This window comes from Camelus bactrianus, chromosome 1 (assembly GCF_048773025.1).
Source record: "Camelus bactrianus isolate YW-2024 breed Bactrian camel chromosome 1, ASM4877302v1, whole genome shotgun sequence".
In the NCBI taxonomy this organism is placed as follows: domain Eukaryota; kingdom Metazoa; phylum Chordata; class Mammalia; order Artiodactyla; family Camelidae; genus Camelus; species Camelus bactrianus.
In genome coordinates this window covers 66,144,620-66,412,594 of record NC_133539.1, presented here as the reverse complement: position 1 = coordinate 66,412,594, position 267,975 = coordinate 66,144,620, and the positions used below count along the sequence as shown (strand labels likewise).

The window sequence follows — 267,975 nt, the reverse complement described above, 5'->3', positions numbered from 1 at the left end:
TTCACAGCAGAGGAAGGGCTTGGTGCCAAGGCCAATAAGGGATAAGTCGAGCAAGCCCACAGTACTTTTTGTCCCTAAGACACCCTCCGTTTTGCGTGTCTCTGAAGGCTGTAATTAAACAAAATGAAAAATAAGCTTTTCACTGGTGAACTTATGTATTAGGCAGTCAGAAGCCTGACTTCCGTCAGTGGAGTCAATGATCTTAAGAATTCCTGGAAAAGGAAGTCAAGGCAGATAAGTAGAAAAGAGATGAAATGGGAACAAGGGCAGCATGTTTGATTTAGCTTTAGAAACTGGAACTATGGCCAACCAGACACATAGATTCAGTAATTCTGGTGAAAAACACATACAGGATCTGGCAGCAGGTGGCTGACGGGGATTTCGGCAGCTGATAGGAGTGGAGTCTGGCATCACAAGAGCACTGCAAGTGCCATTACTGTATTTATGATGTAGATGCTAAAATAAAATGCATATTCATCACCACCTTTCTCTTCACAGGTTTCTGTTTATCTGTTTACCTCTGTGACTTTGCCACAGCACTCCCAAAGGCCAGCACGGTAGATTTTGCCTAAGAGTTTGCGCTTTTCCTAGTGCATTCCCTTCCCAGCTTCATGACAGTTGGATGCTCTTGGAAAAGGAAGTCTGCCCATGAATGTCCCTTTACATGCATAATTTTTAAAGCATTTTATTTTGAGATAATTATAGATTCATATACAGTTTTAAGAACTAATACAGAGGTCCTACGTACCCTTCATCCTGTTTGCCCCAATGGTAACATCTGCCTAACTATTGTACAATGTCACAACCGGGACATTGATATTGATATGCTCCACTGCCTGCATGATTTTTGTAATTTATGTTTTACCACTTAAAAGTTGTAATTAATCTAATAATTTTGTTCAGTTGCATGCTTAAGTGCACAAACTTGTTGTAGTGAGTGACCATCATTAGGAATTCTAGCTGAAGATGGGTGAGGGTGACGCCTATTCATAGCATTGTGATCTTTTATGTTGCTATTACTCTATAGACTCCTTATGTTTGAATATAAGGGTGGAAAGAAGTAAGATTCTCAGGAAGAATCAGGGAGAAGGAGGAGAAGAAGAAGGAGGAGGAAGAGGTGGAGGGATGTGTACTGTGATGATATACGAGATTACACTTAAAAAATTCACTGAGTACTTAGATGTTGGACCTATAATTCTTATCTTGGTAACAAGAAAATGGGCAGATATATGGTCAATGGCACAGTGCTGGTCGTTTACTCAGCCTGTCTTCTATGCTAAGAGGAAGTAAATCCCACAGGAAAGGATGGACATGAGGGCATATGAAACTATTCTCTGGATTCGGAGCCTGGCAGAAGTTCAAATTCCCTGAAGCTCTAAAGACAAGTTGCTATTTGTCCTTAAAGGTCATGACATGCAGCTGTTCCAAAAAAAATCTAAGGACCAAAATTCAAGGGATTAAGTAAGAATAAATAGAAGGTATGAATAGAAGTGGGCAATTCATAATGGAAGGTCCAAAGAACAAGCAAAAAGGCATCAGCCACTCTCTTTATGGAAATTTAAGGCACAAGATCAGAAGGCCCCAGGCTGAGTCACCACTTCACGGCTAACCACAAGCATGGCAAGGAAACATTCATCTTCTCTAAAAGCTGTGTTTTCTGCAGAACAATGATAATAATATTGACTTATCTCCTTCACATAATTTTTTTAAAAGATCAACTTGAAAATATCAACATGAAATCAGATAAGGCATAGACACAAAGGATTGATTAGTGAGGCATAATAAAATAAAATAAAATAAACTCCAAAATTAGTTCCGTTCATGGAAACTGGGGGGGGATAGGCTTATGCAAGGAGGACTTTAAATGAGGAAGCATGTCTGGCTGTCCAGTTTCATCCTTCACTTCTTCTCCCCAGTGAGAAGAAATATTGATCACTTTGCTAAACCAGTGGGAAGTTTTCAGTCTTCATCTTACTTGGTCTAATTGGTAGCATTTCAGTTGAATAATCACTTCTTCCTCCTTCTTAAATGGCTTTCTTCTTCTTGCTTTCAGAACAATACATTTCCTGATTGGCCTCCTACTTTATTGATTGCTTCTCTCCGTCTTACTTGCTGATTTTCCCAGACTTGACATGTTAGGGGTGCTCTCAGTCTAAGCCTCAGAACTCTTTCTTTTCTATACACATCCACACTTTTGGGAATTTCATTCAACCTCATAGATTATCATCCATAAACTGACAGCTCCAAAACTCACTTCTCCAGTTGAGCTCTCTTCCTTGAATTCATAACCAACTGCCATGCAGACATTACCATTTGGATGTTTTCTAGACTTCTGCAAACAAACTTGCAGCAAATCCAGTTCTGGTTTTCCCCATCTGCCCTCTACCTTCTTGTTCTCAAAGATCTTCCCTATATCAGTATACTACAACTCTTTCCTTTTGGTTATTCAGTCCAAAGAGAAGCACAGACAGTTTTGAATTCTCTCTTTCATATACAATCCCCAATCAATCAGCAAATCCTGTCATCTCTAAATTCAAGGTATATACAGAACCCCCCACTTTTCATTCCCTCCACCAGCAACTTTTCACCTGAATTACTCACCAATCATCATCACCTGTCACCTGAATTATTTCAATAGCCTCCTGGCAAGTCCCTCTGTTTTCACACTTGCCTGCCCACATTCATCTCTCAGTACAACAACCACAGTGATGATGCTCTTAACTCTAAGTTGGATCCTGTCACTTCTCTGCACAGAGCTCTCAAGTGGCTTCTAATTGCCCTCAAAGTGAAGAAAGGAAGTCCTTGCAATGGGTTACAAAGCCTCACAATGTCTGTTCTTTCTTCCTTTTCTGTCCTCATATTCTACTGGTCTCTTGACTCACTCACTCTGTTCCCAGTACACTGAAGTCCTTGCTTTTCCTTGACCTTCCCAGGCATTCTCCTGCCTCAGGGCCTTTGCATTTACTCTTCCCTCAGTCTGCAAGGCACCTCCCTCTTTTATTCTTATGACTTACTCCCTCACCTTTTAAAGCTCTTTGCTCAAAGGCCACATTCTCAGTGAAGGTTTCCCTGACCACTATATTTAGTATTACAACAACCTCCTTCCTGGCCAGCACTCCCTATCCTCTTTGTGTAGTTTATGTTTTTCCAAAAAAAAAAAAAAAAAATGGAAAATACCTATTTGTCATACTACATTTATGACATCTATTTATTATTTTATCCCCCCTCTGTAATAAAAACATTATGAGGACAGGCAGTTTTATGTATTTTTTTCACTGTGTATCTGCAGTCCCAGAACAGTGCCTTTCACATACTAAGCACTCACTAAAGATTTGTTGAATACATGAACTAATTGATCAGTTAAGGTACGAGTGCATGAGCTGGCTTAGAGACTGGCTAAAGAGCATTTCATACGGCCGGCTTACTCTACGGACAACAAGCCGCTTGTGAGAGCAGGGGACCAGCCATTCTTCTACAGTGAAGGCATCTTCCAGATTGTATGAGAGAGGAAAAGTAAGCACAAGTGGAGGGTCCCTTTTCCTGGGATTTTCTAACCATGCTACTGTTACATCAACATAAGAAAGTATCAACCCAGAAAAACCCAGAGGAAAGAAGAGAACTGGAATTAATAAAAAAGATTTAATTGTTGGATAAACCTAAGATCAGCTCAGGGAGATAGAATCTCTACAGCTTTTTGGATGGAAAAACTTGACATTGGTTTGTTCTACACTCATTACTAGATTGTAGAGGCCATGTCTGAAATGGACCATTAAATGTAGTCCTTTGCAGATTTAACACAAATTATATCACTCTGAAGAGTGCTTTGACATAACTTAGAGTTAAACATTTGCTGTAAATGCCACTGTTTACGGTAATAATTGACAAACCATGCTTAGGTTAGATGTGAGTAAGAGTAAGAGTTGTTTTATTAACTGGTAACATTATTGAATTCCTGAAAATTGCAAATTCTGGTTGTGTTTTAAAAACCATTGGTTTAACATTGCATTTGCTAAACAGCTGAGTTTGTTGCTCTGTTAAATATAGTGTGACAGATATTAAACTCTAATTCTTAGTTCCTTTCACAAATTTCAGTGGAATTTTTTTCTTGTCAAATATTAAAAGTTTAGGATTCTAAGTCCCAAAGTTGATTTTACAAAACATTACTCAAATCTTTGTGAATGTGAGAGATATATATTCTTAGTTTTCTTTTATATCTCACATCACTTCCCTCCCTACTTTCATTTTGAGGTGCCTGATTTTTTTTCTCCTTGTCCCAAAAAAATAAGAGTCAAAGTTTCTTTAAAAAGAATAATAGAAAAAATACATTTGAACTGTTTGGTTGTGTTAAATCCAGAGGAGGTAATGGGAGAATTCAGAGTTTATCCATGTTGCCATGACAGTAAAAGGCAAATGTGGCTTGTTTGGACCAATTATCCATATGGAAATTGGCTCAGTTTGGTTTGTAGAAAGAATATACCCTTTGGGAGGTTTATTTTATTTCCATATCTTGCATTGACAAAATAACCGTGGCTTTCTTGTCCAAAGAAGTTGTACTCACTGTAGCTACTAATTGCTGAGTCTCTGACACCTGGCGAAGCAATTTACAAACATTGTGTCACTTAAACCTTGCCCTACTTCATCTTCTTGTAAAGCCACTCCACTTTACAGATGGAAAAAGTAAAACTATGGAACTTAGGTTACTTGCCAAATTCACACAGCTAGGAAGTAACAGAGGTGGAACTGAAACCGATGACTGTGACCAACAGCCCAATGTAGACACAATGCTCTTCTTTTCCCTTTAACTTCCACTTTTTGCCTTTTAGACACGGTGCAGTCACCATTCTGTTACTGAAGAATATCAGTGATGGTTACCCCACAAGATTTTCTTCCACAGACCTTTGTCAGTACAGGCTGACTGGAATAAGTTTTCTTTGATAACTGTGTAAAGAAAATTGGAATTTATAGAGATAGCAATTATTGTTGCACTGGAGAGAGCTGAAAACAATGATGTCTATCTACTCCAAATCTACTCTGCCCTTCTTATAACACTGGTTTTATTGAACCATTTATTCTTGTAACCTCATTGGTAGCTCAACCATTGGTGCTGTCCATTCATTCACCTTGTTAAAAACTAGTTTGGGCACAGTATGTGACCCAAAATGTATTATAAAGGATGCAAAGAGGTAAATTGAAGTGCAAGGGCATCTCAGGTGGAAATAGAGTAAGCAAAGGTACAGACAGGGAATGGCAACCAGGGACTCCAATGGAGCTAGAATCAGGAATATAGGACCAGACTACGGAGGCCTTTGATATCAGAATAAAGAGACTGGACAAGTCTTTCCCTCCAGGAAATGAAACTGCTTAAACGATTTTGGGGTAAGATGACACAATGATCAGTGTCTCATCTAGAGATGACCCTGGCTGGAGAAAATGTCAGGTGACGTATTTGCAGTTATTAACTTCTAAATCCAGAAAATGACTACATGTACTTCAGCATATTATTAATAATTAATCATGTGTTTACATAGTTTTTACTCAGATGTTTCACATACTAATAATTAACCTGATTTCTAACAGAATGATGAAAATAATTTAGACTTCAAATGTACCAAAATGTCAGAGAAACAAAATACTCATGTTCCTATCACATGAATTTGTCAGGAATTCTCTTAAATGAGGAATGTGAGAGAGAATAAAAGACTGACTCCTGCATGCCCTAGGGAACAATTTATGCTCCATGGAGTCTACATTCCACTGCGGCCAAGGAAAGGAGCACTTTGTCTTTGTAATTTAGACTATAATTTGGGTTGTGATAGGGTGACACTAAATGGCTGAAAAGGGAAAGGCTTAGTCAATAGAAATCAAAATAAGAACAAAAAATTGCACTTGTGGTGACATTTATTACTCCCAGGCAACAGCATTAGGAAATTATACTCATGGAAGCCCAGAATCATTAAAGAAATCAACAACTAGCAATTTCTCTCCTTCTGAGTAGCTTAAATCTCATCCATTCTTATAAATGGATGATAAAAGCCAATGGAAACTGAATCACATAAGATGAATTGGTAAATACAATTTTTTTCCTTTTAAATAAAATATGTGTGTGTGTATCTTCTGCTATTGCATTTCCTGACTCAAAAGTAAATTTATTAGATAACACTTTTTTCCTTTTTGGTGTTATTAATAATAATAGTAAATTAATAATAATTTTTTCTTTTCAGCTTATAAAACTTACAATGGATTTTCAATTCACTATCTCTGACTAAATTCACTCAAATAAAGAAATATATACATAGTATTTAACTGAGATATTGCTTTTGGACCCCTTCAAAAGTTTCTACCTGAAAGTAGAAGGAAGCATTTTTCCATCTGGCAAACTTCATAGTCATTTGTTTTGTTATTTGCTTAGTGCTTTTAGAACTTACTTTTTAAAACTAATTATATATTTACTCACTGAAAATCAAAAGGACTTCCTAGTCCAAAATTCTTTCATTCATTATTTATTTAGTCATTTGTTTTTCCATCCAGTAAATATTAGGTTGAGCCATATAAAATTGTTATTTTTTACTGGTTAATTTAAAATGGCTAAATACTGGCAATTACATATTATTCAATCCACTATTCATTAAACTCTTCTAGATGATGGTGATAGATATATGGTATCTCTGTTCTGACCTCTGATGTGTGACCCATCATTCTAACATGAACAACTTCCACTGAGACAGCCCTTTTTATCTTTGGATAATTTACATAAAATGCAGAGCTTTTCTTCCTTAAGTTGAGCTAAGTCTTGCTTTCTGGACCTTCTACATATTGGTTCTAGTTCTGGCTTTTGAAGCCACAAAAATAACCAAATCTACTCCATGTTTATATATGATTAGTCTCTGAATATCAGAAAGTCAACTGCACTTATTTCTGCACGTATTTTGTGAGTTTACCCTCCCTGGATTAAACGTTGTAGTTGCGTCACCTGAAATATGGTCATTTCAAAGTGGCACTGGAAAATGTTGGCCACTGTATCTTCTTGTTATTTCACATCTCTGAGCTTCTGTAATATCTCTCTTCTGGCTTTCTTCCTGCCTCTCAGATTCTCCTTCATTTTCTCTGGACTATTTTTCTTATACTCACCCTTCAATATCATTGTTAGCAGTAGCTCATCCTTAGCCGTTTGCCTTGTTCACAGAAGGAACCCTGGATGCCCTCATCCCGAGCCTTGGCTTCAGCTTTCATCCACGTGCTAAGTGTTTCCAGCTCTAGATGAAAACTCTCTGAACCATAGACCTATGTGTTCAACTGCCCTATAGATATCTCTACTTGGAAGTTTCACTGATACTAAGCATATCCACAACTCATGTATACGCAGTACATGATCTTATATTAATCAATTGATCTGTATTCTTTGTGTGTTATTTTTCTACTCACCCCATCACTCAAGGCAGAAACACAGACGCCCTCTGACATCATTCTCATTCCCTGCCCATCCCCACCCCACACACAGAAAAGCACTTAATCGATAATGAATGCAAATTCTATCTCCTTAGTGGCTCCCAAAACCATCCCTTCTTATTTGTACTAGTTCAAGACTGAATCTCTGTAATATGTTCTTTTGTACTTTGCATTGTTTTTACTACTCTCAGCGCCCTCTCACCTCTCTCAACCTCCCCCAATGTAATTTTCCAGGTAGACTGATCTTTCAAAGCAGTAAAATTGATCAAATACTTCTGTTTCTCAAATATATACATTGGCTTTCAGGATAAAGTTTAAGCTCCAATTTAGTACAAAAAAAAAAAAAAAAGAGTGAGAGAGAGAGAGAAGTAAGAGGAGGGAGGTGAAGCATTTCAACATCTTAAGGGGTCAACTTAATTGTTCTCCAGTGTGGATGTGGAGAGAGCGTATTAGAAAAAGAGGAAGACAAGGAGAGAGGAAAGGAGGGAAAAAAGAGGAGGAGGAAGAAGAGAAGGAAGGAGAAGGAGGGGGAGGGACAGGGGGAGGAGAAGAGAAGAAAAGAAAAGATGGGCCGAAGTTAGAAAGATAACCAAGTGAGCTTACTACCTAAGCTACCTGGAAGTGGGAGGTAGAAGAGAGAGCTCAGCACACCTGGGTCCCGATAGGAGCGGCGGCCTGAGTCAACCCACCTATCCAAATACTTAGAAAAAATTATAGTGATGGAGGTAATTGGCTTTTTTTCACTCTTAACCTGTCCAGCAATCTCTTTCCCATAGGACCCTCATTGCCCTGAAGTCTGACCCATCTGAATAGATTTCCATTTTGCCTGGATAAGGATAAAGGGACAAAGTATTTGCTAGATGGAGGGGGTAAACTTTTCCCTCCTTTTAACTATTTCTTTCAATTCACCATTTTCTTATAAAATTAGGCAAGTGATAAATTACCCATCCTCTATTTAATGAATCCACCTGTTTGCATTTTCCTATCTTATCTAAAATTCACTAAGACTATAGTATTGTCAGATTTAACAGTTATACAAAGCTGTCTGAAAAATTAAATAGGTAAACTGGAAAGAACCTATTCCTTAATAAAAATTTACCTCACTTCACTTTTATTTTTTGTTCTACTTTATACATTTTTCTAATATAATAAATGTGAAGTAAACTACAAATTATTTTAAATCTATACTTCAGTGAATTTGACATATGTACACACCCATTAACCTGTCACCATAAGTCACTGTAATTGAGATACTGAACAGTTTCATCAATCCCAAATTTTCCTTAAGTCTCTTTGCAATCCTTCCCTCCCTCCAACCAGTCCCCAACCAATCACCATCTGATTTGATACTACAGATTACTAGCTGTCTTTAGAATTTTATATAAATGGAATCATAAGGTATGAGCTCTTTTATGTCTGGTTTCTCCCATCCAAATTCATCTATGTTGCTGCAAGTCCATTTATTTATATTGCTGAGTAATATTCCTTTTGTCAAAATTTGTTTATTGATTAACTTGTTAATGAACGTTTGTTTGTAGGCTTCATCAATTACAAGAAAATCGTCCATGAACATTCATATACAAGTTTTTGTGGGGACATGTGTCTTCCTTCCTCTTGGGCAAATGCTTAGGAAATGAATGGGTGAGTTATCTAGGAGGTAAATGTATGTTAAACTTTTTAGGAAATTTTCTAACTGTTTTTCAATGCAGTTGTAACATGTTACATTTCTATGAAAAGCACATGATTGTTACAGCTGCTCCACATTTTTGATCAACATTTTGTATAGTCATTTTATTTCAAATGGTCTAAGGGGTATGTAGTGGTACATCATAATTTTTTTGGTTTGAATTCCTCTGATGACAAAGATGTTAAGCATATTTTCATATGTTATTGGCCATTTGTATCTATCTTTGATGAAATGTGTGTTCAGATCTTGTCAATGTTTTTAACTGAGTTGTATGCCTTGTGATTGAGATGTAAGAATTTTTAATATATTCTGGATACAAGTCCTTTGTCTTATATACGTGTTGCAAATATTTCCGCTCAGTTGGTCATCTGAATATTTATTTTCTTATGAGCAAAGATTTTTATTTTGATAAAGTCTAATGTATATATACCTATATATTTAATTGCATACTTCATAATATGCAAGATGAATAAATTCTGAAGATCTATCATACAACATAGTTCCTATATAGCTAACAATATTATGTGATCTACTTAAAATTTATTAAGAGGGTGGATCTTATGTTAAGTATTCTTACCACATGTAAGTAGCAATAATAATAATAGTGGAGATGTAGGACAACTTTAAGAGACAATGGATGTGTCTTTGGCTTTAATGGTGGTGATGATTTCATGAGTGTATACTTACTCTCAAACTCTTTGAGTTGTATACATTAACTATATACAGCTTTTTTGCATGTTAATCCTCCCTCAATAAAGGGGCTTTAAAAACAAGCATAATTTACCATATAAACAGAATAAAGGAGAAAATCATGTAACAATTTCGATAGATGTAGAAGAAACTTGGCAAAATTTAATACTGATTCTCAACAAAAGTATTACTAAAACTCAATGGGGGAAGGAAAATCTTTTCAATAAATTGTGCTGAAATACCAAATATCTTTATAGAAAAGAATAAACATCAATGTTTACCTTACCTCATACACAGAAATTGTTCAAAGTGGATTATGAACAAAAATAAAAGAACCCAAAGTATAAAATGTCTAGAATAAAAGACAAGAATATATCTTTGTGAAATCAAGGTAGACAAAGATCTATTACAAAGCCCATAAAATATATGTATGCCATCTGTGGGGGCTCATGCATTCTGTCTGTAGAGGGTGTGAGGAATGAGCCAAAAGGGGAAAAGGGTACAGAGTGCTGGGGGCACGTGTCTGCTAGCTGGTTGGGTCTGCGAATGGGGTGTCCCACAGGGTCTGTGGGCTGAGCTTTTGGTGGAGTCCGTGAGGCAGTCGGCAGGATCTGTGGCCGGATGAGATCTGCATGTCTCTTGCTATGAATCCCTGTCCTTTTTTTTTTTTTTTTTGTGGCTCTTACCTGTCTCCAAACTACAGCCATGCCAGCGCTCTGGTGGGGTGAGCCTTTTGGGTAGCGTCTTGGAAAGCTGGGAAAGCTTAAATAGCTGCTTTAAAGTCCTATCTGATCACTTATACATCTACATGATCTTGGTTTGGCATCTTTTGATTGTCTTTACTCTTAGAATGGATTTCCTTTCCTAATTCTTTGTATGTTAGTTAATTTTGGATCATGCCATGAAAATTGTGAATGCTTTATTGCTTATACTATGAATTCTTCTATAATTCTCTGAAAACATTCTTTTATCTTTCAGCAATCAATCGATCCAGTTATGTTTCGATTGTAAGTTCTATCTTACCTTCTGAAGATGGTGGCTCAAGTCGCAGTTTTAAAACTTCACTCCGTTGTTTGAGTCAGTCCTGTACATGCAGTTAAGCTGAGATATGTGTGAGTTCATTCCCCAAATTAAGGATTCTCTCCCTAGCTCTCCTCCATCTTCTAAGAGCCCCCAGCCCACTTAGGTTCCTTCCCTTGTTTCCTGTCCCCAGAAAAAAAGGTTGAGCTGTTGGAATTTCAGCTGCCCACACTGCATCACTCTGTAGCCATGGTTCACCTTCAAATACTGCCAAAGGGGTAGAAGCCCCGAGAACTCACCCTCATGCTGTTGCTTCTCCGTATTTTGACTCCTCTTCATAGCTATTTACATTTGCTTACTCTCCGTAGTTAAAACATACATAGTTGTGGGTTTTTCTGTTTTAGGTTTTGTTTTTTGTATTTTGTGTAGAGTTCTTGGCTGTTGCCAGCAGGAGGATTGCGTTATTGGGGGCTCACATAACCATGCAAGAACTGGAACTCACACTGTTTTCTTTACAAAGTGCTCTCTTCCATTTTTTGTCATACATTCCAGAGGGAATTATACTTTAGATCATGGGGGAGGAGAAAGGGGTGAGACAAAAGAAGCAGTATTCAGTTATTTATCCTGTATCTTCAGTGTATGATAAGGCTCGTGCTATAGAGGAAGGAACATCGGAGCTTTAGTCCTATTTGAAATTAGTTAGTTGTCCGTGCTTAGAGAATCACTTTTCTTCTTAGAGCCTCAGTTTACTCAGGAATATATTACCAGATCTCGTTGTAGAAATTCTTTATGAACTCCGTATTTCTACCGAAAATAGGAAACTCTGACATTCTGACATAGCTATTTTAGTAGATAACTTTGTTTACCACTTTTGGTTATTCAGAAGCATTTTAGCATTAATGCACCCATTTTGTCAAAGTAAAAGAGAACCCTAGGAAGCATGCAGAGACTGGATCTTGATCTGTGACTTAAACTGCATTGTTGCCACCCGTGTTAGCTGAGGCTGAAATAATCATTTGCCGACCCTAAGCATATTTTTCTTTGCCTAGTTTTCAGGCGGGCTTGGAATTAGGGATCTAAATTAGAAATTATCCTGTCTGCTTATTAACTTATAGATCGGCTTCATTTTTTTTTTGAAGAAAGCAATTAAGAATGTGATGAGCCCACAGTAAGAGAGGCTGTCTGAAAGCTCTTTACGGTCCTCATCACTTAGAAGAACAGCTATGCTATAAAATACATTTGAAATTTATGGATTTAGGACAAACCACTGTGACTATAATTTTTTTTATTTTAATAAGCTTTTTACTCCAGTAAATGAATGAGGAGTAATTTTTAAATTACATCTGGTACTCTATGCAGTTACTTTTACTTCTCACTGCTCACAATATACCCATTTGTTCATTAGAATTTGTGTCCAGATATTATTTACAGCCAGCATGTAGATATAAAGCTATGACAAAAATAATCTATTTGGGATTTTAAGCCTTAAATTTACTTAATCCTGGGAAGGAAAGGACAGAACAGAAGCTGACTTTTAAAAATATGAAAGTTATATTTTTTTACTCCATTTTTGAAATCCTGATACCATTTTAGACTGGACTTTGAAATTACATGATAAAAGTGAACACTTTTCATGAAGCATTATCAAGTCAGTTTCCTTGGCAAAACCATTTGGCAATGAATACTGAAATATTTTCCGCTTTAAGGTATTTTATCAGCTAATTCATGCATACTGTATTTGAAATTTCACATCTGGGTGGTATATATATGAATGCAGCATCATAAATACCAAAAGTGATTTTTGAGAACCTCTGAATTTCAATAGCTGTGAATATTTATTTTATTATTTATTTCAGATTTTCAAAGAACTTGTCCAACATTCTCACTTTAATATAATTCCACCCTCTTTATTTTTCACTAGTCATTCTTTTATTAGTAACATCTCTGGAAACATAGTGCATGTGTTTTGTATTTTTATGACCTAGATATTCATTTCTGCTCTTTGAAATTGTGTGACATATAGAAAGATCCTGGAAGTGAAATCAGAAGAAGTTTCTGTGTGTCTGTTCTGAGTTTTACTAAGTGATTTTTGATAAACCAACTAAACTTCTGGCTTCCAACCACTTGTAAATGGAGAAATCCTGTTGCCATTTCCATAACAGAGATTTGAATTAAAAGTTCTTTGAAAAATACTGTCTTGTTCTCCTAAGGTGTTCCATGCATGGTAAGCTTTCAATACATAAGTATTGATATTGATAGACAGTGCTAGGCCATCTGATTCTGGCAAAATGGTGGAGTAAAAGAGTATAAAATCCCTTCCATTATGAACAATTTGAGACACTGGATATAACTATCAATATACGAAATATGTAGTTGAACTGACAAGATGAAATGAGAATCCTCAGGTGACAGAAATTAAAGCTGAAAAATTCATCGGTTGGATCTCTGAAAACGATAGGGCACAAAAGTTAGAGGCACGGTGTATCAGACTTAGTTGTCTAGCACTTGGATTTTAATAACCTCACTTTAGTAAAAAGTTGGAAAGAGATTGATGCAGAGAGCTGGAACCCTAAGAGAATTGAAACTTCAGTGAAAGGATGGAATAAAATCTATTCACTGACATAGGAAGCAGATAAACAACAATGAATCCTCTCTCTCTGTCTAGATCCTGGATGGAAAAAAAGGGGGAACTTGTAAACCTAGACTCAAGTCTTTGAATACTGACGTCTAAATTATCAGACTGCAAGATACAGGAATCTCCATCTCACTAATTAAGACAAATGTTCACCCCAATAAGTATGTTCCTAACAAAGGCAAACACAAAACTTCTCTAAAGAGACATTCCACAATTCAGGTCACAAGAAAATCTCACAGAAGAAGTCCTCTTGAAATGGTATCACAATGAAAATAGTTTAAGGAGGTTATAAGAACTGGTAAGTGAATTAGAGCATTGAAAGACGAATTTGAGAGTGCCATCTGCAACGCAGCACAGAGACAACAAGACAGAAACATGGAAGACAGGGTCAGAGACAAGAAGAATAGATTAAGAACGTTCACGTATACTTGACAGGAGTTCCAGAAGAAGACGATACAGGCATCTACATTTGAAGACAACATGGTTGAGAATTTTCAGTGTTAAAATTCTTTACTTTCAAGAAGCATAAGTTCTATAAAGAATAAATAATTCCACACCTAGACACATTTTAGTGAAACTTCAGAACACGAAATCAAAGAGAATATGTAAAAATCCCACTACATAGAAAAGACACACCACATATAAAATCACTGTAATTAGAATGACTAAAGATTGCTCAACAAAAAACAGCAGCAATCACAATTATGGGATAATACCTTCACAATGTGGAACAAAAATAACTGTCAACCTATAATTCTCTGCCCAGCTAAGCTATCAAAAATGAGAGTCATATGAAGAAAATTTCAAATAAACGAAGACTGAGAGCACCTGACAGACTCCTCCTTCAGGAAGAAGGACTTTAAATCCTGGAAGAATTAGGATACAAGAAGTAATGGTGAACAAAATATTAGAAAATGTGTGTGTGGGGGGTATAGCTCAAGTGGTAGAGCGCTTGCTTAGCATGCATGAGGTCCTGGGTTCAAGCCCCAGTACCTCCTCTAAAAATAAATAAACCTAGTTACCTCCCCCCACCAAAATAAAAAAAAAATAATAATTAAATAATAAATAAAACAGAAAGCTATAAAAAAGAAAAAAAAAAGAAAATGTGTGAGCACACATATTCTACAGTCTTTGTATTGTTTGTGTGGAAGGTAATACTATTAATTGAACTTTAAGTCAAATCTAGAAATAAAAAGTAACCACAAAAAGGATACAAATGAAGATGTAAAACCTGGAAACTAGTAGCGACAAAAAAAAGGGAAATAAATTATGTTACACGAAGACTGATCTAATGGAAGAACAGAAAAGAGAAAAAGAGTAAAGAAGAAAGCATGGTATAGAAAGCCTAAAATTAAATATACAAGTAAAATTTTGAGGGTATATCGTAAAATTAAGTAGTATCGTAAGTGTATTAGATGTATTTTCTCATTTAATACTTACAGTGATGTCAGGCAATAAATGTAATAGTCATGCCACTTTAAAGATTATGGAATTGACATGCACTTGATTTAAGTACTTTGTTCAAACTCACACAGCTAGTCAGTAGTAGAACTCAGAGAGTCTGGCTCTAGAATCCATTCTTTTACCACTGTAATTTTTCTATATACAAAATTAAGATGGTGAAATAAATCTAAATTTATCAGTAATTATAGTAAATGTAAGGAATCTATACTTGCCAGTTAAATACAAGTGGTATAATATTGTCTATTAAGACACTCTCAGAATGGATTAAAAGAATAGCAACAACAAAGTATGTTATTCACAAGAGAAGAATTTGACATATTAAAAAATAAAATAATGAAAGTATAAGGGGGAGAAAAATGCCAAACAAAGGAATCCTTAGTTCATCTATGTTACTAACAGACAAAATAGACATTAAGGCAAAAATGTCCTGTTAGGGATTAAGAAGGTAAGTATATGATGAAACAGGAAAAATTCATCAGGAAAATAGACAATATTACTAAATTGCATTTTCATGATGAAAGCAAAAAAAAAAATTGCAAATCTAAAGATTTGGGAGGAATACATAAAGAATCAGCTAGAGAATAGTATTCTCTTCTTGATATCTGTATATTGGAAAATATTCTCAGTATAATTTTTCTCTAATTTTATCAATGCCCTTTGCTAACACTCATGCTCTAAACCAACCAAACTCGTTGAGAGTTCAGGAAATGAACGTTTTAGGCAAAATTTTAAACATGCTTTGGATATGGTGCTAATAATGGCTCATCTTAAATAACTTTTCCATGAAAACTTCTCTGATTTTTCCTACTAGGTGTAACTCTCCCTACTTTGAATCTCCAAAGCACTAACTTTATATTACTTTATGGCACTTGTCTTACTTTAACTTGGTTGTCCTTGACCAGGGGCAACTCTGCCCACCAGGGGACATTTGGTAGTGTCTGAAGACATTTTTGGTTGTCACAACTGAGGGGGTGTTCTGGTGCGTAGAGGCCAGAGAAGATGCTAAACGTTACACAGTATACAGAAGTGTCCCCCATAACAAGGAATTATTTGGCACAAGATGTCAACAGTGCTGAGGTTGAGAATGAGAAACCCAGTTTTAGTTTGTAGTATATTAATTTGATTTTTCATCATCTCTACTTTCAGTTACATTATAAGTAACACGGACGGGGTCTTATTCACTTGGAGTCCATATAACTTGTAGTTTTTGTGTCTGCTACATAGTTTAAATCAACATGTGTTAAACTGAATTTTTATTCAACAGCAATCCTCAGTGTCCATTATGACTTGGGTGCTCTCCTCAGAATTATGTGTAAGATTTTAAGTAGGTAGTCTTCCTCCTCTAGGAATTCCTAACTTAATAGTGAAAGGGATGTAGAAATAGATAATTTATAATACAATACACTATGTACTTAAACAAAAATATGAGGGAAACTGATGCAGTGACAAACCAAAATAAGCTGAGGCTAATTCTGCTTCGAGGAGGTTTTGGTTAGAAAGAGCAGTGAGGTGGAGTTGGAAGGAAAAGAACCTAAAAAAAGAAACAATAGAGAAATGGATGTCACAACTTGTGGTGAGTAAGTGAGTAAATGATTCTATTCTAGCACTTTGATAACAAATCTAATTTTAAACATGGATGAAGTAATTGTTTTAAAAATTCATAGAATGGTAAAACAGGAAATAACCTTAGACTTTAGTCGGGTAAACTAGAATTAGAAAACAAGATGGAAGTTATAACACTAACAAAACTCTTTCCTTCCAAAATGGAGAATTTTAAATCTGCATGAAAGTGAGAGATTTCCTGGGACTCACCCTTCGACATGTCTCTCAGAGTGCTTGTCTGCGCAATTGTTTTAAATCCAAGAACCCTTCCTTGTACGTATTTTTATCTTTTCCATAGCATTCTGGTTTGGGGGTTTGTTTATTTATTTATTTATTTATTTATTTATTTATTTATTTATTTTTATGTTTTATGTTTTATTTATTTTTGTTGTATTTTTTCTAAGGCCTCTGATTATAGTGTTGCTTTTTGTTGGAGTTTGGAGGGAACCAAAAGTGTCCACAAAACTGAGAAGGCACCTTGAGACTGAAAAATGAGGCAGGTGGCTCCATCTAATCAATGGATCAGTTTATTAGAGTTACTTACTCACAGGGTGAGATGGAGGTCAGGCGGACAGTGATCTGGAAGCACCGCATCTGCACTCTGTCGGGGAGACCGAGGGGCCACTGGGACAATTTCATAATTAACCTAGGGTATCGAGGTAGATGCTTAAAACCTGGACATGCATTCCTAAGTCAAAATTCATGAATGGGTAACTAATCTCATGGGTGCCTGAAATATATCACGGAAGGTTTTTCATCATTGTTTGAGGACTAACAAGAGCAGCAAGGCCACTTGAACCCAATGATTATTAAACAGTATCTATTAATGGCAAAATTCTTGATGACTGAGAAGTTATTTACTACACGGTACATACCCTAGTACTGATTCTAGGTAAGGTCAGCAAAAAGGTAGGAGGAACTGTAAGAGCACGTGATGGCATCAGTTATGCTAACAGCCACGCATTTTTATATGACGTTTTCTTTAATTTATTGGAATTATCTGTGTTAGCCCCAGTGGTATATTTTCTCTGCTTATTTAGTTTGTTCTATCCTTTCATTTTGAAAGATTTAATTTACGTTTGATCATTGTTTGTGTATTTATATGTAAGACTGTGATACTAGAATTCAACAAGTTTCCTATTACAAAATTGTTATATAAAATAAATATTTCTCCTCTATTCAAATAAGTTTCATATGAATACAATTTTAAAACTACCCAGCAACTCAAATAAGACTTGAAAGAATAAAAAGAAATGCCAGTTCTCCAAGGGAACAATTATAAAAATTTATATCTATATAAATTATAATAATAGAGAAGTTAATTAATAATATGAATGCAATTTTGGTTTTATAATTAGATTAGCTGTTTCTAATATTTACATGGAAAGCTAGACAAGCAAAATATCTAGGATATTTTTGAAAGAGTAAAGAAATGAGAAGTAACACTACCATATATAAAGTGTACTGAGAACATAATAATTTAAAATGTATATTAAGATATAAAAATAAAGGTGACTACCTGCTTAACCTTCTACATTAAAATAAATGACAGGCAATTCACACATTGAAATGTGAAAATTAAGTCATAAAGGAACTAAGAAAAAACTCTGAAAATTAAACACACACACACATGCACAAGGGCACATCCATAAATGACACGAGGCTGTCCTTTCTGAGTGTGAAAGTTCAAAAGCCATGAAAGAAAAGATTGTTGAATTTAATTATATAAATGTTTTCTAATCTGTATGGAAAAGTAGTAGAAACAGTGAAAAGAAGAGAGAAGGTATTTGGAACATATATGGCAGATAATTAATCCAATTTCCTTATTATAGGGCTCCCACAAATCAGTAAGCAAAAGAAGAACAATGCAACTGAAAAAGTGCAACAGTTGTAAACAGAAGGGTTAGTACATATGCATTAGTCAAGGTTCTCCAGAGAAAGAACCAGTAGGAGAGGGAAAGAGAAAAACAGAAAATATAGATAATAGGAGACATTATAGAAATTGACTGACACAGTTTTGGAGGCAAAAAAGGCCCACAATTGGCTATCTACACACTGGAGAACCAAGAAAGCTTGTGGTGTAATTTAATCTGAATCTGAAGCTCTGAGAATCATTGGGCCAGTGGTGTGAGTTCCAGTATGAATTTGAAAGCCTGAGAATCAGCAGCACTGATGTCTGAGGGCAGAAGATGAATGTCTTAGCTCAAGGGGAGAGTCAGTTTATCCTTCCCCCACCTTTTGTCCTACTCCGGTCCTTAGTGGATTAGACAATGCTGACCAACACTGTAAGGGTGATCATCTTTATGTGTGGTCTGCTGACTCAAATGCTAATCGCTCGCAGAGACACTATCACAGACACACCCAATAATAATGTTTTACCAACTATCTGGGCAGCTCTTAGCCCAGTCAAGTGGACACACAAAATTCACAACATATGACTCTTAAACAGATGAAAATATGCTCAACTACCATCAGAATCAGAGCAATATCAATACGCTGAAAAACCACTCTTCACCTGTCAGAATGGCAATTTTTTAAGAAGATAATTTTTTAAGTTGATAATATACAACACAGTTGAGAATATGAGGAAATAGATAATCTTATGCATTCTTGGTTAGAGAATATTGGTTCAGCCTCAAAGAAACATATTTGTCAATATTTATCAACATAGAAATTCACATACCTTTTTAGTCCGAATTATAATTTTAGGAATTTATCCTTTAATAATACCCCACAACTCTCAAAGAAAGACAATATAATGTGATGGTTAAGAGCATAGATGATGGAGCCACGCTGTTTGGGTTTGAATCCTAATTTTGCATTTACTATGTGTGGCCTTGGGCAAATTATTTCATATCTCTTATGTCAGAGTTTTCTGATTTGTAGAACGGGAATAATAATAGCAAGTACCTCATAGGGTTGCCATGTTTATTAAATATGGTAATATATGTAAAGTGGTTGGCACATAATAGGTGCAGTATAAGTGGCGTGATTATGCATCTCATTTACCTGGTATGTAGTCCCGGTTTACACTTGTCCTGTCCCAGTGTAATTAGTAACACTCCTGCCCGTTTAGCCTCAACGATGTTCTCATCTGGATGATATATTACATACACACCTTATAGTTAAGTATGAAAGTAATTATATAATTCTATAAGGATATTATAGATCTATTATAATAACAAAGATTAGAAATAATGTCCATCAATTGATTACTTGTTAAATATGTATATTTATATTATATATTAAATACATAGTTGATCTTTTCAGAGAGATACTCTGCATTTATCAAAGAGAAAATTAACTCCAGCAATTAAATTATTAGCATTTTTAATAAAAAATTAAATTATTTTAAGAACAGTGGTTTTTAAACTTTTTGGTCTCATGATTCCTTACACTATTAAGATTTATTGACAATCTCAAACTTTTCAATTTTTGTGGGTTATTGCTAGTGATATTTACCATATTAGAAATTAGAATGGGAAAATTTTTAAATATGCTTTAAAGATTATTTAAAAATAACAATGATATACTCCATTTTAACTTTTTTTTCACTAAAAAGCTACATTAAACTTAGCAGTAAAGTACATTGCTTTATATTTTTTGTTGTTGAATAAATGTGTGTGCTTAATAATTCAGGTTTAAAGATAATTTTATATTCTTTTGATAATAAAATGACTGAATTAACTGAAAATATCAGCTCTTAACAGTCCAAATTTTTTTAATTGAAGTGTAGTCAGTTTACAATGTGTCAATTTCTGGCGTACAGCATAATGTTTCAGTCATACATATGTACACATATATTCATTTTCATTATAGGTTGCTACAAAATATTGAATATAGTTCCCTGTGCTATACAATAGAGACTTGTTTATCTATTTTATATATAGTAGTTAGTATCTGAAAATATCAAACTCCCAATTTATCCCTTCCCACTCAATAATCATGTTTGTTTTTTATGTCTGTGAGTTTGATTCTGTTTTGTAAATAAGTTCATTTGTGTCTTTTTTTTTTTTTAGATTCCACATATAAGTGATATCATATGGTATTTTTCTTTCTCTTTCTGGCTTACTTCACTTAGAATGATGATCTCCATGTCCATCCATGTTGCTGCAAATGGCATTATTTTATTCTTTTTTATGGCTGAGTAGTATTCCATTGCATAAATATACCACGCCTTCTTTATCTAGTCATGTGTCGATGGACATTTAGGTTGTTTCCATGTCTTGGCTATTGTAAATAGTACTGTTATAAACATTGGTGGAGAGGGTGTGGAGAAAAGTGAACCCTCCTACGTTGTTGGTGGGAATGCAGTTTGGTGCAGCTTATGGAAAACAGTATGGAGATTCCTTAAAAACCTAAAAATAGACTTATCACATGATCCAGCAATCCCATTCCTTGGTACATATCCAGAGGAAATTAATTCAAAAAAATACATGCACCCCATTGCTTTACATTTTAGCTAAAATAATAACACTCCTTTTTGCTTCACCATCCAATATGTTGTATTATCATTACAGCTTCTGGAAACTTCATTGCACACTTGAAAAAATATGAGAAAAATAAAGCAAGTAGCATTTTAGTTTTATTCTGAGAATACTTTTGACCTCACAGCCTCCCAAAAGGGTGTGTAGTACTCCCAGTGTCTTAGGTCAAAGTCTACTTTGAGAACCATCGGTTTAGAACTTAGACCAAAAGAAAATGTTTTCAAGGAGTATTATTTTTTTTTACTGACATTACTTAGAAGTGCCTGCACATGACGATAATAAAAATCAGACTAACTTTTAGCCAATTTTATTTTGGTTTATAAGTTCTCTACCAACAATGCACCTTCTTATTACCTGTACCTCAAGCAGACACCCCTCATCACCCTGCTATTTAAAAATTTAAAAAACAGTCAGTCTCTGGAATCTAAACAGAAGACTCAAACACACTCATACTAAAACAGAGTTACAGCAAAGTAGGAGGCATTTAAATCTTTGAAAACTTGAAGAAGATAGTTAATTATCATTCTGAGATAATTACTGCTGTAAATTCAGTCATTTAGCCTCTGTTTTTACAACCTGGCATTTTCCACCAAGAAGAATAATCTGCCCTTCTCAGGAATTTTATTTTCCAGGATCTTTCAAGGATTCTGCCAGCACAGCCCTGACTCACCCTCTGGGGCTCCCCGAGCAGAGGCAGGAAAGGAGAGAATTCCCAGTTCATGTGCTCCAACAAACCTCCTGGAAGTCCCTGCGTATTTTGTCATGACAATTAGACTGTGCACTCACACAAGATATGCTAATCATCTTACTTAAGTTAGTTTAAAGGAAATTAAACTAAAACAGATCCAAAGTGTGGAGCATTTCTTCCAATGTAGCTTGAAATGGAAGCGGATGGAGTAAGGGTGAAAATCCTGTTATAAACCCAAGGAAGGTGGACAGCAAGTAGAATCTGACTAATGCATATGCAGTGAATTTGGAGACATGAATTATATACACAGCGAAGAAGTAGAAGAAACAGTGCAAAAAAAATAAGTCCCCAAAGTTTAGTAGATGAGGAAATAAAGTGAGAAGAATGACAGGAAATTTGAGGGATATTGGTAATGACACATGATGCTCTAAGATTACAGGACGTCAGAACTGGAAGGTATTTGAGAGAACATCCAGACCACTCAGACCAACCCAACCCCTTTACTTCTTAAATGGAGTAAATAAAGGCTCAGAGTAGATAAAGTAAAAAGGTTTGGTTTTTATAATGGTTGTTAATTTATTTATCATCAGGTAAACATTAAAATACATACCTTTTGGAATCTTCATGGGTTTTTTTTTTGGTTTTTTTTTTGAAGCAGCACATATTAATTAAAGTAATTCCGGGGACAACTCACTCTGACTCTCATAAGAATTACTTCATCTTTGATGAGTCCTTCTTAGAAACCAAACCTGGAAGGAGTCTCTGTTTCTCAAACCTAAAGGACTTGGCTAAACCAGAAACTAAGAAAACTGGTGAGGAATTGGGCCACGTTTTGGAGTACCTTTAGGGGCAAGCTGGGTATTTTAGACTGTAGTATACAAATTAATAGCTAATGGTTGAAGAATTATCAAGAAGATTTGTTAGAAACGTACACAGGTTCTGACTCACTAGGTTGGGGAGGACACTAGGATTCTACCTTTTTTGCAAGTTCCCCGAGGGATTCTGAATCAGTGTTTATGCACCATACCTTGAAAAACTTTGATGTAGATTTTTTTGAAGTATAGAATTCCCATAATAATTTACATTTTATTTTGTGGGACACGTGGAAAAGAGTGAGACCAGGAAGTGAGCTATTAAATATTCTAGATGGGAAATAAACAATTGTGGGGGAAATATGTGGCACTTGATCCAATAAATAATTTTTCCTAAGTTTTTTTTTCTGTTCGAATTTAGAACTATATATACTATCTCAGTTTCTCATATGTTCCCTTTACCTCCCGCCATTATTTTCTATGTCTTATCTATTCCAGGAGAATTGAGCATAATTCTACAGATGGATGTGAGGATTAGTGCATCTGATCCCAAGATCTAGTGCTCTAACCAAAAGGAGCTCAGCAGATTGCTAAGAAAACTCCTCAGGGAGGTTTAGCCAGGATGAATAAGATCTCATAGTATAAAAGGCTACATCTTAATGCTGAAAAACCATTTATATAATTCAGGGACTCTTGAAAATCTTTAAGGTAGGGAATGGAAAAGGAGGGGAAAGTCTAGGTGGTAACAAAATGCTTTTTTAAAAATAGGAGAAGTAAAATCTGGGCACAGATAATTGTGTAATGAAGCTTTACTTAGAGTAAAGAGGGATCTTTTCGGTTTTAGGTAAGTAAAACATGATTTTGCTGATTGATCAGTAACAGAGAGTTGAAAATGGTCATCCGCATAGAGCAATGCTCAGACTCCAGTATTTCTGCTGCGTTCCCACTTATTAAATTGGTTTTTCAAGTTAAGGTCTTTAATATAGGAAACCGACTTTACTGATGAGCCACTGACAGAAAGTGATCTTGAATGATCATTATGATTTACTTTTGAAATTTAATTTTTAAAAACTCAACAATTCTTCTCTGTCTCTAAATGTGCCCAAAGACACTTGAACTATCTGGGTGACGATCAATGCTACAAATCCCAAAAGAGAAGGGAACTAGAGAAGTAAGACGACTTGATAAGTTTGGGCAGATTTTTAGTTCTTCAATTAGGTCTTTAATGATAAAACAGAAGACAGAGAGGAATCCCCCCAAGCATTTTTGGCTTAAATTAGAATATAATTTCCTGAGTTTCCCACTTTTCTTTCCATCAGTCTACATTATCTGTGTTCCCAATAAGAAGCTGAGTCACTGGGGTCAGGTGTGCTTTTGAAGGCTCCATGTAATAGCCAATCTGCACAGACTTCTAATTGCCTTAACTTGAAAAGGAACCACAGTTTTCTGAAAGAACATAACTCCCTGCAAAACCAAATTGATAGCACTGCAAAATAATTACAGCTTCTTCTGGTTGCTATGACAGCTCTTATACCGACGTCATCCTTTATCATAAGTGCCTTTCTTTGAGTGTTAGTAAAAGAAGATAGGATAGTGACATAAGATTAAAGGCATGAGAGAAAAGAGATCTACTCACTAAAGGTGACATTAAGAAATAATTTAATGTCAGTATTCTACCTAATGGAACCATAATTATCTTCATAGCAAATATTAGCACGTATGTCTTACAATGCGATGACTTTAAAGAGCTGGTATTTGGGGAACTGATTGGGAAAGAGTTTTAGTTTAAAAGTTTGTCACAAATGTAAAAAGTAAAATAAAATAAACATACCTATGATAAAAAGAGGGAAATGTCAGAGCTTTTCTTTAACTAACCCCTAAGTGGCCTGGGACAACTTAGTGCTCACATAAGAGGGGCCTGTTTTAGGAGAAAGACTCAATAGCAGAGTTCTTAGCAATGAAGATTTTATCCTCTGCCAAACCACCTTTGTGTGGGAGGATGTCAGAGCAGGGCTTCACTCATTTGGTGGGAAACGCAGAATGGCTCTTGTGGAGGGAAAGAGAAAGGAAGAGATCAGGAAGAGGAAGGCAGTCCACTGAATGAATGGTAATGAGTTCACAGGAGCCCCTTAATCATTTTTCTACCATGGGCTTCCATCTGGATAGGAACTAAAAGGGCTTCATTTAATGAGAAGATTTAGCTTTGGCGTCTATGAAGCGAGAGTTGATCTGACATTGTTTAAACAGACGACATCAGAATGCAAGAGTTTAAAGCCAGTGTATTACTAAAATGTTCGAAGACTCTCATACCAAATACATTCAGAACACACAATCTAAATCCTTTTTAAAGGGCGCCTCACATTAATCCCTCAGCTGGGGTTCCTCGTTTTTATAGCATCATTTATCACTTTAATGTAACATTAGTTTAGCAGCTAAAAGCCATGGCAGAAAACCTGCACTGAATGTTGGAACATTAATGACTTAAGCAAAAAGGAAACACTTGAAAGACCAACCAGCACTCTCGTTCTTTCCCTTAGGTTATAATCACAGACGCGGGAAGCAATTGCTGCTGTATAAATAAAGCTGCAGTGTGGATCATGTTGGCAAGACCAGACTTACTTGTGATGCTAAAGGGTAAATAACAAAAGGTTTGACAAACTGAGTCAAGAAAGAAATGTATGTTTATGTTTGAGGGGTGGGGAGTGGTAAGGGGGAGAGGAATGGGATCAAACAGTTCTTTGCTTCTAGTGCAGATTTTTCTAAAGAAAACAATGCAGGGGTGGAGATGAGACATAGGGGGCGGAGGGTGGAAATCCCAGGGCACCCTAGCAGCACAGATGGCATCTGGTCTCACTGCCGCCCACCACACCTGAGGCGATGCATGCTGCAGAAAATTGGGCATGGATGTGGGTGTGGGGAGGGTCGGGAAAACATCGCAAACCCCACGTAGGAGGGGAAATCCCAGTATTTGTGGAATTGAATTCCCCGCATTGCTTCGGCAACTTCTTTTTTTGTTTTTGGGTTTGTTTTCTCGCTTCCCTAAAACATATACCTGACATATATCTGACTATTTCCCTAACTTTCCCTCACATGATCTTGGGAAAGATACTTGCCTTTTCCTGAACTACTCTGTCCACATCTATGAAATGGACCAGAGATGGGGGTGGTGGGGATGGGGCTGACTAGACGAACTCCTTAAGCTCTTCGAACTTATCTTTTATGGATTTGCTTTGTTATTATTAAGAGAGCTGATAATTTTTTTTTAAACGATAGCCTTAGTGCTTAGGTTGCGTCATATCAAAGGGCTGAGTCTGTGGGCATACTTTTCAGCCTCCAGAATTTCCCAAAGCGGGAGAAATCTAGGAACTTCCGAGCACCTTCAATGTCACGTTACTTAGTGACAAAGATTATCTTTGCTGAGCTTCTTGGCTAGGCCTTACCCTTGGCCTATGAAGACTTGAACAAAACACTAACATCATTTTCAACAGCTCAAGGCTCATCCTTAGGATGATTCTTAAACCACCTGCCTGAGAAAACTCAAGGCTGCCAAGAGAGTTTTTGGTTCCCTAAAGATAGCATCCCTGTCTCTCAGCCTCTGGGGGAGACCAGGAGCCTAACTTTGACAAACGCCAGGTAACCAACGCAGATGGGCTCCACAAGGAACCCCCCTTTCCTGCTTATTGTACTCTTTCACCCCCCCCCCCAGCTCTTCTGAGCCGTCCCTCACTCCCTTCTATTTTCCCATTCTCCCTTTAAGTGCCCAGTTCACCTCTGTACAGATCTAAATTGAATTCCGTCCATGCTTTACTCTTCTTCCCCATTGCAATAGTATATTACTGATTAAAATCTGTCCTGACCACTTTAGCTCGTGTCCAGCCTTATCTTTGCCATTAGACAGCTGCCCTCCTCATTTTAAGGTGAACACTTCCCTAACGTGCTTTTGGTTAAAAGGGTAAAATACAAGCAAGTTTCTCATCCTGTGTTTTATATAACCCATGGTGGGCATTTCCCATCTGCCCCACCTCTTCTTCTGTCTTTGGGGCCCATCTGACTTTTGTTTTAATCTCAAACACAGCAGATGACATTCTCTGCCAATGAGTCCTATTTTCAGCTCCCTTGGGCAAGCTACAGAAGCTGAGCCGTGCTCCCAAATTTACTGCCAGTTTTAAAACAATAAAAATCTAGCACTTATGATATCCCACTAACGTAGGGCAGGGTCTAAAAGGACTGACTCTGATTCTTCTGCAAAAATTTGAAAGTCCGTTTTAAAAGTGTTTGTGTATTTGATTGCTTCAGAACGGCCCTGTATGACTTGTGGGTCTTGGAGGAGTTCTTACGTGCTGAATTGAGAGTCTTCTCCATCACAACTGCCATCCCACAGTGCCTGAGGGAGTGAGTCATGCTCATCTTGTGCTGAACTCTTTTGCCCTCTCATTCTGCGCTGCAAAGATTGAGAGATCCCCGCTTGCTAGATCAGCCTTCGAGTCTTCAGGGTGGATCCTCACCTAAGGCAGCCCTAGGGCTCCTGGTAGCTAATGTGCCCTGACTTGTTTGTTTTGCTGTAGAGCTTTGCTACTCAGGAGAGGACCATCAGCATCTTCAATACCTTAGAGTTTGTTAGAGATGCAGAATCTCAGGTCCTACCCCAGACCTACTCAATCAAAATGTGCATTTTTGGAAAGACCCCCAGGTGATTCAAATGCACCTGAAAGTTTGGGAAACGTGGCTGTTTATAATGCTCTGACACTGGCTTTCTCCTGGAATCTTCAGTATCATTCCTGAGTTCTGTCTTCCTAAGATGCTCAGGAGGCCGTGGATACGGACTCTTCCTCATGCTCTGCAGACTTGCCCTCCATAGACTGTGGTTCTGCTCAGTACCCTGAAACCCAGGGCAGAGCTGCCTCTCTGCCTGCCCACGGGGACGCCTGCATCTCTCACACATGCTCCGTTGTCCCCTCCTAGAACACAGGGTTTGCACCTGTAGGCTGGTCACTTCCCAGCCTCACGATTCTGCTCAATACCCAAGACCTGGTTCTTGGTCAGCCTGCCCTCTTTAGCCCTAAAGAGCATCGAGACCAAATGAACTGCAGTGATGATTGGGGGATGTTGCAAACTGTGTGGGCCCGGAGACACAAGACGTGCGATTTACCTCCATCTGGTGCGAAATATAATCTCCCCTCTCTCAGAGACTGTTGTAAGATTTGAGTAATAATAGGTACGGAAGCACTTGGTAAAGGCAAGCACTACAATGCTGTGTGACCGAGCAGTCATTATGGGGCCAAATCACTGTTCCACACTACAACCCTCTTACAGACATATTTTAGAAAATATTTACGGACTATGATAAATGATGAATAAGAACTTAAGGGGAAATATGGGAAGAAAGAAGCTATTTTAATTGAATGGGATATTGAGAAAATATTTTTCTTTAACTTTAATTTTTGTTTAGATTGTCGTGCATATTTTAAAAGGTTTTGAAATTTTTTCTTGAAAAAAAAAGAATAGGAGGAGGAAAGGGCTTAGTTGACACACTTCAGTGTGGTGTTCATTCAAGAACTTCTAAAATGTGACACAGGTACCCACCTTCCCACATTTCTCATTTTATTCCTCCCTTTACCAACACCTTATCCCACCCCGCGTAATTATTCCTTCACCTGTTTATCTTCCCTGAACACCCTTTGAGCTGCTTTTTCTCTCAACCTAAATGCTCTGTTCTACTTCCATCTACACTTGGGAAAAGATAAATTTTTGTTCGTATGCCCCAAACCTCACATTTATTTATTATCCTAAATCAAATATATCTGGATTTGCCTCTGCCCAGAAGGATCGGCAGTAAATTTATCTCAGTCATTATTTTTAGAAGGGCAGAGGGGTCTCCTCTCTCCCTCAGAATCATGCATGAGTCTGGACGGCTTGTGGAGTTCAGAAAATTTGGAAAAATAGTTCCTGGACCTTAGTCACTCATGTCTGTTTTCACCAGGGATGAATATATAGAAAATGCCATTTGTATGAACATTTGTTGATTTTTAAAGGTTAGCAAATAATGTTACATGTCTAATATGCTTCACGGACCAGTCAAAAGATACCTGTGGCTGCGGACTCGTCGCCTTGTCTTAGACTTAGGACACAAATTCTTACCCATCCACTTAGAACGGCAAAAAGAGAGAAATTTTAAATTGGCTTCTCATTTTTATAAATTTCTTACAACTCTGAGAATAACACAGCATTTGAAGTTGAATAGATTATTTTGTTCCACATATTGAAACCCCATGAAGTCTTCTAAGCTCAGCTCAGATACCTTCTGTGACTTGCCTCAAGACAACAAGGACTACTTTATACAATGAAGTTAATTGGTATCTCCTCCACTCCTCCCACCCTCCTTTTTTCCCTCCCGCCTTCCTTTCTTCCTTCTTGCTTTCTTCTGATTAGTTTTGTATCTGAGATTCAAACTCAGGACGCAGTGTAATCTGATGACTGAGCTTTTAAACACTATGCTATGGAACTTACAATACAGTGAAGACACTAGTAAATTACCCAAGCCAATAATCTAAAAAAAAAAAAACAAAAAACAAAAGCCCTGTGAATTTAAACAAGGCTGCTTTGTATCAAATTATACTTTTCCTCTACTATACTACTGTTCTTTTGAATGGAAGATTTATACCTGATTGATTTATTGCTCTGCTAGAGCACCCGGCACAGTAACTGTCCCTTCGTAAGCTTCGAAAATTACGTATTGAGCTATCCACAGCTGACCACTACTCCTCCATACACTCTGATTCAAATGCATTCAACCGTTGTCTTACCCTCTCCCCACTCCACCTCCACCATACTCTGTCTCTTGATACAGAGGCCCAGAAACATTCTCTGCAGCACCAAAGAGAATCTGATATCCCTTACAAGCTGTATGTGATGGAAAACATAGCAGACAAGGAGTCAGGAAGTGTAGGTTTGAGTTCTAATTCTGTGAGTTCATTGTATGTTCATGGCCTTTCTCTTCTCAGGCCTCTTTGGCCCATAAAACAGGGCGCACTAAATGATCTCTAGGCTCCTTTCAACTCTGGCAGTGCAGGAAAATGGCTTTGGAGTCAGACATAGTGGAATTCAAATCCAACATCACTAATTTTCCAGCCGTATGAATTTATCAAGTTACTTAATCTCTAAGACAAGCAAAGTGCTTACTACAGTGCCTGGAAAATAGGATGCTCTCAAGAAATATTAGGTATTTTTAACATACTATTCTTGATCATTGTAAATCCTCTAGGGTGACTTTACCTAAGCCATATATATATATATATGATAACTCATTTTTAATTATGGACTGATAATTTCTGCCTATAGCTACCACAAATCCACCTCAAATTATCACTGGTTATGTGTGCTTCATAAACCCCCGTATGGACATGCAAACTGGAAACTGAGTCATGCAAGGAGTCGTTTTGAGCTGACATCCTCTTGATTTGTTTCTCACTCATTTGACTTGCTTTCCTTTTTAATTTGAATTGACCAGATTTATGGTTTCGTGTAGGCATAGCCCATGTCTGATCCTTACACACTGTTAAGAGAAATCAAGATCAAAAGAGCAAATGCTTTGTACTTAGGAATCTTCCTGAAAATTCATCAAGGGTTTCACTTCACCAAGAGAAATCAGCAGAGAGAGGCAACGCACACAATTTCTTACTGAGAAAATAGTAAACTTTCTCTCCTTTGGGAAGAGCTGTACAATTTTAAGAACTGCCTTGAAATATAAATCTACTGAAAACTCAGCTCTGTTCAGTTACAGAGTGTTTAGCCTCAGCTCTATATGCATCTTTGTGGTTCTCTATTCTATACCTGTTTGTTTGTTTTTCCTCCTAGCATCTGTTATTTGAAAGTTTAACAAATCTCCCTATTTTGTTTTTATCCAGTGGCAGAAACATTGAACCAAATTAGACACAAGATGGATTCCTGTGTCATCCCATTAGAGTCTTCTCTTTAAGTTCCTAAAGGGCAGAAGTGTCCAGACAAAAACTTCCTAGCTATCATGAGAGGCCAGTTTCACTCCCAATTGTATTGATATTTTTTTTTATTTCAAAATGGTTTCACAATATTAAAAATAAGAGAAAAGATAGATATTTGGAACCAAAATTGAATATGCATTTTTTGATGACCCAAATTTCTTCTCAGTACTCCCTTGGGGCTGGTTGCTAGACCTGTCTTTGACAATCTTCCCTCCCTGCTCCATTAAATCAATTAGAATGAACCTGAGATCAACGTTTATTGAAAGTTATCCTCTCCAAAATATGATATTCGCTATCATAGAGCTTCACCCGCCCCCTAATAAATACAACACTCTGTTGAAATGTATCACAAATTTAATTCCATTGATGTAACAGTCTGAGCCCAGGCAGGAGGTAAATGGAAACCACTTAGATTTAACAGGGGAAGTTAACTATAAGAACTATTAGCCATGATAAAAAAAAAATAACTAAGATATAAGGAAGCTCTATGATACCCTGGGGCTGACAGAGTGCCCAAGAAACCACAAATTTGGAAGGGATTTAGATCTCACTGAAGAAAGTGTGGTTCAGCCACCGGATAGCGGAGATGGCTGGGATTGGTCTGGAGTTGCAAGACAAACAGCTATTGCCAAAGCCTCTGTTTGCAAATGAGCTGCAGGAGTCAGCAAACTGGTGCAGGAGGGCAGCGGGAAACCCGGCCCCCGCAGGGCAGAAGGGCTTCAGAGGGAGGCAGACCCTGCTGGGGTTGGGAAAGGCTTGTCGATGAAAGCACTGCAGGGTGTGTGACCCTCTGGGCCACAGGGAGTTGGGGCTCACCCAGAGAGGCTAGACAGGTGGCTGTGGGAAGACTATCACCCGGCGGAGGCTGAAAGGTCCTAGAGAGACGGCGTTCCGAGCCCGTGGCTGGGGCAGGCTCAACATACGTTCGCACACCCGCGTTGTTGACCTCTAGTCCGTGGAGGAAGCCTTTGCCTTCTACAGTGTACCCCCACCGCCCTCTAATGAGAAAGCTTGGTGTCCATTTATAAGGAGAAATGATGGTAGGAATCCCATTTTTGATCATCGAGTATGTACTGAAGGATGCATTTGGAGCAGAAAGACAAGTTATTGTTAATTTACTTATGTAATTTTAAGGGAACTCAGCTCTGACGTGTTGGAAAATTCTCTACACTTAAGAATCAGATAATCAGGATTAAAATATTCATGTTATTTACTAATATTACTTAGTACCTCTATGTGATTTGGGGCTGTACACTGCTTTTCTGAGCTTTAGTTTTCTTGTCTGTGAAATACTCACATGACCTTCCTCAGAAGATTTTTGGGAGAATTAAATGAGATATATAAATGAGAATGCCTGGTACTGAAAATGTAAGTATATTTTATTTAGTCAAACTTCTGAAATCATTACATTGTTTATAAATTGTAAGCTAATAGTTGTGTCTGGAAACTAGATTGTTGACAAAAATAAGATGATTCCATAACTTATTTTTAGATCTAAAAGAGGCTTTGGAGATCACTGAATCATCTCCTTTGACAGTTGAGGAAAATGAGTCTCAGGGAGCAAAAGTGACTTGCCTACATTTGTACAAAGGTGGAGTGGCAGAAATAGAACTGAGACGCTTGTAATATACCAGTTGGCACACACTTTGGGGTTAATAGTCAAAACCCAAACCAAAGCTCAAAGCTAACAAACAAAACTCAGTTTTTAATTTGGTTTTAACTTTATTTCCATGATTGGTGAGTGTGGTAATAAAAGCAAGGAGTCCTGTTAAGCAGGAAGGTAAGGAAGATCTGTGTGCAGTCAGCCTATTGTGATGCACAGGAAGAATCTTCTGTAATCTGGCCAGTGTATGCTCCTTAATTTAGGAGATGCAAAGGTTTCCTGTAAAAAGAGATCCTTTCACCACTAACAGGTCCTGTTCATGTTCTTTTTGGAGCAACTGTTTGGAGCCTTTTCTCTAAAGCATTTCTCCCTAATTGTTTAATATTCATACCAGTTCCTAAGTCTCTTCACTGTTTGAGCCCTAGCATCACTCTGCCTTCCTCGGAGGAGAGAGCTCAGTACAAAATGCTGGTTGCTAAGCAGTGCCTATTTTTACTCCACTGGAGCAGAAAAGAGGCCCACTCAGTGAGATTTTATCACCAAGGGTAGCTACTGAGCGGCTTTTATAGGTTAAGTATTTACCAGTGTTTCTCTGTGAAACTATGAACTCCATGGTTTTGCATCCGAGATGAGGGTGTAAAACTGAGGCAAGGACCTGCTCAAGGAAATGTATTAATAAAATAATTGGAAAAACTCAAAATGTGTTAATACATCAAGTATTTATTGAGCTCCTAATGCTGTTTATCGTTCTGTATTAGGTACTTGGGAAAATTATGAAACCAAACAGATTTGGCCCCTGATTTCATAGAGTTTATAAGTTAAATGGAAAGAGAGACAATCAAAAGCACCAAATGACAAATTGTGATAAGAAATAAACACTTGGCTGAGGCAGAATAACAAGGAGAGAGGGAGTTTGTTTCAAACAGAGAACAAAGAAGAAGTCTTTCTGAGATTGAGGTGCAAAGACCAAGAAAGCACTAATCATGAGAAATGTATTCCAGGCAGAAGGAACAGTCTGTGCAAATGCCCTGGGTGAGGTAGTGACAGTGTGGGAAGTGGGGTAAGAAGTAGAGAGTGGGGCAGGGAAGGAAAGAGCTTGCAGTGAAGAACAGAGAAAAGACCAGAGTAACTGGAGTTTAGTAAGTAAGGACATGAGGTTGATGGTACAGACAGGATCTGGATTTAGCTACAAGAAGTGAATGGAAATCATTGGGAGGACTTTATGCAGTGAATGATTTAATTCATTTACATTTTTACAAGATTCTATTCATTTTCTGGAGGGAAACCAGTAGTAGGAGGACAAGAATGAAGCAGAAAGTCCATTTAGGAGGCTATGGCAAAGGACCAGGAGAAAGAATGATAGATATTTGATGACAGCAGTTGTGGGTTCGTCACCAGTTGTGGGTTCTGGCCAGCAGAAGTCCCACCGAGACGGAGTGAATTACTCAAGACTCTATGGAAAAGTCAAGAGGGCGAGAGGGAGTTGGGAGCCAACTCCGGGAGCCTCTCAGATCTCCCATATTTATTGAGTACAGTCAAAGGAGGAATACAGGAATTTAGGGAAGGACAGAGTGGGATCACAATGAGTACAAAGGCTTTGTTTATTGTTGGTGTTTGGCTCAAGGTCAGAAGACCCTTTTTGGTGAATCATGTTCGTGTTGAGCCATTCAGCTTATCAGGGTGGAAAGTATGAGAAACAGCTGCTTGACAACTTGGACTCAGGCGGCTGTGCCTGTCTTAGGTTGCCCCCCTCAGGGGGTCTTACCCGTCATTGGCTAACCAGCCTTCTCACCTCTAAGTCTGCAGCTTTCTATAAGTTGTTTACCATTCCAGCCCAAGGCTGTTTTGGGGATAGAAGACTAACAGCAGGCAGCCCAGCATTTATAGCGGGGGGGCCTGGGTCATTGCTAAAACCTCAAGGCAGTTACTAAGCACATCTTCTTTAAGGACATAAGTGGCTGGGATCTGTTACAGTGTGTTAACCCAATCATGGGCTCCCACAAGCAGTGGCAGTGGAAATAGCAAAAAAGAAAATCTGAAACATATTTAGGACAGAGAAGAAAAGAAACTTGGTGATGAACTCCTGATCCTCTACCATAAACCTGCTCCTTTTACAATTTTCCAAATTTAGTTGGTGTCCTCTCCATCCTCTTTGTTGTTTCTCACACCCTCCATTCAAATATTCAGCAATCTGTTGGCTTTACATTAAAAATTTATCCAGAATCAAACACCTCTCACCAATTCTGCCTCCAAATCCCGAGTCAAATCCACCATCATCTCTCATGTAGATTATTGCAATAGCCTCCCCTGCAGTCTATGATATGCACTCAGAGCGATCCCATTAAAAATTAGATCAGATCATGTAAATTTCTCTGTTCAATATTTACAACAGTTCATCTCACCTTAAATAAGAGATAAATATCTTACAGTGGCTAAAAGGCTCTATGTAATCAAGTCATACATTATATCTCTTACTTTACCTTTTATTCCATTACGGCCAAATTGGTGTCTTTGCTATTCCTTAAACATGACAAGTATGCTCCTACCTCAGGGCCTTTGCACTTGCTATTCCAGCTCCTTGAAATCTCTTTCTCCAGTTAGCTGTGTGATTTCCTGTCTCACCTTATAAATCTTTGTTCAAATGTCATCTTCTCAAGTAGACTTTCTCTCGTCACTCTAGGTAAAATGCTATTATACCCAGCAAGCTCTATTCTTTTTTTTTTTTTTTTTTGCTTAATTTTTTTTCCATAAGATTTGTTTCATCTGATACTATGGATTTTACAACTTCTTTTACATAAATTATTTAGCTCTGTTCAGTGGTGAATTTTTTTAAATAGACTTTACTTTTTGGAACAGCTTTATATTTTCAGAAAAATTGAGAATTTAGCACAGAGAGTTCCCATATATCTGGTGCCTGGTTTCTCTTATTACTGACATCTTACTTTAGTATGGTACATTTGTCACAATTATTGAACTAATATTGAAACATTATTTACCAAAGTCCATAGTTTATTCAGATTTCCTTAATTTTTCTTTAATGTCCTCCTTCTAATCCAGAATCCCTTCTGCAGACTATATTACATTAAGCTGTCAAGTCTCCTTAGGCACTTCTTGGCTAGGACAGTTATTCAGACTTTCCTTGTTTTTGATGTTTTTGACGGTTTTGAAGAGTAATGGGCTGATATATTGCAGAATATCCCTGTCTTGGAAACTTTCTGATGTTTTTCTCATGATAAGACTAAGGTTATAGGGTTTCAGAGAGGGCGATCATAGAGGTAAATTGCCATTTTTATCACATCATATCAAGAGTGCATACTATCAACAAGAATTATAGCTGATGATGTTGACCTTGATCAGCTAGCTGACGTAGTGTTTATCCAATTTCTCTCCTGTACTGTTACCTCCCTCCCCTTATCTTTTCATACTGTAGTCTTTGGAAGGAAGTCACTCTGAACAGTCCACACTTAGTGAGGGAGGAGTTACGCTCCAACTGTAATTGTGTCCAACTGTAGTTACGCTCCAATATGTAAATTATTTGGAATTCAGTCATTTAACTTTTATCAGTACAAACTCAAGGGTATTTTCTTTAGTGCTTTGGTTTATAATCCAGCACTACTTAATTTTGTTGCTCAGGTTGTTCCACCTTTGGCCACTAGGAGTGCTTCCTGTTGTTCCTTGACATATTTCCATCAATTGTTTTCAGCACTTTCTTAATTTCCAGCATTACGAGATGATCCAGGATTATCCTGTATATTTCCTGTCCCTGTCTTAGAATCTGCCATTTTTCCAAGGAACAAAGGTGAACCTTTGTCAGTTCAATTATTTCTATATCCCGAGAATACAGAACAGTATCTGCACAGAGAATTTGCCCCATAAATATTTGTTGAATGAATGAGTGACCTGAAATCAGGATTAAGGGATAGGGCAGTTATGGTGAAAATCCCCCCTGCTTATCAGATTCTTATCTCATCAAGGCCAGAGGGATCTGACACTTCGGAGCAAAACCTTTTATTGGTAGAATCACAGGACCTAATTTGGTTTATTCTCAAATTTTATTTTATTTTTTTAAGGAAACAGTCATTCTGAAAAAAGTGTATGGGAACATAAAATTCATTTATTTTAGATTAATAAGCATTGCTTCCTTCAGTCAGAATTAAATTCTCCACCCTTGATGCTCCCCACCTTCTCATGCCCTAATTAGAGAACTTATTTTGTTCATCCCCAGTTGCCTAGTCTCTCTTGCAGTCTCTCACTAGGCTGTGAACAGCTCGACAACAGGGACTGTGTCTTAGTCTGTGCAGTGCCCAGAGCACCAAGGCAGCTGACACACAGGATGCTCTCAGCAAGTGGTTGAAATGGACGGGCTGCACAAAGAGAGAATACAAGGATAAGATTAACTGTCATTGTTGGAAACAATAATAATTCAAATTACAAAGCAAGCGTAATCAAAGATCTAAGTTTTTTTAGGAACAATTGTTTGAAAAAGGGTGCACTTCAATTCTGAACACTTAAGGGATAGAGGAAATTCAAAAGAATGAACCCATTCTTCAACTAGGCTAAATAACTGTCTCTTCCCCCTTCTGCCTCTGTTGCTTCCCACAAATTCTAGCAAACAAACCTCAAAACTCTTAAGATAACCCTCAGATACGATATAACTTCCTCATTTGAAAAGTAGAGGAACTGCGACCCAGAAAATGGAGAAACGATTTTTCCACGGTCACATAGGTCTGACGTATAGATCTCAGTCTCCAAACGGCCGTGTTAGCCTTATTGGTGCTCCACTGGAAGGTCTCCATCTATATTAGCATCCTTAAGTATACATGTGTACTTCACAGTTACTTACTACAGTGGAAAATGCATGTCTGCTGAATAAAACAATGGATAGCGTAACTGAACTAATTCAAAGTTCTAATATTTTTAAGCATTTAATATTCTTTAAAGTGGGAGAAAGAGTGCATATTCAAAATCCACAAAAGACAAAGTTATTATTTCCAAATGTTAAAGAGCTAGAATTTGATCAAAACATAAAAGGAAAAGGAAAGCAGCATCTATCGAGTCCTTATCACGTACAAGTCGCCTGTACAGGTTATTTGGTTTGATGTTTCAAACAACCAGATGTTAAATAAATCACCCCCCCCCCCCCCGCCCAGTCACACAGCTATTAATAACAGAGCTGAAATTCACACCTGGGTTCTGCGACTTCTATGTCTGGATACATCCTTTCTTCTGCATCATAATTCTTCAAATCTCCAGGACTTGAACTATTCTGATTATAGATTTAAACCAAGTCTTACTGTGCCTATGTTACATATTATATCAAGGTTGTATTGATTTAATTGATTACCTAAAGTCTTCACCCTGCAATCCAATTTAGTTCAAACAATATGTACCAAGTGCCTTCTGTGCTTTGAGCGCTGCATACCACGTGCACAGCAAAGAAAAAGATGGAGGCACCTGATCCTAAATGGGAAACACTCGCTCACACTTAATGGGAATTGAAGGGAATAGATGGGAACTTCTTAAACAGATGGGCAAAGTGCTAAATAAAGCATGGCACATGGGTGTTTGTGTGTACGTATACATATATAGCAAGAGCACTGCCTGGTGTGTGTGGGATGTGTGTGTGTACCCGTGTATGTATGCATATGAGAAAGCAGCACCACGAATTTATCCTTGCCCTATATACATATTGCATATATGTAAATAGATGTATATGAACGCTCCTGTCTGGTTTTAGTAGGTTCCTTGTTTCCGCCACCGGGGCTGAAAGCTTAAAGGTGCAGTTTAAGGTGTTAATTTGCTAGCTTGTACATAACCCAGAGAAAGTTCACACCCACTTTTTATGTATTTTTTTTTTCCCGTGATGATGATAGTGCTGATGATCTGATCATAGCTCAAGATTTTGGAAGCACAGTAAGAAGAAGAATAACACAAAAGAAAAAAAAATTTAAAAAGCCTGACTGGCAAAAAAATTTTAAGAAAAGAAACTTCTTCACAAGGACTTCGACTTTCCTAATAAGTTCGTTTTTTATCTCAGACTTGGCACGTTGTATCAGCAGGCCTTATTTGTCAAATTCCAAATTGATAGCTCTCCTTTTCTATTCTCTCATCTCAAATTAATTTTCTCTGTCATACTTCAAAGAAATTCAGAAAAAAAAAAACACTCTTATGCTGTTCCATTTGTCCTGACATACATAAACGGTGAGTTTATAATAGTCATTTGATCCAGCTAACCTCTTCTTTAGTCATTGTGAAACTCGCATATAAGAGCAGGTCACTTGCAGTCTGACCTTTAAGACTCTCAGTAATGGGCTGCACTTTTTGACTGTCAGATGTCTCTCCATCGTCTTAAGAGATGGTCCTAAGTCTGAAGTCACGAGCTTGAGTCCAGACAATTGGGAAAAATCCCTCTTTCTCTGTTTTCTTTGAAATTTTAACTATATGGATGCCAAGATTTCCATTAGCAGAAAATAAAACATAGTATTTAAAACCACTTAATGAGCAGAACTAACTCTCAAACCAGGAGTGGGAATAGGAGACTCAAAAAGAGACTTCTAATTTTTTATGGTGATTAATTCAGGAAGAGCCAACATAGGATACAAAGTGAGAGTGTGGGGTGTTAGGTTTTAACAGAGTTGCTTAAAACCAAGGAATATACATGACGGAGACAATTTGCCAGATGGAACCGATTGGAGGGATTTTAAAAATTTCTCTGAACTCCTTTGCCCTCTGTAACCGTCTACAGCTCTCGTCCCGTCTCCCTTCTGTCATATATATTTGTGTGCTCTTGCCTCCTTTGAGATTCCAAAGTTTTGTTGAGGGCAGAGGATGCGCCTGACTCAGAACATCCTTCTCCATAATGCCTTGCACAGTACTTTGTACACAGTAGGTGCATGGTAAACAATGATTGATTGGTTCCAGGCATATAAAGGGATGCAAAGATAATATTAAGGGCATGTGAATTGTAGTCTGTGGTTTCTGTATCCCTGCGTTGTGTTGTCCGTTCCAGAGAGTCATTTTTGCTCGCTATACCTTAGAGTAAGACATGCCAGTGGGTTGAGAAAGACAGCCACATGATTTAATGTTGCCTAATACATCAGGGCTTCATAGGTGATAAGATATCATCTTGTTACATCAGCAGGGGCTAACTTGATGAAACCAAATCACATGGCATTTGTGCTCATGTCAGGCAGCTGCCATAAAAGATGCCTGGGAAAGATGCTGGCAATCTCCCTCTTGAGATGCCAACTTCATTTAATTAGTTTGCAGACTATGCAATTTCACCCACTCGTTTTACACTGAGTTCTTTTCAAAACCTCAGCTCTGAGTTTTGAGTTTTCAAAGGTAAAGATTTCCGAAGAGTTATAACTACTTAATATGAATAGAATATGAAAAGCATTAGTGGAGTAGTCCATATGAAATAATAATGATGATTACAGTAATTTTAATAAAATTGTCTTCTGACATCTTTCTCATGAGGAGTCAACTGTCTCATTAAACTGCAATGCAATGCCAGGTGGAGCTCAGAGCTAAACACTGAATCCTAGTGATGGAGAGACTGACTACCCCTGTGTTCCATGGACGTAGGCAAATAATAAATCCAGGGCTGCAAGGTAGTGTTGGGTCTTGTGACTGAACAGACTACACCAAAGCAGCATCATAAAGAGAACATGATGTGGCAGACCTGGATGCTGGTCCCTTTGCTGATATTTACTAGATACTTAAAATCACATCGATCAATTTGAGCCTCCTGTTAAAGCTGGGAAGGACATTTCCCACTTCTTCACTTTCTTACATAATTGTTTTGAGGATCAAGTCATAGGTGATAATGCCTTGTAAGGTATATTAAAATGCATAAGCATAGACAATTACAATCATTTCAACGTATCCAGGGAGGACTTTTCCCTCTTCTTACGTAGTAACATAGGAGCTGACCCTCCGGCTACTCTGTTTGGTACCTCTGACTTCTCACAGTAAATCAGGAAAGCATTTTAAAAACATACATCTCCTGCTGCAGTGTTGATCCAGCAAAAAGTGTTTATTGAATGTGTGTGTTGATCAATAAATATATACCAAGTACCTATCACATGTAAGGAGTTGCGCTAGACTTTGGGGAGAATAAGAATTAGTATCAGCTACTGTTCCCTTAGGATACCTGTGGTTCCTAGAAACAAGAGACAAGTTAGAAATTCTTTTTAAGTCAAGCGGTGGGGTAGGAAATTGCATTGAAATACGTTACTCCACTTAAGCCTTGTACTAATTTACCTTTTGAGATAGATTTTTTTAATCCTCATTTTACATGTGTCGATACTGCAGCATAAAGTTAGATAACTTATTCAAGAATCCATCACCAATCAGTCAGAAAGTTGGAAATTCAACCCAAGCTGGGCTCTGGGCGAATACTAGGAAATCCTGGCCAACTACAGTGGGACACCTGATGGTGTTGTTGTGGTTCCACTTTCGTGTGTCGACACTTTGGGGAAACTGACACTCCTTTCTCTTCCCCCCTCTCTCTCTCTCTCTCTCTTTATCCCTTTCACTCTCTCTCTTTCTTTCTCTCTCTCTCTCTCCAGTGGTCTGCTTCATAATGAACTCTTCATTTAAATGTTGTTTCATATATGGTAGTTTCATATGATTTCATTTATCTTCTCCAAATGCTTGCTTATCACAAAGGTGATGAGGGTTCTTTCTTCATCTTTACAGGTAGTTTGTGACATGTTAAATAACATCTCAGAAACATCTGACGTGTTTGTGAATATCTGATTTAAAAATCAGAAAGAAAATACAACTGCACATTTATTGAATGAATAAACACTTAAAGTTAGCATTGGTACCTCTAAAAATTATTTATTACAAAGAATGTATATCAAATAATATTTTTCTGTTAATGACCATTACAAAATTGGAGATCTAATCCAATAGAAAATTGTTTTTGCAACATTAAGTATGAACAAATAAAAGGAAGATTACTAACTTCATGAAACCATACATCTAAAAGTTAAAAAAAACTTTTCAGTAAAACATTATTAGTAATATTAAAAATGAATTAAAAATCAGATATGCTAAAGCATAAAATATTAAACAGTATTCTCAGTCTATTTGTCTCCTTGGAATTTTCTATAGTTCATGATTTAAATTTCAGGATTCTTTTTATTTTTTTATTTTTTTATTTTTTTTGCTTTTATTCCAAACTAAAAACTGAGTTTTGATTTGTATTTCCAAAGGGGTTTCCTTTATGTACAAGTTACTTATTTGCTCATTTCTCCATGGAGAGAAAGAGCATTTCTTTTTAATCCTTTTCCATAAAACAAAATATAGACACCCCTATTTTTAGAGGAATAGTACCAATTTTATTTCTTTCAAAAATGCATTATTATAGAATAATTTAGATAAAACATCACAAAGTTCACATACAGTCTTATCATCTTAACACTTTAATTCTTTTCATTTTTATATTAGGGTGAAGGCCTATAAATACGAGTTTTGAATTCTGTGTCTTCAAATCTAAGTATCATAAGAATTTTTATACTGTGTGTAATTATAATATCTAATGGCTATGTAATACTCTGTCACATGACATTTCAAAATTGTCTAAATCATTTTCCTACTTTTTAACCAAACCAGGTTGTCATTTTTAAAATTGTGGTTAAATACACATCACACAAAATTTATCATCTTAACCAATCCTAAGTGTACAGTTTGGAAGGGTTAAGTATATTCACGTTCTTATGCAGCCAATCTCCAGAACTCTTTTCTCTCTTGCAAAACTGAAATCCCATATCCATTAAACAACAACTATTCTTTCTCCCTCACCTGCAGCCCCTGGCAACCACCGTTCTCCTTTCTGTCGCTATGAATTTGACTACTCTAGGTACTGCATGTAAGTGAAGTCACAGTATTTGGCTTTTTGTGATGAGCTTATTCCACTTAGCATAATGTCTTAAAGGTTCATTCACATTGTAGCAGGTATCAGAATGCTCTCAGTATGTAAGGCTGAAAAATATTCCGTTGTACCTGTATACAACTTTTGTTTTCCTTTCGTCAGTCAGTGAACCCTTGGGTTGCTTCCACCTTTTGGCTATTGTGGATACTGCTGCTGTGAACATGGGTGTACAAATGTCTGTTAAGACCGTGCATTCAATTCGTTTGAGTATATACCCAAAATGGAATTGTGAGATCATATGGCAACTCTATTTCTAATTTTTTAAAGAATTGTACCTTTTTCCATAGATGCTGCACCATTTTACGTTCCACCAACAATGCACAAGAGTTGCAAATTCTCCACATACTCACCAACACCTGTTATTTTCTGGGTTTTGTGGGAAGGGCTTTGTTTTGTTTGTTTCTATAGTAGCCATCCTAACGGGTATGAGGTGGTATCTCGTAGTGGCTTTGATTGGCACATCTCTGACGGTTAGTCCTACATAGATCTCTCAGTGTGCGTATTTGGCCCCTTGTATATCTACTTTAGAAAAATGTCTATTCAAGTTCTTTGCCTATTTCTTAGTTGGGTGATTTGCTTTTGTCTTTGAGTCAGAGAAGTTCTTTATATATTTTGGATATTAACATCAGGTTATCATTCAATTTTGCAATGAATGTCTATGTGGATATATTTTTCTCTTTGCTTGAATTATTCCTTTAGGTAAATTTTCAGGATTGAAAATTTGGCTTGAGGAATATAACGTATTAAAAAATCTTGACTTTCATTGCCAAACTGCTTCTTCAAAGAGTCTTACTTAACCTCAGCATCATGGCAATGAAACAGGATACTAATAATGCCAAAATTTCACTAGCAAAATTAGTTTTAGCTTTTTTTCAATAATGACTATAAAAATGTTCATCATTGTCTGTATTTGCATTTCTTTGATTACTGGTACAGTTGAGTACAATTCCATAATTTACATTCCTTTATTTATTAATAGTTTGATCACATGTTTGCCTATTTGATCACATATTTGCCTAATTTGGATGTTTATCTCATGATTTTTCAAATATTCTGCAGTATTATCTCTACATATATTTTTATTTTAGCCATGTTTTAGTTTTCACTATAAAAAAAGTTGTGTGTGTATGCATAATAGTTGATTAAATCTTTCTGAGTTTTAAAATGTGATACTAGATTCTACTTCCTGCTGTATTTTCAATTGTATGTTTTCTATGATTCTTTCTTTAAAGCAAGGTCAACTTGTACAAATTTTTTCAAGGTACCTCACAATCGACACGCTGGAGCTGTGGAATTTACACAACCTGCTGCCCTCCTGAGTGGTGACCAAAATGTCAGCCTATGCTATTACGTGGCCAGCTAAACATATTTGTGGAAGAAAATGCATCTTTTGGAAACATAGCACCAATAAATAAAGTGGCCTTCAGGGGCAATGAAAGTGTCTTGGTGTCAGCAGCAGCAATCAAAGCCATATCGGAAGCACCGTGGCCAAGAAAAAAAGGTGAGGTGTCCCAGCTTAGGGGGGAAATGCTGAGAAATGTTGTCCCATGAATTTTACAGGGACAATAAAATTAAAGTCTCTGACCACAGAGGGTCTTTACAAGGATCCAGGATGAGTGATGATATTAAATCTTGAGACCTTGGCCAAATTCCAACTTGGGTAATTGCACTCGGTCAATTTAAAATTCCCTTCATAGTTTCTAATGCACTGCCCTCCAGGGCTTCCTGATGCCAGCTTCCTGTATGCCGTTGCTCTGCATTGATAAGTAACTGGTACCTTCTACCCTGGAGAAGACCTTGAAGCCACCGGGGGAAGTCATTATACATGCAATTTGATCTATTACTTTTAGGAATTCCACTTTCAAACACGTAGACAGTTATATGGAAAAGTCTAGGGGTCAGTAAGTGTGGCATATTTGACTCGGGTATAATCCCATGACCCTACCGACCCCATATCAGTAGATGGGGACAGTAAAAAAGATCTTTAGACTTTTGATCTGACAGTCTGAATTCTAGTCTAACTGCTCTCTTATTACATGTGTGACCTTAGGCAACCCATTCCCTTACTTATCCTCTTTCAAAGGTTTCCTACGGTTGCAGACAACAGTGCCTTAACGTGGCCAGACCAGCTTCCTATCTTATCTCTACCTACTCCCAGGGGTAGAGATTATAGACAAGAAAACTGGGACATTTCTTTTCACCTTGCTGTGCACGTACATGCCACTATGCATCTGTCCTTGCTGCTTCTCTTGCCTAAGTGCCTCCTCCCTCCCTCTCTTCTTGACAAATCCTATCCATCTCTCAAGATGAATCTCAAATACCATCTCCATAAAACCTTGCCTGATTTCCCAGCTGGAAGTCATCTTGCATTCCATAGTATGACCATGAGTGTGCAGAGTTGCCATAGCTTTCTGAAGAAATACTGGATTTTACATTTATTTACTAGTTGTTTAAAATCTCTGAACTGTTTTGATCTTTATTTTCATGTAGTAACCTTTCTAAATAGCAAAGCAGATCTCAAGTAAGAAAACAACATTATAGTTCATTTGAGGTTAATAAGCAGACTCAACCACAGTTGGAAAAAACTCTCAATTGTTCTTCTTTCCTGTGGACTTTATGTGATATTCAATCACTAGAAATGTGTAAACTTTACCAAATGTATTTTAAATTCAATTAGTTCTTAAGGGAAAAAGTGTGGAGTCGTTCTGTCAGATAAATGCAATTTAAATACATATTTTTCTTTTCTTTTTCTTTTTTCTTTTTTTAATTTTATTTTTTATTGAAGTGTAGTTGATTTACAATGTTAGTTTCAGGTGTACAGCAAAGCAACTCAGTTATCCATATACATATGCATATTTTTCCAGATTCTTTTCCCTTGTAGCTTATTATAAGAAATTAAATGTAGTTCCCTGTGCTATACAGTAGGTCCTTGTTGTTTATGTACTTGATATATAATAATGTGTAAATACATAGTTTTTAAATGCAGTTTCTTTCAGAGTCAGGTTCAGTGGCCGTTTATGAACTTTTTTGCATTTATATTTAAACTGACATATATTCTTAGAAACGCAACCCTGGAAGATAACTGAAGAATCGGCAAGTCCAGCTGTCTATGTCAAATTTCACTTTCTAGAATCCCTTCTGGAGCGAGGTGATCCATCTCTCTCACTGTCACAACCCACACATTGGCATGAAAACCGGGCACCTCTAACTAGTAAATACAAAACCATTCAAAAAATAATAAAAACAAAATAAAAAAGCCACAGGTGATTTACACGCTTAGTTGTAAGGGCGAATGATGACTGTTCTAGTACAATATTGCCAAGTCCATGATCATCTTAAAGGAAAGGAACTAGAAGCTCAGGAAGCAGAAGTGGCTGTGTGCAGATCACACAGAGGATGAGAAACCAAACCCAGAGCAAGCTCAGGTCACCTAGCATCAATCAAGTGCACCCTTTGCCTCTTTACTCTCTGACATCTTCGCTCTTCCTTATCTTTATCAGGATTTTCCTGTGTCTAAGCTAGCTCTCTGACCACGTTAAATGTTACAGGTTACAACTGTAGAAACACAACAAACCAGCATGTTAATTATTGATCATTTTCAAAATTAGATGCAGAAGTCTCACTGTCTCTTCTCGTTCTACTGCTCGGGATTCAGAGGCAGCCAGGTTTGCCCAGGCTCAGTGATGCCTCTAGTGGTATTGCTTCACGGAGGTCACCTCTGACCCGAGGAAACGAACACGCTCCCCAAAGGGAAGCTGTCGCTTACCAACTAATTCGTTCTCTAGGCAGGTTATGACTCTAGAGCTCCTGAGTTCTCATGAATAGCACGTACGTGAATGAAAACTACAGGCGGACTATTTTACCCCAACAGAAATGAAGATATTGACACCATATTAAGTGAAACTCTGTTGCCGTGGTGATGTGATTTTCTTGGTTGTGTTTACTTTGTGAAAATCGATCATGCAGTAATCACGTGTGATTTCTGCAATTCAATGTCTTTATGTTACACTTCCATAAAATGATTATTGTTAATAATAACAACAGTCCTAAGAAAACAGCAGTGCCTGAGCCTGACATTTAGAGCAGGGCAGAGAGTGAGGGTAAACCACAAGTTCTAGAGTCAAGCTTCACAACCCAGCTTTATGGCTCCTAGCTCTGTGATGTTCGGCAAGTCCTTACCTCCTGGGGACCTTTTCTCATCTCTTTTAAATAAGAAAAATAAATACCTACCTCATGGAGATGCTGTGATGATAACATAATATTTGTAAGAAGCACCAGGCTTAGAGAGCACCTGGCCCTCAGCAGGCATTAGTAACTCTTTCATTTGTTCAAATATCTTTTATGTCAAGCACCATTTTGGTATATAAAAGCCAATAAGTCACAATTCTTGCTCTCTAATGAGTCATCTCAATAGTATTTTCCCCATTTTTATGCCAGCAACCAGTTAAAGTCCATTCCACCACCCTTTTCTCCCACTACTGTCCACATGTTCTCCAGCTAGAGTCAGGGGAGTCTGACTGTCCCCCTTTCCCATCTCTCTGGGCCACGTGCAAACCCCTTCCTCTGGGCTCACACACAATACCGTGCTCTCTTTCCAAAGGCATTTACCACATCACTTGCAGTTATTTTATTTCTGTATTGAAAAATTGTTGAATGAATGAATGAATGCATATTTTTCCTGTGTCCTGTGGAGTCTTTCTTCTGCCTTCTTTGTCATCATACACCTTAATTTCACCTCTCCTTCCAGTCCCTGCTCTGACACCCCTTCTGTTTCTTTCCTTGATCCTCTCCACAGAGACAATTTTCTCTCCTCAATACTCCGAGAGTATGCCGTATGAACATTTTTGTGGACCTCAGTGTAGCATGGGAAACCGTGGCTTTCAGAATCTGTAAAACCTGGAGTTAGCTGTTGTGTTCAACCTTGACTCTCTGTGTGTTCTTAGGTGAGTAAGCGTCTGTGACTCCAATATTTCATCACTAAGAGTAGGGAAAACCATATCTTCCTCTTAAGGCTATGGCAAAGTTTAGAAATAATGCATGTTCGAAGGGTATACCACATAGGACTTGTTCATTGAAGAGGAAATACTAGTTCAGCCTTGTATTGTATCATCTATGTAAGCATTGTGTCTTTTTCTATAGAAAAAGAGCCACATCAACCCTATTTCAGCATTGCTCACAGTGCTCATAGAGAGCAAATGTTCAACACATGTTTGAATAAACGAATGAATAAAAGATAAAACAAATTTCCCAACGCTGGTGGCAGAGAAAGAATCCCATCCACAGTCTCTGAGTCCCAGATGACTAGTTGGAAATCCCTCTCTGGAGATGAATAATATAACAAGTGCCTGCCTGCTAGGGGATCATGCAGGCTTCCTGTTGCTGCACAGGAAAAAAAAAAAAAAAAAAAGGCTGAAAGGCACTGTTCTCTCAGATTGCTGTAGGAACAAGCAAATTTTATCATGATTTTAACTGGCCCTGATTGATTGTTAGTCACCAGATGGTGACCAGTTTAGACTGAGTCTCCCCTAAAGCATACTGGGAGGGGTCTGGCTTATGGGATAATACAGGTGATGGTATCTGTGTGAACAGCCTGCCTCCTATTTGATTAGATTTTGGAGGCTGGAAGCTGGTAAATGTGTTGTTAACTACTTACAAGGCTAAGTTAGAGCCATAAAGGTAGGTTCCCCCTTTTTGCATGCGAAGTTCTTGTCTTTAAATTTCCTGCTGTAGTGAAGTGTCAACATTGCATAATCACCAGCCTCCAAGACTTTATTAAAATCCTGACCTTTGCTTCAAAGCTTCTGTTTGGAAGGAGAAAAGCAAGGAGAGAAAATTAGGTCTTTTCTAACCGTCTCCGGGAGCTTTAGGCCATAGGCCAGGAAGACTCAGGCTGTCTTTTGGAAAACATGTCTTTGCCCGTCACCCTGCCACTCATCTAGATCTGCTCCCGTGGAGGTGCTGGAGGAGCATTACGGTGCAGACAAGCATTCCAAGGGGGAGAAGCCAGTCCTGAAGGAGAAACAACGGGGAGTGCGGGGCACTGATTCTCTCACTGTGGCTATCCCCTGGGGGAACTAGTGACCTCTAAGAACTGCAGAGCTCTTAACACATTAACAACTCGATCCAAACCCCTGCACCAAGGGACTGGACCAAACTCTAGCCCGGCTTCTATCTGTGTAAGGTTGTCTCCCTGTGATGACCCCCACCTCTCATTAAAATGCCTGCCTGAGCAAGCTCAAGGCTGCCAGGGAAATTTACTGTTTCTTCTGGCCAACATCTGATGATCTGACTTCCCTTTCTTAAAGCACTTAGGGAAAAGGGCTTACACTTGTAAATATGTATCTATTACAAGTCAGAAGTGTCTTTCTTGAGGACCTGAGAGCCACTTCTTTGAAATGTTATCCTCTGGAAGGCTAGGGCCTCTGACTCCCAGTCTCTGTGGGAAGACAGAATCCTAACTTCAGTAACCGCCAACCAGCAGTTACAGTTGGCCCGATCTGATTTACATTGACTGACCCCTTGTAGTTTTTCACTTCTCTGACTCTGCTGAACCCCTACCTTCTCCCCTCCTTCATTCTCCCTTTAAAATGCCCAAATCTCCTCTATACAGATTGGAATGAGGCTCAGGTCTTTCCTGGACTGTCAGGAGTTACTGAATAAAATCTGTTTTCACTGCTTTAACTAATGTCTGTCTTTGACACCTCCATGTGGGAGAAGCCCCCATTGCTGGAGTTCACCTCCACTCCTGTGCAAAGAGAGTTCCGGACAGGATGCAGAGTTCCCTTTTCACTTTTCATCTCTCAGGGCGGCACTTAACATAGCCTGCTAGGTTGAGGATATGAATGAAGAAAGCCTCCCACTGCATAGCCAAATGTCCTCTTCGAAAGCACTCGGGTTTCAGTTGTTAGATGTATGTGTCTGGGCACATGAGCATCCACCTCTGACAAGACAGGGCTGAGTTCTTAGGAATCTTCACCTTAACATGACTTGGCTCGATCTGCTTGTTTTCCTGGTGAACCAAACTGAGGGGACAGAGGCAGAAAGGAGGAAGAGGGAGAGATGACTTGGAAACATGGGGCACTGTCGGGGAGTGAGGAAATGCCTGATTGAGTCCTACAGGGGGCTGTGGACAGCTGAGAGCACCTCGTGGCTTGGGTGGGGATGGAAGCAAAAAGGGCAGAGAAGTATAAAAGGTGGGAACATACAAGGGAATGGAGGGTGACGTAATTATTTTTTCCCTTTCTCACATTTTTCCTTTTGGCTCAGTCCTGCTCTTCGCCTTCCTTCCAAAAATTTAAAGTAAAATGTCTCTGTACTGAACTTTCTTTACCTTGGTCCCAGCCAAGAAAAGCTATTTATTGTTATATTTCTTCTCTTCCAATTATTCTGGCCTGGCAAAAAGGGTAAAGCAATGGTGGGGGCAAGAAATTAGTTACTTAATATCTTTGGGTCTCAGTTTAACAATGAGAGATCCCTACTTCAACCAGATCCCTACTTCAACAAATGTTTATTAAATGAGTACAATTGCAAATACTGCCTATTTGCTAGGGAGACAACATATTACCCCCCTGGAGCTTACATTCTAGTGGAAGAAACAGTCAATAAACAAATCCATTGAAATGTGACATAATAGGGAATGAAAGGAGTGGGATTTGATATAGTTGTCAGGATAGGCTTCGATGAGAAGGCGACAGTTGAGCAGGGATGTAAATGAAGTTAGGGAGCAAGCCATGAGGAAGAGCATCCAGACACAGGGAACAGCAGGTGCAAAGGCCCCTGCCTGGGACCATGTTAGTGCTCTGGGGAAACTGCAAGGAGCACACGGTGAGAGATTTGAGGAAGTAATCCAGTGTCAAGTCAGTGTCAAGTCAGTGTCAATTCAAGACCTTGCCTAGAAATATTTTTAATCATGATGACTAATCACTAATTATCTGAGAGTGGAATATGTCATAAGATTACTAGTGGAAATAATAATTAATACTTACATAGGACTGCATATGTGCCAGTCTCTTTTCCAAGTGTTTTTCTTATATTCACTCATTTAATTTTACAACCCTATGGTGTAGATACTATCTTCAGTGTTATTTTATAGATGATGAAATTGAGAACTGAACTACAAAGAAGTTAAGTAGCATGAATGTTATATTAATATGTTATAGAAGGTGAACTTGAACCCAAGTAGTCTAGCTCAGAGGTGCTTGACCTCAACCACTAGCCTGCATTTATTCTGATTTCCGTTTATAAGAATCACTCTGAAGTGTGGGGAAAGACTTTGGGGGGACACGAATTTAAGCACAGGGGACCAGTGACGGGGGAGAGGATAGTGACTTGGACTTTGCTGGTTGTGGTGAGGAAAGAAATAGTGGTCAGATTTGAGTTGTGTTTTGAATGTTAAGGAAACAGATATGCTGATGGATTGCTTATGAGCTCTGAGAGAAAGAGAAGCATCAACCATGAAAGCCAACTCTCTGGCCCTAGCAACTGGGTAAAAGGTAATACTTCTTACAAAGCTGAGAAAACTGAGGGAGGAGGTGGTTTGGTGAGGGGTAAACATAAAGTGTTTGTTTTGAAAGTGTGAAGTTTGAAATGTGTATGAAACATCTAAGAAGAACTAGGAAGGAAGCAATAAGGTAAACAGAGTCAGGGGTTCCTACTATAGATTTCAATTTGCAAGTTTTTATCATACAGATGTCTGAGATGAGATCCCCTAGGGAGGGAATGTAAGTACACCAAGGATTGAGCTCTGGGACATTCTAATTTGCAAAGATCAGAAGAGGTAAAGGATCTAATGAAAAAGTCTAGAAAGGAGCAGCAGATGAAATCGATGGAAAACAAGGAGTCAAGTAAAAAGGAGTTTGAAGGAGGAACTGAACAACTATGTCTGATGCTGCTAAGTAGGTTCAAGTAAGATGAAGACCAAGAACTGGCCGCTGCCTTGGGCAGAGTGAAGGTCACTAGATAACCTTGACTATGGAGGTTAGGGACAAAAGTCTGCTTGGACTGGGTTCAAGGGAAAAGCAAAACTCTGAGGCCCCCTTTACAACTATTGCAAAATGATTCAAGATAACCTGAAAAAAAAGGTAGAAGGTAGTAGCAGAGGGGAGAAGAGAGTAATAATGCTTTTCCAAATATCTAATCAATTTTTGAGCATCTCTTGTGCACACAGAACTGGTAGGCACTGATACCAATGAGTTTGCAGCCTCATTCACTCATTCATTTGGGCCAAAATTGTTCATTGAAGGCCTAGTTTGTTAGTTTCAAAATATTTTTTCTCTGTTGTTACAATAACATTTACCATTAAGCAAATTTAAAAAGGAAAAATACTCTGATAATTCTGACACATTAACATTTTCTACATTCCTTTCAACTACTGTCTATATGTTTCATACCTTTTACACAATCTTACGTTGTCAGCCTTTTCCTTTGTAGACATTTTTCATAATATGTTCGTCATGACAGCAAATGCTTTGTTGTGTGAATATACAGCATCAGTTATCTAATCATTTTCATTCCCAGTCATTTATGTTATCTTCAAATTACGATATATAATACTGTGATTACTTGTCTATATGCCTGTCATTGTGCTTAAACTATGAGTAGCTCCTGAAAGTCCAAGATTACATTTGGTTCAATTCTGAATCACCAGCATGTGTCTGGCACAGAGTCAGGACTTCTAGGAAGCACACGGACAATCTAGTGAAGTGGTTAAGAGCAAGAAGACTGCTCCAGTTCTCATTTTGCATTCTCATCTTGTAAGCTTGTGACCTTGGGCAAGACACAGCTTCCCTATGTCTTATCTATAAATTGGAGATAATAATAGTACCTTCTAGATTATTGTGAGAATTAAATTACCTAATACATGCAAAATGCCTGCTACATTGTGAGCACGTTACATAAGTGCTTGGTAAATGTATTATGTAAGGAAAACAAAAATCGATGCCCTGAAATATATTTAATGAGTGAATAAGAAATCAAAGAACAGTTTTATTTCTGCTTCATGCAGTAAACTTTTAAAATTTGGGGTTGTTTCTTTTTTGTTTTAGTAACCGTGGTGTGTGTATGTACTGTGTGCCAACTATCTTGAGACAATAAATTTCTCAGGATTAATTTCCATAAGTGATATCAGTAAACGCAACAACATGAACATTGCTACAGCTTCAATTATACTGTTGTTTTAGCTTGGGGAGTTAAACCCTGTGACGGTAGGGACAGTGTCTGAGTTTTGCACTGATGTCCATCTTTAGTCCTTAGTACTTAAGAGAGTGGTGCCTCCTAGCTCCACATGCTAATTCACCAGGACTTTCTTTTATGTCTTTTTTTTTTTTCCTTCTCTTTAATTGCTTTCTTTGGATCTCAATTTCTTGAATAAATAAATAAGATTCAACTCTAAGAGCAGAAGGAAAGTCAAGGAGGTGGTGGTGAGTAAAGCACGTGGAAGGAGACAAATGAACTTGGTAGAGGGCCTTTGTCAGAGAGTCTCAGAAATGGGGACGATGAAGGGCTTTGACAACCAGGAAGAAATCGTGCTGGATTACCAATAGAGAACAACAGAAGATTCTTGAGCAAAGGAGTTGAAAGCCATTGTAAAGCTTCTCACGATGACTAGGCAGACTGTCATCTAGAGTGGGAGAGGGTGTCTGAGAGTTCTTGTGGAGATCTGGAGAAACGGGAGTTTGTGAAAGGGACTGATTCTTTTGAGATTGTTTGCTTCTGTAACGATTATTTCATTCATTCACGCATTCAGTATACATGTACTGAGCACCTCCTTTGCGCCCGGCGCTGTACTAGGCACACTGGGTGTACCCCAGGGAAAATAACAGATTCCGTCTCGCTGTCATGAACAGTTGTCTGTTCCCATGACTGTCACTTGTAGCGGAGCAGGAGTTCCGGACCACCGAGACCGAGTCTGTTTCTTCCTGTCGCGCTCTGGGCTCGGCACAAGGTCGGGGCGCAAATCCTGAGGCCTGAGTTGCTTCACGGCCTTGGTGCAGTGAGCTAAATACACAGAGCCGGGAAGAAAAGGCAAGGGTGGTAGCGATCTCAACTGTCAGCCCAGGATCCGGCAATGAGCGCAAGTGTGTACAGCCGGGGCGCATCTGCCCGGAGCGCCGGGCAGCGCGCCGAGCTGCCGGTCCCGCGCTCTCCCTCCCTGCGCGCCCCAGCCGGCCCAGGCGGAGGCCGGGCGCCGAAGGGCCTAGCGCGGCCTCGGGGCGGCGGGCGGCGGGCCCGGCGCGGCTCCTCCTCGCCGCGGGCGGGGCTGCTCTCGGTGCCGCCCCGCGGCCTCGGCTCTGGGAAGCTCTGAGAGCGGGCGGCTGGCGAGAGCCGAGGCGGCGGGAGGAGCCGGACCCGCGTGGCGGCGGCCAATCGCGCCGCGCCGGGGGAGGAGCCCCAAAGGGGGAAAAAAGAAAGTGCGGCGGAAAGTAAGAGGCTCACTGCGGGAAGACTGGCCGGATCGGGGTCCCCGGAGCTCCGCTTTGGCCAGGCGCACCGAAAGAAGCAGTGCTGGGCGATCTGGCACCCATCCCCACTGCCTTCGCTGCGCCCGCGCTGCTTCCCAAGAAAGGTGAGTCTCTCACGGCGATGAGGGCTCGGGGGATCACCGATCTACAGAATCTCAGGGTGGAAAGATTCTTACAGATCGTCTCCTTCAACCCTGTTTTCCAGAAGGGCAAACTGAGGCACAGAGAGAGGCAGCGGCTGGGATAGATCAGCTAGTTTGTGCTGTGGCCAGGACTCGAACCCACTGTCCAGAGCCCCATCTTTGTAGGCATCTAAGTAACGCGGTCTTGGGATGGCTGCGCGTAGCTGTACCCCTCTCCCAGCTCTTTAAAGGATTTACCCTGCTAGACCCGCGCCTTGGTTTCTCCAGAGTGCTGCTGTGAACGGTGAGGATAGAAGGGGGCAGTGTGTCCCAGCGTGCCCACTGGGTATCACGTCCATTCCGGCCTGGACCTGTGGCAGCCTGGGTACAGACTGCTTGCAGCTTCTCTCTCTCTTCCCCTGACCTGTTTTCTCAGAAAGATGCCCCGCCGAGGGTGTCCATCAGACTCTTGGTGGAGTCGCTGGAGAGGTGAGGGACGCGTGGGCGCCAGTCATCTCGTGCGGTACAGTGATCTTTCTAGCCCCGGAGAAGCAATCCAGTCTATCTCCCGCAGGTCTGCCAGCCCTGGCGGTCCTGTGGGAGACAGGATGCTTCTCATACAGGACTGGGTGACCTCCCGCAGCCATAGCTCCTCTCGCTTCTAAGTCCTGGGAGAGAACAAGGAAGCTGAGTTAAAGAGAAAAATCACAAACATAAAAGCAAACTTCTGTCGTTTCCTTTAAGAGCCAGTCCCCAGCCTTCCTTGCCTCCACCCCCTAGTTGTGAAATTGTGAAACTGGGCGCTGCTCCGCAGAGCTCAGGTTAGCTCCCGGCTGAGGAGGAGGATTTACCTGGCTTTGACTCCAGCTCTTCTGCACATTATCTATGTGAACTTGGGCAAGTTATCCAATTTTTCTGATACTCCGGTGTTTTTTTTTTTTTTTTCTCCCCAGCAGTACAATGGAGATTCTAATGGTCACAAGTCCTTAAGGCACTTGGGAGGATGAAATGGGTAACAAATAACACGGTTAGCACATTGCCTGTTCTGACACATGGCCAGTTTGACACTGATGACAACAATTGTAAACATTACTACGCAGTAACCCTGGAGACAGTGGGTTCTTAGAAGGCTGGTTTTTCAGATAGAGTGACTTTTTTTTTTAAATCTGAATGTTGTGGTGTTTCCTTCTTTGGAGTTTGCATAGCTCTTTTATAGTGTTTTCTGAATGCCCTCTACATGTGACTTTGATCATAGATGCTTGACTTGGAATATAAAATGTTTCTCAGTGATGCTAGTCCCTGACAAGCCTCAGGAAGCCTCAGGTCTGTGAAACTTTGATCTGAGGCATCCTTTGTTGGCAAAAAGGGTCTTGAGTTTGATGAGCGGTAGGTAGTAAGGCAGGAGGAGAAGTTGGAAGTTCCATCTATGTTGCAGACTGTTCGAAGCCTTTTATTCCTGCTGTCTCAGTTTAGATAAGCAGATTTATATTTTTCAGCTAGTATAGGAAAACAATAAGATCCCCATGTATTTTTTTGGTTTATACAGTGATGCTGCTAAATTCAGTCCCTTCTGGATACAAACTTACCTTTTTTAAACATAAATATTCACATGTGGCCACACTAGTCTTCTTTTATTATTGGTATTATTGGTATTTTAAAATGCACTAGTGTCCCTTATATTCCTCCATCCAGCTTGTAACAATTGATTTTATTCTGATTGACTTCATACAATTATTTATTATTATCTCCTGGCTATGCCATAAGTCCCTGAACTGAGCATCCAGTATTTATAGTTAGCTGCCTGCTTCACAGTCCATCCCATATGCCTGTGATGCTGATGTATGCAGGACGGAGGTGTGATACATCTTGAGGAAAGGGAGGTGTTCGGTGGTACCCTCTTAGGTCCCTCCCGCACCAGGCATTTGCAGAGGATGGGATCATTTGCTTCCGTCAGCCTGTTCCATGTGCATGCATTGTGATGAGCTGGCCAGGATACATCTGAACGCATGCCTGAGAGACTGTGGGGAAAAGGAAATTGTTCAAAATAAGGTCGGAACAAGGGAATGGGAAAATGAAAGCTAATTCCTTTTAGTTCTGGTTCTTTAAGGAAAGACTATTCAGTTATACCTTTCTTCCTTATTGAGATTATATATTACATATATAGAGAGAGAAAGAGTGAGAGAGAACTTTAAAATGTCCACAGTGTATTTAATACATATTATTTTCCTTGTTACCTGCAATAGCCTTGAAAGAAGGACATGGTGGGCATATTAATAGTGGAAGGATAATATAATGATATGATGAAGTATGGAAAAAAATTATTTTGTGGTCAAATTCAAATTCCAGCTCTGTTTCCTACATAGACGGGTAATAGTAAGCAATTTATTTCACCACTTAGAGTTTCCATTTGATCCAATTCTAAAGTGAAAAAGATACTTACCCTGAGGATTCATGTGAGGATTAAGTTAAGTGGAATAATGTAAAATGCATGTAGTGAGTAGGTTGATAGCTCTTCCTTAGCTAATCTCAGTTTATTGAGAAGAAAATTGAATGAGAGTCAGAGAAATGAGAGGGTGCCAAGGGTCACGTGGTTAGTAAGTTTCACCCTTGGGAATATGGTTCACACATTTTGACTTCTAGTTAAGGGCTTTTCCCATCACACTCGGTCATCTCTCCAATGAGATCTTTAACAATGTACTTCAGTTGTTAGGCTGATTTTATCTGTTTGGTGATTGCAGGGTATCCTTTCTGTCCCAAAGAGGGTATTTCTTTGGTAGCAAACTATGCTCTGTAGAGTTCAGTGGGGCCAGCCCTCAGGGGAGGTAGTTTCAAAGCAGTGATCTCCCAGGGCAGCCTTCCCACTCTCCTGCATTTGAGGTAATGCACCTTCAATTCCTAGGAGGAGGCGTATGATGAAGATATAAAGTTCAGAATTATGTCATATTTTTCTTCCTGTTCTGAGTGGTTCCTTCCCTCTGCCATCCTCATGCTAATACTCAGGGTATTAAGATGATTGAGGAATAAATGTCATGAGTGACCACAGTATTTTTCTCTTCTTTTACCAATTCCGAGGGTAAAGGATGGAATATCGAGAGCAGTATGCAGATACAGCATTTGCAGAAAAGACCACTGCTCACTGGCAAGGCTGACCACTGGTCTGGAGTTTCAGTCCTCTCTGTGGAAACCGGTGGCTGCAGGCTTATGTAGGAAAATGAACAGATCTGTTTCCAGCCCAGGCAATGGGGCCATTTATCTGTTGAGGCTCCCCACAAGCCATCAGATTTCTCTGCTTCGCAGCAAGCAGACAGGCTGGCAGATACAGTTTGGGGAGAAACATTTTGCTCCTTGCTTTTGGCACTTGAAAGCATATGTTTGCTTTTGCCAAAAAGTAGGCAGTCAGCATCACCTTACCTGGCGCAGTTAGAAAAGCAGAATGTAGCTGGAGAAAATCAGAGGGAGAGGTAGGAAAAAAAAAAAGGTTACCTCCAACATACACACAGTTTCATTTGTTGCTCAACCTTGTCAGGCTTTTGCTGGTGACACAGATGTAGGATCTGGTGAGTCACTTGTGCCTTGCCCATGAAATATGAAAGAGAGCCACCTACCGTGATCTTCGCCCATTTTGGAAATTGTTCTATGGGAGAAATAAAAACCCCAAAGAACAGGAAGGCTACAGAACATTTGGTATCTGATATTTTGGGGGATTAAATCAGGTTAGCTACTCATTTCCTTTTTTTTCTCTCTCCTTCTTTGAAAGTGAGAAGGCATGGTTTACCCTGCCGGGGTTGGAGGAGACCTTGTGGCCTAACTGTGTTCCGACTAGCTCTCACAGCTGTGACAGTGTGGAGTCTCAGCGTCTGGCGGTACCTCAGGCAAGGTGTCACTCTGACATGGGCCTCAGTCTCCTTGACTGGGGAACAGGAACACTGGCACCTACCTAGAAGCTCCAGTCTCCTTCTCAGCCCCTTACTCATAGGAGGCATTTCAGAAACAGGAATTCTTTCTTCTGCCATCAGTTCTTTCGATTTATGAGTTTTGTTCAGTTGTAAAAATCAAAATTTAATAGTGACCCTTTTGCTGAACTCCATTGTGGCTCCTACTGAGTGCCTAGAGCATCTCGTTCAGTCCTTGCAGTCATCCTGGTTTGTTTTTTTTTGAGGCAACTGAGTCTCAGCGAGGTTGAATAGCAGGACCTTGTCACGTAGCACAAAGCAAGTACTGATGCTGGGATGCCTTTCTGCCTGTCATTTCAGAGCTAGGAGGGACCTGACCTTGTGCAGGTCCTGCCGATCTGATTCTGGCATCACCCTGCCTTGTCAGTGGAGAGTCTCTCTGCTTTGGGGCCTGAATGTGAAGGGGCTTCTCTAGTTGATCTCGAAGCTTCCTCCACTACAATACATTGTTATTTTTGTTTAAGATTCCTTTCAACTCTGAAATCCCATCACCACATCTCTTTGTAAAAGTCAAGGCTAAAAAGGGAAAGGAGAATAAAAAGAAAATACCCTGATTGTTTCATGCCAAGAAATCTATTTTCTGGTCAAACAGAGGAGGACGAGGGAAATCAGCATTCACTGGTGCATGTACTTCTGTCATTTCATTTAAGCATAAAAATAACTCTCAGATACATATTATTGCCTGCCTTTTACAGATGAAAGAACTGAGGCTCCAAGAGACTTAGAGAATTGCCCACAGTTATCCAATTAGTGAGAATTAGAATGAGTGTGTTCCTGAGCACAAAGTTGTTTGGTCTACTGGACCACGTTTAACTAGACACCACACTGTCAGACCTGAGGATGAGAATAACTAGATTCATGACTGTCCCCTCCCTGTATCCTCACACCACACCACCTCAGCTGCTTCTCCTTTCCCCCCTCTTACCCTCCCAAACCTGCTACTCAAATCCTTTCTTGATTCTTCCCAATCTTTGGGATCCCTTTAAATGCTTATAACATCTTTCTATCTCTATTGTGATTTTTAAATATATACATGTATGTATATCTTTTAAACTGTGGACCAATAATTTGCCCCTTTGTGTTCTTGTCCAAGTCCCTAATTAGCGCCTAAACACCTGAGGGCACGGTGCCCTATACATAAGAGATGCAGACTCAAACAGATGAGGGATTCATGCTGTGCCAGGGACACCCAGCACTGGCTTTCCAGTTTTCTCATACTTTATCATATCATGAATTATCTCAGAGGCCATCACTACAGAATAATAAGGTAACTTGATAATTTTTTTTTTAACTTTGTAGTCACAAAATCAGACAAATGATAAGGAGTCACAGACTCTACGGAGGTTAGACATCACTGGCTCAATGATGGAAAAAGACAGTTTTATCCTAATAATACAGGGCAGTTTGCAGCAAACACAGTGAAGGACGACACTGAAGTTCATGCTTACATATATTGACAGTACAGTTAATGTCAAGTGTCATAAATAAATTACCTGAAAGAAAATAGGAAGTTGCCAGGGAAGTGGGCAGCTGCTATGAGCTTCGATCTCAACTTCTAAAGGCGGTGAAGAATTCATACCAGGCTAGCTATTATTTAACATAATTGGACATAAGGACAGGTGACCTTTTATGTCTAGTTTATATCTAGGAGATGCCTGTGGTTTCTTCCTGTCTGGCACATAAGTTCATATGATTACACTATCTGCTTCTTTTCCCAATCAATGCTAAAGAAAGACAACAAAAAAGAGAGCCAGTCAGTTCTCTGATATCTGGAAATGTTCCTTTCATAGATAACGTGGCTCCTTAAGCCAGTTGTGGTTAGATGCCATGGTGACCTGAAGCTGTGGCTGTGTGACATCGTGGGCTTTAGCATCAGACCAACATCCCTGGGTTTGACATTGGACAAGTTACTTGGTCTATCTCTACTTTATTCCCATCATCTGTAAAAAGAGTATAATAAAACCCATGTCATCCGGCATTTGGTAGGTATCAGATGCCCATACATTTGTCACGAGTCTGGCACGTGGGGATTTTAACTCTCATTGTGAATAACAACTGCAGTGATATTCAACTGCATGCCCAAATCAATAGTGGATTAGAAAGCGGAAGACCTAGGTTCAAGGTAACAGTTTTTGTTTATGCAGAACTTGAAGCCCTCAAAAGGCCCGTTATAGTCTATATACACATGCACACAAGCATTTTTTCTTTCTTACAATAATCTGAAGTAATCACGGCAAATATTGTCAACAACATTTTACATCCTGAGTCTAAAAGGTGAGATATTTGCTAAGGCCACACAGCCAGCAAATAACGGAGCTGGGACTTGGAGCCTAGCTTTCTAACTCCAAGGTTATGCTTTTTTCCTTCAGTCATTCAGCCCAACAGCCCTGGTACTGGTTAGTGTCTTTTTTTCCTTCTCTAAAAGTCCTTTTTCTCACCTCTAGGAGGAGGAATTTGGACAAGGTACTCTCTAAGGCACAGTGTTCTATGAATCTGTGCCTGTCCAGATGCCACGTAAAACCAAGTAGATCTGGATTCTTCCTTCCACAGAGTCATCCACATGTCCTGGCACGTGGAGCATCATAAAACCCGGGTATCACGTAGCCTCCTGGCCTCAATGAGAATCACAAGTGAGCACTGCACTAGGAGTCAGATCTGTCAAGACACCTTCTGTGTCCTTAAGGATGTGGTTCGGACACATTCCCGCAACCTACACACTGTTCTCTCCCTTAGGATTCAGGTTTGGGGGTGGGAGGAGTTAACAGGCAGCTGAGTTAGGCACACTGACACTTATTGTTTGGGCAATGAAAAAAGAGCTTTTTTTTTTTTCTATAAAGCAAGCTCTGTATCCTCATTAATCACCATAATCTTCTACAGAGAAATAAAGGGATACAATATTTGGCTTTAATTTGGATTTGAGCATTATGAGTGCATATTTTCTACTTTCTTCTTTTGAGCTAATTTAGTGCCCGTGGAAGAAGCTTAGCTCTCACTGAAATAGGAGTTCTTTCAACCTAGAGAAACGATGGACACGAGAGTGGTAATACACACTAAATAGCACTTTTCTGGAAAATTAAACTTCAGTTTTCCAATTACAGTGTGAGACAATGGCAGGGGCTGGGGGCTGAATGGATAAAGTGGGTATGAAGTGAAAAGTGGGTTGGCTTTGGAGTCAGAGTTGGGTTTGAACCTTAAATGCGGCCTGCTTAGCCTGCCCAGACTTAGTTTCCTCATCTGTGAAATGGTCAGATGCACGCTCTGGCTGTCTCGTAGTTAGACGGATATGTACATCTTTATCTATGCCTATAGCGGTACATTTACTTATATTAGAGAGGTTAAAGTGAGGTTAAGTATAGTAAGTCCCTACATGTAAGGGCCCACCAGAAAGGCCCTAAATAAATATTCAGTCCTCCCTCTTCATTCAGCGCTGCTGTTTACTCCATAACCTTGCCCCTTTGTTGAGACTCAGATAAAACTCAGATGGAGAGAGGGGGTACGTCAAATAGATGCTTTACCTGGTCTGAGAAAATCTTATTCTTATTTTTTATTGAAGTGTAGTCAATTGACAATGTTAGTTTCAGGTGTACAGCAAAGCAATTCAGTTCTGCACGTACATATGTATTTTTTTCAGTTTCTTTTTCATTATGGCCCATTACGAGAAGTTGAATAGAGTTCCCTGTGCTGTACAGTAAGTCCTTGCTGCTTATCCACTTCACATATAGTGATGTGTTTCCCCTTAGCAGTTGTCACCTTGTTAGCTTCAACAGACTATTTAATTAATAAGTTTAGCCTGTCTATTGTTTACTGTTTAGTTTGCCCCCACAAGAGTGTAAAATCCACAAGGGAAGGGACCTTGGTTTGGCTGACCGCTGCATTCCAGGTGCCTAAAATAATGTCCAGCAAATAACATCTGCCTGATTCTGAGTAAATGTTGAATAAATAAATGTATAGATGTTAGTATTATTTGTCCCCAAGGAGTAGAAAGAAATAGATGGAAATGAACAAAGAAATGAAGTCTATGTATATAACGTTGGAATACAAAATTGGTTTTATATATATGCACACACACACACACATATATACACGTATACACATACATTTTTAGAATATTGAAATACAAATTTATATGTAGGTATACGTGTGTGTGTATATACATATATTTAGAAGTTGTCCAAAATTGCCTTGGAAAGCAGAGGTGTTGAGGTTACTCATTTTATTTATTTATTTATTTATTTATTTATTTATTTATTTATTTATTTATGAAGTACCGTCAATTACGATGTGTCAGTTTCTGGTGCACAGCACAATGTCCCAGGCATGCATAGACATACATATATTTGTTTTCACATTTTTTTCATTAAAAGTTATTACAAGATATTGAACATAGTTCCCTGTGCTCTACAGCAGAAACTTTTTCTTAAATCTGTTTTTATATTTCTACATGAGGTTACTCATTTACATATGAGTAAACAGACGACAGACAAGTAAACAGAAGAAATACAAGTGACTTCAGGATAAGATGTAAGGGGCTGAGATGAAAACAATGACAACCACAGTGATGCTGGAGGGAAGTGGAGGAGGAGCAATTTTAAATAGGGGGTTCGGGGTGGCGCCTCTGAGAAGGTGATGTCTGAGCTAAGAAAAAAGCCTGAGAAGGAGCCAGGATCGATCTGCTCCTGGCTGAGGTGACAGGGGCCATGTCAGGGGGAGAGAAGGTCTGGAAATAAGGTGCTGAGATAAGCAGGGGCTAGATCAGACCGGCCTTACAAGCCAAGGTAAGGAGCTGGGACTTTATACAAAATGCAGCAGGAAGTCACTGAAAGGACTGACGTAGGATGGTGACCAGGTCTGACATATTTGGAACCTTGAACAGACAGTGAAGGAAATGGAGGAATTTATTTATAAGATGAAGGGGTAAACTGTTCTGACCTCATGTAGGCACCTGAGAGCAGATGAGGAGACAGTTTGGTTTCACTGATGCGCCACTCGTAGCCTTCCTTTCCCATTAGCTTATCCTACAAAACAAAACAAAACAGGTTGAACAGGCAAACCCAGATTCCTTTTCTTTTTCTCCAACAATATCATTCTTTTTTCCAGATGCACTAAGTAACGGATGGAAACGTATGCACTGTTGTTCAGTTCAATTCAGCTGGAAAATTTACAGTTGTTGTGTAGGTGTTTTATGTAATCTGCCCCCCAAAACGTTGGATCTAGAGCTATTTCCTTACAAGATTTTAGGTACTAGTTTCTGAAATATGCTGTCCTGAAGAGTGAGCATGTGAAAGGCAAATTTAATTCCAGATAAGATCAGTTTCTTCTTTTTGGCTCTACAAGTCTAAAGGGTCCCTAACTCTTCTCTCAAGGAGTAGAACTCCTCCCTGAAATCTCTACCAACACATGCAACGTGCAGTCTCATACGTGATCGAAATAATAGAAGCCTTACAAACAGTAGCTTATAGAAACCTCCGAATAGCTTTATAATCACCATGTTACAGAGGAGAAAACCAAGACCAAGGTCGCAGAGTTAGTCAGCAGTAGAGTTACCGTTTGCGCTTGGGCGAGCTTCACCGCTATACCATTCTGCCCTTTGATTGTAAGAAGTGGCCCTGAATATTTTATGTGTCTCTCCTTGTCTGGCTTCATGGCGCCTCCTATGAAGGAATAGTTCAATAAGGGTACTGAATCAGTGAATGAATGGGTGACCTATTCTTTCAAATTGTAATAGTTCATAAGTAGATAGTGGTAACAATGTGGGTTTTAGGCTGAAACAACTTGGACAGGGTAATACTACTTAATACCTCTGGGATACGGTAAACTTACTTCACGTCTGTAAACCTGATCCTCCTTCGTGTTGTTGGCATAAGGGTATAGAATTGTTTTAGGATAAAATATGTAGGCACGGTGCCTACAACGTAATTAGTGCTCAGTCCATTTAAGCTGTTTTTATTATTTTTTGAACTAAAATAATCTCTCCGAACATGCTTCCACTTACACGTGCCCCAGTTTTCAGTTGTGCGAATTTTATTGACATCCTTTAAAAAATCAAAGCCAAAGATCCAATCATGTAATCAGCGATGTTAATTTTGCTCCAGGACCCATTCTGCTACCTTGCCCTCAGCAGACACTCCTGTAAGTAGAAGGGCCAGTCCTGGGGAAGGACATGAGGGCAAAGGTGCCGTAGGACTGCCCTGCTTCTCTCCTCCAAACGTCTGACATACCTGCAGGCAGCACTTCTGACCCTGTCCATCATTCTCCCCAGCCAGGCCTGGCTTGCTGAAAAAATTCTTTTGTATTCCAATGATGGCCCCAGAGCATTCTGGGTGACAAAGGAAAAATAGCAGAAGACTTAAATTTTGCCCCCCCCCATAACACTTAATGAGGCTAATTTGCAGAGCTTGCCGGAAGTTTAGGACCTCTTGCTAATCATAATCGCTAATATTGATTCAGTGCTCCTTGTGTGCCAGGATCTGTGCTGAGCGCTTTATTTTCATTATCTCATTTAATCCTATTTCAAAACTATGTGAATTTTAAATTTGAGTTGTAAACCAGGGGGGAAAAAAAAAAAAAAAAAACAAACCTGCCACAGTTGCCTCCCTATGTGTGTTGGGGACTGTGATGATAGAAACAAATATTTCTTATGTGTGTTTTGTCACATTTTTCTTCCCAAGCAAATTGTGCATAGTTGTAACACCTTTAAGCGTCTCCAGGGACCTTCCCTGCTGTGAAGAGATGTTTGGCAGAGAAATCAGGCAAAGGTTGTGTGGGGAAGGCAAGTAGCTTCATTCTAGTTGACAGTTTATTTTACCCTGGAAGACTCTAGTAACAATGAACTCAGTCTTATTTTGTTTGTTGCATTTACTTGTTTCTTTGTGAGAAACCAATATTTAAAAGGTGTAATTTTTAATTTTTATTGTCCCACATCTCCCAAGTTTGATGATTTCCTTTGAGAAAAGGTACATACACATGTACAAACACACACACACACACACACATGCACACGCCCAACTACAGTGCCTGAGTCATAGCTGACACTCACTGCATATTTGTTGAATAAATGTATGATAAAAAAAATTCTCTTTTTCTTTTTAAGAATGGGTGTCCCTTGGGATTTTTTTTTTTAATGGTGAAATTTCAATATGTAACTTTTTTTTTTAATATGTAACTTTCTTTAAGACTTTTGTTTTAAAATAATTTCAGGAGATTATTCTAAATTAGGTAGCATTACTTAAACTTGGTGATTCAGGACAGTTCATTAGAATGAACTGTAACTCCTTTAGAATTTATTAAGGTGAAATCATTTACCCATATACTCAGTGGCTCAGACTGGTATTTTAAATTTGTGTAATCTGATTTTCATAAATTTTTTGTCTTCTTTCTCTTTTCGTTGTTTGCTATTACTTCTAGCTTTCAGCATGTCTTGTTCGAGCAGTTTTTCTCTCTTGTCCCCTTGTAATTAGCTGTTTCTGCTTTATTATAGACCAGAGAGCCAGCTAACGGGTTTTATTAGAATCAGATATATGGTAAGAATAAACAGCATTGGATTCAGACTGGAGAGGCTCTTTTCTAAGGGAAGAGAATGGAAGGGTAAAGTAACGATAGAAATAGTTTCCACGTAAGTGAGGCTACGCCACACACAGTCGCGTTGGGTTTCCTTTACCTGTGTTATGAAAAACGGAGTGGTGGCGTGGCTAAGTCATTTACTCTTTTGGACACTAAGCATTTTCAGAGAATCTTCTGTAGGCAAGACACTGGTGAGACTGGGAAATTAAAATGCAGTCACACAAACCCAGCCCCTGAAGAATAAAAATGTCTAGATCGTTATGAAAGATGAGATGCACAGGGGTTTGTAAGACAACTTGTATGATATTCGGATTAGTCTAAGAGCATGTAACATAACTTTCAGATACGTGGTAAAATATTTTGGTGTTTCAAGGGAAGAGGCAACTGTGTCACTCCGGAAGGGGTTTTTGAGGAAGTGGTGTTTGAAGTGAATCTTGAAGTGATGGACAGACAGATTTTGGACACAGAGAAATTGGTGGGGAGGAGAGGCGTATGAGTTAGGGTCCAACCAGGAGAACAGAAATGATATGGATGAATGATATAGAATATGGAATTTATCGTAGGCATTAGTCTTACAATTGTGGGTGAAGCTGGTCAGTTAAAGCCTCATAAGGGGACAGTTGGGAGATCAACAAAAAAAGTCACTGAGGACCCTGAGAAGGAACTGGTGAAGAAGTCTGTTACCTCTGCTCGTGGTGGGCAGGCAGGCAGGAAGATAAGCTGATTGTGAAGTGGAAGAGAACAATTTGCAACCCATGGGGACAAACTGCCACCCTTAACTAACTCTCACTGCATCTGACCCTGACCATGTGGGTGGGCTGCAGAAGGAGCTGGTGCTCTTAGCCACGGAGCTTCATGCCTGCCTGGCCTCGGACATGGAGAAGTTGAAGGAGAAGATCTGGCAGGAGCTGAAGGAGCAGAAGGCCTGGCTGCTGCCCCCACCTCAGAGGTGAGCCAGCAGATCAGCGTGCATGAGATGCAGTGGTACCCAGGTGCCTAGACAGACCCTCCCAAAGCGATCGCTACTGCTTCACTTCTCCCACCCAGACCTCATGCAGATTTCCCTGGGACCAACCCTAACTCGGAACCATTTGGAGAAGGGGATTCTGGAAACCATCATTCCAGTTGAACTAAGACAATACAGTTAAAAACCACAAGTGATATAACAGATAAAGGGGACAGGATGAAAACATAAATGAGGGGAGGAAAGGAGACGCCTTGCTTGGAGAGAGCCCACTTGGACCAGGAGATGGTGTATGAGCACCGGAGTCATTGAAGATCAGACTTTAAAGAGGTGAGCAGAGGCTGTATTTTGAGGACCTTACCTATCCTGTTGAGGAATTTTTTGCTTAATCCTGTAAGGCAAGGAGAAGCATTGAATGTTCTTGAATAAGGGAGGAACATTATTAGATCTGTGTTTTAGACAGGTCTGGCAGTGGGTGTCAAGGCACTGTAGCGTAGAAAGGGAATAGGTGGGGCAATTAATGAGCATTCTATTATAATTGTCCAAGCAAGAACATCTGAATTCCCAGAGCTCTCTTCTGCTCTCACCGAGGGAGGTGACTCAGAGTCATCACAAGAGGTTGCTCAGGACCATCCTGGGAATTAAAAAATGTTGGTGTACATTGCAAGGCAAAGTGATTCAACCTATGGCTAATGTTGTCAACTAATATCCTTATAGCATGCCTAGATCACTGTTCTTTAAAATCCCCTGATGCTTCTGCCTTTGGTATGTGAAGAGCACGAGAAACTGCGTATGTAATTGGAGCACTGACTGAGATGAAATTGGCATCGGCAACCACATCAGTATCGTCTTAAGAGGAAGATCTTTTAAAAATAAATATTACTTATTTTGCTTAGTAAAATAATGCTTTTTGGTTTTACTTGGTGGTAATAGGAGTATTCCCATGTGTCAGTTCAATGCCTATCAGTCTGCAAATTACAAGTCCATTATCTCATTTGATTTGACAACAACTCTGCAAGGTCAGTTTGGTCTGAATTAGTGTAAGTGAGAAAACTGAAGCTGGGCGGTTGTGACAACCATCAAGGGCCCACTTCGCCCTCGATGATTCAAGAGCTCTCGCTGCAGATTCATGGATTCGGTGCACGCTTTTCATTTCACTCTGTGCACCACTGCCTTCTTGGGACACGTCTCCGGTTCTGCTGTGTCTATGTTCTAAATCTGTCCATAGCTTTTGGACTTCGTTACCTTTAAGGTCTGTTTCCACCCAGAAGGCAGGCTTCTGGTAACCCAGGTGTTACAGCTCCAGCTGTCTGATTCCTCACCCTCTTGCAGGATTTTAACTGCCTTCCATCGGAGCACAGAACACTAAACACAGGATAAAGAGGAAAGCCTTCTGTCCAAGAGCACACATGAGTAGGTACCTTAACATCCCTGGGAGATCCACACATCTTTGAATAAGGCATTCCATTAAGTCTCCCCTGACAGCACTTCCAAGCACATACTCCTGAATGTTTAAAAATCCTAACTCCTGGCTTTCCACTTGTCAAAACACAGCAGAACTCACTTGCTTGTCTCGACTTATTGAAAACACACACTTACACCCAGTGCTGTATCACTGAGGCATCAACAGTGAACAGCAAGTGAATGCAAAACTTAGAACCTCCACTCAGTGCACCCCTGCAGTGGTTTTTCCTCCCAGAAGAAGCCCTCCGGCATATCCCGTTAGGATGACAACCTCAGGTCCTGTACGTTGGGGAGTCGAGGATTGTTGCTGTTATTAACGCAGCTCCCTGAGACATGGCTCAGGGGGGCAGGAGGAGGCATATAGAAATCAAGGTTTCCTAGCTGCCGTTAAAAGGAGTACTTGTAATGGTTCTCTGAGAATCCTGCATCGTGGGGTCTAAGAATAAACCGCTGGCTTTGCAAATAGGCTAGGAAAGGATGTTCTGGTTTAGAGTCTGCCAAACCTGTCTCCACCTGGCTTTCCAAGTTCCAGTACAGTGTACTTTCTTCTGTAACATGCGGCTTCTCCTGCTTTGCTTCTTCCACGTGAGAACTGCCCTAATTTCTTTCTACCAAACATGTGGGTTTTCTGCTTCCTGAATTTGCTACAGTATTTAAGGGGAAGTTTGGGAGAACTGAAAGCTAGTCTTCTAGCAATAAACAAATAATAGCTAAGAAATTGAAGTTCTTACTATGGGCTAGGTGTCATAAAGTTCTCTCGCACGATCCTCAGACCTCATTCCTTGAGGTGTTTCCCTCACCCTGTTCACCAACTTGGAAACCGAGACTCAGCGCGGTTAAGAAGCTTGCACAGCTACAGAGGATTCGCTTCCAGGCCTGTGTGACGCAAAGCCCGTGCTGAAACCCTGTGCTTTGCTTCAGTGTGCTGCGGGGTACCATCTGTCCCAAGGCCCCATCCCCCTGCTTACACACGTATGAGCATCTTGTAAACAATGCTCTGCTCTGCCTGATGGCTCCCTAGAAACCTAGCTTGGGTGAGCTAGCTCACTGGTCACTTATGGCTTCCTACTCTCCTTTTTCAGTCTAGGAGGCTTAAGGCTTAAGGCCCAGACAGCAGAGGAGGTGCCATAACCAACTGATGTCAGTTCTTCCTGTTTTAATGGCATTTTCATTTCCTCAGTATGCTTTGGGGTTTGGAGAGGCAGATAGGGGACCAGGCACCTTCCAAACACCCTAGTCTCCTGTTTTTGACAGTGAGCTCTAGGGAGACATGGAAATGATGCGTTTAAATACTGGAACCACTGGGTTAAACGTCCAGAGGTGTCTGTAGAAGAGACGTGGCTCCAGAGACCTCAACCAGGACAAGTAGGTAGAAATTCCAGGGGATCCAAATCCTACTTGACATAATGAGATACTTGTTACACTTCAGTCATATGGAAACTAAACTGATAGTGATGTCACCATTCCTAGAGATATTTAGAGAGCCTCCTACCCCCATCCACTTGGCAAGGATGTTCCAGAGAGAAGTGAGTATCGGAAAAAAGAAGTTTGAATAAAAATGACATTTGAGGGCCTTTCCGGCCTCGAGGTTCTGTCTTGAATTCACTGAAGAAACTATATCTCGGGAATAAAGGTTTCCCCTTGTTATAATTGACACCAACTAGTGATACCGCCTCCTCCCTCCCCACTGTGCTTCCCCCATCTGAACAACTACTCGATTTAAGAAGGGGACTCAGGATGAGGAAGGATGTGGTTTCTTCCCGCTTGGCAGCACTCCGGGTCAGAATGGAAGACTTGTATCTGGGCCTGGCACGGATCCGTCGGGCCCTCTCACCAGCCCGGTCGTGTCTGTGACCAGAGCACGTGGGAGGTGCACATCCGTGTAGAAAAACCTCCCTCTGGCTGCCAGCTCTGGATTTTTTTTTTTTTTTTTTTTTTAATTACTAATGAATGGAGTCTTGCCCAGGGCAGACCTCTTGGAGGAATGAAGACACGCCCTGAAACAAGCCCGGGTCAGACCAGACTCGCATCCCCTGCAAAATACTCCCTCTGCACTTGGCAGCATGTGAGGAGTGTCTTTGAGAGCAGTCTCTTCTCACCCGATCAAAGGAGAGCCGCTCGCAAGACAGGATGTCAAGAGGGCAAAGCTCCTTTTTTTTCTTCTTTTTTTTTCTTTCCCTGTTTTTTTTTAATTGGCTTACTACTAATCTGAAAGCTGTGCTGTTCAAGAATGATAATCCTTTGATGTGATGTCAGAATTGAGACATTTCCTCGGTTCTTGAAGGAAGGAGTGCTAAAATGATAGAAAATGTCCAGCAATTGATTAACAGCTTTGGTTTCAAAGAGTAAGCGTTACCCAAACTGGCGGTACTGCATGTAAGAACAGACAATGCCTTTGAATGAGATACGGTGATCTTTCCCCGCAGGACTGACCAAGACTTTACCCATCTCCAACTCAGTTCATTTGTTTGTTTGTTTGTTTGTGTGTTTGTTTAAATGAAATGGTATAACCAAGTATGCTTTGCTCAAATCTGTCGCGTTTGGGTAGTTCAACCTGGGAAGTCCTATTCCTTACAGGGACACTTCAGGAACTCACAGCTGCCGCGTGTCAGGTCAGCCCCACTGTCCCCAGAAATCAACATGTTTAAATTGTCATAGCTTCAAGGCTTCCTTTAGGGGTCTGGCCCAACACGGCCCGGGGGTACTTTGGCCAAGATTTCACGTACCCGCCATTCATCTTCACGAAGTCCTGGGAAGAGAACAGCGGCTTTGGCTGTCCTGGCAGCTGGCTCAGGGCTCCCGCGCCCAAGTAGCCGTCTTCCCTTGACTCAGGACCATTGCTTATTTAAACGTGGCTCTTTCCTGGGCTGTAAATTGCGTGTTATTTTTAGGGGACAGTTATATTTCTTAGTAGCTTTTCAGAGTTGGGAAGCAGCCTGGCTTCACCAGAGAAAAGCTTGACCTGGGAATCAAAAGCCCCCGTTTCACATTTTTGCCAGGAAGCCATTGACCTCGTGAACGTCACCTCTCCCTCCGAGGCTCCTGCTTTCTGAGCAGTATCCCAAATAACATTATTTGACTTCTGAGCCTTTGCTGATTTTCTAGAGGTCATCTTGATGAGAAGATAGATAAAGAGGGGAGAGAATTAAAAAAAAAAAAAACAGCCAAGTGGAGATTAAGTCTTAGGAAACTATGTCCTCTGTTTTAAATAGAGGAAGGCTTTGTTGCAACAAGCTTTTCCTGCAAATATATGAAATTCTGTCTGTGTTGTATAATACAGGGTATTCGGATTTCCCCTATGTGTCTTATTTCTCTTTGCTAAGACCTGACTAGGAACATGAATCACAGCCATGAGGAAGTTTAGAAATTACCAAGTTTAATTCATTCATTTTACACGTAACAACCTTAAGGCCCTTATCCAGACTTACACAGAGCCTTGAACTCAGATCTCCTGCCTTCTTGGGCAACTCTCTTTCAAAAGCATTACCTATTCAGTTTATTTAGCAATGATGAGTCTTTAGAGGAAGAATCAGGCCAGATTCTCAAAGCTGATTGCCTCTAAACAATAGGTTGGTGACTAGAAGAACATACTAGCAAGATCTGATTTATGTGTATGCGTTATTTTCTCCATGATAAATGTTTTGGACGTAAGTGCCCTTTCGTGTAGCTATCTTTTTGGCCAACATATAACACCCTTCTTTCTCTTAGGTTGAGAAGGTCTCTTTTCCAAGGAAAACCATGCCTTATAACTCATTCCCAGTTCCCCGCCAGGGCCACTCACCTTCACAATTCTGATTACAGCATTTCCTAAGGTAAAACCTCAGCTCGCTGAAAACACTCAGTTCTTTCAGGGATGTAGAGTGTTAGGAAAAGTTAAGATTTCAATTCCTTACAATTTTGTACTCATGGCGTAGCCACAAACACAGAATAAGATTCAACCTGTCCTGGACTATGGCTCTGATTGTTTCCAACAACCAACTGACCTTGGATCAATCCTGTGCTTTTATTTTTCTGAGTGAGGAGGTTGGCCCAAGGCCTTCGGCAGGTCTTCTGTGATCAAGGATCTTGTAACTGGTTTAATAGTGTGTCTTCCTAAAGTGTATTCCATACCACACAGCTACCTTGTAGTGAGAATCCTGAGAAATTATACCTTTAATTAATAATGCAGAGCCATCACTGTGAGCATCAATTATTTTTTACTGTGCATAATGATGTCCCCAGGACCTACTAAAATATGTAGGACTCCAACACTACAGAGTCCCAGACCTCCAGATCACTGTTTTCTATTTTTCTTTTTGCTCTTTAGTTTTCTTGTTTGCTTTTAATAGCTCAGCTTTCCCACTGCCATCAGCATGCCTACTCATAAAAGCCTTGCCTTTCATCCCGATTTGCTACTCTCTGTGCTTTGGCATGAAGACTCAGATAACCAAGTTGCTAGAATGAGGAGCTGAGGGGTATACTATAAGCAAAGTTGATTAATTTTGTTTAGGTTGATGCAGAACTCACTCTGGTTGCTGCTTAGAGCACTGATTTTTGGCTACTGGGTATTTGCTTGATGATTGACACAGTCTAGTAGTTGCATTACCAACTGCTGAGGTGTAACTATATGCCTTTGATTCTGTGTGTTTTTTGTTTTCCTTCTCTTTTAAATGTTACACTTCTTAACCACTAGAATCACTTCAGATTTTACTGTGGTCTTCTCAGTTGATGCTATGGACCCTGTGGATTTTTAAATTAATACTAGAATCACTATAAGCCTAAGTGCAGTATGAAAAGAGCACATTTTCGAAAATAATCAAAATGTCATCAATAGGGAAATGGTTAAACACACTGGTATAGCTGGACAATGGAATTGTATTTAGCCATTAAAAGGAATGAAGTATAATTTTATGAACTGATCTGGAAAAATGTGCATGATATATCGTTAAATAAAAGAAGCAATTTGTAGACCAACACATGATTCAATTTTTATAAAAAAGAAAAAGAAAACAATTATACATGACAACATAGAAAAATCTGAATTAATAGTTACATTTGGTTTTGTTGGCAGTGGGGTTAATGAAGGCTGAAAAGAGAGGAGAAGGGGACATAATCTTTTTACTTCCTACCTAATATATTTTTTTAAAGGGGTGTGATAGGATTGTAGGTAATCACCCTAGTGTTTTATTATGAAAATTTAACAGCATACAGCAAAGTTGAAAATGTGCTAAAGGAAACACCCATATAAGCACTGCCTAGATTCCACCCTTAGCATCGTATGCCTGCTTTATCACTTATCTATCCATGTTTGTACCTCTAGGTGATATTTATATTTTTCAGTATTTTCAGACTTATTTAAAGAATTCACCTGGAGCCTCCTGCTAAATGAAACTCATAGCTTATCCCAAAGAGCTAGAATGCCATATTCACAGATTTTGCTGGTTTGGACAGACACTGAAACAAACACTGATAGAGGATTTATTAGACCTCCTTACCTTAATTATCTTACACACCTTTTGTCTTCTTCGTTTATTATTAATGATGTTGGCAGAGGAGGCAATGAGCTTTTCCATTAGGGTCTGGCCACTTCCTTGAATTTCCTAGGCGTCCTTTGAGCTCCTCCATCCTCTGTTACCATGCGTTGACACTGTGCTGTGCCTTTCCACGTAGACAGCTGTGCAAACCCTGTACACTCTGATAGCCTCATTTGGCTCTCTTTTCCAATATATCACATTTTGAAATGTTTCTGGAAATTACCAGGTTTTGAGAATAAATGCAAATTATTTGTGATTCGCCTGAGCCACTGCTTGATTTTGTGGTTCTGAATGCCAGACCCTGTAAGAAGCTTGGGACAGACCATATTTTGTTTTGGTCCTACACAGATTCATTTGAAGAATGTTTTCAAATAAATTCAGCTGAGAATGGGCTGTGATTTGCAGAGAGGCAGTTATTTTAAAGAACAATAATGATTTGGGTACTTAGTTATAAATACAAAAATGTGGACTATGAATAACTCTGGACCAGACCTAATTTCTTGGATGTTTCATTCTGCATACTTTACTTTGACAGCTGCAATTTGCCTACCTTGTTGGTGAGCATATGTACTTCCCCCCCTGACAAAAAGGGAGTCACATTCATATAAGATCTCCATCATTTCTCTCTGGCTTGCCATTCTAGGCCCGTTTCCCATAATTCCTTGTCTGCTCCCCTGCAGATTACATTCTGGTCTTACCAGATTTATTTTGCATTTTTCTAAGTAGTTCATGCACTTTTCTGCTTTCACAACGTTACTCAACTTATTTTAATATTATTGTTTTTGCAATTCCTTCTTATTTTTCCTTCCTTTCCTTCCTCTTTACTTACCCACTCTTCTCTGTGTGATCTCTGTGGTCCTCACCACCTACACAGACATACACAACTATTATCTCTGCATCTCTAACTGTTTAAATGCAGGGTCTTCTTTCTGAAGCTTCTCCACTCCTGTGGGCTAGAGGGAATCACTTCTAAACTTCACATTTCCATAGCCCTTTATTTACACTTTATCATTTAGGCTGTTGCTTCTCAGTTTATGATCTGTAAAGCAGCAGCTAGAGCAGCCTCTGGGGGTGGACTAGAAAGAGAATCTTGAGTCCTGTCCTAGACTGGATGAATGAGAATCTCCGTTTTACATAGATCTCCAGGTCATCCTGACACACTACTATTTGAGAAACAGCATCTTAGGACAGATAATCTAGCTTTGCCTTTCACTCGATTGCTTTTGGGTCATGGATCCTGATAGACCGTGTCTTGTGATCAGGGACTGTGTCTTTTCCTCTTTCATCTGCGGGGCACGGTGGATGGTTTTGCACTCAGTAGAGGCCTTTCAGTGTGTGTGGTTGAATAAAAGCCTATTCTTTCAATGAGGAGGTTATATGAGGGAAATACGTGGATGCAGGGTATTTTCATGATTCTTGTCAGCAAACTATCTTTCAGACTTTCTCATTCCTGTCATTGCTATGGCTAGGTTGGGTTTTACAGTCCCTGGTCCAAAGGAGCTTATCCCATTATCAAATCTGTTTTCTCCTCCCACTTCTTTGAGAAGTGTCACAATGACTTGGGGCATTGGAGCTTGCAGAAGCTCATGTGAATTCACTGTCCAGGGGATTGCATTTAAGGCACAGAGAAACACTTTGTATACATATTTTATTAATAGAGTTGCATCTGTACAGCTGACATAATTGTATATTTGTTTCAAGAATTGGAAGGCTGATCACAAATCAGAGTAAGCTCCAGTATCAGATTTTGGTGCATCTGATCTCAGGAAAATGATGTTTTAGTTGATTATATTTGCTTTTTGAAAATTTGAAAAGGGAGAAGCTTTATAATTTTAAAGAGCTTTTTCTATCTTCTGTTGTAGATTCTTTTCAGATTCTTTCTCCCACCATCTCCATCTTTCATACTTTCCCTGGAGTTATTATTTTTATTATTGTCTGTTCCTTCTGTCATCTCTTCTGGTCACAATATGTTTGTTTTGTAGTTTTCCTAGTCATTCCACTCATCATTCCCATCCTCAAAACCTCTGAATTGTATAACTCTGATGATGCCGCTGAACCTTCACAAAAATGCTGAGTGTAATTAATAAAATTACAATTAACATAAATGAATAAAATAAGTAAATAAAATAGAATAAGTAAATCAAATAAAACAATAAATATGCAAATAATAGCATAATTAAAATAAACATAATAAAATAAATACAAATAATTATAATAAAGTAAATATAGATAATATGACTATAAATTAAATAAAATAAAATTAAGTAAAAATCAAATAAATAAATAACCAAACAGTAGATTTTTTGACCTACGTAAGAATAAGCCCAGTGGATACTTGCTTTTTTTCTTGTTATTAAAAACACATCTTGAGTACATCATGCCTGTTAAATCCATTTCGTTTAGATTATAAAACTAAAATTGTTTGAATACTTCTTTTTACTTATATTCATTCAGTAATTTATTTAGGGGATATTTTCTAAGTCTGTTCTCTCCTTGTGGCATTGTAATGAATACAAAAATGAATTATAAAAGACAAAATAAAACCTGTTTTTCCTTCAAGACTTTAAAGTGCTCACAATAAATAAGAGATAAGAAATGTTTAGGAATAACCATAATACAACGTAGAAGAGGGTAAATACTAACAAATGCTTAACAAAATTGTCATAGAATTTTTGTTTAGAGAAATCCCGGAGGTACTGGATATGCAGAAAGAGCAGAAGGTTGATTAGACCATTGAGGGACTAGTCTCTATGAATTATGATTACTGTTATCCACATTCGTATTCTCATTCTGTCTCTCTCTTTTCTTTTTATCTCACTGTCTCCTTCCATCCCTCTCTTATTTCCTCCCCCTTCCTTAAGGCTTCTGTTTAACTTTCATCCTTTTTTTTCCTTCAATTTTTATCTTTGGTGGACCAGTATTTTCATGATGTCCATTATGAAGCTGACATCCTCAAAAGGCACAAAGTTCTTTTTTTAGAAGTCATTCTGTGACCTCCTTTCATGAGCCTGTCTACAGGGAAATTTCTACCTGTCTTGGATGTAGAATTAACCATTTATTTGTTTTCATAGATATCAATACTCACTTGTTATTTTAAAATTTCTTTTGCTTTTTCTTCCAGAAGTTCATTTGGCCCTTTCTTCTGGTTTTCCTGCCAGTTTGTAATAACAAAAATTAGTCTTTCTCATGTGTGTCTGCGCTGTAGGTTTCCCCCCTTATTTTAGTGAAAATTATACATTATGGGTTGTGAACGAAAAATACTGCAAACCATATCAGTAAGCTAAGAATGCTGAAACCATCAAGTCATCAACTGCCGTCACCCCCACCCCCCACCCGTGAAGACAAGCCTGCAGTCCGGCCTCTGCAGCCACTCACAATGGTGCACCCTGAGGGGACTCAGAATAATAGAGGACAAGATACTGGCCCTAGATAGCTAGGTGCTTGTCAAAGGAATGAATTCAATGAGCCCAAATGTTTGCTTCCTCCCATACATAGAAAAGCACTCAATTCTTTAACTTGAGATGCCTGGTTTTCTTTAGTTAATAAGTAATCTTTTAATGTTCCAACTACCTGGCTTTGTTGTAAAGCTCCTATATATCCTAGCTCCTCCCCTACCTCTTGGGAGCCGTCCCTCAGAGCCATCTGAGAGGCTGTCATCCTGGCTCAAGTCATCCCGCCAACTTTCAGGCTGCGCATTTATTTCAGTCAACAGGGTTTAGGAGGTGTTGGGGGAATATAGTTAAAAACAAAACCTCTCAAGGTAGAAATCCTCTTCACAAAGGTAAGAGAGAAGGAAAACACTTTTATTACTGAATAAGCATTAAAATAGAATGTGATGAGAATCACAGGCAATCCACCAAGAGGCTGCAAAAACAGAAAGAAATCTCAAGCGGTCCACTGCATACATGTTTTCAAGACAAACGGTTAACTTGTTCTCAAGTAAGAGGACTTGGTAGCATCATTTCCAACATAGTTCATCCTGACATTACTTGGTAATGGAGGTGATCACCTGGGTTAGTAAATTGGCTTTAACCAAAAGGAAAACTTCTCATATCTTTCATTTTTAAAATTATGATTTATTGTAGTAAGAATACTTAACATAAGATGTACACTCTTGACGACAATTGACGCCTGCAGTGCAGCGTTGTTCGCTGTAGATGCGATATTGTACAGCAGATCTCCAGGGCTGATGCACCTCTTTCAACCAAAAAGCTTTATTCCCATTGATTACGAACTCCCATTTCCCCTTCCCCCAAGGCCATGACAACCGCTGTGCCACTCTGGTTCTATGAATTTCACTATTTTAGATAACTCATTTATGTGGAATCATGCAGTATTTGTCTTTCTATGACCAGATTCTTTCACTTAGCACAATGTCCTCCAAGTTCACCCACGTTGTCGCCTTTTGCAGAACTGCCTTCTTTTTTAAAGCTGAATGGGATTACATTGTATGTTTCTAAAACATTTTCTTTATCCATTCATCCGTAGATGGACATTTAGTTTTTTTCCACATCTTGGCTATTGTGAATAAGGCGACTTAAGGTATCCTGATTTCAAATGTATCTCAATTTTTTTTTTTTTTGGATCAATACCCAGAAGAGGGATTGCTGGGTCTGATGTGGAGTGGTTTTACGACTGAGCAAGGTTTCCACTGATGCTTCTGCTCTCTCACGACAAAGGGGAGGTAACACCCCTCCCTGTCTTGATGTTTGCATTTCAAAGAGATGCCTCCCCAGGCCTTTGAGAAAGAACTTCCTAGTAACAATTACTGGTTTTCTAAAGTGATGCTCTGACCAATAAAAGAAAAAAAAGGGAGAGAGAAGGAATTCATTCTCCTCCCTTCTGTTCAAAAAAGAGAAATAAAGCTTCTTATTTTTAATTTGTATTTGTTCTGAAATAGAGGCTAGGACATATTTTAGTATGTTAAGCTAATTCAGTTTAGAACGAAAGTGTTATTTTTTTCTGAGTTCGTGATCAACTAGAGATTCAGCTGAGGTTTGTCTTTAACCTTGCATAATAAATTATATACCTTCATAATGGAATCTGATTTGAAAATCCTTTAGCATTTAAAACATTTTTATTTCCTATTATGGTAAAATAGACATCAAATTTACCATTTTAACCATTTTGAAAGTGTAGAGTTCTGTGGCATTAAGTACATTCACATTGTTGTGCAGCCATCACCACCACCCCTCTCCTGAACTTTTTAATCTTCCTCAACAGAAATTGTACCCTTTAAACACTGACTCCCTATTCCTTCCTCTCCCAGCCCCTGGCAACCACCATCATTAGCATTTTAACCTACCTACTAAAAACTACCCGTGAAATTTCAATATCCTGCCTATAGGCGGTAAGTGGAGTTCTGTTTGCCCAGGATTGGAAACACAAAGGTGTTTCCTTGGGAAACCGACTGGGATAAACAACTTTAAAACCTTTGAATGCGGTGCCCTCATTTATACAAGTGATGCTACACTAATTACAAATAATCTAAATCTGTGCAGTTCCCAGAGAAGTCTCATTTGTGCCACTCCATTACTTTCAAAGCGATAAAAACTGCTTTCCCAGTGAACATATTTTTTGCTTATAATTCAGGGATTTTACTAATGTAGATTGACATTGTCCACGACCCTTGCTCCAGCGTATCTCTGTCCTTTTGAATGATCTTTTGGGTTATTTTGTGAAACGCAGCAAACTAAATATTGAACACATCCTTCATATGTTTAGTTTATCTCCTGCCATGGGCGTTGGGCGGGGGAGGGGGTTGATGTAAGAGTTGAAATAGACACTGCTGCAACCAGAGCATCTTATTTAAAACCGAGCACTGCTATTTGATTGCTGTGATATCTTGAGTAAGACACTTCACTTTTTTGCACCTAATTTCTTCATCTGTAAAACAAAAAAATTCTATTCCTTTCTGAATAAGGGTTGTGAATATCAAATAAAGTAAGAAAGACATGGAAAGAGCACTGTGTATACTGTCAGAGCATGAATTATTGCAGTTGAGTAAGGCACCTTGTATACAGTGAGGATTTGGAAAATATTTGTTGAATGAGTGAACGGATAGTGTTCTCAGAGTCAAATATCCTAGGGGTCGCTTCTCTCCACATGTACTCCTGGCTTGGCTTATAACCTCTTCACTTCCTGCTTTCTTCTGGTTCCTGACCACACTCCTCTCTCTTGACCCAAATCGTGCTTCAGGTGAAAAGTTCCAGAGTGCAGGGTTTGGGGAGTGATATGAAGTGGTCAAAGGAAAGTCTGCTACATCTTCCCATCAGCTCTTCCTTTCTAAGCCTAGATGCTGCCTTAGAGCATTTGAGGTGTTAGCAGTGGCAGGTAGAAATCCAGTCATTCACTGGAACATACACAGTCAGGAAAAAGGGAATTTTCTTGCTCAGCACCAGCACACTCAGGGGATTTCACTTTAGCCAAAAAAATAATGAGCTGCAGTAATGTTGAATCAGACACTATGAATCCAAATTAAACATTATTCTGGGGTTAGTCCCAGAAGCTCCCCTATGTGGATACGTGGACAGGAGTGAGGGTCTCTCTCATTGTCATCACACACAGGATACACACAAATGTGTGCGTTATAAGGCGTAACCGAGTCTTACACTAATGGGGCTGTTGACAATCCCAGGGTATTCTTGTAAATCGTCTGACAGATTTTAGTGAGGAGACATCTCCTTAAAGAGAGTCTGGAGACAGAAATGAATGTTGAGAGGCCAGAGGTGTGGAAAACAAATGAAAGCATCATCGTGTTTTCCTGGATTGAGAAACAGCCCGTAGGATCACTCCGTGCAGAAGACCACAATCCTTCAGCCCACGGTACGGAGCACTTCCGTGTGCCAGGCTTAGTGTGAGGCCCTGAGAGATAGACACTCCTCAGAGGTAGACTACTGTTCTCAAGGGTCTCAAGAGAAAAGGCATACACACTTAACTGTAGTGCAGGGTAAAGGACCACATTACTGCAACTAGAAGGCAAAGTTGTAGGGAGAAGGAATAAATTACATCTGCCTAAAGGAAGCAGGGAGGTTTCATGAAGGAAATGTTTTTGGAAATAGATCTTGAAAGATGGGCAGTGTTTGTACATGTGAAGAGGGGATGCAGGGCATCTCAGGCAGAAGGGATGATTAAAAGGGAAGGGAGGTGTGGTGGTGATTTATAGCACCATCTGTGCGTGTACCTGTAGCCGCAGCCCAGCTTATATGAAGAGTGATGTGGAAAAGCATTGTCTAGATGATTGTACCGCCTGATCCTGGAGGAGCCAGAATGTCGTAGGAAGGACAGCAGGGAAATAGAATTAAGATGGGCTGTGTGGGAAAATTGATTTGGTCCTGGTCATTAGTCAGCCTTTACAGGTGTCCTCATGGCACCCAAAACTTACCTAAGGCTTTTACAGCCTTCTTGTTTGTGATGTGCTAAGCATCTCTTCATTTGGCTTTGGAGAGCAAGATTTCAGTCTGCTTTTCAAGTGTCAGTGGATAGAAAGAATATTTATATGCAAAAAGGCACTCACTGGTTTTTAGGTCAGCCTAATGAATACACATTTTCTCATCTTTCTCTTTTTCAGAGTAGGGCAGACCAATTAAAAATAATAGCACTTTAATTCCTCTAGCATATACTCAGGTCGTAGAGGTGAAAGGGTTATTTGCCAGGTCTCCTCATGTATGCTGACTCCTTTTATAATTGGAGAAATAAGAGCTCCCCTCTGTTTTCTGACTCCTCTGTGGTGTCCTATGTTCTGATTCAGCAACAGTCTTTAAGCATCAGAAATGCCGGAAGAAGTGAAGTCATTATCAGCTCCAATTAGCTATACTGGCCGAGCGTAGCATTACTGTACTTACATCCACCAGCATGTCCTGGGTCTCACTTTAGCTAGTCATTATGCTCCTGTTTCTCCATCAACTTGCCACAGGGATGGTTTCGCAAATTAGAAAATTGATTTGAAATTTCCCACTTTTTTCCTCCAGTTAAGAATTCATGACCCCTTACCTCACTAAGAGCTTTCTCTAGCACACCTCCTGAGAGAACTGACAGGAACTTTTCAAAGCTTAGTCTGTTGCTGGGTTGCCTTATACAGATGAAACCCTTTTTCTTTTTCTTTTTTCCCTAAAAGAACTTCAGTCAGCATTTATGAGCTGTGGGGAGAATTCTAATGCTTGGAGATATTTTAAACAAAGATTCCTAAAGCCAATTGAGTTTGAGGAGCGCTGTTAATGATTCTTAAGTAATTTGCTTTCACAGTGTGCATTAGCATTCTAAAGGCCCTGAGAAGTCATGCAGAAAAAGATAACTTTTTGGCCTAATATTTCATCTAATATTAACAACCTAATGTTTCTCTAAAATGAGGGCATAATGCCAAAATGTAATTTCTTAAAATCATTTTGTAGAAGCCCAAGCTGGACAATATGGATCAATACGTCGTCTTTGGAGGGTCTAAGTTAATCCAAGGATAAAATAAAAAATTTGTATATCAAGAGCCTTGAATTTAGTAGGTGTATTAGGACCGAGTGTCCAATTCATCCTCTGTCTACCTCCTAGGATTTATGTAAGGTTTTTTTTTTTTTCTTAATAACTTAGCGATCCTTTAAAACCCTGTCTGTGTCAACAGAGCTGCTGAATCTGATATTATTTTCCTGAATCCAAAGAAACACCAAAGGGGATTAAAATAATAAGACATTAATTTCGGCTGCAGAATGCCAGTGTTGCTGACCCTGCGGGGTTATTGCAAAGCGAGATTAATTATGCAAATGTGCCACCCTTGGCTTTGGAGTTGAAGTACCCTGTTGTAATTCACTGCAGGATCATTCATGTAGCCAGCATATTGATACGATTATTATTCCACCAAGGCTTTATCCGCCCCTAGACAATTACAGAACCACTTACCAGCATCTCTCATTGACTTCTTATTTAAAATTCCCAGGGCCACGACAGGCATTCAGGTCCTTTTGTTGGAGACAGCCACAGATCAATGATGTGAAGCAACATGGGATTTTCTTTAGGACATGATGAATGCTGAGATTGTTCGCTAGCGAGAAGGTAGACATTCAGACTCCAGTACAAAATGGTGTTTCTGTGGCCCCGTGTCTCTAACAGACTTTTAAAGTAATGACAAGAGCAGAGAGGGAACATGTAGTGGAAAGATCATGAGATCTGGTGTCATGGTATCTGAGTTGAAACACGGCTTCACCAGGCATCTGTGGAACTTTGGAGAATCACTACTTCCTCTGTAAAATGAGATCGATGTTAACTAGCAAACTCCAGGCAGTCTCCAGAGGTTTAAATGAATATGTATGCGTGTGTGTGTGTGTGTGTTGGGGGGGAAACTTTGTGAATGGCAAAGGGTTTTCAAAAAAATATTTTTGTGTGCTAATAAGAAAGGCTTCCATTCTTGAACTGGCAGTGTCAGCATAATCAAACATGCTTTTCATGGCCCCATTGCTTGGGTAATGTCCTATTAACTCCTGTAATCACGAGTACTGCTACCTAGGGCAGAATGTGGTAACCATGCGTTGATATGATTCGTGGCTCCAAGGAGTGTCAGCCCTTGAAATGATGTGCAGAGTAAAATTCGTATTCTGAATCACTGTTCCTGGTATGTGCTTCTAGGGACTTCATAACTGCAAGATAATATTCATCTAATTAGAATTTTTCAACAAGTTTTCCGTCCTGTTCTGTGCTTAGTGGTAAAAAGTAAGGCTTGTTTCATTTGACTTTTGCTCTAAATGCCTTTCTTTCTGTGCATGGCTGCATTTCAGACTGTTACCTGTCTTCAGAATCCAGCTGTAGGGTGATCTAGTTCAAGGAATACCCGTGCCCGACCCATCCCCCCACAGCATGCTCTTTCGACTGTGTGCATAACAACACAGGAGTAAACACAGCTAAACTGTTTTGCACAGTTAAATAAATAATCGTAGCAAATATTATTTTAGGTATTTTATATATGTTCAGCCATATAACTCTGTCAACAAACATATGAATTATATGCCGTTACTCTCCCCTTTTTACAGATGAGAAAACTAAGTCTCAGACAGATTAAGTAACTTGACCAATATTCCATTGGTATTAAGTGGCAGAACTAGGGACTGGAACATTGAACTAAAAGAACAGGCTTTTATCCACAAGGTTAAATTAACAAAGTACGTGCTGGAGACCCCTGCTACGTTGTGAGTTCCTGGATGCCGGGGGCATGTTAAAAATCCGTTTCCTCCTTTAGCATTTAGCACAGAGGGTCCACATAGTGGGTACTCAGTTACTGTTTATTAGCCTTGCATTGGAAAAGATGCCCCTAAAAAAATGGTGCAGCCACAAAATACCCACCTTGTACTCTATGTGTGTGTGTGTGTGTGTGTATGTATATATATATATACATATATATGTATATATATATATTTTTTAGTATGTGTTCTGCCATCCTGCCCAATTTTCTTTTTTCTTTTTTTTTTAACATTTTTTATTGCGTTATAGTCATTCTACAATGTTATGTCAAATTCCAGTGTAGAGCACAATTTTTCAGTTATACATGAACATACATATATTCATTGTCACTTTTTTTTTTTTTTGCTGTGAGCTACCACCAGATCTTGTATATATTTCCCTGTGCCATACAGTATAATCTTGTTTATCTTATTCTGCATATGCCTGTCAGTATCTACAAAATTTGAAATCCCAGTCTGTCCCTTCCCATCCCTCATATTAAACACCGTTTGAACACCTCCCTGTGAAGGCAGTGTTTTATTTTGTTTTGTTTTCCTAAGTCACTGTATACTGAAGATAAGGCATACTTGTTGAAATTAGGGTCACTTGAGTCTTCAGTGGTTTATGAATCAGTGGATAGTAACACTATAAAATTCCAGCTCATTCTCATTCCGATGAAGGGGGATGGTGTGGTCTTACTTTATTGGCAATAAAGTCACCAAATGTCAAATGCTTATGTAAAGAACTGTGGCCAGAACTGCTCCCACCCCTTCCCTCCATCCAGAGTGATCTGGTTGACTGAGGTCACATCCCAGACTACGGGACTGGTGGGTGCACATTGCCATCTGTCAGGATGATCCCCATGTCCAAAAATCAGTGAAAGAAGCCATAGAATTTTCTCAACAGGGACACAGACTCACACAGACCTCCTCAGTGTTAGTTCATAAGGGGATTTTCTTTAACACTTTAGATACAGAGAGATAATATTTTCTTTAAGGCTTTCTAGTTTTGGCTTATGTGGGTTCCCAGGAAGATCTGGAATGTTACCTTTGTGTTTCAGGGACAAGATTGGGGGTGGGGATGAGGAGAATGCCTACTGGACTGTGTTCTCCAGTAGACAGAATGCCTGAAGCCAGAGGCTGTCCCGAAGCCCTGTGCTTTCTCACGATTGGCACCTCGGGATTGGCATCCCACGATTGGCACAGTGTCAGTCTGGTCCATGGTAAGGCTTCTGTGAAAGTTCTGATTTAGCTTTTGCATTTAACCCTTCTTAGCAAAGCTAGTTGTGGAAACTGAGGCACCAGGACAGTAAAGTGCATTGGCAAAGTCACACAGCTAATTCATGTAAGAGGCGGGGCTAGGACCCGGGACTCAACCCTCCTGTCTCTCTGTGTAATTGGCAATGAGGAACCCCCGCGTGCTGCAGGGTCTGTTCAAGTAGCTGAAGCTACTGAAACTTTCAGGTCCCTGAACACGGGAGCATGTGAAGCTCTAGTCTGATGGATGATCTCTAGCAAGCATTTTTTTTTTTTTCCTCTAACAAGCAGAGGGAAGTGCTTGTGTGAAAGGACAACTGAAGGTGTGTGAGACCGGGGATGGCTTAGACCCATTCAAGTCTGATTTCTGAAGGCAGATCCACTTTGGGGCAGTGGATCTTGGTGAGGGTCACAGAACCCACAGTAATATCAGTTAAGACCCACCCCTGGAAGAGACTTGGCTCTTTTAGCTTTGCTAAAATCTCAAGGGCTCATGTAAACATGTGTGCAAAGTAGAAGTGTCAGCGCTTCATATTTGCATCATACTTCACCATTTATGAAGCTCTTTCATAAATACCTAATGAGATCCTCATCGCAGCCTATGAAGTAATATTTGACATTCCATTTTACTGATAACGATACCAGAGTTCACAGGGGTTAAGTAAATTATCCAAGGGCTCCCAGTTAAAAAGTGACCAACAGCAAACTAGGACAGAGGTTGACTGTATCCTAGGGAGATGTTCTGTCTACCCCCTAGCAGTTGCCCTATAATTACACGTGTTTGTTGTGTAATAGCTTCAGACTATACTGTGGACACAGACTTGGAGTCCTAGCCTAAAAAAGGGAAAGGAAAAAACCTAACTAAAACAGATTAGGACAAAATTATCTCTGGACTCTAAAGAAGGTACAGATATCTGTCTAGCGTTTTCGGAGAAAACATAGTTTACTTTCAGCCAGCACTGAGCTAAGAGAGAACCAGGCAAGGCTGCAGAGGGAGGTGAAGCTGGAGGAAGGCTGGGATTCGTTGCTTTCCCTGGTTCTGTCTCAAGTAGAGTTGGGTGATTCTGAAAAGCATCAGTATCTGATGGATTGAGAATTGATCTGGGAATTAGGACTGGAGGCTGTCCCTTCCCTCATTAGAGCTCTCACTGTTTATTTCAGTATTTCCAGTGGAACCCTAAGAGGTACAATGCATCAAAAAGGGTTATCTGGCCAGGTAACTTTGGTTAATGCTGGGTTAAAACAAGTCAGCCACAGTATTTGCTTGGTAGACTGCCTGAGCCTTTAAAATGTGAAGGTATATTGGGAGTCTTCAAGAAAGAGATATGTGACACATTGTGTTTAAAATCCTCTAGTCACATGGTCCTTTGGCAGAATGCTCACCGTAGGATATGATAGTTTTCATCATGCGCTTTGATATAATTGTACTGTCCCTGACCATTCACTTGTTCTTTTTTCTATGCTTTTCTTTCTATTTATTTTGTTTTTATAAGTCTGACTTTGCTCCCAAACTGAGACCCATGATTATAAGAACTGTGAGTTTATTTTTGTATACTGCACAGTTTCTATTAAAGTGTATGAAATAGGGGCTCAATAAATACTTCTTGATTTGAACAAAATTCAATTCGGTGTCCTCAGAAGCTACAGCGTGCAGTCTTTATGGAGAAATCTATGAAAACTTGGCTGTAGTTTTGTTCCTTGTGGCCTCTCTAACAGTGTGTAGACGGTGTCTTTCTCTAGAGAGCCTCCCAGACAGGATCGTGATCTTCAGACCATCGCTTTGAATTAGAGAGGTTATTAGTGGCAATGTCGTTACATGAAATTTAAGGGGAGAAAACCTCAGATGGCTAAGAAGCTTTTCTATGCTGAGAAAAGTAATGAATTTCCTAACGTGGAGGTGACTCAGTCTTAGTCTGTAAGGTGATTTGACCGTTTTGTGTTGGTGGCAGTTTAAATTTCACCTAATTCTCTACTTGAACTTCAAATAACATCCCATTTCCCCAGTGAGCCGCTCCCTCCTGCACACCCTCACTGCTGTGAAGTGCTTCTGCAGCCCTGTTCCCCAGACTGAGGAATTTATGTCTCAGGACCACAAGCTCCATGAGAACAGCAGTGGTTTCCAGCCCTCCTTCCCTTCCGGACTGTGTCCGGAGCTTGACGGATATTTGCTGAGTGAACTAGAAGGAATGTTAGATATATTCATCATAAATATTTTCCCCCAACCTAAAGCTCCTTGAGATGCCTCCTTGTCACATTCTGTGTTGATTCTGTCTTGATTTAAAGTTATATTGTTATCCTATACCTTTCTCTAACCTCTCCCTGTTGTTTTAAATCACCCTTTAACTTCAATCAAGCAAAAGTTTGTCCATATGTTTTTTACAGAAATGTAACATGTTAACACTCAATTACATAAATATTAAAGGTACAAATTGCCGAATTTTTATAAATGCATCATCAGGTAACACTCACCTGAGTAAGGAATAGAGCATCACCAGACCTTGGAAACCGCACTCTTGCCCCTCCCTGTCAATGTTACCAAAGGTCATCCATGCTCTGGTTTGAATTAAGCAATTCATAACATGACAACTTTTTGACTTTAAGATCTCCACCCCTTCAAATCTTTAAAATCTAAACAAACAAAACAATAAAAGCGCATCTTACTTCACAATAAAACCCAATGTCATGACAATTTATATTAGCATAGCACCTTGCAATTTGGGACTTCCTCGTGTCACATCATTGGCTCATGTACAACTGCCCCAGAGGCTTTTACTTCCATTTTTAAAATGAGGGATTTGAGAATTAGAGAAGGGAAACCTTCTGGACCATGATTTCTCCAAGTTCAAGTGGCTTTGTGGAGTGTATCCTAACAATCTTGGCTTTTCTGTAAGTTCCAGAGGCCAGACTTACAGCTGTGACTGTCTTTTCAGAAATATTTTGGGAACAGAGCACTAAACTTGGACCTAGTACGTGAGAAAAGTAGGGCATAGCAAGTTTTGCACAATGGTCAGTGGTCAATTTGAACCTAGTAACCTGAGCTCTTGTTTGTAAGTGATATTAATGGTAGATCGTATTTGTGTACTGCTCCACAATTTCTGAAGTGTTTCTCATATATTATCTCATTTAATGAGAACTAAATGATAATTAGAATTTGCTGAGAGCTGTTTATGTTCCCGGACAGTGCCGAGTACTCTACAGGAATTATCAAGTGCACACGTCCCAACAAACTGATGAGTATCTTTCACCCCCTGCAAGACTCCAGCCTCAGTATCCATAAGTACAGAGCAGCTAGTCATCAAATTGTCCACCCACTGAAGAGAGGGTACCTTGCCACTCTTCCTGCCCTAATTAAGAAGTTTGAACAAATGCCTATCACACCAGTTTTAAATTAATCATCAAGACGGTGACCAGGCTATAGCTCTGTTGTCGGTGAATATCTCCCCTCTTCACTCAAGCTGTCCGGGATCATCCAGTCAAACTTAGAGCCCCAAGTTCAATGCACTTTTACCTCCTTCTCACTGAAAACCTAGTTCCAGTTCTCCCTCACCCCACTCACCCCGCTGAGCATCTTGCTATTCAAAATATTAAAGAACAAAAGGAAATCAATCTGCTCGCATTCTATTCCAAGTTTCCAAAGGTGGCAGGTGGTATATTGTGTTGTACATGTCCTCTCAGAGTTCCAAACACTTTGAAGCTCTTCAGTAAGAAAGGGGAAGGAAATATCTAAGAGAAGTGTGCACATGTTGTCTGAACTTTGACTCTGCTGTTGTATCGAGGTTAGCAACACCGGCTTGATGTGCGGCAAGTTGGAACAGTTTCATTGATCTCTCCATGTGCCTCTACAGCTAGACTTTTTTGGAACATTCCGTACTTGACGAAGGGACTGTGTTCTTTTGAAAGAGAAATTTGAAAATAGAAACCAAATTTGGGTTAAAACAGATTTCATTTATTTAAACTGTCTGAAGGGGTTCACAAATCATCTGTGGAACTTTGTAAAAAGAAAAACTATGCCACTTAAAAATATTTTTAAATTAATATACAATAGAAATGAATTTGGGGGAAATACAACTCTATGAATTTTAACTCGTGGATAGACTCATTTAGTCACTGCCCCAATCACGACACAGAACTGTTCTGCCTCCCAGGGGACTCACTTGTACTGTCCCTTTGTAGTTACCCTCATATTACCTCTAGCCCTTGGTCTATTCTCTGTCACATTAGTTTTGACATTTTGGAAATGTTATTTAAATGGATTTGGATGGCGGGTAACCCACTGAGGCTGGCTTTTTCTTCACTCAGCATAATGCCTTTGCCCAGTTGTTACTAACAGCCCATGGCTGTGTATTGCTGACAAGCAGTCTGGGTTTTTTTGGATATACCAGGGTCTGTTTATTGATTTCCCTGTTGAAGGACATTTGAATTGTTTCTAGTTTTTGGCAGTTAATAATGGAATTGCTATACACATTCACATACAGGCTTTTGTGTGAATACTTTCCATTTCTCCTGGGTAAATAGCTAGAAGTGGGATTGCTAGATCCTGTGTTGTGTGTGTTTAACTTACTAAGAAACTGGCAAATGATTTTCCAGAGAGGCTGTATCATTTTGCAGTCTCAGCAGTCGGAGAGTTCCAGTTGTTCTGTATTCTCTTCCACACTTGGTATTGCCAGTATTTCTTGCTTTAGTTATTCTGAAAGGTGTATCCTTTCATGTGTTACTGTGCCTTCTGAATATCCTTTTTGGTAAAGTGTCTCTTTAAGACTTCTGACATTTTAAAACTGGGTTATTTGTAGTGCGATTCCTACAACTTTATTCTTTTTCAAAATGGTTTTCAATATTTAAGATACTTTTCTTTCCATATAAATTTTAGGATCGACTTGTCTATATCTATAAACAGACCTTGTTAGGATTTTTGACTGAAATTTCTTTAAATCTGTCAAGTAATCTGGAGGAAGAATTGATATCTTTTCTATGTGGAGCCTTACAGTCCATGAGTATGGTATGTCTATTGTATTATTTTCGGTTGCCAGTGTAATGAAAACCAGAAACTTAATGGCTTGAAAACAACATCCACTTATTAAATCAGAGTTTCTGTGAATCTTCAGAAGTCCAGGTACCATGTGGTTTAGTTAATTCTCTGCTTAGGGCCTTACAGGGCTAAAATCAAAGTGATCAGAATAACAGCAAGTTTCCATTCCTTTCTGAAGGAATGAACCCTCTTCCAAAGTTGTTGACAGAATTTCATGCCCTGTGGCTGTAGGCTTGAGGTTCCTGTTTCCTGGCTGATTGTCAGCTGCTGGTTGTCCTCAATTCTCTCAGGCCACCTGCATTCCAGACATGTTGCTATGCTCCATTTATCTTTAAGCATCAAAGGCCTATTGCTCCTCATTTCTTTGACTCATCCTTCTGCTGCATCTCTCTGACTGTAGCCAGAGAAATTTCTCTGCTTTTACGAACTCATGTGGTTAGATGAGGCCCATCTGGATAATCCAGTATAATCTCCCTATTTTAAGGCCCATCACCTCAATTACACTTGTGAATTACCTTTGCCAAGTAAGGGAATGTGCATTCCAGGGATTAGGGCATGGCTAGCGCTGCCGACCACATATTTCCATTTATTTAGGTTCTTTGACTTCTTTATCAACGTTTTATAAATTTTAGCATACAGCTTTTACACGTTTGGTTAGGCTTTTTAGCTAGGCATTTTATTTCCTCTTCTAGTTATTGTTACCAATATTTTAAAAAGAAGATTGTTTCCCACTGCTCATTGCTAGTCTGTAGTAGCAATGGTTAATTTTTATGTGTTGTCTGTATGCACTGTAACCTTGCTAACCATACTTATTTAGCTCTATTTAAAGATATATATATATATATTCCTTAGGATTTTCCATGTTGAAAATCATGTCATCTGTGAATAGCCTTATTGCTCTGGGTAAGACTTCTAGAATGATGTTGAATAGTACTGAGAATGAATATCCTTGCCTTGCTCATGATCTTAGTGGAAAAGTATTCAGTCTTTCAACATTAGATGTGGTGTTAGCTCTAGGTTTTTGGTAGATGATCTTTGAGAATGTTCCCTTCTACTTTTAGTTTGCTGAGATTTTTTTGTCACAAGTGGGTATTGAATTTTGTCAAGTACTCTTCCTGTGTCAATTGATATGATCATTTTTGTTTGTTTGTTTTTTCCTCTTTGGACTTTAAAAATACTGAAATTAGCCTTAAACTCCTGGGATAAACTGTGCTTGGTTGTAGGATATCTGTACATTTATTTTCCTGTGCTACCTGTGGTAGATTTGAAATCAGAGTAATATTGATCTCATTAAATGAGGTGAAAACTATTTTGTCCTCTTCTTTTTTCTGGAAGGAATTATGTAGAACTGATGTTATTAATTTAAATATTTGGTAGAGTTGACCAGTGAAACCATCTGCATTTTTTTTTTTTTTGAGATTTCTAACTGCAAATACAATTTCTTTTAATAATATAGGATCATTCAGATTGTCCGTTTAAGTTTGGGTGAACCTTGGTAATTTGAGGTTTTTGAGATATTGATCCATTCCACCTAAATTGTGGAATTTATGTGCCTAGAGTTTTTAATATCCCTTTACTAGCGTTTTAGTGCTTGTGTGATCGGTAGTGATGTGCCCTATTTTATTCCTGATATTAGTGATATGTGTTTTTTTTTCCTTGTTAGTTCTCCTAGCTAGAGGTTTAGCAATTTTAGTGTTCTTTTCAAAGAACTAATTTTGGTTTTATTGTTTTTTTAATCTATATATGTATTTCTGATTTAAAATTTGATCTCTGCTCTTCATTATTTCCTTCATTTTGCTTGCTTAGTTTAGTTTTCTTTTTGTAGGTTCTTAAGGTGAAAGATTAGACTATTTTCTTGAGATCTTTCATCCTTTTTATTGTAAGCCTTTCGTACAACAAACTATCCTCTAAGCACTGATTTAACTGCATCCCACACCTTTTGGTATGTTGGATTTTCAATTTTATTAAGTTCAAAATATTTTCTAATTTCCCTTGAGACTTTCTCTTTGACCCCTGGATTATTTAGAAGCATATTCCTTAATTTCTAAGTGTCTGGAGACTTTCCTGTTATTTATTTACTTAACTGATAACTAGTTTAATTCTATGGTTAGAGAATATACTTTCAATTCTTTTAAATTTGTTAAGGTTGATTTATACTGAATGACATAACTTCTCGTGGCAAATGTCTTGGGTATATTTGAAAAGAATGTGCTATTGTTTTCTTTTTAGGGTTCTCAAAAAGTTGCTCCATACATCTGTCCAGGTTTTTAGCTACATTCATAGAGAAAGATAAGGTCGAGTTTACTTATTTCATTTCACCCAGATTCAGAGCCTTCTATGTCATTTTGCTGAAACTTTTGTTTATTAGTAAATATTGGATTCTGAAATATTCCACACAAATATCCTTTTATGGTTCAAAAGACTATAAACTAGATAAAAGTTTGATAATGAAAATAACTGATTTATTAATGAGTGCTATGTCATTTTCTGTAAAATGGAATGATTTATAACTTCTCCTATGTCCTTCAAAGGCTTGTTTGCTTTATCTTGGGTGGGCATACATGCAAGTCCTGCTCAGACTTTATCCATGAGTTAGAGAAGGGAAAGGAAGTATGTAGGTGGGATCAGGATTCAAGGAAGTGCTCTGGCTGTGGGGCTGACCGTGCATGGGATGACCATCTAGAGTTTGTGCCTTCAAGTTAACATCCAGATTTTCAGTGGGCAGGTCAAAGCAAAGGCTATCTGTCAGCCAAGAATGAAACAGGTAACAATTTCATGGTTGCAGGAAGTTTATCTATCTTGGAGCAAAACCTTACGGGGGACAAAATGCAGGCTCCTGGAACACAGTGTTGATATGCATCAGGTTGAAGGGTCAAGCCCCACCCAAGCTGGTGGGATTCAAAGAGTGACTGTGATCTGATTGTGGAGCTGGACATGGAATTAGGAAACTGATGGAGGAAAACAGTCTGGTGGCCTTGTGAAATGCTGTTGTACTGAAGGCAGGCTGAGCGAATGATGATTCAGAAATAATACCAGCCTTGGGGCAACAAACCTAGTTTCAACCTGTTAGCTGCTGGCCTAGTGAAAGAATCTAGTGATTAAGGCTGACTCAGAGGTAAGGGAATCTTGAACTTTAATAAGCCGAGAGAATGCAGACACTGGGAAGATGTTAAAGTGTTGGGTGTATAACAATCATTATTAACATTATGTTGATTACGTAGAACTAAGTATGTGTTTGAAACTTCTTGCTAGATGATATAGGCATTATACTAGGAAACTGGCATTAAATATGAGAGAAGTACTAATGTCTAAGATGAGAAGTGTGACAATGATCATATAGTAAATAAAATGGAAAATGCAGGTAAGGCTGACTGGAAATTTATTATATGTAGATTCCAGTCATTTGAAGCAAGGGCGGGGCTGTTAAACCCCATCACAATAATCTAAAGCGAGGTTGTAATTCAGACCATGAGAAACCATGCATTATTAGGCAGATTCTTTTGCTCTTCTGACAGTTTCTCCATCTCTGACAATACCTAGCGCCCCTCCCCTTGCAAGAAATAAGAACCAAAATGTATTACTAGTAATAATAGTAAAATTCTGAGGCTGAATGCAAGGCAATGTTAAATGAACCAGTCTTCTGGGAGAGATTGCAGACCAGCCACTATTATTGGTACCTTCAGTCTGTCAAAACCAGCCTGCACAATCACGTTTTGTTTTCAGTCGGCTTTATTCTAATTCATCACATTGCAAGATTGATCCTAGACTTGTGTTTGTACACAAGTTATCATTAGATTAGCTTTACCTTGGTGACCCGACTCCTTGCTGCCTCCAGCATAATCCAGTTACTCATGGAATTATCAATTAAGGCTCTCAATCACACTAATTAGAATGTCTTCTAAGTGTTGCCTTAGGAATTCAGCAGCTTATAAACAGGCAAATTGGGAAAATCTAGAGGTGTGAGGCTTTTTTTTTTTTTTTTAATAGCCAAAAGCAATTTGGGAGGCTAGAGTGCTTTAGCATAGCTGAGTACTGGGGCTGAAATGTCTGTGCCCTGAATTTGTAATTAAATGTCTAGTCGCTCTCTGTTGACAAGGATTATACAGAATTATTAATTACCTTTATTAATGACTTGGATGCAGACATAGGTGGCATGTTGATCAAATTTAAGATGACACAAAACGGGGAGGATAACAATTATTGTGATGACAGACTCAGGAGCCAAAATGATTTCAAGGCAGAATATAATGGTAATCCATCCAATACGTGCCTGGAAGAATGATCTCCATAAGGCACAACTCAGTGATCATATCATTCTTCTAACCAGAAGCTTTCAGCAATTCCCTATTTGCTGTTTAAATTAAATCCCAAGTCCTTAGCCTACTGTTCAAGGCCTTGCCATATTCTGATCCTAACACCCCCTGCTTTCCAGCAAAATCTCCTGTGGTTCTTTTTCTAATGCCCTGTGCTTGAGTCAAACTGAATTATTTATAGGCTATTTCTTATTTATGTTCTATGCTTCCCTACCTTTGAGCATTATTTTCCACCTACTTTCTTTTCCCTACGCTTTTCCTTCTGCCTCAATTCTAAATTTCCAAACCAGTTCTTACTCAATTTAAAAGCTACTTTCTTGTGTTCAGTCCTCTTTGATTGCCTTAGCCGGAGTGATCTCTTTCTTTTGCTAATCTTCAATAACACTTATCAGGTCTTCTTTGACTATTTTCATCACTTCAGGTTGTATTGCAGTTATTTCTTGTACACATTTTAAGTCTCTGCTAGATTCTGTTTGGTGCTAGAACTTCTGTCTGATCAATCTCTGTATATCCTATAATGCCTCTGCATGTGTATTGTTCAAGGCTGATGGTGCTGAAGTGGTTTGCACTTGGTTTATCTCCTCTACTGGGAGAAGTGCCTTTAGAGAGGGCCCTAAATCTTGCTGCCAGAGGCCCTTGCAATTATTTCATAATGACTTGTTAACAGAAAGCATTGAATGCAAGTTTTATTGAATTAATGAATGAATAGTCAAGAGAACAACTCCCTAAGGTAATGGTATAAGAATCGGAAGGGAATGGTGGTGTTAAGAAAGAGACATTTCATTTCTGAAATAAAATGATTGTTTAAGAGGTAATAAACTCTCCTATGAATTGTGTACAATCATGCTAAAGAAGAAGTGTAGTATGAACAGGAGCTTTTCGGTGACGTGGGGTCAAGAGAGATGACAGGTGTTGGAAACTTGCATTGTCCTTTAAAGTGACCACACGCTATGGATTGCTTGGACAGTACCAGTTTATACCTTTTGTTTCAGTTTAGTGCTCTTAAAAACGTCCTATTACAAATGCTACTAATGGGGCTCCCTATTTATTAAATACTCTTTGAACATTTTAGAATAATGGGTCCTTGTGGTTGTGAAAGTATATGTGTTTGGGATAATAGACTACTAGTTAGCCAGATGCGGATATAAATCCCATCTCTGTCACTTGTTAGAAATATGGTCTGGACAAGTTACCAGGACCTCTCTAAGCACCCTTGTATGGTGGTTGTGTTCAAGACAGATTGTGGGGGTGTTGAGTATGAAATTTCTCAGTCATGTCCAGGTTTCAGTATTTATAACCCTACAGAGGTTTTATCAAAGGCCAGATATGTATAGAGTAGTAGGGAAATAAATATTTCACAGAGTTGTTAAATCTCCAGGCCTTCTGCATTAAAGATCACACAGCCAGATATAAGGGTACCACTCTTGTTAGTTGGCTGTTTCAGCTGGTTATCAACAGCCAGGCTAAAGATCACGGAACTGGACTCATCGTTCATCTCGTCTAGTGAGAAGAGGAGAGTGGGCACAGCGGGGTGTGACGCTTGTGTATTTCCCCTTGCTGTTAATTCACAGTGTGGTGGACTGCCAACCAAGCCTGCATTCAGGATTCCTGGACTTCCTATTGGTCACTAAGAAGGAAGAGTGCCTGGATTATAAAATATTTCCAGTTGAGACTAGACCAAGGGAATGTGATGAAGGGTAAGAAGAACAAACTTATCTTCCAGAAATGCGACTTTGATGAACAAAAAATCCAAAGAATAGTTTTTAAGTAGCCAGTTGTAGTTGAGTGACTAAGAGGTAGCTCTAGAGCTAGGCTCCTGGAATATGATTGTTATTACTGTACCACTTCCAGGCAAAGGATCTTGGGTATATTACTTACCCTTGTCTCAGTTTTCTAATCTGTAATATGGGGAATTTTTTTTAAAGCCTATCTTACTGCTTGGTTAGGGCAATTAAATTTAATATTGTGAAATTCTTAGAACGGTTCCCAGTCAACAGCCAGCATGCATGTGCACTAATATTATTTAAGCACTTGAGAGTAATCCGTACTCTCTCTTACCTTTGCATTTATCTTGACAGGATGGGACTTCTGTGGTGTGTAATGAGCCTCTGTTTCTATGGGATCCTGCAAAGCGATGCCTCAGGTAAGTGGATGGCTTTTGACAATCTATTAAAATGCAGTTGGCGTCTAGGGTGATGTCTCAACTCTTTCTGAAAAGGAGTTGAGAGGACATAATGTTGTTTATTTCCACTGTCTTCTGTGGTAGCACAGAATCACAGATTTGACAGAATCGTAGAGTTTTGGTAGTGGGAGGTAGCACTGACATCGCTAGTCGTCATGGCACACAGTGCACTGGGCACAGTGGTGGGTGTGTTCAGTTATCGGAATTTTCTCCCACTTGTACATCCAAGCCAACTAGAATCCTGTTTCTTTCCTTTACTCAGGTTCTGTGGGAAAAGAAATATCCGTGATGGTAGCACAACTCCGTTTTCCAAACTCAAGCCAGTGATAGAGCCAGTAGTACCTCGGTGGTACCAGTGCTTTGATACCTTCCTCATCAGAACAAATAGATAATGGAGGGTTTTTGTTATACCACTTCTATATGGGAAAGAAAGAACCTGGCATTAGGCTTGTTTTTATTTTGGATACTGCTTCACTAGCGTAAAAGGAACTAGCCAAACCCTTTATTGAGTTTAAATAACCAACTCAATTATCATGGACCCGGATTATATGAAATCAGAGTTACAGGGGACTTGAAAGCCCATCTTTGCAGGTCTTGTCTCGTCTCTAGAAGTGCTGCTCAGGGCCATTCTTCGGTGCCTCTAACTAGTGATCATCTAATTGCAGCCCATTATGTCTTTGGACTAATCAAATTCTTAGAAGGTTTTTAGTACATATACCTTAAATTTGTCTCTTTGTCATATCCATATATGTCTTTGGTTCAACTGCTTGATTAAATAGAAAATACTGAATCCAATGATTCTCTAATTTTAATGCAGGAAACAGGCATCTTTATTTTAAAAAGGTTCCCATGGATAATTTTCCTGAAGACTATGGACCATACTTTGATTATCTTTGCTTTAATTCCTCTTCTGTATGAGAGCCCTTCAGAGACATTAGGACAGTGGTCATAACCATGACCATGTTCTCCAATGTATGCCTTCAACTCTTCTTCACGTGACGTGGATCTGAGCCCTCCCACCATCCTGATTATCTTTGCTGGGTGTGTTTCAGCTTCACTCTGCCACTTAAGGCATTTTATTGGAAACCAAAAATAGCACTAAAGGAGGTAAAACTGGGTCAGAGTAGCTCAAAGCTGAGGGAAGGGGAGATAACGTCCCATCTTGGCGGCCCTTGGAGGCTTCACGGAGGAAAGGGTGTATCACAAGCAGGGCTGATACTCAGCTGGGATGCACTGGTGTACGGCTCTCCTGGCTGTTTGGACCAGCATCTGTCCCGCTTAACTGAGTGTCCCGTTTGATTGGTCAGCGCCCCGATGCCCTGATTTTAAAATATGTTGAATGTAACCCCTGATTATAATTTGTTCTTAGTTGACTTAGTTCCATGCTTGAATGTTATCGGCTTACAGAGGCCTTTCTTAACCATCTTAGCTAAAAGAGCCCTGCCAGTCACCCTCTATTCCTCTATCCTGCTTTAGTTTTCTTCATAACACTCATTTATTTCTTGACCTTATATTAACTCTTTCTTTTCTCTCCTCCTCCTCCTCTCTTTCTCCTTCTTCCTCTTCTTTATCCTCCCTGACCCCCTGTCCTATCCCTTTTTTCCTTTCTTCTCTTTCCCTCTGTCCCTTCTTTCATCCCTCCCTATTTCTCTGCTTTTAAGCTACCTGAGGACAGGGACTTGTCCATTTTTTTTTGTGACCCAAATACTTGGACACTTGGAGTAAAGATTGACAGAGAGAGAGAGAGAGAGAGAATGAAAAAAATGTCTCTTCATATCCTTTGTTGCTCAGATTGGCCAGTTTTATAATGAAACTCGTTTGGATTTATACCAGTAATTCATCACTGTGGTTTTATGTCCTCACCTTGAAGGAAGAGGGAGAAGTGCCCTTGTCACTCTTGTTAGAGCTCAGTGGAGTCTCACAAGTTAGTGGGTGTCGATGCCTCCCCATCTGTCCTGGTAACATTGCTTTTCTGAATGAACTTTACTGTAATCCAGCCAAGGATTACCCCCCTTCCCCCCACCCCCCCCCCCACTCCCCACAAATGCTGCTGGAAAGTAAGCTTTCTACCCAGGAACTGACTCATAATTCTGATGGGGAAGCTGCCTTCTTGAATAAGATAAGTTCTCATACCAGCCCCATTGAGTCACCATGGGAGCAGGAAACATGTTGTAATGCCCTCAGCCCATCTGGCCCATATTCATTTGCCTTCCTTATGAAAAGGTATATTGTGTCTATGTCAGTGATACACTTCCTAGTTGGAGGGAGAGGAACAAAAAGGAAGCGTTGTTGACAAAAATAAAAGGAGCAACTGGCTCTGGGCTACAGGAGGAGAGGAAAAAAGGGATCAACGCACATGCTGGGGATCAACCAACCTCTCATGCATCGTGCCTCTTGCAATAGTGTAGACAACAGTGGACTCGTTATTCTTTTGTGGGGCTCTTCCTGTGCTTCAGGTACCCATGCTAGTGGAATCGCAAGACTGATGTGAGGAGCAAAGGAGAAATAGCCTGAAAACCCTACAGCTCTGTACATGCCTGTGCTATTAGTAAGAGTCTTGTCTTGTTGTCTGGGCTCCTCCATGTGGACTCTTCTCTCAAGGAAAGCCCCAGATTTTCAAAAAGGAATTATAACAACATAAAAGCTTTAGTTCCATGCAGTGCATCTCAAAGGCAGTGACTGGACTTCAAGTCACACAATTCTGACTTGAGAATATAATCTTTCTGTAGCAGTACCGTGATTTCCTTCTTCACTCCAGAATGTGGGAGCAGCATTCCATCTCTGGTGGTGATACAAGCGAATAATCCAAAGCCAGCATTTGCTTTCTTTTAAGGAATTAAAGCTTAGATAAGTATAACATGATAATATAATCATAATATGGTAGTTATAGTGGTGATAATAAAGTTTCCTTTGCTGAAATAAAGTTCCCTTTGCATTTTACATATTCTATGTCATTAAATTCTCACTACCAAACTGTGGAGCAGTCAAGCTGTTATAATTCCTTTTTTTGGATAAGGAAATTAAGATCACAGTGGTTAAGTGAGTTACCCAAAGTCATACAGCTAATATGTAACATAACTGTGACTTCAACCTGGTTCTTAGCTCCCCAGTTCCCAAGATGCGTGTTATTTTTACCAAATACATTCCCCATGGACTCTACCAGCATATAATAATTAAGAAAAAAAAAACTGATATCCAAGGAGGCATGGGTTTAGCTAACTGTTAAAGACTCACTCAGTAATAGATTTCTATATTTTCTAAATAAGAAGTATCTTTATTCTTTTTACCACCACCCCCTCCCTCCCAAAGATTTTTTTTCCAGGAGGAAAATCACTGTAATGTAAGCTCAAAACTCAATATTCCCATTTTTGCTTCTTACGGAAATAAACGTTTCCAGTACTAAACTCAAAACCCTTCTTCTTTGCAAGAATCCCAAAAGCAAACTTCAACTTGTCACACATTTCTCTTCCGGTGTGTTTTGTTGGCAGCATGCTAAGAAGCTGAACTGCGAAAGCTGTCTTTAGAGTAGAAATAAATATTTGGAACTTGTGATTCCAAGTTGGGGAGGCAGTTAGAATGGTGCCACATATAATATGATGAATTTTAAAATACTGCCATATCAAAATTATTTTCTGCACAGGCCACATTGAAAATGATAGCAATGAACTCTCTTCTCCAAATGCACACACACATGCACCCTTTCTCACACACACACACATACACACACACACACACACAGATCTTTAGAATACAGCTTTTTTATTTCAAAGTCAACAAACAGTTAACTATGTGCCAGGTGCAAGGCTAGATTTCACACACATTATTATTAATGTCACAGAAAACACTGTGATGGGAGTGGAGTGTAGAGACTCTTACATCCCTTTTTATAATTTAGGAAGTGAAGAGCCAGGGAGTGGCTTCAGTTACCAGTACTCATGATGGCTTGCCTGATAGAGCTGAGTTTTGAAGGCTGTCTTTATTCCAAAAGCAGAGCTCTTTCCTTTATACCACACTGCCTGCCTTTGGGGCTTTCTTCTGCAAGGGAGGGAAGCTCTCCTGATTTCTTTATCATTGCTTTTAGAAAATTTGCAGAGGGTGGAAATAACCTTGTGGCTTATTGAGAGTGAATTACACTATGTAAAATAAATGAGCGAAAACATGTGGCTTACCAGGAATCAAGAGACAGTGGTTCAGGTTATGACCGTTTCACTTTATGAGCTGTTTAATGACATTAAAGTTCTTTAATCACTCTGTGTCACTGTGCCCTTACATACAAACCAAAACAACCAACCTATCACCATCAACAAAACAACCATCCAGCCAACTAACCAACAACAGCAAACCTCAACCAATTCTTCCTTCTTGCTTATTTATTAAAAAGCATTATGGGTCTTATTATCATGGACATGTACAAAGTGCACTCTTCGATTATTTAATTAAATTATTTCCAATGGCAAGTGTTTATCTTACAATGACTTCACTTCATTCTAGAGATTATGTGTTTGACTATTTTATATTACAGAATCCAGGGTACAGAAGGGAAGGTTTGTTTTGCAAACATCTTACAGTAAAGTCTGAGAGAGAGAGAACAGAAAATAAATACCAAACAAAATGCTATGAGATAGCAGAGGAAGTTACTAGTCCTGTAGGGAGGTATTGAGGAAGACTTCCCAATCAAAAAACAACTGCTCTTTTCTAGGAGAAAATACATTTCTTATTTGGGAACAGAATAGTGCAGTTCAGCTGAAGGGATAGTGTGAAGGTGTTTAGAAGCCAAACTGGAAAGGGAGATTGGGAAAAGATTGTGGAGGACAGGAATCCCTACAGGGAAAGAGGCTATTTCTCTTTAATGTGTTTTAGCTATAGATGGCTAATTCTTTTTTCTTTTTTTAAAATTCTGTCTGTCTTCTACAAGGACATATAATATTTTGTTTGTTTGTTTGTTTGTTTGTTTAACATTTTTTATTGATTTATAATCATTTTACAAGGTTGTGTCAAATTCCAGTGTTCAGCACAATTTTTCAGTTATTCATGGACATATACACACTCATTGTCACATTTTTTTCTCTGTGAGTTATCGTAACATTTTGTGTATATTTCCCTGTGCTATACAGTGTAGTCTATTCTACAATTTTGAAATCCCAGTCTATCCCTTCCCACCCTCCACCCCCCTGGTAACCACAAATCTGTATTCTCTGTCTGTGAGTCTATTTCTGTCCTTTATTTATGCTTTGTTTTTGTTTGTTTGTTTGTTTTTGTTTTTGTTTTTTAGATTCCACATATGAGCGATCTCATATGGTATTTTTCTTTCTCTTTCTGGCTTACTTCACTTAGAATGACATTCTCCAGGAGCATCCATGTTGCTGCAAATGGCATTATGTTGTCAGTTTTTATGGCTGAGTAGTATTCCATTGTATAAATATACCACCTCTTCTTTATCCAGTCACCTGTTGATGGACATTTAGGCTGTTTCCATGTTTTGGCTATTGTAAATAGTGCTGCTATGAACACTGGGGTGCAGGTGTCATCCTGAAGTAGATTTCCTTCTGGATACAAGCCCAGGAGTGGGATTCCTGGGTCATATGGTAAGTCTATTCCTAGTCTTTTGAGGAATCTCCACACTGTTTTCCATAGTGGCTGCACCAAACTGCATTCCCACCAGCAGTGTAGGAGGGTTCCCCTTTCTCCACAGCCTCTCCAGCATTTGTCATTTGTGGATTTTTGAATGACGGCCATTCTGACTGGTGTGAGGTGATACCTCATTGTAGTTTTGATTTGCATTTCTCTGATAATTAGTGATATTGAGCATTTTTTCATGTGCTTTTTGATCATTTGTATGTCTTCCTTGGAGAATTGCTTGTTTAGGTCTTCTGCCCATTTTTGGATTGGGTTGTTTATTTTTTTCTTATTGAGTCGTATGAGCTGCTTATATATTCTGGAGATCAAGCCTTTGTCGGTTTCACTAGCAAAAATTTTCTCCCATTCCGTAGGTTTTCTTCTTGTTTTATTTCTGGTTTCCTTTGCTGTGCAGAAGCTTGTAAGTTTCATTAGGTCCCATTTGTTTATTCTTGCTTTTATTTCTTCTAGGAGAAAATTTTTGAGATGTATGTCAGATAATGTTTTGCCTATGTTTTCCTCTAGGAGGTCTATTGTATATTGTCTTATGTTTAAGTCTTTAATCCATTTTGAGTTGATTTTTGTATATGGTGTAAGGGAGACATATAATATTTTTAATGCTATGCAGTGGTTCTTTCAGCTTCTGGTAAAGATTCAATTTGTTGCCGGCTCCAGTGGCCTCATATTATTTGAATGTGCTTTTTGAAAAATTCCATACTTGGATGTACTTGTGACATTCAGTCCTTGTGTCTGTTGCTCATGGCTGGTCATCCTGAACACACTTTGTTTCTATGCAATTTAGTTCAAACATTTGGAGAATGTGTGAAGAATACAGTTCCATTTTATTCTTAGACCTAAAGGTCATTGGCATTATAACATTCACCCTGTTGTCTTTTAAATGCTTCTTCTTGGGAGCAGATATCTTCACTCTTCTTTTTTTTGAGCTGCATTTGTATTTTGAAAGACACTGACGTTTGTTACTTATACTTCCCAGGAGTGGGTATTGAAGAGGTTTGAGTACTGCAGTTTATTGGCCTAATTCTGACTCTGCAGATATAAATTCTCTAGAAAGGCTTCTTGTGTCACAGCATTAATTCTATGTTTAGAAAAATGACCTGATTCTTCCTTCACATGTGTTAGTTGAGAGAAGCCACTATTTTTGCAGGGGACATGTACATGGTTATAAGTGACAATGTCTGGCTTATAAGACTTTCTTCTGCCTTTGAATCACCTCTGTTTCTGCAATTTTTCCCCCCAGAACGTTTGTTTCTGCCCTCTTGAGTTGAGCTTCATAGAGCCACATCACCATCTGATTATTAGCGACTCACTCCTGGAACAGTTCTCCCCCATTTTATTTCACTATTTAAAAAATTTCTTTTCTATTTAGTTGATTAAGTTCTTTAGAAAATAAAATACACATCCACCCTCAAGATGACAATACAGTGGTTGCTTTATTCTAAAATCCACTGGGTGCTGCTATCGCTCATTAATTTTTGAGGAACAGAGAGGAAAGGGACACATTTTACAAATAATATGAGATCCTCAGTCAATACCTTCAAGTACCTGCCATCTAAACCTACAAAAAAAGTTGTACAGAATTGCCTTCTTTTGTCTTTCTCTGTTTTAGAGGCAGAAGGAATGATGAAAATTCCAGATGGCTGAGAAAATGAGAGGATAGAGACCAAATAACCATACCTTCAATAATCTAGACTTGGCTGAGTTTTGTTAGTTTTATGAATTTTATTTCTCCTTCTGCCATCGGCATGAAAATTTCTGGTATAGCTGTACATGATTGGGAAATAAATTCTACTGCCCTACAGTGTTCGTAGGGCCTGGAGTAATTGCTTAAGGCTCTTTGCCCATCATCCCCATTGTTCTCTTGCTTCGGAGATACTTTCATATTTTTTTGAAGCACTCCATGAGGGAGGCAGGAGCGTGCATTTTGATACGTACACCAAGGTACAGATGTTTGCGTTTTCCCCTTAACTTATGTAACAGAATATCACATCCCCTTTAAAGTTTGAGCTTTCCATGCCTGCAAGAGGGACCAACTGAAGAGTATTTGCCAACTCTGCTTCCGCAGTGGAACCTGTGTGATACTCAAGAAGAAAGACACAGAAAGAGAGGGCATCCATCAGTCACTGGTAGCTTTTCTACATAAATATATTTCTTTGTTAATACAACATCATGGGTTTTTATCTAATTCTTAATTACTTGCGTACAAGTACAACTATAGTTCAAATATAAGACTCCATTATTGTTAAAGCAAACACAGAGCTACAAATTGTTCTCTCAAAGTAGATCTCAACCATTATTAACCATTATCTCCTATAGCTTTGTTTGCCCTTTTTTTTTTCTTTAGGGAGAAACCTTTAATAGTTCACCATGGACTTGTTTGCTGTTTAAACACATTACATCTAACAGCTTAAATCGTTGCACCCAAGTTTCTTTTGTCCTTCCCTAGGTCCTTTGAAACTTCAGACTGCCCCAAAAGTCTCTTAATGAACTAATTTTTGCTTTTCAGACAGAGCATGAATTTTATCCTCCTAATTTCTAATTTGCTTTGGACCTTTTGATCTACTTGGTTCCCTGCGGAAAATTAAACTTGTCTTATGCAAGACTTTTTGACATCCATGAATTGATTCTAAATGTCTCTTCAGCATTTTATCATTGTCCACTCAAGGTAAAGGAAAATAAAGAGGAGGAATGGGATGAGGAGAGAAGAGGAATGAAAATTGAGAGGCGAAGAGAGAAAAGAGATAGTGATAGAGAGAGAGATACAAAGAGAAAGACAGAGATACAGAGAGTCTTTCCACAGAGGGACTTGCCTGATGCAAACCCAGGTATATACTTTTTGAGATCATTAAAAAAAAATTTTTTTTTAAGTACAACACTTAAATACTCCCCCTTTTTTCCCTCTTAACTTTGGAATGGATGGTATCTTTTTAAGACAGTTCAGTAGTTTTTGTTTGTGTGTGTGTGTATGCGTGTGTGTTTTAACATTCTGACCCTTTTCCTCCTCCCTAGCATATTAAAATGCTGAGATGAAATGAAGACTTAAATGTTATAGAAGTTTTCTTACATCTCGTGTACCTCCCACCGTGAGATCCATCAGCATCTTCAGGATGCGTGCATTCTGAAGGAAGCGTAGGGCAGAGACGGAGGCACAGAGCTGTGCGTGTCCTTCACCATAATGAAGGAAGAGGGGATGGCAGGCAAGAGTGTAGCACTCTGGATCCCTTACGCACTCTGCATACATAAGGTCTGGGCAGAAACAATCTGCTGCTTGCAGTCGACACCGAGCTGTAAAATGTCTTTCCTAGTAGCAGTGTGTTGCTTGAGGCTCAGTAGAAACCCAGCTCGTATTTAGGTCTAGGAGGAGTGTGTAGCTTTGTCTGAAGGATAATCAAAATAATGGAAATTGTGAATAGGGCAATTAGTAAATGGAAGTGTTGGAGGAGTCCCTCCCTCCCCCTGCATGCAGTGTCCTTAGTGAGATGCTGAGGAAGATTTCAGAAAGAAAGTGAGGGCAGGGTCTTTGTTCCCAGTTGCTCTATTAAAGCGAACATTTAGTAATCTCACCTTTGTTACTCTAAATGTCCTGTTGTTAAAAATGTTCTTCCTGTCATCTACAATGTAGTGATAAACAGTGGCTGCAAAAATAGCCATGAAATGTCGTACAGTATTGATTTTTTTAATCACTAAAGGAAGATCATGTTAAGCTAAGCATGGCTTTAAATACCTTTTATTCTATTTCCCCGTAAATCGGTAATAACTATGTAGTGGAATGTGTGTGTAATGTGTAATAGGAAAGAAGGAAGGGAAGGGAAATAACATTAATTGAACCAGGGAGTAGTGTGTGTGTGTAGTAACATAAAATATAAATTTCTGAACAGCTTCATAAGATAGAGATAGATGTTTTCATCTGTCTTTACCACGTAGGAACTCCAGATTCAGAAACGTGAATTAAAAAGTTGCATTAACAGCTTATATAACTGTTACCACGTGGTAAAACTTGTTTACCTGTTTGACTTTAAAACGCATGCTATTTGCTTAATTCCGTGCTGCCACTGAATTCTTTATGATTAAGCCTCTTCCCTTTCTGAATATGCCAACCAAAGTTGTCTGTCAGTAGTTGATGACAGGGAGCGTACACATTTGAAAGGAACCATTCATTCAATTAAAGAAAAAGAACATAGGACGTGATTTTTCATGTTGTGAATATGTTTCGTGTTGATTTGTTCTAAGTTACCTGAAATATATACAGTGCCTTTAAATTGCGTATCATCTTCAGATATGATGCGTTTTTCCAAGGTTATAAGAAATTTCCTAAAGGAGAGCAGTTCTAAACAAGATCACGGATGAAGGAACAGTGGAGGTTCAGTGCGGATGTAGTGGGTTTGAGTGGAGTGGAAACTGTTAACTTCAGTATGCAGCAGGGTTGCCTTGGTATTATTCATTTGACTTCCCTTGTGGCTAACCCAGAGATACTAACTGTAACTCCCTGTCTTTCCCTTCATACCCAGCTTACTAGCTCTGTCCCTCCCCGTAGGTATGTAGGGACTTGATAAATGATTTTAACATGTGGCTCAGAAATGTTTTTGGTACACAGCAGTGTATAGCTTTAGACAATTCTTTTTAGTCTACAAATACCAGTGTTTTGTTTCGTTTTGTTTTGGTTTGGTTTGGTTTGTTTTGGTTTGTTTTCTGGCTAGCCTTTGACAGTGATCGGGTGTGAATTTTGAAATTTGATGGTGGATTCATTCCAAGTTTCACTTTATTCCTGGTGGGGCTGGAATGTTTTATGCTTCTCAGAAACTGTCACTGTGTGTGTGTGTGTGGGCGGATGGAGGGAACAAAAGTTACCCACCCAATTGAGAAGGCATCTTGAGACTGAAAAACAAGGCATGCAGCTCCATGTAATCAGTATTTCTTATAGGGTAACTTACTCAAAGGGTGGGATTGAGATGGGGCGGAGTAGGATCTGGAAGTGTTCACATCTGCATTCTGGACTGCGGAGGGACCATGGGGACAATTTTATAGTTAACTAGAGTATGCAGGTAGGTGCTTGGTACCAGGACATTCATTCGTAAGTCAAAGTTCATGGATAGGTAACTAGGCTCGTGAGCGCCAATAATACGTCAGCAAAGGTTTTCATCACTGTATAGGGAATAACAGAGCATAGCGGCCACCTGACCCCAATGGTTATTTAGCAATATCTATTAACTTCAAAGCCCTTGAAGACATAGAAGTGATTCACTGCACAGTACAGTTCTGGGTAGGGTCAGCGAAAGAACAGGAGAAATGGTTAAGGGCCCAAGATGGTGTCAGTTACACTAACAGCCATGCACTGCGGCAATAAAACTGCGAGAAAAACTGGTATCTGGATTCAGCAACTGCTACAAAAGGTTGGAGTGGGGGCGTCATCACTGATGCATACATAGGTGTGTTATTTCACTCACTGCGAACTCTCCAGAATCACAAACCTGAAAATTTGTTCAGGTTTAGTGCACAAGTCCTCTTCAGCCCCAGAGAAATCTGTGTTTTCGTAGGCTGGTTATGTATCCATTTTAAAGTATGCCGTAGTTTTATCACAGAAGATCAACTATTCTTATTTTGAAAATGTACCTTTGTGAAGTAAGGAAAATAAATCCAAGATCTCTATGACCTCCACGTTTAGGGAGACGGTCCTTCGTGACTAGATGTGAAGCCCAGCTCAGCAGATGTTTCCTGGGCACCTGCTATATGCGAATCTTCGTAGCACAGAGAGTGGAAAGAAGACAAAGACATTTTGCATTCATTCATAGTGTATCGGTCTGTGCTGGACACTGTGCTTGCCTATATTTATTGGTAAACAAGACAGAAATGGTCTCTGCCCTCATGGAGTTTACACCCTTGGGGAGGGTGTGGGATGGAAGGAAATAGGTAAACAGACACTTGAAAAAAGTTCTGTGAAGATTATCCGTAGGGGATTATATTGATGGAAAATAATAGGACAGTACTCCCATTGTCAGGTGGTTAGGGAAGATCTACTTGAGAAAAGGATGTGTTTTATTGAGAACAGATGGAAAGAAAGAACCACCCATGCAAAGCAGAGAGAAGGCAGAGGATGGCATGTGTGAAGGCCCTGAGCTGCAGGGATCATCATGCCAGTGTTGCTGGAGCTTCGACAACCGGGGGATCTTTCAAATATGCAATACAGTGTTATTAACTATAGTCCCATGTTGTACATTACATCCCCCTGACTTACGTATTTTGTAACAAGAAGTTTGTACCTTTTGACTCCTGTACCCATTTCACCCACCCTGCATCCTCCCACCTCTGGCAACCACCAATCTGTTCTCTGTATCTCTGAACTCAGTTTTAGGTTCATGCGTGTTGTCCCAAATGGCAAGATTTCATTCTTTTTTTATGGCTGAATAATACAGGAATAGGCTTAGACCTTCTTTATCCATGCATCCATCATTGCTAAGTGAGTAAATTGTGAAAGTCCTCATCACAAGAAGAAAAAATTTTAACTATGCATGGTGATCGGTGTTAACTGGGCTTACTGTGGTGATCATTTCACAGTATACAAAATATCAGATCATTATACTGTATGCCTGAAACTACCATAATGTTATATGTCTATTGCACCTCAATAAAAATATTTTTAAAATTCTCAAAAAGAGGTAAAAAAAAAAAAGAAAAGAACTCTAGGGGAAGGGGCCTGAGATGAAGAAGAAGAGGGAGTCAGGGTCCAGGGCCTATGAAGGGTGTTGTTGCATTTACCTTCACTGCCACAAAAGGTCATTGGAAGGACTTGAGCAGATCCCTGGCATTATCCAGTTACTGAATGTTCATGCTACCTACCGTGTCAGAAATAGATTGGGGAAGGTTTTGGTTTCTCTCAGTATGGTGGACAAGGTCCCCTAAACAACACTTTTGCTGTAAAGCAGCTAGAAATGCTGCATTTAAAAATAAATGGCTTTTTAAAATGAGTTGCTGAGTTGGTAAGAAATTCTCAGAGGACAAATCTGAAGTGAAAACAGGAATCCAGAAAAGAAAGGAAGCCAGCTCTGCAGCTGGCGGGGGCCCAAGGTAGCATCCAGAGTCAGTGGGAAAAGATGTATTTAAGTGCTAGGACATTTGGGTAATTTCTTTAAAAATAAAGTTAAATTCCTACCTTATGCCTTACCCCCAAACAAATCTCAGTTGAATTAAATATTTAAATGTAAAAAATAAATTAAACACTAAAAGTACTAGAAGAAAATATATGCAAATGTTTATATACTGTTGAGATGGAGAAGGCCTTTCTAGCTATATCCTCAAAGCTAGGGACCATGAAAAGAAAATTGATATATTTGAGTACATAAAGATTGACAAAATTAGTGGAGCATCAAAATATTGAAAGTTGAAGGCTGAATGAAAAATTGGGAAAATATAGGTATATGACAAAGGATTAATATCATCACAATGTAAGGAACTCTTGCACATAACAGAAATCTTTTCAATATAAAGTATACTCTGGAATAATGAGCAAAGATTTTTAACTGGAAGTTCAGGCAGTTCAAAAAGCTAAAAAACAAATTGATCATACAAGAAAGAAGCTCAAGTTCATACACAAGGATAGATACAAATTAAACCAGCCATGAAATGTCTTTTTTCACCCATCAGATTAACAGAGATTAGAGAGGACAGTCCTACCTGGCACTGGACAGGACATGGCGATCTGATGACCAGGTGTGATGTGCTCACACCCCGTGGGTGAGAGTGAACCCGGAAGAGGCTTTGTGGAGGGCACCTTGACTATTGGTTTCAAAGACACCAAAATTCCTCCCTTTTATGTGTGTAATGAACCTTGCACACATATATCCTAAGGAAATAGAGAAATGAATTAAGATGTAGTCTCAATTTTATTTTTCATGCAATTGTTAAAATAAGTAACATTGGAAAAGATGTAAATATCCATTGATAGAGGATTCAAAAAAAGGGGAATACTATTGAGCTTTTAAAGGCATAATATAAATTTGTATTTGTTGATAAAGAAGTGAGTTTGTGATAGCTATATCTGTTTAAAAACAGGTACCATACAGCAGGACTAGTCTGAAACTTTTAAACAGCAGGAGCCGTTTGCTGAAGCTAGATCACCCTGATTCATGACACCCATTTGTTCACTTTTAGGGAATTATGTGAGCCAGCTAGTAAATCACTGGTAGTTTGAAATTGGCCAAGGTGAGAGTATTTACCCCCTGGAAATTAGTAAACAGACACTACAAATCAGTCCCCGCCCCACCCCAACCCTGGTTTACCACACAACACTGTGCACATGTGTGTAAGCACATATACGTAGAAAACCTCTGCTAGCATACCCCAAACATAATCCTGGACTTATGTTTGTGTTTACTTCCCCCCTTTTAAAATAATTTCATGTATCATCTGAATATATTGCAATCTAATTACTGGATACTCAGCTACGTACCCTAATTTGTGCCTATTTTATCTGCTTATTTAAACATTTCTATTGATTCCAGGCAATTTCCTTTTCCTTTTTTTTCCCTAAGAGATAGGTACTGCAAAGTATACTCAGACAACTGCCAATATTCCAATATCTGTAGACATAGTTACACATGTGTTAAACAAATGAGTACTGCTTCCTTCATCTATAAGTATTCCTTCATTTACTAATGCAATAAACACCTGTGCTACTGGGCTTCTAGTATATGCCACACGGAGTTCCAGTTATCATTGTATCAACTAATCGCTACAGTGGTGAACAGTGTCACATGGTGTTTCATAGTTTTAAAGTGCTTGAATTATTTGATCATCCGAATAACAATAAAGTATATCATTATTCCTGTTTTACAGATAAGGAAACAGAAACTTGGAGAGGTTAGGTGCCTTAGCCACACTCTTGTCTTCTGCTCCCAACCTATTCTTTTTCCTGGTATACCTGGGGGATTCCAACCCTTTCATGGCTAAGGACATAATTTATATTTTTTTTTTCTAAGGACTTCATGTGTTGGAAGCAGTAGCAACTAGTTATGTTAGCCTTGCAGTCATCACTACAATCTAAATTAAGGACGTATTCTTCAGTCAAAAAAGGAACTCTGTATCCATTAGCTGCCTATCCACATTCCATCTTCCCCCTTCCCTCAGCCCTACGCAGCCACTAATCTTCTTTCTTTCTCTATAGGTTGACCTGTTCTGAACATTTCCTAGAAATTGAATCTTTTTTTTTTTTTTAATTTGGGGGGGGGGGGGGTCAGGTAATTATTTATTTATTTATTAAATGGAGGCACTGCGGATTGAACCCAGGATCTTGTGCGTGCTCTACCCTTGCCCCTCCAGAATCATATTATATGTGGCTTTTTGCAACTGGCTTAGCGTAACATTTTCACTTAATCTTTTCAAGGTACATCCATATTGTAGCATGTGTCAGTACTTCACTACCTCCTATTGTTTATCCATTCATTATTGATGGGCATTTGGATCGTTTTTACTTTTTCTCTATTATGAATAATGCTGCTGTTAACATTTGTGTACAAGTGTTTGTGTGGACATGTTTTCATTTCTCTTGGGTATATACCTAGAGGTGGAATTTCTGGGCAACATATAATAACTCTGTGTTTAATATTTTGAAGAACTATCAAAGTGTTTTCCAAAGTGACTGTGCCCTTATAAATGTCTTTTGAAGTACTGACTAGCAGATGCATCTCAGGCTGGGTATGAATAGATACCACAGCTGCTTTCCAGAATGGTTCATTGAGGTAAGAGACATTGCATCATAAAAGAAGAAAGAGATCATGGTGAATTCAGAGGTCCTCCCAGGACTCAACCCCCTAATCTGTGATCTAGGAGAGGAATATTTGAACATTTCCTTTTTTGTTAGTGTGGCAAATTTAAATCTCAGTGCTATGGGAGCTCAGAAAATATCCTGGGACAGAAAATGCCCTGCATAATTCACAATATATAATGTAGAGAAAAAAAAAATCCTGAACTCAAGTCAAACCTTGGTGCCATGTGACTCTGTCTTTATCTACAAAATGAAGATGATAATATTGGCCCTAGGAGATCAAAAAAGATAATATATTTTAAAATTTTTTGTAACCAGAGAAAGCAAGTAAGTACGCAGAAGTTCAGCTGAATGAACCTGAAAAATGACACCACACACTTGGCATGTGGATATGCACCAACTGATTCCCTATTTATGAGATTAGGATTGAGATTTTTATGTTTGAAGGTGGGTGTTTGCCTACAAGAGTCCACATTTCCAAATGCAATTAAACCCTTGCCCAGAAAGAACTTCATTTGCTACAGATGTTTATTTATTTACCAACTGTGTGAGAATTCAAAGGCAGGCAGTAGCCTACTACTCTTCCAGACCAGTTGCTTGAAAACCAGTCTGTGGTCCTCTGCCACTCATTTTGGCTTTGATGACTATAAATTAGTTGAGATTTGTATTATTTTTCAATTGTATTTTTCAATATAGTGGCAAAAGTAAATGTATCCATTCACTGAGTAGTGATTTATTGAGACATTTTGATGAGCCTGACATTTGCTAAGCATTAGGATACAATGCTGAACAAATCGGTCCTGTTTCTATCTTAATGCTATTTTACAGTCTCCTGTGTCTTATGTCTAAGTGTCTTGTGGTCTTTGTTACTTGCCATGATCCATGGATGGCATTACTGTATTTGCTTTAAAAATGTAAAATAAAGTAAGAGGTTGAATTTGAACACTAAAATATATAAATGGGAAATAACACAAGGACCAAGAAAGACTTTGATACTGATTCAGATCTGTTGCTACTTTCCTAGATGACCTTGGGCAAGTTACTTAACCTTTCTGAGTCTGTGTTTCCTCATCTGTAAAATTGTTTGAGTTGCCTCTGAATCTAGCCCTTTGGGATTCCATAACTGAAGTTTTAAGTTTGAGGTCCAAGAGCCCTTGAACTAAGTTGTCTTTCTTTTTCTTTGCACTTTTCATCATTCCATCTCAGTTCGTTCATGTGGCTCTGTCCACTTCTCTTAACTATCATCTTAGTCCAAGTCACACCATCTCACTGTTGGACTTTTCTGCAGTAGCTTCCTAACTGGCTGTTCCTTCTCCGCTCACTCCCTGCAACCCATTCTTCACGTGGCAACCAGTGCTATCTATTTAAAATGGTAAATTAAATCATGTGTCTCCTCTGGTGGAAATCCTGGAAGTGTCTCCCATTATTATTAGAATAAAATTTCAATTCCTATATGTTTGGCTGTCTGCTTGTTGCTTTTAACCTTATCGTGTTCCATTTGCTTGCTCCTGGCGATGAAATTTTCCAAGTTTCTTTCAGACATTCTCATAGAGCATTTCCTTTCTATTCTAAAGCCTTCACATACTCTCCTTTCAACTTTGCCCCTCATGCCTTCATTCTACAGCAGTTAGCTCAAAAGTCAGTTCTTCAGGAAGCATGTTCCCCCTCCCTCCAAACAGATTGAGTTAAGATCCCTGTCACATACTCTTTCATATTACCCTGTACTTCTTTTTCATGGTACCCATTCCAAAGCAACTAAGTCATTACTTGTGTAATTATTTACTTAATTATCTAGCTAATTAGTTATTTAATATCTGTCGCCTTCTCTGAAAGGAGATTTCCATAGAGACAGGCACAATTTTATTTGCCACTGTATCTTTAGTGCCTAGAAGAAGGCTGTGAGCATATTAGGTGTTTAGTAAATACTCAGTGAATGAATGAATGGATATAGTAAATGCCTAAAGTTTCAGTCTTTACATCAGCTCTGAGATTATTCTGTATGAGAGAGCATGGCATGTATATGAGGGAGTTCTAAGGAAGCATAGGCTTTTATCTCTACGCAGTTATTGATCTCTGTTTTTATACTAAGCTTCCTTATTCCATCTCTTTTAGAAACAAATATCTACCAAACTTTGTGGTCTGGGCACTGTGCTGGGTGATAAGGACCCAAGCCCTGACTTTGGGCTCACAGTTTAGCAGGAGATCAGTCAGAACCTTAAATAATAATTCTACATTGGTTAATGTCGCAAGTGAGATCCAGAGAAACTGCTAATGTGGTTTAGAAGTGAGAGAAATTACTTCAGAATGAGAATAGTCAGTTACATCTAGACGGGTAGTGTCAAGGTTAGGTCTTGGAGGATTTCTGTGATTTGGCTACTTTGCAGGTGGGTAAGAAAAGGCACTACAGAGTGGGTCCACGACTGAATGCTTGCCCCTTGTCAGTTATGACAAGTGGAGTCAAATCTATAATCAAGAGGCTAGAATTATTGATTTTTACCCTACACAGCTCTTGACCTTTTAAAATTTATTCTATTTTTTGATTCACACAATTACATATAATAAAATTCAGTTCTTGTGCAAAATCTATGAATTTTGGCTTATCCATACAGCCATGTAACAGTCACAACAGTTGAGATGCAGAAAAGTTTCACCACCCTCCAAAATTTCTCTCATGCTGCCACTGTACAATCAGCTTCCCCCACCACAAGCCCCGAGCCAACCTCCCATCAGTTTTCTGTTTCTGTAATTCAGCCTTTTCCAAAATGTTATATAGATGGAATCATAAGGAACTGGGCTTCTTTTACATAGCATAATGCATTTGAGATATATCCACATCGTCAGGCATATCAGAAGGCCTTTCCTTATTGCTGAGTAATATTCCGTTATAAAGATCTGCCACAGTCTGTTTACTCATCAACAAGCTGAAGTTCACTTGGCTGCTTGAAGTTCTTGGCAATTATGATTAAGGCGGCTGTAAACATCTGTGGATAGGCTTTTGTTTGAACATGAGTTTTCATTTGTCTTTGGTAAATACCTGGAACTTATATTGCTAGGTTGTTTTGTAAGTGTATATTTAACTTAATAGGAAAACCTCAAACTGTTTTCCAACGCCATTGTGCTTCATTTTGCATTTCCATCAACAATGAATGAGCGTTCTAGCTGCTGCATATCCTTGCTAACACTTGCTATTCTCCATTTTTTTAATTTTACCCATTCTAATAGGTATGTAGTAGTATCTTGTGTGATTTTCAATTTGCGTTTATCTAATGACGAATGATTTGGGGCATTTTTTCATATGCTCATTTATTTGTATATCCTCTTTGGCAAAATGTTTGATGTAATCTTCTCTCCCTTTGTAAGTTATTTATTTTCTTATTAAATTTGGAGGGGTCTTTATATATCCTGGATCTATCTTTTATCAGATATGTGAGCTTTTAGATTTTTTTTTCCCCCTCATCTGTGGCTTGTATTTTGCTAACCTTTAATTTTTCCAGTTATTTTCAAGTCCTGTGCCTTGGACCATCATCGGATCTACCATCATTCTCTTCTTCACTCAGTGTATTTACAGGGCTTCTTGGCTTTTTTAGGCAAAGTGGGGGGTATGAAGATGAAAGGGACAATTGTCCTATTAACAAAGAGCCTTCAGGTAGTTGGAAAGGGAATCCAAGTAGCTAATCATCTATGAGCCCCGGGCTGATGTTTGAGTACCACAAGGGATGTGTGGGTACTGTACTGTACTGCAGAGGATTGCTATTCATTGAGGTTTCTTGTTATTAAAATACAAGGCTCCAAAAGAGAGAAGCAGTAAAGGTTTTGGGTAATTAAGTTCCAGAAACTGTAATAAAGTGGCTGCCCCCTCTATGGCCCAGTGTGTTATCAGTGATGGTGATGGAGCTTGGGGGATGGAAAAGGAACAGGCGCCGGACAATGTCCTTCTCATTTTGGTAAATCACAGTCCTCTAATCCAACAATTGTGGAGCAAAAGGACCACATCAGAAGCAATTGGCTTCCTTGCTTCCCCTACCCCTGAGCCCAGGTTACTGTAATTGTCTCTTTTGTCTTCATTTGTGGTCCACATGTATAAAAGCAGAGATAACAAATGGACAAAGAAACCCCATTTCTTGACACACATGGAGTTACAACCCATCAGACAGCCGCAGGGAGCACAAACGTCTTCCCTAACCCAGCCTTCATCTCTGCCGTGGTTATTATTAATATGTGTCACTTCATATGTCAGCGTTTCTTACCCTGTATAACCCTAGCCTCCCATTCTCATGCTGTGCTAAATCATCCCACACCCTGTAATCCAACCCCAGCTTGTTTACAGACCAGTTATAGCTCCTGTGCCCTCTGCCTTTACTTACAATGTTCCATCAGCCTGGACTCCTCCCTCTGTATCTGTCAGTGCACATTCTGTTCATTTTTCAGGCTTAAATCAGGTGCTAGCTCTTCTGTGAAGGCTCTATTGAACTTCCCACCCTCCCCTACAGTCAGAATTAAGGGCTCCTTCTGCCCTCTTATGACATATTGTATCTTTTTCTTTTTAGCGTTTACTTTATTTTGCTTTGCATTGAGATTAATTATTTGCCTGTCTACACTCTCTAGATAGTGAGACCTTTGAGGGCAGAAACCATATCTTCCCTGTGTCTTTATCCCCCCATTGGAGCCGATTATAAACTGTTGCATGTAGCAAGTTCTCACTGAAGGTTTATTGATTGAAAGACATGGCATAATCCACAGTTCCTCTTGTTTTGTGACCCAGACAGAAGTGTCTGAGTGGCTGATAGTTGTAACTGGAGGTGACAGGGTGATCGGGTATGTTCTAAGCAAATGCAGTCTTGTTTCCCTATTGGCTGTGATTATGTTCCCCTGTCTAGAATAGGAGAAGGGTGATTTGATTTTGAGTAATAAGCGGCCCAGTTCTAATCGTGTACCTTAAATGCCTTCCATTGTTCTGCTTAAGGTGATTTTCTACCAGCATGAAATGTTCTCCTTCCCAGACAGTTGATGGAGGAGCTGAGTCATGCCTGATATACTTAATAAGACAGAGGCAGCTAATGCCCCAGGGAGCTGCCTTCGAAGACAAGCTGACTTTTCTGACTCCTCTGCTTTTTAAAAGCGGGTGTTGGGAGAGAAAGTTGAGCATGAATATAGCTTCAGAGTCTCCATTGGAAACAAGACTACATGATGACAATCTCTAATTCAGACAGATGTAATCTGCCCCACTGCCTCTTGGCTATGACATGTGCCTTCTGATGTCGGAAACTGCTAATCAAGGATTTTATGCTCCTCATTAAAGAAACTCATTCAGTTTGTTCCACTTTCTATTAATGAGTGCCCACCCACTCCCACTCCTGTCCTTGAAAAACTGGCTTGATTTTACATTTTTAAGATTCAGGCTAGAAAACTCTTGAAGTTAACCTTGTTTATAAATCCATCATATAATAGAGATGGAAAGGGGTAGAGATCACCTGAGCTTACCTTCTTCTGGTATTACACATGAGAAAACCAAACCCATGAAAAGGGAAGTTACTTGGCCACAGTCAGGGTTAAATTTTAGACCCTGGAATGAGGCAGATCTGTGTAAGAATCTTTCTCACTTACTTGTTGTTGTTAAAAAGATAAGCTAAAGCATATTAAATATTTTAAGAGTTTATTTGAGCAAGAATGGATTCAAATTGGTCAGCACCAAACTGGAACTGCTTAGAGCACTCTGCAGAGGTGAGCCAGGGCAGGGACAAGACTCCTACAGAGAAGAGGTGGGAAGCCAGACAGGGAGTTATTTGATTGGCTATTGCTTAAGGGGTTGCATTAGTTGAGAATGTCTAGTTGGCTGTTTGTAACTGGCTGTCCTTAGCTTTTGATTTTCTTGACCTTGAGGCATTCTATGCTTGGGCTTTGGTTTGCTTCTGTAGGCTTCCAAGACATTACAACCACCGCAGTCTAATGGCCTCCTTGTTTAATTAATTGAACACTGTGTAATCCTGCAGACACTCTCTTTATTTATCTAAGACTCCTGTTCCTCATTTGTTAAGTGGGGAAAATAATAAAACCATCTGAAAGAGTTGTTATGAGAATTAAAAGAGATAATAAATGTGAAGCACTGTAATACTTGGCATATGGAAAGCATTTAATATCAGGTGACCATAGTAGTAGTTCTTACAGTAACAGTGGTCTCACTGGCAGAATTGGTGCAAGAAATCCAGGCTCCTGACCCAACGTTGTTATTCTCCATAGGGAATAGCACTATATGTATCTCAGGGAGCCATGCCACTCGCTGAGCCTCTCTTTCCAAATCCTACAATGGGGCAAAAACCCCTACCCTATGATCAAAGAGTATAATGTGTCTGAAATTGCCATGTAATGTATAAATTACTGTAGATTCTGTTAATAATTACAGATTTGTAATCTCTGATGGGATGTGGCAGTGAGAAGAAGGCAATGAGTCCTAAGTAATGAGTTTGGAACATTTTCCTGACTTAAAGGGTATGAAAATAAAAAAACTGTGTTTCTAATAAACCACCTTCATTATCGATTTCTCCATGAGGCAGGGAACCACAGCACTGAGGGGCTGAAAGTACCCAGAGAGGAGTGTCACTTTTCCCATGGGATATATGCCTTGGATTGACACACATACCACACACACAAAGCGTATATATCCACGGACGGTTAGAGTTGTACCATGAAGCTCCTAGAAGCCCTCTTGGTGTGACTGCAAACCCCTTTCCAGATCTAGCACCTATTTCTCTTATTTTCATTTTTCTACTTTACGGTAACTATTTGTTTTTTTTCTGTGGCAGAGCGTTGACTTATAGCCTCTTGTGAGTATCAGTGGAAGAAGAATGTTGGCACCATGTGCAAGAAGGCTGACCACAATAGGGATATGAGATGAGAGATTCTACATTTGATTTCTTTGGAGTGTTTGCTCTTGCTTCGTATATTCAAAGTTTATTCTCTTTTGTTTTCTATGTTTTAAGAGCTTTGGAGTTCAGAAAACTGGGTTTGTTTTTTCTGCTTTCTCTTCAGCAATAAATATGTAAGAGGCAAATGTCTTCAACCTTAATACTGAGTCAGGAAGCTGAATATAGGCATAAAAATTCAACCTCTGACATACCAGGAGAAAGGAAATACACAGACTGCCATAAATGTAGTGAGCACTCCCTTTGTAGTTGGTTTTACAGGCAGAAGTCGTGTGTGATGTGAGGCAAATAACTACAATTCTACAAGGTTTCGTCTCACCTCTGCTACTAACCCAGTATTTCACTCAGGCGTTCCTTCACCCTGCTGGTCTCACAGCCTACCCTGTATAATGTGTCCTGGAACTGGATGATTTGTGAGGCCCCCTTCCAGCTCCAACATGTAGTGGTTTTCTCAGGTGCACAGTGGATTATAGGTGACTTAAACATTCAGAAACGTGGACCATGAATGAATCTTGGCATTTATCTTCCCAATTCATTGCTCCTCTCCTTGGGATCTGACACTCTTCTCTAGATGAAGGACCGCTGAGACCCCAGCCCCTTGGAGCCCCAGCCTCATGAATTCTTCCTACCACCCCATCACCATTCACTTCCCGACATTGCCCACACCTCCATTTCTAATGCTTTCTGCTTTTGATGCTTGTTTCACCTGGTTTTTCTCTCAGAATCTTTTGTTTTCTGCTTGTCACTACCAGCCTTCAAGAAAAATCTGCATGCTTGACACATTATTAAAATTGAATGAGGCTGCGCTGGCATTTCGCAGGTGACGCTTCTCTTAAATGCACTGGCAGGATTGTAGCCCGTGTCTCTTCTTCTGGCAGGTGATGAAGATCTCAAACACCCTTTTACTCCAGGCAACTTCTTGAGAATTTCTGGGGAAGTTGCTGTCAAAGCTTACAAGATGCCTTTTTTTTTCTCCTTTTTTCTTTTTTTACTTTGTAGTTGTGTATAGCATATAGTTGCTAATCTGGAGGCATGGAAATCTATAGCTTTTAATTGAAAGCTGAAGGCCCCTAATGCATTTTCACTGAACAAGTCTCCCTAACCCTCCAACTGGGACGTGAGATATGGGGATAGAGACCCATGGGGTATGTGGAAGGCTTTTAATTTCCTTCATGGGGAAGAGTGATTGCTTGGCCATCTTTATAAATTAAAATACACGTTCTGCATATTAGGACTCAAGTCCTGAATTTTGGATTTTCTGTCCTGGCTCTGGTAAAATGCAATAAAAACTCAAAAACAAATGCACAATAAGTCACTTCCCCTGCTCTCTTTCCAGATCTGAATTCCCTCATCTGTAAAAATCAACGTAATAATTGTAGCTAAAATTTATTAAGTTTGTACTATGAACCCAAGCATGTGGTATTTTCACATATGATCTTTTTAACCTCTGTCAGTAGTTCTTTTATTAGCTTTGTATTTTGCTTCATGTATTGTTACAAGATCCTGGGGTACTGGGTCTTTCTTTCCAGGTGCCACACCTGTGGGCAGCGTTGCTACCTACTTTGATTTCAGCCTCAAGGATAAGACCCATATATCAGCTTCTTCACCTGAAAATGAGAGGAAGGAGAACTGGGTGGCTTGATCATGTAGAATACATGTAAAGTTACCTTCTATGGTTCCCAGTTACTGTTATCTGGTCCAGTCTTTCTGGATTTGCTTTTTTTTTGCCTATTTCAACCCCTGTTTTGAAGAGGAATATACTATTGTACTCTTTACATTCCCAATACTAACTGGAAATGTTTGAGCTGATACATAGTTTACTGGTATGATGTAGTAGAAAGAACATGACATTTGGGTTGAAAAGAAGTGATTCTGTGCTTGCCACTCATGAGCTCTATGCCACTCATCAAGTTAGCTCTCTGGGCTTAGTTACCCCATTTGTAAAATGAGACAATTGTTCTAAATGTTTTGAAGACTCCCTTGTCGTCTAAAACCCTCAAACGCTGTGTGAGAGGTGAGTCCCCATAGGTTACATGTTAACAACGTTCTTTGGACCATACTTAGTTTGAAATTATCCACCCTCAGTTTGGAATCAAGAAAGAGAAGAATGTAATATTAATAATAGTGAGGACTACTGAATAACTCTCTGTTAAACACATTAAAAGCATTGTCCCTTCAGTCTTTAAAACAAGCTTTCTTGGACTCATAGGAGTATTTACTTCACTTGCACACACTCACATGGCTAAGAGGAAGCAGAATAAGACTTTGAACTGGGATTGTTGGGTTCCAGAGGCTCCATAGGGAAAGTAGTAGTTTTGGGGGTATGAGACCTGGTTTGGTCCCTCCCCACCTCTACCTTATATTGTTAGCCCATCTCTCCAACCTGTCTCTCATCCTCTCTTAGCTTCTTTCACTTCATCTGTGCAATGGGGACGTTACCAGCTATCTTACTGGAACTGAAGGCTGCAACCACATCTGGGATTGTATGATGATGTGCAAAATTCTTTTACTTCCAATGCTGATGATCTGTTTCTTGAATGGAAATTCGAAGGCAGAGACCATGCTTTTTGCTGCATTTTGTTTATAGTCCCTCGCACTCATAGGGCCCTGAGTAAATACTGTGTAATAATGAAAATAAAAGAGAGCAAAGGCTGCTTGATTATTATATGAGAATAGTAATTGGATATTTACATCTTAATCATGGATTAGAAAAAATTGCTTGGGGGAAAAAGAACATAAAAACCAGCTAATGACTACTTAGAGTAGTACTGTGTCACACTTGACATAAGCCAGTTTATTTATTGTCACAACAGCCCTGCAAAGAAAATCATTCCCTTCAGCCACATAAGGATGTTCATTATAGTGATTTTTTTTTTAGAAGAAAATAATGGAACCATGGTACAGGGCAGTACACCCATAATCCATTCTTTAGCCTGCTAACCCCTGCTGCCACTTTGATGAGAGAAGCCTTTTCTGGGCGGCTATTAGATGATGCCATTCCGTGTTCCGCCTTATTATTCACACAGCGCAGGAAGGGTGGCTGTTGGGCCTTTCTCGGACATTAACTCGTGATGATCATGGCTCTCTTTGTTGGTGCTCCAAAAGCCAGTTGGGAAATGACTTGATGGAGACCAAAAAAGAGCCCGGAGACCTGCAGCAGCTCCTCTAGACCTGAGAGCTGTAAAATTTTCCTAGAGAACCCAGGATTTTTTTCTCCAAGTCCTCTGCCGCAAGGAAAACTTTGTAGAAAGTGATGCTCATGTTCACAAACTAAGAGAGGGCCCTACTGGTACTGAATGAAAACGAAACAGTGTAGAGATCCTAGAGCGTTGATCCTGTAACAATAATTAGACTTGGAAAGATCTCAACTCTACGTCCTCCTTCAGATGATTTGAATTTGTAACACTTCAAGTATCACCTACTATGGTGTGTATTCTGTATTTAAACTTCATAGGTTTGGTTGCTTTTATCTGTGAGGGTTTATTTTCCTTTTTCACTCCTTTTTTTTTCTTTACTTTTGTGCTTCCCTGATAATGACTTTCTCTACTTTTTTTTTTTTTTTAATAGCAAGGACTACCGCTTCTAATTGATATAAAATAGCAAGTCTTTAGGTCTGTGGAAAGATAAATGCCCAGTGTCACAGGAAGGATTAGAACACAATCTGGAATAAAACTTGTTCTAGCAACAAATTCTAACAACACTTGCAAAACTGAATTTCTGACTTGCGGATCCTCACCCTCCCCCAAGCAGCTTTCTGAATTTGGCATTCTTTCCTTGTCTGGCAAATCTTATTATTTGCTCAGAGCTCTTTCTTATTTTTTTCCATATTATTCAATCAGTAAAACTCCCTTCTTTGGTGGGAGTAAGGTATGTCTAATGATCTGGTCCAGGAAAGCCATCTGCCAGTTATTAGCTCAGTACTTTCAAACAGTACAGGCAGCCTGGGGATGTCTGGTGGGTGCCCACAGCCGCCTCAGCTTTCCTCCCCCACCAGGAACTTCTCTCTCTCTTTTGATGGCTTTAGTTGACAACTATTAAATTTCAGTAACATTTTCTAGACTTTTGTTTGAGTAGCTTTCCTCTGAATAAAAACTAAGTTTTAATAATATATTCCACTTAAATCATACTCCAGGAAACACAGTTTGTCGATTTTTTTTTTAAAACTGGTGGCTTATTAATAGGACACTACTGAAAAAAAAAAAATCCAGATAGTTTTAGTATTTTTTCCACGAAGGAACAAAAAGGACTATATTTTTAACTGTAAATAGTAATCAGAGACCTAAACTCATGCGGTGGATAAAACCTCAGAAATAGTTCAACAATCCACTTATTATAACAGATGAAATAGGACATTGTTATCAATTAGGATGATGATCAGCTGTGAATAAAGAGGCTCCACAGGGGTTTAAATTAATTTCCCCATTGTTAATGTGCATATGAATCGCCTGGGGATCTTGTTAAACTGCAGATTCTGATTCAGTAGGTCTGGTGGGGCCTGGAAGTCTGCAGGTCTGACAAGCTCCCAAGGGATGCTGCTGATGATAGCGGGTTGTGAGCCACACTGTCAGTAGCAAGGACATTAGAAGATAACATATTTCTCATGTAAAATCTAGAGGCAGAAAGTTCAGGGCTACTAAGGCAGCTCCATACCTCATTCAAGGTCCCCTCGCCTTTCCCTTTCCCTTTCCACCATCTTTAGGGTGTGGCTTCATTCTCATGGTCCATAAGGTAGCTCCAGCTGTCAGGCATGTTCCCAGCAGCAAGGTGGAAGAAATAGGGTGCTAGCAAGATCACAGGAAATAGAGGGGTATGCCAGTATTTCTCAAGGAAAGTTTCTGCAATCTACCATGTGAGGATTTCAAACATATTCCATTGACCAGATCTTAGCCACCTGATTGTGTCCAGGTGAAAGGGAAGCTGGGAAATACAGCCTTTATTCTGAATGGTTATGTGCCCAACTGAAAATTCCCACGCTGCCTAGAAGAAGAAGAGTGTGGGGACATGGAAAATGGGACATGTTTAACAGTCTCTGCCGTAGACCTGGAGAGAGAGGAAATCATTTTCCAAAGGTCACGCAGATTAACTGTAAATGGTACGTGCCTAGAACTTCATAGTTTCTATGATACTTTATATCCTAGGCTCATCCTGTTCTCACAGCTACTCTGTCCTATTATAATCTTTATTCTTGAATGTGGAAACTGAGGTTTATAATGGTTGAGGGACTTTCCCTGAGTATCTTCTTTAACATTACACACTCCTGACTTCCCCCACCTCCTCATTCCTGATCCCTTTTACCACGTTCAATGCTTTTCTTTGATCCATTGGCTTATCACTTTACAATGTACTCTATACTTTTCTTATTTAGCATGTTCATCCCTGCGTTAGAAGGTGAGCTCCGTAAGACCTTTGTTTCATTCACGCATGCACCCTGAGCACCTGCTTTAGTACTTGGCACATGATAGGGTGCTCAGTATATAGGTTTTAAACGAATTAATAAAGCTAATAGGTGTCAAAGCCTGCCTTTGAATCATGTCTGATATCCCCAGCTCTGATGCCCTGTGGTCTGTGCCACATGCCTTCTCTATTAGGACCCCTGCTAATGTTTCTGTGTTGGACACTCTTATCTTGCTTCATAAACTGGCCCACACTTACTTTGTTGATTTTTGTCTTCATGCTACTCAGTGTTGCTACCCAGCCTCACCAGTTTGCTCACACCTTGGATTTTCTCCAGATCATAATCCCAGGCTAATGTTTCCTGAGGAGTACCATATATATGGCTAGAAAAACAAAGTTAATCAAAACGACCAGAATGGTTGTAAAACCAGCCCTTCCAGTAGACTTAGTCCTTGCCCTCACGCTTAGATAGGAACACTAGATCATGTTGATGGGAGTTTTTAAAGTGGCTTTGTCCACACTGGGTTCCAGGGTGGGGTATTAAAAGGTCCTGGTTCTTATCTCAATCCAATCTCAGGACTACCACCTCCACCCACACTCTACATAGACTATGCTATACTATATTATAGTATGCTAATACGACTGTAGTGTAGGCAGGGAAGCCTGTTTTAAGTTGGTTCATTCATTCTACCAAGTATTTTTCTTTAATTAATTTTGTGTCTATGTCTTTGTTTTCTAAGATTGTTAACTTCTTGGCGGACAAGGACTCATTCAGGTTTATCGTGCGGCTCCAGCCAGTTATGCACGAGCTACTTTCATACGTCTGGCCCTTTGATTCCCATGCAGCACTGCAAGATGGGCGTCCTACACACGGAGAATCTGAATTTGAGGGGGGAAGCATTTTGCCCAGCGTCATCTGGCAAGCAAGTGGCACAGGGAAAATAATTACATATAAAAGCTAATTCCACCTTAAGTCTTCTAATATTTAAAACTTCTCCTCTTTTTTTGCCACTATAGCTGAACTTGAGTTCTTATATCTACATGTTTCTCTACCATAGCACCCAGCACAGTGCCTTGCTCGCAGCAGGTTTTCCGTAAATATTTAATAAATACAAATATATGAGTAGCTTTCCTGTGAGAAATGTCTTGCTTTGAATATGGGAACATAGCTTTGGGACAAGCCTCCCAGATCCACGTTCAGGCAGCTTTTACTTGTGTTACCACTCAGGCAAAAGTAAGTCAATTAATCTCTCTGTCTTGGTTTCCTGGCATGTAATGTGGGAATGGGCATGAAAGCCCACGAGGGTGTTGTGAGGTTAATTAGTTAAAATGTATACCCTGCTATATAAATGCTAATTGCTGTCGGGAGCGTGGGTTGGGTTTTCCAGTGACTTGGCTTTGTGGCGGCTTTGCGCATTTCCATTAGTCCTCTGTGCCACCAACAGCAGCCTTAAGAAATCCTTTGGCGGAGGGGAATGATGACTTTGTGGTTTCCCCATGTTCCCGATGTAGAGAAGACTTCCACTATGGAGTAAACTGGATAAGAAGGGACATTTTAAACAAAAAAGTAATTCACCATGCCAATAATTCACTAAATTCCCTTTGCTGTTATTAGAGACAATCTATTTGCATACCAGCCTTTCCCCTAGTCTTTTCTTCGGCTGGTGCCTGCAGTGAGTCATATAATTAATTTGGTATTACATGACACTCCAGCCCGTTGCCATAGATTTTATTTTTATTTGTTCATTGAATAATTTAAAAAGCTCTGACAAAATGCCCTCAGGTGGCTGGCTCGAGAAACTCAAAAAACCCACAGCACTAATTTCAAATGGGCAAATACTGCAAAGAAAAAACTCAGTATCATTTTTGCTAATGTTTATGAATTCTAATATGTGTGTATTTGATCCCTATTATAAAAGAGTCTGATTCTTTATATACATTTGGCCTATGAAATATTTTTCAAGGGAGATACATAGCAGGTATAATGATGTCTTTTCCCCTTGACACTGTATTGCGTCTAATTTGGTTGATGTTAAAAGATATTAAGTCTATGGAATCAGTCAAAAATCTTGGTGATTGATCTGTATTTAAATTTTAGTATGTAAGGGCCTTTAACAAGTGCTATTTTAAAACTAACTCTGTCTGCTCTTGATTTATTAAGTTATGTTATGAACGGATAAGTCTGCCCTTTTTTGTTAGTCAATACTGGTTGCTATAATAAATATGTTCCCCAAATCTCAGTGGCTTAACACAGTAGAGGTTATTTTTTGCTCAATCACAACTCCTCGGGAGTGAGATGGCTTTCCTGAGAAGCTCTGCTCTGACCAACGACAGGAATCCAAGCTCCTTCCATCTTGCGATTTTTTCAAAATTTTTCAAAATTTTCAAAAAATTTTTTTTTTCAAAAAAAATTTTTTTTTTCAAAAATTTCTGGCCTTCAAGGACCCCATGGAAGGGAAAGAGAAAGCACCAAAGATTGTTCTGGGAGTTTCAAGTTATTAGGCATTTGTGGCCACGTTCATTGGTCAGAACCAAATCGTATGGTCCCAACTCAATTTCTACGGATATGTAGTTTGCTTATGGATCAAGGAAACAAGATTAATGAATAGTTAGCCAGGCTCTGCCACAGTCTGCCCCAGTGATTACCAAAATTCCATTTCCTATTTCTTCCTAAATTGATCTGCCCAAGTCCATGCTTGTGGTTGAGATGTTACACTAGCACGCTTTTTCCATCTCCTTTTTCACAATTAGCATTCTCCTAGTTTACAAAAGGAAGATCCACCTGTCACTTATCATCTATCCTACTATTAATCATTACTTAGGGCCATAAAGACTTCCCAGGGCCAAAGTGACAATTTGTATCATTGATGTCAGAAAGTCTTCTTTAATCCAAGTACCATTACCCACCAGAAGGGCTTCCTCATGCTCTCCAATTTACCAGTGTTCCTGTTGAGAATGAGCCATGATATCAGAACTGCGGTCTACTGACCCAAGTTGGGGTGATCTGAATTAGGATATACTGTAGAGTGGGGTTGCAGGAAGGATGCTATTTTTCATTTCATAACCTTGCATCTAAAATCATCCAAGTTTGAATAGTCTTGAACTCTTGAGAGAAATGCCTTTAGGAACAGCATAAAGAGTATTTTTTATGAAATACAGAAGGCAGTAGCATCCTATTTCATCCAGACAACAAACTTAGTGTAGTACAATTCCAGACTTCATCAGCTGCCGACTGTCTCCCTCTTTCTCTTTTAAACTATACTTTATAATTCAAAAGTGAATGACTGCCATGCCAATCCATATTAATACAATTTTTGGAATGAAAAGAAATGAAATCAATACCTTTTTCTCACAGAAAGTAGGCATAATTAAGATGATTTGACACTGAGAATGACTTTGCCAATCATATTGCATGGTGGATATTGCCTTCCATCCTCCCTTCCTTTCTTTTTTTTCCCCTAATTAATATTTTAATTATTTTCAAAGCAAATCTTACACAGAGGTTTTTAAGGCCAGTATATTAAAAGGCATAACAAAATAATTGTATCCTTTTTGTCTTAATTTTCCTCATTCCCACTAGTTCTCTTCTTCAGAGATCATTTTTCAGTATTGTATTTATTTCTTCTAGCATTTCCCATCTATCGTTTGATAACCAATTTGTGTATATGGTTACTTTTCATTTAGTCAACCCTATGCATTATCTTTTCATTTTTTAAAATATAGTAAATAAGGATTGTCTCCCTGAACCTGCTATCCCTTTTGCTTCCCTTACTCATTCCTCTCTACATAATACTACTGCAATATGTGGTTGAATCAATAATAATTTAATTAATATGTCTTCAAATATTAATGAACTTTGATTATTCCACTTTTCATCTTTTGAAGTTATTAATTGCCTTGCTTTCATATGCTCACTTTAATAAATTACATCTTTTGGTAACTGGTTTTTTTTCATACTTTTCAATCGCCTTTCAGCATAATTTTTCATAGTGCTGATCTAATCAGACCATCCAGTTACAATCCAGTTATAGATAATCAATTATAAATTTTTTTCTTTATTGGGGATTTCTACTTTTTTCTACTTACACTGATTTGCCACCAAGCCCTACTGCAAAGTTGCTATCCTAGGGTCGCCTTCATTGGTATTCTGGGAATCCGTTCCCCTCTCTCTTTAATTGGATCCCTTATTCCTTGATCTCATGTTTTCATCTTTCTTGCTCTTTCTCTCATTTTGTTAACATAAATCCCCCAGAAGCGTCTTGATAAAGAGCATATAAGAGATAAAATTACTGTCACACTTAATTGTTTCATTGGGATTATATTCAAGATTGGAAATAATTTTCCTGTCGATGTATTGCTTTACTATCTTCCAGTTTCCAGTCTTATTTTTGAGAGTTTCAAAGCTACTCCGATTCCTACTCTTTTGTATGTGACTGTTTTTTTCCTTTTCCTACTTGCTGCTAGTTTATAGAATCTTTTCTTTTTCCATCCACAGGTTTTAAAAGTATTTTTGTAGTGTAAGTCTATTTTCATCAACTCTGCCAGAGCAATTGACAGGTCCTTTTAATTTAGGTACTTCAGTTCTGGAATTTGTTTTTGCTTTGAATTACTTAATTGGGAATTTTCTTTCTTCTTCTTTTTTTCTTTAATTTTTTTTAAATTTTCTGTGACTCTTCTTACCGGGATGTAGAGACTCCTGGACTGGTCTTCTAACTTCCTTGCTTATTTTCTGTTTATTTTTCTTTTTACTGTACTTTTAAGAAATTATCAAGTTTAAATTCCAAATAAACCATTCTTTAACCATGTTTTTAATTTTAATGAGCTTTTTCTCTGAATATTCCTTTGTTATATCATCCCATTCTTGCTTCATAAATGTAAAAGCTTCCTTATTTCTCTGAGGATGTTAATGATATTTTTTTCCTTAAGATTTCTTTTTCTTGAATAATCTTGGTTTTCTCAAATTTGCTTTTACAAAGTTTCTTTGGATGTTACCTTTTATAGTAATAAAGAGATTTTTCTCAGATGTCTCCAAGGCTATCTGTTCATATTTAAGAAGAAGTAATTAAGAAGCTGATTAAAAATTCTGAATGTGAGTGTGAGGCTTGTTAACCTTGAGCTTTTCTGCTGGATGATGTACCTACACAATTTGTCAAGGAACCTCGGGGACCAAGACTGTTCGATCTTTCTCCCTAAGGTAGTCGTATTTCCTACAGAAGATTCACTCACTCTCCTGCCTAGAGGGCCTGGCTGCCCCTATCCTTGGAACTCAGCAGGAAAGGTTACCGAGTGCTAGGAGAGTAGGATTGGAACAAAGGACATCCCTTTTTGACGTAAGAGAATCATCCGATTCTCCTTATTTACCACTCTCCCCATGTGCCCATTTTTAAGGTAACTGGTTACATTTGCCAAGATAGGACGGATTATTCATATTTGTAACCAGTAAATTTCATTTCTCTATGACTTAACATAGCAAAGCTCTGCTCTATGACTTGCATATCAAGGGAACCAAGCTAAAGGAGTCTCAATCTCTCTGCTTTCGTATTTGCCAGGGCAGAAGAAAAGGAAGCATGATGCTTTGGCCCTTAAAACACCCACCACAGGTGATGCTCACTACATTGCATTAGCCAAAGTGAGTCACGTGGCATCTCCTTTTTTCAGAAAAGCATAAAAGTAAAATCTTACAAAATACCTAGGAAGAAAACCCAGAAATATTGGGTGTACAGCACAAGTGATTACTTATCTTAGTGTGATAGTTTCTCCTCCTGGGTCTTTTCTGCTTTCTGCATTACACATTGGTTTGTTCTCTAGCTTTCCCTTCCTCACTTGGGATTTTTCATTTTAAATGGGCCAGGCTGGTCACCACTTGTCCATTTTGATGTTGCTCTTGTCCTCTGTTCTTGCTATTACTTGGGGTTATGTCCTGAAAAGTTATTTTAGTTTTAGTGGAGTTTCATAAAGGAGTGAAATTGGATGCATATACTTAATCTGATATATTTATCTGAAAAATGGTGGTTATAATTTCCTATAAACTAAATGAGCCAATTCTGCAATGTTGTGGTTTTAATGAAAATATATTTAACGAGTGTTAAAAGATAGATGTTTTATAAAAAATATTTTATTACCATTTATATGAATGTGAACATTTTGATCTTTCCAGTTCTTTTCTCCGTGTGTTGGATTTTAAAAGATGTTTCTAAATGAAAGCATAGCCATTATAACTAATAGTAATTTGTTGAGTCTTGGAAAAGTCAGTTTGTTAAATTTCCCAGAGATCTATTTATTTACTTAGGAATTTATTGCCCACTTACAAGCCTTTTGCAAGTCCTAAAGCTTCAAATTCTTTAGTTTTTATCAAAACTAAAGCAGCCACTAATTTAGTTGTTCTATCAGTTATCCGCTGCCCCCAAAATGTTGCCTAACAACCACACACTTCATTTAATTTATTACACATGTATTTTTGCTCGTAAGTCTATAGATTGCCTGGGCAGCTCTGCTGACATAAACTTGGCCCCGTCGATGCAGGCTGGGCTTGCTCTTGCATCTTTGGTCTGCTGTGGAAAGGCCTGCCAGCTGTGCTTCTGGAGCGGGCAGCTGCCAGCTGGAGTGCCTCAGCTCTACTCCACGTGGTCTCTTATTTACTAATCAGATTCCCTGGGTATTTTTAGTCAGTTTGGGCTGTCTAATCTAGTACCAATAGACATGCATGACTAGCCCAAATTGAGATGTGCTGTAAGGGTAAAATATATTGAATTTTGAAGACTTATTACCCCCAAAAAAGAATGTAAATATAAAATAGCTTATTAATATTTTGTGATGTTTTGGGTATTTCAAGTTTACCAAAATACTTTATAAAAAATAATTTCACTTGCTTCTTTTACTTCTTTAATGTGGCAACTAGGGCATCTAAAATGAACTGTGTGGCTCATATTTTATTGCTATTTGGCAGTGCAGATGTAGTCCCCAAATCAGGAGGCCAGGGGAGAACTTGGAGTCTTAGAGGGTTGTCTTTTCGGTTGTAATTTTCTCCTGAGAACCTCCCTTGTCCCCAGAGGAGTGAAAGCACGTGGCTTCTTTTCCAGGTGAGATTCTCCTGCACACCTTCTAGAATTCAGCAGGATCAAGCTATCAGATCATATTATTACCCAAGAGATAGTCCAAAGATGATAAAGGAATGAGGGGAAGTCATCTCTTCACACCACAGCTGCCTATTACATGCATTTATGAGAGAGATGCTAATGACCATGACCAGAGAAGAGGGTCCTGGAAAAGACTGGGGTATCTTGAGAAGAAGGTGTGTTCTCTGGAGGTGAGATGACTCAACTGCCTTTTCTTCCTTTCTGATTGTTCCAGAACGCTGCGATGACTGGGGACTAGATACCATGAGGCAGATCCAAGTGTTTGAAGATGAGCCGGCTCGCATCAAGTGCCCGCTCTTTGAACACTTCTTGAAGTACAACTACAGCACAGCCCACTCGGCGGGCCTTACTCTGATCTGGTATTGGACGAGGCAGGACCGGGACCTTGAGGAGCCAATTAACTTCCGCCTCCCTGAGAACCGCATTAGTAAGGAGAAGGATGTGCTCTGGTTCCGGCCCACCCTCCTCAATGACACTGGCAACTACACCTGCATGCTAAGGTAGCCTGACTCTTGCTGGTGACTTTGTCTTTCCCTTTTCATTCCTGAGCCTTTATTCAGATAATGCATGTGCTGTGGAGCTGGGGAGGGCAGGAAGGAAGCATCTAGGAAGAGTTATGCACCTTGTTGGCTTAGCTGAGTTTGGCTGAAAGATACATGCAGAGAAAATGGTTGTACCTCTGAGAACATTCTCTGTAGGGTGGTTCCTTTCCAAACCTGATGTGTATAAGGGTTGTTTAGAGGTGGAGCCTCATTCATTTGTACCCTTTCTCTGACAGTGGAACCTGCCTACGTTTCAGCCTCACCTAGACAATGAGCAGGACAGGTGGCAGAACCCATTCGTTTCTGTCATTCTTGGCAGCTTTTAAAGTGCCAGGCACAGAATAAAAGCTCAGGATGCCACCGAGAGGAAAGAATACTTGAGAGGCATCAAATGTACTTAGAATGGCGCTTTTCAAGCTTTTCCACCAATATTCCTCTAACGAGCAAATGAATACCAGATCTCTGGGAATCTAAGAATATACTCCAAAGCCCCCATCATTACTGCAAAAGTCCTTTCAAATCCATGTTTTTTCCCTGGAAGTTCATGTAGATGTTTCATTTCACTTCACAATGTATCTACATTTCTTTTGCAAAATATTAATGTTGCTTTTGCTCTGAGAAAAATCTTTTAAAAACTGAGGCTCCTCTGAAGAGTAGCCATTTTAAAGCTTAATTCTTTGACCACTTTTTTCCCAAGGTCCCTTTTTAGCTTCCAAACTTAACTTGTTTTTTAAACTCTCATCTGGTTTATGGATTTTTTTCCTGCTATTTAATAAGTTCAATGGCTTTACTAGGACTGCCTTCACTAAATACCACCTATTGGGTGGCTTAAACAATGGAAATGTGTTTAATATGTTTTGTCACAGTCCTGGAGGCTAGAATTCAAAGAGCAAGGTGTCAGCAGGGTTGGTTTCATTTACCTCTCCTTGGTTTGTAGATGGACACCTTCTCTCCATGTCTTCATCTCATCTCCCCTCTTCTTCAGTGTCCTAATCTCCTCCTTCTTATGAGAACATCAGTTTTATTGGATTAGGGAGCTGGAAAAGTCAGTCTAACCATTGATCATGACTTTGTTAAGCTGAAATGTACCTTCTGTAACTTCTACCTTTAGAATACTTCCTCAAAAGTAGACCTTTTGTTATTTGTAGGTAAAGATTATGCCTCCCACTCTCCTTTTCCATCTTATTACCACTGTCATGAGACATTTTTAATCATCCTCCCCTCCCATCTTGGGGAGAGGAATGCATTCCCCAAATCATTCCATTGTATTTAATCTTAATTCATGAGTTATTAATTATGTAATATGTCTTAAATAGAAATCACACAAAAAAGTGGACAGTGAATGACCCAATCACACATCACCCTAAAAAATTACTGATCTTTTATTATCTATGTTCCCTTTATTGTTTTCCTATATATAGACACAGTTTTACATACATTCCATTTATCTAACAAATATTTATTCACTGCCTACTGAAAGCTTGAACACTGCGCTAGATATAAGAAATAAAAAGAAAACACACATGGTCATACCTTTGTTTGAATTATGATACAGTCAATTAAGGAATTGTCCAAGGTGCTGAGAATGAGAGACCTGATTTAGATGTGGGGGGTGCATAGAGAATGGCATAGACCTCTGTGTGAAGGGTGGGGTGGGCGATGGGAGAAGAACCTTCCAGGCAGATAAAACGTCATTGTCTACAAACATTACAAATATAAATACAGTTCCCTAGCCATCTTAACATGTTTTATGTGTTTGTTAGGTTTTTCTTTCCCCCTTCTTGTTTGATTTTTTTTTAATAGATGTGTACAATAACTTTGAGTGATTGTACCATGATTTCCTTTATGATCGTCCTTTACATAGGTTTTTCTACTGATTCCAGCGTTTTCCTTGCTAGTAGAGCACTGGATGAGCATTTCTGATCACGTGCTCTCTCTATTTTCACTTTTCCTTTCTTCCGTTTGGGAAAAAAATCTCCAGAAATAGGATTACTAGGGCAAAAGTAAGGCTTTTTTTAAAGGCTTTGGAGACGTACTTGTTTTCTAAAAGTTATTTATACCATTATCAGACATGAGTTAATATGCTATTCTCACCTTTGCCTTTCCAGCACTGAGTATCATTGAGAATATTTTAAGGGTAAAATTAAATACATATATTTGTATATAAATATATATATATGTAATTTCACCCTTAAAACATTATACACACACACACACTCACATACATATCACATATATATGTTTAGGAACATGTCTAAAAATGTACACATTTTAGTATATCGATCATAGTTAATTGTGTCTGTTTTTATTCTGTGATGTTAATTGGTATAGGAAATATCTCCGTAACACATTTGTTACACAAACTTGAGATATCAAGTCTCAAAACATAGCAGTACTTCACTTCGCTCATTTTAATGTGTTTAACTGTATGAAAAATGCAAATGAGACTTCCCATTCATTGCATGTTTCTCTTTCCAGGAACACTACATATTGCAGCAAAGTTGCATTTCCTCTGGAAGTTGTTCAGAAAGATAGCTGCTTCAATTCTCCCATGAAAATCCCAGTTCAAAGATTGTATTTAGAATATGGTGTTCAGAAGATCACTTGTCCAAATGTAGATGGATTTTTTCCCTCCAGTGTCAAACCAACTGTCACTTGGTATATGGTAAGCAAATTAGAAGTCATTTACCCTTTCTAAAAAAGCAACGATTATTTGTTGACTCAATGTAGAAATAGATTTTTCTCATCATACTTTTAATTTATTTCATAATCACTGTATACAGATATATTGCATCTTTCTCACTTTGTACCATTTTAAAGGAAGTGGTGAAGACACTTTGCCTCAGCTCACCATGTCTTAAATTACATTCACTGGACTACCAGAACTACCTGATTTCTGTTAACTTCTTATGAAATACAGTTTGAGAAATGCTGCCCACTTCTACTCACTGCTGGGTGAGGTCAGGAGCTGCTAATTAATCTGGCAAATTTCAACTCTTTGGTTAGTCAGTAGTATATTATATTACTTGTATGTATTTTCATGTTTACCCTCATTTGTGGGCACGGTTCATCTGTGGTCTCTTTCACATCCAAGAAATTTGGAGAGTGAAATCAAAATGAAAGTGTTGGAAGGTTGGCACTTGTGGCAGCAGCCTTGTTCTTAATCTCTTCAAATATCTGCCTGAGCCAAAGCCAAAAACTCCTGGACATCATTTAAAACAAAACTCAGTGATAAGCTATCCACAAGAATCACTTTCAATAAAGCAAATGAGGTAAATCACCAACACGACCTGTAAAGAATCAGCATATATAGGGAAGGAAGCAGATGGAAATCATGTGGTATCTGGTAGCCTTGAGAACAGAACCTCAAAAAGCCAGCAGGTACTCATCTGAACGTATGGTGAACCAACTGGGAGTGGAATCAAAGCAAAGAGGATCAGGGCAATATATGAGAAGGAAGGAGAATTGGCTAAAAATGGAGGAGCCAGAGTCAGGAAATCTCAAGACCACAGTTTTGAAGAAGGATCTCTGTGGAGTTAGAAAATCCTGCCAATTTCTAAAGCTCAGAAAAAACTAGTTTCACATACTAATGAGCAACCAAAAAAAGAAAAAAAAATCAAGGTAAATTCCTATTCAAAATTATAAGAAAAAAGGAGAATAAGAAGCAGAACATTTCTGTAGAAAAAAATAAATGAAAGCACGCCAGAAGGACACATTGTAACCTACAATTTCAAAAATGGAAACAAAGACATTACCAAGTGATGCAAGATGAGGAAGAATAACAAAAAAATAAGAATTAGAAAGGTCCAGAAATTACACAACTTGGTAAAAAATTAAAAGATAATAAATTGTTTTTCAGAAATAAAGTTAAACTAAGAGTAACATAACAGCAAATGAACCCAATAAATAATACTTTAAGATTAAAAGAAGGTGGAAGGAAGAAAAAAATTTAATCAAAAATAAACCAAAACCACAGTGAGGTATCACATCACACCAGTCAGAATGGCCATCATTCAAAAGTCCACACATGGTAAATGCTGGAGAGGGTGTGGAGAAAAGGGAACCTTCCCACACTGTTGTTGGGAATGTAAATTGATGCAGCCACTGTGGAAAACAGTATGGAAATTCTTCAAAAAGCTGAAAATAGACTTACCATATGATCCAGCAATCCCACTCCTGACCACATATCCACAGGAAACTCTAATTTGAAAAGATACATGCACTCCAATGTTCATAGCAGCACTATTTACAATAATAGCCAAGACATGGAAGCAACCTAAATGTCCATTAAAAGATGACTGGATAAAGAAGTTGTGAGATATATAGATATATAGATATATATGTCTAGATAGATATATATATTAGACACACACACAATGGACTACTTCTCAGCTGTAAAAAAAGAATAAAATAATGCCATTTGCAGCAACATGGATGGGCCCGGAGATTGTCATGCTAAGTGAAGTAAACCAAAAAGAGAAAGAAAAATACCGTATGATATCACTTATATGTGGAATCTAGAAAAAAAAAAAAACACAAATGAACTTACTTACAAAACAGAGACAGACTCATAGATATAGAAAACAAACTTATGGTTACTGGAGGGAAAGGAGGTGGAGAGTGATAAATTGGGAGTTTGGGATTTGTAGTTACTACTATATATAAAATAGATAAACAACAGGGTCATACTGTATAGCACAGGAAACTATATTCAATACCATATATATATATATACACACACATATATACACACACACATATATATACACTATGCTGTACACCAGAAATTAATAAAACATTGTAAATTGACTATAATTTTAAAAAACTCAAAAAAGAAAAATGATGAATAAAAATAAAAAGGTTAGAATGGATCTACCAATATCAGATAAAGTAGACTCTCAGGATGATTAATATTATCAGAGATAGAAAGGACTTTTCAGAATAACAATAGGGTCAATTCATTAAGAAGGCATAAAATGATTAAAAGTATATATACTTAGTAACAGTGTTTCAAAATACATGAAGGAAAAGTTGACAAAATTAAAGGAACAGATAGACAGTTCCATAATTCTAGTTGAAAGTTTGAGTATCTATCTATTTAAGTCATTAATGGACTGACTTAGTAGCCAACTTTAAGAGTTTTCTGTTGGCCAAAGATGGAACAATTTGAGCTTTAGTAAGGACATTAATTGCAGTAGGTCAAATCTCATGAATTGAGTTTAAATCCATAAGTTCATAATGATATTTCAAAATATTTAATTGGCCATATTTGGATGATGATAGAAAATAAATATGTTATCTTGAAAACTGGCTAATAAAGGGGGGGAATCAAGTTTTTATTCTACCTTTTCTGTGAGAAATGTACATTAATCAAATTGTTCAAGGAAGTGTGTTTTTATAAAGGTATATAATCACTTTGCAAACCCAATGCATTACTAAATGTAGGCACTATTCATCAATGACTGCTAACGTCATAAGAAGGGAAACAGCCAGACATATTCCTTCTGATCAAAAAAGACATATTGCCTATAATTTTGCCAAATGGAGGAAATCTGAGTCTGATAAAACCTTTGGATCCTGCAGTCATTTTGCAGGAAATATGGAAAACAGAGGAATGTATAGACCTGCACCATGAGTTTGCAGTCAGCAAGTGAGAAACTCTATTGGCCGAATGTCTTGAGTTATTCAACAGATAGATTGTAAGAAAAAGAAAGATATAGAGTGGGAATATATAGATAAAAAGGAACATAAAACACACTGAAAACACTATAGTGGGTGAAACTGTAGTATCTAAGGATGCACATATGAGCACAATTGTAAATGAAAACAAGAAAGTGATTTTACTATGAAAGTGTAGATAGTTTCCACTTTGGTGTGTAGTAAAGAAGGTGTGATTGACATGGGGCATGTGGAAGGCTTTCAAGGGTGACTGGGAATGTTTTATTCCTAGACCTGAGTGGTGGTTACAAAGGTATTTGCTTTATACTAATTTATTAGCTCATAAATATGTTTTCAGTGTTTTTCATGTGTACTTTATTCTACAATGAAATGATTAAGAAGAAAGGACATAAGAAAAGAAAGGGAGCTGGGGGAGACTGATTTAAAATACGTAACAGCCAATTTCAGTGTATGGACCTTAATTGGATCATGCTTTATTCAAACAAACTATAAAACCAATTATGAGAAAGGCATGGAAATAGGAGCAAGACAATATTGAGGACATTGATGAATTTTAAATTATGAAAATGGCAATGTAGTTAGCTTGCAGAAGGGGTCTTGACATTTAGAGAACACAGAAATAGTTATAAATAAAATTGTATAATGTCTGTAATTTGCTTTGAAATAATAGTGGGATGCAGTGAGTGGGTATAGATGAAATAAGACAGCCTGAATTGGTACTTTTGAGGCTAGATATGGATACAGGGCTCACCGTATATTCTATGATTGTAATTTTCCATAGTAAAATGCATAAAAGGGATTAAAATAATTATTTTAACAATTTTACACCAATAAATGTAATATATCTTCCAGGTTAAAAAAAGTGTCCATCTATATATCTGCAAAGAAGTCTCTCATTCCTAATTAAATCCTATTTACATTTTCTATATTTTGAATATTCTGTGGTCATTTTATTTTTATATAAATTCTATCATTTTCTCTTCTTTTTTTCTCATGCATGCCCTCTGCCTGGAACATCCTCTTTTCCTTCTTTAGAACAGATCAAATTCTACAGCTTCATAAAATGGTCCCTGTTCTCTCCAGCAGAAAATTAATTTCCCCCATATACTCCCATAGCTATTTATCTATGCCTGTTTCAATGCCACTTTTCACTTCATTTATTGTTTTATAGTCATTTGTTTATGTGTATATTCAATACATACTTGTTTAAGATCCACTGTATTCAGTGCAATATGTCAGAGGTTTGGGGGAAGACAGTAATGAATTAGATACATGCCCTATTCAGCCTAATCCCAAAGAATCTCACAGTTTAATTCAAAAAGTTTATAAATAAGAATTCCTATTCTTATCAAATAGTAGGATTAGAAATTCTACAAAAGTGTCAAAGAGAAGGTACTGTTGGTTTTAAGAAAAGAAACAGATTTATATGCATGCACTCCACGAGGTTGACTATTTTGTGCGGGTAAAGTTATCCCATATGTATCTCTGTGATTCCCAGATTTCTGGTTTCCTGATTGGTCTGATGTCAGTCGTATTAACCAAGGTATGAAATAGCAGAGGAGGAGCAGGTTTGGGGAGCAAGTAAGGAATTTTGATCATGTGTCATATTGAGTTAGATTTGTCTGGGAGCCATCTAGGTGGCAGTGACCAATAGTTAGTGGCTATTTGTGTATGGGTCTGGAGCGTAGAGCTTAGAAGAAAAATCAACTAGAGACAGAGAATTAAATGCATCCATGTGAGAGGTGAAGCCCTTAAAAAGCCAAAATAAAGTGATAAGAGAAAGAGGCTAAGATTGAAATGTGGAGAGAATGTTCATGAGGTGAATGAAAGCAGAAAGCCTAGAAAGAAGAACGAGAAAAAAAGGTCATGGTAGTGAAACCATCACCACGGCAGATACCCAACGATGTGCAGGTGACCAAAAAGGACAAGCAATAAACTGCCATCCCTTCTATTCTCTGATTATGAAACAAACTGCTATTGATATGTGGTATGCTGCTTTTTATTTCTCTACATTTGCCTAATGGACACCTTTACTCCTGGGAGTGCTGCCGTCTTGGGAACAAAATCAGGGTTGTTGGTAGCTGAGATCTCCTATCACGGTGTAGTAATGCTGCTATTGTTTTCTGCTTTCTACCTTCTGCAGTCACTCCTCCGTCCACTGAGGTATCTTTGCTCTCCTACAGTAGTCCTCTTGCAGTTGCTATCAGCTGAACTTCCTACTATGACACTGTAGAAACAGGCTCTTTCATTAATACAAATAACTATGAGAGTTAAAGGACACACTAATCAGTTCCAGCAAATTTGCTTTCCTGCTGGCAGCAGGGTGAAAACTCATGAATTGAAAAAAGGAATAGGAAACTGACTTTTGCATTTCACTAGCGCAGTATATAGGGCTAGGTACTTTAAAGGTCTTTAGATGCTATCATATGTGATACCATGATCAGTCAAGGTAGCTAGCATCCTTTTATAGATTAGGAAACGGATGTTGAGAGATGTAAGACAATAGTAGTTAACATTTACCGAGCACAGGAATTCTTCCAAATGTTTTAATAAATTTACTTAATTATCTCAACACAAAGTGGACTCTGTTTTCTCCATTTTATAGTTAAGGAAACCGAGGTGTAGAATGGTTGAGTGATTTGTCCAAGGCGACATTGATTTGTTCAAGATTCAACACTATGCAATCTGTATCAAGAGCCCAGACTTTTACATTGTCTTACATAATTTACTCAAAACAATCCGGCTGATAATAGGAGAATCTGGGGTCTCAGGCTAGTTCTGAGTGGCTCAAAAACCTTTGCTCTCCAGAAATGGCACATAGAACATGGTCCAGTCTTTACTTCTGGGGCTTAGGGCACTTTGCTAATTAAAAATTTTTTTTTTAATTTTTAGTATTTTTTGTAGGAGGAGGTCATTAGGTCTATTCATTTATTTATTTATTTATTTATTTATTTTAATGGAGGTACTGAAGATTGAACCCAGGACCTCACGCACGCTAGGCAAGCGCTCTATCATTTGAGCTATACCCTCCCCTCTTAGGGCACTTTAAAGGGCAAAGTAATATTTGAACACAGATTGGGCTCTAGACTGGACTGTGGGACATAAGGACACCTATGAGGAGAAGTTCGTAGGAAATCAGAGGGAACTCAGAAAAGCTGAGATTTGGAGGGAACAGAAAATCTAAAGTTTCTATTTCAGAATCTTAGAGAAATGGGGCAGGAATGAACCTTCCTCCTCTGTGTATCTTCTCTTCTTTCCTCCTCTCTTCTTCATGGCAGGGCTTTTTTTTTTTTTTTTTCATTCAGAGCCCAGGATTCACAGTTCTCTAATTCAACAATTCTGTGAGTTAAATTGATGTTTAGTAAATGTTTGCTGAGTAAGCCAGGTTTTGTAACTAGCCTGAAAAGCAAACCATGCTTTGTAAGTGATTTACTGAATTTCAAATAGCCAGCTTCTAAAAGAACTTCTGAAACACAGCGTGTATAAATTGAAGACTGCCTGTTTATTCACAGAGACTTCTGATTACAGATTAGTAATGACATAAGTTAAGTATGATAGTATTGTTGTTGTTTTTAGTATTATTATTAAAGTTATTCAGAGACCTGAGCTTTAAAATATGGCAAGCCATCTTAACTTTCGTACAACTGGATTATTTCTTTCTCATTACTATAATGAGGTATTTGATTTTTTTTCCCCAAAGATACTTGTAAAAATAAAGACAGTCTGCCCCTTTTTACTAAGGATCCAAGGGACCAATTTATTGAGTGTTTTGGATATTACATTTACAGCAGCTGCTGAAGTGCTCTCAACTGCTATTTCGCAAAAAAGGTATCATTCTGGATATCAATTTGCAAAAAAGCTGGTTGTCCTTGTCCTCAATGGGATCATCAAAATTGGTATGCTACTTCCACCTTTAATTTTTAGTGTGAAATTAATTAGAGTTGGTCAGATATTGTTTATAAATCTCTTTCGGAAAATAGGAAAATCTTTGCTTTTTCTGACAAAGTGCCATGAGGAAAGCACATTTCTGAAAAGGCGCCAGGCTTGGCCTTCTTGTTAGCATAGCACGTATTGTTGGGAAGCTAGTCCAAGGTCCATGGAATAGACTTTATTTTTAAAGTGCTTTTTTCTCAATTTGATCTGACAGCTTAGTTTGGTAGGTTCTTTATCTCTTTCGTTTTTCCACAGTGTCTATATAGTGATTTTTAACCTTTGGCGTGAACAAAGTTTTATATCATATTTTCTTTCCAAACTATACATGTTTAATTCCTTACATGCTTACATACACACAGCATTTCACATATAGTTTCAGGGCTTCTGAGGACCCAGGATTCATCTTTTTAACTCAAAGTCAGTTCAAATATCTCTGAAGCCTTGTGGTTCAATTAGGCTGAATGAATCACCCACTCTATTAACTTATACCTCAACTCTGTTACCACAGTGATTGCATTTCTCTCTTTTGTACTAAATAGTGACCTCTCTCTTTTGTTTTCCTTTGAGTATCAAGCATATATCATGAAACTGAGCCAATAAACTTTGTGTTCAGGAATTGATTAAATAATTGAATAAATTAGAGTGGACTAGATAATTCTGTGGAAATAAGGACCGTTTCTGTTTTTACTGGACACTGTATGTCCACCTTCTAACACAATGCCTGACACATAGGAGGAATTTTGTAACTATTAATGTATAAACAATAGATGATGTACTTCTGCTCATTGAAAGTAGCTGGTATGTAGAAGTCTTGTGAGTCTTTGTGAACAAGTGTGGGGTATTTTATAACAATTTAATTTTGGAAGCAAAAATGTCAATAGATATTTCTAATTGTTCTAACCTCATATTTCAGTTAAACTCTTTACTCCCTCTTTCCCCACCCATCTTACAACTCACCCATCTCATGTGCTATAGTTCCATGTACTCACCTTCTTATTAGTATTCGCATATTGCATGAGCTTGCAGTTCCGTGTGTTTGTGTCTTTGCTCCTGTCATTCATATTTTTGATCATGCAGCACCAATGTATTGAGCATTTACTATGTGCCCAGTATTGGACAAGTTGTTGGCCATGCAGATACAGTACTCATCCACCTCCGATTTCCCCCATCGAAGTAAATTTTCTAGAGGAAGAGATAAACATGGCAAGAGATCATTTAAGTTAGTTAAGTACTAGCATGGAGCGCAAAATGCTATAAAAGTGCAGGGAAGTTGTTTACACTTTTTTCTGTCCCTGGAGTGTCTCTCTCCATGTCTTTCCTCCTCCTGAATGGCTGTTAATACTCTACTTATCCTTTAAGATCCAGTTCAACTCTTGGTCCATGAAGATTTTCTAAACGTTTTCTGTTTGCTCTTCTTCCCCCACTTCCCCACCCCAATATGCCTTTCATTAGTATTCACTGTAATCCTCCACTAGACTACGTACCTATAGGTTAGGAACTGTATCTTTTCCATTTTTGTGCCTTAACACAGTTTTTTAAAAACTGTAGGTTTGTTGAATGGAAACATTTGTTCTTATTTAGTCATGACATCCCCCTCACCCACATCCCACATGTCACCACGTGATTTATTTCCTCTCAGATCTCAGAGTCATTTCTTGTGCTGTTCTTTACCTATGTGCTGTGGTAGGTTGCCATGGCTACCGTTATGTGGTTGAAAAATTGCTCCCCTGTTTAACTTCTCTCTTTTGAATTCAGAATGAGGAACTGATGGGTCAACTAAATGAATGACTCGTCTTCTAGTCAGATAGTGTTTGCTTCATAGTGGAATCCACTTACTGTTAACCCATCTCTTGTATTTGGAAACATGTGTTATTTTTAAAATTCTTCGGGTATCTAGATCTTTGTTCATACCTTTTTTTCCTGAATTCCAAATGAGTAATTTTGAAATCATCATCAAATTTGCAGGGTTTATTTTCAGGAAGAGTTTATTATGTTTAAAAATATTTTGAGTGTCTCAGATGCATGAAGGGTATAGAGAGGCAGCAACTTGTAAGAAATAAAGCTCATCAAACTGAAGGCTGAAGTTAATAGTTCAACAACGCCCTGAGACTACCCTCACCACACATGTACACTTAGAACATAAAATATTTTCTTTATTTGCTTTTATAGCATGCTATAGTTCTAATAGCTTTGAATTTTTTTTAATTTTCTTTTTCTTTTTGTTTTTTTTTTTTTTGGTTAAACTAGTTAATTTAACAATTTTGAATGATCAGTTTTTTTCTGAGTAGTAAATTTGACCCCAAGCTTTTTCATTACTTTTTAATGGAATAGTCCTTAATTTGAAATATTTGTCTAGACCAATAAATTCCAAGAAAAACCTGTTCCAGACCTACAGTTTTATCTTACCTTATGGAAAGGAGAGAAAAATCCCAGAGAAACTTGACTTACACCACTGACATACAGGACCAATGAGAGTCTTAATCACATCCAGCTCAAATTTCAAGTTTATCCCCATGGGTTTGGAATAAAATGAAGAGAAAGGGAAAATTAGCAAGAAGCCAACACATACCTGTTTGGTGTCATCTTCCTTGCTATTTAGATATGTCAGATTCCATTTCTCTCTTAATGGTAAGTCCATGAGGGCTGACCTTTTGTTCTGTTCAATGCTGTATTCTCAGAACATGAAACAGTGCCTGGCATGTAGTTTATCGATCAGTACTCAAGAGTGAATGAATGAATGAATGAATGAGAAGACTTTGAGTCAAAAGGGTTTCTTTATATTTTTAGCATATACTATGACTTCTAAAACAATGTGTTTTAAATAGTTTTTACATAGTGGCACTTGGTGAGTCAAATAGATTTTTTAGCCTTTTCTTAAGAAATTGACAAGTTTAGTACTAACAGCTTACTTCCTATTCTGAAAATTATGCTCTTCCAGTTTACCGCTAATTGTAGGAATCAGCCTCATGGAAGTGATAGAGCCGTATCACGCTATTAACACTGGGGCTGGCCCCCTAGTGGGGCAGATGTGCAGAACCACAGCATAGTGTGGGAAGACAGTGTCAGGTGAGAGTAGGAGCAAGGGTCTCAAAACACGTAGGTCTCCATTCCAATTCCAGCTCTGACACTGCCGCACTCTGTGACACTGGCAATTAGTTAACCTTTCTAGGGCTTTGTATTTTCATCTACAAAACGTGCATAAGAGCATTCCAAACTTGTTAAATTTGGAATATGGATTGGATGAGATAGTGGAGTAATGTAAGACTGTAAGTGCATGTCTCAGTATAATTTTTTCAGCCTCAACTGATGACTGAAGATTGGTGTTCATTCTTCATTAAAAAACTAATGAAAGACCTTTACTCGGCCGTCTAAAAAAAACTGTTTTAGCTCTGCGCTGTATTATTTAGAAGATCTCTTGATCTATCTAATTTTTTTCACCTGTAAAAGCATATTTAATCCGATTTGTCCGCTTCACAGGGACTTATGAAAGCTAAGCTAAGAAGTGAGAGGAAAAAATAGCTTTGAACTGTTTAAAAGGAAGGTGCCAGAACAATCAAAAAGAGTTCTACAGATAATCTAAACTCAATTTAAACCAAATCTGACATAAATTTATTATAAGAGTACAGGGTTTTGTGGCCTTATACTTTGTGATAGCCTGAGAGTATTAGAATATTTTGCTGATTTGACTAGTGTCTAGAAGCACTGCTTATCAAAACAGGATAAACTGTATTCAGAAAAATAAGTTAACTGAGTATATATCGGCTTCCTCTTGATGATCGTCTCCATGAATCAGAAGTTTAGTGCTACTCTTAAAAGGCATATTTCCTGTGACGAAGAATTACAAAATGTTCCACTTAGTGTAACTGTCATATTTCAAAACACATGCTCCAGGAATTGAAGAAAGACAACCTTGAGTGTACAAGAATTAAAGTTAAATATATGAACACAGGAAATTGAAAGTACAAGCTGGTAATAGACTCCCAGAATTTTAAGATCTAAAGGACTTTAGAGATAAGCCAATTCTTTTTGACAGATAGTATTGATTTTTAAAAGAAAAACACAAAAGTAAATGTTCAGCACATATTTTTGTCACATATGATATATTGCTTTTTTTTTATTTAAAAGAAAATATAGCCAGTTAGGGGAGGAGAGATCAGAAACAGGATTCTAGTTGTGTTGAATGAAATATTTCAACGTCAAAATTTTGAAAATCAACAGAGTTATATGAAAATATGAGCTGGAGAAGAAATAAACTCTTTTTTTTTTAACTCTTTTAACTTTCGGTAAAACTCAAAATATCTTTTATTTTTAAATTCCAGGGTCTGTACTATTCAATTATAAAAAATAAGAAAAGTAGACAAAAAAACACAAAAAAATGTTTGGAAATAACTGATATAGTGATTCAGCAGAGTGGTCAAGAATGCCAAATTCAAGGGGGAGGGTAGAGCTCAGTGGTAGAGTGCATGCCTAGCAAGCATGAGGTCCTGGGTTGAATCCCTGGTACTTCTATTAAAATAAATAAGTAAATGAATACACCTAATTGTCTCCCCTCACACAACCCCCCAAAAAAAGAATTAAAAAAAGAGTATCAAAACAGACATCTAAAACAGGGCCTAGTTTATCAAAGTGACTGTATTCCTGAATTAACATAATCAGTGAAGAAATGTGGGAAAATGAAAAATAATTGCTTTTTAAATAGCAGAGCATGCATTTGCTTAAGTGACTTTAATCATTTTTCGAAATTTTAGCCTTGCTTTTCTATTAGCATGGAAATCTCAGAATTCGAAAACTAGGACTTGAGACAGGAACCTTGTGGTTTTGAATTCATATTTCAGTTCAGAATTTTCATTTTCATCTTGCAGAAAAGATAATGAAGTTTATTGCATTAATTCTCTGGAGGAACATCATCAAATACTTGACCAAAATAGTTTTGTAAAAAGTACAGCTGGCTTAGATATTTGTATGTTCTGTGCAAACTTGGATGTCTGTGAGTATATATGTGTTTGTATATTGTCTATGCATGTATGTAAACGATAAACATTTTTTTCCTTTACTTCTTAGGGTTGTCATAAAGTACACAACTTTAATAATGTAATTCCTGATGGCATGAACTTGAGTTTTCTCATAGCCTTGGTTTCAAATAATGGAAATTATACATGTGTTGTTACATATCCAGAAAATGGACGTACCTTCCATCTCACCAGGACTCAGACTGTAAAGGTGGTAGGTAAGCATGGTTTACATTAAGTGCACACAACAAAGAATGCAATAATTTTGTTTTAAGCTCTTAATAGTGTATTACAATTAAGTGTGTAAATTCTAAAAGAAAAGCAACTTAATCTTTTATGTTCACTGCACTATTTGCAGAGCTTCAGCAATTCTACCTACATAGTAGGCATTCAGTACCTGTAGTTCTACTGCATGAATATGTGAATGAATAAAGGCAGCTCGAGGAGTGAAAAAGAGTGCCAGACATATCTGTGTTCAAATTATACCACTGCCATTTATTAGTACTATTAGTATTTATCTGTACTCTGGGACTACGACTACCTAGCATTTAATACAGTTGAGAGTATTAGAAATAATATACATATTATGCTAATTCAGTTCCTGGCAAGCAGTAGAAACTCAATGAATAGTCATTAATATTACTGTCAAAGCATTTTACTTGAATTAAGTAAGCTGTGTCTTTGTATATATTGGAATACTTATAGCTAATGCTGAAACTGTTTGCTGGCACTGTTCAACCAGTGCTTTGTTTTGGGAGTGAGAAACTAGAGAAGTGGAAAGGACGGCGTCTAGGCAGAGTCAATAGACTCCTATCAAACCTAGAAATCAAGAGAGCCATTGCCCTAGGTGGCATTCAGAGGAGATCCCTAAATACCGCTGTGCCCACTGTATTAAAAATGATAGCATATCAGAGTGAGATTATTTTCATACCCTATCTTAGTAGATGGAAGCATTAATTTCCAGCAACAGAAAATAATCTATTTAGAGAAGCTCCCTGAGTTAGTAGAAGGAGTGATTCTAAGTTCCAGGTTTCTGACTCTTTGCTTAGAGCTTTTTATACTGGTCTGAAACCAGATTCAGCATAATTTTTTTAAAGGGTTCAATATAGTGCAAGTAAAATTTAAATCATATAATTTTGTAATCACTGCCTCTCTTTCTCTACTTACTTTTGGAATAATGCTGAGTTGGGGACTAATTCAGAAGAAAAATCAGACTAAATTAGAATCTAACATGAAAGGATTTTAAAAATCAAATGAATAATCTAAACATGTATTCCTCTTGGAAAATTTTTCATATATATATATATATATATATATATATATATATATATATATATATATACACACACACACACTTTAATGCATTCATTTTTGGAAAGTTGGGAACAGACACGCATGGTCATCTTGATTTATAGATCTAGAAGTTGATAGACACAGATGTGAGGGATGTATTTCTCATCCAACTTTCAAGCAATACAAGTTTGCTTTTAAAACTGTGAAGTATTGAGTACTTATTATATACCAGTAGGATGCTTTAATATGCATTACTTAATGTGCATTACTTAATTTAATCCACATAATGAACCTGTGAGGTGAGTGTAATTACTCTCATTTTAAAGTTGAGGAAAATGAGCTTTTCAAAGATTAAGTTAAAAAAAAGAGAGTCAAATGGTTGGTATATGGCCAAGTCAAGATTAGAGCCCCCGCCATTAAATCTTTGAAACTTGTGCTCTTAAACACTGCACATGAAGCTCCTTCAGGGGCATCTTTCTTTCAGTTTAGGAATATAGAATGTTATAAAAAGCAGCAATGCTATGAATGAACATTCAGCTGATAACTGGCCACCAGGTAGACTTAGGTGCTGACCTCACAATTGTGATTTTGAATTTTCCATTTACTTGTTCATTAATTTAATGCTTACTTATTTAACCGGGTGCCATACTAGACACTCTGGGCATGTTGAGGAGAACTGTGTAGAAAAGAAACAACTGAGTAAATTATTACACAGAATGAGAAAGAAGTCTGTCTCATGTAAGCTTTGGAAAGCAAAACCAGTTTGGATAAACGTTCTATCCTTAAACAGCAAGGATACTAGATATATTTGTTTCTTCGCTTGTTTGTTTTAAATGAAAGAGGTGTTGTAATTGACTACATATTGAACTTTGGGCCCCCTCAAGAATTAACAAACTGTGCCAGGAGGTTGGGTAATGCGTCAAAGAAGAGCAGATTTTTGACTGCGTTCTGAATTTGTCTGCGAAATAAAGTTTACGTGATTTGACGTCATCTTCCTTTGTTCTTTCCTCTCTATCACAGGCTCTCCAAAAGATGCATTGCCTCCCCAGATCTATTCACCCAATGATTTTGTGGTCTACGAGAAAGAACCTGGTAATTACAGCTGTGCCTCTGAATATCAGTTAGATTCTCTTAATTACAAGGAATGAAGTGTCACTAACTAATGCAAGAGAATAGAGGACTATTGTAAAGAAGCACATGAATTGAAACTGAAGTGTTGTCAGAAACCAAGTCAGCTCTGGGGATTAGCTGCTTCATCGATCTCATGGGCAGCTCAGGGATTCTCTGCTTCTCTCCCGACAGCTGCTTGCTTCTTCCTCTGCGAGCAGGGTTCCTCTCCTGATTAGCGATTTCTGTTTGATGTAAACTTTAGCTTGCTCAAGGCTTTGGTTTACCAAGACTTCACCATGGGCACAAGACGTCTTCTAAACTTCTGCCCCACTACAAAGGGGCAGGGGGTGGAACTGGAGGCAGAACCATGAATTCAACAGATGGCAGCTGACAGGACTTGCACGTCTTGATTCAGAACACTATCAAACGTTTACCCTGGTTATGTGGCTCTCCTTTTAGTTTTCATATCTTTTCATTCTTGACAAAAATCATTTGTCACTGACCAATAAGGCATAATTTGTTACTCTTCTGACTCAAAGCCTCTCATAGCTAAGTTGAAAACCATAAGAAATGTTAACATTCTCTGTATTGTATCCTTTCCAATAAATTGACTCCAAACCCAATGAAAGATATAAAAGAAAATTTGTTTAAAATGCGCTAAAGATAATAGAGGCAGTGTTCAACATAGGTGGAGAGTAATGCTCCCCACCCCACCGGCCAGCCCAGAATTAAGGTAAGGTCTCAATGACCTGTCTTGTAAAAAAAAAAAAAAAAAACAAGAAACATACTAAGGGGGTCTGCCAAACCCAAATTTCCTAGAATTAATAGTGGCTTTATATATTAAGATGAGCATTCTTCCTACAATCAGGGTAAACCGTTATTCATCATCTAAATATCTTTCCTCCACCTATCATAAGATGGTTACAAAAGCATGCCTGAGTCCGTGTTCACTTTATCTTTGTACATATTGACATAGGCAACTGGAGAGGAAGACATAAGAACCATGTGTTGGAAAAGAGGATTAGAGTATGACCACTCAGTGGGACACACCTAAGTTCAAATTGGGATGACAATAAAATTTATCATCTCAACCTGGACACCTTTTGAGAGTGAAAACAGTCAATTTTAATAACTAACTAGGAAAGCAAGCATAAAACAGAACTGTCCTGGGCAAAAACTGAAACAGTCTAGGTCAAATCTTGGTCTGCCACTTATTAGCAGTGTGAACTTGGAATGTCAGAATCCAAAGAATATTTAAGCTTCAGTTTTTTCCAGCATCTGTAAAACATGAATTTAAAAAATATTTTATATTTTTTGTTAAAATCAAATAAGGCCATCAATTAATAGCCAAATATAATAAATATTTAGCACAGTGAATTATTTAAAGGTCTCAGTGAGTGAGCTGCTGCTGCTGTTGTTATGATAATTACGATCATTACCATTTGCTGCCTAGAGATCCCCCTATCCTCATATGCCAGCTCAGAAGGATAGGGTAGAATTTCTATTTGCAAGTTGTCTTTAATCTCATTGACTGCACCCTAATAGCTGGAGCATTTCCAGATTCAGCCTGCCTGACCAGTCCTCTCATCTATGGCATTGTCCTGTCTTCTCTGGCCAAGGACCAAAGATCTGAAGACTCTTTCCTCGGTCACCCTTTGTTTGGGAGGGAAATAACAAAGGAGAAGAGCTGTCCATGGAGGTTCAGAGCTAAAAAATTGTCGGAGCCTTTTTGAACAAACACTGTCACTTTAGAGCACATATAAATGCTATTAAAAGATGGACATTCTGATAATTTTATATAAAGTTGCTGCCCTTCTATTCCTGGTTTGTTTGTTTTGCAATAAGAATAGTACATTACCTTATGGTAGCCCACTTGAAAATTAGTCAGAAGTAGGGTTGCAGGGGTATGTAAGTTTTATGGTTTCTGATTGATCACAGAGTAGAACCTTGTAAAGGTAACAAACTGATGAGTTAATTTGCTTTTTTTTTAGGAGAGGAGCTGCTCATCCCCTGTAAAGTCCATTTTACTTTCCTGAAGGACTCTCGCAATGAGGTTTGGTGGACCATTGATGGAAAAAAGCCAGACGACACCACCTTTGACATAACTGTTAATGAAAGGTATCCTTGACAAAGGCAAGGGGATGGCTAACCCTTGTCCCTCAACTTAATGCCTTCTGATGTATACTAATCAATGAAGATTAAAATTCTAATTTTTGCCTATCATTAACAAAAATCAGCATGAATTTCAAGTCTTTATTGGCCATATCTCAAAGCAGGATTATTGGACTTGGCAGTCCTCACCCCAGATGCCACCTAATGACCACATCTGTATGATACCCACCTGAAGGTAGATGGGGGGGGCGGTGCATATCCTACATGAATGAAAAGGCCACAATTAGGGGTTGTGGATAGATGAAAGCTTGCCAGCATGGTCCTGTTTTTCTCAAATCTGGAGTCTGGGTCTATGTATTTGTGCTTCAGATAATTGTGTTAGTTTCTTGTCTTGCAGCAAGCATATATTTCCTATCTTCCTCCTCCTCTTTCATAATTATCATAACATATATATTACATTTATAATTGATAATAATTTTTTGATATTGACTATACACATTCATGTTCTTTAAACTTTACTTTTAAAGTAGATGGGATAGTAATCTAGCTCACTCTTAAAATAACAAGCTGGGTCATTTTATTTCTAAAAACGTGACATTTTTTGAAGCGGCTTCAGTTGGCAAGGAGGAAATATGGGTCTTTGAAGACAAAAGAGTCCCCTGTAAATTAAGCATGCAGCTGCAAGACAGCAGCTGGGTGACTGCAACAACTAATAAAAATGAGCAGTTGACTAACTACATGACAAAGTAGTGCTGAGAACTTAAGCCTTATCACCATGTGTAAATAGATCTTAGGCTACTTGAACTTCCAGTTTTTAAAAGGTACTTATTCCCTAGTAGTAAACTCAGACTTTATGCAGAAATTTATTGATCATTTCAGGAATTCTGAGCATTCTGCTTCCTATCTTCCTAATAATAATAAATGAATAGTGAGGAAAGTCACATTGTTTCTCCTTGCTGCTATTGAAACACATTTCTCTGCTCATAGTTGAGCAGTGCAGTTACTTTGGTTAAATCCATCATAGCCCTTTACCAAGTTGTCATGACTGATGGTAAGCCTGATCAGAAGAACCCGGATGTCAGTCAACTGTAGGAGAGAGAATTTTTTTCCCCTTTTGAGCAAAGTAGTTCAAAAGGATTTTAAACCTTCATCTTAGACCCAAAGCAATTGATCTCTGATTTGCTGAGGATTTGACAAAGAAATACAAATCCTCTTTCCCTGAGAAGTTTCTTATTTTCAGAATATAACCGTGAGTTTTCAGCATTTTAACCGAAATGGTCAATCTGTGTTCAAAATCCAAGTTTTGGGAATCCCTGAAATGCATTACCTATTACTATAGGGTAATAATAATAATAGCTTATATAAATATGTATTAAGCATTGTTCTAATTCTTATACATCAACATATTTAATCATCAGAATTCTTGAGTAAGTTAATACATGTAATGCACTATGTTGGCATTGCCACTTTCCTCCTTTTCAAAGGAGGAACTCAGACATGGAAAGATTAGTTACCTCACCCAAAGTATATAATCAGGAAGTGACAAAGCGTAGACCAAAATCCAAAGGGATCCGACCTCAGAAGCTTATGTCTAAACTGATACAGCATTCTGCCTCAGAAGTTTGAGGAAGGGAGACATTTCTCTTTGAAGAGAGGTCCGTAGTATGATGCTAACACTGGGAGTCAATCGAGGTATTGGAATTGGGTGTAGTGTAGATGGTAAAGAGTGGTATTGGAATCGAGATGCTGGTCTTCTTTTGTAACTACTGGATTACAGGCAACACAGCTTATCAGCATCACCCTCATATAGGGGTTCTGTGGGTGTCTACTTGTCTGGTTCCCACACGACCATGGGCTTCAGTCTCACTAATGCTTTGATTTCTTTTCTCCTATTTCTAGCGTAAGTCTGAGTAAAATAGAAGACGAGACAAGAACTCAGCTTTTGAGCATCAAGAAAGTTACTGCTGAGGATCTCAAGCGCAACTATGTCTGTCATGCCAGAAATGCCAAAGGGGAGGTTGACAAATCAGCCAAGGTGAAACAGAAAGGTAATGGATGCATTCAGCGGATGAATCGTGAACTCCAAATGTAACATTGTTGTGAATAAGGAAAAAGGAGAAATTGAGGAGAGAGTTCCAGCACTTAGCACATCCAACACATAACAATGAATTAAAGTTGAATGAAACATCTTGAGAGAAAGTTTCCATCTATGTAAAGATACTCAAAACATAATTTCTTACAATTTTAGTAACTTACTGCCCAAATGTGAGTTTAAAATTCTGTATGATTACGATAATGAAGTATAGTTTTATATGTATACAGTAATGAAAAATAAAATATTTAAAGCTACCAAAGATATAATAAAACTGATAAGAGTCACATATTGTTGGTGAATTGTAAAGACCCTTTTAGAAATCATTGATGACAGAGTTCAAGAGTCATAAAAATGATCATACCACATGACTTAATACTTTTGGAATTTTTGCTGAACAAATAACCTAACAGAAAGGGAATTATGTCCCCATCGATGTACTTAGAAGCATTATCTCTAATAATGAAACCCTATAAATAGCAGTCATCTAATTTTGTGCAAGTAGTTAAGTAAGATAGAAAATATTTATTCTCAAAAACATAATTTTAAAATGTTGATTTTAAACACTATGTATCAATATTCAAGCAGGTTTATAATACACCACTAGCCAGAACTGCTAAAATGAAAGTTACTTAAACTATGACTTAAAATGATGTAAAATGATTTCTATGTTGATATTACTAGATTTTCCTATAATAAATAAAAATTATAAAGCTTTCTAATATGAGCTGTTGCTCCTAAAGCATACTGTGTCTGAAATTCTCTTTGGGTCTCACCCCTAACAAAGAACCCCAGCCAATTAATCTTTTCAAGAATGTCTTTCAGTGATCTGGATAATAATGAGGATGCATTATACATGAAGTCAGGCCATTCAGAATCATTCTGGATCCCAATGTCAGAGCTTATAATGGTTATATCAAAAGCAAAAAAACAAACAAAACAAACACACACAAAAAAACAGTTAGTTCATAACTGTTGCATTTTGCAATGGGATTTAAACCTTTATTAAAGTTGATGGAAAAACAGGCTTCTCGTCAACATTTCATTACTCTTTACAAAGTAAAGAGCAAAGACCTGAAGTGTGTATGCATCTTAAGAAGGCTTAATGGATTGGTTCTGAATAGTTAATTGCTTCTGCTCCTCAGAAGTCAGTGCAGAGAGAAAAGACTGAACTACGTGATATAAGGCAGTATTTCCCAAAGTTAGTTCCTAAGAACATGGCTAAGACCCTTTATCGTACTGCAATTCATTATTTGTGCTATGGACTCAGATAGTCTGTGTTGGAATCCTGTTTTCTATGCATCCTAACTGTGTGACCTTGGGAAAATCACTTAACCTCGCTGAGCTTCAATTCTTTCTATTTAAAGTAGGCAAAATCATACCATTACCTCACAGGATTGTTTTAAAGTACTCAGCACATTTCCTGGCATATATACATATGTACATATTAAATGCTCAATACATGTTAGCTCTTTTAATTATTATCTCCACAAGATTTTCATAGATGTTAGATGACAAAAGGCTTTTATATTCAACTATCATTGACATCTAGGGTAAATAAAAATCAATCAAGTTACTTTAGTTCACAACCCCTTAGAGTCTTTAATATGTTAATATTTGATATGAGTATCTGCAGGGAGTTTTAATATAGTAGGCAGGCTTTTTTTCAAATATATTTGGCTCCATATGCTTTACACATAGTGTTTTGTGCAATTCATCTTCTGAGGCATGTGTTTTGGGAAACAACTATGGAGGATGGCATAAATTAATACCTTATTGTCAGATGGTTAGAATCAAAACAATCAACTAAAATAATGTTTAATCTAGGAGAGATGTGGAAGTCTGTCCACCAGAGCTGCTTGTGTCGCTTTCCTTTCACAGAAGGCTGTGTTCTGAGTGGTTTAACTCACTTGGCAGCAGGAATGTGGAGTGATAAGTGCACCCACTAGACCAGGTGATCTGTGCTGAAATTACATGAATATTACATAGGACCCAGTTGGGTCTCTGTACATCCAGTGGTACCAGCGCTGTTGTGGGTTTGTTTATTTGGATTCTATTCTGGGCTAGTTAATGCTGAGATCATAGGTGATATGTGTCCGCCTTCAAACATTATATGTAGGGGTCCTTCTCTGAATTCTGCATCTGTTGACAAAGCATTCTATGTTCTTCATCAAGAAGATGAAAGAAGGAGGCCCTAGCCTCAGTGAGAAGAGCTCACTGGGACGGACCTTTTGACAGCAGCACGATTTCATCTAGTCAGTTAAAGCAACGTATTAAAGGAGAGGCAGCTAATGTGAACATGATAAACATGCAGTTTTACAAAAGGAGAGTGGTAGGGACTAAGGCAAGGTGTAGGCTGAACTTTATGAGCACCTGCCAAACTTATTTCCAAAGAAGTCACACCATTTTACACTTTCACTAGCAGTGTATGTAAGTTCCAAGTGCTCTACGTCCTCACCAAGCTTTGGAGTTAACACACTTAAAATTTAGCCGTGCTAGTAGATGGGCTCTAGTATCACATTGTTTTTAATGTGCACTACTCAGATGCTAATGATGTTGAGCACTTTTTCATGGACTTACTGACCACTAAGTAATGGTTCTTTTTCTGAGATGCCCATTGCAATTTTTGACCCATTTTGCTGTTGGGTTACTTGTTAGTGGTACAGTATATCTCATACATCTTTTGTCAGATATGACTCATAAACATTTTCACACAGTTTGTGAATGTTTGTTTTGATGAGCGTAATTTTTTAAAGTTTCATGAAATCCATTTAATAAGTTTCTTCTATTATAGCTAGAACTTTCTAGATTTTATATTAACATTCTTTCATTTATAAAGATTCTTCTTTTATACTTAGGCTTATGATCCATTTCAAAAAAAATGGTTTTCCATACAGAAACCAGTTGTTCTAACCTCATATTGAAAATTTTCTCCTTTTTTTATTGAATTGTTTTGACAACATGGCCCCCCCCAAAAAAAAAGACTATGAATGTAGGTCTATTTCTGCATTCCCTTTTCTGTTCTATTCATCTGTTTGTCTATCTTTACTCCAATACTACTTTGTCTTGATTAACAGCTCTAATGTAAGTCATGAAATCAGGGGGTAGGGGATAGCTCAGTGGTAGAGTGCATGCCTGGCATGCATGAGGACCTGGATTCAGTTCCCAGTACTTCCATTAAACAAACAAACAAATAAACTGAATTACCTCCCCCTATAAAAAGGTTAAAAAAAAAAAACACATAAAGCAAGTCATAAAATCAGATACTTTATGTCTGCCCTCTTTTTTTTCTTTTCCAAGATTGATTTGACTCTTTTAGGAACCATATATTTTTTTCATGTGATTTTAGTATCAGCTTGTCAATTTCTAACATCAAAGCCTTGCCTGGATTTGATTGAAATTTTAGCAATATTGAGTTTTTAAATCCATTTACATGATATAGCTCTCAATTTATTTAAGACTAATTGAATATTCTCAGCAATGCTTCTTTTAGTTTTGAGTATACAGGTCTTGCACACATATTGTTAAATTCATCCATAAATATTTTGTTGTTGCTGTTATTATAATGGTATTTTTAAATTTTCATTTTTCCAACTGCTCATTGATAGAAAAGAAACGTGAAATTAAATAATTTATATGTTTTTATTTCAATCCTTTGACTTTTTCAAATTCACAAATTAAATGAGTTTTTTTGTTCTTTCCGTGTTTTAGCATTTTCTATACACTTGATCATGTCACCTATAAATAAACTGACTTTTACTCCTTCCTTTCCAAACTTCATACTTCTGATTTGTTTTTCTGCTCATTGCATTCTTTTGAACCTCCAGTAGCATGATCAGCAGAAATTATGAGAACAGCCGTCTTTGCGTTGTTTCCTGTCTTACTTGGCAATCATTCAGTTTTCACATATTGAATATGATGGGTTTTGTAGGTTTTTGTAGATGACCTTTATCTGCATGAGTGATTAGTCTTTTGTTTTTGGGTTGCTAAGAGTTTTGTTTTTATAGTGAATATCTGTTGAAGTGCGTCAAATTCTTATCCATCGGAAGATCATAACGATCTTTCTCATACTCTGTCAATGTAATGCTTTCCATTGATTTCAAAATGTTGATCCAATCTTTCATTTCTGGGGTAAACCCCCACATCATCATGATTTATTATCCTTTTTATAGCTCTGCTTTATCTCTTTGGTTTTCAATTTTTTCTTCTACAGAATTTACAATATTAATGCTGAACTTACCATCATTTGTCTTGAATTAATTATTGTACATATTTTATGAGAACCTTAAAATGGCGTATTTCCATTTCTTTTTTTCCTTTTTTTGTCTTATTGTTATAATACATTTCAATTTTGCATTTAGTATAAATACTTACAATACATTGGTATTATTTTTGCTTTAAGTAAGTATCTTCTAAATACATTAAGACCTGAGAAAAAAAGGTTTGTCTATTTATTTGCATATTTTCCGCTTCTGTCACTATTCATTCTTGGTAACACTTTAGTCTAAAGAACTATTTAATGTTTCTGATGGTGCACATCTGCTGGTTGAAAATTCTCTCAACTTTATCTTAATTTGAAAATGTCTTATTTTATATTAATTTTTATATTTCAGCACTTTATTAAGAAAGTTTTCACATACATGGAGTATTTGAAAGAATTATATAGTGAATAATCATATACCTCGCCTAGATTCCATCATTTTGCTATCTTTGCTTTGTCCAGTACCTATCCATCTATTCATTCCTCTATGCATACATTAATGCATGTTATTTTTTGATACCTTTAAAGTAGTTACAGCGTTTTTAATTTTAGGATTTTATTTTTCAGTTTTTGAATTTGTAATTCTCCACCAAAATATCTGTATTGATATTTCTTATTTGCTTTTATAATATTCATGGTCTTTTTTTTTTTTAAATTCAACAGGCATATTTATAATGCTCATTTTAAAATATTTTCCTCCTAATTCCATCATCTTTGTCAATTCTGGTTCTGTTTTTATTGGCTGAATTTTTTTCTCATTATGGATCACTTGGTTTTGCTTTTTTTCTGTCTAAATTTTTTTAGTCCTATTCTAGACTTGCGGATATTACACTATTGAGTGTCTGAATTTTATGAGCACCTGTTAATTTTTTTTTCTAGCAGGTAGTTAATATACTTGCATAACAGCTTGCCTTTTCTTGAAGCATCTTGCTCACCTTTCTAGAGTGGGTCCAAAGCAGCCTTTTCTCTAAGGCTAGAGTAGATCTATTTTTAAGACATGTCCTCTCCAGGCTCTCTACTTAATACTTGAGGAGATGAATACAATTTCTTCAGTCTGAGTAGTCTTAACTCAGATGTCTCTCAGCCCTGTGTGTGCTTCTAGAATTGTTCAGTTTCCAGCACTCTAGTAGTCATTTCTTTCCTGGCAGTTTTTCTTTCACTGGTACCTACTCCTTGCCTGCCCTTGTGAAGTGTCACCCTTATATGCAAAGCTTTGTATTTTTCCAAAGACTTGTGAATTTCTAGCACTCTTTGTCTATACAGTTTTCTTCTCTCCAATACCCAGGCCTATAAATTCAATAGTCCTGAACTCTATTTTTAGTCTCCTCCTCTCAGTGTGAGTACTGTGCTTCTTCCGGTTTTCCCCTTCCTGTGCCATCGTTCCAAAAGTGCCTTTAGGCAAAAAGCCAGGGTAATTGTGAGGTTACCTTTTTTGTGTTCTTCCTCTCATAGATCACATTCCTGCATAACCAGTTGTCCAAACTTGAAAAACTATTATTTTAGATGTTATGGAGAGAAGGCTGCCCAGTTCAATTACTGCTCTAAGGCCAGACGCTGAAGCCCAAAATGCACAAGCTTTAACACAGTATGATAGCCAAACAAATCACATCTGCAGGTCAATTCTGTCACAGGTCTCTGATTTACTACCATTTAAACAAAGCATCCTCTTTGTCTGTGATTCAGGAAAATGGTCAACATCACAGTAGTGAAAATTGTCAAGAAGTCCCAACAACTTAACAAAAAATAGTCATAGGTTCTGTGGCAGAGAATACTTGGAAATTAAAGCAGCTGGTATTTGGTTGAGAGTCAGTGGATAGCAAGGCTCCCACTACAGTGATGAAGATGAAGAGCGTAACTTAAGTTTTCAAGGAGAAACACAGCTGTAGACCAGTAACTTAACACAGGGAAAAAGCCTAGAGCTAAGGTCTTGGACTGGTTTAACCAAGGGTGGTTAGCTGGAATTTTGGGGCTTTGAAGCCAGTCATTACTGTAGAATTTCAAAAGAGCTGTAGGGAATTCTAATTCAGGGAGTAACACCAGAGCAAGTGGCTAAATTTAACTCCATCCTGAATCAGATTATCAGTGAGATTCAAGATAGAAGCAGTTTAGGAGTCCAGTTTTGTCAAACTACATCACCCCTTTCTGATTGGAAGCCCTTTGGTCTGGGATTGCATCAGAGTACAATCTTTATGCCAAAATATCAGAGGTTCAAGGTAGGGCAGACAGAAAGTGTGGGGTGAGGGCCACGCTTCCCCTGCATGCCAGCAAAGCTGAATGAGAGCACCTCCTGCATATGATTCAATCTATTTAGAAATTCAGGCTTGTGGATTATTAATCTTAAGAGTTCAGTTAGTTAAATAGCATTAGGGACTTCTTGCTATCATTATGAAGATGGCGCAACAAAATACAATCTGTATATGACACAAGTAAGTGTATGACACAAACAAAATTATAAAGCCCCACTAGAAATAAAATAGCCAGTAGTAAAATGAATGTGGCAGAGGGAAAGTTATGAGTGCAACTGATCTCTTGATCATTAAGCAAAGTTAACTATTGATATTTTAAAAAAATCCATTTCAGGTAAGTGCATCCACTGATCTCTTTTTTTTTTCCTCCCTGTTACAAAATGTTCCCCCAGAGGGACCAACATAACTGAGCGAATCATGAAGATGACAGTGGGAATTACCCCACTGTGTTGTTAACATAGCATGTACTCGGAAATACCAAGGACACAGCAATTTTCATGCCAGCTACTCACATTGATCTCAGTAAATTCTCATCAACTGCACTTACATAGCTTCTGGCATCTTATGATGGGAGTTTTCTTATTTTCAAAAACCGCTGTTCACAGGACAAGTAAAAGAGTACCTGGTAATAATTCTGCGCTGCTGAGTCCCGGTCTAACTCTGCAGCAGGATTAGTGTCCTGAGTGTAGGATAATGAACTCGAAGCACAATGATTTTGTCTTTAATTAGAGAACTTCAGGGTCTGCTCCAGGCTGCTTACCATTTTCCCCTTAGGATAGCTATCTGTTTTAAAGGGATTTCTCCACTCGTATAGGATCAATAATTGAACTTCATGGTAGTATTGTGCAAAGATCTCTGAACTTTGGAGTCAGGGAGCCTCGATAACAATCTCATCTTTGAAGGAAATTATTCTATGCCTTATCTCGGCAAACACTTACCCCTTGCAATGTTCAAGTGTTCAAAGAGGCCTTTTCTCACCACCCTACCTGACACAACTCTCCTCCTTCAACCCCTCCCCTCAGTCGCCTCCATCACATTATTTTCTTTATAGCACTGATCACTCTCTAAAGTTAACTTACTTATTTACTTTCTTATTCACTTCCTTTCATTAGAACATTAGCTCTAAGGGGGCAGAGACCATTTCTGTCTTACCTGCCATTATAACCTCGACAGCTTCTAGCAAGTAGTAGATGTCAATGAGTAATTGTCCAATCAACTGATAGTTTTAGCCACTCTTGCTTCAGATCCAGTAAATATTTTGTTCCTTTTTCAAACTCATAAGTTTCAGTATCACAAGCTGATAAATCAGCCAAATGAAGTTACTAATACATTAGTATTACTAGATTTATTTTAAATATCCCTGAAGTGTCCAGGGTTATATCCAGAAATGTCCATTCAGATCCTAGAAGTTCTAAGGATAGGATGGGCGAAGCAGTCTCTACCTGGAAGACTAAATGCACAGTTGAACGGGGAGTGAGAGCGGAGAAGCAGGCTTACAGACAAACTACAACATGATAAGAATGTTGTAGAAGAATTATAAACAAAAGGAAGTGGGAATTTCTGTCAGTCAGATGTCATGTTGCAGGGAAAGTGTATTCCAAGGAAGCTCATAAAAACAGTAACATTTGATCACGATCTTAAAAACTGAAGAATGAGCAAGGACTATACCAGCCAGAAGTCTCAGCATGAGCAAAGGCACAAAGTTAGATCCTCTTATGTTTCTGAGGAAAGGACAGTGGCCAATGAGGCAGGTCGTTGGTGGTTTGATTGTGACAGACCTAGTTTACAGAGTTAATATCTAGTTTTTACGTAATTGATAATTACCTCACTTGACTTGATAATTTCAAATAAATGGATAAGGGGCTTACCACAAAAAAAATAAGCGGATATTGTGGAAATCTGTCCATATCTGGCTATTACAAGTCAGCCTTTAGAATTTGTAGACCTTAGAGAATCTTCAAACAATACTCAACATTTGGTGGATATCCTCATTTTCTGCTCAATAATAATATTTTTGAGGCCTATTGGCAAATATAAAGAAAAGGGAATTAAATTTCTCCATGTGGTGCTGGACAAGAGGAAGAAATTAAGACTGATGGAATCACATAAAAATTTTGGCTCCATCTTAACTTCTCCAACAATTAAAATTCTACAAATAGCATAAGCTGGTCCACGTAAGAGATAGACAAATGGAGTTAACACATTTCAAAAATATTTTTGAAGGGATTCAGGTATCAGACTGTAAGTTGAATTGGATGACCTTTTTTTTTTTAACTTTTTTAATGATTTATAATCATTTTACAATGTTGTGTCAAATTCCAGTGTAGAGCACAATTTTTCAGTTATACATGAACATATATATATTCATTGTCACATTTTTTTCTCTGTGAGCTACCATAAGATCTTGTATATATTTCCCTGTGCTATACAGTATAATCTTGTTTATCTATTCTACAATTTTGAAATCCCAGTCTATCCCTTCCCACCCTCTGCCCCTTTGGCAACCACAAGTTTGTATTCTATGTCTATGAGTCTATTTCTGTTTTGTATTTATGCCTTGTTTGTTTGTTTGTTTGTTTGTTTAGATTCCACATGTGAGCGATCTCATATGGTATTTTTCTTTCTCTTTCTGGCTTACTTCACTTAGAATGACATTCTCCAGGAGCATCCGTGTTGCTGCAAGGGATGACCTTATAAATCCTTTACCATGCTAATATTTTGTTTTAATTTGTATATCATCAAAGTCTATTCAAATCACCTAATAGTTAAAAATACCTTCTGTGCCAGTTTCTGGAAACAAAAAGATAAATTTGCCACAGTCTAGCATTAAAATGTAGTGCTTAACCCCTACTATGTTATCTCTGCTTGTTCACACATAGAAGTCAGGTTCACAGCTATTTGCAGGGTAATGGGTCACCGTGATCACTGCATGGAAATCAGTTGTTTCTTTGTTGTTTACTCCAATGATAGCTCCAAGATACACAGTGGAACTGGCGTGTGGTTTTGGAGCCACGGTCCTGTTGGTAGTGATTCTCATTGTGGTTTACCATGTGTACTGGCTGGAGATGGTCCTGTTTTACCGGGCTCATTTTGGAACGGATGAAACTATTTTAGGTGAGTAATGCAATTTTGATGTAAATCTCTTCTACTGTCATCTTTAGAAAACACGTTGGCTTAATGAAATCTAGATTAACTGGAAGATTTAATTAGATGACCTTTGGTTTTAGTCATTACTATTGAAAAGCATTCTAATGCATATTATTCTGCTTTCTTGGGTCAATATGTGATTTAGTCTATTCTAGTTCTATTCATATAGAAATACAATGCAAGCCACATATGTAATTTTAAATTTTCTAGTGGTTACATAAGTAAAAGCAAAAAGGAAGTGAAGATCATTTTAATAATATATCTTATTTAATTCAATATATAAAAATACTATTATTTTCGCTTGTAATTAATAATTTAATAGAGGTATTTTAGGCTTATTGTTGGTACTAAAAATTATTCAAAATTCAGTATATATTACATTTCGTACTTATAGTGTATCTCAGTTCAGACCAGCTGCATTTCAAGTGCTCAGTAGCCGCTCGTGGTCTGTGGCTAATGTACTGGCCAGTGCAGGGCCATACCCTGTACTCACGGGTGGTCTATGTACCAGAAACATCATATGGGAGCTTATTAAAGGAGAATCTGAAGCCTAACTCCTATCAGAAGCTACATTTTAACAATATTCCCAAGTGATCCTTGTGCACATTGAACCTTAAGAAGCAATATTCTAGTGTATATGTGCCTGGTGACAAGAATGAAACATTGAAACATACAGTTTCTTACATGCATCCCATAATGATTCTCACTGAGCAGGTTTGTGGAAGAGACACAGAACCTGTATTCTTAATGAGAGGTGATTTTTATAGTTAGACAACTTTGGGAAAGATTGGTTTATTGAATCTAAGTGTATTTTATATTGTAGATGTTTTTAGGTATAAATAATTTAGACAGTTTCTCAAGGTTTTGCTCAATTTATAATTCTAATATCTACACACAAGGACAGGAACTAGAAATTTTCTGCAAGATATTATGACTATGATTGACTAACTATTTGCTTCCCGATTGTATTAATTCATAGTTGAATGAGCCAAACCTCACTCATCCTCCACTACAAAATCTGAGCTCGGTGACATGAGAACAAAAACACCTCAGATAAACATTGTGATTGCACCTTAAAATAGTCATTTTGCCTGGAGATCTGTCACAAGTGGGAAATCACACTGAAATCTGTCAGCTAATTCATATATGTAAAAAATGAAAATGTCTAATATTCAAGAGTTAGATTTAAGGGAAAATGCAATACTATTGAGAAACATTCCTAATTTATATTGGGTCTGTGTTTTGTGGTTTTTGTTTTTGTTTTGCTAGATGGGAAGGAATATGATATTTATGTGTCCTATGCAAGGAATGCTGAAGAAGAAGAATTTGTATTACTGACCCTCCGTGGAGTTTTGGAGAATGAATTTGGATACAAGCTGTGCATCTTTGACCGAGACAGTCTGCCTGGGGGAAGTAGGTATTATCAGATGAGGACAAGTGATGCTACCCTGAAAGCCAGAGGAGATTCTTAGCTTTGGGTCACATATGAGAGTCATGGCTCTGCTTTATGTTGGCATCTTTGGACATTTGTCCAGTTCTTTGATGCAACAGACAGAGACTCTCTAGGAATAAATCTACATTGTAAGATGCAGACTATTCAACTGCAGTTTATGGTATTAAAATATTTTCCCTTGTAAGCTTTTAAAAACTCGATGTTATAAAACTGTAGATTCACAGTGGATTAGAGCTCTGTTAAATGCTATAGCTTTAAGCATCCTTTTTGACTCACATTTAGATTTTTAGAACGTTTAGCTTATCTGCATTAATTTGCCTACAATATTTTACAAAGACTGGGTTGAAACAAAACACTTTTTATAAAGACTCAGGTTTACTCAGTTTTACTGAAAATGAGGTGTAGAAGAGAATGCATGGAATCCTTTTTTAATATTACTTACTGGTAATAATTAGAACATTTCCCTTTGGCATTTCCTAATTTCCTTTTCTTCACTTTTGTTTTCTAGCAAACCAGTGCTACTCAAATTCCCTCTTTGCTTGAATCTATCCTTCCTTTCTATCAGCTTATACATTTGAGATAAGTTTAAAATTTTACAAAGGCCAGTATACTCTAATAGTTTAAAATGAATATTGAATTGCTGAATGTTTTAAAATAAAAGTACACCTCTATTTTTCAGGTCCACACAGTAACACCTAAAATGATCGCAAATATTGAATCTGTTTTATAAATACATAATAGCACTTTTAAACCCATTGTTAAATTCCGTACAGTTAAAATACGTGTAATGTCTCTAATATTCACAAGGAACTAATTTATTTTCTTCCTCTAAAATCCCGTTTAAATTAATCGCTTAATTTTTTTTTGAATGTTATATTGAGAATTGAGATAGTTAATGTCGATTCTTTGAATTAACTGGATCACTTTATGTCCCCATGCATCACCAAAAATCCATCATGCTTATGTTCTACAAAGGAAATCTTCAGGATGATTTTGCCAGAAAAATGATGACTTGACTATACAGTTGAAGGCTAAATTCATTTTATGACTTAATATCCTAAATGATTTATTCATCCATTTAGTCATTCATTCAGCCATTCAACAAATATTGATCTACTATGTGAAAAGTTATATAAAGATATACAGTATAACAGCAGTAGAGGTTGATAGCTCTTTGAAGAATTATAGTTCTACATAATCACTCTTGCATCTTGCTTCTGATGGTCGATCCTTGTGATCTTTTGGATTCTCCCTACTGCTCTCACTCAGTCCTCTTTGCCTCTGGGTCTCTTTCCCTGCTTACACATGATCAACCTCCAGCAACACTGCTTGGAGTAGACAATTACTTATTCCTGGATTCAACTCCAGACTGCACATGCTGTTTTAATTGCAAGTCTTTCCCCACTGCCTCTACACCTGTGAAGATTAAGAGGCAAAATGACCACCTAGGGGTAGGCCATGAAGTAGCTTTCCACAACGCTAGTGCCTTCCCTGGAGCTGGCTTCTCTCTGACCCCCAGGTGAAGGATTATACAGTCCTTGATGAGCAACCTCAAGGAGATGGATTATCCCCAAGAATTTACTGACAGGAACTAATCAGAGCCCTTGACAACAGCATAAAATTACACTGCATTTCCATTTTCCTTGTTTTTTTTTCTTCTTATTTTTGACCTGAAGAAAGCATTTGCTTGTTAGCGAAGGCACACACATCAGCTAGCAGCTGCCGAAACACATGGCTTCACAGTAATGGTAGGAGTTTAAGGAGAAAGATCCAGGGACTAATTTAGGCTCCAGAGGAGAGAGCAGAATAGAAAGCTGAGCTGCGATTGTGATGCCAGCCAAAATGCCATTCAATTGGCTAAATTTTCTAAAGTTCCTGTTCCAATGAAATAGTGATACTAGTCTGGGTTTAGGGAGTGTCTGGCAATACAGGGGGACTTTCAGAAAATGAAGGGTCTTACTCTTGTGGTTCTGTGTTAATGGAGAATGAATTTCTATGACTTTGACTCTATAATGTTTATATTTTTGAATGTTCACTAGCCATAGAGAGTTGATATATGGGTATTTTTGGGGAGAAAGGGCCCAGGAGCTGATTTTGCTGGGTCACAACATGCCACATAGTTTGAAGAAATTGATTTCAGTACAACCCATTTATTCTTCATGTCCCAAATAATGCTTTTGAAGATCAAGGTCATAGAAATACATTTTGGCTTTATGGCTGTTTGGAATTCTTTGTGGGTTGGAATATGTGCATATAGTTTCTCTTCTCCCTGAAGAGAGTGGCATTTTGTGAACAGAGTGATCGGGTCGAAGGATTAAGTGTTCTTGGTGAAAACTTTCACCTCCATCCTCAGGCTGCTACCCTAATTTCCTTTCACTTGCTGCTCAAGCCACATACTTTTGGGGAGTTCCTGGCCGACATTAATCCCCATGGTGTTTTCTTTCCCAGTTGTCACAGATGAGACCTTGAGCTTCATTCAGAAAAGCAGACGCCTCCTGGTTGTCCTAAGCCCCAACTACGTGCTCCAGGGAACCCAAGCCCTCCTGGAGCTCAAGGCTGGCCTAGAAAACATGGCCTCTCGGGGCAACATCAACGTCATTTTAGTACAGTACAAGGCTGTGAAGGAGATGAAGGTGAAGGAGCTGAAGAGGGCTAAGACGGTGCTCACGGTCATTAAATGGAAAGGGGAGAAATCAAAGTATCCGCAGGGCAGGTTCTGGAAGCAGCTGCAGGTGGCCATGCCAGTGAAGAAAAGCTCCAGGTGGTCTAGAAGTGGCGAGCAGGGTCTCTCCTATTCATCCTTGAAAAATGTATGAAAGGGCCAATGAAAGGAGTAAAAAGATCTAAGGGTACTCCAGGAAGGAAGAGTTCACCTTTCTTTATTCCCCAATTCATTGTTTCATGGACAGAAAAACAATTTATGGACACCTCCCCGTGGAGATAAGTTCAGGGTGACTGTGTGACTGGCTGTTGCACTTCCTCAGGCAATACCAAGGTTAGAAATGACAGTGCCACCTTCCGTCACCAGCATCTGATGTCACTAGGTTCACTACGTTCTTTGCAAACAAAGACTTGGCTGATGCGAATTTCCCCAGCATCCTCCATTCCTGGTCCTGTGTGTCTCTATTCCCTCTCTCTTTTAATAATCTTAACATTACGAGGCAGCCTTCTGCTGTGGATTTAAAGACTTCTTAAAGATAAGTCGTTAACAGGGTCACCATGAGCTTCCAGGTAGAGTTTTCTCTCTCTTTTATTTTTTACTCATCCATTAAAAAGATAATCCGGGCCTAAATGTATTTTAGCTAAGGATAATGAGCTCTTTTGCTCATTCTGCTGTGCATGCAGCATCACAGCAAGACTGACACCCACTTGGAGCAATACAAAGCACTGGAACTGAAAATGTTTCTTATAATTGGTTTAAAGGGCTTGCCTGCATTGTCTCCTACTATGCTCCCCCGCTGGGTGCCCTCTTATCTCAGGTAATTGATGTCATATCTGTCAACTTGAAAAATATATCCTGGTTTTTTATTACAGTAAACTCCTGATAGTCCATACGTTGACCCCATATTGATCACTCCATCTCCCTGTCTACTGCACCTTGTGTCAGTCATTCAGAGTCTGCAGGTGGCTCCACACTTGGTTAAGTCTGATAGGAAGCTTCTCTTAATGGTGCTAAAAGCAAGTAGAATAACAGCAAAATGCTTTTAGGGTATTTTCTGGCTTGTGAAAACAGCACAGAACAGAGTGTTTGTCAATTTGTCTTTTAATCTTAGCCTTGCGAATGTGAATATTAGGAAGGTAATTTCTCCTCACTTTTTTCTCTCTCCCAATTGTAAAGTGTGACAGACTCTGACCTTGAGAGTTGCTTTTAGCATTAATATTTTAAGAGCATTAACTGGACCCCCAAGTATTTTTCATATGTTATTCACTGGTACAGTTAATAGACTCACTCCAAACAAAGTCAGTGTGAAAAGTCATTGTCAATGAAATTTGTTTTAGTTTGTTTTAAGTAAACTGTTACTGTTCTTAAGACTTGGAAAAGTGAAAACTAAGTCTAGAGTTTACAGAGTGGTGATTATCTATATGTTAAATATAGATTTTTAAATATATATGTATATACACACAAGAATTATATATATGTATATATATTGCACATATACATGAATTACATATATACATATATACTTGAATTGTATATATAAATATATATACACACACATATACATACACATATATACATATATCTTCAAATAGTCATTGGCACAATATCACAAAGTAATGGAACTTTTATCCAGTTTTTAAATTATGTTCTTTACTGTAACACTTTTGTGTCAGTGTTTTCTGTACATTAATAATTGTGAATTTACAGCTAACGAAGTGTTAGTTGTTGTTAGTTCTCGCCTTCCCTGAATTAGTATAAATAACTTACTACTGCCACAGTTGATCTGGGTGCAGTGGAATCCATTGCACACAGCACTTCCATGGTCACTGCTAAGCAATAGCCAGTCCTCTGGCATTAACTTATCGTCTACTATGTAACAAACACACACACTTAGAAACTAAGCTATGTTAATGTTTGTACTCAGCTACTAGAGAGGTAAATCTTTATTTGGATTGATAAGCAATAAAGGAAAAGAAAATAAAAATACCTATTAATCAGCCTTGATATCCTATGAAACACAATAATTCATAATTTAAGGAAACCCTTAAATTAGTAATATGAATGTTGATAAGCAATTCTAAAACTACCTCCTATATTTCAGTGTCCTTTGGAGGTATTAACGTCTATATAATAAATCATTTTTCTATAGAGGAGTTATTGATTATTTTAAATTTAAAAAAAACTTCATGAATCATTGACCATAAAACTATGGTATAAAGTTACTCTTGGATCCAAATTTTTTAGCCTTATTAATGCTTTTTGTTATTACAAACTACAATTACTCCTCCTTTTAACCTTTGACTCACAAGACCAGAGGAGAGCTGACTCCAGATAAGCTTTGAATATCAATTCTAGCATGAACTTCAGGTAAATGGGGGACAGTCCCATCACGAAGGGGCCAGCCATTCTATTGCCAATGCTGCATTCTTTTTGCACTTTTGAATTTCATATTTACCCCAAGTGCTGTTTGGTATCCCTAGAAATTTCTTGATACTTCTTGTCTATTTATATTCCTGTCTTTGGTACTGAACTTTTCCAAATGCTTAAATCTAAAGCAATTCAAATCTAAATGATGTCTTATCCTAAGAGAATTTTGTTTCAAGATTTTTTGTTAATGTCTCAGAAGATGCCTAATACAGAATATTTGAGGGAAATAGAGAAATATAATATGGAGAGCAAGAAGAAATTGCTCTCTGATGTTAAAAAAAGAAGTACCTAATGTTAAAAAAAAAAAAACCTTAATGGTTTTAGGTATATGATATGAAGACCTTCTGCACCCAAATTAACAACAACAACAACAAAAAAAAAAACATGATATGTAGAGTGTCTAATTACACAATCATATAAAATTATTTAATTCTTTTCTGCATTGTAATTTAGATGATCCATAGGATTCTAATAAACAAACACTCCACTGTATTGGGAAACAAAAGCATCACTCCATTGTTAATTATCTATTTTCTTTCCATAGGTTTAATATTTTAAGATTATCTTTTTTAATTTTATTCATAAACTTTTGTATTTTCCATTTTCCCTTTAATTTGTAAATTTGTTTATTTTGAAAATAAATCATTTATTTTCAGCTTTGAATTTTATTTTGTGCATGTTTTTTGTCTTTATTTTCATGTTTGGGCATAGGAAATGATAATAAAAAGAATTAATGATACACTTAGAAAAAGAAATGTTATAAGGGACATTCATGTTCTCTTTCTGAGGAAATTCTTAGAAAGCTGGCAACTTCATCTCCAGAACATTTTCTTTACATGTGAGTTAAAGAGTTAAGTAAAATAGATTGATCTAGCATACCAAGTGTGTGTGTGTGTGTGTGTGTGTGTGTGTGTAGAGAAAGAGAGAAAGAATAACAAAGAGGCAGAGAGGAAGAATGAGAGAGAGGAGAGAGTTTCAAAATAAAGACACAAGCCTATTCTGTTTTGTTCAACTTGGAACTTGAGTAGCTTACAGGAATCGTTTACCATATATAGGTTTTAATACAACCCTAAGGCAGTTGCTTCAGAATGAGATCAATTAACTAATGTCTTGCCTTTAGTTAATAGATGATCATTTGAATCAAAGATACATTTCTTTCACAAATTTCAAACAAAGCAGTGATAAATATTTGGAAAGGCATTTTCTTTTGAGTTAATATTAAGCCCATAGTAACAGGAAAGTCTTACTTTAAAAAAAAAAATCTCAAGTACTCATTTATTCCAAGAATATTTATTGGATCCCTGTAACTGGGCTGGTTAGCTTAGTAAAAATTTTCCTACTGAAGAACTATCCTGTTTCAAATCAGTCTCTAAAGAGAAGGATTAGGATCAATGGATGAAAGTTATAAGAAAATTTCTACTCATTCAGGAAACAACTTTAGAGTTGAACAATAATGTATTTCACTATCTTTGGCGATATTAGGCGCCCTGATACTAGAGGTGTACAAGCAGAGACCTGCTGGATCTTACTGAGGTTTTGTTAAGGGGTGTTTTGCATTTTGGATAAATGACGCTGAGCCTGAAGTTGCTTCCAGCTTTGAAAACATTAAATGATCTCCTAGAATATAGTGGTGACTATTTTCACTATCAGCAGGTTTCAATATCAGTAGTTTGGGTATCATGGCCACCTAGCTGTTACTGACCTTTTTAAAACTCTCAATATATTTTTTCAGTCATTTACTGAGGTCACCAGATCTTTGACACAAGTAAATTTATAGTATGAAAGAAGAGATACATTCAGCAACTGGGTTATTTCTGTTTCTACCCAAGGGAGATGGCTTATCTTTAGCAATGGGCTAATAGATTAAGTATTCAAGTAGTATTTTATCCATATTTATTTTAAGCTGAATAGGCAGAATTTGAAAACTTACTGTTCTCTTATAAACCCACATTTTAAGGTGATTCTCTAATGTTACTTTTAGGAATTGATTCAATCAACATTAGTCCATGCATTAGTTTAATATTGTGTTCACTAAACATTGAATAATAATTTAATCAAAGTGATCAGTTCAAATGTGTACCATGTGCTAGACATTAACATATAGTTATCGCTAAACTGTCTAACAATCCTACAAGTTTGCTCTCATTATATGCATTTTATAGGTAAATGAACTCAGACTTTTAAAGATATTAAAATAAATGATTGTATTAAATAAGATAAATGGAGAAACCATTCAAATGTTTGAATTCAGATTCATCTTCCAAATTAGGCGCCCCCATTTTTTTTTAACTGTACTTCAAGTTTTGAGAGAGGCTGAGAGAGAGGCTTGCTCCTCCTTCATACACCAATAACCCAGCCAAAGAACAGAAGTACAGCTTTAGCTTTCTTCTGGTTTTCTTTCTACTCCCTAGTGAATGCCAAGGCGATTATGACTTCTACAGGCAGGTGTATTATGGAGTATTGAAGAGTTCTTGATCAGAAAATTTAACTTCAAAACCAATTTCATACCACTCAAGAAAACTGGCCTTATCGATCTATAACCACACTTCATTTTTTAAGCCAAATTGAATAAACAACCTAGTTTACAACTTCCTGTCCAAATAATCTTCAGCATTAAAAACAATAATTCACATCTTCAAATATAAAGTTTTGACAATATGGAAGATACTAAAATATGCCACGAAGGAAATAGCTTCCTTCGGAGTATTATGCGAAATCCCTAGGTATAGCCCAGCCTCATCTGAGAAGCATCTCCTGTATCCATTCCTCGATGTCTGGAATTCCACTCTTCATGTTTGCTTTTTTTTTTTTTTTTTATTATTACCCTCTTTCAAATGCAAATCCTACGCTTTCAGGGTGGGGTACCAAAATTTAAAACAATTTTTATAAGCACCAGGATCTAAAGACAATTTTCTTTAGAAAATCTAGGACAGTGTTTTATTTTCAACAATGGTATTCCCATTGGAGAGAACAGACATTTTCCCAAAGTGACCATTTTGAAGTGAGACAAGCACACACATGCCACACGCACAATGTAAGTGCACAAGTTTTTTGTTTTTCTTGAAAAACTATCCATTTTATTTTAAGGTTATATTGTATTTATCCTGTGATGAGAAACAGTAGACTTCTACTCTCACATTCTCAGATTGACGAAAGGCATCTATCTACATGAGATTCTGAGTAGAACCAGAGAGGACAAAGGAGTTACCAAAACACACACACACATAGGCACACACAGACTTTGAAGATGAGTGGAAATTTAGATGTATCTTTTAAGATTGAAACGAAAATTATCTAAAATACTTTGTGTTCTTGATAGACCCAGTCAAGAGTTCTTAAGCATTAACATGTCTCTTTTGACTACCTTCAAATTCATGTGAAATTCAAAAACTGAAAAGAACGAATCTGGTAAGGAGCACATCTTCTTCATTCCCTGTCAAATTCATGATCCAATTCCCTGCAGACTTTCAGCTTGTCTTCACAGGCTGCGAAGCTTCTCAGTCAGTGTTTCGCCCCTGGCCTCAAAAGCTTAGGTACTCAAATTCATGGTCTGTCTGCAGCATGTTTTCCCTGTTGTCACTGAGGGCTATTTATACATTTGGAATTCCTTTTCTTCAGAAAAATCACATTATTTAAGCTCTAAATATCACAGTGAGTTAAGCACTGCGTTTATCTCAAGAACTTTCCACTGGGTTCCATTCAAATTTACCTCAATAATCATTAGAATTGAATGCTTGGTGAAAAGTCTTAAATAATTGACTGATTCTTACCCACTGTCATTTTTGTTGCCCCTTTAATTGATTTTCAGACCAATTCTTCACACACACACACACACACACACACCATGTGCATACATAAATAAAAAGAATTTTGGTTGACAACATGATCAATACTATGAACTGTCTGATGAGTCCAAAAATTTTAAATATCAAGAGATATAACTATGTGACTCTTAGGAAGTAGTAATTCCCTATTGATCTTTGCTGATTAGACTGTCTGGAGCATTCTGTTCAGTCCTGTTCAGGATACCACTCTTAGGAGACACATATATAAACTGAAAATTTATAATTTTGTAATATAAAATTCAGAAAAAAAAATATAAAAGTGGAGAAGAGACTTCATACCAGGTCATATGGAGAATAAGATAAAAATCCTGAAGTTCTTTAATCTGGTGATGAGAAAAAAATACGAGATCACAATAATAGTGAAATAGTTCAGATATTTAAAGATGTTACATATAAGATCACCAAATAAAAGTGGAAGTAAAGAACATTTGAAAACAAGAAATTATTTACCAACTGAGCTGAAATGAGCTGCTTTTAGAGGTGGTTAGTTCCTCACCCTTGAAAGCAGCGAATACTTAGCAACCATTGGAAAGAGTGGTGTAGGTGATACTCTTAACTGGGTGGATTATTTCAAATATAGATCCTATATCCCGAAGTATTATTCATTGCCTGTCCTTTGTAGGATGGACAATGGTGAACTGAAGCTTATAATATAAGTTTTCACTAGGCATTGTCCTATCTTTCCATTTTCCTGTAGATACAGTGGAAGCAGTTTTTGACTTCATTCAGAGGAGCCGGAGGATGATTGTTGTTCTGAGCCCAGACTATGTGACAGAAAAGAGCATCAGCATGCTGGAGTTCAAACTGGGTGTCATGTGCCAGAACTCCATCGCCACCAAGCTCATTGTGGTTGAGTACCGACCCCTTGAGCATCCGCACCCAGGCATCCTGCAGCTGAAGGAGTCTGTTTCTTTTGTGAGCTGGAAAGGAGAAAAATCCAAACACTCTGGCTCTAAATTCTGGAAGGCCTTGCGGTTGGCTCTTCCCCTGAGAAGTCTGAGTGCCAGCTCTGGCTGGAATGAGAGCTGCTCTTCCCAGTCTGACATCAGTATGGACCATGTTCAAAGAAGGAGAAGCCGTTTGAAAGAGCCCCCAGAACTCCAGGGCTCAGGAAGGGCCGCAGCTGCCTCTCCAGCCCCGGACACAATGTCCAGGCACAAAGGGAAGCCTTCTGCAGCCTGTCGCTGCTGTGTCACCTACTGTGAAGGAGAGAGTCACCTTAGGAGCAAGAGCCGGGCAGAGAGTCACACCCAGCCCCAGTGGGAGACACACCTCTGTAAGCCTGTTCCCCAAGAGCCAGAAACTCAATGGATACAAAATGGCACCAGATTGGAACCCCCTGCTCCCCAGATCTCAGCCCTTGCTCTCCACCATTTCACGGATTTATCCAATAACAATGACTTCTATATCCTATAATTACGGTGTGGTGGGTGGTGGCTACTATCTCAACCAGCCCATTTTGTGTCATGAACCTATGGGAATAACTGACATTTTTATCATCTAATGGACTATCAGATTGTGCCCCCTTTATTGATTTTTAAAAACTGTTTATTTCTAGGAGAAAAAAGACCCAAAGGACCTGAATCCCTATTTATTGCCTCTAATGGCCTCAGGAAGAGCACACTCTTCTTGGGCCCTAGAAGGTCAGGATGTGCAAGTTGCCTAAAGTCTGATCCTCTCTCTCGCCCAATGGGTTTAAACTGAGCAAAGAATTCCAGTGTGTTTCCTTTGAGTTTGTTGACCAACCTCATGTTATGAACCAGTCAGGTGTACTTGGTCTACGCCATTTACAGGGAATGTGTGTCCCGAGGGAGCATCATGGAGTTGGTTCCGGTGGAAGCCGCAGAACTAAGTGCAACAGGAAGCCTGCAGCACGTTTTCCCAGGAAGAACCAAATACACTCACACAGGGCCACATAGCGTTCTCTGTCTCACTGTAAGCTAGTGTTCTCTAAACTGCCTAAAGTTGTTAGCATCAATAAAGTTATATTTTTATGTGATTTCATTTGCACTAAAAAAATTTTTACTTCTCTCTCTCCCTTCTACATTTTATGACCTTTCACGAAATTGAGGTTTGGTTTAGGTACTAGGAAAGATGAAATGTCTTTTTAGTTTCATTCTAATGTGTATTAGGAGTGATCTAGGAAAGGACCAAAAGAGATTGAGAAAATGCTTCAAATGAAATGGCAGTTTACACAAAAATTTTATTATGAAATTTTTAGAAATGACAGCTGAAAAATTCAGTACGGTTAGGAGTTTAGGGTAGAGTTTGGTCCATCAACCCCTTCTTCTCATTCAGGGTTCTGAGAATGGATAGTTAATTCAAGTGCTTACAAGGATCAAAAAGTAATAAATAGGAGAAAACAGGGCCAAATATAATCATAATATACATGCTCTCCATCTATTACCCACGTGTACAGGAGCATAGGTACAGATAAGTATTTCTTTACTCTAAGCATTTTAACACAATCATAAAAGGAACGTGACATTTGATTTCCAAGTCAAGAAGAGCATAGAGATGGTTGAGCCTGCAGGTAATTAAAAAACATGTATTACTTTAAAAGGCAGCATCCTCTACTCAGCTCCATCTTGATTGCTGTCACTGAATAGCTCCAGTGTTGAAAGATTGTCCTGTGTTTTAAAAGAATCTAAAAATCCAGAACGTTATGTAATTTGTCAATTATGGGATGACTTAAACATTGAAAAAAAAAAGAAGAAAAGAACCCCCCAAAACACACAAACACATATTTGTAATTTCAGAACTAAAGTATTTACTCGAAGAACCCATGTCCAAATGGGAATCCAAATAACCCTGGTAATATTGAGACTTGAAAACACAGACTGGTCCTAAGGAAATAACGGAAGATATTTATTATCTTCCCAAATTGAAGACATCGGGACCCTCAGAATGGGGCTGATCTGACCCAAAACTCCATTAAGGGGAAAAAGCTGGAAAATAGTGTGTCTTACATCTACTCTGTAAAAGGTCTTTGCCTGGTGAGTTTACCGTGAGAAAATCAGAAGTACAATCTGCTACTCCTGAACAGTAGCAGAGTAAAAAGAGCAAAATTTCCTACAAGACATGAGCACTCTCTTCAATACATGAGCCCTGGTGCTACTGAGTAATGGCCCAATGAATGCCATCCTTTTTCAGTCAGTAAAAGTGAATGAAGGGTGGAGAGAGAAGCCAGAATTTTCATTCCACTCCTCCTCTTGGAGAAAAATGCAGATTAGATTAGATTACAATTAGATTCTTTTCCTGTCAAAATAAGACAGGAGAATTAAGCCATCTAGAGTAAATGTGACCAATCAGGAAACTTGTAATTAAGAAATGGCAGGCTACCCTACCTGAATATCCACCAGAAAATGACCGAGCACAACTCATGTTCTACACAGCATTCCTTCCTGAAGAGATTAATCCATTCCTGGTGTATGTTCAAGGATCTCCCCTGGAAGACAGATAGTAGGGTTTCCTCTCTAAAACTGTTAAATAGTCGTTAATGTATGTTGCCACAAATCCCAAGAAGGGAGATAAAGCTGTTCCCCATAATCAGTCTTATTCCTTATTAGCACAGTGTCCCAAACCATAAAATGTCTTTGGAAAAATTGAGAAATTACTTTTGTCATTTATAAATTATTTTCTTAGTGAAGGAAATAAATGAAAAGACCAGTGGCAGAGGCATGGAAAATTAAACATGAGCTCTTGTTATGAATGTGTAGCTAGATAATTGTGGAGCTCTCAAAAGCTGAATTTTGGTAAGTATCAATTTACATTGACAACATAAGTACAGTGTAAGCGGTATAAAGTCATATTTTTTGGCATTAGCTATATAAGGGTCCGAAAGGTATTAGACCATTCTTGTACCGTGTGGAGAAAAGCAAGGAGCTTATGTTATTATTCCCTGACCCAACATGCTACAGTTGAATGTAGCATTCAGTGCTATACATTTCGTTGAGGCTGACAATAAGAAAATTTCCTCATGGGCCATGCATATTTATAACTGAAATGATAATGATTGTAGGTTAAATGGACATCATTCACAGGAATATTGCCTATTTAGGAGTAAGTTTCAAGTCAAGTAGAGACGAACCTGAGTTCTGCTTCTCTTCTGTCTGTTTGACTGTGGGCTTTCTGGGTCTTGATCTCCTGTTAGCTAAAATGGAGATAATACTATTAACCTCATCACACTTTGTGAGCACTAAATGATATAATGCATGGAAGTTCATAGCACAGTGCCTGGCACATTGTAAGTGCTCAATAATTGTTGGTCAGTTTTATACCCATAGTGAAATCACTCTTGTGATTGCATAAACTTTTATTTGCATAAAGATTTGTGGCTTACAGTCTGATTTCGTTACATCATTTTTCTTTTAGCATAAAAGCAGTACAAAACAGGAACATATTATCCAGATTGACTTTCCTAATGACACCCAACCAATTAGCAATAGGGTTGGGCCTCTACACTAGGCTTCTGACACCTGATCTAGTGCCAATTCTGGAATTGCTCTTGTAAGATGCAAGTGGAAGTATTTCTATTACAAAGCCACCTACTCGGAACTATTTAATTTGAACCATTATACATTCATATCAAAAAGGCAGTTAATGTAACCCACACACAGCTAATTAAATGTCATATCAAGTGTCTGATGTGTCATATGACCTTGTCATATTATGTTTTTATATAATTTCAGTTAAAATTTTACACTTGTTAAAGCATTTAAAAAATAGAATCATTTTTTGTCTTCTAGACTCTATGATCACATAATAACTTTTCTCCCAAAATAAATAATTTTCCTTTTTCTTAATGGAAAATAAAAATATGTTCACCCTTTATCCTGAAAGTCAAATTTAATCTTTCAAGAGCTATGATTTACACTTCGGGTTCCAATAACTTCCTGTTATAACTAGTCAACATCCTATAATAGTATATTCCCTTGCAGTGTGAAGAATTGAGGTGGTTGGTAAAACTAATGTTCCTGAACAAATGTTTGTGAAAAAGTCATGAATAATAAATTGAACTAATCTTAAAGATGTGTGCAGAAGGACAGAAGCCCTATGGCAATGATTTCAAACTTTTGTGTGTCTAAAAATTGTTTGGGGTGCATCTTACAAGTGAGGATCTCAGGCGAAGCCCCTCCCCGAGAGAGACTGACTTATTAGGTACTGGACATTGTCCAGGAGTCTGCCTTTTAACATCGTGTCCTTGATAATTCAGATAAGGTATTCCATGGGTCAAACAACTACCTATGAGAATTCTTTCAAATCCTTTTTATATTTTTTATACTATTCAGAGTGTAAGAGGAAAGCGCCTTTATCAGAGTCTTCTGAAAGTGTATTCCTTGATGATCCACATCAGAACCATTTTGCTTTCATATTAACATGCATATTTTGAGCCCATGCAATATTAACTAAATGAGGATCTCCTGAGTGGCGCAGATTTGCACTTGGAATAAATCTCCCAGGTGATTCGGATGTACGAGAAGTTTAAGAACCATTAATTTTTATCTCTTTCTAACTCCTCTTTTACCCTTGTAGGCTCTGATTTTCTCCAGCCAAAGAGGACTACAACTCATCCTTTTAACAAGGTGTTTACAGGCAACAGGTGAAACTGTAGGGCAAGTTTAACCCTTGGAGTTGCCTCAGCACAGGGGGACAGTTGAATAGATGAACAGTTAGTGGAATGTCTTTTTAATAATATGAAACATCAAACACTGACACTTGGAATCTGGTACAGTTGCTATAGTCTATCATATGTATTAATCAGAATTACATAAACTATGTTGTACTAACAAATAACCTCAATATTTCAATAGATTCATGTAACAAGACTTATTTCTTGTATATGCTTCATGTCCAGAATAGGCACTTAACTTTTTGCAGCATTGCCATCTGATGTGTGTGACTTCCTCCTTTTCTATACTTGAGGCTAACTATGACACTTATTACTCTCACAGTTTATTGGTCAGAACTAGCTACAAGTACTGATCTAGTCATAAGAAGGCTGGAAAATGCTGTCTTCCTGTGTTCCGGGAAAGAAGAATGAAAAAGAAATTGGTGAACACATAGCATTGTCTGTGTCTGAGGATGAGATACTGAGATTGACTGAAAAGGCAAGAGACGTTCAAATTGAGATTCGTCACATACTTTGATAATGAAGGAATAGAAGGACTTTGCTGCCAACACCCCACCTCAGGTTGCCAAAGTATTGAGTCAGATACTTGTGAAAAAAAAAGTGTACAGAAAAATATAGACCTTGTATTTAAACATTCCCCAAAGGAAAAAAATCACTGAAGGAATGCATAGTAATTGTGGCTTCTGGTTAAGAAGAAGCATTCTTAAAATTTGGTTAATTTCCATTCAGTGGCTTCAATCTGTTCTCTAAGAATTTGATGCTCAAACTATCTGCCAATGAGCCATTTCATTTTTGAATATTCAGGGAGCCTCAGAAGAACTGAAGACATTTAGAACACAGCAGAGCGTGTAACATGGTCATTAGAAAGTATCACTTAATCCATTTATCTGGAAAGCTAAATAGGGAATTCAAACTGAACATACTAAAGCTCAGATGAAAGAAAACCAGTTGCTGGTGGGGCTGTTATGAAGTCTGCAGCTCTCTATACATCTGCTCTACGATTTGGATTCTCTGTAATAAAATTTGTATTTTTATGTGAATCTTCTAGTGTGAACTATCATTTGATCAGGAAGAAAAGCCCTCTCCGGGGTGGTGAAGATTGGGGCTTAAGGAGTTTTGATCTATGTTAATAAGTTATAATGTTGAACAAAGAAGAGGTTTTATGTCCTAGTGCAGTGAGGAGATTATTGATCCACTCCAAAGTCTTCAGAGAATAATTTTCAAAGTTTTTTTTTAGATAATTCAAAGCACTTAAAATATTTAAATAGAAAGAATGCTCTCTGAAATGGGTTCATGGGAAGAAAGCATAAAGATTCCAAATAAACTCTGAGTTCAGATCATGAGCTATTTTTGTCCTACTCTAGGTGATGGAACTGTTAATACTATAATGCTATACTGAAAAAAAAAAAACTTCAAATAAGATACAATCTGATATGTATGTACATATTTTTCATTTAAGACACATAGGCATGCATAACCATTTACTACTTTTCTATTGTCAAAAACTGTGTCATATGCTTGAAATTAACTTGCTATTTAGTATCACGTTCTGAAACACACCTTGGGCAAGTAGTTCTTAATCAGAATTGGACATCATCTTTTTACAAACTGGACTTACTCCAGACTGCTAAATCTCCCAAAATGATTTAGGTGCAAATCTTGTAAAGGGCAACTGCTTCAAGTTATCCTTCTAATATTTATAAATGTTTCAATGAGAAACCAATAGTGATAAAAATTTGGAGGAAAGAAGTTAAAAAATATTAATATTCCAGACAATATTTTTCTTTAAAGTGCAAAACTTAAAACTCATTGCTAAATATGGAATTTGAGTCTTTTACTTTCATATCCTATTAGGATTTACATAAAATATGAGAAAAGTCAAATGGAGATAATAAAATTATAGATATCACCAATGTGGTTACTCTACTGAACAGCCGAAGAAGGCCAGAACGCTGACACTTACTACATCCATGTGATCGGTCATCCAGAACAGGACAGTGTTTAAGGCATAACAACCTGGCTATGAGCGAAACAATTAGATGACTTTTAAGAAATACCAGAAGAAAAAAGGGAGAAAAAGTAAACCCTTTTACTTACTCACAGACTTCAGTAATGTAAAAGGGAAGTGTGATATGTAAAAATTCCCAAATATCAGACTGGACGGCTGAAATGTGGAATGGACGTCAGGGACTGGAGAATAAAGCTGCATGGTCACTTCTGTTACATGGGCTCTTGATATAGTGGGGAAAATATTCAGTTGGAGTCAGAAGACCCTAATTGGAGTAAAAATTCTTCTATAAACTGTGTGACTTTCAATCAGACCCCTTTGTTCTCAAAGTCTTTATATAAAAATGGGGATAATGTAGTACCTACCTCATTGGATTGTTGTAAGGGTAAAATTATATGATAAATGTGAGCCTACAAAATCAGTAAACTACATGCTTGGTAGTGAGAGGATGATGATTGATGATATCGTAAAAGAAAGCTGAGGAAAAAGAAGAGGTCCAAAAGAAGCTCCTTGACCTGCTGAATCCTGGGGTACTTCCCACAGTACACGGTCTAACTGTAATCTTTCACACCTAAACATTAAAGAACAGACAATACAATTTCATATGACTCGATGCTGAATGCCACAAAAAAATCATAGTCTCTGAAAAATTAAGAAGTAGAAAAATAACTCTATTTGTTCTGTATTGCCATACAACAAATTACCCCATAGCAGCTTAGAACAACAAATATTGGGTGCCTCACATTTTCCGTGGGTCAAGGATTTCGGAGAAGATTATCTGGCTGGTTCTCACTCAGAGTTACTCATAAAATTACTGGCAAAGTGTTGGCCAGAGCTAAGTCATTTGAAGCCTAGGGTGGGGCTAGGTGCAAGCACATGGGTGTCAGTAGGAAACCATATGGACCTGCTCGCAGGGTTCTTTGAGTATCTTCATGACACATTAGTTGGCTTACACCAGAGCAAGAGATCTTGTTCAGAGAGAGAGACAAAGCTTCAGTGCCTCAGTGCCATCTATGACCCAGTCTCCAAAATGATATATCATGACTTCTGTAATTGTGTATTGGTTAGAAATGAGTCCCTAAGTCCAGCCCAAACTCAAGAGGAGGGGAATTCAGCTCCTGAAGGGAGGACTATCAAAGAATTTGTGAACATATTTTGAAGCCAGTGCTATAACACAGGAAACCATTTGTTTTTCATTTGAATAAACTGAAGTCCAAAAAAGGAAAGTGACTGGTCCTTAGCCGTCCTAACTTCATCCCTAATCTGATAGGCCAACTAGCTGCAGTGGTGCCACAACTTCAAATGAAAGCTGATTATCTTGTTCTGGCCGGAACATTTCTTCCATCTGGTAAAAGATTATAGAATGGGGAAGAATTACATTATCTGCAGTCCTGGTACCTCTGTCTCTGTCTCTCTATCTCTTCTTTCTCCCTTCCTTTTCCTCCCCTCCCCTTTTCTGTTCTACTCGACAAAGAGGGAGGCAGTCTCTGAAAGCTGCAGATGGATGAGATAAATGGAGCTGGTTAGCCATATTCTTGGTCTGGGGTTGAGGACTGAAATAGAACTTTTATTCTGGGCTTGCCTCTAAAGAGATTGGAAGTGACTGTTTATTCCAAAAAGCAGCTGCTGCACGAGGAGGCAGGTAATTGCTTTCTCTGAAGTAACCCCGATTTTTGTCTTAGCTCTGAACTGAAATGGTTATTAATAATCATTTCTCCCCTGTATCTCAGACTTCTGAGTCCCCAAAATGGATGGCGTTGGACTAGAAATTCTGTAGGGTGTTACAATGTTATGCTTCTTTGGTTCAATGAGTAATGCTTAAATAGCCACTCCCCCTTCCACATCCACACACACCCGCAGCCAGGGTCCAGGGATGGTTGGAAGCATATTTAAAACGTGCAATCCTTCTTCTCTAGGACTCAAGCAGCTCTTCTGTCTGCTTAGACCTAGTTCCTTTAACATGCATTTCTCACTTGTAAAGCTCAACAGCTAACTTCTTTTCTCCTCCCTTAGTGTTTTCTGTCACTGTCTGGTGCCAGTAGCTGTGAGAAGATAACATTAAGTTTACATGGAGCCTGTTCATAGTTCAACTCTGATGCCTCCAATTTTTTCAAACCAATTTTAATCTCAAATTCTAAGGTCACTACTTTATAAATTAGATTGAAAAATGTTACCTTCTGTCTTCTGAGCAGTTTTATGCCTTTATCTTTTATCCAAACAAATGCCAAGCCATGTCTTTATTGTGATGTATGTCCACATATTTCACCATGCCAAAATATAAAGGGAGGCTTGCTTTTGAAATCATATATTGTATAAACAGCAACATCCCTGGAGTTAGGAGCTCTGAGTTCTAATTCAAACTATAATTCTTCTACTATTAGACCCTGAGCAAAGCACTAACTGTGCCGTAGTTCCTACATCGATACAATTCAAGGATCACTGTGTACCTTTCCATCTCTGATATTCTAGGAGTTGATGTAATAATAAAGAAGCACTCTGTGTCTCAAGGTACAATTCATGATTCCTTCCGGGTAATCCAAAGTCAACTGTCTAAGGAATTTGTTCTTTATAAGGACATAAATGGGATCTGAGTTGCACAAAATGAAACCGGATCTCAGAGATCTTTCCTCCTCTCTTATCCTAAGTCAATTGCTCATCAACTCTTGTGCACCTGTTTTCCAAGAGTCTTTCAAAACTCTTCTCTTCTCCCCAGGAATTGTGAGAATTTGAGCCAAATACGCACTAAGCACTGTATTTTCTAAACACGCCATGCACTTTTATGCTCTATGTGCCTTCGCTAATGTTACTTCTTGGAATGCCCACTCTTCCCCCCTCTGTGTAAAAGCTCTGACAATGCCTCAAGTTCATCTCAAATATTTTCAAACCTATGAAATTTTCCAGGTATAGTTGGATACTCCTTTCTCTGCATTTGTATTGTTCATAAGATTTCTGTTATTGAATTCTAAATTTCTTTATTTCTTTTTCACCTACTATCCTGTAAGTATCAATGGACAGATAATATATACTGAATTTCTAAGCACTTAGCATGAAGATGAGCACATAATATTTTTCCACTAATGTTTTGTTAAATAAATTAATTAATTATGGCCACTATCACTGGGAACAGAGTCATAGAGTGCCTCTATCTTTCTTCCATCTCTACTCCATTATAGGTGCAGTGTTCTACAAAAGGTACCATTTTAGGACTCTGTTCATTACTGTGTAAAGTGAATTTCAATATTGGAATTCTGGGGCTCCCAACACCACATCCAGCACCACTGGAGTTTGCCCTTGGCATTTCTTGAGGACAGATGATCCATGACCAAGTAGGGGTGGAAGAGCCCCAGCTGTGCCATGCCTGTCCTGGTTGCCACCCTCACACTGAGGACTTCTGTCTTTGCTCCACACTATCTGCTATAACAGCTGATGCTGGAGTCAGCATCATGCTCGTTGGCAGATGTTCTATTTGTGATCTTGCTATTAAATAGGCTCAAATTGACACGACACTAAGATGTGCTAAACAATCTCTACCTACAGTGTACTGTAGAGAATTTCTGGCTAATGAATTCAAGCAGAAAAACATTAAATCTGTTTATTGTTTTCAAATCTAGATGATACTGGAGAAATGAATAAAGTACTGTGTTAATTCAGGGTTAGTTGGTAATTGAGAGATCAGTTCTTCCAAATTCCCTGCATAATATGTATATCTATGTTTTTTACTCTAGGGGTCAATAGACTCTTACAAGACAGTACATCTTGCAGCACTCTCTCCATGGTCATCACCACTGCCGTGGTTCAGGACTCTTCCTGAATCTTGTAACAGTCTTCTGGTTTCTCTCAATGACTCTAGTCTCCCTTCTCTAAACTCTTGTGTACATCATCACCAAATCAGTCCTTCTAGGACACGACGTCGACCATGACACTTCAAGTCTCAGAGAATTTGCACCTCACTTCCCAAAAAATAAAGTTTGATTTGTTTCGCCTCACCCTGCACTTGGGATACTCTGTTCTCTAGCCTGAGCCAATCTTCAGCAACTTACTTATTTTCTGCTTCTGTATATGCAGTCAACACTACAATGCAGGGAGAGACTTACTATTTCTTAAATATTTTTCCATAAGTGTGACTTTGTTCAGATTGTCACTGCCTGGAAAACCCCTCTACACATCTCACACATCCACTCTCAAGGTGCAGTTCAAATACCATTTTTCCAGACACCATCGACAGAAAACATTTTCTTTCCTATTAAATCTCTCATTGCATTTTCCTGTTTTTTTCACTCATTCACTCATTCAACAACATTAATTGAGCATCTACTTTGTACCTAACACTTTTGTAAAACCTCAAAACACATCAGTGAACAAAACAGATCAAATTTCTTTCTCTCCTTATGCTTACATTCTGGTGGCAGAAAACAGGAAATAAATAAAATAAATAAGTAAAATATAGAGTATGTTATACGGTTATAAATTCTACAGATTTGTTGATAAAGCAGAGACATGAGATAAGGAGTGTTGCGAGAGGACTTTCAGTTTTAAACAGTATTCATAGAAAGTCTCAAGGGGAAGGCAGCTTTTGAGTGAAAACATAAATGAGGTGGCGGAAGAGGACTGAACAGATTTAACAGCAAGTTTAAAGTTCATAATATGTCAAAAAAAAAAAAAGAGCAAAGAGTGTTTGGTTGGAGTACGGAGTACAAGGAGCATGCAGGAGAATAGGAAATGAAGTCAGAGGCACTAGAGCAAGATGACAATAGTCTGTGTCCTTGTAGACCACTGTAAGATCCTTCCAGTTTGCTCTTTTCTGCTGGAGTGGAGCAGCAAAAGTTTTATCCAGCAGGAAACAGATGGCATCCATAAACTGAGAAACTTAAGAACAGTTTAATAAATTTTTAATTTTAAAATGTGTGCACAAGGTTTAGGAAACTTAATACAAGATAGTATAGCACCCAGCACTAGTAACAATGTGCAGCATTACCACCCTGGACCTCAACTGGCAAAGAAAGAGTGAGTCTAAGACACCAGGGGTCTCTGTACAGGGTGGGCAGCCGCACAGCAGCTGTGGCTTTCAGTGGAGGGAACCAGCCAACACACTGACCATACAGGAGTAGGTGAAGACCTTGACCTCACTCTCCTGCCCACCAATTTCTGGCTAGTTCCTCTCATTGGTGAATCCAACCAGAATCTAGAGATCAAGGAATCTTGTAGATGAAATCTAACAAGTTTGGCTCCTTTGAGCATAAACCTGGGTAGGGAAGGACAGAAGGAGTCTAGGGAGCACACAAAGATATTCAGATTGGGGATCTCATGGAGGGTTCTGAACATGGAAGTGACATGATACACTTAATATCTTATCAGAACACTCGGCTTTGTGAAGAATAAACTATAGGAGAGCAAGAATGGAGGTGAGAAGCTACTGCAATACACTAAATTATAGATAATGGGACTCTGGATCAGCATGTTAGCGAGGGAGCAATGAGAAGTGGTTGCAAACTATGCATTTGAAAGTTAAGCTGACAGAATTTTCTGACATATTAAAAGAGGGATATTAAAGTATGAATGGAGTTAAATTCTTAGTTTTGGCTCATGCAACTGGAAAAACTGGAGTGGCAGTTTTGAAGGACAGGGAAGATTAGAGATTCAGTTTTATCTTTTAATTTAAAGATGCTTTAGACTTCAAAGTGATAAGGTTTCGGAGCCAGCTTAGTGCTGGGAAATTGCCATTCAAGAGAAAGGACTGGACAGGGTATACCCATATTTAAATCGTATAATTTCAATATGAATGTATTAGAAAAAAGTGATTGTACTGGGAAAAGAAAAGATCCAAGGGGTACCCCTGAGGCACCCCAGTGATGCAACATCAAAATGATGATAAAGAACCAACTAGAAGTCTGTAAAGAAAAAAATAATGGAGGATGTAGATCTCTGGAAGTCAAGCAAAGACAGTGCTTCACAATGAAGAAAACAATCAGTGGGTCAAACACCGGGGCTGGATCAAGTGAGATGAGAATGAGAATTGACTGTCAGATTCAGCAACACAGAGAGTACTGGAGAGCTTGACAAGAAGAGTTTGTGGAGGGGTGGGAGCAAAATTCTGCTCTGAACAGGTTCAGAAGAGAAGGGAAAGAGAATTGGATGCAGAAAGTAAAATAATTCTTAAAGGAAACTGGCTTCAAATGGAGACAGAGAAGTGCATTTTTCTGAGGTATAAGTAGCATTAAGAAGTGCTTTGTCACTGTTTGTCCCATGCTGATGGAGATAATAAGGATAAAGCTTCACTTCAGAATGGTAGTTCGGATTCTGGTGTGAGACCAGTCAGCATGCTTGTGTGTTTTTCATCACCCATGTCTAGCTGCACATGGACAGGTAGGTAAGTTGAGAGGGAAAAAAAAAATAAAGATTCAGGAGAGAGAGGAGACAATTGTTGGAAGAATAACCCGGTATAAATTGCATGTAGTGGCCAAACAGAAGGGCTTCCTTAAATAATACAAAGGTCAGAGCAACAGGAGATCGCTGGTAGGTAAGTAGATACAGTGCTGGCGATGTGAGGACTGTCTTCTCTGGTTTTCTGCTTTTGCTTTCTAAGTGAAACAATAATCAAGATAATCAGTCTACAGTGAGAATGAGAGAAGAGGTGCTGAGTGTCAGGTATTTGAGACAAATTGGCCAGATATGAAACAGTCATCTAGGAAAATAAGCAAGTGAATATTCCTGCGCAATGCAGTATTATTTCTGGGGATCAGTAAGAGTCTACTTGAGTATGGCGGTCATGAAATTGATATGAAATCAGTCAGCATGGCTGTGCGTTTTTCTCTACTACATCTGTCTACATGCGTGCAGGTGGTTAGTAGGTGGAGTTGGGTTTGACTAGAATGGGGATGGGTAACGCCTGCAAAGGCCTGATTATGTTTGACTGTGGAATTTAAGCCAAATAAGGATTAAAGTGAGGCATGAGAGAGCTTAGGTATACTGAAAAGTGGCGAGATAAATTGACTGAAGGTCTTGATAAGATCAAAAGATTGCTGGAATAAGAATACTAGGTCAAGTGAGCTAGAAGGATAGGAGATGACAGAGAATGGGTGCTTGCAACAGAGATTATGGAGAAATTGAAATGATTCGGCTTCATCACGTTAAAGGTAATATAGTGGCAGTGAGGGAGTGAGGTAGATTGAAGATAAGACCACTGGTAGAGAGGAGATTAAGAACTGAGAGGCTAAAGTATTGAAAAGATGGTTACTATGAGATTTAGCCACAAAAGCAACCTACACCCATTTCTCCAAACTATGATGCTCTTTAAATCCCTATGTCTTCCTGTCCTCTTTGGCCGAGATGCCCACTGCTCTATCTCCTGCAACTACTTGTTCTACCTTTTGGAACTTTTGATTTATTTATTATTTTAGGCTCAACTCAAATATTACACTCTTGGTGAATGCATGATGATGACTTTTTTTTTTACATCTCAATTACCATTCCTCCTTTTCACAGTAATAACATTCTAATTTCTAGGGTATCCAATGCTTTCCTTCTCTCAATCCTTGTTTTATAGTTATGATTAGATCCAGAAGAGTGTATATGATTTAAGCCCACTGGTGGTGTTTTCCTGGCCTCGGTAATTAGTTTATAAAAGCCACATGGTCCAAATCAGCCCAAAGAACTTGATATGAGATTACTATTAGGATTTTCAGAAAGAAAAATGATCTTCTGATGGGGTTACTGAGAGAACAGGAGCTGCTATGAACTTCCCTGCTTTGTGGGAAGAGATCACCTAAATAAAGCCAACAGAGGAGCCAAGAGATGGAAGAGGGAAGGACTCCTGAAGACCTATTTTGAGTTTTTAGATCCAGCAATACAATATCTAAAGCACTTTTTATCCCTAGACTTTTAAATCATGTGAACCAATAAATGTCCTTTTTTTACCCCCTTAAGACAGTTGGAGTGGGTATCTTCCATTTATAAATAAAAGAACCATGACTAATATAATTACTTCAAATAAAGGAGAATCAGAAGTCCCATGTCCAGTAATCAAAACCTAAGCCCCTGAGAATTACCAGGCCTTCTAGGACCCAGAAAAGAAACAGAGAGTTTCCTAGTGAGGAGAAAAGACCTTGCTCGTCTAGGACTGATCTCCTCAGCTCTAATCCTTTACTTATGATTCCCTCATGATGAATAGCAGCAGTCAAGTCATTAACGCAGAGATAATTAGACAAAGATATTTAATTAAGGGGAAATTCTTCTTCCTCGTGAAAGCCACCCAAAGTCTACAATTAAAGGTTCGTTCAATCATGACGGTGCCCATATTCAACACAAGTCACATAGTCTGAAGACAAAACCTGCCCTTGAGAAAAACAAAGAAAAGTTTAAAATCAAAATATTTCAAAGAAGTCTGCTTCCTATTACATTTCATCAAACTGCTTACCCTTAGGAACAGTTTTCAACATATTTTATTCAGAATTTTCAAATTTTTATTCAGAGTTATAAGTCAATTAATTAATCAATTATTGTGAATTCAGCAACAACCCAGAACAGAACAGAGAAAGGTTACACATAAAAGGCACAGACAGAACTTCTCCAAATACTCTGCATACTTACTTACTTTAAAGAGCAGATCAAAGACGTAACATGTTAGTTATTTCTGTGAAACAATTAACTTTTGAAGAGTTAAAAGAGATAAAATTAAAATACCACAACTTTCAACAGCCTGTCTGTAACACACTGCATTATTTTGTTCCACACAGCTTCATCTGGAAAATCCTAGGCTGCGGGTCTGCATTCAGAATTATTCAGGGAATTACATTAATTGCATGAAACAGGCCATAGTGATTGGCCATAAAGTTTAATTAACCACAGATAGTGACCATCTTTTTAAGCATATTTCTGATGGCTTTCATTGATAAAACTGTACCAAAAAAAGCAACAGCTGTGTACTTTATAAATTGTTCTGCATATGGACAGTGTTTTTCTTTAAAAGGGTAAAATATTTTCTTCCAACTTTGTAGCCCTTTTCAATCTCTGACTTTAAAACTCGCCGTACAGCATTACCTTGGGAGGTAGCAGGGTACTGGCTGGAGGGGGGAGATGAAGGGTAGTGGGATCTACCCACCCTCACTGACACGCATCATGTCATTCAGTCACCATATGATGACAAAGAAGCTGGGAAATTATCCTCATTTCAAAAATCAGATAACCAAGATTCAGAAAAATTTCCCCAAGCTTAAACAGCCATCAAGTGGCAGAACTAGTATTTGAAAAACCAAAGAAATCAGGTTCCAAAGACCTAGTTTTCTTCACCAATTAAACTGTCTCCTAACATTTCAAATCAACATGATTCTTAAGTGACTGCTTATATTTTTGGTGCCATTTGACTTATTAGGATAATGAAATATGACTGAGAATGGCCTGATGATTAATAAGCTTTATTATTTTGTCATTACAGTTCACAGATTATAATAAGACGACGTAAATGGTCTTGTGAATCCAAACGTAACTTCCTGCTGTGTGATGGCAATGGCAATAGCAATAAATCACATTCATGTAGCATTTTACAGTTTCAAAATATTTCCACATACTCTGCCTCCTTATGAGTCTGTTCTCACGACAACCTGTGAAGTAGGCAGAGCTAAATTTATTCTCACTATTTTGAAGTTGAGGAAATTGAGGAACAGAGAAGTATTTGCTCAGATCAAATGACTGCAGAGCCTATGTAAAAACACAGACCATTCATTCACTGATTTACTCACTCTTTCAAAAAGAAAATTTGCATATCTATTATGGGACAATTACTCTTATTTCTAAAGAGACATCCAATCTATTACTCATTTCGTAAGTCTGAGCTGTATATTACAGACTATGCTACATATGTTAATAATCGTGCCTACCAGGCCCAATATCTTTCCCAGCCCCAACCTATTACCTCTACTAAATGAAGCTCACTTAGGTTGTTCTTTGAGTCAGCTCACTGATTCAGACTAGCCAGAAAGCAGCAAATTTATACACTGGCTGCTAATGTACGATATGGTCTAACATGAAAAATCTGCTCACAGAGGCAACGGCCACGATGAGGTAGACACTCAGAAAGAAGCAGACTGAGGGAATAGAAGAGCTAGACTTCTGGGCTAAAACACAGACTTAACAGAGCAGAAGCTCTTGCTCTTACTTTGAGTACATAGTAATGCTGGCTAATGTACTTCAAATAAATCAAAAGCAGCTAGGCTTTAAAGCAAGAAAGGGAAACAGACAGATGCCGGAAATGAAAACTAATCCCAGAGCCACAGCTCTGAGCGAGAACTGAGCCGTGCTGTCTCTGGGAGAGTAAAACTGTACGCATTAGTGACCTGAATTTTTAATGCTACCTGCAAAAATTGGTCAAGACTTTAGTCTGCACATATAGTAAGGAATGTATTTGGGCTCTTAGTATAAATCAGAAACCAAATAAATACTGTACTGTATATGTGTAGGGTCCTAAAATCTCTGAAATTTCTGCCCACTGAGCAATGGCTCTTGAGATCACAGACATGAATCAAGTCGCCAGCAAGAGATTGAGATCTTAGTCCTATACATGTGTGCAGCCCAAATTTATATCACCAGAACTATTTGAAAGAACCCAAAGTAAAAAAATCTGGTATAAAATTTGGAGCCATTCCACCTGTAAGGCCTGAGCAGAGGCAACTATAAAAGCGTCCCATAGAGGAAATCCCAGTTCTCAGAATTTGCACACGACTCCCCAAAGCTGAGCACTGAAGATGTTCTTACGAACCTGAAAAGTAGAAAGGCAGACAGCAGACTCACAAATGGGAACATATATATGTGTGGGATCACAGGAAAGAGAAAAATAATAAACTTTAAAATTAGTGTGTTTATGTGTTCTAAGTGCTGAAAATGATCAAAACTAACCTATAAAAATGAAAAAGAACAGAAGATAGTGATACCAAATTGAGTAATTTTTGATTGTCAGTGAATTTCTTATCAGCCAAGTTGAGGCTAGCTGACTTTTGGAATAATATTATCAAAGCACTGAGGGAAAAATAAAACTGTCGCCCTAAAATTATATACCCTGCTAACCATAATTCAAATCTGTGGATAAAATAAAGACATTACAAAAAACAACAACAACAACAAATGCTAAGTGAAAGCACTGTCCATGGAATTGATAAGTAGGAAATATACTTAAGCAGGAAAATAAGTAAACCCAGAAGGAAGTGGTAAAATCCAAGAAGCAAGTGTGAGCAAATGATTAAATAAATACGTTAATAAATAAGCACAAATGTTAAATACAATTTCAAAATAACAATTTTTTTGCATGTGTAAAGAATGAGGTGGAATTAAAATACTAAATAATAACGTGAAAGATTGGAGAGGAGTAATTAAGATGGTTGCTAAAGGGGACACATTTTTTTTTCTTGTTTAGAAGAAAGACACATTGAGCAATATTTTAGGTATATTAAAATATAATAGAAGCCACTCAGAAGAATATAAATATATAACTGTAAAAGTAGTAGATTGATACAGAGGGAAAATATTGATAGTACAGATAAAAAGGCAATTCTTTTTTTCTGTTTTTTTGTTATTGAAGTATAGTCAGTTTACAATGTTGTGTCAATTTTTGGTGTACAGCATAATGTTTAGTTGTACATAATAAAAAAGCAGTTTTATCAGTCCGATAGAAGGCAAGGAATGGAGGGGGAAAAAAAGCATGGTAAAGAGATAATACAAATTAAGATTGTAAAAATAAGTGCAAATACATTAGTGAGTAATAAAGTATAATCTCTTCAAAAATTCAAAATGCAGTCACTATATATGGATTATGGATATACATTTATATATGTGTAAGTAAAAACAAAGAAAATGGTTCACTCTAAATTCATATTAGTGGTTGCTTGTAGAAAAGAGCAAGAAAACTGGGAATGAAAATGCTTGGAAATGTGCTCAATTTTGCATACAGTGGTTTGTTTCTATTAGGAAAAAAGAGACTTGAATCAAATATGACAATGTTATCAGTTGTCAAGTCTGAGTGATGAGTACATGAGTATTTTTAATCATGTTAGTGCTTTAATTTTTTAAATGTCTCTATTTTTCATCAGAAGCAGTAAATTCATACCAGCAGTAGATCACTGAAGTAAAGGTCGTGCGCTCTTGCTTCGGCTAGATATCAGCAAACAACTCCATACCTAGAGTTTGCAAAAAAAACTGAGCAACCAATATTCCAGGTTCATCTGAGCACTTTCATCATTTACTGACACACAAGTCCTTAAAATAAACTCACTTTACTTCAAGTAACTAAACAGAGTCTCTATTGCTTTTCATTTGAAAAACTTAACCATACACATACACACGTGGGTCCAAGAAACCCTAATGGTAGATTTTTAAAAAGATCAATATTGTCACAGACACATAAATTTTATTTGATTAGATTTCATCTGATTTGATTCAATTCAATTTATTTCAACATTCACTCAAGCAGACACTAAACCAGACATGAAGAATATGAAGATGTGTAAAGCATGAACCTTATCTTCGAGCAGCATGTCAATTGGTTGAGTTAATAAATGAAGAAAAAAATTAATTACAATACAGAGTAACAGATACAAGGAAGGGTAGAAGAGGAGGAGGAGGTGCATGTGAGAGAGTTTATTCCGACTGGACATGGTAAACAGCTTTACCCAGAGGAGAGGATACCAGAGTGGCAACCGAAAGAATAAACTGGAGTTTAATAAAGTACCTCTGTTTGACTCAAGACACAACTGAGACTAGTTTAGCTACAATTAAAAAATTCAAAAGGCAAAAATCTAAAATTTCATCTTTGATGATCATAAAGTCGACATTCTCCCCCTGAGGGTCTAGAGAAAGCTGAATGCTTCCTCAATATTAGCTTTGCTGCAGGAGGTGACTGAGACACTCAGATTCCTCATTGTCTGCTGATAGGGACTCATTTTCTAATTTATTTGCAGAGTTGTGTTTACTTATTTAACTTAGCAATTGTATGTTTATTTTTCACTGTTTTGGATAGGATACTTTGGACTACAAACACTGACTTATTTATAACTGGAAGTTTAGAGGTAAGACAGGACCCACTGAGATTTGACTAATGGTTCAAATAGTGTAAGCAAAGGTGTAGATGCATAGGTTCCCCCTGCCCCTTCTCTCTGCTATCATGAGTCTTCGCTCTTCAACCTGATGCTGGAGTCCCACATGACTGATTACAGTTACAGAAGTTTCCAGCATTGCCTCTAGTCACCTTAACGTCCAATACATACTTGGGATTATACATCATATACATACATTATACATCATAATATTTTGTTATTATTTTAAATAGTTAATAGTATAGTTGACCCTTGAACAGTACAGGTTGAACTGTGTGGGTCTGTTTAGCAGTGGATTTTCTTCCGTAAATAGTACAGTAGTGCACGATCCCCAGCTTGTTGAATCCACAGACGTGGAACCTTGTCTATGGGGAGGAGGGCGAACTATGGGATTTAAGCATCCTCAGATTTGGGAAACTGAGGCGGGTATTGGAACCAATCCCCTTCTGGTGATGAGGGACAACTGCATTTTAAATTTAAAACTACAAATAAAAATAAGATACTTTCTGAGAAGTATTTTTATATTTGCCCAGATATGTATCTATTCTGATGTTCTGCATTTCTTCCTGCTGATCCAGAGTTCCATCTGGTCTTTTTTTTTTTCAGCCTGGATAATTTCAGTTAGCATTTTGAAAAGTTTTCAATAGTGTAGGTCAGCTGGAAACAAATTCTCTGATTTTCGTCGTTCCAAAAAAGTATTTTGAGGGATAATTTTGCTGAATATGGAATTCAAGATAGACAGTTTTGTTTTGTTCATCTTTAACACCTGAAAGACTTCCGGTGAGAAGTCAGCAGTCATTTGTACTGCTGTGATCTTCTATGCAATGTGTATTGTATGTGTAAAAAGTAATTTTAAAATATTGTGTGTATTAAAAATAAATTTATTTTGATGTAATTTACATCAACTAAAATTTCCATGTTAAATGTATTGATAACATTGTATATGTGTGTGTATATGCATATACACGTACATATATACATGTACATCTATATAATCACCACCCTAATCAACATATAGAATAATTCCACCATTCCAGAAACTTTCCTTGGGCCCCTTATCAGTCAATTCTCATTCCCTTCTCTTCGTCCTCTGCCAGAGGCAACCTTTTTTTTTAATTATAAGATTTCCCTTCTCTAAAACTCCATATAGGGTGGGAAGGGACAGACTGGGAGTTCGAAATTTGTAGATACTGACAGATATATATAGAACAGATAAACAAGTTTATACTGTATAGCACACGGAAATATATACAAGATCTTGTGGTAGCTCACAGTGAAAAAGACTGTGACAATGAATATATACATGTTTATGTATGACTGAAAAATTGTGCTCTACACTGGAAATTGACACAACATTGTAAACTGACTAACTCAATAAAATAAAATTTTAAAAAATAAATTTAAAAAACCTTCATATAAATAATCTTACAGTATATGATTTTGTATCTGTCTCTTTCACTCAGTATAGTATCTATGAGCTTTATCCATTCTGTGGCATACGTCAGTAGTTTGTTCCTTTTTAGTTACTGAACAGTATTCTATTTTGAAAATATACCACAATTTTAAAAAATCATTGTTTCCAGTTTGAGGTTTTTAAGAATAAATCTATGAATATTCTGTACAGGCCTCTGAGAAAATATGCCCTCGTTTTTGTTGCATAAATACCTGAGTGTAATTACTTGGTTTTAGGTGGTTATATGTTTGAAATTATGTAAGAAACTGCTAAACCTTTTCCAAAAGTGATTGTGGTATTTTATATCTCCACAACCAATATATGAGAGTTCTTATTGCTTCACATACAATATTTGGTGTTGTCAGGCTTGTTAATTTTAGCCATTCAAGCAGGTGGGCAGTGGTATTACATTATGAATTTAATTTGTGTTTCCTTGATGCATAATGATGTTAAAACTTCTTCATATGTTTATCGGCATTGGCTATTTGCATATGTCTGTTCAAGATTTTTGCCTCCCTTACTCCACTGCAGTTTTTAGAATCTTTTTATTATTGAATTATAGGAGCTCTTGAGATAGTCTAGATACAAGTTCCTGATAATATATGTATGCAAATATACTTATAATATACACACACACATCCATATGTATGCATATAGATTTCCTGCCAGTATGTGCAATGCCTATTGTTATTATGTTACTTTTATATATATATTTTATCTAGGTATAGTCAGTTTACAATGTTGTGTCAATTTCTGGTGTACAGCATAATGCTTCAATCATACATAAGCATACATATATTCATTTTCATATTCTTTTTCATCATAAGTTACTATAAGATATTGAATATAGTTCCCTGTGCTATACAGTATGAACTTATCTACTTTATATATATAAAAATACATATATTATATATTTATATTAGTTAGTATCTGCAAATCTTGAACTTCCAATTTATCCCTTTCCACCCACTTTCCTCATTGTAACCATAAGTTACATCTGTGAGTCTGTTTCTATTTTGTAAGTAAGTTCACTTGTCTTTTTTTTTTAATTTCACATAAACCCTTGGAAACCATATGGGCCTAAATTTCCTTTGTGTGAAAGCTTTTGGTAATGAATTCAACATAGTCAATAGACTTGGTGTTTTGTAGATTTTTTGTTTTATTTTGTTCCACTTCTGGTAAATGAGGTTTACTAGGGAATTTGTCGATTTAATCTAAGTTATTAACTGTGTTGGTATAAAGTGATTCATAATATTTCATTGTTAATTTTTAGTATCTTTGGATTGGTGTTGATGTTAGTAATTTGTGTGTTCTCTCTTTTATTATTTATTTCTTTTAGGAGTTTATTATACTATTTTTTGCAAACAACCAACTATTCTTATGTTAATTGCTTATATTTTTATATGATTTATTGTTGTTCTTATCTTTATTACTTCCTTCTACATTCTAGGTTTATTTATTTATTTTCACTGTCTTCATAAGATGGAAATTTAAGCCACTAATTTGTTACCTTTATTTTTTTTCTAATACAAGTGTCTAAAATTGAAAATGACCCTCTAGATGTTTTAGTGTATCTCACAAAGTATTTAATTGTAATTCAGTTCAAAATGTTTTCCAATTTCCCATGTGATTTATTCTTTGATGTGTGGGTCATTTAGGAGTGAGTTTTCAAATTTTTTCAGTACTTTTAGATAACTTGTTACTGCTTTCTAATATTTGTAGTCACAGAACATGCTCTAAAATATTTCACATTTTAATTATATTGAGTATTGTTTTATGATCCAAAGTATGGTCTGTTTGGCATTTGTTCTATGTGCATTTAATAATAATATTTATTCAGCACTTAATGGGTTAAATGTTCCATAAATGTCAATGAGCTAATATGATTGATAATGTTTTCAAAATTCTATGTATTTACTATTTTTTTAATCTAAGTTTTCTATCAATTGCTGAAAGAGTGTTCTTAAAATCTCCAGCAATGTTTATGGATTTCTCTATATTTCCTTAGCTCTGTCAGTTTTTTATGCCTGTATTTTGAAGCTCTATTATTAGATACTTAGTCATTCAGGGTTGTTATATCTTCTTGACAAACTGACCTTTTGTAATGATGACATCCCTCTCTTTATTCATGGAGATACTTTTTTTCTTGAAATCGATTTTGTCTGATATTAAAACAGCCATTCCAGTGTTTTAATTATTACTATTTGAATGTTATATATTTTTGTCATCCTTTTACTTTTAGCCCAAATGTGTCTTTATGTTTAAATGAATCTCTTACAGATAACATATAGCTAGGTCTTGCCTTTATGTGTAGTCTGACTTCATTCATTTATTTTAATGTAATTCTGTGGTTGTATTTAGATCTACTAATTTTCTATTTTTTTAATCTGTGTCTTTTTTTATGTTTGATTTCTTTTGAGTGAATCAGATAAATTTTAGCATCTTATTTGAATCCTCCTTTTGTTTGTTTGTTTTTTTGCATTATATTTTAGTGGTTGCTCTAAGAAAATGAATATATATTTCTAACTTATCACCATGTACTTAGAGCTAACACTGAATACTTCAAAGGCATTGTAACTTTGAACTGTATAGTTCTAGCATCATCTCCCATACTCTGTGTTATTTGTCTTACTTATTATACATGCCTACTGTACAAACTCCAAGATAGTGTTATAACGTTTTGCTCTAAACAGCCATGTCTTTTAAAGAAATTATATAAGAAAAATAGTCTTATAGTTATGCACACGTTTATCATATACGAACGCTCCATTTCTTGCATTAGATCCACATTGCAACTTGATGTCTATTATCTTTAGCCTGAAAAAACTTCTTCTACATTTATTGTAGTGCATATTTATGGGAAGCAGATACTCTTAGTCTTGTTTACCTAAAATTATTTATTTTGTTTCACTTTTGAAAGATATTTTTGTATATAAAATTTGTGGATATAAAATTTTGTTAACAGATTTTTAAGAAATGCTATTTCCATCATCTTCCAGTGTCCCCTGTTTCTGATAAGAAGTCAGAAGAGAGAAGATAAAAACCAGTGAATATAACATGAACCTCCCATAAGGAAGATGTTATGAATTTCAAAACACATCTTCAGTTTTTAATTCTCATGTTTAGCCAGAGTCTTTCTGCTCCTTTGGGCACCTGGGACAGTGCAGTGGCACTTTGCAGACAGTAAGTTAGGTTAGGACACTCGCAGGGCTGGGTTTAATAGTAGGTCAGATCTAGAAGGAATGCTCCCAAAGAGTTTTTTAAATTACAATTGTAGACTACTCATGTTAAATATCTCCTCATTGTAAATGAATTATTAACACTCGAAGAGTCCTCAGCATGTGGTTTGTATTATAATTAATTATATTAGTGGCATTAGCCAAAGAGAGACAACATTTGGATTGTTCTGCTGTATGTAGTGGGTTTGTTTTTCTCTGTCTACATTCAGGGCTGTCTCTTTATCTTTGGTTTACAGTTGTTTGACTATGGGATACCTATGTATGCTTTCCTTGTAATCTATCATTATTGAGGTTTGCTGAATTCTTTTGATTTTTTTATCTTGGACTTATAAGTTGTATTTTTTTTAGCAAATTTATAAAAATGTCTGCCATCATTATTTAAAAAATTTTTTGTATCCAATTCTCCTTTACCTCTCTTTATGAGATTTCAATTACATGTATGTTAAACTCTTTGATACTGTCTTAAAGATAACTGTGATTCTGTTCCTCTTATTTCCATCGCTTTTTTCTCATTGACCTTCAGACTTGGAATTTCCTATTGACCTATCTTCAAGTTCACCTACACATTATTCTGCCACCTCCAATCTACTGTTAAGTTCATACAGTGAATATTTTATTTCAGATATTGTAAATGTTAGGTCTACGATTTCCATTCAGTTTTTTCTTTTAAGCTTCCATATCTCAGTCACCATCTCTCTATTCATTATAACTGTATTTTCTTTTAAGTACTTGAACATATTTATTGCATATCTGCTTTAAAGTTCCTGCCTGCTAACTCCAACTTCTAGCTCATCTTAGAGTTTGTTTGTATTGATATTTTTAAACTACTGATCATATTTTCTTGTTTTTAATGTTTCATCACTTTTTATATTATACTGGACATTTTCCTAATATGTTGTAAAGACATTGAATACTCTTATCTTCCAATGAAACATGATCTTTGTTGTAGCAGTCAGTTAGCTTGTCTGGAGTCAACATTCAAACTCTTTTCCCCTGTGTTTGACAGCAGTGGAAACCTTGGCTTAGTTCTTTCATCCTTCTATCTGTTGCTTTTCTTTGGGCTATCTGGCTTGTATCCTGCATTTATGTGGTTCAAGTGTCAGCCAAAAGTTTGGGTGCTGTAATATACAGATTTTTATAGTTCTCCCTGTGTGACTCCCTCTTTCTCAGGATTACCCATTTCACTTTTCAGCCACTGCAGTAGCCTCAAACTCTGCCCATTTCTCTTCAAATTGTGTCTTTGTACCTGGATTCTAACCACACTACATGATCAAACTGGAGCATTCCCTCAGGCAGAGAGCTGCATTAATACAAAGTTCACCCAGTATATTTCCCTCTTTCAAGGACAGACTCACCTCCAGTTTGTCTCTTTTTTGTCACTCCTCAGTGCCTTCTATTGTTTCTTCTTAATTTTGTCCGATGTTTATAATTGTTATCTGTAAGAAAATTGAACTAATACAATCTATTTTATCATTACCAAAAGCAGAGTTCCCTTCATCCTTATTTTGATTTATTATGTGATTACAGTTGTTTCAAGTACTCATAAGAGGAAGTGCGTAGCTCTATGAAATTAACTATCACTAGTGTAGGGACTCTGAGACCACTTCCCTAACTGTGCAACAATTAACTTCAATTAAAAATTATCATAAGTCAACTTACGGAAGACGAGTAAGAATGGAGTTGACCTGCATTCCCATCAGGAGGAAAAACAGGCAGAAGCTTTGGTGGGAGGGTTTTTTGTGTTCTTGGGGACATATGAAGAAAAGTCAGTGTAGTAAGAGCAGAAAGAGTAAAGAAAAGCAAAATAAAAAAACTTAGGCTGGAGACACAAACAGTGGCCAGATTTTGCAGAACCTTATAGACTGCTATATATTTTAGTCTTCAGCTTGAGAGTAATGCAGAACCATGAAAGAACTTTTGAACAAGGACACAATGAGATTACTATTTTGTAAAGATCATTCTGATTATAGAAAGAAGAGTAGATATGGAAAGGAGCAAGAGTAGAGAAGAGAGACCAGTCAGGAGGCTATTTTAGTAATCGTACGAATGAAAATTGATGGTAGTTAGACTAGCTCATGCTCACGTTGAAACAGAGTGCACAGATTTAATGGACTGTCAGGTGCCCCCCAAAATTACAGCTTGATAGTTACAAGTGTAGAGAAGATAAAATTTCTTCTCCTCAAGGAGGCAAGGACTTGTGTCTATTTCGTTTAAGGACGTGATTCTAAACATATAGGATTGTGTCTGTTACACAAGAAGTCTAATTAATGAATGAAAGGATAAATCCTATTTATCTTGCACGATGAGTGATGCTGACTTTCATTAAGATAAGGCACACTGTTAAACACTGATAAAGCAGAGATCTGAGACTTGGGGGATTTTTGGTTTTCTTTGAGTCATTGTAGTTTTATTTTGATTTGGTTGGAAGAATCATTAGTTTAGTGTTAGGCATGTTGAGTTTGGGGTAGCCTCCATATATTCAAGTAGAAATGTCAAGTTGGCAGCTAATTTTTAGATTCTAGACTACAGACAAAATCTCTGGGCTAATGTACTAAGAATCATTTTATTTGGTGGTAACTGAATCCATGGATAAAATGAGATTACTTAAAAAGAAAGTTTGGAGTTGGAAGATATAAAAGAATACTTCAAACTAGGTCATTAATCTACCTTTTACATGTTACACAAATAAGGAAAGAATCAGGAAGATTAATATTGTGTTGGCTATTCTGAGTCTTTTGACTCTCCATGTAAACTTCAGAGTAAGTTTGTCAAAAAATCTAAAAATTAATTTGCTTGTATTTTTTTTAGTTTTTAATTATTTTAAATGGAAGTATAGTTGATTTACAATGTTGCATTAGTTTCTGGTGTACAGCAATGATTCAGATATACATGTATCTGAATATATATATGCATTCTTTTCCATTATAGGTTATTATAAGATATCAAATATAGTTTCCTGTGCTATACAGTAGAACCTTGTTGTTTATTTTATATATAGTAGTATGTATCTGTTAATCCCAAACTCTTAATTTATCCCTCCTTCTGCCTTTAAACTTTGGTAATCATAACTTCATTTTCTATGTCTGTGAGCCTGTTTATTTTTTGAAAATAATTTCATTTGTATTATTTTTTTATATCCCACATATAAGTGATATCATATGATATTTGTCTTTCTGTGTCTGACTTACTTCTCTTAGTATGATAATCTCTAGGTCCATTATTTCATTCTTTTTTATTCTGAGTAATATTACATTGTATATATTTACCACATCTTCTTCATCCAGTCATCTGCCAATGGACATTTAGGTTGCTTTCATGTCTTGGCTATTATAAACAGTGCTGCTATGAACATTGGGGTGCGTGTATCTTTTAGAATTAGAGTTTTCTTCAGATATATGCCCAGGAGTTGCCAAGTCTATTGGCCAAGTCTATTTTTAGTGTTTTAAGGACTCTCTATACTGTATTCCATGATGGCTGTGCCAAAGTACATTCCCACCAGCGGTGTAGGAGGGTTTCTTTTTCTCCACACCCTCTCCAGCATTTATCATTTGTGGACTTTTTAATGATGGCCATTCTAACCAGTGTGAGTTAATACCTCATTGTACCTTGCTTATATTTTTATTGGGATTGCATTGAATCTATAAATCTAATTGTAAAGAAATGCAGCATAATGTAGAATCATCCTATTTATGTACTTGAAATATCACTCCATTTATTTAGTTGTTTTTCATTTTATTTGTCAAGAGTTTTGTGGTTTTTCTTACATAGACCTGGTATATATTGTGTTATATTTATATCTTAAGTACTTCACTTTTTTAGTGCTAATGTCAATGGTATTGAGCTTTTATTTCTGAAATACAGAGAAACTAAAATTAATTGCTCAAACGTTAATTTTACATTTTCCTCAGCTCAAACTCAGCTGTACTCCATCTCCAGACTAAAGGTTTTTAAAAAAGTTATTATTAAATAATTCAGCATTTGAAGAAATAGTGCATAATTATCTGTGTATGTGTGTTCTCAATGAGCTAGAGATGTCCACAAGGTTTGGTGATCTTAAGTTCCCATCGTGATAAGGTAGAGATATTTTTTTAGTGTGATAACCTAAAGAGGTTGAACTTTCTACTTCAGCTTAGTATTGATAGCTCAAGGAGGCAATTAGATATTTGCAATTTGCTTAGCCAAGTATAATGTCGAATAATCGCCTCTTCAGCCAGGAAAATGCCTTAATAGGATGATAGAGGAGAATATTAATAGTAACTAATGTTTATCTTGCTCTTGATAGTTAATAAAGTGCTTTCACAAACATTATCTTACTGATTTTCACAACATCTCTGTAGGGAGTATGCACTGTATTCTTTATTATTCTTCTCATTCTACTCATGAAGACTCTGAGGCTCTGGTCAATGCAGGGACATGTATGTAGACCAAGCAGGAAGTAATGGAGACAGGACAAGCCAGAAGTCTTTTCAAAATTCACATTTCCCCCATAATCTCATACTGCCTCCCTGGAGAGTCCACAGAGAGAGACTAAGAATCTCTAGGCTGAAAATAGTTATAACAGAAGTGACTGTAATCTGCACAGAGATTTACATTTCATAAAGCCCTTCCTCTCACCAAATCTCTTTTGTTACTTACATTAACCTAATGAGGCTTTATTGTTGTGGTGATGATGATGATGATGATGATGATGATGATGGTAGCGGTCTAGTCTGAGACTTGCCTGAGTTAGTTCACTTATCCTCCTAACCACACAACGTAGACTGGAAGGGATGACTCTGTTTCCTATACTGCTTCTACCTGTACGGTTTCTTTGGACTATTCAATGAAATGGCCTCTTTCTCATTTTTATCCTTTTTCTGAATCTGCCTCTGCTCCTCTCTCTTATTTTCTCTTTCACATAAGGGCAAAGAACAGCCTTAGAACTAAAATAAATGTCAGGGCCATGTTAGGAACTTGTTTTGGGTGCTGTATCAGATAAAATTTCAGTGCAGATTTCCCTAAAATGATTGGAAGAAAAAGCTTTTCATTGGTTAATATGGGCATGGTCTTCAGATTACCAAAAGTGAAAATCTTTAAAATAAGGACAGACTTTTGAAAGGCTCCAAAGTTCTCTGTCTCCAGGTGAGATGGGGATATCTTCCAACTACTCTTTGTGGAAATTGACTAACAGCACTCTCCAGATGTCTTAGCCTGGATTCCCCAGGAACCTGAGATAGATATAAAACAAGGATGTATGCTATTGCTTTATTAGAGAGAGGACTCCTATGCAGTAAGAATGAGGGACAAGGGGCGACTAGGCAGCAAACAGGGAGAGCTGATGTAAGGAGAGATTACTGATTGGTCCACCACTAAGTGTGACTGCTTGGTTAATCCCAAGGGACTATCCTCTGAGAAGCCATATAAACCACATATCAAAACAGCCTCTTCATGGAGAAAAAGGAAATAATTTATACTCCAACTCTCTTTTTCCCTTGGGAAACTATTTCCTCCATAAGTTGTCAAATTTCCCAGACCACTGGTGTGCACATTTGTGAGCCTAAATGGAGTCCCACAGCTTCTAATTTCCAGCATGATAGAAAAGCTCCAAGGTGGAGGCAGCAAGTGTACAGTGTGGTTATGAGACAACATACTGTTAAATTTCACATATGTGAAGTTGTAAAACTACACACCTATGACCATAGCAAGAAGGTGGTGAGGCTGAGAGGTTCTGAAATGGTCCATGAGTGAAATCCGACGGAGACCACCTTGCACAACACTCAGGTCTCTCAAGTAACATATCTGGCTGCCATTCCCCAATATGGAGTCTCCATGTTTGTTAGAACAAGATGCTTTCACGTTTTTCCAGTCTGTCACTAAGCATCATTGTAGATGTTGACCACATAATGCCTTAGATGTTAAGGTTTAAGGCAAGTTAGTTATTGAAGTATACTCTAGTCCTTGCTTCAGTAGTGAGGCTGTGATTGATGTTTTTCATCATTTCCCTTCTCTCCAATGACTCATTGTAGTTTTCCTCATCCTCAGCCAGCATGTTGTGCTGGCTGGTCTGAGCTGCTCACCCCGTGAGGTCTAATCCCACAGTTGCTTTCCTAGGCTGTGGTTGTTGCTATTATCTAATCTAAACTATTATTAATGAGTACAAAAGCAACATGGAAGTTCCAAACACACTCCTCCTTGGCTAGATTAGGTAGCAGAAATCATCACTTCTGAGAATATGGGCTGATTGCTCTCTTATTACATCAGTTCCTTACTTTGCCTACTGATCTACTGGCATGAGAAGCCAGAAGAAAACAGTGGTAAGTTCATTTTCAAATTCATGAGAAATCTTGCTGTGGCCCCTGGTAAAAGTGTTTACTTTTCTGGGAACCAGGAACTCTAATTTGGTAATGCCTAAGAGTGCAGGGACATGCAGGACCAACTGTGCAACTGGGATAAAGGGAGGAATGGTGAGAAGTGAGGATCTTATTTCCTTCCCTTGGTTCCCATGTCCATACATATCTTGATTCCAAGTAGAGTGCTCTATATCAAATTTTCCTCCAAAAGAAAAAAAGAGTACATTGTTTTAACTTCTAGTTATATGTGCTTCTGTGGTTTCTTGCCTTTTCTTTTGCATTGGAAATCCAAATAAACCCAGCTTGTTTTTCACCACAAGGGAGGGAGCTTAACATAATTTAGGTAGAGTGTGTGTGTGTGTGTGTGTGTGTGTGTGTGTGTGTGTGTGTTTGTGCGCGTGTGCACACTCATCTGTCTGTCTGTCTAAATGTTATATCAAGGGAAGTAGGATAGTCTCTAAATGTTGGGTATCCAGTTCTTCCTACTATTATATTCCAACCTAAAATGTCCTGCATTTATGCTTCAGTTTTCTTTCTATAGCCACACCCCCATAGCACACAGTTGAGATATCACAGTCTAAACTTACAACCCATCCCTGCTATTTAAGGAATTCCCCACACGCATCTGTGCATTTAGCTTAAGACTAGCTGTGGGTTTTTTGTTGTTGTTGCTGTTGGTATGTGCTGTGTGGGTTTCCCAACTGGAGCCCTAATTTGCAACACCTACAGCTTGCTCAGCTCATTCTAATGCTAGGGTGGTTTCCTTCTGTGAATAAATGTCAGTGAGGTGCTCTAGGCAAAGCTATTGCCCTCATGGAACCTATGAATTTAGTTTGTTCCAGGAATAGACTCCCGATTTCTATATGCAAGTGAACATTTGGATTAGGTATATTAGCTAAGCCAGTTTTAGGAGATTAAAAGAAATGACTCTTACTGCTGAAGGCTGAAGGACATGCTATGCTGTACATTATAATGCTTCATCCAAACCAATTATATATGAGCAGTTTTGAGTGATGACTATATGCCAGGCACTGAATATTTCATATTCTATAAATACTCACGAGGTCTACCGTGAGCCAAGAACTGTGCCAAGAATAAGCAGAAAATACACAAATAACAATGAACAAATAAGCTAGTAAGGATAATAAAACAAGTCTAATAATCACAATAATTGATGATAGAGTAGGAATGGTGATTTTAGCAAGATGGTGGAGTAAGTGATACCAACCTTCATCCCTTCACACACACAAAAACAATTAGATAGTTATTCACATGAAAAAAAACCTTGGGAAGTTTCAAAAGTTGAAATAAGAACGTTCAGCAATACAGTAGTGCTAAAAACAGAATAATCACACAGAAAGGTGAAGTGCCCCACCTTAGCATTGATAACGATGCGAGAGGCGCAGGCCCTTGTGGAGTGGCCACCTGACGCTGGGGTCTGCAGTGAGAGTGTGCACAGAGCTACAGCAGATCTAGGGGCTAGGGCACAGGCACTCCTGCAGCAATGGAGCCAGTCCCTTGATGCAGGCACCTGTGGACCCGGGGCCTGGAGAGTGGGCATTGGTGGAGCTACCAGTGCGCCAGGGACTGGTATATGGAAACTACCACTGTGGTGGTGCCTCCAGTGTCCTGGGCGTGGGTACTTTGTGGAGCAACTCTGAAATCAAGGTCTGGAGCACAGGTGTGTGAGAGTGAGTGTGTTTCTGCAGCCACGATCTGGAGAGCAAGTGTGCATGGAGAGGCCACAGCTCTGGAGTTCAGGATGTGTTGGTTTTGGGGTTGAGAGCAGCTCAGTCCCATGGTGGGAAACAATGGCTCCATCCTGGGAGGGACTGCGGTATTGCCCCTTTCTCAGGGGGTCAGCACTGATAGCTGTTGGTTACTTCAGTGGTGAAAGCTGTCAGTGTCCTCTGTGGGACAGGTTACTTGGGTCAGTGCTGAAAAACACTACTGGATTCTCCACTGTGAAAGCTGCAGGGAGTCCGTGGCTATCAGAGGGACTGTTGAGGTCCTCTATGGCAAAGTCTGCTGGGGTCCTCTATAGAGGAGAGGACCACAGTGACACCCTCTGTATGGCTGATACTGAAAGCTTCCACTCTTCTTTGTTTGTAACCATCTCAGATACCTTAGCTATTGTGATTTCGCCAGTGATCCTTTCTATGTGACTGTTCTGTTTTATGTGCTGCTGTGTTGCTGAACATTCTTAATTGAACTCTTGAAACTTCCCAAGGTTTTTTTCATGTGAATAACTATCTAATTGTCTTTGTGTGTGTGAAGGGGTGAAGGTTGGTATCGCTTACTCCACCATCTTGCTAAAATCACCACTCCTTACTCTATCATCAATTATTGTGATTATTTGACTCACTTCTGCTTTAATACACATAGGCTGAAAGTAAAGAGATAGAAAAAGGTATTCCATGGAAACAATAACCAAAAAAGAGCAGAAATGGATATACTTATATGAGACAAAATGAACTTTAAGTTAAAAATTGTCACAACAGACAAAGAAAGTCATTATAAAATGATAAAAGTCAATTTAACAGAATGATACAACAATTGTAAATATAAATGCACCCAACATTGAAGCACATAATATATAAAGCAAATATTAACAGAACTGAAGGTAGAAATAGATAGCAGTACAATAATAGTAGGAGAGTTTAATAACACAATTTCAACAATGAATGTACCTATCCATACAGAAAATCAATTTAAAAAAACACTGGACTTGAACTAGCTAACGGCCATATACAGGACATTCCTTCCAACAATAGCAGAATATACATTTTTCTCAAGTGTTCATGGAACATTCTCCAGGATAGATCATGTGTTGGACTATGAAACAAGTCTTTTAAAATTTAAGAATGCTGAAATCATATCAAGTATCTTTTACAACCACAATGGTATGAAACTAGAAATCAGTAACAGAAGGAAACCAGGAAAGTTCACAAATATGTGGAAATGCCCAATGCATTCCTGAACAACCATTTTGTGAAAGAAAAAATCAGCATAGAAATCAGAAACTGTCTTGAAACAAACGTAAATGGAAACACAATGCACCAAAACTTATGATGTGCAGCAAAAGTAGTTCTAAGAGGGAATTTTATAGCTGTAAACAAAGAAAAAAAGAAAAATTTCAAATAAACAACCTAACTTTACACATCAAGGAACTAGAAAAATAGGAAAAACATAAAGCTAAAGTCAGCAAAGGAAGGAAATAACAAAGGTCAGATCCAAAAGAAATGAGATATAAATTAAAATAACAATAGAAAAGATTAATGGAACTAAGAGTTGGTTTTTAAAAAGATAAACAAAATTGACAAACCATTAGGTAGACTAACCAAGAGAAAATGAGAGAATAATAAAATTAAATAAGAAATGAAAGATGAGACATTACAACTGATATCACAGGAATACAAAGGGTCATAAGAGACTACTATGAACAGTTATACATCAACAAATTAGATAACATAGATGTAATGGATAAATTCCCAGAAACATATACCCACTGAGCCTGAATCATAAAAAAAAAAAAAAAGTATAAACAGACCAATAACAAACAAAAAGATTGAATCAGTAATCAGAAGATCTCCTAACAGAGAAAAGACCAGGACCAGATGTTTTCATTGGTAGAATGAAGAATTAAACTTACAGAAGAATTAATATCAATCCTTTCTCAAGCCCTTCCAGAAGAAAAAATAGAAGAGGACAGAACACTTACAAACACATTTATGAGGCATGCATTACCTTATACAAAAGCCAGACAAGGATATTACAAGAAAACAAAATTACAGGCCAATACTCCTGATGAACATGGAAACAAAAATCCTCAACAAAATTCTAGCAAACTGAATTCAACAGCACATTAACCATGACTAATTGGGACTTATCTCTGGGATGCAAGGATGATTCAACATCTGCAAATCAATAAATGTGACACAGTACATTAAAACAAAGGATGAAATTCATATTATCATCTCAATAGAGAGAGAAAAAAGCATTTGACAAAATTCAGTATCATTTTTTTGATTAAAAACTCTCAACAAATTAAGTGTAGAAGGAATGTACTCAACATAAAAATGTTATATATAAACTATCCAAAAAGGAAATTCTAAAAATCCCATTTACAATAGCATCAGAAAGAGGAAAATACTAAGGAATAAATTTAACCAAGGAAATAAAAGATCTGTACACTGAAATCTATAAGAAAGATATCAATGAAAGAAATACAAGACAAAACAAGTAAGTGCATAGATATTACATATGCATACATTAGAAGAGTTAATATTGTTGAAATGTCTATAACTACCCAAAATAATTTAAAGATTGAATGCAATTCCTATCAGAACTTCAAAGCTATCTTTTACAGAAACAAATAAAAAAATAATATGGAACCACAAAAGAGTTCCCATAGGAAAGCAATCTTCAGCAAGAAGAATGAATCTGGAGACATCACCCTTTCTGATTTCAAATTATATATAAAACTATAGTAATCAAAATAGTGTGGGACTTACATAAAAAACAAACCAACCAGTGGAACAGAATAGAGAGCCTAAAATTAAATCTATGCATATGTGATCAACTATTATTTGACAAGGGAGCCAATAATACACAGTAGGAATAGGGCAGTCTCTTTAATAAGTGGTTTTGTGAAAACTGGATATCCACATTTTAAAGAATGAAATTGGATCCTTATCTTCCACCACACATGAACTTGACTCAAAATGGGTTAAACACTTAAATATAACACCCAAAACTACAAAACTATAGGGAAAAAGCTCCCTGATACTGATCTTGGCAATGATATATATATATTTTTGATGTGACACTAAAAGCTCAGGGAAATCTTTCCTGAAAACACAGTAAATAAAACAAAGAAAATTCACCTTGGTTGAATTAGAGAAAGTTACCAGAGCCCGAGTCACTCAGCCCTCTCTCCACTATCCTCACCTTTTCGAATAAACTCTTTGAAGTCATAACCTCAGAATCTATTTTGAAATGACTGCATTATATGATTTCTAAGATCACTTCAATTTTTGGTATTCACGAGTCTGAGACCAATGTCTGTCTGACCTTGTATCTTTTAGCTGGTCAGGCTTATAGCGTGTGGTACACATGCCAAATTTCCCAGTCCCCTGGATCCTCTTCATGTGGTGTCCAACCTAGTCCACTGGTTCTCCAGTGTCCCCTACTGAAACCCTCCACAAAAGGCTGTTTCAGCTTTCTTAAGTGGGAATTACAGGAGGAATAAAGAACCTTAAGCCCCAGATTTCTCCCAGGACTTGGGCTTAGACTCTTCCTCTGGTCCTGGATACCAGACTGGGCTAGAAAACCCCGCCAACTTTTTCCTTGGGGACCCATCTCAACCACTGCCTTACATAGCCAGTTAAAGGCAGGGCTGGCCCTAGCTCTCTGGCAAAGAAAATTCAGACTAAAATCTTTGACCAAAAAATTACTTCTCTTAGGCATGCTTTTTGGGGTTTTTTTGTTTATTTGTTTTATCATAACAAGGAAGAAAGTCTTAGCTTAATTTCTGACATACACAGTATATTTGTGTGTGACAAATTGTAGTATTTCAGAGTTGTAGGAGAATTTGGGGGAAATTGAGTAATCTCCAAAATCTGGCAGGCTTCCACCTTCACTGAGATGAATCTACTAGAATTATCAAAAAACAGCCAAAATGAAGAATTCAGAACAGGAAGATCACATCATATGTGTTACCCTATTTCTTTCTGACACAAGTTGTGTGAAAAACACCTTGAAACAGTTTTATCTAGCTCCACCTGGTGGTGGATGCCTGAAACATAAGACCACCTAGTAGCTCTTCACCAACTTTGTTTTTCACATTGCTGTGGACCTCCTTGCATGCCCTAAATGAAAATTAACTCCAAAATTGAATTGCAATTCTTTTGCGTGTGGATACTCCTAGAAAAATGTCAGACATTACAGGTGTTCATTGTAACGACAAAACGTATCACAACAAAAAAAATAAAGTTTGAAAAACATTTCTCAGGACATTCTTGATATGCATAACAAACATTTTTAAAGCATGAAGAGCAGCTGCCTCTACAGAAGTAATCTGAAACAATAAATGTTAGTCATTAACTAATATTCTTTTATTCATGAGACAAATTTTGAAATGCCTTATATGATTTTTTTACGTAAGCAAAGATGATGACATACACATTTTAAAAAGGGAATGACTTTATAGTTTTGTTTATAATTGAAAAATGTAGCTGCAGTTTAGACAATGAAGTGGGATGAGGCGTGAGGAGGTATATGGAACTGGATGACAGAAGGAATTTGTGACCAAAGACTTTTAGGTAAAAGATTCTAAGAAAAAAACTTAAGCTAAGGCTGTATCAGTAAAGATGGAGAGAACTCAGATTCTAGCGATGTTTCCAAAATAGAACTAACAGGATTTGATCATTGAGTTAACATAAATGGCAAAGAGTGGGGACAGCTGAAGATGCAAGCTTCAGGTCCTTGGACCCATGGGATTTTCCACTAAATTTCAAACCATGCCACTACATTCCCTCAGTTGTCCATCTCAGTGTCTTTCTTCCTTGAAACCATCATGAAATTCATATCTCATTTGGGTCAGAATGAAAGAAGGTGAGGTTTATGGATGATTCTGCATGATCATTTAGCCTAAGAAACCAGGACATTTAGAGTGACTTAAATCAAATGTTAAGACAGGCTATGAAACCACAGCTGTGAGAAAATAAGAGTGACCAAGTCTACTCTAATTTACTTACTTAATACAGTATGTTTATCTATTCATAGTATTATAGTTTATACAGCATCTTCTGTACCAGTCACTACATGAAACACCTGAAATTTAAGTAAAATTAAGAAGAAATCTTTGCTGTCAGTAATTTTACTATCTGGTGCTGAAACAGGCAAGTAAGCAGGTGATTCTAAGACAGAGGGATAAGTGTAAGTTTCATAAAATGAAGAGGTTATTCATGGTGTCATAAGAGGACGAAGGAGGAGGCAAAGCACAGACTTGGAAAGTTCAGGAAGCCTGCCTGTTAAGGATTATATCTAAAGTAAAACTTTGAGAATGAGTAAGCAACCCTGATGGAAATAATAAATGAGAATAACTTAGGTGAAGGAGACCCAGAGAGTTATGAGTAGCTAATTATGCCTGAAACATTAAAAATAAAAAAAAAGAAAGAAAGAAAAGTATATTTGGAGAAAGGAGCATGGAAAGAGATAAACTTTCAGAAATAAACAGAGGCTAGGTCATGTCCAATATGCATTTATCCTGAGTTCATAAAGGAGAAAGGGTGTTCCTCCACTCCTAGCCCCTCCCTGGCTTATTGTTAAGGGGTAAGACATGGGTCTTAGCATTTAAATAACGACATTTTTGCTAGCTTATGTGGGTCAATTTTCACCTTTTGGGTTTCCTCAAACCAAAAGCTTCAACCTCAGCAATGTGTCCCTTATGGAAGAGGATATTTTGCTACAACAGGATTATGCTCTGCTTTAGCCATGCATAAGCCCCCAGTATGCGTGTAGTCTTCTAGGAGGCATTGTAGGTCCAGCCAGAAAAGAGAATCACAGGACGGTGTTTAGTTTTTGAGGTGTGACTAATCCACAGCCTTCTCAATTTCAACTAGTGTGTTTCCTGCAAATTAGTTTTAAATATTTTTCCAAGCCAAGGACTGCCTCTCAAAATGTAACTTCCCAACTTAAGCTTGCCTGGGAAGGTTCTGCAAAAGCTTCTATTAAACCTAAAATAAGTGATGGATTACAAAGTCATCTTTGGGCTGGGGTTCAAGAAACAGAAAGTGTGGAATAGATTACCACCATCACAAAAAAATAATGATACTACGCAAAGGGATTTGGAGGCTGAGATAAATGATATACAAATAATAGAATTTTAGGGAAAAGATCATCTAGGGGAATAATGCCTCTGTATCACCTATCTTGTTTGGGATACTTTCCCTGAGGGGTGAGAAGCATGGAAAGGGTTACAGAGATCCACTTTCTAAGCCGAGAACAGATTTGCCAACCAAGATGGACATTTAAGGGAAATAATGCCAAATGATGTGAATCTGTAAGTACATGTGCAGAGGAGGCAGGCACGTGAAATACACCTGCTTGACCATGCTAAGAAGTCCAAAGTGTGCTAACACGTTCAAACTTTATTCAGGTGGCACTGAGGGACATCACAGTGTTTTAAGCAGAGAAATAGCATGGTTATATTATAGAAACATCAGCAAGCTCTAACGTGTAGCATAATCTGGGAGAAGTATACAGAAGAGAAGAAGGCATGTTAGAAGTGTGTGCAACCATCTAGGCAAGAGATGGTGATCGATCTAGCCTGTTAAGACCGTGGATGTTGAGATGTGGCTGGATTCAAGAGATTTAAGGACATAGGAGCAACAAAACTTGGAAATAGATTGGAGATATCTGTGGTGATGAACAAAGGTTTAGAGAAGATTGTCTTGCCTCAAAATTTATTGGGAACACAGGCTACTGCTTGCCTGAGGATCTTTTTTTTTTTTTTCCCTGACTGTGGGAACACACCTGGCTCAACACTCAGAGGAAACTGGACCTGTCACAGTTATTTTCCCAGAAACAGCGACAGTTGCCCTCAACCCATGATGTATGGGGAAATGACATCTCAATACTCCAGTTTCCTCTCGCTCAGAAATGTGCCCATGAACTCTGTTCTCCTAGGGTTCTAGAGTTTCTGGGATTTAGCTCCAGTTGTCCACAATGGTAAGTGGCTTCATAATGCACCTTCAGTTGGCATCCTTCCATTTCCTGTTTTACTTCCCCACATCTCTGCGTTTCCCAGGGTCACTTGAATGTTTGCCTCTCTGCGTCTGTTTTAGGGGAAATACAAATCACCTTTCACTGGAAAGTGATTTATATTAGGATGGAAATGAATAGTTCAAATTTTGGGAAATGTGACTCTAAGATACTCAATTCAAATTCAGTTCTAGTTTAATCGAGTTCTTAGGGCTTTCCTAGGGTCATACCACAAGCCTGTTCTCAGAATCCCAGTTTTTGAGGCTTTGATTTAAGATCTGGTCATTTTTCTTTGCTAATTGCTATTTTTAGAAATCTACTCCATTCTTTCATTGTATCCTGGATCAGTTCTGGATTATGTTACCTATTCTGGATGAAATTTAATTGGATTGTATAAATTGCATTAAAGAATATTTTCTTTAGTGAATGGAAGTTAACTAGATGTATTGTGGTGATCATTTTATAATATATACATATATCTAATCATTGTGTTATATAGCTGAAACTAATGTAGTGTTTTATGTCAATTATGTCTCAATTTTAAAAAAAACGCTGAAACATATATAGAATTATTTTGTTACTGTGTTTGTATAAAATATGAGCATCTTATATACACATCTCTTTTTCTTGCTTATGTAACCCTTTACATGAGCTAGCTCCAAGTCAACATTTTTAATAGTTGTGTAATATTCCATGGCATGAATACAAGCATGATTTGCCCACCCATTTCCCTATTAGGGAGCATTCTCTTGGTTTTTCAGTGTTCTCTTGTTTTGTTTGACAACTATAACTTATGCTACAAAAAATGTTCTTGTACATATCCAGAAAAGAATATTTTTGATATCTCTTTTACTTTTTTATTTCATTTCTATAGGATAAAATATGTTGCAATGGACTGAATATATAATTCATATATTGAAGCCTTACCTTCCAGTGTGACTGTATTTGGAGAAAGAACCTTCAGGGAAGTAATTAGGGATAAGTGAGGTCATAGAGTGAGGCCCTAATCCCAGAGGATGCTGTTCTTTTAAGAAAAGGAGGAGTCTCACTGGATACTTCTCTGTCCTCCTCTCTCTCCACATGCTCAGAGAAGAGCGGTCACCTGAGCACACAGGGAGAAAGTGGCAGTCTACAAGCCAGGAGATGGAACCAGTCAGCACCTTGATCTGGGGCTTCTAGCCTTCCCCCAAACTGTGAGAAAATAAATTCCTGTTGTTTAAGCCACCCGGTCTGTGATATTTTGTTGTGGCAGCCTGAGCTAACTAATGTATGTGGGTACATTAAATTTTAAAAAATATCCTTATTGCTTATTTCCAAATTTCTGTATCTTCTTTCCTTATAAGATTGGTGTGATCAAACATGTGTGTGTGTGTGTGTGTGTATACACACATGTATATATGTATAAAATCTGGCAATATACATGCATTCCTTACATTTCTTGATTATTGTTACACTCTCTACCTTATTTATTCTTGTTTTTAAGTAAAAACAACCATCTCTTTTGAAAATTAAATTGAACCTTTTGTTGCGCTCTTGTTCCTTTCCATTCTTCCCTGGCCTTAGTCCCATTCCCCCTCCCCAGTTTCTTCTTGCCACAGACCCCTTTCCCGTGGGGTAGACAGAGCTTCACAAGCTAATCCTTATTCTTCCCCATAAAGGGTAGTCAAACAGACCATCTATTGAGATTCCCGCCAGATCAATTGACAATTGATTCAACTTGGTCACTAGGCAACATATTTTAGGAAAAGAATGTGGTGAATACTATGTTTGCATTTATTCTCCAGGAATAAAATTTTCTTCAAATAATCTTCCTCTTTGTTCTAGGATCCATACAAGCTTAAAATAGCATTTGCACTGTCTGCCTTGGTTTGCCCGATATGCCATAAATTCTTTCTAAGCCTCTAAATCTGTATCAAGATCACATTGATATAGGATACCAATTTAAATGTTTAGAAATAATGTCAAGGAAGAAAGAATGTTTGAAAAAAATATCAAGAAAAATACCTTGCCGGGAGAACCAAATTTAAAAAGAAAGGAAAAATAACTGGTGAAAGCTAAAATACCCTGGCAGTGGTTTCCTCGTACCTCTTAGCTCTTATTCTCACAGTCCATTGGCTAGCTGAGGCTCTTTTTCTCACAGTGGCCACTGGAGGGCATTGCCAGTCAGCAGTGAAGGAGGTAATTAGCAAACCCTTGCCTTGGGGAAAGTTAAGGAACAAAGGTGAGATGTGGCAATGGGGTCAGATATCACCAGGGCAAACTAAGCCATAACTACGTGTCTCAAGGCAAGATTTTGCTGCAACTAAGACTGAAGTTTTAAAAAGAGCTGTTAAAATGTGATGGGTGGTGGGTGTTTGCCCTGGATTTTATTCTCAGCCCTCTCACTGTTAACACAGAGGTTGTCATTGACCATGGCGTTATGGCTGCTTGTGACACATATCATATCATCAGGATGTTACCTAATGGTTTAATATAAATTGAGCTTCTGAAAATCAAAACCTAGTTTGATGATAGGTGATTTCACCATTAAAAGATGGCATAGCAGGTTTTTCCAAAATGGGAAATGTTCCTTTAGAAAAACAAAATATTATTTTTATATGTGAACACACCTACAAATTCCTTATTACGTTGATTTAAAGAGTGACGTATTGCTAAGGTACTTGAGACTCGATTCATGAGACTGACATACTGCCCAATTAGACCATGACAAAGCATAAGTTAAATTTTCAAATTTCCAAGCAGTCATTCAGCATATCCACAGATTCTACTCATGGGTCACTGGTGCTTCCTCCGAGCACCTGGAAGCTGTGCCTCTGTGAAAGCTTGCACTGTATTAATTTTCAATTCTATCCATTTGTTATATGCATTGGAATGCTCAGGTTTCAGGCCTGGGGGTGGTATTTTTGAATTTACGTTAGTGTGCATGTGTGTGGATTACAGCTCAGTGGCAGGTATTGGTTTCACATTGAGCGTGGCCAAATGGGTAATGCGTTCATTTGCCTGAATTACAAGGGCATCAAGGAGATGTTCAAACCTCATGTTTCTGGGGAAAATTTCATTTGGCTTTCACTGCTCTGCTTTGCTGGATTGTCTCTGGCATCAAAGCCTGCTCCTCCTCAGTGTCCTTTCCTCTCCTCTCCTCTCTGATGTCAGAACAGCCGCATGCCCAGGGGACAGACATTGTCCCCACTTCCTTCTGAGTCTGCCTCATTTCCTTGGTGATCTTCTCTAGCTTTACGACTTTTAAAACCACCTGTAGGCTAGCAATTGCTAACTTTATACCTTCAGGCTGTATCTCCAGCATAAACTCCAAATTCCTAGAACCAAATGCCTTCGTGACATGTCCACTCAGATGTCTAATAGCTACCTCAAGCTTAACATGCCCGGAACTAGACTGCTGATCTCTCCAAAATTTATTTTTCCCATCTCAGTTTAAAGCAACTTCCAGTTCCTCAGGTGAAAAAGACAAGAGTCACCTCGTCCCTCTCTATCATACCTTGTATCAAATCCGTAATTTATATGTATAAAGAGATTTATGGCTTACAAATGTCTTCGAGGATGATCATTTCATCTGGTTCTCAGCCTCCTTCCCCTAGATAGGTAAAAATAAGGTAAAGAGACTGGTTCTCTAGAAGGTTAGGTGATTTATTCTGAATTTTAAACATACATCTTCAGATTTTTAAGTCCCAGGAATTTTTAAATACTCGTAGAACTAGTACTGAACACTGAAAATTTTCCACTGGTCTGCTGCAAAATGAGAAAAGAACAATGAAGTAAATGTTTCACAAAGTTAAAAGATTTTCATTTAAAGAAGTGTTTTTTATTCTTAGGTGTATTCTTTGCAATATTTGATGTCATAATGTCCTTTATTTTATAGCAACAGAGATAGTATTCATAAGTGTCTTAAGTGGGTAAAATAAAAAGTTAATTCCTATTCGAAAACTACCATGATCTATAATATGCAAAATCTGGAAATCACTGATCTGTATTCTTACGTCTCAGGTAAGAAAACTTGAGGACCAGGTTGCATTCTCACTAACTTGTTTTTCTCCTGGTCTCTACTGGACTTTAGATACCACTTATTGTTATGTTTATTTAAAGCAAATTAACAAGTCTAAAGTGGAAAGAGCTACATGGGCATCTTCTGTATGTGTGCCTCATGTATGATGCTCCATTCTGGCTCTCTGTTTATATTCAGGCATTGAAATGATAATAACTTTGCAAGTGCAAGAAAATCCATATTATTTTGTTAAAATGAAGTTGGTATTCCCATCACTGAAAAGTTCAAAGGCAATGATGGTTTCACTTAGAAAAGTTATTGCTGATTCCTGTAAAAATGCTGCTGAGTATATGAATTTATTTATGCTTCCTTCCAAATCCTACTGAAAATGATGTAACCGATATAAAAATAGATTCATAGCAGTATGAGTAATTGGTGAAAAATACCACCAGCTGACCAGAGCAGTGAAGAGTTTCTGGAATATAAAGAGTAGATTCATTCACTTTTTCAATAACTATCTATTAAAGGCATATGACAGGCTCTCTTCTAGGTGATGGGAATACTGCAGGGAACAAGAGGTTAAATGTCTTTGTTCTCATGGAGCTTATACTGTTGAAAGGGTTATCGCATTTAAATACATATATATGTATTTATTATTACATTATATGCATACATATGTATATCACATTGTGATAAATGCAATGCAAATTATTAAGATAAGTAATGTGAAAGAAAAATTACTGGGCAGTTGTTCTAATGTGGATCATTATGGAAGACCCCTTTGAGACGCGGATGTTTTAGTTGAGAGCTGACCAAGACGGAACCAACTGCTTAAAGATCTGGGGGGAAATTTTCCTAGAGAACAGAAGAGCTAGCACAAAGACTCTGACGTGTGAACAATCTTAGAATGCTTGAGGGTCTGAAGGAAGGCAAATGGGTGATAGTTAAGAGAGTGAGTCATAGACAGAAGCAGAGGTCAGATCAGGTAAGTTTTTGTAAACTAGAGAGGACTTTGGATTTTAATCTAAATAGGATGAAAAGCCAATTGGAGAATTGTAGGCAGGTGAGGAGCATGATGTGAAGGATGCTTTTAAAAGACTGCTGGGATTAAGTTTTGGAAAATGGATTGTAGGAAGTGATACATCAGTTTGGATGCTTGTTAATTGTGGCTCTAATTGCAGAAAACCTAACCCATAATGGATATAAAAGTTTGAAAATATATCAACTCTTTTATAAGTCCATAGATAGGACATCTCCAGAATTGTACTTGTATCATGATTTTAGGAATAATGAAATTAGGCACAGAAAACTTAGTTAAGTGTACTCAGTCCCAAAGTTAGTGAGGAAGAGAGTGCGTATTTAAACTCAGAAATTCTGAGTTCTAATTTCCTGCTCTTCATCCTTCATCTCTAAGATAGGTTGTTTCTTTTTAAATTTCTACATAAAATGATGGGGTCCATAATAATAAAAAAAAAAAAGCTTTTGTTTTTAAACAGAATTAATGAACGAGAGGCAGTGAGATGGAGTGGAAAGAATATTGCCCTCAGAGTCAAGACTTTGGAATTCTCTTCCCGATAATGCCTCTACTTAATTTTGGGTGAATCATTGAATGGCTACTCCTCATCTGTAACATGCAAATTGATTTAATGTCCTTTATTTGTCTCATTACAGACCTTTCACAAATCACCTTCACGTACCCTATCTCATCTAAGTTTACGGAAATTCTATTAGAAACCTGAGGCTCAGAATAGAGGTGATCCCCCACGTCAGCCCCCACCCTCTGTTGCACAAGTGGTAAGGATCTTTGGACACCAAAGCCAGTGTTTTTTTCTACTATACCTCGCTGATCTATTTTATGTACATAAAAGCGTTTTCTAAACTATAAAATAATACGCTGATATTAACTTTTATAATGAATGTGGCATGCAAAGATGAATGGTAATGCTTTCAGCCAAAGAAGTGGTGGAAAAAAAAGGATAATTTTGGAATTGACCTGAAGAAGCCAAGCTAGTTTATGTGAAAACCATATGCATTCTTAATTTATTTTGTTTAAATCCTGGAACAAATGCTAAACTGATGGAAGAATATGCTGCTTCTCTGTGCTTTGGTGAATTCCTTATTTTGTAACATGAAATGATAAATGTTTGAACAGCTGCAATTATGAAGTTAAGGAACCATACAACACACACACACACACGCATGCACACACACACACGCATGCACACACACACACACACACACACACACACACACACATTTTCTTCTCCAGGGCTGCTGATTGAAACTGTGCCACAGAAAAGTAATCCATGAGTGATATAAATATATTTTCATTCATTCTACTGAATCCTTTGCACGGTATAACTTTCTCTGTGGGAGGCTGACCTCAATAATGGAAAGAAAAGAAAAAAATGTGAACAAACCAGCTTTCTTGATTTATTGTCTTGGAATCGTTTCTGAGATATTGTTCTCCTTTAGGTACAAGTGAAATGATTTGGCAACAGTTGAGGACTCCTGGGAGGGTGCTGGGTGGGGCTGGGGGCTCAGCTGTAGCCTTCGTTGGCCACTGAACAAATCTTTAGTCTCCACTTTATGTTTGTATACTCAAGAAGCATGAATAGAACTGTTTGTTATTTCTTATTTACTTTCTTATTTAAGCACTTGTGCACTAAATATATACTATTATGCAGGTGAGCCTGTTTGTCTACTTAATCCATATGCAATCACTGTAAACCCATTTATTGGTTATATATTTGAAATTAGAGAACTCAATGCACTCCTGGTGTTCTGAGAAGTCACATGAAAACTTACAATGTGGCTTAACTTCCCTGTTGTCTTCTAGAAATAGGGGAATGGACTTGAACCCGCTCCTGCTGTTTACTGAGATATGTATAAACCATACAGTATCATACTGAAAGGGCTCTGAGAATCTTAGAATATCAGACTTGGTGAGGGCTTTCGAGCTCATCATCACATTTCATAAGCCAGGGGAACAGAGTCACTGTAGGTATTATGTGAACAAAGGATTTACTATAGGAATTAGAACGTGTTCAATCATGGGAAGAGCTGAAGGAGGGACAGTCTAGAGGGGAGTTGGAAGATCTGAGAAAAGGTCATTGACCAGTCTACCTTAATCACTGATGTGAGTGAACAAACAGAAGCTTTCATGGAAATCCAGGATAATAACGCTTTCAGTCTGAGAATTAGGACCACAAAGGGGGAAGCTGGAGGGGAGTGGAATGGAAATCTCCACCTCTCAGGAAGCTAAGCCTCTGTGTAGTTGTCACCTTTGTGACTCTGCAGCCAAGTCCCTGCTGGTGGGCCCGACAGTGGGGAAGGTGAATTTTAAGCAAAGTGGAAGAAAGTATACATAAACTGAGGTCTACTGGGCACCTCTGCATCATTTCAACCCCATGCCAGACTGAGACAGTCTTCCAAAAGCAGTGGCACTTGCTATACTCTGACCTTCCAAAACCCATGCAGCAACTCTAGCCTAAAACCATACGGAAAAGGGATTCTGGGAAACTTACTTCCCAGCCTTAGTCAACTTGACAAGGCACAATCCAGCTTGACTAATTAGGTGGTGACATATTCAGAACTAGATTTAAGTTCTTTTGATTGCTAGAGTAGTTTTTTTTCCTATTACATCATTTATCTAGGTCATATCTGCATGTGGGCTACACGATTATCTGAATGTGGACTAAAGTCTTCATATAGGTCATTCATCAAATATTTTTATTAAAATGAATATATAATTTATGTACAGACAATAATACAATTAAGGGTTTTTATTGTTGTTAACATTTCAAGGATGTTTACATTTGCTAGTGTTTCTCAGTGGTAAGGAAAGGGCATTTTGGGCACATGTACTACATAATTGAGTCATCATATGACTATTTGAAAGATTTTTCACCCAAACTGTGTTTTGGAAAAATAATTAATACCAAGGGATGGAAGGACGACATAAAACTGTACCAACTGTACTTGTGATTTATTGAGAGTTTACTGTGTATCAGTCACTATGATAAACACTTCACATCTCATATCTTTTTCCATATTTAAGTTTGTTTCATACAAATACGAAGCTTTATACATATAGAAATTGATTAGGAAGCACAAACAACACTGTAAGAAAAGCCATGTTATCGTAAGAACAAGAATCACAGCAGAAGATAACTTAGCTGGAGTTTGAGTCATAGTTTGGTTTTCAGGTTCCCTTTGAGGCTGTAAGAGTTTCTTTGGGGAAATTTTGTGGTAAAGGCAGTGAACAAGCCTTAGGAAGTAGTAAAAGTTTTCTAGCTTGGCATCTGTCAAACCTGTAAAATGAGATGAACACTAGTCATGGTTGGGGGAGTGGGATAGTTTGATTTTTTCCCCTAGAATTCTAGAGTCACCATAGCCAACTCCAGTTCTCAGGAGATTTACAGTGAGGTGAATTGCTCAGTAGTCAACAGTGAGTGGGAGTGAGAGTGGGAACTTTATCAGCACATGAGCCTAAACCAGGCTCACCAGAGCAGAAGGCATCTTAGCGATGATCACCATTAGCATGTCTGTTTTATGGCTTAAATCCGGGCTGGTTGCTCTTTATCTCTCTTGTTCAGCTGTCACCTTGGGATTGCCCTTACCTGTCTCCTGTGTTGGATCACTTCAATCCTGTGTTGAAGTGAAAAACAAAATCAAAAGCTTTCTGAGAACGGTTCATGAAAATTTTTTGTGAACTAAAATATTTGTATCTTATTTTCAGATTTAATTTTCAATTAGGCTAGATTAAAATTTTAATTTTTTTATTACTTAACTAAGAATTTTGAAGGCATTGTTCAATTTTCTTCTTGCTGCCAGTGTTGTTTGTTAAGTCCAAAGTCACTGAATCCCAATCTTACATACAGTGTCTAGTTTTACTTCTCTCTTCTCTAGAAACTTGTAAGATTTTTCTTTTTGTGTGACGAGTTCTTTTATTTTTTCAATTTGGATTTATTTTCTTCCACTTTATATCAACTCATAGTCTTAATTTCTGGACAAGTTTCCCAACATATTTTTTGGGGAGGAAGGGGCAACTAGGTTGGTTATTTATTTATTTATTTATTTATTTATTTATTTATTTATTTATTTAAATGGAGGGTACTGGGGATTGAACCCAGGACCTCATGCATGCTAAGCATGTGCTCTAGCACTGAGCTATCCCCGCCTCCTCTGCAAGATGTAAGTACTATCCTCTCTTCTCTTTTCCCTGTTCTCTCTTTCTCATTTGCACTTCCTGAACTCATCCTCTAATTTTTAAAAAAGTTTTCTTCTTCATTTTCCATTTCTTTATCTTGCTTTTCTCCTTCTTTGTCATTTCCTAAAACTGTTTTTCCCTCAACTTTTTAAGCTCTTCATTTCTACTATTTTATGTTTTTAATTTCTGATAACTCTTTTTCTTATTGCTGTGAAGATAAAAATTAATAGTTTTTCCTAAAGTTACTTCTCTTCACATAAGATCTATTCCCTTCAGGTTGCTTCTTTTTCTGATCATTTTTGTTTCTTTTATATTAGAAGATTTTCTTAGGTGTATGTCCACCCCTGATAGTTGTCTGTTTACGTTTAAAAGTGGAGGCTAACATAGATTGGATGCTCTGGGTGGGCTTCTTATCTGTAAAGCGAGTTTGTCTGGACTCTTGGCATGGTGTTAGCCTTTCTCCTTAGGCTGGTCAGGTTGTAAGAAAAGACACTTTCAATATTGTCATTCTGTGTTTAATGCCTTAAGACATCTTTTTAGTGTATTTTAAGTGTTCTTTTTTTTCCATCGAGGGAGATGTGTGATCAAAATGCTTTTTTTTTTTTGAAATGGTATGCCTCCATTACCTTACTAAGCTTTACAGCAAACTAAGATGGGGTTAAGTGAGTGTAGGGTATTAATCCTATCTTCATAAAAGTGACACTTAAGGGGTTTTATGAGTTGTCCACGTTCTCATAACTACAGAGTGGATAAGTCAGGATTTGAACACAAAGGAGGCTGATCTCAAAGAATTTGTACTGAAGATGTGTGGCCCAGACAGCAGATGCATGCGTAGAAAACAGCTTCTCGGATAGTTTATGAGGATCTGACAGTTTCCTATATACATGGATGAAGAAAGAATCAAAGATAATTTAGCATTAAAAACAATATTACTGGATTACATAACTTTAACTGAACAGTTCCAATCCTTTTAACAAGGGAAGTGAATTCTACATCTGTTCTGCATCCAAACTAAAATTCAAGTTTGTGCATTTCTTTCCAATTCCTTACCACCTTTATACTCTCCAAATACCCATGTTCTCCTAGGTTAATGATGTAGCTTTCTACCTGACGACCTCTCATCCTTCTCGTTCACTTTATAAACATAATGCATGTAGAACACAGAAGGAATTTTTTTTAATGTATCATGTCCTTTTCTGCTTAAAATGTTGTAAAGGTTTTTCATAACAACAAAAAAGTAGGATATGAATCTTTAACATTGTCCACAAGACCTGCGTAGGGTGATTTTTACCTATTTTTTCAATCTTTGTTTTTATTTCATTCATTATGCTCCAGCCATAATGGTTGTATTTCCAATCCTTGAAAGTCCAGAGGTATTTCCTGCTTTAGGTATTTTGCTTATGCTATTTTGTCTGCCTAGAATACTCTTTCCATGACCACCAATCTGTGGCTACCACATAATCTTCCTTCTAACTCATCAAATAAATCACTTCCTTAAGAGGTCTCGCAAAATCTATACTCCTCGTGTCAATTAAGTGCCTTGTGCTTCCTGCAATGTTTCAGGTTTCCTACACATAATATCTAGGTAATCAGAAAAGCAACCTAAAGAATTTGAAAAGTCATACCTTTCCATATATATTTGCGTCTAATTCCAACTGCAAATTTTAGAAGCATATTATGGAGATGAGAATGTGTTCTTCTGAATTAACAAAATGAGATTTTAAGTACCCAGTCGATGTGAGACAGTAAAGTGAACTGAGACAGTATCAGGATGCTTGCACTTTGCCACCAAGTTTATGAATCACTTTACTCAAGTCAAATAGAAAAAGAAAGGACTTTCACTATTTCTGCAGTGCAGAGATTGAACTGGAACAATTTCTATAGATCTTTCTGGCTTAATATTCTATGGCCCTCTGTTCTAAAACTTGGGTTTCAAATAATTTTCAAACATTCTCAAAAGCTCTGCAAATTTTTTCAAAAATGTAAACCTTAAGACATGTAATTTTTATTTTTATTTTTGATAAGATGAATGTCCTTGAGTAGGATCAGATTTGCTTTCATAAGATTTTTTTTTTAATTGAAGCTGAACTATTTTTCCTGAGTAAATACCAGCTGTTGTGAGGCAAACAGTGGTCTACATGTACCACAGGAAGCAAAGAACAGAACATGAAAATATGTGAATTAAATGTCTGTTGTATGAGCTATATAGTGATTACCGTGAAAGGACTCGAAAATGAAACATCCCCAAAACTGAGAAGAGTTACGTGCTTTCTAAGCACGCAGTTGCAAGTAGATGTGTGTAAGGGCAGACTCCAAGATGGCCACAGACTAATGACTGGAGGGGAAATACTGATTAGCCTGTCGCCCTGTTGTGCTGTTGACACTTAAATCAGAATGAAGATGCTAGTGAAGAAAGTGTACGGGCAGTCAGATGGCAGAGTCTGCTCATTCTAATCTGCTAAAGATTTTTTTCTTCTTCCAATACCACCATAGGAAGCTGTCCTCAAAGAAAATCATGAGTGGATCCAGATCCATCACATGTGAATTATGACTCCAGAGAGTTCTTTAGGAAACTATAGAAAATAATCATACTAATTTTAGTACTCCACAAAACCAAAAATACCTAGATGTTGACTACTAGTGATAGCTACTAATTATATCTTTTGTAGAAGTCTCACTATTGAAACTAGGACTAAGCACATTTATAAGAACTTAAGAAATTGATACCAATAAGCAATGGATCTTATTCTGCAGACTTTTTTTTTTTTTTATAATTACAAAAGCCTCTCTAAAGGTCAAGTTGTTGGCGCTTATACAGCTCAACGTGAAACAAACAAACAACCCAATCAAAAAATGGGCCAAAGACCTAACCAGACATTTCTCCAGAGATGACATACAGACAGCCAACAGGCACATGAGAAGATGCTCAATATCACTAATTATTAGAGAAATGCAAATCGAAGCTACAATGAGCTATCACCTCACACCGGTCAGAATAAGCATCATTAAAAAGCCTACAGATACTAAGCGCTGGAGAGGCTGTGGACAAAAGGGAGCCTCCTGCACTGCTGGTGGGAATGTAAACTGGTGCAGCCACTATGGAAAACAGTACAGAAGTGCCTTAAAAAACTAAACAATGTAATTATCATATGATCCAGCAATCCCATTCCTGGGCATATATCCAGAAAAGATGAATACTTTTTAATTCAAAAAGATACAAGCACCCTACTGTTCATAGCAGCACTATTTACAATAGCCAAGACATGGAAGCAATATGATGTCTATTGACAGATAAGTGGATAAAGAATATGTGGTGTATATATACAAGGGAGCAGCCACAGAAAGAATGAAATAATGGCATTTGCAGCAACATGGGTGGACCTGGAGATTATCATACTAAATGAAGTCAGGCAGAGAAAGACAAATATTATACGATGTCACTTATATGTGGAATCTAAAAAATGATACAAATGAACTTATTTACAAAACAGAAGCAGACTCACAAACATAGAAAACCAACTTACAGTTACCAAAGGGGAGTGGGAGACGGATGAATTGGGAGTTTGGGATTAGCAGGTACACACTAGTATATATGAAATATATAAACAAAGAGGATTTACTGTGTAGCACAGGGGACTATATTCAATATCTTATAATAACCTAAAATAAAAAAGATCTGAAAAACATACGTATATTACTATATATGTACATATATATAAAAACAAGGACAAGTTGTTGGAAAACATATGGAATTGTTAGGCATTGACCTCAAAGGTTAGTATATGTATTGTATGTATTCCTTATGCACCTTTATTGATGATAACTCCTTACCCATGTGAAGCAATTTAGAGTTTTCAAAAGGCTTTTACACCCACTGTTGACTATATTACGAGGGACTAAATCACGTACAAAATGTTCCAATCAACTTTTCTCATAGAATAATGCTTGACATATGTAAATACGCTGTAAAGGCATTTGAATAAATTAAACAGTTTGATTCACACAAACAACTATGTGAGGCACGTAGGCAAGTAGTATTGTACAATTTTACACATCTAGAAACAGGTACCTTACCTAGTTGATGCAAGGAAAAAGGCGAGATCTAAATCCTCTGATGTTTTGGCCTTTAGTGAACTATAGATGAACTGAGGAGGGTGAAGGAAGAGAAATAATCAATAAATGTTTGTAGAGATGGAACTCTTCAAAGAACTCATAACTTTATTTGAAAAGTACTATGATACGTAGTAAAATGAACAGACAACATACATTTTTTACATGGAGAGAGAACAGCCTCAGAAGCCTCAAACCAGGATTTATTTGCTCATTTCTTAGCCCTGACTGTCTGTACACCATGATATCCTTTATTGGGTTTTTCTGGGTTTTGCTTTTGTTTTTGTTGTTTGTCTTCAATGACCACCATCACTACCTTTATAGTGTTCCTTCTTGAGGTTTTATCTTTGTCATTTAATGCTTAAGACAGAGGTATTTGAATCTTTCCTCAGTCATATTATGTCCTAAATAGAGGGAAATTTGAATTGTCTTAAATGATAAATGGGTTTGTATGTCAGTTGTAGAATTGGGTGAGGAGGACTTCAAATTGAGGAAGCCATGTGAGCAAACTGCTGAAGATATATTAGGGAAATGGGTTTGGCAGAGACGTAGAATTCATGGGATAGAAGGGTTTGGGGTTGGGGTTAAATTATGAAGCACCTTGAAGGCTAACAGAGCAATGTTTTTCATGAGCATTAAGGAGCTATTGGTGGTTATTCAGCAGGGCAGTGACAGGTTCTGTTTTTTTGTTTTGTTTTGTTTTGTTTTTGTTTTTGTTTTTTGTTTTTTAACAATCATGAGGGCAAAGCCAAGTCTGGTGGTAATGAAATGTGGGGTGTGTATGTGTGTGTGTTAGAAGAGAGGACTAAACAAAGAAGTGTGGAGGATTGCCATCTAAAAGAGACCATTTCAACAGTTGTGTTAAAATGAAAAGCATATTTACCACTGACTAGATATATAATATAGGACAAGTTACTTCTCTATTCTAAGCCTCATTATCTTTCACTGTACCCTATAGAATTGTTGCTAGGATTAAGGAAGAGATTGGAAATACAAGCAAAAGCACCATGTCAAGTACATAATAGGTGCCCAGGAAGTGTTCATTACATATTAGGCCAATTAAGATACATCATAGTCACAAATATGTCTCAGCGAAATATTTTGGTCGTTTCTCATTGAAACATTTTTATAACTGAGATATCCTATTGTACTAAGGTTAAAATGCTCACCAACAAGGTCTTTCCCAAGGCTGTCCTCTTGGCCTCCCTGAGCAAAGAGGGCTTTGCTAAAGGGGCCTCTAGCAAGGAAGTCATGTTGTCACCTGAAGCTTCTGCTCTTTTGCACTATAAAACCAGAAGGACAACAAACCCATAAAAGAACACCCAGTCACACTTGAGAAGCCAAGCGTGAGCTATTATGTTTGCTCTCCTCCCAGAGTGAGTCAAGTGTGCTATTTCACTTATCTTAGAGTGTTTGTAGACCCTTGGTCCTCATGTATTGTCTTCCATTTCTTTTACCTAACCTGTGTATAAGATGGAAAAGCAGAATTACTCTCCATTATTTACTGCTTTTTTCCCCCTTAAGTGGCTGAAGCTTTTTTCTGATGGAGTTCTGTCATATCTCAATGACTGCAAAGGATTAGACTGCAACAGCCATGTATCAGGAAAAAAGTATGCAGCAGGCTTTGACGATCAAGGAGGTTCTAGTCTATCTTTGGGATTGGTTTCATCTTACCTGTACCCAAGGACAATCATAATGCTGGGCACAGAACTGCAATATGGAATTGGAAGGCAGAAGTTATTTGTTGTCATCACTTATTCACTATAAAAACTCTAAGCCAATGAGCACCTACTGTGGTTAGATACTGTATCAAAAGATAGAACACCAAGATAAATAACATTACTTAATCCAAGATACTTGCTGAACACTAACCATGTACCAGGTCTATTGTGAGTTCAAACATGACTGTATAATAATTCCTTCCCTCAGAATGTTCCTTCTAGAAAGACCCCGTAAGGGTAGGTAAGTGAACATTCACATTGAAGAATCTCAGCATGCTATAGATTTGTGACTTTTTGGCTGAACACTTAAAGATTTACAAAAATAATTTCTTTGATCTCAGGTGTATTTATCTCCCTGTCACAAGATATAACTCTTGACTGTGTTTGCATACATGGTTGTGGTTGAAAGAATGTCGTTTGGGAGAGTTAATACATTTCTTTTAATAATGTTTGGTCATCTGAGTCCCTTTGTTATGAGATGCAGTAAACATTCCTGCATTATTTATGTCAAATTTTCATCACAGATCTGAAAAGTTAGAGGTTAGGAAGGAGGGAGAAAAAACTGAGACCTCTATAGTCAGTTTGCAAGATTATGTGGAAATAGTCATTTAAACAAGTTAATATTAGCCATATAACCAAGAGATGTCAATAAAGGGCAAATAATTCCTCTTTCAATGTGTCATCTTGGGATACACGGGGGACCTCTGACTGTGGCATTTTGTGATTCGTATGTAGGTGCCTTAATTTCCCAGAGTCTCCTCAGGGAAAAAAGATAAGTTTCCATTCTGCTTGTGATATATATAAAAATTATGGGGTTGAAGCAACTTAATTCTTTCATCTGAGGTTTTGATGTTGGAATGTGTCCGACTTCCTAAGAAAAGCCCTCTAAATATTGCTGCAGGGATGTCACAGTTTGATTCCTTCACTTGAGAAGTTTGTCTCCTTCTGACGTCTGCCATGAAGTGGAAGGGAGACTGGACCTAAGTATGCTTTGGTCACTAACTGAATCCACAGTCCCAGTTAAATTAATCCAAAAGATTAATATTTGTTGTTTTTTTCAACCCAACAGAGTATATTAAATGAAACTCAACATTGTGGCCAAACTCAAGACATTATTAATATTATGCAGAGAAACTGTCCATCTTTTAAGCTACTACTAGTCAATGAACTGGTATGAATCAATTACCTGGAAAAGCCACGTTTGATATTTGCTCACATATGAACTTCTCTTTAACCTCGGCCCGGATGGTTCACTGAAAATGTCATCACATTTTTCTTAAGCTGGAGAAAATAGTTAATCTCTAGATTTAGAGTCTACTGGTTAAGTGTCAATGAAACTCACATGAGGGGGAGTTTCTATAAAAAAGGTCAGAGTCTAATCTATATTCCTAAGAATGTCTTACCGACTTCTTCAGTCAGTAAATCACATTAGAGCAATTAATCCATTTACATGACTTAAAAAGTAGAGCACCTGTGAATATTTATTATTGTTTTAAGAATTTCTGAATGACTGAGACACCCATTTAACCCTATAAAAAGAACATCCATTAGACCATCCTCAATCCACAGTTTGTGTTTCTTTGTCTGACCTCATCTGTTGGAAAGTCATGATGGCTATCTGGTTTCAAGTGTATCACTCCAGTGAAGTGACAGAATCCTTCCAGAGCAAATACATTGCTTACTTCTTGCTCTGCTACTTGTTGCATGCACAAGCCATCTCTTTAGATGAGATGACCAACTTTGTAATACCTGGTTCTTTCTTTCTATGAAGCTGAGTTTGAGTATTTTCAGTCCAAGATGGGCAGTACCTAGAATAGCCTTCATATCAAAAAGGAGCCCATGAGATTATGCTTTGTCTTTGTCTCTGGTCCCATTTTGTTTCTGTACAGACCAAGTCTACTGCTAAAGGCTGGTGAGGAAAAGTAGCAGTCTCCCAGACAACAGAAACTACTCCTAGAAATATTTTTTACCACAGCCAGAAGACCCTTTGAAGGGAAAATAGAGATTTCCCTGTGGATTTTTCCAAAAAGAATTTCCTATGAAACAAGTTGCTATATTTCCCTTCCTACTGGATTACTTCCTTACTTATTTCCATGACAAAGTAATGGTTTCAATGAACTTTCCTTGATGCATTTGTCACCCAGGAGAGTCGTTTTTGTCAAAAAGAGAAGCAACACATTGGAGGATAACCTTTTGAAACTAATATAAACTTTATTTTTCCTTGCCCAGTTGTACTACTAAAGAACATTTAATCTCCTAAATGACACTCCAGGCTCCTTTGCTATTCAGAAGAGAGAATTACCAGAAGGAGCTCTGATGACCGCATCCAGATTTAGATACAGAAAGAGGCTGCTGGCCTTTAGAGAACCATGAGCTCATTGGCCTGTACGTTATTTAACAAGACACTCAAATACATCAGGCAACCAGCCATATTTTAAACTATTAAATTTTAATAAAATCAATGCTCCATATAACAATAATAATAATAAAATAAGTGGACCCACTATGTGCTGTCTCTGTATTAGGCACTCTACCAATACCATTTCCTTTAATTACAAATCAATAATATGAGGTAAGTGTATTTATTATCTGTCTTTCCTTTTTACAGATGAGGAAGGTGGGTGTCAAATAAATTAGTAATAATAATTAATGCTTTTCCAGTGCTTATTGTTTGTCAGGCTCTGGTTTTAAAAACACAATCATATTAACTCATCTAATCTGTAATAAAACCCAAGCCATCCTCTTATCACTGCATTGCACTGACTCTGATTCTCTACCGAGTTCATTACTCTGTGATTTATAGCAGCGATGGGCCTTGATTTCAGTCTGTGCTCTTACTCGCCATATTTTATGCTCCTATCTCTCGTTGACTACACACACCTGCACAAGCAGGTGGTAACAGAGTGTACAGAAACAATCTCTGCCCGTAAAAATTGCCCTTTTTGGTAGTGAAGCTGCTTACTCTCTTTTTAAGGGGCCTTCCAATCCCATTAACACCATAATAACATCTCCACGAATCAGTCTGGACTCATTAAGGACCTCTTCGTTATGACTCCTGCAACTTCAACTATTCAGTGAGCCAAGGGGTCTCCCACTCAATACATCCATGGAGTTTCTTTCCTAAAAGAACTGCTATCATTAGTAAGAAGTAGGCTATTGCTAAAGATGTTCTTCTCTCACTAAGAAGACGCAAATGGCTGAATGGATGGCTGGACGATGAAAAGAACAAACCTCCTGTGGGAAGTCATACCAGCTTTACAGTGCTCAGCTCCTTGTTTTTCTAGGCAACAAAATGATGATGGTACATGAAGATATTAATGACAACGAGTCCAAACTTTAATTCAAATATTTTATGATCCTCAAATATTCTCTGAAAAACAGGAAGGAAATATAATTTCTTTCTGGAAACATAAGATAATATTGAGAGAAAAGCAGAGAGGAAGATAGATTTTTGAGAGAAAAAGATTCTAAAGGTTTTGCTAAATTTATGACTAATAAGACCTTACATGTCATGGGAAATGAGACTAAACTAGAAGCAAGATGCTCAAGTTTAAATCCACTTAAATTCTAGGATTCATTCTCACAGATAAAATATTGCTATATGTCATGGACTTTATTTTTATTAAAGAAAGTGATATGTTCTCACAGTCTTTCTTCCCTGGGTTAATAGCAATCTCTTCCTTTTCTGAGCTCCTACAGTTCCCTACCTGGATCACCATATATTACTGTCATATTGTTAAACACTGGGCTCAATATTATTATGTCATTTGATTCAACTTTACTGTAGGCTTTTTAAGGGTGAGGTCTATGAATTCTACCCCTTTACAGTTCCAGTTCCTTGCCAAAAGTGGGTGTTCACTAACTGTTGGTAGATTGAGATTAGAGCTCCATTAGAAAGGTATTCTTTTAAACTTAATACTTTCCAAACATCATCAGTGGAATTCAAGCTTATTATTTACTGACTATTAATAATGACTGCATTAAACTAGAGACTTAACTTCACACAAATAGTTGCAACTAATTATAGAAATGTAAATATGATGATGGATACAATCACTGAAACTATTGCTGGCTAACACAAGCTTATTATCTGCAGAATCACAAGTAGTCCTTTCTCTAAGAGACCGTGTTTTTGAGCTTTGGCATTTTCAGTAAGTGATGTATTTATACTAGCATCATATGGTGAAGAACTGGTATTTGTTGGATGTCTTCTCACAAAAGTGAAGGTAGAAACTAGACTCATATGACCAAAAATAAATTGTAACCCCAATAGTGTTTCTGGTGGGGCGGGGTTCACTTTCTCATTTCAGCTTGAAGTGAACAGGGGAATTTTCAGTCTCACTCTTGGAGTTCAGGGGGCTATCGATCTGTGTAATACAGAGAGCTCAGTTGTACACGAGGACAGTGGAAAGGAATACAATGGCATAGAGGAGGACAGCAGAAAGAGCACTCTACCAAGTCAGGAGATTTGGATCTGATTAGAAGTCCTGGCACTGTTGACAGTTTTCCGTGTGACTTTGAATAAAGAGTAAAGAACATCTCTACAGCAGTCTCTTCCCACCGTAACATACCGTGATTCCTCAAGAAACAAGCTTTGCATGCTTCCACCTTTGGTCCTGAGTCTGCTAATTCTCTTTCATCCCAGGACACTACATCACTACCTGAGAGTCTCCCACCCTGGAGTGAAAATGTCCAGTTTGTTAAAAAAAAAATCTATGATTGAAACAGTCTTTTGTGCTATAAAGAGTGGCAGAATCTCGAGACATATAGTGACCACGCGATAAACAGTCTTGGCAGCTTGGGTGGCTGCCAGGTAAAGTGGGCGGCTTTATGTGATGCTGCTCACCTGTTTCCCCACTGCACAATTTTATTTGCTTTGGATAAGTTCTTCTTAATAAATGCACTCAAGTCAGAAATCGAATGTCCTAGTTCTGCCTTCACTGCTTAATACTTTGTTATACAGGGCAAGTCACGTGTCGTCTTTCTTTGGCTTTAGCTCCCATGTGTAAAATAAGGACAGGAACATCTGCTGAACAGAATTTTCAGGACTGCTGAATGAACGTTTATCTAAAGTATTTATAAACTACTAAAATTAATCATATTCAAGGGATGATGATGGTAATGACACTTTTCAGAAAATAAAGATTTGTGGGATATACAGTAATTCTTTCAGGTGTTTGTCCTCAAAAAGATGATTATACAGTGTCCTAAGTAAAATACCAGTAGTTCTGAAATAAAGTAGTTTCAAAATTTTATTGACTTACTTTTAAACTTGAAACATCAACCAAGATTTGCCTTAATAAGACAGAACCATTCACCTGAATACAACCTATTCACTTTGTGAGAAAGTTAGTAATACTGCTGCAACTGTGACATGATCGTTACAATGATAGTGATAGTCATTTTGATAACGTTGATATCATGGTATCTCAAGAAGGCTACTTTCCAAAAAAGTTTTAAACCTTACAAAATGTATTTTTTTCCTAAGAGTGTGGCTTATTACCTAGCAAGAAATGTGTGTGTATATATATATATATATATATATATTTTTTTTTTATCTGCATCTTTTCTTGGGGATGTTGTGAAGTAGAGTAGAACAGTTATTCTTTCCGTGAAAAGGAAATCACGAGGGACTCAGAACAGATGTATACCCCCTGGGTTGGAAGAAGCAGGGAAGAAATTAGGTATCTACAGGGAAAGAATTCCCTTTCTTGTTTCGACGGAAACTGCTTTAGCTTCAAAAGGAGAATCTAGCCCCCTGAAAGCATGACCCCTAACAGGAACTCGCCTCAGAAGTCTAAAATGTTTTACCATATTTTTCAACACCTGCTTAGAAATCCAATTATTTCAAGACTTAGAACCCTTCAAACTCCAGGGCTGGTATTTTCATAGCCCAATTTGTTCAAATCCCGACGCTTCTGTATTGTGTACAGCCAGAGGGAGCTTGAGTCCGTTGCTTGCCTGGTAGCCCAGCAATCTCGTCATCACAATCCAGGATCTGGCAGCCTGTCCTCGTAAGCCACCATCACAACTGAGAGGTGTGACTTCATGTTCAAGACCCTGGAGGAGCCAATCATGCAAAAGTGACTAGGGAGATTGAAGGCATTAATTAAAGAACTAATTCTTTGCAATTTTCTTCGGAAGGCATGGGAGGCAGCAACTGCTGTTTGGCTACTTCAGGGTTTGTGGTTAGAGCAGGGAAGGCACTTGAACAGGATTAAGCAAAGCTGACAGGCACACTCACTGGGATCGGTGGTATGTGTTTATGCGCTATGATTCAGCTCAAAACGTAGAGGCAGAGAAAAATTTACTGACAGCTTAAAGACATAAAAGAAGAAAAATCCAGCTAAAGACTGGTAAGAAAACGTATCCAAGAGCATCTCACTTTAAAGAATGAAATGCTCTGGTTGCATGCTTGGAGTATTTTTTTCTATGAGCTAACTAAATCGTATAAAATACATAAATGTCATGATAAGGTAGGGATTTGCCTTTATATGGAAAACTCCAAGAATGTGATTGCTTATCCAAAGTTAATGAGATGCAGAATCATCAGAAGTTAAAAAGACATACCCTAGATAATAGCTGGCCAGGCAGGGAGACACAGTGTATTTTATCTTTGTGTTTTGTTTGTTTGTTTAAATGAAAAAGTGATTCTGTCTCATCTACTAAGTTGTTACATTGGACACTGGTTTTCAACTAGGTAACATACAAGAGGATCACCTGTAAAACAAAAAATAAAGTGGTGGTGGGAGGGAAGTCCTTGCCCTTAAAAACTCTGACTTAAACATTTGAGGTCAGGATCCAGAAACTTGCCTGGTTAGACCAACTCTATATTTCACAGAAGATGTATCTATGCAAAAATACATTTATTCTGAGTTATTTTTCTCCATACATTAACTTCTTTTTTTCAATTGAAGTATAGTTGATTAATAATGTTGTGTTAGTTTCTGGTATACAGCACAGTGATTCAGATATATATATATATATCTGTTTCATTTTCTTTTTCAGTATAGGTTATTACAAGTTATTGAATATAGTTTCCTGTGCTATACAGTAGGACCTTGTTTTTCTCTGCATTAACTTCTATAGCCAAATTCTTTCAAAACTGAATTTCTTTTCACTTACCTTATTTCTCTGTTAGACTATAAGAGAATGAGAAATAAACAAGTACTCTTTCCTGGAGTCACTGTTAATGTATTTATCACCAATTCCAATCAATAAGCATTTTCTGAATGTTAACTAGGGGTCAGACACTGTGCTAGGTTCACAAATTCGAAGATGAATAATACTCAGCTCCTGACCTCAAAGAGCTCACAGTTTAACTGCAAAGACACAGACCCAGTGCAGGAATAGTCAGATCGGTGTCTTTCTCCCTTGGCACGACCTGGTACTAGCTAGTACTTTATATTGATCTCATAATTCTCATTACATTCTTTCTTATATCATTGTATCCATGTCCATCACCCTAAGTAGACTGAAAGTTTCCAAAGGGTAAAGAAATATCTGCAGCTCTACAGGTACCCGTTGGCATAAAACAGGGATACATAAAGTAAAACTGATAAGAGAAAACAAGTAATGTAACTGTCTGTGTAAATTTGATTGTTCACAATCATCCATCAAATTGTCTCAATTTTGAATAATGGTGTATAACCCACTTGGTTTCCAAACTAGAAAATTCAAAGTCATTTGCTCTATATCCCAATCCAAAGAGATTTGTGACAAAGGGCACAGAACCTGACAATATATTTCAGGGATTCTTTTCTTCTCTGTTCTCACTTTCATTGATTTACTTTAAAAAATCATCGTTTCTCACCTGTACTTCTGCCAAAGAACACTATATTGAATTTCAGATATTTTATCGCTTACTCTGTCTTCTGTTTTCTCTCCAGAGCTATCTTACTAACAAGTAGATTTGATCTGCATTTCCTATGCTTAAAAACCTCTTTTGACTCTTCATTGCTTATAAGGCAAAATCCAAACACTTCAGCAAATGAACCTTTTTCTTCTTTTGGCCTCAACTTATATCCCCAGGCCCATCTGCAACCACCCACTGTCTTTCAAATACATCACATTCCTTAAACAGCCTGTATCTTCCCACACATTTCTCTGGGGAGGTCCTTCCTTATTTTTACGCCTGGTCAAGTCCTAATCAGGATGCAAACCAATCCTCAATATCACGTTTGTGAAACTTCCCTGAATTATTCCTCTAAAACTTCGAAGTATGACTCAAAGTCCCATTCTTACCACTAAGCCTATATTTCTGAAATCTATCAGTCTGCAGGGAAAATGGAGTCACTCAGGCTTCCTCGCCAGGGCAATACACAGTCCTTTAAAGTAAGGTCATTACAACTGCAGCGATTTCTTTCTAAAACACAGATAACTTTAGAAGAGCTAATACATTAACAGCATCCATGGAATTTACTTAACACTTCACAGTTTACAATAAATTTACATTTATTCAATTTGAAACCAGGAAGACAAACATTTCTACTCAATAATATTCAAACCAGAGAGCTAGTCTCAGATTTTTTTCTGCAGTTAAATGTTTTCCTAGACCTGCTAAATTTCTCAGCTCTACTTTCCTGTGTACAAGTTCCCTCTCTCCTTCTCTCTCTCCCTTTCTGTCTCTCTGCCCACCCCTCCCAACAGATGTAAAACTGAACCGGACTTGAGCCTGCTTGTCTTCGAGCAGTAAAGCCAATCTACTGACACAGGGCTGTGGTGAAGGAGAGTGCAGTGATTATTACAAGATGCCTAACATGGGGCCAAGCAAGGACAGGCAGCTCATGCTCAAAAGACCCGAACTCCCCGAGGGCTTTCTGTCAGGGAAGTGTTTTAAAGGCCGGGTGAGGGAGAGGGTCTTGTGGGGTGTGGAATCAGCTCATGGACATCCTTCTAACGGGCTGGTGGTGAGGTAATAGGGTGATGCTTTGGGAGTTAACATCATCAGCCTTCTGGTTCCAACTGGTCTGGGGTCTACGTGCTCAGAGTCAGCATGCAGTTAACTTCTTCCACCTTGTGGGGTAGGGGGTTCAAGTATCTGTCAAACAACTCAAGGATATGGCTTAGAATATCATCTATAGCTCTTGAGGAGGAACTAAAGGTCCTTGACTTTGTTTTATGGCTAAACTGTTATTATTTTGTCTTGCTTGAATTTTTCCCTTTGATTCTGCATTTTCTCACTTCTCTGATTAAATCTGCTCTTTGGAATGTGGTTAAGGCCTAGGAGGCTAAAGCTATTCTACAAACAAAAAGCAAAAGACATTGGGGGTGCTGGCCCCCAGAAAGTCTCCACAGAGTTCTACTTGGTTTTAATATACAAAATATGCAATATATATATGTATATTAGTCAATTTGTTTCTATTTTCCATTTTCTCTTTTGCTCTCTCTCTTAGACAAATCTCTCTGGAGCCTCAGTTTCTCCATCTATAAAATGAGTGTGTCACCCAGATATTTTTAAAAGCCTTCATCCAACCCCGTTTCCAGTTTCTGAATCAATTTCCTAGGCTGTCATTTAAATATAGTCAACCTATTTTTTATCATTAGCATCAGAAAGATTAATCATTCTAATCTCTTTAAACTTTATAGTATTTTGTTCAATTAGTGTCCTAGTAGTCGCTGCTAGCCTATGATTTTGCATACAGTCGCCATTTCCAGACTTTCAAACGGAGCATCAAATGTAATGCAAAACTTCAAACTATGTTACTTATTAGTACATTCTGTTTCTTTTCAACACTAGATTCTTCAACACTGGTTTGTGGCCAAGTGATCTATTCCTAATCTTCTCAGCTTCATTTCTAATGTAATTCTAGCTGTGACTTGGCTTTGCATGATTCACCACAGAGTAGCTTCCAAACTTTTCAAGCCTATAAACTCAAGTCAGGCCTCCATCTCAATTCACTCTTAAAAGTACGAAAGTGATGCAGGAAAACAGATGTGGGGCGTGAGAAGGGCCGTGTCCCAGGCTTCGGTTGGATGTGCCCTGCCCAGTGTGGGTCCTTGGCTTCACTCAGGGAAGAATTCAAGAGCAGAGCGAGCCACAGTTGAGTCAAGGTAGATTTATTCAGAGAGATATATTGAAAGGCAAGAGAAAGGCCACGAGCTGTGTGGGTTAAAAGTAGATACACACCCTCTAGACAGAGTGTGGGTTGTCTCTGAATGGAGAGAGAGAGAGAGGTGGCCGCAAGGTTTTATGGGCTTGGTGGCTTCATATGCTAGTAAGCGAAAGGACCAGTCTAAGTAGCCTGGGGAAGAGGCTGGGATTCCCAGGAAGCTGGCCATTTCCCACTCTTTGACCTTTTGTGGCCAGCCTTGGGACTGCCATGGTGCCTGTGGGCGTGTTACTCACCATGTTAATGTATTACAATGAGCATATAATGAAGCTCAAGATCTACTAGAAGTTAAATCTCTCATCATCCTGAGCCTCAGGGCCTCCTGGGGGTTGAATCTTTCACCATTTTGATGTTAATTGCTGTAGCATTCCTTGAATGGCTGGGCCCTGCCCCCTCCCATCCTGTCTTAAAAGGATCAAATGCATGGCAAGGTGAGATAGCGCTGTAGGAACTGGAAGTGACCTTAGAATTGATCTTCTCCAGCTCTTCTATCAGACAGGTGCAGGGGGGCACTGGGGCCCCGGGAGGAGATGTATGTAAGTAGAGTCATGCAAAAAATTTGTATCAAAGCCAGAACTGATTCCAGGTCTTCAATTCCTACCCTAGCCCTCTTTCAACAACATCATGCTGCCCTTCTGATGTTAGTTTATAAAAGCACCTCTTCTGATAAGAACACAGTGATCTTCCCTTATTTAACACTAAAGGAAATGGTGTTAGGCAATCATGTTGCTACTTTCCATCCTCCTGACCTTTAGATTTTATGCTAAGTGATTTCCTTGAAGTGAATCCTACCACATCAAATATGTTTTTTTTTAAGTCATTAACTTGTTCTATCTTCTGAATTCATCATGAGTCACAGGTGTAACAGTCCCTTGAGGAATTACTAAATGTCTCAGACATTTCAGAGATGTTCTGGGTCAAATTACAGTTTAGAAAGAGGACACTTAAATTAGAGTTGAATAGAAGAGTTGAAAATCAACTGATTTACTCCCTGAAGGAAGCAGAAATGTCTCAATTATATGCAATATCAGGTCAGGCTTCTCTAGAGATTTTATAGTGATATATGCTTCCAGTGTCCCTGGAAAGTCAAGCCTTTTTGGATGGCCTAATTTAGTTACAAAAATAATTGCTATACAGGGCAATATTCACCTTTCACAAGACTAAAGCATATGCCTTTTAAAATTTATTAGTGAATTATTTGATTCACTTAGAAAGCAGATTACTTACCTATTATTGGACCTCAATTCCTTGTCTTCATTTTTTTTCTGGTTCAAACTCTTCACCTTCTGAGCTCACAAAATCTTTCCCAAGAGAAGCTGCTCATTCTCATGCAGGAAACCTTATGGCACTTAATCCCTTTCTCGTGCCACTTCGTTTTTGTTTTGAGTGACAATGAATTGTGCTTCTTTCTTTCCTTTCCCATTACTTTGTAAAGCAACATCCTGCAAGAAACTGGGTTCATTCTCTTTCCATAGAAGCCAACATAGGTCCTGAGGGGGTGTCGTAGGATTCAACAGATGCCTAAATCTCTCCCAGCAAAGCCATGTGCTTTGTTCTGCTCACTCTGCCTCTCAGAGAAATGCTTGAAAATGTATGGGTTAATGGTATTAATTAAAAAAAAAAATAAAGTTTTCTTGAAATCTGTGCCAAGAGATTAAAATTGTTCTATTTGTGTTCAAAGGAATCAAAGTTATCAGTTTCGAGTTGGAAGCTAAGAAAGTCAGCTGATTTTGTATGTGAGGAAAACAAAATTCACAAACCATTTAAACCATCCAACTGAAACCCAAACAGGAGTGGGCTGTTAGGTATTTACATTAGACTCAACAATCTTTTTTTTTTTTAAATGAGGAACCAGTGTTAGCTCAGTTTCCAAAAAGTGATAATTTACCAGCAAACGGTCGTGTTTGTGTGCATGGCAACAGGCTTGGCAAGACTTACAGGGGTATCAAACAAAGAGAATTGTCCAAATTACCCAAAGTGTCAACTCCAACCTATTTATTTGATTTAATCAATCTCATGGCTCTTTCGACTTCCTTAACAAATAAAGGCACAAAAGCTGAGTTAGGTCAATCACCCTTCTTGGTTTTTGTTGTAGGGGATTTATTCTGCTTGCAAGCAAATGAATGTAAAGTTGGCTTTTCCAACTTGTACTAAAGCATTTAACAATGTGAATCAAATCCAACAAATCAGCTGAAACCATTAACTTTAAAATGAACCCTGAAGGAATTTAAATAAGGGCTGTGTCCTCAAATAATATCCTATATTACAGGTGCAATTTTACATCTGCCAACAAAATGCCTACTGAACTAGGAACTGAAGCAATGCAGTCACGGGAATGATGATCAACTATATTTTTTTTTTAAGATCATAAATTCTGTGTGTGGGATTAGAAGAACATCAGAGTGGAGAATAAACTCTACCATAAGTTCCATGTTATCAAAGACTTACCATTGAAAGGAATTCAAAATACCACTATTCAATATCTTATCTGTTTCACAAATACCCTTCCAAGTGGTTATCAGCTTCTGCAAGGGCTGGGAACTAACTCATTGCATTCTGGGGTAGCCTATGCTGTCTATAACTGAATTTATTAAAATACTTTGTCAAAATCTGTTACCTTGATATGTCTGTTCATGGTAAAATTGTATTTCTTTTGACCACAAATATATCTATTCTGCCCACATGGAAAACTTTTCAATGGATGAAACTTACAACTTCTCACCTATGTCAGCTAAACACTGTTACTTTTCAATTGCTTCTGTGTGTAATGCCAAGGACCCTTCACTATTACTGTTCTCTTCTTTGCCACACACTTAAGTGTATCTACATTTATAAGGTCTAGATTTACATAGAAAGTAAAACACATTTTCTTTAGGATTTATTTCCTAATTTGCTTTATTCACCGATGTTTCTTAATAAAATATGTTATTAATTAATGTAGATTGCATTCACAAAAAGAATAATACAAAATTCCCTTTTAGTGATTAACCCAATGAAAAATATGCATATTTTATATGAAACAGTAACAACTTATTGAATGTATAAAATATGTGCAGAAACTTCTATTATAGATAAATATTCCAATAGTTATAAAGACTTAAGTTTTCCCAAATTATTAGTAGAATTAACATAATTTCACTACTAAACCTATCACGTTTTTCCTTGGAACTCTGTAATGAGACAATAGATGCTATCTGGAAATATAAACAGATAAGACTATCAAAGAGTAATAAAAAAGTAAAAAATAGGCATAAATTTAAATATGTTTCTATAAATTAAAAACTATTGTACTGGATAAAGTAAATGTGCAAAATAGGAAATATGTAATAGAATAAATTGCCAATGAATTTAACATATTTTGAAAATATTTGCAAATCAATAAGAAACTTGGAGCTCATTCCGTAATAGGTCTAGAATAAGTATTTAGAAACTTAGAAAAAATTTTAACTTCTCAAGATACACCAAAATTATATAAAGTTCAGGTAAAAAGTTAGGTGAATAAAAAGAAATGCAATTTGTTTTCTAAAGCCATAATATTTTGTAATTTTTGACATCATAGACAAATGACAAAAGTACTTGAAATTTCTCTCTTACCAAGTCCAACGAACATGGCAGATCAGTGTAGTAGAACAGCATTATATTATGTAGAATTTTAAGATAATCAGAGGACTTGCCAACTATTGGATATAGATCAAGAGAATTAACATAGCTCAGGGTCAAAACAGTGAAGTGTGTACTGCTGTCTATCTCATGTAAAACAAACTCTTTTTTCCTTTACTGATGAGGATTGAGAAAAATACATTCTCCAGCTCAATAGCTGTGTACCCAATGTCAGGGACTATCTTGACCTATTCCAGTTAGGATCCACAGCTTACACAGTTGCAAAGGATTCTGCCATTTGGTAAGGGTGACCATATTTCTCTGTTATCTGTCATTATCATCTGCGTTTTCAGATTGTACTGCTGATTTAAATGGGGGGAGGGGGGCGGGTCACCATCTCAGCATACTTTATATCTTTGATGATTACATTTACCTCTGCAGTTCCTCCTGGTATATGGTAATACAGCTGATTTACTATCCTGGCAGTGTGAGGTGACAGTTTCAGGAGCTTTCACTTGACATTTCTTCCATTATATCATTTACTCTGCAGTCAAGATAATCTATATGACGATTTTACCAGCTTCTAAATATATGCATTTCACTTATGTACTGGAGATCAGGCAACTGACCTAAGGATGTGTCCAAGGACCCCGTTACGTATATAGTAAGATGTAGTTGGACCATAATTCCATTGATCACGTGTGTTCCATAAGTCCTCATTCTAATAAGGGTTTTACAATGCATTTCAGAGCCCATGTTTGAGATCCAGTCTCAGTTCAGATTCCATAATTGCCTGCAAACATATGCTGATTCTTACATGGCCATGTCATTCAGGGTTACCTACCTATATGATCCAACAAAACATAAGCTCAGAATTTCATTTTAAAAGATCCCAAGTTGATAGTGTACCCAGTCATGTGGCAGAAGAAAACACAAATTCACTTTAAAAGAATGCAACATCAATGTAAGCCTCAAAAATTTCCACGACTATTTCTCAGAACGTGAGTTTGCAATCCTCAGAGTGTTTCCTCCCTTTCAGCTTTTTTGGAAGAGTTTGAAGAAGATTGGTGTTAATTCTTTTTTAAATGTTTAGTAGAATTCACAAGTAGGATGTTATGATTAACAAGTGGGAGGTTTATGATTACTGCTTCAACCTCATTACTTGCTATTAGTCTGTTCAGATTTTCTGTTTCTTCATGATTCAGTCTTGGTAGATTGCATATTTCTAAGAATTCATCCATTTCTTCTGGATTATCCAAGTTTGGGGTGGATAATTGTTCAGATTAGTCTCTTATGATTCTCAGAATTTCTGTAGTATCAGTTGTAATGGCTCTTCTTTTATTCACAATTTTACTTATTTGAGTCTTTTCTCTCTCTCTCTTTTTTTTTTTTTTTTTTGGTTAGACTAACTGAAGTCTTGTCACTATTCTTCATCTTTTCAAAAAAAACAACACTTAGCTTTGTTAATATTTTCCATTGTTTTTCTAGTCTCTATCTCAAAACAACAAAAATCCACTTTTAAAAGCAAAAACAATATATGTTGCAAACTTTAGCTAAAGTCAAGCATCAACCATGCAAATAGTTACAACCTATTTAATCTCTGCAGTCTCATTTAGATTTTACATGGGAACAATCTTATTTCACATTAAAACTAATATGTAGGTGATCGTCCAAGGATCATCATCAATGCAAGGAATCAGAGCTCCCTCCTTGCATTCAAGCTGAGGGCACCAGCAGGGTAAATCCAGAGTAAACAAAAACAGGTTTCTAGGTGTGATGCCTATAATGTTAGGCTGAGACAGGATGCCTGGATGCTATTCCAACTCTGCTTTGAACGAGTTACCACCTCTGTCCAGGCCACAGTTTATTTCTATATAAAATTAGTGGGTTAAAATAAAATTGAAGTATTGAAAATATGACCTATAGGACAAATATAGTGTGCCTATCCCAGGGTAGAGAATCACTTAATGTCTTTAGAACAACTTAGAAGCCTTCACTCACTATTATAACTCACCTAATATGGAGGTGATTAAGCATTTAAGCCCTAAACTGCTGCTTCTGGACAGTGAGAGAAAGGAGAAAGAACTGCTGACTTTCCCTAGGAATTATCATCTCTGTAATGAGAGATGTGTTTTCATCTCTGCATGCCAAACCTGATGAGACTTATGCCACAAAAAGAGGCTTAAAATGTCCCTTTTGTTTCACAACATAAGTAGAATGCCAATTTTGCAGTGAAGAGACAAAAAAGCAGTGGTCAGATTAGAGAAATAAAGGACCATCCATCCTAAGTAATTCCGATAGGATGACATTATGTATTAGTTGAAACATTTCACCATTTGTAATTTGGACATTAAATTATAGAAGTGGGTGAAAATATTTCATCAGGTGGAACAATAAAACAATCTCAGATAGATTTTTTTAAATCGCTTTCCCTGTCATATATCATAAACTCAAAAAAAATGCAAAACACTTTTCTAATAACTTTTGGCTAAAGCTAGGAAGATGATTCATTTTGGACATTTACATAGCGTCGTACATTTTAAGGTGTTAGAAAATTCAATTTCATGGGTACTATTTTGTCTCTTAAAATTCAGGTATTTCTTAGGGTCAAAGAAGTCAAATACTTAAGGAACAACTTGCTCCTTGGGCTTACTTTTTGATCTTGCTTGTTTGGAATGCAAGCAAGGACTCGGATTACTTTTGAACCAGCTCATACCAATTTCACAACCTCCTGCTCTGGCATGTCTGAGGAAAGTGGTTTTATTACTTTTTATATCATCCAACCAATCATCCAGGACTGATTCCTAAAATGTGTTTGGGGATGTTGAGTGTGAACTGTAAGAGATTTTAGCCTCCTTTAAAATGTTAAAATCAAAGAATATTTGTCTAATTTTTGCTCTTCTTAGGAATGTAGAATATAGGAGTCTAGAGGAAAAGTCTTATTTTTTTTTCTCATTTCTTTAAAGTGCAGTTCTGAAAATATGTACTTTAAACAATTTTATTTCGTAATAATTTCAAACTTATAAAAAGTTACAAAAATAAAAATAGTGCAAAGAACATCCATATGAATTTAACTCCAATTAATCTATTGTTAGCATTTTATCCCATTTGCTTGATGAGTGTCTCTCTGTGTATATATATATATGTATGTGTGTATATATATATATCCTTTTCCTGCCTACTTCCTCCTGAAATAAGGGCTTTATTTTCTTACTCAAGCTGACTGTATTTATTATTATGGAGGAAATAAAAAGAAGCAGGGATATTTTTTGATGAAAACAAATATGATCTTGCAAGGCAAAGTCCTCAGTTGTCTGCAGGAACTCCAGGAAACAAGAGGCATTCCTTCTGTTACAAGGGAAAGGAAAGGGCCCCTGCTGGGTCAGAACAGTCGAGACAATGCAGAGGTTAGACTTCGAAGTTCATTCAATCAAATATTCCCACTGTAGGCCTCAAGGCTCATTCTTTTTCTATTGGCATCTTGTCTTTGACATGAGAGACCTATCAAGGTTATAGAATTAGCTGTAACTGAGCTACATTTATAATTAACAGTTGGACCTCTGCATTGTAGCTGCTGGAGCTGAGGGTCTTTATATAAATGTTGCCATGGAAGTATTTTTTTTTTTAATTTTCAGAGTTTAACTACCTAAGTCAATCACTTTATGTTCTAAAGGTTTTGAAGCTGCAAATAAGAACCAGCCAAATGACAATCTTTAGAATGACTTCTGCCCCTATCAGATACTTAAATATCAACCCTTTAAAACTACCTCAGAAGCTAAAATTTCAACCTATCATTGGTAAAATTCTTAGAGACTATAAGCCTACGGCATGCAAGAGTTATCATCGTCCCATTTACCAGCAGTACCATAGTCCTCACTGTCACCTGACTGGTGAGTGTTCTAGTTTTAGAATCCCAACCTGGTGATGTGCTTTCCAGGGTCTTTTCTGTTGCCAATCAACTTAAACTAGTTTCCCTAAAAAAAGTAGGCATGAAATATAGTCCTCCATGCAGATAGTTTATTTTTGAGAGTGATCCCAAGGAATAGGAGTGGGAGTGAGAAGGGTATAAAAGGGAAGAAGGAGAGCCAATCTCAGAATAAATTACCATGTTAATCACCTCAGTGGGACACTAGACATCTATCTTACTTGAGATCTGGTTCTTCGGAGGACCAGGTAGAAAGCACTTGTTTATTTCTCCTGAATTTCAAAAGAAGAAATTATTTATTCACTTGTTTTCACCTCTCACTAGTTAAAAGCAGCCATGTGGGGTTAACTCCCTCAAAATCTGAGATTTTTCTCCATGTCAGAATGGCTGATGACTTTCTGGACATTGTTCCACAAGGTAGTGGAAGAGAAGCCAAGAAGATAAGTGGAGCTATTCCATACGGCTCAGGTGGAGTGAGTTACAGTTGGGTTACACTTGCACACAGTAGGTTGACACGGCAAAAACTGAAGTAAAAAGGAAGTTTGAAATGACGCAAAGTGAGACACAGGATGAGTCAGTGATACTTGTCATTTAAATAAGAGGAGAGATACTATTAGCTAAAAGAACATATTTTAGAACAGGAGTCTTTTACTACTTAAGTGAAGGTAAGGTCCTGCATTAGTTTCCTAGGGCAGCTGTAAAAACTACCACAAACTTGTTGGCTTATAACAACACAAATGTATTCTTTCACAGTTCTGGTGAGCAGAAGTTCAAAGTTAGATTCACTGGGCTAAATTCAGTGTGTCAGCACAGCTGGTTCCTTCTGGAGGCTCTAGAGGAGAGTATGTGTAATTGTCTTTTCCAATTTCCAGAGGCCATCTGTATTTTTTTTTTTTTTTTTTTTTTAGTTTATGTCCCTGGATTAGAATTTTCCAGAGAAACAGATTCAATAGGCTTGAGAGGGAGAGAGAGAGAAAAAAAGAGAGATTGAGATTAAGATTTATTTCAAGGAATTAACTCATGCCATGGTGGATGCTAACAAATTCAAAATTTTCAGAACAGGTCAGAGGCTGGAGTCCCAGGGAAGAGTTGATACTGCATTCCTGAGTCTGAAAGCAGTTTGGAGGCAGAAGGTTTTTTCCCCTTTGGAACTTCAGTTTTTCCCCTGAAAACCTTCAGCTGGTTGGATGAGGCCTACTTAAGTTATGGAGGGTGATCAAAGTCAATTTATTTAAATGTTAATCACATCTAAAGAATAGCTTCGCAGCTATTCACTGGCAACCACAGCCTGGGCAAGCCGACATAGAAAATTAACCATCACAGTTCCCTGCCACCCCCTGCCCCCATTGTCAAGTTACATCACTCCAATCTCTGTGTCTAGCACCTTATGACCCTCTCTGTAGTTTGGTTCTTTCTGCATTCCTCTCATAAACATCCTAATGATTACATCAGGCCCATCCAGATAATCCAGGATATTGTCTTAATTTCAAAATCCTTAACTACATTATATCTGCAAAGTCTCTTTTACTATATGAGATAACATTCACAGGTTCTAAGGATTCGGGTGTGGACATCTTATAAGGAAGCATTATTAAGGGTATCACAGTCTGCCTTGTTGCCGCCCAAGATTCATGTGCATCCTACATGCAAAATACATTACTCTAAATCAGGCACGAGACTCTGGGTATGACCTGTCCATCCTGAGACAAAATTCCACTCCATTTGTGGATGTGTGAAACAAGAAAAGAAGTTATCAAGAGAAGTTATCGGCTCCCGAAATGCAACTGAGGGACAGGCGTAGGACAACAGTTACAGACTTTTCCATTCCAAAAGGAAGAAAATGGAAGTAAGAAAGGAATAACTGGTCCCAATAAATTTTGAAACCAAGCAGGTTAATTCCATTAGAATTCAAGACCTGGAAATAAGCTTCTATGGCTCTTGGCTTCACCCTCTGAGTCATCCCTCCTTTTTTGTTGCTTTTTTTTCTATGTGGGAGGAGGGAACTACTCAACTCCAGCCCACCTAGCTATTATGTCCCACCTAGCCATTATGTCCCACCAAGGTGGGGAGAAAAAAACTGAGAAACACTTGCAAATTTCACAGTCCAGAGGCATAGGCTTACTAAAAGACTGAGAACTAATAATAGGACTATAAAGCATTTCCCTTATCCCCACTTCTCACCATCATACTACTAAGGGTCTATTTACAGCAGTTCCTTTTCTTAAGTACATCGTGTCTGGTTAAAAAGAAAAAAATCACAAAGCGTAACAAAAGGCAAAAAAAAAATGAATAGACAGAACAGGCATCAGAAGCAGACAAGGCAGAGATGTTGGGATTATCAGACTGGGAATTTAAAATAACTATAATTAATATGCTAAGGCTCTAATGGATAAAGAAGATAACATGCAAGAACAGATGGGAAATGCAGGTAAAGAGATAGAAATACTAAGAAAGCATCAAAAAGAAATACCAGGGATCAAAAACACTGTAACTGAAATGAAGAATGCTTTTGATTGCTTTATTAGTAAACTGGACATAGCTCAGGAAAGGATCTCTGTGCTAGAGAACATTTCAATAGAATCCTCAAAAACCAGAAACCAAACCAAACCAAAGAACAAAGACTGAAAAAAGACAAAGGACAGACTATTCAAGAACTGTGGACAACTACAAAAAGTACAACATTGCATTTAATGGGAAAAGTGGAAGAAAAAGAGAGAAAGGAGCAAAAGAAATATCTTAAACAACAAGATTGAATATATCCCCCAAATTAATGTCAGACCACTCAACTGCAGATGCAGGAACCTCAGAGAACACAAGCAGGGTAAAACAACAGCAAAACCCTGCACATAGGCGTATTATTTTCAAATTACAAAAAATCTAAGATAAAAAAAGTTCCAAAAGAAGCCAGAGGAAACAAACACCTTATCTACAGATGATCAAAGATAAGAATTATATCCAACTTCTCAGAAACCATGTAAGCAAGAAGGGAGTAGAATGAAATATTTAAAGTGTTAAGAAATAAAGCCACCAACCTAGAATTCTGTACCCTGCAAAATTATACTTTAGAAGTAAAGGAGTAATAAAGATTTTCTCAAATAAAAGTTAAGAGGATTTTTTTTGTTTTGTAAGAAATGTTAAAAGAAGTTTTTAAGAGGGAAGGGAAATAATATAGATCATAAACTCAGATCTACATAAAGAAAAGAAGAGCACAAAAAAGGGAAATGTGAAAGCAAAATAAAAATTTTAATTTTTCATTTTTAAATGATCAGTGAATAAGAGACTGTTCAAAATAATAATAGCAACAATGTATTCAGTAATTATAGCTTATGTGTAACTGAAATGAATGATGGCAATGATATAAGGGATGGGAAGAAGGAATTAGAACTATTTGTCATAATAATGTACTTGCAATACATGTGAAGTGATATAATGTTATTTGAAAGTGGACTTGGATTTATTGTAAATGTATATTGCAAACTCAAAGGTAATCACTAAGGAAAGTAAACAAAAAGTAACTGATATACTAAGAAAGGAAAGAAAGTGGAATTCCATTAAATGTTCTACAGTAGAAAAAATCAATAAAACCAAAAGCTAATTCTTTAAACAAGATTAATAAAATTAATAAGTCTGTAGTCAAGCTAAGAAAAACAGAGATAGACTGCAAATTACTAATATTAGGAAGAAAGGAGGGACATCACTACAGATTCCATGAAAATTAAAAAGGTTGTAAAGAAATTCTATGTTTTTGAAGATTCTATTGAAATATTCTCTAGCTCAGAGATTCTTTCCTCAGCCGTGTCCAGTGTACCGCTGAGCCCATCAAATACTTTCTTTACTTCTAAATAAAGAACATTTTTGATCTCTGACATTTCTTTTTGATACTTTCTTAGAATTTTTATGTCTTTGTTTACAATATCCATCTGTTCTTGCATGTTATCTACCTTTTCCATTAGAGCCTTTAAGTGTGTGTTAAATGAGGAGCCTGACTTAAAGGCAACTGCTTGTAAAGTATGCAAAGAGGCCTCTTTCAGGGAAAGGGGAGCTGGAGTTTCTGTCTGTGGCCTCTGCACTGAGCCCTGGGGAGATAGCTACAGCGAGTCCACTTGAACCTGTTAAGAATTCTTTCTGTGTTTGCTGTAGTCTTGTGGGTCTTGTGGGACTCAAACCCCAGTGGCGTTCATAGCTAGTGTTTTGGAGTTCTGTCTTTCAAGTAGAATTCTTAAAAATTAGGGCACTTGGTTTTAGTCCAAACCAATTGCCCCTCAGGGAGAAGCCAGGAGTTGTGAATTCCTTCCCAATTGTATGTTGCTGTGGTGAGGTTGGGACTGGTGGCCAGAATGTGCCTCAGCCTTTCCTTGAATTTCATTTTGATTATTTTCTTGTTTGCTCAATGTGTAGAAGTTGTTCAGCTAGTTTCTGGACTTATTTCAGAGGGAACTGTTCCATGTGTAGCTGTAGATTTGGTGTGTCCATGGGAATAGGTGAGTTCAGAAGCCTCCTATTTTGCAATTTTAGAATGTCCAATAATATTTAATACAAGTAGCTAACTACCCATTTTCCATTTTGTAATGCTTTTATCTAAGTTTTTCTGGGTTTTTTTAAATTGAATATTTTTTCTAAAATTATATACTTTTTAAAACAGAATCCTCCTTTATAAAAACTCACATTATATATAAAGAAATTTGTAATAGAAAGACGTGACAAATTTATTTTTAATTAAATAATTCATCATTTATTTTACAAAGTAAATATACAGCACTTTTAAAATTAAAGATAGATTAAGATATATTTTATATTTTATATATAATAATTGTATTAAAAACTGACAAGAGTAATATTTAGAACTCTTGTTTTAGCTGGAAAGCAGAACCTGAGGTAAAGGGTTGATGTGAAAACTATGTTATTGGGAAGTACATACCAGGGATCAGGAGTGGAGAAAAAAGCGAGCGATGCAGATAAAAACAAAAAGCCAATTACTACAACATGCTATTGATTTGGCTGCTACAAAGTGCAATGGATTGCTGATATCCCGGCCACAAAGAGCTGTATAAATTTCATCCCAAGACAGCCAATCTTGGTGATGGTCAGGGAGGAGAACTACTCATTAATTTGTTTCCCATTTTTCAATGTTTCACTTAAGAGAGGACAATTCTGAGTTGTGCATCATAGATACTTGGCTGGGTCCCACTGCTACCCAAGCCTTTCAATCAGTACGGGAGTCCTGGGAGCAGGAAACGAGATGTGTGGCGTAGGTACCCCGAACAGTGCTATCATAATCCATGCAAAGCTGGTACCCACAACAGAGGGTACAAACAAGAAAAAATTAGGCAAGTAAGCTTTGAAGTAGCACATTAAGAGGTATCTTTTACGGCCCTGAAGAGTCTGATTCTGCAAATATTGATTGTGGGGTTTGTTTCTAATTATACATACAATAAAATGTATAATTTTTGGTGACATTTCCTTTGCAGCACCCTCGAAATACATCTACTTTAATATTTACATCTCTTCACTCTTATAAAAAAAAAAAAATCCAGGAGACATTTGGTTTGCCCAAAAAAAGAGAAAATCATTAATCTTTTTACTACCACTTTTGCTGCTGAAAAGAGATAAATAATATTCAAGATAAATTATACAAAATTATTAGTTGACAGATTTTTGGAATTTATATCTTTTCCATTTAGATGTCTAGCACCAAGCTGTCTTGACATCTGCATAAAGATTTGAGGAAAAATGGTCTGAGGATTTGTTTAACTGAAAGCATGATGGGATTAAGTTCCAGCAGTTGTGTGGGTGGGCAGTTCTGCAAATGCTTTGCCATGCAGCAAAGATATCCATACACTCGCCTGAAAAAAACGTTGAATTTAAAATAATGTCCACATTCTCCTCAGTCTTTTCCTTGCAAGGCATTACATGTATTTTGCCGAATATTCAAAACAGAAAATACTTCATCTTTGGAAACAAGGTTTCGACTTAAAGCTTTTACTTTGTAAATCCCTCAAAGAAGCTTGTTTTCAAAACTGCTTCAACAGATCTGCAGATGGCTGAGATTTAACATTTTCAGAGATGACACGTGATTTTTTTTCAGTAGGAAAATCTTATGTTGATATAACCCATTTTACATGTAGCATGTATGAATTCATTCCATACAAACTGTGCAATCGAAACACCACATTTACTTTCTTCCCCCTAGATTGACTTAAAGCTAGCTCTGAAACCCTATTGTCCAAGCTAGCAGAATATCCAGTGTTCCTCATGATGGTGCTCTTCAAGCATAACTGGTGTCAGGATAATTGGAAAATGCATGAGCCTTTTGCTGTGGTCACGTGGTTAGCTCTGCTCCCTCTGCTAAAAGACACCACCTTTGAATTCTAACCTATACCCTTTTTGGCTCAAAGGCTGTGCCCACTGGCACAACTACTGGTATTCACAATGAGTGGTACTGAAAAGCCATCCTGCACATACATTGGCCTGATCCTCTTGCAGGTATCCAGCCAGTTCTCTGTGTGGGGTAGAGTGCACGTCGCCGTCACCCAGAAGTCCTCTGACACCTCCATAACTCTACCCACAGAGGATCCAGCTCTCCCTCCAGGTCTGGCTACATCTCTCTCACTGACCAAATACCTGTCTCTTTCCTTTCTTCCCTTTTGGTGAAACTTCAGCTTAATAGCTTCCTCAGAGACCTAGCTAGGGTTATTCTTCAACAATTAAAATCCAGAGAAATTATTAATTTTCCCTAAATAGTAGAAAAGAGTCAGACAATATAATTTCAATGGAAGTCTTGACACAAAAGTTTCTATATCTTCCCCATAAAATGTTTGTGAGCTTTATTTAATTCTCAGTTACAGTAACTATTGTTAATTTAGTTTTTCCATAACTTAATTTTTCCCCTAGCCTAAGTCCCTTTCCCCAAATTCTATTAATATTTAGCTTTACAGCATAATGTGTCCTTCATTATGTTTTTAATATTTTCTGTAAACGTATGGAGTGCAGAGGAAGAAAGATGGCTTAAAATATTTTAAAAACAATAGTATACCATTTAAGTATTTTGAAAAATTTCTTTTAAAGGTAGCCTTTGGTGAATTCTCTTAAAATTTGAATGATAAACTCTTCCATTTTCTACTTGGTAATTTTTGTTTTCTATGCTCGCAATCATTCACACAATCTCTAACATGAACATGAAATAATTTCATGGAACTGCATTAAAACTAGAGGACAACCTGCACTTTGAGGTGGAGCTAATGAGATGGGGGGGATTTTTAGTTTATTTAATATGATATACTCAAATTTTTGTTCGATAGAATTGCGCTTTTCATTTGATAAAATTTAAACCACAAAGAGAGGTGTTTTTGAACCAAAGGAAGATCATTCAGTATTAAAAAAGTGGGCAATCACCAAAGAGAATACTGACCATAGACAGGGACACAGAAAATTCATGATCGAAAAACAATGCATGGTTTCGCATGGTTGTCGCAGACACAACACGTCATGTACACACAGCTATTAAAGCCAGGGCTTACAAAAGAAAAACAAAGCCTCCCACAGAAATTACATTTCTCCTGCAGAATAAAATCTGAGATATTGCCTTAATAGACAAATTAATTAATAAGCAGACCTCTACCCACTAAACCATCTTTACCTTTAGTTCCCTTACTCACTAATACTGAAAGTCAGAGAGATTACATAAACTGTCCAAGGCTGCACAGTTTCTGACTGGTGGAATAAGAATTTAGCCTTGAATATTTTTACCTTAAATGTGTGTCCTTTCCATTTGGGGACGAGGGGACATTTCCTTAGTACTGATATTAATACCCTAACTTAGGAATGTTTGAGTTTGAACAGCAGGGCAGGGTGAGGGGGAACTTAACCTTTACAGCTAAGGTTAAATTATAAATAATCTTATTTCCAATGGCATCTGGGTTTACCACATTATTGAGAGGGAAGAAAGTTTCTTATCAGATGGTGAGTGCCTGGTATATCAAATGTGGCTAAGAGAAAGAAGGGGAAAAAATGTGAGGAAAACACGAAGACTTGAGGAAAAAAACCATGAAAGTTGCTTATCAAAAGGGTAAGATATATTGAAAAAAGACATTTTTTCCCCAATTCATCACTACAATTTAGAGGGCTACATTTTATAGTCAAAAGACGACATGAAAAACAATTCTAATTAAATAATTATCCATCTGATGATTTTAACTTTTAAAAAATGTAACTTAACTTGAATCCGTCCTGCATATTTGAGCTGTACAACTTGGTTTTGTTCACTTGAAGTTTCCATCTGGGATTGAAATATATGCTGCCAAAGTAAGCCTAGGAAGGTGGCTTATATGGGTTCCCATCTGGGATCTCTGATACCGGGCCAGCAGTCTCCTGGGAGACCTTGCACTGGGCCACAGCCAGATTTAGTGTTGTTACTTTGGGTACTTAATGTTAGCCTGAGACCAACAGGAAGCTAGGTGGGGCGCGGAACATCCCCAGGACAGGGCCTTCTCCAGTGGGGGAGCAATAGTGGTTAAGAGCACAGCTTTCAGGATCAGGCATTTGAGGCTAGACATGGTTATTTATCATGTGCTTGAACTTCGGCAAATATTTAATTTCCCTAAACCGCAAGGGCATCATATGCAGTTATTGTAAGAAAGAAAGAAAAGTGAAACACTTATCACAGTATCTATTATCTAATAGAGCTCAATAAATAATATATTTACTAATTAACTCTAACTTTTAACTCCAGTCGATTGAATAAACAATCAACTGTCTAAATGTCTAAATGTATTGTCTAAACAATATTGCAGAAATAACATAAATGAAAAGTGAAAAAAATCACCCAAAATTTCATTCACCACCCCACCTTAAAAGTCAGGCACAAAAGCTTATTTTCTTAATTATTAGTATATATGCTAACAATATTTACATGGTAAAATTACCCTATAGATACAGTTTCATAAGCCAATAAAATTTCAGTTCCCTAAGGACAGGGAACATATTCACTGCTATAGACCCATTTGGTAATACATATTTACTGATTTGAATTGAGTATGCATTTTTAGCATATTCTCCATAACCATTATTTTTAATGAGTGGACTATAATTTACCTAACTAAATTCATTGTTGTTGTAACTATAGTTTTCAGTTTTAAAGAGATAGTCTTAATTTATGACTGTTGCAGATCAATAAATGCCTGTTGATTTTTAGTGCTACCTTTCTCTCTAAACAGAATAAAGTATATAATTTTGGTTAACTTTTTAATTTAATAAATAACACTCTGATGGTCATCTTTTTGTATACAGCTTTTACTCCTCTGTATTATTCCAGTCGGAGGAGTTGACAAGATGAGGATTTAGTCAAGTAAGGATATTTCAAAATAAATTGTAAATGCTTTCATTTTTGCATGATTCTCTTAGGAAAGAAAAATGATACTCTATTCATTTTTTATTATTTCTTATTTTATAAAAATATGTAATTTCCTCAAAGTTCAGAAGGATTTAACTGTATTACACTGCTATTTCTCTACTAACGGGTTTTAGGATCTTTCAAAAACAAAGACAAAAATGTTGTCTATTCTCTATAAACCTTTATTTTACAAGTGTCTTCCAAACTGTGATTTGATTGATCACTTCACTCATGAACTCTGGTAGGTAGTAATTATTTCACAACATTTCCTTATTTTCATAAAGCAAACTAAAATTTCATATATACTCTCAAATCAGTAGGGTGGTCAAGAAGTTGACTATCAGTTTTTAAAGGTTTCCTTTGCTTCTCTGGCACTTACATGGTTCTAATGAATAGGTACATGTGGAGAAGCTTAGGAGTCTGGTTATTTCCATCAGTATCATTGTTTCCTTTGGCTCCTCAGGCACTGTGTTGTGAGCTGTGATCTTCATGATTGGTGTCTTCATGGAACACAGGGATCCTCAACTTTCCCCTAGAGGTGAAGTCCTTTGAGCATAAGCTCTAAAAGAACCCGCATGGCTATTTTCAACCCAGTCTTCAGGAGAGCACACCTAGCCAGTTTCCAGTGTTATTCTGTTTCAGTCAGCTCTGGCTGCTGTAACGAATCACCATAGACTTGGCAGCTTAAACAACAAACATTTATTTCTCAAAGTTCTGGAGGCTGGGAAGTCAAAAAGCAAGGTGCTGGCAGCTCCAATGCCTGGCGAAAGCCCACTTCCTGGTTTGCAGATGGCTGTCTCCTTGTATTGGTAGCGAGCAGAGAGAAAGGGGGCAAGCTCTTCTATCTCTTCCTTTAAAGCTCTCATCCATTCGTGCAGTCTCCACCCTAATGACCAATTACATCCCAAAGGCCCTACCTCCCAATACCATCACATTGGGGTTAGGATTTCAACAGATGGATTTTGGGGAGACACAAACATTTAGTCCATAACACTCCTCTTGTACAGTTCCCAAGGCTCCCTTGTGGATCATCTAACCTAATTCCCTCAAGGGCCTAATCCTTCCAAAACATGGCCTGAGCATGTTAAGAAGGTCTTCAGAACATCTCCAACTCTAGTTGGAGTACGTAAAACACAAAGTGCTATTAATTACTTCTGTTGGGGAAGATAGCCTAGAACTAAGTAACTCCAAAAGCTACAATCTCCATTCCTGGAGGGTAAAGGGTAGAATAAATGAGAGATGTTTTAATTTTTCTTTGCTGAGATAATATTAGTTTAATAATAATAAGGATAATTAATAATAATAATAATAATAATAATAATAATAATAATAATAATAATAATAATGTCTTTAAATATTACCAGTTGAATCTTTTTTCCCCTTTCCCTTCCATAGGATAATTTATTTGCCAGCTATGTGAAGCTCTACTAGGTGCTGTGAAGAATCTGATATTTTTGTGGAATGGGGGACAGAACCAAGACAGAACTTGATGGAACGGGTGATAAGGGAATCACTTGCTCTCAAGTAGCTCAGACTCTAGTAGCAAGACAGGTAGCTCATCACTAGTCTAGTGGTTAAGAGGAGACACTCTGTTCAAATCCTGGCTCTGTCCCTTACTATCTCTGTTCAGATTAATTGATTTCTCTATACCTTAGTTTTCTCATCTGTAAAATGGCTAATAATGCCCTCCTAGGGCTTTTGTGAAGAAGATTGTATGTTAATATATAATATTATGTATGTTATAATAATATTAATATAATAAAATGAACTTAGAAGAATATATCATGCAAATGTGTTTAATACATTTTAGCTATGATTATTAAGATAAAGCAGGCTATATTATGGTGGAAAAGACACAAATGATGAGTTAAAAGGAAAATGAAAGAGAAATTAGATTCTCCTGGGAGAATCAGTGATATTCTCGAAGAGGAAATGACTTTAAGTTGAGATTTGAAAAGTGGGTAGGGATCCAGCAGGTAGAAGTAAGATCATTCCATGATGAGAAAAGAGTGTGAGTACTTAGAAAGTCATAAGGTTCTTTTTTTCTTTTTTTTTTGAAAAGTGTCCATTAGCTTCATGTGTGAAGCAAATAGGATGCATGGGAAAGCTTTCAAGTGATGTAGCATGATATTATGTGGGAAATATGAGTTGCGGCAATATATTAAAAAGTCTTTTGCACCAAATTAAAGTACTATGATTTTATCCTCTTAGATAACAAAACATGATCAGAGGTTTTCTGAGCAAGTAACTAATGTAGACTCCCATTTTTTTATGGAAACAATGAGAGGAATGCTATGCCTGGTTTAGAAAGGACAAAGACTGAAGACAGGTAGATTTCTGAAGGGGTTGGGTGAGTGATGATGGATCAGGGAGAGTTAGAGACAATGGTGGCTTTTAAACTGAGTGACTGAAAGAATATTTATCCTATTAACTGAGAAAAAAAAAATGCTGTACATGTTGGGAATAAGCAGTAAGGGAAGTCTGGCCTTTAGGGCTGTCAATCCTGCATGTTGCTACCAGTCTAAATTTGGCATGCAGATGGTACCCATTATTATTATTATTGTTTAACATTTACTGAGTGTCGGCAGCAAGCTAAGCCTGGTGTGGAACATTGGAAAGGCATCCATCTCTCCACATTTTTACTCCCACCTCCATCTGGTCCCTTCATTTTGTTATTGTCGTATTTTCTGGGCACTTATAAGTTGGTCACTGATTTGTTATTCACTTAATATTTACCAATTACATGATAGTGAAAAGATTGAGCGCTTTTGAAAGTGCATTCATTTAGCAATCAATAATTCATAGGAAATGGGTACATGATACTGCCTAAAACTTGGTTTAAATAAGGGTTGCCTTACCTGCATTTAGTGCTTTGCAACTTTGTAAAAAGTTTTGCATTTATTAGCTCATTTGGATCTTGGAAAATATAGAATGTTACTATTTTGTTTCAAAATATTTAAAGTCACAGAAAAATACATGGAGTAGTATTACAAAATTTTACTACTTCACATACACACACATGTATTTTTTAATTAAAAAAAAAACATGGCCGATAAATTCAAAATCTCTTTTGTTCTCCACACCAGTACTAATTACCTCTCTTTTTGTCATTCCCAGAAGTAATCACCATGATAAATTTGATACATTTGACATCCTTCCGGCCAATATTGTTGTACTTTATTGCCTATATGTACATTTTTATAGAACATATAGTACAGTTTTGTGTACTTTAAAGTTTTAACTGAATTATTTTATCCTATTCTTTTAATTCTGAAAACTATTCATTTGACATTTTATTCATGTTTTCTATAATTAATCTTAACTATTGCTTAGTATTAAATCTCAATTTAGGAATAAATTATAACTTATTAATTCTCCTATTTGTAGACATTTTGACTGATTCTTATCTTTACTATTGCATATATAATTTCAGTGGAAATCTTTGTATGTATGCCATGTGGCACATATACAAGGGTTTTCTCTAGCAATTGAAATTCAGATTGTGAGCCTTTGGATATTCATGCATATTCACATTTTAAATTTATCCAACATTGCAAAAATACTCTGTAATATGATTGTGCTATTTCACACTTCTAGTAGTAGTTATTTTTTTTTTAATTTTCCACAGCATAACACCAAGATTTGGTATTGCTATCTTTTTTATTTTGATAATCTTACGATTGTGGAATAGAAGATCATTACTCTGATGTGTGTTTCACTGGTTGCAAATGAGAGTGAATATTTTTATATACTTATGGACCATTCAGTTTTCCTTGTTGGTAAATTGCCTGTTCTTATATTTTGCCTATTTTCCTATTTAGTTGTTTTTCTATTAACTTTTTAACTACTTTGTTGAGATTTAATTGACATACAGTAAAATGTCAAGTATACAACTTGATAAGTTTTAATGTAAGTGTATGTCCGTGGAACCTTCAGCACAGTCAAGATAATGACTGGTAGAAGCTTTTAGTGTATCTTCAACCATAATTTTGTTTGTTACATACTTTGTAATTTCTACTTCCATCCTCCAGCTTATCATTCACCTTATTATGTTGTCATTGGTCATAACAACTTTAAAAGTCAATGTAATTCAATGTAGTCCCTTTTCTAGCCAAATTTTCAATGAAATTTGTTAATTGTGTTTTGTTGAACTAATACTTTTAAAATCTGAGAACTCAAAGTTGTCTTGCTATTGTCCTCCACTAGTTTTAAAGTATTGTTTTCTCACATTGAAATTATTAATTCTTGTGTAATTTACTTTTTATGGTTTGAAAAAGAATTGAATTTAATCTTTTTCTATGTAGATAGCCAGTTGTCCCAGCAAACCATGTCCTGAAGCTCCTCTTCATTTCTCATTGACTTGTAACGTCATTCCTATTATATACTAAGGAGCTTGTTTTTTTTTTTTTTTTTCTCTCTTAACATAATTAGATTTGTTTTGGGAAAGTCTAACCTGTTACATTGTATTATTTCTCTTTTCCTGTACCAATACCACAGAGTTACGATTATTAATACCTTAAAAATGAAGCATTGTATCAGAAGGGTTCTCTCCTCATACAGTTTTCCAAACCTTACTGTCTACTTTTATTCCTCACTTTTCTAGTTCCCTCTCTCTCTTCCTACCTTGTCTCTACCTCTTTTTCTCTAATAATTTCAATCAGAATTGCATTACATTAAGTTCCTTTGGAAGAAGTGACATTTTAATATTACTTTTCATGTCAGAATATTCTATTTCTATTTATTCTGGTCTATTTTTAATCCTTCAACTTTGTTTCACACATCCCTGCATGATTTATAATTTTTATGTTATTGTAAGTATTTCATATTATTCTATTACATTTTATATTTGGGTGTTGCTGACATATTTAAATTTTATTTAATTTTTGTGGGTTGACTAGGTATCATGAAAATCTTACTTATATTTTCAAATTGGTTTTTATATCTTATCTACATATTGTCTTAGGTATTCTAAGTAAATGATACTTACTTTTTATCTTCTAATTTGTCTTTTTATCTTATTTCATGGGTTTGAAATAGTAAAACATTGACTGTCTTTAACAATAGTGAGCACTTGATCTTAATTCTTAAATTAATTAAAATGTACCTAAAGTTTCACCATAGAATAAGATGCTTATGGTTGACCTTTAGTAGTTATCTCATGATCAGGTTAAGGGAATTCCCTTCTATTCCTGCTTTGCTAAAATATTATTGTTATTATCAATGATAATATTGTTTTTAATTATCAATGACTTTAATTTTATTGAGTAATTTTTTTCTGTACTTCTTAAGCTAATCTGAATATTTCTCAGACAATACAAGGTACTGACACAAATGTGGAGCAACTGGAACATTTATACATTATTGGTGGGAATGCAACATGGTGTAGACATAATAGAAATCAGTTTGGTAATTTCTCACAAAGCTAAATACTTACTGTTTAACCCAGAAATCCACTCCTAGGTATTTACTCAAAAGAAACAAAATACATGTTCACAAAATAATCTGTATGAGAAAGTTTATTGCAGTGTTGATAACGGCCAAAAACTAGAAACAGCTCAAATGTCAATCAACTGTTAAAAGGATGAACAAGATGTGGAGCCACATAGAATGTAATTCTATTCAGCAATTAAATGGAAGGACTTCTGATGCATGCAACACATGATGAATAGTGAATACATGAGCTAAGTGAAAGGAGCCAGATTCAAAAAGACACATACTGCATTATTCTATTAATATGATGTTCTGGAAAAGCCAAAACTGTAAGGACAAGGAAAAAAAAAAAAAAAGGATCAGTGGAGCCAGGGGCTGGATGTAGCTAGCCAAAAGAGCCTTTGGGAACGTTTGAGGGTGATGCAAATGTTCATTATCTTTAGTGTGCTAGTGGTTGCCAAATTGTGTGCATTTGTTAAAAATCATAGAACTGTACTTGGAAAAAGGAAAAATTGATTGTATATAAATTATAGCCTAATAAACCTGACTTAAATTTTTAAACTTCTTTTTGTATGTAGGTCTCATACGTATTTGGGGGTTTATTTTTCTTAAATGCTTTATATTTCCAATGGAATTGTAGATGGTATAATTTTTTAAATTCAGGTTTGCACCATTTATTAAAGCATAAAGTTATGGTTAATTTTCATATTTGTTAAGTTCCAACAAACCTGCTGAACTGTTACATTATTCTATCCTTAAAATGCTTTTAGATTTTTTTCTGTACACAATTTTCTCGTTAGTGGATTCTAAACATTTTTATTACTTAAAATAATCTTTAAAAAATACAAAGAAAGTAAAGTTCACAGAGTTTATGTCATTTAGTCAAGTACACAGGGCTTGAAAGGACCAGAAGCATAACTCCAATTTCAAATGTAAACCCAAGGACATTCTTTAATTCATGTTTTACTTTCATTATTTAATTGCTTTAATTACTTCATTTAAGATATTTGTGTTGGATGTGTATTGTTTGGATATCTTATTTATGCCAGCCCAGCACCTATTTACTATTTTCTACTAAAAGATTCTCAATTTCCATCAAGAAAACACCCGAGTGCCCTACGCCATGTGTAAACGTAGGTGGGTTTGATGCATGCGTGTGCTGTCAGAGCACCATATATGTTGTCTGCAGTAAATGACTAAGGGATCAACACATGATTCACACCAGGCTTATCATTCAAACTTAGGAACTTAACTGGACTTATTAGAAGGAGGAGCATTCTTTCTGTCAGGCTTACAGTGTTGTAGAAAAGATGGGTGAAGCTTCCAAAGACTGCTCTGTGGGGAGAATCTCCTTGAGAATGAAGCCCAAAGGCAGGAAAGCAGAAGTGAGGGGCAGAGTCAGAATTCTGATGACATCTTTGATTCAATGTTCCTTAAAGCCAAACTGATCCCTGGACTTTTTAGTTATGTGAAACAACAAATTATCTTATCTGCTTCAACCATTTTGAGTATGAGAGTATCCTCTGATATGATGAGGAACAAAATAAAACATTGATCTAGATACAGAGAGGTCGCACATGTAAGGTGTGGCATCAAGGACCTCACAGACTTACACAGAAGATAAAGAATGCACATAAATTTATAACTTTATTATGATACTAACTTTTCCATGTTGCCTCAATGTCCGATTACCTCAGTTTTGTGGCCATTTGTAAGAATAAATTGAATTAGATAAATGTGAGCAATTCTCTCATTCAAGCCAAGAATCAATAATACTTTCAATGCTACCAAATACAAAAGGAAAAAAAAATTGGAGTAAATCTTTATCTGAGTAAAGAGATGTAGTCCTAAAAAACCCAGATTCAAATTTTATTTAATGTTATTGGCAGATTTTTGGACTTACTTTACTTCAAAGATCTAGATTGCTTAATCATTGTGAGTTAAAGATCAGAAGAAGAAGACATGATTCTCAACATTCAAAAATAAATGGTTTTAACATCTGTGGAAAAGACCTCAAGATTTGCTATCTGATGCTGAGAATAAAATCAAGGACTTCTCAGTGCTCACAACGCTCTCATTTCTGTTAATCATAATATTGTTAAAAAGCTGAAGAAATAAGTGTCAGAATCTATGCATTGAAAATACTATAACATTTTTTTAATGCCATAAATTGGCAATCAGTCAAAATCTACAGGCTACTTAATCCCAAATGATGTTTAATACTTTCAACCCAGCAAAAACTAACTACATAATTTTTAGGACAAACCAATGTGAAATAGGAGAAGAGATTTAATGACATTAAGAGAGTTGAATCGTGAAACATGTATACCTGTAAATACATGTAAAATGTTAATCTCTGTATACGGTGTATTAATTGACTAACCATGGGATATGTCTTAGACACTTTTTTTTTGTTGTTGCAGAATTGCATTCAACCTAAGGAACAATTTAAAGAGGACTGATATTATAATATTTAGTTACAATCCATGAATGTGAATCCATAAATCATGACTCCATGAAGGTCTTTGATTTCTTTCATCAACATTTTGTGATTTTTAGGCTAAAAGTTCTTTACATGTTTTATTACATTCATACCTAAGAATTCTATTTTGGGGAGTAATTGTAAATGGTATTTTGTTAAAAATTTGATTTCCACATGTTTATTTTTAGTGTATAAAGTATAATTGCTTTTTATGTGTTGCTCATGAATCCTACACCTGTGTTGAAGTCATGTGATAATTCTAAAGAATTTTAGGGGGAGTATTCCTTGAGATTTGATGCATAATGCTAGCTGGGAATTTTGGTAGATGCTCTTCTTCAGGCTGAGGTGATTGCACTCTATTATTAACATGCTTAGAGTTTTTATCATGAAGTAATGTTGGATTTCATAAAATGCTTTTTCTTTGTCAACTGATACGTCACTTGATTTTTCTTTTTCAGCTTGGTGAGATGGTGAAATAAATTGATTTATTTTCAAATGTTGAAGCAGTCTTCCATACCTGGAATAGATTTCACTTGGTAAGAATGTGTATTTCTTTTTATACATTTCTGGTTTCAGTTTTCTAATATTTTGTTGACAGTTTTTATGTCTAAACTCATGGAAGATATTGGTCTATAGTTTTTTTCCTTCTTTCTTTCCTTTTATTTTGTACTGGCCTCGTCTGGTTTTTGGTATCATGTTAATACTAGCTTTGTAGAATGTGTTGGAAAATATTCTCTACTCTACACTTTCATATTCTAAAAGAAATGTATAAAATTGGTGTCAATTCTTTAAATGTTTGGTAAAATTCTTCAATGAAATACATGGGTCTGGTTTCTTTTTGGAGAGCTTTTAAATTACAAATTCAGCTTCTTTAAGGGTAATAAGATTATTTATGTTGACTATTTCATCTTTATTGAGCCTTAGTAATTTGTGGATTTTGAGGAATGTGTCCATTTCTTCTAAACTGGATTTGTGAATACAAAATTATTTGGAGGATTCTTTTATTATCCTTTGAATGACCACAAGATTTGTAGAGATGTTTTTTGTTTCATTTTTGATATTAGTAATTTATGTCCTTGCCAATTTTTTCTTTGTCAATCTTAGTAGAGTTTCATCAATTTTATATTTTCCCCAAAGAACCAGCTTCTTTTTCATTGATTTTTCTCCATTGTTTTCCTGTTTTCCGTTGCATTGATTTTTGCTTGTGTCTTTATTATTTCTTCCTTGTTTTTGCTTTGGGTATATTTTGTTATTCTTTTTCTGTTTTTTGAAGTAGGAACTTACATTACTGATTGAAGGCTTTAGTTGAATTTCACATATTTTAATATGCTGTATTTTCACTTTTATTTAGTTTTATGTATTTTTAAATTTCCTTTGAGATCTCTTCGTTGAATGATGGATTATTTAGGCTATTTCCAAGTACGGGGATTTTCTAATTGTCTTTCTGTTATCAATTTCTACTTTGATTCCATTATCTTCAGAGAACATACTATAAAAATCATAAGTATTTTACATTTGTTGAGGTTTGTTTTGTGGCCCAGAATATGGTCTTTCTCAGTGAATATTCCATAGTGATTGGGAAAAAATGTGTATTTGGTTATTGTTGTATCAACACATATATCTGAGCAACAGCTAAGTTTAAATGATATTAGGTAAATGTATGCATAAGGCTTAGTCTCTATCCTTGAGTAGCTAATATAACTGTCCAAGAAAGTCTGCTTATAAAAATAATTATAAAATGGTGATAATCAGAGATTTCCAGTTGATTGAGATGAGAAAGTTTTATAGAAAGAGTGGTATTTTTATCAGACATTAAAGATGGGTAAAGCTCTAATATATGACATTTGAAGGAAAGATATACTGGTTTCGTTTATGTAAGACATGGAGGTGGAGAGAGGAGAAGGGAAGGAGTTTGACTATCTACTCTTCTAGGATATAGGTTTCTACTAATCTTTTGTTAAACAAAACACTGGGCATTGATTTAAAAGGAAGATTTCAGATCTCCTGCCTCTGGTATTTTTTTTTCTTTCTAGGGAAGCTGTCTTTTAAGGCTATTAAAAGTCAATGATTTACAGAATGTTAATGTAAAATTAGCCTTTGGGAAATTTAGAAATCTAGGTCTGTGAATGTTTCACAACAATAATTGATTTCCATTTGAAACAAAAGAGAAAGACCTGTTACAAACTGTACAAATTATAATATACCAGAACAGGTAAGAAATAAAAATGCAAGCCTTTGGGTGAAAGAACCAAAATATTTTCTTCTGATAAATATGAAAAGAGAAAGCATAGTTCCCCTAGAAGTTAAACATGTGTTAAAAATTACAGAACATGTTAACCACATGATTTTTCCTACTACAGCAAACAAGCTGAAATATAAGGAATCCTTAGAACTATTCACAGCATGTAGGAGAATTGAGAGATAGGATATTTTATGTCAAATAATAAAAATAAAATTTCTTATTTATGCACATCTTACATATCCATTATTTATACTTTGCAGATGAAAATGGAGGGTTAAAGACATATAAAGAATTTGACAGCATCACATGGTTTGGTTATAGGTAAGATTTTTCAATTTTAATCAAGGTCTTGGCTTCCATAGTTCATGCTCTGTCTTGTAAAACAAAAAATGCTTGTCTCTGCTCATAATGAAAATATTTACAAAATGGCAAAAAAGTTTGTTAAGGTTCCCAAAGAGAATATTAACTATGCATTTCCTGATTATGCTTATATTTCTCTGTTCTGGTTTTTTTCCTAGCTCATAGGTTATTCTTTCTGTGTCCTTAGCTGGTGCTTCCTCTTTTCCAGATTGTTTAATGTGGACAAACCCAGGGCTCAGTCCTTGAGCTTCTATCTTCACTTACTCCCTTGATGGTCTCATCTAGTCTCGTGGATTGGAACACCAACTTTATGCTGATGATTACCAAATTTGTTTCCCAAGCCCAGACTGTGTATCCAACTCTGTCCTCAACAACTCCACCTGGATAATTAATAGTGTCTCACTCTTGACCTGTTCAAGTTAACTGCTGGTTCTGTGCCCCAAACTTGCTCTACCTTCAGTGTTCTCCACTTAATTGATAACAACTCCATCTCTCCATTTGGTCAGGCCAAAAAAAAAAAAAATCAGAGATGTCATTGATTCCTTATTTCATGCCTTACATTCATTCTGTAAGGAAATGTCATTGCCTTCAAAATATACCTTGCAACTGACCACTTCTTTCCACCTGCACTAGTATCAGCCTCATTGTAGTGAACATTACCTCTTGCCTAGATTACTTCAATGGCCATTAGCTATTTTCCCTGTATCTATTTTTGTTCAAATATAGCCCATTCTCAACATAATAGCCAGAGTGATCATAATAAAATGTTGCAGGGACTTCCTACTTGTCTGCTTTCTGCGATGGTCCCCCATTTCAATTTAATTCAAAATAAGGATAGTCTTATATGAGGAGACTCCAAGTTATCCAATAGTGAAGAGGGACTTCACAAGAAAAAGCTAGAAATTGTGTCTTATTATGTCTATATTAATTAATCTCATTCCTTTTTACTTCTTGAAAAAGATCGCTTACGGTTGAAAGAGCAGTTTCTTATGTCTTTTAACGCTGTTCATGAAATGGCAAATTCCACCAATAAAAGAGAAGCAAAACTAACTTTTAATTTCATTTAAAACTTTTAGTTTTGATTTTTTTTTTTTTTTTTTTAGATTTAGATCTCAGATCTGTTGGTTTCATTTAGTAGGAAAGATACTATGGAACATACTGTACACTGTTATTGCAAAAGAAAGAAATTCCTGAATGACCTGTAAGATTCAGCTCCAACTTTGCTTTGGGTATATAAAGCCTATTACTTATGCTCTCTCCAACAAAATGTATTGTACGTTTCACTCACACCAGTACCTCTCAGTAGTTGCTTATAATTACATTGAACTACTATATCTGTTTTACATATATAACTTAATGTAATACTTACATCACTGGAAAGTAAGTCATTATTGATGTTTTATAGGTGAGAAATTGATGATTAGAGCAGTTAAGTAAATTGTACAAGGTCATCATTCTACTAAATAGCAGAACTGAGATTTGAACTCAATCCTGAGGCTATAATCTTTCTTTTAGCCATATTGCATTTAATTCATTGGTTGAAAGTATTTTCCATTAATGTTCTTCTTCACATTGAGCTGCCTTCCTGTAACTAACATCCATTAATCCTAGGCCTATTTTCCAGAGTAAAACATAATGTATCTTATTGTTCATTCCTATAATACTCCTTTTTGTATCTTCTTGATGAATTAATCCATTTATCATTATGAGATGACTCTTTTATCCATTGTAATTTTCCCTGATTTGAAGTCCACTTTATCTGATAATAATGTGACAGCCTCCTTCTTAATTTGTTTTTTACTTTTGTTTTATTGAGGCTAAATTCACGTAATATGAAATTAACTGTTTTACAAAGTATACAATTCAGTGTCCTTCAGTACATTTCCAACAATGTACAACTACCACCTCTATGTAGTTTAAAATCATTTTAATCACCCTGAAATAGAAGCTTATGCCCAATAAGCCATCTCTCCACTTTCCCTTAGCCCCTGGAAACCATCAATCTACTTTCTGTCTCTAAGGATATACCTATTCTGGATATTTCATATAAATGGGATTACATAAAAAATACAATACACCGTTTGTGTTTGACTTCTTCCACTAAGCATAATGTTTTTGATGTTCATTCACGTTGTTGTCAATATCAGTACTCTGT

The 267,975-nt window shown here is 37.5% G+C and overlaps 1 protein-coding gene across 2 annotated transcripts; it reads left to right on the top strand.

The window, feature by feature from the left end:
• The first annotated feature begins 53,423 nt into the window (after nt 1-53,423).
• Nucleotides 53,424-169,558, top strand: IL1RAP (interleukin 1 receptor accessory protein). Of its 2 annotated transcripts, XM_045519789.2 has the most exons (12): nt 53,424-53,637; nt 95,473-95,598; nt 95,980-96,044; nt 131,139-131,424; nt 133,945-134,131; nt 146,140-146,305; nt 148,401-148,472; nt 150,482-150,608; nt 152,502-152,650; nt 162,172-162,315; nt 163,618-163,761; nt 166,250-169,558. In XM_045519789.2, exons 3-12 carry the CDS (start codon nt 95,981-95,983, stop codon nt 166,615-166,617), a joined length of 1,707 nt encoding a protein of 568 aa, XP_045375745.1. In that variant the 5' UTR covers nt 53,424-53,637; nt 95,473-95,598; nt 95,980; the 3' UTR covers nt 166,618-169,558. The 2 variants fall into 2 exon arrangements, with proteins under 2 accessions (XP_045375745.1, XP_010957557.1); XM_010959255.3 differs by lacking the exon at nt 95,473-95,598 and having other exon boundaries at nt 53,427-53,637.
• Nucleotides 169,559-267,975: the final 98,417 nt, after the last annotated feature.

What these genes read in the sequence shown, in the direction of transcription:
- IL1RAP (XM_045519789.2), top strand. Translation starts at nt 95,981, where the DNA reads ATGGGACTTCTGTGGTGTGTAATGAGCCTCTGTTTCTATGGGATCCTG. An exon ending in GACATAACTGTTAATGAAAG is followed by an intron (nt 150,609 to 152,501) that starts GTATCCTTGACA and finishes TCCTATTTCTAG; the next exon opens with CGTAAGTCTGAGTAAAATAG. An exon ending in AGCCAAGGTGAAACAGAAAG is followed by an intron (nt 152,651 to 162,171) that starts GTAATGGATGCA and finishes CTCCAATGATAG; the next exon opens with CTCCAAGATACACAGTGGAA.